We start from the raw sequence: 265081 nt of genomic DNA, 5'->3' as shown, positions 1-265081 counted from the left end.
ATTCTGTGTCCTGCCAGGTTGAGTGACAAACTTGCTGTCCAATCGCCACCATGATAGCCACAGGTGGACTGCTGCGCATGAACAGGCGCCAGGATTCCCTGCGCTCTAAAAACCGTGCGGAAAACAAAAGGAAGCGGAAATCCAAGAAAAAGAAGAAGAACGATGTGGTTGTGGTGAAGGGGAAGCTCAATCTGTGCTCCCCGGCTGGTGTTGTGGCTGCTGTGGGAGTTATCGTTCTCATTGTGGGGATTTCCATGGCAGTACTGGGTTACTGGCCAAGCCAGAACCAGCAACAGTACCAGGAGCGCCGCAGAACTGGAGGATACCACAGCAACAGGATGAGCTACTCCAAAAGTCCACCTGTTCCCTCTAACTTGACCCGTAATAAGCCTCCCTCCGGACAGACAAGTTTATTCAACCACAGCCATTCTAACAGCAGCACCCCTGAACCCTCCCCTTCCTGTGGCTTCCTGTGTGACTTCCTGAATAATTACCTGTACTCAGACAATCTGAAAGTCTTTGGGCCACTGGTGATGGGAATTGGCATTTTTCTCTTCATCTGTGCCAATGCAGTCCTCCATGAAAACAGAGACAAGAAAACTAAAATCATCAACCTGAGGGATATCTACTCCACCGTTATAGATCTACACAGCATACGCTCAAAGGAGTATTCGCCTCTAAATGGTTTGGTAAACTACACTCAGTCGAGGAGTGCTGAGGGCCTGTTGGGCTCATTCCCTGCAAGTGGGATGCTTACTCGCAGCTCCTGGCCCTCCACCGGACCAAGTTTCCAGGGCGAGATGGGCGGCGATGATGTGTTCCGACGGCCGTCGTTAGCCAGCAGGCCTCGTAGCTGGTCCAGAGACGTCAGGACCTTCACTGACACTGTCTACAGCATCTACAAAGATTACAGCAATAGCAGCGAGCAGGCCCCGCAGCCCCGACAGTGGGAGACCACCTCCATCGTCACCTCCTCTGTGAATGCTTTCACCCTCCCTGTGATCAAACTGAACAACTGTGAGGTGGAGGAGTCTGAGAAAGCAAAGGGACACTCAGAGGAAGGGGTTGTTATTGAGGCTGCTGCTGAAACTGAAAGCGAGAAAGGACAATCCAGCAGCAGCCAGATAGATGAGATGGACGCCAAAGAGAAGGATGCTTCTTCGACAGATCCCCCCCTGCGCCATCAGAGCCATGAAGACATAACCACAGACACGGTTGACCAACAGGGGGCGCCGCAGGCTCAGCCTCAAACACAGTGGCCCCAGCTGTTTCCTCCATCACCTGTTGCCAGGGCGATGGGGTCACGGCTGTCGCTCAACTCCCTCACGGATCAGCCCAGGTCTGCACGCCGCTGCAGCATGTCTGTGTCTGTGAGTCGTCAAGGCGACAGAGCCAGGCGCTTCAGCTGCCCTCGCCTGGAGCGCTCCAACAGTAAGGGCTACATCAAGCTGGCTGACCTGGGTGGCGAGTCCTTCGAAGCTCCTGACACAGACACATCTTTAGTGGCAGACGAACAGGAAGTAGCAACAGACGCTGCAGCTACAGATGCTGCAGCAACAGACGCTGCAGCAGCAGCAGCAGCCGAGGAAGATGCTCAGGGAGAGGGCGATCTGGTGACACCCAGCACCTTTGCAGAATGCTAGACTCAATTTTTTGCTGATGAGCCTCTGAAACTCTTTGATATCTTGTTCTTTGCGTCATAACGTCTTCTCTGATTGCTGACATGAAGCTGGCCATTACAGAGGAAAGATAATGTGGAACGTAAGAAGCTAAGGACTATTGAAACATAGCCATGAACACTCAAGAGCAAGGCTCTTTATAAATACCACGTCTACAGCTCAATATTCAGATGTAATTTTTCTATTTTTTCAATGTAGCAAGAGCAATACTAAAGACTTGTAAGAAGATTTAGTAAAGATTTGTAACAAAAAAAAAGAAAATCTGATCTGATAAGTTTGAACTTTTCTTTTCTATAACAGTAGGGCAAACATCGTAGCTTGTAGATTGCCAAAACGGTCACTGAGAACTTCTGTCTGACATGTCGTACTGTAGCATTAAAATGTGCCACAGAAAACTAAATGGTCTAGAATTACTTCTCTACCTTGTGATGTGAATACCACGTGAATAGGTTAACTGAATTGAATCTCAGGTAGATGTTTGGTTTAGGATCGGGACCTTGAGGACAAGGTCTTCCCTATGTGCACACTTGTTTATATGAAACATTCATGGTTGAATAAACTGTAACACCTCCTGTCGGGTCTCATAGGTGTCCTTGTGTGATATGAGATTAAACGCGGCAAATGCAAGAAATTGTTTGATCGCTCCAATTAATTTAAGACAAATTGAATGAAAAAGATGAAAAGCTGTGGGACTATAAGTGATTAAGTGTGTGGCGAACCTGCAGATGGTATAGATTTTGTTTCCAGCACTTCTCCAGCACTTCTCATTAGTGGGAAAGACTGCAGTGGTATTGATGTTACATTGTCTCTGCTAACTGAACTGAGACCAGTAACCTATAAGTGACATTTACAACAGTCTCTTAATAATTGGCTTCACTATTAATAAGAGGGAATTAACAGAGGCTTGTCTGCTGATTCAGGGTGACAAATGGAGGAAAGATATACCGTAGTCTTCGTAAGGTGTTTGGCCAACATGAACAATGTCAGTGTGCCTTGGCATAGTGTCTGGAAGTTACAAAACAATGGAAACATCTCCATTCACCATGTTTCTGCACTTATTTATTCAGGTTTTTCTCCAAATTTGTCACCTGTTTTTTTTTTTTTTTTCGTATGTGCTTCTTCTTCACATGACACCATATCTGTGCATATTTCTTTCCGCTTCTTTCAGTGGTAGAAAGTACAACTTTTAGTCTTTCAAAGGCTGTAGTGGGCTCAGTTTGGTATCATATTTACCTAGATGATCTAAAGAATCCATTGGTACCAGCTATTTTATGTTAGCTTGACCTCTCACCTCAAGATATTGGAATGAAAATGGGCTTTATGGGTACCCACGGTTCTTCCCTTCCCAGCCATGCAGACTTTATGTAAATTCCAGACAGTTTGGGGCAAAAACATGCAGTTTTTCTTGTGCAGTATTTAAACATGTTATTTTGGCCTATTCTAAAATTGAGTACTTGAATATTTCTGCAGTTTTCTCGGGTCCCTAAACACTCTTGAATTGCATAAATTGGGTCTAACTGGTAAGCTGAGACTCTTGTGGATTCAGTGAGCCTAATTATATTCATGTGTAATGATGTGAGTCCCCATAGTAGCCATTTCATTGTAGTGAGACCACTTTTTTAAACTTGACATTACTGTATAAAATGAGCTGTTGTGACCTCTAGGATAATCACAGCCTCATGAAACATTACAACAACAAACTAGAGACCCAGAACATTCAGAGGATGGGTGGCTTTCCCATGTGTGCTGACAATGAGTGGATTTCTGAACAGTTTCCAGACCAGAAGTGCCAAAAAAATGTAATTCTTGCATAAATCTTCATATGTAAAACATTTTCAATGTCAAATCACATAATGGATTTGTCTATGGTGTTCCTCAATGTCTAAGGTCCAAGGAATTTATAAATGAGTTTTAAAAAGAAAAAATCCTTAACTTTATCAGTGATTACTGTCAGTGTCATCCACAAATTCATCCCAAAATGAAATCACATGTGGAAATATAGAAATATGTCTTTGAAGCAGAGCTCTTATAGCTCTGTTGTTATTACCAGAACAACTGCATGAACACGTTTTGCCTCTGGAAGCGTATTTTGGAGAGTTCAATTGTTGGACATTAACACTTGCTGAGATTTAAGCAGTTTACAGACTCCAGAGGGGATTGCTCCAAATACGTATCCCCAGGTGTTACAGGGTTATTATAGTCTCGCTTCTTTTACTCATGTAAACCATCGGAATAATTCGTCCATTGCTGAATTTTACATTCATTTCACTTCACATCAGTAAATCAAAAAGATTTGAAGCATGAAGCATATTGTAGCTCAGCCTAACGAGGCCACCTAGTGGTGACACAAGAATGATTATCAAACATACCCCTCATCCTGCCAGCTCCCACCGGGTGTTTTTTTCACAAAATGTTTACAGGACAGAGGTATAACAAGCATGCACAAGTCAGAGTGCATCCATTTTAAAGGGGAACTTAACACCCGGTTTCAAACTTCATATATGTTATTCATATGGTCTAAGACAGTCCAAAAAATATAAGTAAACATGAATAACTCTTTTCCCAAAACCCAAGTGGTGGTGGAAGTGTGGAGCTGCTCTATAGACGAATGCATTAGGCTTAAAAAAGAAAACAAGCAAGCAAACAAAAAAAATCTTTGTGTATAAATAAGGCCTATATATATATATATATGTATATTTATGGTTACGTATGTGTGTATATATATATGTATGTATGTGTGTGTGTGTGTGGGGGGGAGGGGGTAGGAATAGGGATAGGGACCGTGTGTGTGTGTATGTAGATGTGGATGTTTATATGTAGGCCCATAAATTATATTTTATATAGTATGTGTTATTTATAAAATTGTATGAGATGGATTATTGTATAGTTAGATTTACAAATTGTACATGTAGTAGATAAATGATATAGATTACAGCAATTACTGAATTGTGAAAAACGGGGTAGGATTAAATAAGTGAAAACTTCTTCCTATTCCTTTTCAGGCAGTTAATTGGATATATGTTGTTCCAGGTTTTTAGGTTTTTCTCTTATTTGTGAACTAATTTAATGTTGTAAAGTTTTGTATCGTGTTTTCCTTTTTTTAACAAGTCTGATAAAAAAAACATTTAAAAAGAATAGGAAAGTTGACACTGAGAGCATCCAGAAGAATGTTTTAAGTAAATGGATATTGTTTCAGGACTGGTAACACTACAATAGACTAAAGCTCATTTGGGTATAACCTAGAAAAACAAAAATCAGTGTCCCTTTCATCGGCTGTGGAGCATCTGCAGACTTCATAATTGATGACATCACAAGTTTGAGACTCTCTGGTATGTGGCTTTGAGAGAGAGCAGCTCATGTTCACTAACATTGACTGAACTTTCCAGGGCCGTGGAAATAACATATTGGTATTCTTAATTTAGGTGGTGTCCCGCTAAGTTATTTCAGAGTTGAAAAATAATCATCCAGATTATCAAATTGACCAAAAGGAACACCGATTTGACAAGTACATATATATGTATGTATGTATATATCTCATCTCATCTCATCTTCATCCGCTTATCCGGGGTCGGGTCCCTTTCCCGGGCCACATTAACCAGCTCTAACTGGGGGATCCCGAGGCTTTCCCAGGCCAGTGTGGAGATATAATCTCTCCACCTGGTCCTGGGTCTTCCCCGAGGCCTCCTCCCAGCTGGACGTGCCTGGAACACCTCCCTAGGGAGGCGCCCAGGGTTCATCCTTACTAGATGGCATATATATATGTATATAATCATGCCAATTTTAGGTTTTTTACGAGTTGTCCCCATAAAATTAGGAAAAGTCATAAATATAAAGCAAAAAAACACAAAAAGATTTCGTTATTTAGAGATGTTAAACATTAAATGGGGTCAAATTGACCCAAAAGAACACCAATGCGACAAGTACATATATATGTGTGTATGTATGTATATATATATATATATATATATACATACATATATATATAATTATGCCAATTTTAGGTTTTTTATGAGTTGTCTCCATAAAATTAGGAAAAGTCATAAATATAAAGCAAAAAAATACAAAAAGAAGTCGTTATTTAGAGATGTTAAACATTAAATGGGGTCAAATTGACCCTTAGGATAACAGGAGGGTTAAAACTATAATATTTTTGAGCAGGGTGCAAACTTCCACCAGGGGGCGCTGGGTCTCTGCTGCTTGTGACGTCACCGTGGGCGTGCCCATTGAGGAGTACTATGGGGGCCGGGTTTGGTTTTAGTTTTTGTTTTTTTGAGGCAGGAGGGGCGGGGTTAGCTCGGTCCTGTCTCTGGGGAGGTTTGCCAAAGCAGGCGACTACAGGTGTCTGGTCCTTTCCACCCGGACAAGCCCCGCGTCGGGATTCCTGGTCTCCGGTAACACACACACACTGGTGTCAGCTGGTCTTAAGGGAGTTTGTCTCTGCTTCTAAAAGTCAGGTAAAGTATTTACTTCAGTTGTTTGTGCGCTGCTGAGCTCCACGACATGTTAACACGGTTACTAGACAGTGAATAAGTGAGTTGTGCGTGATTTGGGCAGCAGTGACACACAGTCCGTAGCCTTTACGTGTTAAGAGCACAGTTTTAAGGGTCATTTGCGGAAGCTGACTTGGGTTTCCACTAAGTTAATGTTTTGTTTTTCATTTGTTCTGTTTGTTTCAAACACCGGGGTTTCCAACAACGCTGTGAACTGTTGTCTTCCCGGGGACATGGCATGTGAAACGGTGAGTACAAGCGTTTATATTCACAAAAGTGTGACACAACACTGAGGCAGTGCACACATGACAGATAAAGACACGTCTGTCTGAGCATATTCAGAGAATGGTCCGTTTTAGCTGCTCTAATAATGACTATAGGGTCAAACACAAGGCCAGAGTATAATGTAAGTGTTAAGGGTTACCCATGGTAACCCCATGGGTAACCCTTAACACTTACATTATACTTACAAATGTTGCATTATGTCATTAAAAATTAAAAGAAAAGTAAAATCCAGCAAGAAGAATTACTTTATTCATCCCGCAACGGGGAAATTGATTTTTTTCACTCTTTATTATTAATCATGTTACACACACAGGCCTGAAATACACACACGCGCACAGACAGGACCTATATACATGCAATTAAGGAGAGATGTAAGAGTGAGGGGGCTGCCAGTGACCTTGCTCAACAGCACCTCGGCAGTGCCCAGTAGATGAACAGGCACCTCTCCAGCCACCAGTCCACACTCCATTCATGGTCCACACAGGGACTTGAGCCAGCGACCCTACGGTTCCCAGCCAAGTCACCTATGGACTGAGCTACTGCCGCCCCTAGCAATACTCGGGTGTACAAAAAGTTGGTGTAACAGCTGTTTAAAAGTGAACTTTTAAAAAAAACACTTAAAACCTTTCTGGTGTTGAAATGACAAAACAAAACTCTCAGCACAGATTTCTCTGGGACACTTGTGTTCAATCATGGTGACATGTCTGTGAGGTCTTTACCAGCGCCTTTTTCTTCAGTAGTTTCCTTCTTCTTTTCTTTGCTGAGCGAGCAGTCACACACTCACATCTGATTCAAAGTGTGCTGGGCACAGGCAGACAGTTCGGAAATGGGAAGTCATCACAGCATGTGTTTCCGCTTATATCCCCCACCGAAATAGAAATGTGCATGAATCAATGAAGGAAGAGCTCTGTTTTAATAATCTCTTTCATGACTCCAATGCCTGTACACGTAGGCTTCAGGCATGTAGGCATAAGATACTTAAACTTCACCGTGGGGTCCAATTTGTAATTCTGTAATGTCCTAAGGTCTATGTGGCTGTAATGAAGTTTTATTATACATTTTTAAAATGGCTTTTTACAGGGCCACATGGTTGTTCTTACAGTTCAGTGGTTTTATGAGGGTGAATGATGAAGGTGAATGTACAGGGCCAGGGAGATAAGGCTGGGCAAAGTCTGTGGGACTTGCCATGGTCATTGGCTGGTAGGACCTATAGTGCTGCACATTTCTCTGTCAAGTGTTCATGAGTAGATGACTGGAGGTATTTGCTGAGCCAGTACTTTTGTGTCCCCATGACTGACTTACTTGTCTTGAAGACACCTTAGTGTGCAAAATGTACTTGCTATATGTCACACCATACAGGCACAGGAGTTAGTGTTGTTTCCTTTTAAATTGATATTATATATTGTCAAATATCAAAAAGAAGTTTGATTGCTCCTGGAAATTCAACTTCAATATACTTCAAAGTCTCTCAAAGCCAGAAACCAAGCTCGTTTTAGAGATATATCAAAGTCAGAAATGTATGATCTCTCCAATGCAACTTTATTAATTCAGGTCATTAAAGCCCCTGAAAACTCCTATTCCTAAACCTGCAATAACAGATTTGTTAGGCCTCATGGCAGCAGCGAAGAACGAGATGAAGTGCTATCACCTTTTTAAACTAGTTAGCAAACAGTTGCTTGTTGATTAATCCAGAAGTGCGCAACATTATCATCAATATTGAGTCATGTTTGTGTCTTCCCGATGAATGGAAGTTCAATATTCACTCTCTCTCAGCTCTGTCTTTGGTTTCTACCAATTCCAGACATAAAAATCTGGCTCTTTACTAAACACTCCACTACTGTGTTCACTAGCTAGTCTCTGTGTCATGGCAGTGTGTGCAGATGTTTTGCTTCCCTCTGTGGCAGAAATCTGTGTGCTGCTCTGAGCTCCGTGCACTGCAGCACACAGTACCCACACTGCCATGGATCTGGATTTAAATCTGCAAAATATATCTTCACGCACGCAAATGCAGCCTGATGCGGCAGAAAATGATGCTATGAGAGTGTTGACTGGTGAGAATGAACCAAAACAGTCAAATTGGCAGTTGGAAAGTTAAACATTAAGATGAAACTCACTATGAAGCAGGAGCTGCATATTCAGATGATAATTCTCAGTAGTTTTATCACTGCAAGGGACCCATTGCCCATTAGACATAGTTGTTGGATTTATAGTTGCTTTAAAAACTACCTTAAGTGAGTGTAAAAACTTTTTTTGCACAGTTTTCATACAGAATTTATTTATTTTTTTAAATAATTCAAAATGCACATACAAATCAGTTAATGGAAACACTACTAATGACAGTGACCAAATAATTCATCAACTGTCATCAGATTTAGATCACATCACCTCTTTCAACTGAGCCTATGAAAAAAAGGTCAGAGAGGTCAAGAAATGGCTTTAAATTCAAAATGGAAAGTTGCACTCACACAGATTAAAGCAGGTAAACACTATCACATACACTGTGAATTACGTGATACCAGCTGTAACATGGGGAAAGTGTATTTAAATTTTGTGGGTGACCATGTTTCTTGCCTGGTTTTTCCATGCTGGGCCACTGGAACGCTGGAGGGTTGTAATTATGGGCAAACAGCAGGGAATTTCCAAACTCTGACTCTGACTGGAATGCAGCATTGGTCTGTTTCATCAGGTATAACTTCTAAAGATGTGGTTTAGGTGTTACGATTGAAAGGTCAGTTTTGGTGAACTGCAGTAGAGACCATCTTGTGACCTCAATGACATTTGCTCACAATGGGAAATGTATTCCCCTTATAAAATCCCCTTTGAATGTTATTTAATTCCTTATACTAGCTGGTGTCCGGATGACATGACATTAAACCTTCTGTCCGGTGTTCAAGGTCATTCATTCATTCATTCATGTTCATAATTTTTCCTCTAAGGCTGTTACCGGCTCCACAGGAGAGACTTCGATGTAATGTCGCCAGTGATAAAGACTCACTCTGCCTGCTGGAAGTCATCTTAGGAATTTAAATCAATACTACCATCAGATCAGTTCATGATTAATTGCACTGGCATTGTACTAGGGGAGAAGACATTCTTCTATCTGACGCTTTTAGTTGCTAACTCATTGTGCTGTGTTTGACATAATGAAGGATATGGAAGGACTTGTGTGTGTGAGTCAGAAATAGGGGGTTAAAGGTTAAAAGAAATAGTCTGCAATCTCTGGCATTATCACAATTTAATGATAAGATATGCAAAGGTTGGAGTAAAGTAATTTCCGAAGACATGCTTTTGAATAAAAGGGTTGAGCCAACAATCGAATTATTACATTACACACAGCCACAGCCTTCCCACGGTGCACATATTGTATGATCAGGACAGTGGGACAATTATTAAACTCACAGTTGTAAACAAAAATGACTTTTCAGATCTCTGTAGCTCTTTGTTTATTTATTATTACATGCCGTTTAAAAAAATATATGAAATTCTTCACATTTGTTTCATTTTTCCACAACGTAAGCCGATTTCCTAGAACGCAGTAGGTTTACGCCAGTTTGGATACAGTTCTCTGAGGCAAATACAATGTTTCCAATCATTTACGACTGCAACTAACAATAAGTTAACATGTATATATGTTGTTTTATCCAGCCCACAGTCAGTCAATTTGCTAGACCCAGCTTCTCATATGTAAGAACCATCTGCTTTTAATGGCCGTATATCATTGAAGATTGTTGGTTTGAACCAATTAAGACATTTAAAGACATCGGCTTAAGCCCTGATAAATTAGCATGTGTATTTCCTATTTCCTTGATTAAACGATTCATTGGAGGAAGAAAAAAAAAGCAGATTAATCAATGATGCGATAATTGATAGTAGCAGCAGAAAGACTTTTTGAACTTAAATGCATTTGAATAGTCACAAAGAATTTAAATTCAATTTGAATTATGATCCCATATTTGAAAGGTCACTGTTTGGATCACATGAACAGCCAGTGTTCATCAACAATTGTCCCTGAGCAAGACACTGAACTTCTACCTGCCCATTTGTTATTTTTACCATAACATATAGAGCATCAGTCTGAAGTGCAAAATGCAAATGAAACCATGAACCCATATGTCTTTCCCTCAGGTGTGCATTCATTCAGTCCGTTGAAGTGAGCTGAACTCTACACGTGAGAGCAGTGCTGCTTACGATCACCAAAGCCCTCAGGGGCTGGCAGAGATAGCGCGTATGACTCAATCTTGTTGAGTGGAGAGATAAGCTTGTTGGGAGTTTCGTTATCTTCCAGCGTTGCCTGATCACTTGAGAGCAGCATGGGGCTGTCTTTGCCTTATAAAGCTACAGCTCCTGGGATGGCACCTTGACAATCACAGGGTATTTATAGTGGGGAGTAGGGGTTAGCCTCAGACTGGGCTCTCTGTTAAGTCTTCACAAATGTGGTATTGTAAACAAACTTTTGTTTCCTGCCAAAACCGCTGTTGCACTGGCTCTAGTTAGTTGTTTGTTGAACATTCAGGCACTATCCAAACTACCTTCTTTTTTTATTATCTAACTAAACACAGAAAACACGCAGATGCATTATATCCTGACCGATACTACGTTAGTATTAATATTGGAGTTCTAAAAAGTCTGATACGGGTCTTTTAAATGTGTCATTGGTCTGGACTTAAATATCTCAATCATTATTTGATGGATTGCCATGACATTGTTACTGACATTCATTCATTCCCTTCAGGATAACTTATAATAACTCTGACTCTGCCTTTCGATCATAAGGCAAAAACTTTAATCTGTCCAATAATGTGATGAAATACCTGCAACACACAACACTCTCATCAGCCTCAGCTGTACATTGTGTTTAGTGCCAATTAGCAAATTATAGTATGTCAACACAGATGAAAGCTGCACTTAAAGATATAATCTAAAAGATTTTCATCTAGTTAATTGTCTGTTAAGTTACTATCAATCAAAGAGTGAGTTAAAACAATGGTGATTGATCATAAGACCCACTAATGAAAGCACTTGTACTTTTACTTTTTGATGAGTTTTCCAATCTGCATGTCTGTGGCGACATTTCCGCCATAGATGCGAATGCACCACTCATGTTAGTGACGCTGCTGACAGCGGTCGGTCTGTCGGTGGAGCTCGTCATTGCCAGTTATGCTGTGTTTCATTGTAATCGGAAATCAGGAACTTCCAACTTCTTAGTCAGGTTTGTAGTTAGGGCAGAAGCAGGCTCGCCCACAATTACACCTCATCGCCAAAGAGACTGCTAGAAGCAACGCAACTCAAATCTTATAGATTATGACTGATCAAAAACAAGAGAACCTGATTGAACATATTGTGTACTTTTGGTTTAGTGAGTAAAGAGACATGATACAACTTGGACTAGATTGTCAACATGTGTAGTGGTTAAGGAAGTAATAACACGTCAGACTATTTAGATTGTTAAACTCCTAAACTGAAATGCTGATCTTCATAGAAAACTCTAAAGGGGAAGAATGACTCTACATACTGCTGCAGATTTTTTTTTTTATCTAACCACACGTGCTTCCCCTCCCTTCGTCTAAAAATGCCTGGTCTGCAATCACTTGACGGTCAGGCACAATCATTAGCCTACTGCTTTCCAAAGGTTACAAATACAGACCGCATTTATGATTCCTTTAGATAAGATGTGCTTTCTACATGCAAAAAAACAAGAAGAGAGCGCTCCGGTCCTCTTCATCTTAGTATTAATCCCTTTTCACATTAATCTGCATTAGCACCCTTGGCTTTACGTGACAGGGAGCCAAAGTTGAAAAGACTGCCTTTTCTGAATAGAGGAGGTACTGTTATTAAAGTGTGTTCAAGATCAGGGGTTGATTTGCGAGCTTTGGCCCAATGTGAGGTGTCAAAATCACACTCTAATTTGGCATGTATGCTTGCTGACCTGCAGCCCTTTGGGAGTGAAGGCGTTAACAGCTGAGTAGAGCCGGACAGCAGGGAATAGTAGCTTTGGTTCGTTAGGGGTGTAGAAGAAAGTCGAGCCAGAGCCAATTCGCATTGAGTTTATTGAGTTCAAAGAGTAATAAAAACGGGTATTAACATGATAACCAGAAGTGCACCCTCTTTCAGTTCACTTGTTTTGCTGCTACAGCCTTAGTTGATCTAGTATGACCAGTAGTTTATGGGGCCAAACTTTGGATATACTGTATATCACTCTATAACTGACTAACTACTGAATGAGTTCAATCTTCTTTACTTATTAATATTGTTACACTACATTTGAGCATTTCCTATTGACATGTAACAGTTATTTTTCAGTAAAAGTAATATAGGATTGCTTTAAGATAAGCTTAAAGCAACCAAACTAAAAACGATGTGTTCCCACTATAATAACCTTAAAAACGACCCAACAGTGATGACAAAACATTTATAAAGAATCTCATTGAAGTCTTTTTAAAAAACAGAGAGAGGAGGATTTAAATACTAAATAAATACTAAATCTGCTGGGTCTGTCCGACGTTCCTGCCTGTTGTGGAGAGGGTTTTTGTTGCCACCGTACTCTATGGGGGAATTGTTGGGCTATACCTAGTCTGTAAAGTGTCCTGAGATAACTTTTGTTATGAGTTGGCATTATAAATAAAATTGAATTGAATTGAATTCGTATACTGGAAAATGGAACAGCCTTAGAGTGTTCTAAATCGAAAGTTCAGGACAACATAGGTTGGCATGAATGCATTATACATTGTCTAGTCTAGTGTAATGGATGGGATACAGAGTTTACTCTTTTTATGGCAGTTTACAGTATACCCACCCACCCATGAGCCCAAAAGCCATTGGAAAATATAGGAGCGTATACCCACTTCCTCCGCAGTTACCTCCCCATCCACCAGTACAACCACCTCATCAACACTGGTAGTGAGGGCCCGGTAAAGTCACTGGTTGTGGTGTCTCTGTGTCCAAAAGCCGCAAGATAAAATGGAAATGGGATTTTGTGTTTGGGCAGAGCCCTTTAAGAGCAGCAATTATTTTCCTCCAGACCCCAGGGATGGCAGGGAAGGCAGGCCTGGACTTCTTTTTTTCTTATTAGATCACATTAGATTTGCTATGTAATGCTTCAATATAACTATGTATTGATGAAATTCCTGCTTGCTTGTTCTGCCCGCAGCACTGCAAATTGGATTGATGTAATTAGGTTCCTAAGGTTACTGATTTTAGAGGCCGGGTATATACCCACATTCATACACACCAAGGATTTGCTGATGTTTTTTTGTCTGTTGTTCACCAATTATGCTAATACTGGAGAAAGACACTGGAATTCAAGGCTAACCAAGTTCAAGGTCAGGCTTCAGAGCAGATGAGCTGTACAGGAACTAAGTGTCCGTACACAGCAGAAAAAAGTGAAGCGTTAAGCAACCACATAAGCTAAGTAGAGTCCAGAGATCACATGTTGTCTGTCTTGTGTGGTATTAATCATTCTGCTGACAAGGGGCTGTCCTGGAGGCTCTGAGGAGTCATAGATTTGCGCTCACACTTATCTGAAAGTCACTTTACAGAGTTGGAACTCATAGACTCATAGAAATTAAGAACGTCAGATAGCTCTATAGAGGTATGGGCCACATTTACCAAATGTGACAACGATGCTGTTATTGTTTTCACCTCGGGAGTCTGTTTGTGTGTGTGTGTCATTGTAGCTAATGTGGTCCATTCTGTAGCAGGAACTATACCACAGAGCCTCTTCTGAGTAATTTTCCAGGTGTTTATATGTCTGCCTGTGGACAGATTTTGTCACTGCGATAGTGGCGCAACAATGCAAGATACAGTCACCAAACGTTACAGGTGTGTAGATGAGATAAATATCAAGGCCAAGTTTAAAGATGGGTGTGGGCCGAGCAAAAGTGCCAAAAGTTCGGCGATAGAAAGTAGGGTAAGAGCCTTTGGCCTCCCACTGGCCTGATTTGATATCGTAGCTTATTTGATCCCATCGCAAGATGATCTCTGGTTTGTGTACTTTATTTTTAATTCAAGCATGTTCACTTCTTATCATGTGCACTAGGGAACGACCAATATGGATTTTTTTAGGGCCGATGCCGATATAGATTTTTTAGCCTTAGCCGAGGATCGATACAGTCTGACGATTCTCTTGAGTCAATATTTGGAGCTGAAACTACTTTTGCTCTCTCAATTTACATCATAAAAAATACAACGATTATAACAAATCAAAGTCAAAGTCAGCTTTATTGTCAATTCTGCAATATGTGCCAGACATACAGAGGAATCCAAAATACGTTTGTCTGTGATTGAGGAATAGCATAGATATTCTCAAGTGTACTTGCATGAAATATGGTTATTTTAGCCAAGATTATGCTAAAAATATATTTTCCCCAACAAAATTTAAAATCCCTGTTAAGGGCCAACCTTCAATTTTGTAAATCCTAGATTTATTCCAGTTTATTCACATGTATTCCCGTAAATTCCCGTGGAAAGTTTCCAACTTTGAAAATTCACGGAATTCCGCAACACTAATTGTGACATACAATTACGTCGTCTAGATTTATAACTACAAACACTGACGCTGATGTGAAATATTTTGAAAGAATATCATTTGAAGATTGCAGTTTTGTTTTTTTAAATGACCTATACTACGATAGAAGATTTTGGTCACCTAGTCCAAGTTGAATTATTATTAGTCTATGTGATGCAAACTTTCCTTGATGCAAACTTTCCTTGATGCAAACTTTCCTTGATGCAAACTTTCCTTGATGCAAACTTTCCTTACCACTTCAGTCATTCGTAAGAGCTTTCCGTTCAAGCGACTAACAGCAGAAGTTGAAAAAATTATCAAACTACAAAAAAGATTCCCAAATTAAAGCCCCGTTGCTATTTGCCATCTTTAACAATGCCAGTATGTGTGCACTGATATTTACTTCATAGACAAGCTAATCCTTCTTTTCCATTTTGAGTTTGTTTACTGCATTAAAACCACTGGCCAGACGGGCTGTGATGAGCAATGTCTCAGTCTGGTCATGACAATACTGTGCTAGACTCCACCTGCTCTGAATGTGGATATTGTTTGACTGTGCAGAGAACAGATATCCTTGTGTGTTGTTACTGTTTAATGTACAGTGTGTATTTCTCAGATAAACATATCGTGGTGATGCTCTGATAAAGGTTTATCATTACAATCATGTCTGTGCTTTAAAAACAGAAAATGAACCTACCTAACTATAGATAAATGGTAAGATTACATGCATTTGAATTGCAAAATAAGTACTAAATGGACTCAGTATAAATTTGTACAACATGTACGGCTGCCTCTCCTCATATTGTCACCTAAGTAAAGACCTGTTATGGTTACTGGAGCTATCAGATTACAGAAGACTGAGCAAAGACACTGCCATGAGTTATTACAGTGTCACTGTGAAAAACACTATCCTCCTGACAGCCCTCCTTGACTATTATTTCTCCTCCCAGCATTGAGGGCTGCAGGAATATTTTGTTACATCTATTGTCACTGCAGCTCTAGACCTCACTCTCCTCACTGATGGAGGTTTGTAAAGTTGATGTTTTAGGAATTTAAACTTGCATGTAAAAGTAGCTCAACCGCTTTGGATAGTTGGTTGTGAATTATATGTATTCAATGTTAAACATCCACATTGTTGTCAATGAGCTTGTTTTATGAGCTGTGTTACAATTAGCTAGAGGCTGAATGAGGAGCCAGCTGTCTGGCTGCTGTACAAAGGTGCTGCTCTGTGTGTGTTATTACATTTACCCTCTACTGTCCGCAAAATATGCCTGCTATGTATGTGTCACTATTTAGGGAATTCATATACGACTGCAGCAGAAAATTCTCCGAAGCCGTAATGTGTATGACTGTGTGTTTATAATATAATGTATTGTAAGTGTTGGCATGTGGTATACTACTTCAGCATGAAAGCGGTTAGATGAAATAAAAGTCAAATGGGTGACCGAGTTGGGTCAAGTTCCCTCTGGGAGGCGGGAAGCAAAACCCTCAAATCCCCAGAGGGAACCACCCAGACACTAATTAAAAACTTGCTTTTATGTCTGTATTTGTGCACGCACAACCACATGTATGTACCCCGAGGAGGGCAGCAGATGTGTGTGTTGGTGTGTTCGTGTGCTCACTATATTGGTTTGTTGTAATATGTCTTGGATTATATTTTTCAATTTGGAGAATATTATAAAAGTGCTCTCACTGGAAGAATACCGTCAGTAAGTCTTAGACAAACATTTTGACATTGTGTCTAATTCTAACTACTTTATACTGTTGAGTAGCTTAATCTATAGCATCTTAATGTACCATAGTTTATTAGCTCATAAAGGCATTTATGAATCTAAAAAAAGGAACTATAGTGGTTAGATAAATGCAGGGAAGCTTAATCTATAGGATCTATATGTATCATATTTTGTTTCATACAGTGTTGTAACTTTTTTGTAGGATTTGAAAATATATAAGCAGCATTCTGGATGCCGTTTACGTGGATTTGTGGTGTCAAGGGCTGCTGCTAATAGTTATTTTAAACAAATTCATTACAGTTGCTTTCTCGATTCATTGTTTGGTGTATGAAATCTGAGAAAACACCGCCTTATTCAGGGGATATCATCAAAATGCATGTTTTGTCCAACCAACAGTCCAAAGATTGTGTTTTTTTAATTTCCTAAACGATTATTAAAATGGCGGCCAATTATTTTATGTCTAAGCATCAACTAAGCATCAATGGACTCGCTCTATAGGTGCGTTGTAAGCCCATGTGGGCTGCAAAGTTAGATGAATAAGAAGAATTAATTAATACACAGTTGCATAAAGTGGAATTAGAAGGTATTTGTACAGTAGTAGTAAAGTATCTCAAAATTGTAGTAATTAAGTGCAGCACTTGACTACATGTAGCCTGTCCTGTTAAATTCCACCACTGATTGAGTTTAATTTAACTACATTTCACTCGCGCTGCCTTTTTACAGTGAAACGACAAACCTCATGCCACTAATTGTGCGTGCGTGCGTGTGCGTGCGTGCGTGCGTGCGTGTGTGCGTGTGTGTGTGTGTGTGTGTGTGTCTAAAATAATAATGCCCCGGCTGTACTGATATCCCACAATTCTACTCAGCTGCATAGTGGAGTTTGATAGGCTGGTGGAGAGGGGGAACTGCAGCAGAGTAGCACCGCTGTCAGGAAACAGAAGCCCACTACGAATGCAACTCGCATAACCCGGCTGAACGAGGACGCTTTACCTGGTAATAAGCCTTTCTTTTGCCGATTTTTCTCTTCTAATCTTACGCCGAAACTGTTTTACAAGAGATGCACGCTTCCCGGTTTGTCCAATTCTCTGTTTGACTCCCTCTCTTTGCCATATTCGGCTCGTTGGACCACAGCACCAGCGGCCGATGACAGATAATTAACATTAAAATGCACTCGTACTGTATCCACTCAGGCGGAAAAGCCGAGTGGACGCGGCTCACCGTGTCGGGAACATTAGTCATAACCTTTTTATCCCGCTGCTTTGCATTGTAGCCCTTTCGGTGCGTAACATTGTAGCGACATGTTGGTTTTCCTCTTGCTGAATGAGCTGCTCGCAGCGGCCGTTATTTCGTAGGTAAAAGTCGAGATATTTCAAAGCAACAAGCCGCTTAAGGTACAGTAGGCTAGCGTGCTCCAGCTTCGAGGGTGAGAAAGTGGGAAATGAGTGAAAACCAAAGGGTAGAGATGCTTTTTTTTAACCTTAAATCCCCCGCATTGTACGCCAGTGACGGGCAGCGCTGAGTCACTGGCAGACACGGTAACATTTGAGGACAGTTAATGGATTCAAAGTGTTCAATTGTCGGGAGGCTAAGACGACATACTTCGGTGTTTTTGATCTGCAGTGCGGTAGGCGTGGTTACGGAGGCAGGGTGACACCGTCTGGATCCTCTTTTAGCATCCTCACATTCTTGTAAGCAGGGAATGCAATGGCCGGAGTCTGACTTGACAATTTCATTAAGATGCACAGTAAGCTGTTGTTGCAGTAGCATTGGGAGGCAGCAGCATCGTGGGTCTTGTGTGCATGCTTTCATGGTTAATTCCTTGAGTGTGTACCGTTTTTGTTCACAGCCTAAATTGACTTAAACAGTGGGCTAGAATATTGAGATAGTTGTGTTCATGTCCCACGTTTGCTTGAAGAGTGGTGACATTGTTATTCATGATGAACATCTATACATATCTGCACAACCCATTGCAATTAGGTGAGAATAGTGTCAGTTTAAATCAGCTTCGTTTTTACAGCCCAGACTCACAAATGTGTCTTTGGGGGCTTTAAGATTTCTAGAACATACGACACCCTCTGTCCCTGTGCCCTAGATTAGGGAACAACTCCAAATGATAGGATTAAGTCACAGTAAACTAACTTCTGAGCATCAAAGGCACACAAGGAGGTGCCTCTTTTCATTGTTTTGTCTGAAAAAAAAGGTCAACAGAGATGATTAGATTTTTTTTTGTATTGCTAAAAATGCCATAAACTCCGATATCCTCTGGTTCTAGCCTCTCAAAGGTTAGGATTTGCTGCTTTTCTGTCTTTCATATCATTGTAAATTTAATATCCTGGGGTTATGGATTGCTCAACGGAAAAAACAAGCAACTATGACGACATCCCCTCAGGCCTTGTGACTTTTTTCTGACATTGTGGATCAAATGATGAATTGAGAAAATGGGCTCATATAAAGGCAATGAGCAACTACCTCTTTTTTAAGTTTCTTTCTCGTTTCTTATTTTCTCTTTTCTATTTCTTTCTCTCTTCACAGTTTAGCCTGTCAAATATAAATGAGGGGGATTTGATTTTGTACTAATATTTTATCTATAAATAGTGTTAAACAATATACCATCCACTCAAGCTGTGACTGGTTTTTATTTTTCGCAGAATAGGCTCCAAAGATTACAGTATAGAGAGAAATGATGAGACCATGAATCTGTTAGTTGATCAACAGAAAATTAAGTGACTATTTTAAGAATCATTTAATCGTTGTGAGTCATGTTTGATAGCAAAATTGACTAGTTAATGCTTCTAAAAATGTGTGCATTTGCTAGCAAAACAAACAATTTGAATATGTCAACTTAGGCTCTAGGAAATTGTGAAAATCATCAGCTGCAGCCCTATTTCAGTAGTATATATCCCTCGGGCTAGGCTGGAGTATTCCCAATGAGCATACACTGTCCAAAATAACTATAAATGTGGGTGTAGTGTAGAAATGCCCCAGCTGACGTCAACAAGCAGCATTATGCACTCCTGTGGACATTATCAGTAATCAAGTCACAGCTGATTTACTAATTACCTATAGCTAATCTCATAAAATGCTTAATCCTTATTGGCCTGTCTCAGCCACTGTATAATAAGTTATTAGCTCCAAGATTTAGCTCTAATCTTTTACATTGACAGGGTTTTTACAATTGCCAGAGAACTTGTAAAGCTGCATTGAGTGCTGCTTATTCCTGCATACATGTATTTCAGGTATTCTTCCTGTCAGACTCATGGGTGATGTTTGAGCCAGGCTTTCAAGGAAACCAGTCCTGTCCTTAAGCAACTGTACGACAACAAAGGCGCACTGATCATGTCGCATAATGAAGCGTGCAGTCAAGTTAGGATAATAATAAGATAGCTGGTCTGTATGTTGTATCCCTGAGTGCCTCGCTGCTAGTGACAGTAATGCTAAGAATGTAAACGCAGCAAGCTGAGGATTTATGGCCTCCTCAGCAAAAATGCACTCAGCTGGGGTCACCTTCATCATGTGACCAGTCTGCCTTCCCCAATTTCTGCTACTGTGGAGTGTCTAGTCTGGTTCAGTCTATAAGGGTTCAACTGAAAACAAAAATATATATGAGGACTGGATGAAACGCCTCTGAAATGGCTACTGAAATTATTATGTTTTGTTGAAACTGTTTTAGGAATGGTTTCTACTTAAGGTATGATAGTTTGCAGGACTGTTGTATTAGACTAGACTAGTTTTAGATGGGCATACCAAGATAGTGGCAAGCTAAGTCTTTACTGCATGCAAAATATATCTTTATCCCAACAATACTACAATAATAAGAAAAACAAAACAAAAAGCAATGTCGCAAAGCAATAGTCTTTGTATGAGTCACTGATGTTAGATTGTTTTTTTTAATCATGTTCTTTGGCAGGACCTTTTATAGAGGGTCGGTTGACCATATTTGTTTGCTCTACAAATGAAACATTAGTTGCCAGAATCCCCTCCACACTTGGATAATGTTCTGGCTGAACTCACTGAGGTAGAAAACAGATCTGGGTTGTTTATATTTCTTGAATTGTTAAGAGCAGGACTCAACTGTGCTAAGATGTGAGATGTTATTGAGAAACATTTTGTTCATGTCTTATGTCCACATCATCTTTGTCAAATTCCTAGCATCATTTTGTAGCTTTTTTTTTTTAGCAAGGTCAGTCACTTGTTGTTGGTTTTCACTGATAAACAGCACAAGTCTCTCAAGAGGGTCAGACTATCAATAAGTTCCTTGTGTTGCTTGTTACACCAGTTGAGTTTGACTGACAATCCAGTAAAGACATGTTGATCCCCTACTGCTGTCGAATCCAGTTGAATTTTAGCCTGATTTTGATTTTTGATCAATCTGGTGATTATTTTAATGAAACAAATGCTGAAACAAATAGCCATTTGCCTTTAAATGTCATAAAATGGTGAAAAAAATCACAGTTTCCTATATTTAAAGGTGATGTCTTATGTTGATTGACCAACACTCCAAAACCCATAGCGATTACATGTACTAGAATACAAATCCTCACATACGAGAAGCTGGGAACATGAAAATAATTTAGCTTTCGGTTGAAATGACTGAAAAGATTATTTGATTGTCAAAACGTTGCTGATTCATTGATTTATCAGCTAATTGTTGCAGCTCTTTAAAATTTAGCACTTTATTTAAAAATAAGTTTGGTCTCAAAAGGGAAATGGTATCCCTCCAATAGAACATCGCATTCGTGATAACATATCAACATCTATGTTTTGTTGTTTTGAAGTCAGGTCAGTTCAAAGCACTTTGAGGATTTGTAACCCCTCACTTGAGCGGCCAGACCAGCTACATGGTATCCTGTTACAGTAGCTGGACTTGTATGTGTATGACAGCTGTCAGCCCTGTAGCCATATAGAGTGGTCACATCATATACTGCAGGCCCACTCGGGATGGGCCTGGACGTGTCAAAAACGCCAACCATTCCCATCCATAAGCCCCCAGGGGGGTTATGGGTGTGGGGGCAGGGGTGAGCCGCATGGGCCCAGCTGTGGCGTACTCCAGATAATGGCACTTAGTGCAGATGGCAATCCCTCATCCGTGTGAGTGTGTGTGTGTAAACCTCTGCTGAGATTAAGCATGGACATGGATATCCTTTGCAATGGGGTGTCCTTCTAGTCCATCTGAATGTGATTTAATTGCTGATTTTAAATTGGTTTCTTTTAGTGACAGACAGTGGGTTTGATTAAGTGTTTGTTATTTTGATTTATGTTGGAAAGAAGAAATGGGCGTGTAGCATTAATGACGAGATTGTTCTTCTGAGGAAAGTTTGTTCCTGGAGGAACACGGGTAGAAGGTTTCAGTAGTGTGTATTGGTAGTGATTTCTGCTTATCCCTCCATAGAAGTCACATCACTAAGAAAATAAGGTTTTATCTGCAAGTATCTGAGAACAACATGCACTTTCCACCAGGTGACAATAGAGTGAAAAGCTGTGTTTAATGTGGTAATCTTGGAGATAATTTGATGGCATCTTTGACACTAAGTGCTTGTTGTTGTAATGTTTGAGTTTCTCAGCAGTCTTTTCTTTTGTCCTGCCACTCAGAGCAGCTGTCACTGTTCATGCCATGTGTGGAGTTCCTCATTTGATTAATTCCTGAAATTTACTGAGGAAAGAAACATATGCATTAGTTCCTGTAAAGGATTGGGTCCGATTGAAGGTTTCATTTTGGATCCTCTTCCTGGTTGCCAAAATACCAAGTGCCCTAACAAATCTTACTAACGTTTTTTTCTCTCCTAACTCTTTTTTAAATTTATATATATATTTTAGCAAAGTAAAGGCTAAAACAATTTCCTTCTCAGCCAACAAAACATCATTTGAGTTGTGGTTATTTTTGCAGTCACTTGTGAATGTTGAAACCCTATAAGGGATTGATGAGTGGATCCAATACTGGATTTGAATCCATCCCTTCTTCCTGTGTGCCTGAGGATTTTTGATGGTAAAACACCAGCTGTTTCTGACAGCACATGTAAAGGCTTTCATGACATGGGAATCTCTGTTATGCAAGAGTATTCGGCAACAGAGCAGCAAAGCATGTTTTTTTTTTATTTACAAGTGTCACTGGTGATGAGATGAATCTTATGGTCAATATGATAAGGCTATATTGGTGCAATAATCAGTCGATCCTGTATACTAGCGAATAATTGTGAATACAGCTTTTCTGAATGCATAATGTATGTGCCAGTTCATGGTGAGGGTCCACACACAAGGCTACTGTGTGGGCTGTTGTGTGGCCCTGTGAAGAGTGCCTGTCACCACTGACTGAATGTATTCTTCCTCCATTTCTATGGTGCTAAGATGTTCCTTTCCTCCCCTCCTACCATAGTTCCTGTTTCATGGGGGTTAGGAAAGCAAAGTTTAGCTGTGCAGCCATCTTCTGTCAGCGGATTATTTGAGCCTCTCCCCAGCTCTGCCACATATGACACAACAAAGTAGCAAAGAGGTTTTGAAAGGACTCTCGTTGAATCTTCCTTAGTGTTTGGAAAGCATGCTCTTTTAAAATCCAGGGTTGGAATTTGGATCTTCATCACTTCATTCACATATACGCTACTCAAGCCTCTAATCTAGATTTGATAATATTTATGGCCTTTTTATAGCACCGGAAGTCCTTTTAAGTTGAGTTTCAGAAAGAGCTGGATCAGCATGTTTTGTTCAGTGACCTTTGATGCTCCTGACTACTATGAAAGCAAGGGTTGAAATGCAGAAGGAACATGTCCAGATTAAATGCTGTTTTGAGTCAACATCGTTCTGGTCCATTTAAACACTACAACTCTCTGTTCAGAAGTGGTGTATGTTACTTGGAAAAACTCAATTTGGCTTTATATTGTTATCCCGATTTCTGTAATTCCATAGGGATTCAAATCCACTGCTCATTAGGAAATGATGATTACCCTTTGGCATTCAAAAACAAAATTCCCATAAGAAAAACCTCATTGTGCATTTTATCATGCAGAAATACCAAATGTTATTAAATCAAGATGTCATTCTTGTTTGTGGAGTTTACACGCTAATATTCACACCTATGGTTCTTTATCAGAGATGACAAAACATTCATTTCAGTTCAGCTCAAAGTATCTTTAAGCAAAGCATCTGTAACAGAGTGTAACAAAACCACACAGAGCCATGAAGAGGCCATGGACTAAATCTAGTTATGTGCCTGCCAGTGCTGTTCACAGCAGGACACGTGGAATTGGACATGTGGGCTGAATTTATTCTCAAAACTCCGTTTAAAATTTTAGAAGTTTTCTGACGGGGACAGGTTTCTTATTACAGATATCTTGACCCACAAAAGCAAAGAACTTGCTTGTGGCATTTCAAAAATAATCAGTACCGAGTGATTTTCTTTTTTGTTTTGCTGTGCCTTATTTTTACAGTCATAGTTCTCCAGTGTAGTTGTTGCTGTTTTTTATACAACATGTCAAAACCTTTGGGGATAACCTCAGCCACCAGTGTTGTTTTTGTTGATCTAGAGGCTGCTGTCCCCGGCTGCAAGTCAGAGATCCTCCCCTGAATCCTCCCGGCCCGAAGTAAACACAGCCCTATAAATAGAGCTCAGGGAAAAGCAAGCCAACAGCAGAATGACAGGCATCTATACTACAAACCCCAGACTCCCTGTAGCAGAGGCCCAGTGGGCTGTCCCACACACGCCCTCCAAACCCCACATCCCAATGTCAAAGCCTGTGGGTACGGTTGGCACAGGGGCCCCCAGTGCGAACTGTCCTATCTGTCATCTTTGTTTGGCAAAAACTGGCCATTACATTTGTCCTCTCATCACCCAGTTTTAGGCCCTTGGGACGGCATCTGTCACTGGTATGCTACTACTCACAGAGGGAGAAGGTCATGCTGTGAAAGATGTTAACTGGTGTAGTTCAGATACTTTGAATTGTTGTTGTTGTTGTTGTTGTTGTGTGTGTCTGTGTGTGAATACTCTGCAGAGAAGCGGGGCCAGGGGGGAATTGGACAAAACAAGACATAATTATGCATTGGGGACAATTGTGACGTGTATGTTTTAGTGTTCAACAGTTAATACAGAAAATCGATACTAAAAATAATTCTTGGGGTGGCGCCTTGGTGAGAGTGTTTTGAGCTAGTTTATGTGAAAAGTCTTACAGTTTATTGTATGAATTGTGGATGTGAGGGCACCAGCAGTAGAAGCACTTTCCATTATCAGCTGCTGACACTCCCAAGATTATTGAGAACGGGACTTGAGTGCACCAAAGCCATTTACATTAATTTCACTTTTTATTCTGCTGTCAAACAATAACAAAGAGGATCATATCATTGCACAGGGCTGAAAAGTGACAGTAGATCAATTCATAAAAAGTCAGCTGACTCGTCTAATTTTCCTCTTTCCCCCACTACAGTGTGATTTACCATGACAACCGAATCAGGCGCCGACTCTGAGGCCAAGCAGCCGCAGGAGAGCAAGGAGACGGAGAAGGGGAAAGCTAAAGCAGCAGCCGAACCCACCTCGCCTCAGAACCAGCCAGAGCAGCTTCCCGCCGCCGCTGGACACAGCACCCCGGCCAGGAAAGAACAGGTCAGCCTCTTCATAACCACAGCCATCCCTTCATTTAAGTGTGAACTGGACTACAAAAGGAGGATCCAGCAGTTTGTTATTGACAGAAATCTCTGAAAAACCTTCACATTTTAACATGCTTATCTACAATTACAGAATTGGCTATTCTTTTAAAAAAACACTTTCTGATTTAATTGATGGTGTTTTCTTAAAGATATAAACAAAGTACATATCCTTTTTAGATTGGTTGGAATTGTAGAAAAAAAAATCCACGCCATTCGTCCCACTCCTGAATGAATTGTGTCTTTGTGTTAAAAATGGAAATGAACAAAATAAATACTGACGTTATGCCCTCAGTATTCTCAGTGGTGTTTACGGCCTCGCATCAGATGCATCTGTTAACAAGTGACCTTCTCTTCCACTCAGTGTTCTGTGGTTTTATTTTGGAAAGGGGGTGAAATGGAGTGTGGAAAATCCACAACAAAGTGAGGATGTTTTTATTCCCAGACTGACATCAGATGATTGTACTGATTCACTTCACACAGCTGTGGGAAGAACGAGTAAACTCAAGTAAAACCTCATGGCTTTTAGTGGTTCATGGTTTGAGTTCTCCGGTTTAGGGAAATGAAATGCACACGTATACCTCAGGCTGCAGCAATGACAGAACATGTATTTTGAGGGGTGAAAAAAATAATAATTGCTGTTATTCTTTGTTTTATATAATTGCAAAGTGAATATCTTTTTCACTGTTCAGTAGGACAAATGAAGTTATCCTCAAAGCAATTTCAGTCAAAAACAACAAATGAAGTTATTTGAAGATGTCTGGGTTTTTTTTTGTTTTTTATTTACTATTTTCCAACCATTTTTAGTATTGTAAAAAATAATTGCCAGATTTATTCATCATTAGTTGCAGACTTGACTTGTGATGAAGACTCGTATTTTAAAACACTTTATGCCTTGTTTATAAATCAGTGTAGTAAGTGTCTTCTTTTTCCCATCTCTCCACAAACAACTGCGATGCGTTAAATTAAATAGAACATAAAACATGATCCAACTGCAAGCTTGTGGACTATGTAGTTCTTTTTTTAATATTCTTGTATCGCAGAATAAAAAGGCCTCCAGTTCGGTGTCTTTTAAAACCAGTGATCTCTGTTATGATGAAGAGTAGCCTGCAGCATGTCCATTTTATGTCTGAGACATCCCAAGTAGATAACTGATGTTATCTGAACATTAAGTGCTTGGCCTGAACAACCTTCTGGGCTCACTATCAAATCACTGCAGATTGAATTTCCAGTGCTTCCAAACTGCAGGAGGACTGTCTCAGACTTGAGGCAGATTCCTGCTTAGTCCTTAATTTACTAGTTGAAAGAGAAAGAGTCACAAGCTGTACATGCAAACAACATGTGCCAGAAGACAAAATGTATGGCAGCTGAAAATTGTTGCTGGTATAGTTCATGGCACAGTTTGATCCCAAACAAATTGCTTACATTTGAACATTAAATTTCCTGCACTAGCTCGAAGCCGCACCACCATTGGTCTGTTGATGGTTATACCCTCCAGATGAAAAAGGTCGTATGAGGTTTGACAAATGTTCGGTGTGTGTGGGTTCTCAGACTGCATTGAGTGGGGGTTAGCTCTGAGCTGCGCCGTCTTATTATTTTCACGTTTTAATAAACTTTTTAGCCATGTAGCTGCTGGTCTTATCTGATGATTTAGAAATAAGCAGCATTAGATTTAGTTTAACTTTGTTGAATTTTTCATTAACAAGTGGACAATGTTAAGGAGTCAAAAGTCAGTACGGCCTGATGTGGACATGAAGGAAAAAAAAGCAGGGTTGATTTGAGATGTTTTGTTTTCTGATGATCAGCCACATTTTTGAGCATATAAATGCAATATGAGCATGCTCAGGCTCACAGCGCCAGTGACCTAGCTGTGGGGCTTTTATCATGATGTGGAAAATTGAAATATGGAAATGTTTGATGGGTATTTGATGAGGAGAAGAAATAGAGCATGAGTTCACATGTGACTAATAATGGGCTGTAATCGGAGAGAAGCAGAAACAGGACAAGGTGATCGATTCATTATACTCTAGGCTGGCCAGTGTAGCAAAAAAGGTAACAACACACTAATGAAAAATATGTTAATGTTTAAAAAGACTGTGTCAGTTAACAAGGCTGTACATGCATGGAACGGGCTAGCTGACATGATGATACATACCCTTGAGATGATAGAAGTTTGTGAACACCAGAGATTCTGCCATACTGCGTATACTGAGGTAACTATCTGATTCATTGGTTCTGGTTGTATCAGGCCACCATTGCCTTAGGACAATAATGGATTAACAGAAATACACACATGAACACATGAAATACCTTGATTTGCCAATATATTTTTTTGCCCTAGATAAGTCAAAAACAGACATTCCTGTTTACCTACTTGCAGACACCTTTTTTGGTTTAGTTACCAGAATATGTAAGATCAATCAAGATTCCTGTATTATGCATGACTATGAGCGATAGTCAAAGAGCTCACGTTTCTCCAGGATTCGTGTTTGTTATGTAGTGTTCAAAACAAAAGACAAAACCTGCTTCTCATTTCTGGGTTTCTACATCCTCTATTCCTTTCTTCTTGTCTGTGTCACACCTTCTTTATACATCATGGGGAATGAAAAGACTTGCTAGACTGCCAAGAATACACCAGTGCATCCTCGCTCATAGCTCCTTGGGCAAGCCTCCCCTGTCCCAGAGAGGCATTTTAGGAATTAAGATCTCTGAGATCGACTTATGCACCATATGCAGGCAGGATGACAGAGAAGAAAGGAGACAACGAGACACAAAATGGAGAAACTAGAAGAACCTTAACAGTCACAGTCGTGCTTTGAGCTAAATGCTAACACGCTCACAATGACAGTTCTAACGTGGATGTTGGGCAGGTATACTGTTTTTGTTCATGCTAGCTTTGCCACGCAGCACTACACACAAAGTAGAGTTGATGGAAATTTTGGCATTTGGTCATATAGACAAATAGACATTTTTACCTGATGATGGCACTATATGGCAGGTCCGAGGATGGAAATTATTTCAATTCATCCACTAGGTGGATGGTGAATATCTGTACAACATTCATGGCAATCCCTGCAGTAGTAATTAAGATATTTCAGTCCGTTTCATATATTTGAAAAATGGATAATTGACTCCCTTGCATCGCTTAAGGTGTTGCATATTAAGTGATCCGTACCATTATCCCTTGAGATGCATCCACATTAGGATGAAGGATGATGCCGGAGCTGTGGGAATTGACAGGAACAAGGTTGAGAGAAATCACAGCACTGTGACACTGTCAGTGTTTCCTGTGAGACACATGCTTAGGCTGAGATGACTCTGGTCCAGCTGGGTGCTGATGAATGAACTGGCCTCAGTTCACAGTTCTACTATTGCAGTTTTTTTTTATGTTTGCTGTGTCTTGATACGTTTAACTAAATCGAAAAAATGATAGTGTCACTTTCATTCTCATGCTCTCTAAAGGTGACAGTCATTGTCTTGTATTGATACGCACAACATCTAAATAAGTCCACACAGGGAGAACTGCTCTGTATGAGCTATATATTAGGTAGGTACGATGTGATGGATGTAGCCTGAAGAACAAGAGAAATGTTCAATATGAAAACACAAAGGGATATTAAATCCACTTTATGCCAGTAAGCAGGAAGACATGTTTTGAAGCAAAAGGCCTCTTTTCCAGCATAAAGTCAGCCACTCGGCTTTATTTTCAGCCAAGTGGAAAATTGGATTTTCTCTGTTTAGGACAAAATGGCAGTACACCTCTAGGTCTTCTCAGTGGGACCTGATTACATTCACTCGCCCCAGTCTCTATATTTAGGTTTGGACATCTGACTAATCTGGTGGTTTTGTCAAAGACAACTACGTTTAAGTAACTGTCGATTTAGGTCAGTCAGTGGCATTTGGGTGAGGAAATGGTTTAGCAGGAGCTCGTTTCTTTTTCGTTTCTGGTCTGCAAAACTTTTCAACCTAAAATCAGAATGGCATTCATCCAATTAAATAAATGCAGGGATTTCTCACTGCAGAAACATTGATTACTGTGATTATACAATTATTATTCAACTCATGCTTTCTTTCTCTCAGGAGCAGCAGGAGGACCAGGTGTCCCACAGGTCATCCACCAGTCGACTGTCCAGGTCTCCTTTGAGAGGGGTGAAGAAGGTGAAGATCATGCAGTGCAAAGTCACCCTGCTGGACGGCTCTGACTTCACACTCAATGTGGAGGTGAGAGGAAGCGTTTAACTTTTTATTAGAGGGTAATAAGGGCTTGCAAATTAGTCTGGACTAGAAACCTGTATGCATGGCATGTATTTTATATTTTATATCAAACAATGTTCAATGTATTTGTCCCTGCTCAATAAATGTCTAATCTAAAGAGGAAAAAGCAGTAGTAGTTTTAGCTAAAATTGATAAATACACAAGTGTGCTTTTGGCTTTAGATAGTTGTTTAAAATTAAACTGCCCCTGTTTTATTCCCCGTCCTTTTGGATTGCTTTGCAGCAATGCAGCAGCACTAATGATACATGCATCAGTCTATAACTACACTATAGTTATTCTTGCATTAATCACAGGGGTTGGTGGTTCAATCCCCAGCTCCTTATGTCTACATCTTGAAATGACATTTAGCAAATGCAGGCCGTTTAACAGGGACCATAGTAATAAACTTTGCATAATGGGAAGGACGAATACAGTAAATAAAATGTATAAAAGGAATCTAGCTGATCTAAATGTACTCTTTTTAAGTTTGCAACCTCATTCAGTTTTCACTTCTTTAGTTTCAGTGGCAGTATATCGAAGAAATCAAATATTTACTATACTATGTGTATGCAAAGTAAAACCAAAAGCACTTTTCTTTGCAAAAAAAAAACTGGAACAGAAAATGGAAAAGTTAGATTAATTCAGATTACAGACTTGAGGCACCATTTACGCCTGGATTTCAAAACATTAAATTATCACCGATAAACGGCCTCAACTTTGATTACTGCATTAATATGTAGAATCAAAAGTATGTCCTACAAAGACATAACTAACTAAATAGCTAATGCTAATTTTGATACTTAAAATAGAATCAAACCGTGTCGTTTGACAGCCCTTCTTAGAAATAAGGATTTAATGGATTTCACTGCACATTTACATTTGCATTGTGTCAAATTGCTTTGTGGGATTTATTTTCTTTCCAAAGCTTCTCTAAGTAGCCTTGAGAGAAAAATTTTTTTTTATATAATAGTTCTTAAATGTTTAGTTTTTACTTTAAAGCTCCTCACTCGAAATAAACCCTATGAGGAAAGGAGAGCCAACTAATCAGTCTTTGTGTTGTAAATGTGAAGCTCTCAACAGCACCATCCCAGCAGTGTTGCTCTTATCACAGAGGGGAGAAATTAAATATGGAAATGGGATGTTTGGTGGAGAGAAGAAATGGAGCATGAGTTGGTTGTTGGTTGGGTTAGAATGAGAGAGGAGGGAGAGGTGTTGGATGGATCCATTATTATTTTCTGTGCTGGCCATCTCATCTCATCTCATCTTCATCCGCTTATCCGGGGTCCGGTCGCGGGGGCAGCAGCTCTAGCAGGGGACCCCAAACTTCCCTTTCCCGGGCCACATTAACCAGCTCTAATGGGGGATCCCGAGGCGTTCCCAGGCCAGTGTGGAGATCTAATCTCTCCACCTAGTCCTGGGTCTTCCCCGAGGCCTCCTCCGAGCTGGACGTGCCTGGAACACCTCCCTAGGGAGGCGTCCAGGGGGCATCCTTACTAGATGCCCGAACCACCTCAACTGGCTCCTTTCAACGCAAAGGAGCAGCGGCTCTACTCCGAGTTCCTCGCGGACTTCTCACCCTATCTCTAAGGGAGACTCCAGCCACCCTCCTGGCCAATGTATCATCATAATGATATCCAAAAGGGAATGTTTAAATTTAATTGACACAGATAGTGATATCACTAGAGAGTGGCAGCTAGGATAAAGCTGAGGCTTTGGTGGATTTCACATTTTGTATTGTGTACATTTTTTTTTTCTTTGTCGTTTTTTTCCCCAAAGCAGTACTATGTACTAAGTACTATGTAGCCATAGCTGGAACAATTACTCCGATTATCTCTTGTTTTTAGTATTCAGAAATAACCCCACTTATAGAAGTAGAGCCTGTCAAGGAAAGTATCAGTGTCAGAGCTCCACAACGGCTTCTTTCTGCCTTCAAACAGTCATTCTTTCTCTACGAACATTATGAATTCAGGAATAAATCTGAATATTGAACCTATTTGACATTTCACATTCACAAATTCCGTTATTTACAATAGAAAGTTGAGCCTTTTCTCACAGTTATGACTTCCGACTTCCAAAAAATGTATGCAGACTGAACAGAGGGTACAAGACCCTCCTCCTCAAATCTCCTTTGAGCAGATTCCTTTCCACCAGGGGTTTGATTAGAGGGATTAGCTGACTGTTTTTGTGGCAGTGGCGAGGTGAGGGGTTAAGACTGTGAAATGGGAGCATTTGTTGAAGGGAATCAGTGTCATTGAGTCAGTGTGTAGGCATGATTACTTGATGTCCCACTGTGGCAAAGGAAGGACTCTTAAGGGCAGGGGTCTGGAGGGTTTGGGGGTCTGTCTGGACTTCCTGCCCTTCAGGCTGATGCAGAAAGGGTTTCAACAGTGCTGTTAGTTTAGATGCATTTGCTCAGGGAGGTGCTCCTATAGCTGAACAGTGAGATTCAAAGATAATACTCACAATTTTCATGTAACTTCCTTAAAGGCAGGATCCTTTAACAGAATGTAAAATAAAAGAAGAAAAAATCGGATAAATGCGTTCACATGTATTTTAAAGGGGCAGTCCATAGATAGTAGTAGTTAGTATTTTGCTTCCATGAAATTGGGCGGACTTACGGGAGACAGAATTATTTATTTTAACGTGGGGAAAGCTCCGAAAACTCTGGATCCTAATATTTACCATGTTGTAACAAATAAAATAACATTGGGGGATTGGCCCTTTTTATGGGGTAACGACAGACAGGGACTAGTGTTCTCTCATGTCTATAACATTAAATATAATCAGTTGAAAAACTCAAATGCTTAATTTTCATATAGGAGTTAGATTCTTCAAGTATACAGTATATACAGTAAGTGGATATACCTACTTTAACCTATTCTGAACAGAAAATCCATGGTGGGCCTTTTGGGGGCCTTTCTAATTATTTCAGTTTCAAGAAGCACATGATAAAAATAAGTTTATTCAAATATGTAGGTTCTACATTATACCAAACTGTTTAAAAACAATATAGACATGTAAAATATGTATACTGCATATATAACAGTGTAAATAAAAATAATACTGAAGAATGGCATTTATGATTCTGTTAAAATGCAAGAATAGTATAATAAATAAGAATACTAGTTGAAATGTACAGAATTAAGATCCTCTCAAGGGGTTTATCCTCATATATTCAAAATGGTATTGAATCATCATGTCCCCTCTGTTTACTACCCTGTAATTTCCCAACCACTGTCTGAATAGCAGTGTTGTCTGCTTTTATTCATGTGGCCATGACATGAGCAATAATACAAAATCAAGCTGTGCTAGATGATGCAGTGGTGATGCGGCAGCCATGAGTCACACCTGGATGATGCTGGACAACACTCGCAATCACAGTAACAATGTCTTCACAGACATATAAATATATAATAATACAAAGGACACAATGTCACCTTGACCGAAAGGTTTCTTTTTATAAAAGACAACATTTAGTACAAAAAAGCAGACGGACAACAACAAGATGGCTAATGAGTGGCTTGTTTACTGGAGGAGTTGTCATAGCAACCAATAAGACACAATCATGAGCAGTCAGCCTGAAACAAAAAAATGAACCTGAGTGATACACTCCAGAGGTAACAGGGGTCAGATAAGGGTGTTTGACACAGTGATGCAATTGAGGTCAGAGGATCCTCAGATAATTACCAGGAAGTCCTCGTCCTCCTCCCAATCTCATCTGAAACTGGTCCAGAATGTCAAGACTTGACATTTTTATCCCTCTGACCTTAGTAGTTCTCCAGCTCAACTCATTTTCAATTTCCTGTGGGAGAAATGTCTGCACTAATAGTTTCCTATCATTTTCTGTGACACAGAAGTGCTGTAAAAAAATAAATCACCTAAGCTGCCCATTCTTCCCTCATACAATACAAGACGGTGACAGTGCCTTGAAGACGTCAGTCAAGGTTCATCCCATATATTCAAGGTTCATGAGTTTTACCTGTAGGCCTCATGATTGATTTTGTCACCCAGTGGTGAGCCTTGATTATCATCAGATGTGTAACTAGGATGGGGCCGAGGCCTGAATAACATCAGTGCATGTTTAAAAGCCAAAGTCAAATCGAGTCGTGGATTTGGAGAATAGTGGCGTCACTCGTTGAAGCCCTATATTTATTACATAGTTTGGTGATTCAAGTTCCAGTTCCTTTTTTTATAATCATTGTGAATCTCCAAGCTCATTGCAGTGACTGCTGTTGTTTGCTCTCTAAATTTGATCTTTAAATTGATCAAGATTGATGTTTCTTTGCTAATTTGAGATCAGATTCCCTTCCAATTTCCTCCTGATCTCATTCTCCTGAACAACTCCAGGGAAGACGAAATACAAGCCAGATCAGTCGGCTTAATCTGCTGCACTCCTAACATGTCTGCTGTTTGCCATAGACCATCTGTTAGACAACTATGTGACTTAATGCAGAGATTTGCAGATCTCAACCTTTTGTCTGTAGGTTCTCAGTAAAGCCAAGTGTTGCATTGAAAAGCCACTGGCACAGCAGGGCTGCAATAGTCTTGACACAACTCTGCTAATTCCCTCAGAGATATCCTGGTGAGATTCACTCTCTGTCACCCGCGGCTTTATAGCTCTGTTAAAAAATCAATCAGAATTCTCATCATAAAAAAGAAGTGTATGCTTTAGGTGATGACAGGGTGTGGGTGGATGCTGATATAAATGTACCATATGTGTCGAAGACTACCTCTGTTACATACCTGCCTACTTCCATCTGGACCCTCATCACAGACTACAATGTGAATGTGACATGCACAGGTGTGTTCGGACTCATGCTGCTAGAATAAGCTGCGGCAGTGGTTTAAAAAAAAAAAAAAAACGTGAGGAGCTGGCTTTCACTTTGTGCAGGAAGGAGGCGTCTGTGTTGTGGAATCTCAGGCCTTAAAATATCTCCTGTGTGCCGGCCAAAATGACTCTGAAGCCCATCTACCTCCAGTGGATGAAACGACAGAGCTCCAGCCGATGACATTCGGCACTCAGCTAAAGACGTGCGATCGATTGGTTTTAAGCTGCTGACGTTCACCTTGAGCTCAGAAATGTGAAGATGTATTTATACCACAATGCTTTTCATAGAAGAAATCAATCCAGAGTTGCCTAGTTGATCAATCATGGCTGCAGTACCTTTGAGGAAAGGCTCTGTGATGCAGCAGTGTAACGTGCTGCCTCATAATGCTGTTTTTATAATCGACAGTTTTAACTTTATATTGCTGTTTTAGGAGAGCGAGTTCTAAGTTATCGTTTTGTTCTATTATCTCAAGATAATTAATCAAATCTCATCATTAAAAAGTGCAGCCTGAGATTGTTGGATTTTATTTTTGCACAATTATATTTTATTATATTTTTTGTGTTGTTTATTGTCATATTATTTGTGTTCTTTTTCTAATGATAATTGTTGAATATGGTGTAGACTGACAAATGTGTGGTTCCATTTTGATGGTCTAATCTTTTTTGGATTAATACTGATCATAAATAGAGCGATTATGCAGACTACTTCAAGTGAACGCCGCGTTAAATGTTTGTTTCTTGTTGTTTTTCCCTCGCAGAAACGAGCCAGGGGCCAAATGCTCTTTGATAAAATATGTGACCACCTTAATCTACTGGAGAGGGACTACTTTGGCATCACATACAGAGATGTGGACAATCAGAAGGTAAAAGGAGACCATTAATATACTAATAATCAGTTTTCATGAAGTTGTAGTAGTGTTATGGAGGAGGTTCAATATGCGTAATAACACAGAAACTCTTCCATCTACAGTATAAAAGTGCACTTGAGGATATTGGTTCTTAGTAATGTGCTACCAAATTGCCGATGATCAATGCTTTTTGTCTGGTTGCCTTTTGCAGAATTGGCTAGACCCTTCCAAGGAGCTAAAGAAGCAGATCAGGAGTAAGTCTAGCAATTTGATGAAGCCACTTGAGAGTTTTATCCTGAACAGCCAAATGAGGTGTGCCGTATGTAATTGTAAAATGCCGCTTTGATAATTTGATGTTCTCTCTTCGTCTCAGCTGGTCCCTGGAACTTCGCTTTCAACGTCAAGTTTTACCCTCCAGACCCCGCCCAGCTGACTGAGGATATCACCAGGTGAACAATCAGTTACTGTAGTTTAGAATGGTTCTGTGATTGCTGCCGGACATTTGTCTAGAAACGCATCACTGTTCTTCAAACTTTCTTGTAAGTGGACTTTAAGTTCAATTTAATTGATTCGGAGGACTCAATATGTAGTTTAAGACTTAGACTTAGACTTAGACAAACTTTATTGTCATTCACACACATTTTCATGTATACAAACGAAATTCCGTTGCAAGGCTCCAGAAACCACCAAAAAATATACAATATAAAAGGTAAATATAAAATATAAAAGGAGGCAAGATATAGACATATCTACAACAAATAAGGAAGAATGACATATCATGCAGGTAAACTGTATTAAAAGTGCTTACAGAGAAAATCCGGAGAATGTAGAATTTGATAAGAAAATAATTTGACTTTTTTTTTTTGTTTTATGTCTCTTCTTCCTCTCTCAGGTACTACCTGTGTCTGCAGCTGAGGGATGATGTGGTTTCAGGCCGTCTGCCCTGCTCCTTTGCCACCCACACGGTGCTGGGCTCCTACACAGTGCAGTCTGAACTGGGAGACTACGACCCTGAGGAATTAGGCAGTGACTACATCAGCGAACTGCGCTTCGCACCCAACCAAACCAAAGAGCTGGAGGAGAAGGTCATGGAACTCCACAAGACCTACAAGTAAGTCTCAGCTTCATTTTCTTTTCAAGTCTTTAATACTGATTTGATCAGGTTGGCAGTAGCCTGATAACGAGGCAAACAAACCCAAAACATCATCAGATTTGGTTGAATGTTGCTAAACGCTGGTTTGTGTACAAACCTGTAAAAAAAATGTGAAACAACCCAAATAGTTTACAGCGATAGGACATTTTGAGATCAAATAAAACCTTATTGCTCATAATAGGAAGCTAAATGGTAAAAATAGGTTTAGGGCCTGAATCTGACCAATTCAAGCCAGACAGTCAACCTGAGTGAATGTTTACAGCCTGGAATAATTATCTGTTCTGAATAGCACAATGTCTCCAGACATCGGATTAGTTTTTTAGCTGGCTGTTCTCTGTCTGAGCCCTTTATTCTCTCTGTATTACAATGATTTATGTGTAATATTGTGCAGTCCTGTGAAGCCCAGAATGGAGAAGGGCACTGAAGGTGCAAGGATTAGGCTCTCTCTAAAGACCCATCGATGCTAAAAATGGATGCACTCATGGTACTTTGTTGTACATCAGTTAAAAGCATCCATAAAAACAACCATTTGCAAAAAGCTTTTATACAATAAAACTAAATTATCCCAATTTTAGATCTTGTATCTTTCCAGACCTTTAAGTGTTGCATATTCACATTGGTCAGAAGGCATCAAATCTCTTTCTGCCATACTTGTTCTTGTTTGACCTTGTCTGATCTGTTCTGTTGTATCAGGGGGATGACACCAGCCGAAGCAGAGATACACTTCCTGGAAAATGCCAAGAAGCTGTCCATGTACGGCGTGGACCTCCACCACGCTAAGGTAACAAGTCACTACAAACATTATTGTCTCTCACAAGTCCAACTAAACATCTTGTGAAAATGACGGCTCATCACAGCTGTAGATGTCAAGCTTCTGAAAAATCATACATTTTTACACTGATATTATTGCTTTCTCTTCACAAGTTAGCATTGGAAATGATTAAGTAGGACACTAAAAATCATCTACAATGTGCCAGATGTGTGCAAAGAAACGTTTAGTATAATGAAATTCAACATTTGAGGAATATGAGCTACTGTACAGTCAGAAGTTGCTCAAACACCGGACCTACCAGCATCTCTAAACTCACTAACTAACATGTTATATCTTGTTTGTTTCATCTGTACAAAACAGAAGAGTAAAACCAATATTTTGTGGTTCTACTGAGCTTTAGAGATGTTCCCGTGTTTCTTTTCTTAATGCTGAGCTAACCTAGATTTATATTTAGAATACAAACACAAGAGTGTTATTGTTCTTCCTCTCTCACCTTTAGCAAGGAGGCGAATAAGCTCTTATTAAAAAATGTTCAATTAATTTACAAAGTGCTCTGAAACAGTGTACTAGAATGCCACAACTCCAGAAATGATGTGTGTTGCATTAACGAGTATGCAAGTGATGTAAAAATACAAATGTTTCTATTCTTTTTATGCAAGATGAGACAAACACATTCCACTCACGCAGTCAACAATGACGCTTGCCACCACAACACCGCTGCTTCAATAACATCCCGGCTGCCACTGTAATGCCTCAGTTTAACATGCCACTGCTTTTTCACTGATTGACTGACATTATGTTCCTGCTGCCTCTGAATATGGGGGGGGGGGACTGAAGGGTAGAGGCGTGGTGGGGTCTGGAGCCAAGAGCTCCCCTTGACTAGAATGATTTTCTTGCCTTTTCTGATCCGTCAGCCAGATGGCATCCGCGTTATTAGAAAACAGGCAGTAAAGAGAGAGCTGGATTACAACGGCAGGACTGCTGTCATCATAAAAGACAATTACAGTCATCAGTCTTGATATGAATCAGTTATCAAAAGCGCTGTGAAAGTCCAAATGGCCGTAGATGTGAGCGATCAAGAGGATATTGCCTTCACAGATTTAGATCAGAATGGAGGAGATGACAGAGGGGAGGGATCGGCGTTGATCAAACTGAGACATCAATTCTCAGTGTTGGATATGTAAGTCAGTTTTGATACACGAGAAAAATATGTTCATATGAGACCAGCATCCCTCTTTTGTCTTCTCTCCTCTCTCATTAAATGCAAAGTTGGTAGGGAGTCTCTATGAATGCTTGGCTGAGGCTGAGGGAGAGGTAAGAGGCTGCATCTCATGTGCTTACCTGCGTGTGTGTTGTTTCTACTTGTGCATGGTTACATCCAAAGTTGTCATTTCAACATCCCACTAAGACTGCTCTGGACCAGCGCTTCCCTCTCAAAAAACCATTGATTTTATCTGCTCATCTCATGCTTTGTGCAGTGAAGAGCATCATTGTGTGCTTCATCCACCAGTTTCCTTCACTGTTGCTTTTGCCACTCAGTGCCCCCTGAGTCTTTATTCGCGGTCACCACAGCCTGCATAGAGAAGATAAGAGTACCATATGCCTGATTCCACTCTCCACCTGCCTGCTTGACCCTGTTATTATCACAAACTTGTCTCTGTTAAATTCTATTTTACCCTGCTGTGCGTTGGCTCCTGGACCTCCTGTTTATCCTGTAGAGTTTATGGAAGTTTACGTTGTGCACAACACTAAAAGAAGAGCAATGTAGTGGTCAGTGGCTTCTTCTTTGGTAACACACAAGCCCTGGCAATCTCAAAGTGACAAATTGTGAAGGAATTTCATTAAACTAATGTTTTGTTTTTGCTGTTTTTCTGTGCCATTTGTTGGTATGTGTGGTTCCCAGGACTCTGAGGGTGTGGAGATCATGTTGGGAGTTTGTTCAAGTGGCCTGCTCATCTACAGAGACAGGTTGCGGATCAACAGGTTCGCTTGGCCCAAAATCCTCAAGATATCCTACAAAAGGAACAACTTCTACATAAAAATCCGTCCCGGCGAGGTGAGAACAATAACTAATGAACATACTTAATAACCTACGTTTATTATAGGGATATCTAGAGCTGAAGCAATTTTGCTCCAGTCAAAATTTCCTCTATTCCATCAACATTTTACAGGTGTACCACACATTTAAAGTGCTGCTATTGGTTGACAATTGCTTCTGATGTTCTGATCTTTCTGAAGATGAACAGATGCTGTCCTGCTCTTGTCCTAACATTTCCCTGACCCAACAAATCCCCACTGACATCCCTCACTTTACTAATGTCGTACACAGGAAATACTTTGATGTTGCATATCTTATATAAGTGTTTTGGCTTTTCTAAGTAAAAACTGCACAGCTTTTTTTGTAGGAAAAAATATTTGGTTAGGGGTATAAATATACAATGCATAGATTATAGCGGTTACATACCTATTTGGATGTAAACTATTTAAGTGAGGAAAGACTTATTAAGAGTGAACATATCCCATGGTGCACAGTAAGTGTATTGTCAAGTGTCTGTGGTGATTAGACCCCATTGTGACATAGTATATTAAGGGGGAGAACCTTTTGGTAAGCTTCATTCGTTACATTTGACATGGAAAATTAACATTAATAGAAAAGGGAGTAAAAATAAATGAGGTCAAAGCTGCATATGTAGTGAACCTGATCACACTGTTTTGTTCCTGTTGCAGTTTGAGCAGTTTGAAAGCACAATTGGTTTCAAGCTTCCAAATCATCGCGCTGCCAAAAGGCTCTGGAAGGTCTGTGTCGAGCACCACACCTTCTTCAGGTAAGAAATGGAGGAGCTTCGACTGTAATAGGAAACAGCTTTTGAATCTGCTGTAGGTAGCATATTAATTAACAAACAACTTTCAAAATCTTATATTTCACCTATTTAAGATGCAGTTATGTTGTCCTGTTCTGGTACTCGTGGTCGCTGGCAGTAAAACATTCCCCCTGACCTTAAATTGACTGTATTTTGTCCAGAGTTGGACTCAACAGTAAAAGCTACTTTTCTTTTCAGAAGTCTTTGACATCCTTTGTTGTTAATTGGTCACAGTCATGCCAGTCCTGTAAACATGAATTTGCTGATGCTCACCATAGATGATTTCTTTGTAGTAAAATAGAATCCGTGCTCAGACTGTTAGTTGTGCCGTTTGGACGACATGTGAAGTTGCTTTGTGCTGCTTTAAGCAACATATTGCCTCTTGGGATCTTTTTAGAGCCAAGCCTGAGGGCCTTCTGGAGACTATTCAAATGAGTAGGCGTTCTCATGATTTACAATGCATGGCTTAAATCTGTGTTGTTATTTCTTTTTTTTGATTAATGTAAATGTTTGTAACTTGTGACAGGCTCGTATCTCCTGAGGCACCCCCAAAGAAGTTCCTGAGCCTCGGCTCTAAGTTTCGCTACAGCGGCAGAACGCAGGCTCAGACCCGCAGGGCCAGCTCTCAGATCATCAGACCAGCTCCCTTGTTCGAACGCTCCTCCAGCAAACGCTACAACATGTCTCGAAGCTTAGATGGAGGTGAGAAGCAGTTGAGGGTTTGGATTAGTGTTCGGCTTAAGTCACACCTAAGTTGAAATGTCATTAATGATTAATGATCATTAACCAAGGGTCTGTGTTTATTTATCCAGTTTATTTTTATTAGGGATATTTTTAGAAGCTCTGTTGTGCTACCTGCACACATTTGTTTTTTCAGTTTAGATGTTCTCTAATTTTAGATATGATATTTATTATGTCTTTTCTGATCTTCTGAACTTTCCTCTCTAAAAGATGTTGCTGCTGCTTTTTGTGACAGGAACCTTTTGTTAGAAGAATCTTTTTTCTTTTTTTCTTTCTTTGAAAAGGAAGAAAAATGTGCTTTGCTCCTGAAAGCCTGCAAAGATAAAATGTCTGGCACACTTTTGCAGTGCAGTGACAAAGCCACAGTGGGTATTATAACAGCAGTGTGCAGGAGCAAATTAACCCTTTTATTCCACCGCCCACATTTTTCCCTGGATTTAAAAAACAACCATTGGTGTCCACAAAACATCAGTGTTTCAAGTCCGTCACATCTATCTTTGTCTTCTTGTCCTCTAGCACCCATTATGGAGAACCATGAGACTCTCATGAAGGACAGTGCCACTGACGGGGCAGCCAAAGTCACCGCCAAGGGAGACATCATTACCACGGTAACGCCAGAGAAGAAGGCAGAGGAAGAGAAGGCGGAGCAGGAGGACGCTCAGGTGGATGGTGTAGAAACACCAGAACCCACTGCCACAACACCACTCAGACAAGACACAAAGGTAAACTTCTGTCCAACAGGTTCAGTGCAGTCAGAGCCGCATTTAATGTGGATAAAATAACTTTCTAAAGGCTTGATATGTCTTTGTGTTTGGTTCAAAGAGAGTCATTATGGGTGAATGTATACAGATAAGCCAACAGGTTGACAAAGAAACATATTGTTTCTTAAAAGCTGCTACAACTTTGTCTTTGTATGTCCTTTTTTTAAATTTAAGTTTTCTTTTCTTTTCAAAGGTTCTCTGTGTAACTTTAATAAAACGCTTGTTATTAACGACCGAGGTTAGTGAACTGCAGTCCGCCCGAATTCTTGCACGCGCCATAGCCACGAGCAAGTACCAGCCAAAACGGTGAAACACCACCAAAAGGTCACCACAAGTGACCAGCCAGTGATCATTTTAGTATAATGCTGTAAAATGAATTACAATCATATTTAGAATAACACTAGCTTTCTCTCTGCAAATCCCGCCCACCAACCAGGGCCGCGAGGCAACTGCAGGTAGATTCATGTCACGCCACAGCCAGCTAGGGTTTCTGTGAGCTAACATTAGGTTAGCCATGTAGCTGTAACTTAGCTACGCCGCATGGGTCTGGTGTTGCTTGCTTTGTAAGTATTAAAGTCATAATTTGAGATTACTTGTTTCAAGCGGCCTCTTTGGCAGTAAGATGTAATTGCAGGTGAGCCTGTTCTTTCAGAGCCCACCATCTTGTCATGTTCAGGGTCGCTATGTGTGTTGACTTTTTTTGTTGCTCTTTGCAAACACACATTATTTACATCTAGAGAGGTAATGTCGCCACAGACACGCAAATTGGAATAGTCGGCAAGTAGAATAGTATAAGTTTAGTTTGACCATCACTGTCGGCTGTAGGCGCGCTGAAGAGATGGACTTGCACAAAGCATCACATTCTTGGGAGTTACCCGGGAAATCTGGCCCATATCCTTAACATAGATGTCAGTCCACAGGCTGTTAGAGACAACTGAGAAAGTCGGTGCAGGTCTCAATTTTTAAGTTGCATAACAACTCGCTCACCCATTGACAATAAAAAAAACGATTAATACAAGTAAAATGTTACACACAGGACCTTTTTAATAGACTTTTAAATGGCTGATGAGAATTTCCCAGTTGATTTCAGCTTAACCTACTGCAGCAGACCAGGCCCAAGTGCTTCTTCTCATCTTGTGTGCGCTTTACTAATTAGCTTTTCTTTTCTTGTCTTCCTTTGACCCCATACTATACTCGTGTGTGTGTGCGTGTGATCATGCGTATTCGTCCCCTTACCCTTCACTCCTCTCCATTTACACACACGTCATCTCTTTGTTGACATTTCCCTCCGTCAGTGCTCACCTAGTACATATGCATCCGACCCCCTCCGCTCTGAGCTCTCACTCCCATCATCTCCTGTTTCATCAACTAAAGTACGGCGGAGGCGCAGGGAGAACGCGCGTAAACGGGCCTCATCAGTCAGTCCGGCCAAGAGCAGCGCTGGGTGCCGCCGGCGGCAAGCCCTTGCCGATCGCAAAGCAGCCTTGCTGGACGAGCAGGTGCTGCTGCTCTCAGCCCGCAAGCAGAGACTGGAGCAGGGCAAGAGCCGCGGCGGCACGCTCTTCTCCTTCTCCCTGCACCTGCCCGACCTGTCCTCCTACCTGGATGAGGACGGCTACATCTCCTTCCCCGATCTCTCAGAGATGCGCTTTCTCCCTATGTGCGCGCAGAACTTCCTTCCCATTAAGTCACCTTCACTCATCCCCTGCTTCCTCTTCATTTTCTTCTTCCTGCTGTCCACCTCCTTCTCCGTCCCCTACGCCCTCACCCTCTCCTTCCCCCTGGCGCTGTGCCTCTGCTACCTGGAGCCCAAGGCTGCCTCCCTGACCGCCTGCATAGCCCAGGGCTACCATGACCATGACAGTTCAGAGGAAGAGGAGGTGTGTGCGTACGTCCGTATGTTCCAGTACCTGCCTCTGGCTTAGATTGACAGTTCATTATAACAGTTAACCCCTTAACCTGTCCTGTATCTCGCTCTGCTGTTTCACCAGTTCAGAGCTGACCTGGAGACTGTGTCTGTCCCAGTGTCTGTCAGTTCTCCTACTTTCAGAACCTCATCTCTGCCCGGTCACACTCTCATCCTGTAGATTACATCCTCATCAGCATCACACAGAGATGAACATGCAAGTCTCACCATTTGTATTAGATTGGCTTGATATGCTCTACTTAATGAGAGGGTTAGACACAAACATTGGGGACTTTTTACTCACGTCAGCCTGAAATATGACCTTTTTTTGCATAAGCTTTTTGCAACACCGCTAACAAATAACCATGAAATAATATCACTGTCATGCTGCAGTGTCAAGCTGGTAACCATGAAATCATTTAAATAGTTGTGAGTGCGTTTTTTTGAGGATTTGAGGAAAACACCTATGTTCATTTAGCGACTAATGCTTCACCAAACCTTATATTTAAAAAGACAACTTTGTGCCTAACCCATCTCAGTGTTATCATCCACATTCATGGCTTCACGGTGTTAAAAGTGACTGCTACAAGATCAACACCAGCTGCATGGAAACACTTCCATATTTATTCAAGCACTCAGTCTCTCTGTATTGCTATGTGAGTCAAGCAAAGCAGCACAAATTAAAATGAATGATTTAAATTGAACTGCTGAAAAGGGCTAACCCCCCGCCCCCTCTCCAAGCAACAGCCTTTTGAATCACGTATATAATGCATGCTGCTTTGCAGAGAGACTGTGCGAGTTAAATGCATCCAGATCACCCCTAGTGTCAACATGCATGGAGAAGAGGGGGGAGGGCCTGAAAGTCAGGTTACTGTTCGTCAAATCAAACTTTGATTAGCCAGTAACTGTTGCTTTTTGACCAGCAACAACACAGCAAATGTTTAATACGTACGTATACACCAGGATTCAACCCTGTCCAAATCCAGAGTAAATTTAACGTCCTGTCATAGTGACCGACCAAAGGTTTCAACTTCCTCTGAGTCTGTTTTGCTTGCTTACTTTTCATTTGCTCGTTTTCTTTCTGTTGTTTTGTTTTTTCTAACCTTATCTGCAGTGTTGTATGATAATGTGTAGCTTACAGAAAAAAACAGTACATTCCCATTCGTTCCATTTGTGTTATGAAGAATCTCTGTTGACGATAAGTGCATTCTCAAAGGGTTCACAAGTTGGGTTCTTGTTGTTTTCTTGCTTGCCACTCGGAACGCTTGTGGTCTATGTGAAAGCAGACTGACAGCGAACAAACTGAGTTTGCCTTTGATGGAGAGATGACCGCCACTGAGGTTTGTACATCAAGGCCGCCATATTTAAGGCATGAAAAAAGTACTGACAGAGCGGTGATAAAGTGACGCTGAATCATAGATGTGATGCCTATTGAAACATTAAGGAGAATTTGTGTACTTAAGTTCTGCATGTGATGCATGCATATATTGTGTTATGTGCATTTAGTTCTCATTTTCTCTACACATACATATCCTTTTTTATGTCTTGAAAACCCACTTTATACGTATTTCAATGTGTCTTTTCCTACCTGGCTACCTTCCAATAGAGAGTTGAAGTCATGACTTCATGTCCAGGCTCTCTATAGACCGTTCGCTCAGTTACCGTTGCTAAGAGCTTCGATTTTCTTGTGAGATTCTTGTGAAAGGGGTCTTAAGGTCATACTAAAAAACCCTAAAGCTGCATGTCACAGGGATATAAGGTATATTTATAATACAAGAATGCTAACATAACCATTCAGACCTTAGCTCACATACTTGTTATTGTATTGTTGTATTTTCAGTATAGAAATAGAAATACTTCCAAAATAATAATTATTAAAAATAAAGAAACGGCCAAAATACACAGTTATCTATGGCTCAGACATTGGGGACAAAGCCAGTGAATGACTACGTTTTTCCGCTCACAGCCCAGTAGGCCGTCCTTCAATGTGGCTCAGATTGCATGTGTGGTCACCCTTCTAAAAAATGTGGCCTAAGAAAGAGTGCATGTTCTAAAAGTTTCAAATTACAGGGTTTTAGAATAGACAAACGTAACACTATCTCTGGTAAAGTTGGTGTTGGGTTGCTTAAGCATATACTTCCACAAATAACATTACAGTATATGCCAGTTGGCTAAAAGGGGCGTGGCAATGGATGGATGCTAATTAGCAGCACCTGCTAACGGCTGCAGCGTATTTTACAGCAAACAAACATTGTTTAATCCATTCTGCTATCACTTTTATTATAACTCCATGCGTACCACTTCAAAGCTTGACAGGCCGGCCATGCCTAGTTACGGCTGCTAAGACAATGATTGGGCAAATGCCGTTCCAGGGAGGGGTTTTAGCGAGGGCTCAATTTCTGTAACAATTTTCTTTCCCTTTTTAATTCAGCCCCCATTCTCACCCATTTTTATCTCTTTGCTTACTACTCCTTGTTGCTCACTTTCTCTTTCCCTTCACCTGATTCGCATCCTGTGTTTCTTCTTTTTTAATGATCCTTTTCCTCCTTGTGTCGCACTCTGTCCTACCTTCTACACTTGCTGTCAGTCGGACGCAGATGAGGACTCTGAGATGCGGACTCAGGTACACTGGGCTCGCTTCATGGCCCTGCTCAGTGCATCACACCCACACCAGTACCAGATGCACTGAGCTGCTCAGACATCAGTCACTTTGTGCCATCTCTCCACCTTGGCTTGCCTGCTGCAGCTTCTCTTGTCATCCTCACCATAATACCACACACCAGACCGACCATTCACTCTTCCCTGAATTCACTTCACAGACTGCCGCTGCAAAACTGTCGCTGCTTCTAAACACGCCATACCAGCTCATTTTCAAGTGCTATTGTTTGTAAACGATGGAGTCATATTTCTTTTCCTGCTGCTGCACTAAGAGCCAGATTTCACAGTTTTCAAGGTTTTCCAATCCATGGCTTTTACAGTGAGTTGACATAATTCCATCATGTCATAGCCATATAGTAGAAGACAAAGCTCCCAGTATCTCCTAACAAGGGTCTAAATCTAACATGACACAGCGCCTTTTATCTCCCCTCTTTTGTCTTTACAGTATAGTTTCATAAGACGAGTAAAAGGGGAAAACGTTTTTATCAAGCATAGTAATCTGATGCTAGAGGTTGGTAAGAAAACAATGCATGACTGAAATATGCATGCAGGTGTTTTTTATATGAGGAATTCTAACTGATAACAAATATGTCTAAGGTACCAGTGGCTCTGCCCGTGTGAATTAGATGTATTATATTTTCATCTAACAGATTTCTTGCTGTGAGCATCCAACTAAAGCCAAATGAAACTAAATTAGGTCAGTGTCTGTAGAGGTCCTAACTTCTAATGAGATTTGGGAGTGTTGTGCTTAACTAAACCTGTAAAACTAAATCTGTGAATCTATGCATGAAATCATTTATTTTCATTGAATCAAGCTGGTCCTAAATGCTCTCTTAGCATTTAAGTACAAGCTGCTACTCTTAGTTCCAGCTGCCGTGTGAGTAGACATTTTTCCATTATGTTGCCGTTTGTGCGAGCAGTTGCACAGGTAGCCTGCACAGCCTCCTAAACAGCCCTGTGAACACGTAAACGTAAATAAGGAAGGAAGGAATGCAGTTCATTTAAGTCTGCATTAGTTGATCCCAGACAATTTCAGAACTGCATTTTATGCTTCCCAAATTCTTTGTTTTGGTAATTGATTGGATATGCAAGCTACCGCTGCGTACATAAAGCATGGCCGTCGTTCCCTCCGCGCTGCTCCTGGCCTCATCTCCTTGTATCATGGTTGACCGGCTACTGTAGGACACCTCGCCTCCGGAAGAGATGGTCAAGCACCAGACCAACATCAGTGAACTGAAGCGCTCCTTCCTGGAGACGGGCGACAGCGCGCCTGGCCTGACAGAATGGGAGAAGAGACTCTCCTCGTCCCCTGCGCGCTCACCCAGAGCAGATGAAGCACCAATGATAGAACCACTGGAGCCGCAGGATGTAAGCTGACGTCCTCGGCAGACCAAATGACGGCATGTGTGTGTGAAGCATGACATCACCGAGGAGATATTTGCATAAACGAAGACATCAATCCCAAGAGTGTTTGCGTTATTAGTCATAGTGCAGTTAATTCAATAGCAGTGCAAATTAAGGAGCTGTGATAAAGCAAATTTATCTGGAGTCATTGGAAGTTAGTGTGTGAACAAATGTCTCTCTTTTTTATTATCACCTTATGTCTTCACTATATCAACAGCTGATTAACATATTAATTTGTCTCGGTTACGGATGGTGCAGTCATTAATTAGTAATGGGATTGTTGTGCTCAGTGACATTACAAGTAGGAGTTAGGTCATATCTGAGTTTCTCCTTGTGTTGTTTCATATAAACTGATGAACTTGATGAACAGGACAAATAAGCAGCACTAATTAAACTCTGAAGACTAAACACTGACATCAAACGTGTCTGAAATAACAAGAAGTTGATCCACTGGAAAAGCGTTGGGATCCGGATCATGTCCATTTGAACATGTAGTCAGACTAATATGCCTTTTTATTTACTTATCTTTTTGTCCCCCATTAGACTAAAGACGAGCTTCCTGCCGGAGAAGAGACAGAAGAGGAGGGGAAACTCACAGCCACTGAGGTAAACTGCTTCCACTTTGTTTTTCACATGTAAAAACTCTGTGATCTTGTGTTTTGCCCTTTGTTTCTACCTAGCTCCAGATGTATCTGGACACTGGCACAGTTTTTTGCTTTTTTGGCTCCTACTACTTCACGTGTATGGTTTCTCAACTTTATTTCCTGTATCTGCCCTTTTTTTTATTATAGAAAATCCTGAATGTTAATTAATAAGGACAGTCCACAAAAGGAACTGTACCAGAGAAATCAAGAGCTGATAGAAATCCAAGCATTTACTCATAATACTACCAAATCTGAGCAGAGAAATTAGTGTGCATCTTTGTCCAAGTATTTATGGAGCTCAGTCTGTGTATGTGTCATTTCTAGATAAATAGTCTCTTGAGCTTATTCTCGCTGTCTTGGCTTTGTGATGCCCTCTGTCTATTAACTTGAACGATCCATTTCCAATAAGCCAAGTGTCTCCCCAGGCTGCGGGATATCTGGTGAAATGCGTGGCGGATAGTATCGTAACAGATTTGGCCACCTCGTCTGGGCCACACGGGATTAGTCTGTCAACCACTATGGATGACGATGTCTTTATGGATGGGACCCTAAGGGAGGCGGAGGAGAAAACCCCTGACTCCCACGAGGAGGCATCGGAGAGGACAGAGATGAAGGTCAGCCCGGGAGCTGTCAGACAGGAAGTGTCCCAGGCCATCAGTGACAAGAAAGGGACGCTCATTATCTTGAAGGAGGCTGAGGATAAAGTAGACACCGAGGGCAAAGAGACCAGCGCAGCAGATGAAGAAGAGGAGCCTGTTGACCCTGAAGAGGCCGAAGCTGAGGAGAATGAAATGCTGCCAGCCTCAAAAAAGAGAGAATCTATCGAAGAAGACACTTCCATTGTTATAGAAGCCAAAACCACAGTAGTCCAGACACAGAGTCCGAAGATGGAGATAAAAACTGATGACATGACTCAGATTAAAGGTATTGACTCGCCTAAGAAGGCCATGGCATCGTGGATATCTGACGAGGTGAAGGCTGAGCCTGCAGAGGTCATCAGTGTGTCGACAGAGGAAGTAAGTGAGATGAAGACTTCTGACACCATGCAGCAGAAAGCAGAAATCTTGACCTTCCAAGAGGTCCAAACGGAGCAGTCAAAGTCCAGCCTGACTCAGATGACAGTTTCTGAATCCTCAACTACATCCTTAGCAGTGGTACTGTATGAAAACTAAAAGCAACAACTCGGTTTTGGCTGCTTCCCTCCATATCTCCACCACCACCCTCAGCCTACCCCATTGCCTTCCCTCCAGCAGCAGCCAAACCACAACAGTGTAACCAAACGCTCTGCATGGCTAAAGGTCCCTTAACACCCAGCGTTTACTCTCACTCACACAAGCCTGCTGCTTCTTTTTTGATACAACCGTTTTGGGTTTTCTTGTTTTTTTGTTTGTTGACCGCTAAAACAGCTTAACTTGCCTTAGCAGCTGGCTCTCACAGCTATTAAGGAAAGAAAAGGGGGCCCTGACTGGCTCCTGTTTGTTTTCTACTGTTTATTCTCAGCTGCACCATTCCTTTCTTTCAGCTCTGTTATCAGTTCCCTCAAAGCGGTGACTTCATAGCCCTGGCTCAGTGCCACCGCTGCAGCTTTCCCCACCTCATCCTCCAAAATCCCTTTCTGCCTCTGTAACAAGTCAGGAAGAATAATTGTATGGGTTTACCTAAACAGAGATTTCACTGTTTATGAGAAACAGTCTTTCAAAAGCAGATTAGTGGAAATTTGCATCTGGTGGATTCAGCAATCCCAAAACAGGATTATCGTTTGAGGTTTTAAGATTTGTTCAACTTGGCATTAGTTGCAGTAGATTTAATGAGCTACACAAAATTATATTCCATACAATCCATACAATATTTACTTTTGTGATCTTTCATTTTTCTACCCTCTCCCTTTGCTCTTTGTCTGGTGTTCACTGTGACTTTTGACTTTCCTCTCTTTCTTTTCTCTGTTCCTGTGTCTGTCCATCCCTCTGTCCCATCAGTCCACGCTGAGATGGGTTTCCTCCTCTGAAAAGGTGACCACTCCTCTCTGGTCCTCACAGATTTAAAAATACAACACTGCAATGGTGTTGGCGTAACTGAAACCTTAAAGATCCCATATAATGCCAATTTTCAGGTCCATGCATGTATTTTGGTATTCTCCTAGAACATGTTTACATGTTTTGATGTTAAAAAAAACTGTCTATCTGAATATACCTGTATTCACCCTCTGTCTGAAACACAGTTTGAGCGCCTGTCTCTTTAAGGCCCACTCTAGAAAAAGCCTAGTCTGCTGTGATTGGTCAGTCTCTCCTCATTCTTCCTCATCTGTGCTCTCTGCATCTCTGCACCATCGTTGCAGCTGGGAAATGACTGTTAGAGCACATACAGGCACAGTTTCTAAATACGGACTGTGCATTTCTCTGTGGATTTTAATACTTTCACAGTATTTAAATAGCACCTCAAACCTGCTTTATAATGGATTCTTTTCCCAGTATAAGGACGTGGAAATCTTCCTATCTACAATATGGGACCTTTAATTGTCTTTAAATCTTTTTGGTCTGTTGTACTGTATATAATTCTAGAGTGAAAGTCTGAAAATGTATAACCCATATCACCATTTTTCTCTATCAGGTGTGATGTGAAAGCACCCTGTACTGAGTGGATTTTATTTCTGTCATGGTGAAGCAAAAACATCATCTAATGCCACAATTATCATTCACAGACATCAGCTGAACCGGAGGCAGTGGTCACCACGGATGCAGAAGCAGAACCAGCCGAGTCGACAGGGCCAACGGTGAATATCCAGACCAAAGAGGCTGCACAGGCCGAGCCAGTGCACACTCCAGTGGAGCTCACAGTCAGAACAATGTCAGCAGAGCCTGCAGACGGGGGGCCAGAACATGTAGTTGTGTATCAAGAGGATATTAGTGGTGTTAGTTTAGGAGATCCACCAGCTAGATCTGGTATTCCAGACACAACTTTATTTTCAGAGCAACTTCAGACGTGTGCATCTGTGGAGTTTGTGGCAGAAAAACAATCAGCAGCAACAAATGTAGGGTTAGATGAGAGCCTGTCTGACAGTAGCACATCGCCAGAGTCTGCTGCACTGACCTTAGCAGCAGAAAAGAGAAACAAGGAAGTAATATATGAGGAGCAAGAGGATGCAGGCGTGAAAGGTGAGGGGTGGATGTCAAAACACGAAAAGGATGGCCTCAGGTTCACTGTTGCGCCTGCTTACATCGTTGAATGTGAAAAGGAAAAGAAGCCGCCTTCAACACAGAATGAACACAATGAAGGGGAAGCAGCAGAGAGTTGTTTGGAGGCTTTAGATTTAAAAAATGCAGAGGAGAGAAAGCACACAGAAGTAGATGGCAAAAAAGTCCAGTTCTCCAATGAAGTGCAGTATTTTGAGGAACAAGAGTTTCCAGCAGAGTTAGAAAATAGCATTGAGGAGGTGGATGAAGAGCGAGAGAAATGTTCACATGCAGAGGATGAGAGGCATAAGAGCTTTTCAGACATCCTGAAACCTTTGCCCTCTGAAAAAGAGAAATACTACTATGTGCAGATGGACAGCTCAGAAGATGAAATGGAGGAAGAGACGGGTGGAAAGAAGGAAGAACAGGAGGGCGAGTGTGATGAGAAAGAGCTGAAAGTGGCAGACAACTGTGTTGACAAAAAGGCTTCAGAGGTGAGAGAAGACGTGGCGTCCGAAGAAGTGAAGGAAGAAGAAATGGAAGAAGCCCAAGTATTGAAAACTGAAGAGATTGAAGAACAAGACCAGAAGTCCATCCAGCACAAAGTGACTCTGACTGAACACCTTACCTCAGACGCCCCGCTCTCCCACCCGCCTCCAGCCGCTTCTCAGTCGGAGGTAACCCTGCATCAGCTCCGGCGGCCTCAGCCTTGGCCCTGTAACCTCACCTCCACCCTCCCCATCTGCCGACACAATCTGCCACTAATAATCACAGGGAAACAGGAAAGCATGGATATGCGTTTAACTTCACAGTTTGTTGCTGAGCAGATCAGGGGCCCTTTTTAATATGATGTGGTGCACACATTTGATCGAAACCTTGTGATTTGCATTCTCCAGTATCCACTCCTTCACTCCATCAGGGACTGTAATGCATGACTGCATGCTCATTTAGAGATTTAAGCCTTTCATTGACAGCCTTTGGCTCAGTTTATTAGCATGCTGCATTTATTTGGGTCAATTTGATTTTATGTACAACAGGGTGGAGTATTTTAAGAACAAAGACATGCTTACAGTAAACACCGACAGCAATTTATTTCAAACATGACAGCTAATTGAATTAGTCACAGATGGTTTTGGTACTGCCCTACTCCCTCTGCATGCATTTATTTGTGCCCGTTTTTCCTTTTTGTCCATCAGAGTCTCGATGTATCCGAGGTGGGAACCAAAGAGATGCCTGTAGTCCACACAGAGACAAAAACGATCACCTATGAGTCTGCAGAGGTACAACAACTTGGTGATTGTGTTTAAAGAACAGTGTCTATAATTTTCTAGGGTGAAAAACTGCCCTAAAGTAAAACATTGATGAGCAATAATTACTTGTATACACACAGCTGATACAGAGCATTATTAGCATTCATCTAGAGTTGTTTTTGTCCACCTGGTGAATGTAAGTTCAATATTCACTGTCTCCGCTACCTACTGAGGGAATTACCTCACTAAATGCTTCACTGTGTTCACCAGTTAGTTGCTAAATTCTACTGCGTTCCATTTAATGCTCAGCAGATGGTACATCATTTACAAATATTAGTCTTCCAGTGGCTTATTCTTATGGGATAGGTGCTGCTCTACATGTCAGGCTCTCTGTACATCCACTCAGCTCGACTATATAAATATTGACCCGGCAGACAAAGTTAGCAACTGGCCAGTGAACATTGTGAGGCTTTTTAGCAGCCAATTTAAATAAATGTATTGTACTCGATGGTTTTGCTTTATTATCTAGAGTACAAATAGAAAATGGCCTTTCAAAACTGAGTTGTTTTGCTTATCAACAGATTGACACTAATGGTGACGTCGACCCCGGGGTTTTGCTGAGTGCTCAGACCATCACCTCGGAAACCACCAGCACCACGACAACCACCCACATCACAAAGGTCAGAGTTCATCTATTGTCCCTTCTCGGAGCCTCAAACCCAACTGCAGCCTGCATGTCTGCTTTAGCCTTTCTTTACTGCAGAATAAAACAGAAAAATGTCGTATTTCTAAGAAAATATTCACATTTTAGAAGCTGGAAACAGGGATTATTTTTTTTGCAATTTGGGCTTTAAATCAATTTGCATAAAAGATGAATCAATTAGGTTAAATTCAAAAAGACATTGCAGCTTAATTCTCTATTAATCAACCAGAATTACATTTTTACATTTACACAAAACCTCTGTTATTTGTGACCACATTATTACGACTAACAAGAAAAGGGTACATCCAAATATAAATATAACATGGTCAAGCTGATGTTGTTGCCACATGTTTTTTGCGTGTGCATTGCAATTTTAAAAATTGTCTTTCTGTTCTCTGTTGGTCAGACGGTTAAAGGGGGAGTATCAGAGACGAGAATTGAGAAAAGAATTGTCATCACAGGAGACACGGACATCGATCACGATCAGGTCTCTTTGGAAATTGTTTCATGTTTTGATTCTATTTTAATTTAATTTTCCTCATTATTTTTCTGTTGCCTGTAAAGTCAAAAAATGGATAGAGCGGTGACCAAATATGCTTGTGACCCCTCAAGACCGTATCTTGTACCTTGTGAGGATTTTTAGCATGTGACATTTTAAATGTGAAAAACATTAACTCGTGATGTGACATTAACAAATACTGGAAGTATGACAGATGTAACTAAAAGTGGCTTCCCTGTTGGCATATTGACTCACAATCAAACACCCCTGCTCCCTCCCCGCCTTCCCCATTTTCTGTCTCCCCCTGGTGATCCCTCCTGGCACTGCACTCCTGTATATAGGCACTGGCTCAGGCCATAAAGGAGGCTAAAGAACAGCATCCTGACATGTCAGTGACCAAAGTAGTGGTACATAAAGAGACAGAGATCACGCCAGAGGAGGGGGAGGACTGACCCAGGTAAGACAACAAGGTCCAAGTCCTGGTCCCGGTCCTGTCCGTTTTTTTTAGTCTGGTCTGGTTTTGATTTGTTCGGACTGGGCTTTTTCAAGCTGGTCTCCATTCTCGGGCATGCTGCTTTTCCCATCAACACTTCTTCTCACTGGTACAGACAGCCCTGCTTCTGTAGCACTTCCAGCTTATGCATCATGCAGTTGTCATCCCAGCTCCACTCCCCCTGCAGGGAAAAGGTCAGCTGATGCGTGCGTGCACACAGACCGGATATTATAGTCTCTAGACTCTTAATGACAAGGCTTAAAAACCTTTACAGTAATGCTCTTGGCAGTCTCATGCAATCGTAATCTCGTAATTTCAATGCAACACTTCCCCCTGCTGGAAAGAAACCCAATCCCTTTGAGGACGATGAAAGTTTGAAGACAATTGGGTTGTAATTTTAAAGAAGAACCAAAACATGTGAAAACTGTTTTCTAAATAAGAAAATGTGGCAAACGGGAGATGAGACAAAGTACAGTGAAACAAGTTGGGCTGAAACAGTTACCTGCATGTCATGCACTGCTCTGTCTAAAAAGGGAAAGGGAAAAAAAGCACTGAGCATACACTGTTTTGTCTACATTGTGCAGCTTCACAAAGGGCACCAGCAATGAGCGATTAAATACCGGCTGAACCAGCTTCTGCTTCTCAGAGCGCTGAGTCTGTTTCTGCAAATGCACCCGTATCGACTGAAATCTGATCTTGAGTGAACACAGACGTGCTTTAGTCTATTTTCAACTCCGTTCTCACAAGGAAAAGTCACATAGTTTCACTGGGCAGCTCCTTTAACGACCAACTATCCAAATATTATGAGCAAAAGTGAATTGTATTTGCACAAAATCACAACGCTCAATTACATAAAACACCAAATATATACGAAACAAGATTTATCATTGCTATCAACTGTCCTGCAAATAGAAAGTCAATACTGGCTACACTGGCGGTTGTATTTGTGGCATACTGCTCCTTTCAGTTGCACTTTTTGTGTGTGTGGGGGGGGCAGTAGTCCTTGTGGTAGTGCTTCTGCAAACTTCACAAATGCATCCATTTGTGTTTCAACTTGTCTGCCGGCAGTATTGTGCGGATTATTTCAGGTGTGGAGCTGCGTGAGGGAGCCTCTCATTCCATTGCACCCACAGCATGTCGTTCTAACCTCGCCACCTCTTCTCTCAAGCATTTTGAATCTGGAAACTAGAGTCGTCCAGTTTATTCAAATTCACCTTTTTGGCTCTGAGGCTTGTTATTTCACTAGCTTTTAACTGAAGAGATCCCAAGGCGCAGGGTTTGGGATGATGAGCGTGCATGCGTGTACTCGCGTGACTCACAAGACGGGAATGCTTGGCTTTGTTTCTGCAGCCTTGCCCTCAGCCGTGTGTGTGTGTGTGTGTGTGTGCGCGTGCCTGCGTGCGTGCTGTGTAATATCTGTGTGTCAGAACTGCTGTTTGAGTAGAACTATTAATGCTAAATGGTTATTTTCTCGTCTTTTGGATGATGTCTCTTTCCACTGTAGATACACACAGTGTTGGGGCTGAACAGTGTCAACAGTTTAAGTTAAACAATGTCTAACTCTTGAGAGTACGAACACACGCACACACACAGTGAGGTGCAGACCTGTGTGAGCTCCAGTTCAAGTCCTTCAAAATTAAAACACATCTCCACTTTCAGCCATCTTGCCTTCTTCAAACTGGTGGTTTCCTTATACTGAATGAATGTCTTACTCATAAATCAGCATAAATACCCAGTTTACAGATCAACATTCACAACATCTTGTCTAAAAAGGCATTACTCTTATTTTGAAATATAAATAACCTTAAATACAAAACACATTATATCGAATAATATTTCAGATTATTTATTCTTTAGCAGATGCTATCTTCACCCATGAATATACAGTGACATTATTTAGCATTTTCTAATCCCATGCATCACTTTATGAATAACCATTTCTAATCCCAAAGCCCATGTGCGTGTGAACATAATGCATTCACCCCATGAACTAAATTTCTAATTGTTTAAAAAAAACGTTAATACCTGGTGGATTTCTTTTACATTTTAGTGTCATACGCTTATTAGAAGCAGTTTAAGATTACATTTTAATTGCTTTAAAGTGCTGATTCGAGGAGCCTTTTCTAAAAAACACATGTTTATCATGTTTTAATATAAACAGACTAAAATGAATTAGAATGTAATTTATTTATTTCTGCACACAAATTGAAAGAACTGACAGGATCACATTTCACTGGAACTCTACTTTTTATATCATTTCACGTGACAAATGGAGTCATTGATCGATGGCCGTCCGTGTTTGTTTCTCAGTTGTGACACCAGCTTTTGTGACTCACTGCTTTAAGCCACTGGGAGCATTGTTTGTAAGTTAGTTATAGCCAGAAAGTACCCAAGAGGCCTGTGTGTATCTATGGTGTGTGTTCACTTTCCTGTAACTCTGTAGTCCCGTGGTGCATCTATTTATGGCGGTGAAAGTGCCATAACCTTTCCCTCAGGCTCATTTTCAGTCTTTGGGCTGAAGGTTCATATGTGATTAAATATGCAGCAAGTCCTAACTGCTGTTTCCTCTGTTCTTCCAGGAGTAACACTGAGGGCTGTTTTCAGTTCAACCTCCCAGTCTCCAACACCCAGAACTCCACATATTACTCCGGGACTCTCAGAAGACTCGAAAGGCTCCTACTCTCCAAATGCTGCAGCTCGCCGCAAGTCGCAACCATCACCTGCAAAATAAACGAATGCATATTGCATGAGAAGGACGCAATGTTGCATTATCAAACAAATGGCAAGATTATACTGAAAACTGTACGATTTTAAAAAATGGTTATCCATCCACCTGCACGCCGAATCCCTGTGTGCAGCAAGCAAACCATTTGCTTCCACTGCCTTATGACTTTGATGCATTTTTATGATTATTGAGAATAATTATTGTAGCAACGGTTTATTTATGAAATAAAGCCATCACTCCAGAAACTTAAATCGCTGTAGGATGTACATGTTAGAGAGCATACACTATTTAACCCTGCTGTAGAAGTGCCAACCTCATCCATCACTCCGACACCCCGAGGAGTTTCCGTCAGCTATGCCACTACAGAAATCACTACAGCCCGGTTCTGTACATATCAACGCTTTCCTAGGAGAATAGCAAATTGTCTTTCACCGTTGATTTTTTGTCACGTCTACTTGAATTGCATTTTTTTTCCTTTTTATGATCATTTCAGTATTTTATCGTTTTTTCCTTGCCAAGGACTCAAGGTTTCCGTGCAAGAGATAGATTTGAATGTGCCTGCGCAGGCTTTGAATGTTCTCCAGGGTAGATGATCGGCTGCAGCACAGGTCCCAGGTTTGTGTGACTGTGAGGCAAAGGGCTCAGACTGCCGAGCTCTGCCCAAATTAGATGCAAAGCCAAGAGAGATCTGTCAAGCCCCTCGCTCCCCGCTCCCTCCCCTCCCCAGCCGCCCTTGACATGTCAACTGTATGCCTCCCTCATCTGTTCAACTGTATCTGAATAACCGAGTATTGTTCGTGTACGGCCATACGTTTACCTTAAAGTGGCATTTGTTTTAATTTGCTGTTTTCATCTCAAATAATAAAAATGTCGACCACAGTACTGAGACTTGCGTCACCGTTGGACCTGTTGATTGAGTATTGATGTCTTTAAACACTCTTTATCAAGTCATGTGTTTCCGCATTAACTGTTCTTTTGCAGCATTTTGTCAACAAAGTCAACTACTGACTTATCTCGCTGTGGTGTGTGTGACACTGTGCCCATTAAGAGATTGAAATGTAATCTTTAAATTCCCTGTAGGGAAAATTCTAAATTGGGAGGTTACCATGTGTTTTTAATAAGTTCTTTATATATACATTCATTTATTTGAAAGAAAATCCTCCAACAACTGTGTTAAAATATATATAGGCTTAAGCAACAACCTCAGCTCAAACAGAGTCAAACAGATTTGATATCCTCAGGCAGCCAAATAACCCGGTGGACAACCTGTGATTAATAAAATCCCTTTTAAACATTGGTTTAAGAAGGAATGAGCTTATTAATGTGAGGGGGTTGAATTTGTCAATTACAGGCGATCAATTATTCATCAAACCAAATGCTCAGAACACTTAATTGTTGTGTTAAAAAAAGGCCCGAGGGGTAATTAAGGCAGGGCTCTTACAGCTCGAGCGGCTTTCGTGGCTCCGCCCCGCTGTGTGTGTGTGTACGTGCGTGTGTGACACAGATCAACCAAAAAGGGAGAGCTCTCACTCTGCTTCTGTTGCTGGGTGCGAAAAGGAGTTGTACACATGTGTAGCTGTAAAACCCCTTTATTCACTGAACAGTGACTAATTAAAGGGACTTAACTGAGCTCTACTGTGTTCTGGTGATTTAAGGAGAAACAGTGACTGGCTTTAAAACTGTAGCAAGAATAAGAGTATGTGACTTTACAGCTTAAACAAATTAAATTATCCTGGTACTTTTTTACAAAAAAAATGTCTGCATTAGAATATCATAGTGCAGAGTTCAAGCGAATACAGTCTTGGGGGAATACATTTTGAATTATAAATATAATTCAATTCAATTTTATTTATAGTGTCGAATCATAACAAAAGTTTTCTCAGGACACTTTACAGAGTAGGTAAAGACCACACTCAATGACCTATGTATGATTTACATAGACCCAACAATTCCCCCGTAGAGTAGGGTGGCAACGAAAACCTTTACTATAACAGACAGGAACGTCAGACAGACCCAGCTCTGTGGAGGACGCACATCTGTCAATTCAATTCAATTCCAAAAACTTTATTTGTCCCCGGGGGGCAATTCAGGGCACACAGAGCAGCAGATAACGTCAGTGCAACTATACAAAAACATTTTACCTATCAACAAAATGAAGTGTAAAAGAAGAATAAGTGTCAGGACTTTAGTGTGTTAGTACAGGTAGAATAAGTGTCAGGATGTTAGTGTGTTAGTACAGGTAGAATAAGTGTCAGGATGTTAGTGTGTTAGTACAGGTAGAATAAGTGTCAGGATGTTAGTGTGTTAGTACAGGTAGAATAAGTGTCAGGATGTTAGTGTGTTAGTACAGGTAGAGTAAGTGTCAGGATGTTAGTGTGTTAGTACAGGTAGAATAAGTGTCAGGATGTTAGTGTGTTAGTACAGGTAGAATAAGTGTCAGGATGTTAGTGTGTTAGTACAGGTAGAATAAGTGTCAGGATGTTAGTGTGTTAGTACAGGTTAGAATAAGTGTCAGGATGTTAGTGTGTTAGTACAGGTAGAACAAGTGTCAGGATGTTAGTGTGTTAGTACAGGTAGAATAAGTGTCAGGATGTTAGTGTGTTAGTACAGGTAGAATAAGTGTCAGGATGTTAGTGTGTTAGTACAGGTTAGAATAAGTGTCAGGATGTTAGTGTGTTAGTACAGGTTAGAATAAGTGTCAGGATGTTAGTGTGTTAGTACAGGTAGAACAAGTGTCAGGATGTTAGTGTGTTAGTACAGGTAGAATAAGTGTCAGGATGTTAGTGTGTTAGTACAGGTAGAATAAGTGTGTTAGTGTGTTAGTACAGGTAGAGTAAGTGTCAGGATGTTAGTGTGTTAGTACAGGTAGAATAAGTGTGTTAGTGTGTTAGTACAGGTAGAATAAGTGTCAGGATGTTAGTGTGTTAGTACAGGTTAGAATAAGTGTGTTAGTGTGTTAGTACAGGTAGAGTAAGTGTCAGGATGTTAGTGTGTTAGTACAGGTAGAGTAAGTGTCAGGATGTTAGTGTGTTAGTACAGGTTAGAATAAGTGTCAGGATGTTAGTGTGTTAGTACAGGTAGAATAAGTGTGTTAGTGTGTTAGTACAGGTAGAGTAAGTGTCAGGATGTTAGTGTGTTAGTACAGGTAGAGTAAGTGTCAGGATGTTAGTGTGTTAGTACAGGTTAGAATAAGTGTAAGGATGTTAGTGTGTTAGTACAGGTAGAACAAGTGTCAGGATATTAGTGTGTTAGTACAGGTAGAATAAGTGTGTTAGTGTGTTAGTACAGGTAGAATAAGTGTCAGGATGTTAGTGTGTTAGTACAGGTAGAATAAGTGTGTTAGTGTGTTAGTACAGGTAGAATAAGTGTCAGGATGTTAGTGTGTTAGTACAGGTAGAATAAGTGTCAGGATGTTAGTGTGTTAGTACAGGTTAGAATAAGTGTCAGGATGTTAGTGTGTTAGTACAGGTAGAATAAGTGTCAGGATGTTAGTGTGTTAGTACAGGTTAGAGTAAGTGTCAGGATGTTAGTGTGTTAGTACAGGTAGAATAAGTGTCAGGATGTTAGTGTGTTAGTACAGGTAGAATAAGTGTCAGGATGTTAGTGTGTTAGTACAGGTAGAATAAGTGTCAGGATGTTAGTGTGTTAGTACAGGTAGAATAAGTGTCAGGATGTTAGTGTGTTAGTACAGGTAGAATAAGTGTCAGGATGTTAGTGTGTTAGTACAGGTAGAATAAGTGTCAGGATGTTAGTGTGTTAGTACAGGTTAGAATAAGTGTCAGGATGTTAGTGTGTTAGTACAGGTAGAGTAAGTGTGTTAGTGTGTTAGTACAGGTAGAATAAGTGTCAGGATGTTAGTGTGTTAGTACAGGTAGAATAAGTGTCAGGATGTTAGTGTGTTAGTACAGGTAGAGTAAGTGTCAGGATGTTAGTGTGTTAGTACAGGTTAGAATAAGTGTCAGGATGTTAGTGTGTTAGTACAGGTAGAATAAGTGTCAGGATGTTAGTGTGTTAGTACAGGTAGAATAAGTGTCAGGATGTTAGTGTGTTAGTACAGGTAGAATAAGTGTCAGGATGTTAGTGTGTTAGTACAGGTTAGAATAAGTGTCAGGATGTTAGTGTGTTAGTACAGGTAGAGTAAGTGTCGGGATATTAGTGTGTTAGTACAGGTTAGAATAAGTGTCAGGATGTTAGTGTGTTAGTACAGGTAGAATAAGTGTCAGGATGTTAGTGTGTTAGTACAGGTAGAGTAAGTGTCAGGATGTTAGTGTGTTAGTACAGGTTAGAATAAGTGTCAGGATGTTAGTGTGTTAGTACAGGTTAGAATAAGTGTCAGGATGTTAGTGTGTTAGTACAGGTAGAATAAGTGTCAGGATGTTAGTGTGTTAGTACAGGTAGAATAAGTGTCAGGATGTTAGTGTGTTAGTACAGGTAGAATAAGTGTCAGGATGTTAGTGTGTTAGTACAGGTTAGAATAAGTGTCAGGATGATAGTGTGTTAGTACAGGTAGAATAAGTGTCAGGATGTTAGTGTGTTAGTACAGGTTAGAATATGTGTCAGGATGTTAGTGTGTTAGTACAGGTTAGAATAAGTGTCAGGATGTTAGTGTGTTAGTACAGGTAGAATAAGTGTCAGGATGTTAGTGTGTTAGTACAGGTAGAATAAGTGTGTTAGTGTGTTAGTACAGGTAGAATAAGTGTCAGGATGTTAGTGTGTTAGTACAGGTAGAATAAGTGTCAGGATGTTAGTGTGTTAGTACAGGTAGAATAAGTGTCAGGATGTTAGTGTGTTAGTACAGGTAGAATAAGTGTCAGGATGTTAGTGTGTTAGTACAGGTAGAATAAGTGTCAGGATGTTAGTGTGTTAGTACAGGTAGAATAAGTGTCAGGATGTTAGTGTGTTAGTACAGGTAGAATAAGTGTCAGGATGTTAGTGTGTTAGTACAGGTTAGAATAAGTGTCAGGATGTTAGTGTGTTAGTACAGGTAGAATAAGTGTCAGGATGTTAGTGTGTTAGTACAGGTAGAATAAGTGTCAGGATGTTAGTGTGTTAGTACAGGTTAGAATAAGTGTCAGGATGTTAGTGTGTTAGTACAGGTTAGAATAAGTGTCAGGATGTTAGTGTGTTTCACATGTTAGTGTGTTAGTACAGGTTAGAATCCAGTCACAGAGTTGGATATGAAGAACAGCAGGGAGGAAAGTGTCTAGATGTGAGTACAAGTTAAACACACACAGTCACAGTTAGATACGGAGAACATCGTCGGCGTGAGATGTAGAAAGACACGCGTGTATCAGATGTAAGCAGACATGTGAACGGGTGTATATGATGTAAACATGCAGTAGACTGTTGAAACAGGTATAAACAGAACTGTAGTGCAGAAAGAACTGTAGTGCAGAAGACGGGTTACTTTATATACATGAAGTAGGTGGTGAAGTAGTATGTTACGTAAGTGATCCACGTAAATAGGATAAGACCGATCTGTATTCATCCAAAGGGACATGGTTATGAGTAGTTGCCGTAGAAGAACGCAAACATAAACTACAACTTAAAAGTAAAAATAAGGAAAAAATTATGAGGTGCAATCCTAGGTTAAAAGGTATTAATCATGAATAGTATGATAAGTGGCTGTGTTCAGTGGTTATGTCCATAATACTGCACTTAATATCCCATTATTGCACATTATCAATAAGGTTATATATTGAGACTATACACTGGAGATCCACATTGGAGAACAAAGTATTAATTCTTGATTTATTCTGAAATACTGTTGTTTTTTTATTGTTCAGAATTTTATAGAATATCCACTGTGGCTGTACCACTGCATGTTTGTTTGTTTTAAAAACCAAGGCCCCTCAACAAAAACCTTTATTTTGAACCTCATAGAGAATCTCTGGAAAATCTTTAGTGACAAAGTAATGTCTAAGAAATTCACTACAGTTACTGAACTATGGAAGAGACTGCAAGAAGAATGGACCAAGATCAAAGCAGAGCAGTGTGAGAAACTAGTGATGTCCTGTGGGCACAGACGGGCTAAAGTCATTCAAAGCAAATACCTCTATACGTCCTGTTCATTATTGAATCATATAGCTTTAAGAAACATTGTTTAAATCTTTTCTTCTGACATAATGGTTACTGTTCTCTAATTTAGATCACTGTTTCTGTGTGTGTGTGTGTGTGTGTGTGTGTGTGTGTGTGTGTGTGTGTGTGTGTGTGTGTGTGTGTGTGTGTGTGTGTGTGTGTGTGTGTGTGTGTGTGTGTGTGTGTGTGTGTGTGTGTGTGTGTGCGTTCATGCGTGCGTGTGTGTGCGTGCGCGTGCGTGCGTGTTTCTTAATAAAGGTTTTTGTTGAAGTGCCTCGGTTACTTAAAAAAACATGCTAGTACAACAGTGGTATAGCCACAGTGGATATTCTATCAAATTCTGAACAATAAAAGTATTTCAAAATAAATCAAGTATTTATAATATTTAAATTCTCTAATTTTGATCTCCAGTAAATCTCCATATACACACACACACACACATATATATATATATATGTGTGTGTGTGTGTGTGTGTGTGTGTGTGTGTGTGTGTGTGTGTGTGTGTGTGTGACTCATCCATACATATATGCTGCTAAGTGGAAATAAAAAGACAGAAATAAAACCTAAAAGCACGCACTGCAGACAGTCAATAATACTGGATAAATACAAACAAAAACAAATGACTATTAAAAAAAACGTGACATTATTATTGTCAGTATTATGTGCAGAGATGTGACCCAGAGTGTCCAGTCAGTCACAGTGAAATTCAGCTTCTCGATCAAACGTGTATGTTCACAGGGAGCCGCTGACACTCGCTCACATGTGTTTCATGCGGAGTGACTCCTCCTCTCGGACATACACGATCTCGGTGGAGTACCCTCTCCGGTGCTGTAGGTGGCGCCAGAGCAGCGCGGCGTTTCCTGTGGAGCTCAACAGTCACAACAAGAGGAGGAAGAGGAAAAACGACAGCTCTGGATCGTCGTCGACTGCCTTGCGTGACAACACAGGGACCGCGTTCAGGGCTTCAGGTATTAACATTTCTTATTCTCCCTCCGTCGTGTCGGGCCGCGCAGGAAACCGCGCGGCGTTTTTTTACCCGTGTGTTCGCGTGTTCGCCGCCGCCGCCGCCGCGTCCCCCAGCTCTCCGCGAACTGCTTTAAAGACACCAGAAACATGCCAATGGAGGCTTGCTGACCAAAATGGCTGGGCGCAGTGAAATGTGAAATATTCCTGCTGAGGTTATCCGTGCTGCACGCCACGCCACTGTCACGCGAACTCGGCGGCTAAAGCGCATCGGTGAAGTTAAGAAAAGTGCGTCTGTTTGTTTCAGTTTGCGTTTCTGGATTTTAGCAGCATTACTGCGGCTTTTACTGCTCTAGGGCCTATCGTGTGTGTGTGTGTTTTCCCCCCCAAAGCATTTCTGCATGAATGATTTGGCTACTTTTGTTTACTCAATGCCTTTTTGGCGCTCATCTGTAAACAAATACATTATAGTTTGCGAGTTAGTTAAAAATTTGCGCATGAATGTTTGTTCCTAAAATCACCCTGTTGGTGTGATCGTAAGAAGCATGCAAATAGAGCTCCACCCCTCAGCTGTGCCGGTCATCCACAAGCCCGATTTATTGTGCGACGCTAAATTAGATTTTTTTTGTTTTTCCTTCTTAGGTTGCACCACTTTGACCTGCAACATGTCTGATTTACTGAGATATATCGACTATGACCACAAAGCCACCTTCCTGAAGATGCTCAACCAGCAGAGGATGGAAGGTGAGCACTGTGATGTGGTGGTGGTGGTGGAGAACATAGAGTTCAGGGCTCACCGCTGCGTCCTGGCAGCCTGCAGCAACTATTTCAAGAAGCTCTTCAAGAAACAGAGCGACGAGGACAACTCCATCGTGGAGTTGGACTTCATCCGCTCCGACATCTTTGAAGAGGTGCTCAATTACATGTACACAGCCAGGCTCGCTGTGAGGAAGAAGGACATCAATATGATGATGTCGTCCGGACAGATCCTGGGGATCAACTTTCTGGACAACCTGTGCACCCAGAAACGGGAGCTGACCAACATGAAGACCCGGGAGAACCAGGCTCCCGGTGACCACGGGATGCGAGCTCAGGACGCCATCCTGAAGGAGCTGGCCATGGAGGAAGTGAGGAAGAACAGCTTCTATGATCAGGGGATGGAGGGGATGGGTCCTGGGGGCTCTCACGTATCTCAGCCGCACAACTACAACACCAACATGAGTAAAGATCCTCACAGCCACGGGTGGGGCTCCTCCTCCTCCAGCGACATGAAGCTGGAGTACCTGCTGTACGGCCACCGCGACCACGGCTCCTGCCAGACCACAGGTGCTAAGCCCATGGACCACAACGCCAAAAAGGAGCGGCTGCTCACCGCCAACCGCCCGTACGCCTGCGAGCACTGCCCCAAAGCCTTCACCACGGCCGCTCACCTCAAGGAGCACCTGAAGATCCACTCTGGCTTCAAGCCTCACCGCTGCGTGGTGTGCGGCAAGGCCTTCATCAGGGGCCCCGACCTGAAGAGGCACGAGAGGGTCCACAGCAACGAGAGGCCCTTCGCGTGCCAAATGTGCGAAAAGGCTTTCAAGCACAAGTCTCACCTGAAAGACCACGAACGGCAGCACCGGGGCGAGAGGCCATTCAACTGCGGCTCATGCGAAAAAGCCTTCATCAAAGCGTCGGATCTGAAGCGCCACTGGAACACCATGCACAGTGGCAACCCCCGCAGACAGATGTCCCTGTCTCCCGCTGCCTCCCAGCACGGCCAGGCAGAGGCCACCGACCAGAGAGACTGGAAAATGGAGACCGGGCCACACTCGCATAACTCAGGGGACTGTTGAACCTGTAAACACACCAAAACACACCCACGCTGACATACAGACGCACATACATACACCCACCACAGTCACTTAAAAAAAAAACCATGTAAACACACTGACACAACCACAACCATGTGACGGGCTGACAGCCTGACATCACACGGACAATGATCGGAGTGAGTAACAAGACATCACAGCATGTTCATAAGACTGTGGGCTGTATTATTATTATTATTATTATTATTATTCTAAAGAGTTATGTCAAAAACGATGTTTTCTTTCCACCTGTAAAATCATGTAAATGTTTAGTTCACTCTACTATACATATATTTTTCACAAAGCATCGTTGCTATCTAGACTGGGGGGTTCTCATAACATTATTCTCTTTTACTTTTGTGGGATATGTAACATTTAAATGTTTGTTTAACCTTGACTGGATTTTATGGAGATAAAAGAGAGAAACAGAGTGAGGGGCGGGGTGGGGAGGGGGGAGGAAAGATTTTTCTGCATAACATTTGTTGCATTGAGTATATTCATGTGGATGTTTTTAATGGATGTTTAGTTGTATTGATTGATATTACACTGTAAGAGTAAGAGTCACCATTTTGCATCTGATGCAGATGATACCAAAGTCTTGGGCATTCGACGGATCGCCTTTAAAGGCCGTCCCGCCCAAGCAACCGGCCAACTAGATTTACTGTTATACAGTATAACTGTCATCCAGCTATCACAGTTAATGATAGATGTCTGTATATACTGTAGCTTAGTTTGTTGCACAATTAGAGTACACAATAATGGATTATGCACATATAACATTGTCCTACTCATACACTTTGACAATAAACACCATTTGCTGTGTTTTATTGTTTTTGCAAAGTTTGGTTTTTGTTGAAGGCTCAGTGTATCCTGCACACTCACTTTTTATCAGCGGAGGAGGCGTCACAACCAAAAACAACCTGAAAGCCCCGGAAAAAACGCGCTCTATTCTGTTAAAAATGCAGGCAACAGCCAAAGTTTAATAAAAAACAAGTGTGTGTGTGTGTCGAGGCGATTACAGGTGTTTAAAGTCTTCTCCAACGTTGGTTAATTTGGTCAAATGTGGAAGTGTTCAGTTTGTTGCGGTTGGAGGGAAAAGGTTTGTGGACCTCTACGCGCAAAATGTGCCCAGTTGGGTAAGACCATAAAAATACTATCAATGCACAACGTAAAGTTTCTGCATTTTAAATATATACATATAAAAAAAAAATCAATTTATCTATCTATTCTATCTCCTCCAGTGTCCACTTTGGTCTGTTAAGAGAAGAAAAAAGAAATAGGCCAAAGGGGTTTACGTGTGTGTGTGCAGTGATTAAAAAGTGTTAATATTTTAGAGACCTGCTGCCTGTAAAGCTGCATTATAATTACATAATAACCATAACCAATGAGTATTTACGTTAGTTCATCATTCGACTGCTTCCTTAATTAATTGTTTGGTTTATGAATCGTCAGAAAATGGTAAAAAAAAAAAAATTATTGAATATGATTTTCCAGTGTGACCTCATATGTTTTGTACAACCAAATGTCAAAAAGGTGTTTAAAAAGAAAAAAAAAAAGATGTAAAACCCCAGCATTTTAGAGACGGACACTATCTTTTTGCTGAAAACATTACTTTAAAAAAAAAAAAAATACCAACATGGTTCCATATTCATTTTTGTCCAATCGACCAACGGTTGCAGCTCTAATAAAAACAGATGCTTAGAATGAAAGCTGAAGGAACAGTGGACTGGACGTAAGGACACAACAAAGACTTTATCAGACTTTTCCATTAGAGTCAAATGATTAATCGATCAAATGAATCAACAGATCGGGGCTGTGGTTTGTTTAGTCGCTCGGCCTATACAAACAGTCACATCTGCTGCCCAGCCCCCCTTCTCCAAACCCGGAAGTCCAGCTCATCTTTGGGTTTGTTCTGCTCCGTTTCAGCTCTTTAGTTTGACGCCGACTTGGAACTAACCTCTCAGTGACCCGAATGTGTTTCATTGGGGTAAATACTTTGCACATGACATAAAGCCACCTAACACACGCCCGACATGGCTGGTGTGTCTCTGACAAGAAAAGCCTTCTCAGCTGCTCTCCCATACTCTGCCTGCAACACTAGATGGTGCCCTGTTCATAGAGATTGACCTGCTGCTGCCCAATGTGACCTGCTCATGTTGACCGACCAGGACTCAAAGAATACTGAACACAGGTACGGCACAGTACAGTAGAAGTTACTGGGCTTTTTTAAAGGCAGTCAACCTCACCGGAAAGCCCATATGGTGGCTTTGTGAAATGTATGCGCTCCCATACCTCAGTGTTTTCCATATATTTACATACATCTTGACTCCAGTGCTTGGAGAGGGGCCAGAGCAGTATCAGGGGTTTACAGTGTGTGCTCTTGTTTGCATTGACAGTCACATGGAGATACTCTACCTATTTCTGACTGTTTGACCACACAGTCTGGAGGGAGAGAGCTTCCTCAGACGGGGCCCTGTTTGATGCATGTGTCTATTCATAACTGTCAACATAGGATGGGTTTGATCGCCTGTAATTTGGGGTGAAACAGTTTGGTGGAAAACTGACGTCAGCGTCTAATGGAAAAGGCGGGCCTTACCTCACTGATGTCAGTAGATGCCCAAGATCTGTTTTCTGCATTTATTGGCTCTGCTTTGTATCGTGTGTGTGTGTGTGTGTGTGTGTGTGTGTGTGTGTGTGTGTGTGTGTGTGTGTGTGTGTGTGTGTGTGTGTGTGTGTGTGTGTGTGTGTGTGTGTGTGTGTGTGTGTGTGTGTGTGTGTGTGTGTGTGTGTGTGTGTGTGTGTGTGTGTGTGTGTGTGTGTGTGTGTGTGTGTGTGTGTGTGTGTGTTTGTGTGCGCATTAAAGCCAGTGAATTGTGCAGGATATGCTTTTGTATCTCATTGTTGGACTCTGTGTGTGTGTGTGTGTGTGCCTTTATAGCGTGATTGCCTGTGTGTTATTTGTAATGTGTGCATGAATTATAGTGGCGTGTGTGCGTGCTAAGGGAATTGAGTGACGAAGGCTTATTGCGTTTCTATGCGTGTGCTGAAGCATGTGCCTAAGCCCATTTATATGTGTGTGCACGCATGTGTGCGTGTGTATGCATGTGTAATGGCTGTGGGGGGTGGGGTCACGGTGGAGAGTGCATCTATGCATGTGTATGTGCATGCATCGAAGAGTGTTTATATATGTGTGTGTGCTATATGCATCTATAATGAGTTCTGTGTGTGCGCACGCACATCTCTGAATGAGTGACAGGCAACGAGCGAGAGTGCATTCATGCATGTGCCTCTCTGCGTGTACTCATCCGTGCCTGTGCGTGAGGATTGTGCATCAGTATGGAGAAGTGTGTGTGTGTGTGTGTCAGTCCGTATTTGTTTTTATGTATGCATGAGCTTGCATGCATGTTTGTGCATGCAAATGTACACATCATCACTATTTAGCAAATTTACGTGTCAGCAGGCTGAATTGTATAATGCAGGTAGTCACGAATGCATTTCTATATTTGTGTGTCTATGTGTGTGTGTGTGTGTGTGTGTGTCTGTGTGTGTGTGTGAGAGAGCAGTGTACATTAGTATTGGGGCTGTGCATTCAGATTCATGTCTGCATAACTTTATGTGGCTTTCTGTGTGTTTATTCTCTCTTCAGCTCTGGTTTACGTGTGTGTGTGGGCGCGAGTGCATGTGTACGTGAGTGTGTGTTTGCATATATATGTGTGTGTATGTGTACAGTGAACACCCGGTTTCCATTACCCAGGCCGGCGTGGTTCCCTCAGCCAGACCACAAACCTCCTGTCTCCACTCTGGCTCCACCCAGAGCTGCCACAGGCTTCCCAGAAAAGAACAGCGTCTAATTAAAAAACTTTAATTACATTCATCTCATCTCTCTCACACACAAACACACACACACACATACACACACATACTGTATACAAACAATTCCATGTGATAAATGGGCATGAAAGGCAAAGCCAGCAGTTTTTTCTCCCCTCAAGTGGAATGGCTTTTAATCAGAGTTGCTGACATTCATGAGCCGTTAAGTCTCCTCTGATGTCGTTCTTCACTTGAGCACCATCTGGAATTTCACGATCAGTGTCTTTCTGTCCTACAATCGCTTTTCATGGGACATTTTAGAACCTTGATCTGATCTCAAAGGCATCATAAACTTAAAAAAGCTAAAAAGGCATGAATCATCTCACAACTGTGTATCTCCAGTTACTGTACAAACTATTACAGCTATTAAGGTGATTTATGGGCCAGCACTTGGAGTTTGACACAACTGTAAAATGACACTCGATTAGCGTCTCATCTTCGAATCGCATCCGTGCAGCATCTGTGAGGAATGTTTCCTGCTGGGGTTTCACTCAACACCTTGGACACAGGAGCTCCTATCTGACCAGCTTCCTCCTTTCCCATCAGACCCCAGGTTTATTAACTGTGACCCCGGTGTGTCCCGCAGACAAGGTACATCTTTGTCGATCGGCGTGGCGATGACCTGCAGAGTCAGACCGGTGGAGGCGGGTTATCAGGCCATCTCCGCGGGACTGAGAGAGGCCGGCCAGACCGTTGCGATCTGCCTGCAGGAGTCATTGTTTTGGGGGGCTGGACCAGATGTTCCAGCTGAGAGATTACCATCGCATCACTCCTCAGTGGGGGGAGTCCGGGCCTCCACACCCTCTCCTATGTCGCTGTCTCCCTCCCCCTCTCCGTCCTCTTATGGGTCTTTTATCTCTCTACTCCGCCCCTCTCCTCATCTCCTTACCTTTACCACCTGCTCTGTTTCCTCTACATCCTTTCCTTCTTCCTCATCTCTCCTTCCCTCTCCCCTTCTCCTCCCGTCTTCCTCAGCCCTCCCATATATTTTCCTCTCTCCATCCTCCCCATTCTCCTCTAGTCTCTCCTTGACTCTTCCCCATCCCCTTTTTCTTTCCTCTTCTCTCCGTTTCTTCATCCCCTCCACTCCTCTCTCCTCTCCTCTTTCCTCTCCATTATTTTCATGTTTATCATGTTTCCTCTCCCCCATGCCTCCTCTCCCTCTCCCTCTATTATCTCCTTCGCCCTTTCCTCTCCTCTTTTCCCCTTTCTTTTCCTCCTTCCTTTTCTCCTCCCGTCCCTTCCCCCTTCCTACTACTCTCCTGCCTTTCCCTTCCCTTGTTTTCCTCTCCTCTTCTTTATCTCCCCTCCTCATCCCTCTTCTCTTCCCACTCTGTTCTGCTACCCCTTTCCTCTCCCCTCTTCCTTTCCCTCCCTTTTCCCTTCCATCTCTCCTCAACTCCCCTCTTCATCGTTCATCTCCTGTCCTGTCTCTTCTCTTCTCTCCTCCTCATCACCCCAGCACAGACAACTGAGGGCTGCAGCCCGTGCTCTCCATCCTCCCCCTGCTTCCTCCTGCCCTCCTCCTCTGCTGTTATCAGTCTCAGTCAGGGAGGTCTCGTTCTAATGAAATTCCCTCAGTGATCGCACCGACGGATCTAAAGGCCACGTTTGTTTGGAGACCACATCTGGGGAGTAGCTGAGGGCATGAAAAGGAATAGCAGCTGTAATCTGATTATAAAAAATGTTATCTGTAATCTGCCCCAACCTGGAACCTCTTACTCAGACAAACACATTCTTATGTCACAGGGCCTTTTTAGCCTCGCAGATACTTGAAATCACACATAGTACACACGAGTGATTCCAGGGTAAAGTCTTTAACGTTTCAGCTGGCAGAATGAAAACAATTATTGGATGATTCACGTTTTCCTCAGCAGATTTGCAGTGATTTACAGCAGGTGGCATGTTTGTGATGAGTTTGTGAAATATGATAGGGCCAGTATGGTATTTCTATAATCCTGCCTAAAGCTGTTTTTCAATCACATGTTAAATTCTGCTATATGACATGCTCAAAAAAGAACCTATAACAATGAATGTGCTTGTGTAGTTATTGTGCATCACTGTTGCACAAATATACAGCATTAGAGCTCAGCAGCCTTCTTCCTGGGACACGGTCAGAGATAAGGAGAAGTCGAGGTCCAAAGACTTTTTTGTTTGTTTTTTTGTTTTGCTGCTTGTGTCATAACCGTACGCTATGGGCTCATATTCTTTCTTCCCTGTTACCTTTATCAGATTAAGAATTAGAAATACTTTAATAATCCCAGGGGAAAATTGTTTTTGTTTCAAACTCCAGCTATACAAACAACATATTTAACAACAACAATATTATACAGATAACATATTTGTAAAAACAGAAATATAAAACAGTATATATATATATATATATATATATATATATATATATATATAAGTATATAACTATATATAAAATATAAAAATTCAATGGTAATATATACAGATCAAAAGCACTGTAATAATGTGCAAAGTACTGTAAAAATGTGCAAAGAACAGATTGTTTATGATTGACCTGGCCCTCGTACCAGCTTACACTTTAAGATGCTGGGGTTAACTACGTCAGATAATTAAGCCACTAAGACAGTTTGTTGGAAAATCACACGTGCAGTTATTTATATATTAATATTTTTCTGATATTCACAGACAAAAATGGACAAAACATTATAAACATTACATACAATTTTTCATTTCATTGTTCTTTATTTAACCAGATAATGCTAGTGTGGCCTAGCGTTACACCTGTCTCGTTATGTCACAACTGCACCCCTGAATAGAGCAGACCTTGAGTGTCTCATCAGACTGTAGAGTCATTTGTAAAATAGTGTTGCGACCATCATATTATTAAGATTAGTTCACTTCAGTTCAGGAGCCGGTCTTACAAAGATATTTTAGACTGGTCTTTTAGCGTTAGACCAGTCTAGTAATTTAAGCTTGAAGCTGTTTTAAACTTAAAAAAAAAAGTCATCCACCCTAGCTGTCCCCAGGCTGACTGTTTTCTTCAGATGAATTCAGACGTCTATCTAAAGTCTGACTAATTAGGGTCCTAGTGGCCCCAGTGTAGAAGCTCTTCTTAAACCTCTCACTGCTGGTCGGGTCTTTCTGGTACCTTCTTCCTTAACAGGGTAAAAAGACTGTTATCTGGGGGGTTTGGGGCCAAACAAACCACTCTTTGCAGGGCATTGTGGTCCAGTGATTAAGCCAAAGTCAAAGTCTAACTTTGTGAAACCAGCCCTAAGAATTTGGATTTCATCTCATTTCATCTCATCTTCAGCCTCTTATCCGGGGTCGGGTCGCGGGGACAGCAGCTTTAGCAGGGGACCCCAAACTTCCCTTTCCTGGGCCACATTAACCAGCTCTAACTGGGGGATCCTGAGGCGGTCCCAGGCCAGTGTGGAGATATAATCTCTCCACCTAGTCCTGGGTCTTCCCCGAGGCCTCCTCCCTGCTGGATGTGCCTGGAACACCTCCCTAGGGAGGCGCCCGGGGGGCATCCTTATTAGATGCCTGAACCACCTCAACTGGCTCCTTTCAATGCAAATTGATATGTATATCCATACTTATATTAATATAATACAGTTTTTGGACTCTGGGTTTAAATTTAAATCAAAGTGAATAGAATAGAAAGCCTTTATTGTCATCGTACACAATACAGTGAAATTAGGAGCGCTCCTCGTGATCAGTGCAAAAGTGCAATAAAAAGAAACAGGAAAAACACCATAAAAACACACAGGCATCTACAGCCGACTGAAAAAACAAGTCAAATACATAAACAACTTAAGAGCAAAATGCAGTAGAGACCGATTGCATTCTGTTCAACCTCATAATTAGATTTGTTTGAATATACTTTTTAGAAAAGGTGGAGAACATCTTAGAAATAAAGGTATCATAATTAATTTCTCTTAGATTTGAGAGCTAAAGTCAAAAGTATTTCATCTGAAACTTAGAGACAGTCAATGATGAATCCACAGTGGAGCATTTCAACCCGGCACGTGAGTACAGTGAGTCAAACCCGTGATAAGACTTGAGTGATCGCTCCTTCGACCTTGCACTGTTGTCAGTCATGAAAGATTGTTATGCTTTGCGTAGACAGCCTTGATTTACTTGCATGCCATAAGAAATTATACAAATTGCATTTCACTGAAACCTTTCTTGGAAGAGTCAGATCCATGTCTGATGCTCAAATGTAATTGTCTCCAGACGTAACTCGGGGTAAAGACAGCCCACTTTCTTGTCTTCTCCCACCTCACCAGACCATGACTCCACCATCACAAGTTACTCTGTGGTTTCTCCCCGAGGGGAAGAGGGCAGCAGTCTTTAAAGAGAAGTCAACCTCTACTTGTGATTCAGATGAGTGTCTCGCCGCGCTGGCAGGGTACGTCAACCAGCGCAACCTCAACAATATTATCATAACGGCCTGTCAAAGCAGAGATGGAGGTGAAGCAAACATCTCATTCAGCTGAATGTTAAGTGAATCTGTGGTTGAGGGACGGAGAACAATAGGTGTGTTGAAACTTGTATGCGAGTTGGTCCTTTTTTCCTCAGCAGGTGTTCAAATATCAATTACCAGTGGTTGTTTCTACAGTCTGGGACTCCAGGAGTGCTTTTTATTTCCATGTGTAATCTCAGGACGTCCCCGCTGAGGGAAAAATAAACGATGAAAGGTATCGCTTCGATTTCTGTCCGCTTGGCCTCTTTCTGTCTTGTCCGTGTCTGAGCACGGACGGGAACTTTGATGTCAGCCAGCCGTGTTGAGGTCTGCTGTTCATGAGAGGGGCCTCTGTTTTTGTCTGCCAGACTCTCCGACTGCAGGACCCTCACTGGGCAACACACGAGGTTAGAGGAGGTCCCTGAAAATATTGATCTATCACTAGAGGCACGTTTCTGTGGAACCTATGAAACACATGCAGTCATATATGTCTGTGGTTTGGAGAGAACTGAATTACATATACCCACCAACAACATAACTGTTCTAGCTACAACTAACATACTGCATGTCTTAAAGGGAACTGTGTAACTTCCCCTGTGATCATGTGTGACTATTACAGGATAATGGCAAATGCTTGAATCTAGTAGCAAACGTAAGAAAGAGTCATTATGAGTCATACACTGACTTGTGTCAGTTACACAGCAATATCTATCTAAAGTTTGCCAGCATTGCCTAACTTAGCTGCTGGTCAAGACTGTATTTTTTCTTTTAATGAATTCAACTTTTATGTCTCAGAGAAGGGATATGTTATTTCTCTTTGAAGACGTCACATAATCTCCCTCTAAAGTGACACTTCCATGCTCCATTTCTGCCCAAACTTGAACCCTAAATGTAACCCTAACCCTGCTTAAGTAGAGGTGACCCTTTCTCATTTTCACCCCCGCAGATTTTAGATAGTTTGTAGACAGATTGCTTTGAGTAAACACCACGTTGATTTGAACACATCCCCATTCTGATGCTGGTCGTTCTAAAACAATAGTGAATTTGATTTGAGCGTGTTTGGGCTGAATTGAAAAAAAAGACGAGTAGTTAGAGTGAACAGACAAAGAAGACAGAGACAAAAATCTGACCTTTTGATGATTGAATCAGAGGAAGACAAAATTACAACATAAGACAATAAGTACATGAAAAAGAGAAGAAAGAAAATGACATACAGACTGACATGACCTTCAAACGACAAATACAACTCTTGAGACTATTTAATAACTCTAATTCAAACTCTATTTTAGAAATGTAGGAACAGCGTGAGGCACAAAGGACTTTTTGTATGTGCTTTTTACAGAGAAGCCTCTGTCTCAAAGGTTAAAAAGACAAAACAACACCTGACTCAAACTCAAATTTGAAACTTAATAGATTTTTGGATTTTTGCCACTAAGGGGCAGCAGAACAAGACAAAAAGACGGCCACTGACCTGTTGGGATCTTAAAAAGTTAAAGACATAAAGACACGTGGCAACAATTAGCAAGACTTCGGAGTTGTTTTTCTGTCCACCCAATACATATTCACTCTTCCTTTTAGCTCTATTTTGCACGCCACCAGCTCCTGAGGAGAATATCATGGATTTTATGTTCACTAGCTAGTGTCTGTCTGCTGTTTGGTGCTGGGCCAGCAGGGGGTCATCCCTCTGTTCCCCGGTTGCATAAGCTTATGCCTCCGCTGATTTTATTCCTCATTTTTTTTGGGTTAGGGTTTACGGTTAGGGTCAGGATTACAGTCAGGGTTAAGGGGTAGTGTTAGGGTCTACATAAGCCTGTTTGCCTGGTAATTCGGCACTGATTGTGGAAAAAATAACAGACCTGGGAACATTGGACCCTTCCTGTGAAAAGCGCGGAACATCAGACCTTTTTATTGAAAAAGGGTCCGATGTTGCCCCTTCTCAGACATAGGACCGGGGGAACATAGGTACGCTCCCGCTGGTAGCATATAGCAAAAAGGGCTTGTTCTGTAGATACAAACCAAGGGATTAAAGAAAATTTAGAGTTTATAAATGTATGCTGATGTCTGCACCGGCTCAGAACCCAGAACCTTTGGTGTGAACCAGAGCTTCTGTTCTAGCTTCTGTAGCGGAGAGCCTCCTATGTTATCTCTGCTTGGTTTGATAACCCATGTCCATTTAAAACCCTCAACACCCTTAACACCACCATATGTCTGTGCCAAAGCTGTCCTCCTCGTCATATTGTGAAAAGATGTAGATGGGTACGTGCAACTGATGGCTTAATGTCTTTTTTGTCCTTTTTTTTACCGTTGCTTTGCTGTGATTTCATACTGCAGACACAGTGATTATGTCCAAGGCATTGTTTCTTCTCTTAAAACATTGCCATACTTTTCTTTTCAACATCAAATGCATTTGATCTTCACAGGAAATAAAGCCTCTGTTTGATATTCAGCAAAATGATTGCTGAGAAGAATGGTGAAAAAAAAAAACACCACAGCAAGTACAGCTTAGCGCCACAGATGTCACCGAAATCAAGCCAACACGAATGCGGAGATTACCTCTTTAAACTTCGCCCTCTGCACGTCTGCTTTCATCCTGTAACACATGACTCCGATCAGTCCAGAGCCGGCGTTATCAGCAGCTGTAGCCTCCTCCAGTCTGCTCTCATCCACACAGAGCTGCTCCGTGAACAGTGGGTGCCTTGTCTCAAAACCATCACAAGTGGTCAACAGCACGACATAAAAGATTTTGAACTCACTATCTGGCAACAACCGCCCGACATCATGTAATGCGGTGGTTCATGCAGTTATTCAATCAGACTGGTTGTTGTGGCTGACATTTTCCAATTTTCCAGGTACCGCCTGCCAGCACACTGAATGATTGAAATAGAAGAAAGGGAGCGGTGGAAAGATAGGAGCAGTTGTTACACACACACACACGCACACACGCACACACACACTGGGAAATCATCTGTAGCCACATTTATCACCATCAGACCAGAAGTGCCTTTGAGTTCTTTACACTTGAAGACTCAAACGGGGATGAAAGGTGGATATTTCTCTGCTTAATTCCCACAATCTAAGATTTCAAACCATGGCTTAGCGATGGTAAAGGGGCTCCGGCCAGAGGAATGAAGGGACTGTTTTTACATACAAGTGTGGGATCAGGAGGGGTCACATAGCTCAAGTGCCTAAAATCCAACCTGCTGCCATAAACACCTCATAGAGAGAAGGCCATCGGGCGGCTTTCAGAGGGATTTCAAACCCCCTCCGGCCCAACAGTTGCTGTTTCGGCACCAAACGGGCGAACTGTGCAGGGAACAGGTGGAGCGACGATGACGATATCGTTAAGGCTAACACTGGGTGCCATGTGCTCAAGAGTGGTGACCTATTTCTCTACACATCTCAGAGATGCCAAAAGCTAAAGATAATGCTGCTTAAAAGCAACAAAAGAATAAAAGGGACATTAGCGTGACTCATACCCTGACGACAAACCGTATGGGAGTGGAGCGTGTGAATGTAAACAGGATACGCCGCAGACTCTAATTCTATACACACACTCGTTCGGTGCATGCCTTTCCCCGTAGTGTACACACACCTATGACACAGCCCTGTTGGCTGTTGGGCGGGCTCTCTGAAAGGTTAAATAAACTCGGATGATTAAATGGCTCCCGGGGTGAATAATTCACCAGCTCGATATAGTTGATTGGAGCTGATGCGAGTTCACAGTGGAAGAAAGGGGATGCACTTTGTGGATCTCCCAGTCACTTGTCACCGCCGCCTTCCACACACACAAAATACTCACAGAAGTTAAACATGTGCATAGGCGTTGGGCAACGGAGCTAATATCTGATGCACTTTAAACATAAACACAGGACCTCAAGTGTTTCCTAGCCCTCATGTCATGGACAAAGAGGGATGAGGAGGACAGGGGAGCAGTTTGTGATTTATTGACGACCCCTTTATGACTCACCACACCTTCACTTCAGATGTGAGATCCCAAGGTAAGGTTAAGGAAAGATGAATGAGCGTTATCTTTTTCACTTTGAAGCTGACAAATTTGTTCCTGTCACAAGGAAAGGCTGGTCACTATAGTGAACTAGTTAATGATTGATTATGTCATCAGTTATTATTTTATGAGCTCTTTCATCAACCTGCTCCCATCCATCACTGTCCATTACCTGTATTCTGTCACCGGCAGTTGGCTTCGGTTGAACGTTCAGTTGCTAATGGCAAACACTGTTGGCAAAGTTAGGCCGTGTGGTGTGTCCACCGAGGGCCTGTGTCTTTTAGCAATGTTTCTGAATAAGGAGAAAGCGAATGATGCTGCATAGAGAAAAAGGCGCTGGACCCAGTGTCTGGAAATTTAGAAAAGTGCTGTTGTCGTCACGGGCAATAAAGAAACTCTTATTTAAAAAAAACAACTCTTGGATCAGCTGGAAAATGCATCTTTACAAAGCTGAAAACAGCTGTTTTTCTCTTGAAAAGTTGACTTTTCAGACATTTGTGGTTCTCACAAGTGTATGATGATCTTATAGAACATGATGCATCGCTGTAGATTAAAACAACAGTAGCCTTTAAAAAAAATAAAGGAGTTCAAATCAGCCAATGTATTCTCATCGACAGGTTTGTATGATATCTTACAAAATATGGCACGTCAAAGGTGGCTTACGTTTAGGCAACAAAAGGTGACAAAACGACTTGGGTAAATGTCGTGGTCTTGTACTTCGGGGACACATACACCAGTCCCCCGGGTGAAAGTCCTGTGTTTTGGGACTGATTCACAGCCCCTACCTGCCTCCCTATGCAGAGTTTAGCGGCCTTATACTCTTGATTTCCTTCTTTGCTCTGGATGTAATTTCTGCTGGATTAAATATGTGAATTACACATGAATTAGAGTGCATCACTTTTCATAAATATATGTTAGAACAGTGAAAGTGAGCAGCCTGAATCAGCCCAACCTTACTGCACTACACTCATACAGCAGTAATATTAATACTGAATACATGAAAACTGAACGAATACTTTTACCTTAAGTGCATTTTGCTGATAATACTTTTACTTAAGTATTTAGTTTTGAATGCAGGACTTTTATTAGTATTTGCACAGTGTGGTATTAGTGTTTTTACTTAAGTAAAGGATCAGAACATTTCTTAACTAATTATACTAATATTACTAAACACTACACCATCATTTTAGGACTTACCAGAATCTCTAGTATTCTAGTCTATCTAGTATTTTGTGAAAATTTAGTTTTTCTTCAATCACTTCAAGCCAGCCATTATTCTAGCACCTTTTAGGCTATGATTAAAAACGCGGCACTTATAAAACTCTTGACGTAGTGAGAAATTGGTGATAGGTGAACCGACCCTTTCATTGATTGATTTCATCTATCTGCAAGTTGCCATCACGGTGCAACAATGAACAATTTGATTTCAATCCTGCACAACAAACTCAGACAGACACACTGAAAACATTAAGGGTTTGAGCTTTTTTTTTTTTTTCTGAAGAGGCTTGGAAATGCGAACGCCCACTCCAATCTGCATCTGCGGGTTGCTGGTTCACATAGAGGCAGCCGTCTAATGAGAAGCATTCCTGCGTGAGAGAGGAAAAGATGGCTGGTCTGCAAGTCCTTTAATTTCAAGAGTTGTACCTTTGATTTTGGCTTCCCCCTAATCACCCCACTCCAACGACATCAGGTTGCCTGTGTGTGTGTGTGTGTGTGTGTGTGTGTGTGTGTGTGTGTGTGTGTGTGTGTGTGTGTGTGTGTGTGTGTGTGTGAGGGGATGAGGGATTCACACATGTGGTTTCGGGTAGTCTTCAAGGGCAGGCCACATGTTGCCGGAGCTGCTATCTGCTTGGCAGAGGTGGTGGGGATGAAACGTGATAGGCTATGTTTTTTTCTGCCTCTGTCCCACAGAGAGGAATGCAGACAGTTGGGTTGGGGGTCTGTCATTACTCCCAAATAGAGAAAAATGTAATTACTGATTTCAGTGACGTCTGGCTCCTGTGTGTCATATTAATGATTACAGTTGGGTCTTTCCAGTGCAGAGCTGGAGAACATCTGGTGAAATTAAAATGACTTACACAGCGTATCTGAGCCTTTATACTTCAAAAGGTCACCCTAAAACAAGACCAACAGGTAAAATAAATAAGAAAGTATAAATATGAAATCATTTGTGTGTGCAAATGTTCCTGTAACACAAATAGGACTCGTGTTTTATGTGATTTAATCTCTAGATCCTTACTTTCCTCCCTTAAATGTTCCCTCCAGTTTGAAGTAAAAACTCCTCACTGTGACGTCGGCTTGTTCCAACACTAAATCAGAGTGTTTTTAAGACTGCTCCAGATGTCTGGTGCATCATTTTACGCACATATCCTGTAATTTAGTCTGACATATTTGGTATCTTTGGAAATTTAGAGATGAAGATGCATTTCTGGGGTTTTGAACAATGATTGGCCACACAGCATGAATTTGTAGCAATTCTAGGGTTCAAGTGGTTAAGTCTCACTGGTTTCAACAAAATACATACTCATGAAATGTTCCCTGATTAATATGAAATACATAAGTCGCCTTCAGTGCCAGTAATGCAATCATAAGAGTAAGAAACTCATTAAATATATTTATGAGGCCAAATATATTGTTAACACGGAAAGTAGCATGCAATTTAAAATGATCCACAAAGTAACAAACGCCAATAGAATAAAACTGTTCAGTTTATATTTTACACACATTTTATTTTATTAATGTAAAATAAAATGAGCGGGGTAAGGGTAAATCCACCTTTTATACCTTCTTGGCACTTCTGTGATCTGATCACTGACACACTTTCTACAAACCTGCTGTGTTTCCTTCTTGTTGACTTAGAGCCTACATTTCCCAGAATGCATGTTGCCCAAAGTCACTCCCTGCAGCTGTGGGCTACAGGTGTTTTAGAGAGGTTTTCCAATCAAGTCATGTCGGATGAACTCTAACCACAACACATCTTGTGGCTGGATGACGTCACGGTAAATTACTTTCTTCTACGTTCGATTTCTCGCAGGTGCTGAATGTTTGTCACAAATAGTTGAGTAAAGATGCACTCTGCGTTTGAGTCTGAGGGACTAAAACCAAAATCTGCTCACAGAAATATTAAACACTTTGTGCTGAATACTTCACGCTGCACTTGGCTGTTTTGCACAGACATAAGATATAAGAGTCACAAAATTGAGAGGGAATGATGCATCAGAATCATCAGCAGTCGTTTAAAACACTGTTTGACAAAACAATCACGCATCAACATTCATTTAAAAAGGCTTTTCTGGAGTTTTCAGTCATGTTACATGATTTTCAACATCAGGTGGAGTTCACATCATTAATATGGACTTTTTTTATCATATCATACAAAATCCGAAACTCCAAAATAGTCGCAAAATGGACATTTTATGTGAGACTGTTTGATCCGCTGTTGTTTTAAAGTTAAAGAATGAACTTGGTGATCTGTTCATCTAGAATTTATAGTGTTTTATATAGGATTTTTCCATAGTTATAGTATTTTTTTTTTGTTAACACATTTTGTTTTGTGGTCAAAGCACAACGAATGTATAGTACAAATGTTGTTTTCCCCACTACCCTTTACTGTAGCTTTCACCTCAGAGTGTTTATCTGCAGATGGAGTTTGCTCAATCATGGACATGGATCTTCTGACAGTAACAGACTTTACAACTTTATAAAACGTGTTGTATATGTTGGCTTAACATTTCAAAAGTCACTTTCATCCCTATCATACACCCCTCATCAGCAAATGAGTTCTGAGTGTCTTTCTCCGGAGCAGTATATTGTATAAGCAATTTAGCCCAATGCAGAAACATCTGGGCCCGTTTGTTTAGCATCTGCCTGAGGAGAAAGCAGCACAGGGACAAATCTCCCCGTTCCTAGACATTAACTCAGATCTGGAATTGGCAGCCAAAATCATTGTCTGTGACTCCTGGCACTATGCAAACCTTTGTCTCTGCTTTGTCTTCCAAGATTAAGGTATTAGGAATTGAAGCATTTCAGGCCTGGACTTGTCTTTGAAGTATGAGTGTGTGGTTGTGTTTGAATAAACACATTGATCTTATTACCTACAATTTCAACACTGTAGTATGAACCCTGCAGATGCTTTACAACTTAAAGGAGCATTAACTACATTTGTAGGGCCAGAACATTAGCATTTATTTAGAGTTGTGTTCCTGGCCAAAGTCTAAAACTACCTGCTGCATCTGGAAATGATGCTCATGAGAACGGTGTAAACCAAAACGGTAAAGTTTTGACTGAAACAGCTAGCTGAAAGAGGCTAAAATGCTCTGTAGCGCTGAGGGAACTGCAGTCGGCGAGTCACACCTTTCACATTATCATTTGATTTGATCAATTGTTAGTTAAGCAGTATTACACAAGAGCCATTACAGAAGTGTCTCGGCCATGGCCCATAATGCAATTATGCATAGCCTACAAAAATAAGATATAATCATATGTATTCATGTTGTGGGTCAATTTGCTCTAAAAATAAAAAACATTTTGTTTATTGTTATCGTTGTTTCCATGGAAATACATTAGGAATTTTAGTCCCCGTTGAGCCAGCCAGCCAACACGAGCTAGTGTTTCCAAGTGGTATTCCAGTGGTGCTGCTCACGCAAAGACAACTTGATACAGATCTTTCTTTTCCTCAGAACTAACGATACCAGCAACACAGGGTGTTGTTTCCAAACAACGCAGATGCTGACAACATATTTTCTGTCTGTGTCTGTTGATTTTCATATGAACAAGTGCATCGATCCGGTCAGCAAGCAAGAAACAACTATAAGAATCCAAATCCTTCATTGCCATTTTAATGCTTGGTAGAGATTGTGGGGTTTCCCAAACTGCATAAATACCACACAAAATACACAAAACTGCCGAGCTCCATCTGGTTATAATTAGGATATCTGCTGAAAAAATAATTTGACCATGGACAGATTTAGCCACTGCATCCACAAACTTCAAATGTAGGCTATTTCTAAGATAGTCCCGTGTCACCAGCTCATCGGCTCATTTAATCCGATGAAACACTTTATATAAACATACTGGAGAGCTTCTGCAAATGCAGTGGTTACATTCAAGTTCCTGTGTGTTCTGCTGTGGCTTGTGATTTTTTTTTCATGAATAAAATGGAAATGGCAAGGTAACAGTGTTGAGTATGGTGGGCTGTCATGCTGATTTGATCACGTCCTAAAGGTCTTTGGCCAGAGTGCCTGGTCAGATCTACCTGTTGAAAAATAATGAGTGCAGCTTTAAGTTGGAACAGGAAATTAATTGATGGCATATTTTAAGGATGTTGCCCAACTTCACATTTGAGTGTATCCCTTGACGACTGACTCTAGTATTTAGAAAATTCATCTTTCATCTGGGTCCAAATGAAATCCTCTACTGAGGTCATGAAATTAATTTCCCGACAGTCTCGTTACACAGACATTTTGGAAGAAACATCAGCCTCCACAACCTCCAAATGACAGTCTATCAATGTGGCTTTGTCAACAACTTTCACCAGAGAGGTTCTTCATCCAAATACTGAGTAGTGATAATTTTAACAGTCTTTGGGTTAGTCTTTGGTGCGTAATGCATGGTGAAGCAGCCGGCAGAGCGAGACTCCTGCGGGTCAGAAGCCTCAGAGCTGTGGAACAGATGCACACGATTAACTCAGGCTACTTCAGATTAGTCGCCTTTTGAAGTTCAAGTTCCTTTTTTTGTGACATTTTCTTTTGGAACCAGCGATGCCTTGTAACCCGAGACAGAGGGGAGGGTTGGGTGAGTCAGAATTCAAGGGGGGAGGTGGCGAGGGGGTCTTTTTGGGTGGTCTGCCCTAGAATGTGGAATGCTGAAAGTTTGCCTTTGAGCTCATACAGAGCGCTCTGTCGCTCAGTATCTGATTTGGCCTTGAAAACCCAAACTTCACCACCTCCGAACATGCAAGCTGTACCTTAAATGCATCTGTGCATTAACCAGTAAACACGACATGGTTTAATATTAAGAATAGATACCAGAGCTTGTCCTAACTTTGCTGTATAATCCTCTAAATAGGTTCAGTGTTGGTTGCAAAAAGGAGGTCAAAGGAAGATTCTGGGCAATCGTTTATTTAATGCACACTTTTAAACAGATAGAGGATTAAATTGGTTTGTGTTTGTTTGTTTATTTATTTATCTTTTTTTTAAAACAGATTATGATACCACAAAGTTACACAAAAGCCCAATACTTTTATTATTTTTTATTAAATCATCATGATTTGAAAAACGAGTTTCGTGTCCTGGAAAATTGTTATTTACAACACTGAATAGTAATTTGGGAATTACACATAAAAAATAAGTTTTATAATATAAACCTTTGTATTGTGTACTTTTGCCTTGTTGGAGCCTGAGCTTTACCGACCAGATTGATCATTTCACCTGCCTCTCGTTTTCTGGGAGAACGCGACACATGTTGATGTCAAGCACCCCTGAAATAAAGCGCGTTGACAGCTTGAATGCTGGTCCGACTTGCAGCAGTCAGGGTGTGTTGCCACAGGCCTGGGTGGCTGCAGGCTGTGCAGGACAGAAAGTAGACTCTATGTAATATTCTGCACCGTTTATGGTCAAAGAGCACTGCATAATATTTCTTGGATAAAATCCACCTTAAATATCAATCTAAATACATACCTCTGTTTGAGCTTCTGTAGCTTAATGAAGAGGAACGGAGACTAATGTAAATTAGAGGTGTTCTCATTTTTGCTTCCTGATATACAGATTCTGATATCTGAGCCTGCATATAAAAAATATATATATATGAGGAGCTCTTTTCCAAAACGCTATAAATCCATTTTAATAGTTTTCAGGAAAATTACATTTTTTACCTAGACCCACACATTTGGTTAATATTCAGTTTATCTTGCCAAAATGGTTTTGATGGCTCAGTCTGAACATGTTGAACGGACGGACAAAACAAAAAACTCTCCCGCTTCAGAGCGCCGCCATGTTGGATCTCATAGAACGCTCACTGAATTCTGATTGGTCGAGAGGAGGTATCGCATTTAGGCTAAAAATAGGTTTGGCGTTGGTCGCGGTTTGGAAAGGAACTGCATCTTGAGACCATTTTAAACAAGGAAATATAGAGATTTGGCAGAAACATTGATGAAGCAGTGAAAAGGTTCTGTTTACAGCAAAGTGGCTCAAACTCATTTTTTTTAAATTTGGCTTTTATCTCGTTTTGGAAAAGAGCTCTTCATATATTACTATGGTTTATTTTTTTAATATGGATGTGATGTGACCGATCATTGTTTTACAGCCTGGCTCACATTAAACCCTTAAATACATACAGATAATGCCAAATACATTTATTTTATTATCAAGTCATTGGAGTTTTTGCACTTGTACTTGTTCTTGTACTTTGATGCCAGCATTGTAGGCAGTATCGGAGCCATTTCTGGTATCAGAACAACTCTAATGTCAATTCAGTTATCATGATCCATTAATTTGTAATACAATATATAATATAATATAGTTGTGTAATAAAAACAGCATTTACAGAAGTTAATGCCGTTTCACACTATGTTATTAATTCCATAATTCTCAAGATATACTGTATGTTAATGTAAACGAGCTTTGCACGGCGTGAAGACATGAAACATGCTGCATGCATACGTCACCTCCTTCCAGCGCCTCCTTACTTGGCCACAAAAACGTATTTATTTGAACCTTTGTCTAGTGAGTGACTCCCAAGTCAGGTGGTTCAGAGAGACACCCCCACTGACACCCTGAGTAGAAGCAGGCTGTCGTTACAGGATCACTGTGTAAACTGTATGGACATTTAACTCTGATAGGTGTTGATCCTGTTGCTTATGGGGAAGTTGACATCTCCATCCGTTTTAAGCAGATTTTCCTCTAACCTTAATCACACAGGTTCAGCTACTTATAAGCTGAATTTATTTGCATTCATTCATGAAATTTTGAAGGAAAATATTTGCGAAACGTTTAGAATTACCGGGTATCTGAGAGTGAGGTACATACAAAGATAGTGAAATGTAAATAATGTGAATATAGGACACTATCAGTGGTGGAAGAATTACTCTGATCTTTCATTAAAGTAAAATGAGCGATACCACAGTGTAGAAATACTCCGCATTTAACTACAACTACAGTACAAAATGATCAGCACTAAAATATACTTACCAAAAGTACTCATTATGCAGAATGGAACATTTCAGAATAAAGTAGATTGTTATTGGATTATAATTATTGATGCATTAATGTGTTCATATCTTTTATGTTGCAGATGATAAAGGTGGTACTGATATTAATTATTTTATATACTGTTGGGTAGTTCAATCTACAAAGATACATCATCATTTATTAGCTGATTTATGTATTGATTTATGTATTAATCAATTGAAATAATAGTAATTTAAGAACTGAAAAGTAAGTAATTAGATGCACATTACCAGATAAATGTAACAGAGTCAAATTAACAATATTACAATCCAAAGATATGCACGTGGTAGGTTAATGATGACTCTAAAAAAATCACCCGTAGGTGTGAATGGTTGTCTGTCTCTGTTCGTCTCTATGTGTCCTGTGATAGACTGGCGTCCTGTCCAGGGTGTACCCCACCTCACGCCCGATGTCAGCTGGGATCGACTCCAGCCCCCCGCGACCCCTACCCCGGGATAAGCGGTTGAAGATGAATGAATAAATGAATGAACACTCTGGGTTGTAGTGGACTGGAAGTAGAAAGTTGCATACGTTGAATATTCAGTGCTTGAGTAAAGTTCAATTACCTCCACTTAAGTACAGCACTTGAGTCATCGTACTTAGACACTTTCTATCACTGGATGATAATGAACACAGTTGCAAGAACACAGCTCTGTAAATAAATAAGAAGGAAAACATCTATAATGATATACAGACTCAGGAACTCTGTAATTGTTCTTAATTTACAAAGGCATGCATGCAAAAAGGAGCTTGGCTTGGAGAAACATTTTACAGTTCACAAATGTTCATTTGTCCCTTACATAAATCTGATATGCATTTATGAAATAGAAACCAAATGTTTAGTGGTGATTTATTACTTGGCTCAGTCACCTAGCATATGTGCACCAGGAATTGATGAAACCTTTTCTCACACTGAGCAACAATCTGCACGCAACAAACAAAGAAAAAAGCACAATAGAAAGCAGTGGTATCTTTGTTTGCATGGTACTGTATAAGTCCTATTAACTAAATGGCAAAAAAGAGTGATAATAATGGAAGGATGTATGGAAATGCACACATCTTCAGCCCAGCAGCACAGAAGATATCTACACTGGAGATCAAAACTAGAGAACAAAGTATCAATTCTTGATTTATTCTGAAGTATTGTCATTTTCTATTGTTCAGAATTTGATAGAATATTCACTGTGGCTATACCAGAGAGAACAGTAACAACTGTGTCAGCAGAGAAGATTTCAACAATGTTTTCTTAGAGCTATAGGATTCAGAAATGAACAGGACGTGTAGAGGTCTTTGCTTTGAATGACTTCAGCCCATCTGCGCCCACAGGACATCACTAGTTTCTCACACTGCTCTGGTTTGATCTTGGTCCATTCCTCTTCAGTCTCTTCCACAGTTCAGTAACATAGACATTAATAATAATAATACATTTAATTTGAGGGCGCCTCTCTGGGCACTCGAGGACACCGTACAATTGCAAAATAGATAAAAATAAATAAAATAGATAAAAACACTAAGAAGGAAATACAAAACAGATAAGAAAAGACAATATGGATGGTTAAGTGGGGTAGGCAATCCGGAATAGGTGAGTTTTTAGTTTTGATTTGAAGTGTGTGAAAGAGTCCAAGTTCCTGAGATCCGGTGGAAGTGCGTTCCAGAGTTGGGGGGCAGAACGGCTGAAAGCCCTGCTCCCCATGGTGACAAGGCGGGCGGGGGGGACAGAGAGGTGGACAGAGGAGGCAGATCTGAGGGAACGGACATTACTTTGTCGCCCAGGATTTTCTAGAGATTCTCTCAGGGTTTAGATCTGGACCCTGGGCTGGCCATTTCATTGTTTCAATATTCTTAGCTTCAAAGAACTGCCTCGCCTGTTTTGCAGAGCGTGTCCTGGTCGGACTGGGGAAAGACTGAACCCAAAGTGTCCCAAAGTTAAATGTCAGGGCATCAGACCAGATCATCATTTTATCCTATTGGACATTTATGTTATTGGACATGAAATGTTGTCTTAATGAGCATAATCATTCTTGACTTATGGCCAAAAAAGTACTTTTGTGAGGTCAATGTGACCTTGGCCTTTGACCACCAAAATCTGTTCATCCTTGAGTCCAAAATTTGAAGAATTTCCCTCCATGTGTTCCTGAAATATTCATGAGAATGGGATTGACGGACAACCCACATTTGTAATTTGTATTTTAGGAAAATTTTGAGGGGGTTGTTTTGGCTTTACAGTATTAATGATGTGGTCAGAGCTGGATACAGGTACTGTAAGTATAACCAGATTACACACAGTTTAACTCTAAACATCAGATGGAATAATTGATTTAAGTGAGATCTAACAGCACAAAAGAATTAAGCTGGGAAAGAAATACATAGTTACATAATTAATTGTGAGTATGGCTGTTTACTTAAATCTGCAGCTGCACTGTTGGGCCCTTTACAAACTCAAGATCGCAGGCACTCTGACAGATTATGAGGCAAGTGTTCGAGATAGTTTAAATGTTGTCGGACATTTTCCTCGGCCATTCCTCCCATCTGTTTCCAACATGCCGGAGGGACCAGACAAAAAGTCCCTGCCAAGCGATGGAGTCAGTGAAATGTTTGAAAATCCATTGCCTCGCAACTCATCAGTAATGAAGTGTTTTGAAACAGTGTGGGTTGGAGAGGAGGAAGGGAAGGAATGAGACAGCTATAGGCTCTGTGACAAATCCTCTGCAGGTTTCTAACGGCTGCAAGAGTCATATAACACTTTGGCTTGGTCATTAATAAGCTTTAGTCCGACGCTCTGAGACACTTCGCTTACTCAGTGTCTTCTAAAGTGACATTCAGACTTTACGCACTAGTTCACTTTAGATGGTGAGGGTGAGGGAATCACATCTGGACTCTCTGATGGGCGGACAGTGATGGTTGCTGAAATGAACCCCAAGATGTTTTGCAGTAGAAATTAAAAAAAAAAAAAAAATCCAAAGAAAGAAAATGGTAGTGCTTCCCAAAAGCTGGACAATCAGTTTATCTGACAGTCTGCATTCTTGTGATTGGTTTAAACTGTTACCATTATCAAAAAGGGCATACATGATATTACTTTATATTTATAATAACAATTGCAACTAGAGCTCATACCTAAACAACAAAAATAGGTTAGAGAAATAGTCTAAGCACAAAGCTTCCCTAACCAGCGTTCGGACCCAAGCGTGGCACTTCAGTCACGTGATGAAAGGTGAACCTCGTACGGACCGTCCTCACCAAAAAAACGTAGATGTAGAAATGTATTCTTCAACAAAGATCAACAAACAGGATCGGCTTTTTCTCCGTGGTTTATTTTGCCAAAGCATTTTCCTCTGCAGACAAAAATACGTTCATCCCTACATCCTCACAAGTTAGAGTCTAGCAGGAATGACGATGTGTCAAATCTTGCACAGTCTTTTAGGGAGAGGGACAGGACGCGAACAGCCTTGGTTGGGTGACGTCTTTAGACCAAACAAAAACATGCCACTCTGAACCTCTCTCATCACAAGGTCTCTAACACAGGGTACAGATGCACAATTATGCCAATATATCATCATGAGTTACTTATTTGCATTATCCATTAAGAAAGTGAGACAGAGGAGACACTGAACTGTGTCTGACCTGACAAAACTATGATTATGAAATTACAAATATCCAAAATTCCCACAACAAGCTCTTATAGGTTGATTTTGCAAGCAGCTTATTATGACCCATATTTACAATTGTTGTTAGATGGCAACCTCTAGTTGCTGTAGCAACTATGGCGGCAACAAAGGAGGAAGTCTGTTGACGTAGCACAAATACTGCCGCATAAGGTCAGGGTGATGGATGGGTCAAACAAACACAGGACTTCTACCCAGGACACGGGTGTTTGTGTCCCGCGTGAAACCAAAACCAACATTCACACCGTTTAATAGAACAGTCATACCGTATATGTTATTCTGGGAATCACTGTCAAACGATCTGTCTTCAGGTATGAGGATGCACCGTTATATCTGGAGGCTCACATAACTACTGTCTCTGTTTCTTGTCCTTGACAGTTCCTCGATGGTCCACTGATTTCTGGTCGATGACCTTTTAGTCTTTCCCAGTCGATGCTTTGACGGGACTTGGTCCGATGTTTGCAGACAGTTGATGTTGTCTGTTTCTAGCATTCATTCAGTCTCTTGTCCACTGTTCTTGGCGTTTCCCTGATTGTTAGTCTACAGGTGTTGAAGGGGAATTTAAGTGTCATGGCACAGGTAGTATTGGTACATTTTTTTGTTGTTATGTATATTGGACTGTGAAACTATAACCAACTGGCCTTCACTTAATTATGATAAGTCTTCTAGCTGTACCAACGACTAACAGGCCATACATTTCCAGCAGAGGTTTGTACGATAAAGATTGTACTTCTAAATGTCAGTAAATCAATAATCTTAATTTCTACTACTACCAAGATAAAAAGATTATTATGCTGAAGGGGGATATACCAGTCAAGGGGTCTTAATTACAACCTAGCAACCCAAATGGTGTTTTTATTCATTACTTTTGGTGATCTGTAAAGCATAATTAACCATTATTAAAGCCATTACTACCAACATATAAACATTTTATAAAGTATGACTTTGTTTATGTACTTATAGACAAAAACCACCCTGTACTTAAAAAGCCATAAAAACTATTTGTGAATGCAGTTTGGTGTAGCTCCCAAATAGGGCTTACATTTAATGTCCACACACACACACACACACACACACACACACACATACACACACACACACACACACACACACACACACACACACACACACACACACACACACACACACACACAGCCCCTGCTTCACATTCAGTGTTTAATACACAAAGCACCACATACCCCACAGTAACGCATAAAAGAATGGGGATTATCTTTTTCAATTTACCCAGCCCTTGGTGTTATGCAAGCAAGATGGAGCGAAGAGGGAAAAATCTGGTTAGTTAGACAGCATGGAATTTTTTTCTTGAAGTCAAAAGAGCGAGATCTGTCAGGATTTAAGTCCTAATGTGCTGCAGCTGATCCCCGCAGCTTTCACAGACTCATTTCATCTTTCACTCATAAGATTATAACAGATTCTTAATGGGACACAGACTAAAAGGCCTACAGGCATCCAAATCATATTCTTCACATTCAGCTTGAAACAGTCTGAAGATGACAAAATGTCTGTCACACACACACACACACACACACACACACACACACACACACACACACACACACACACTGTTCTCATCAGGCAATGGCCGGGAGGAGAGTGAGGTGATGATCTGCACATTGTGCTCACAGCTCTCACTGGTAACGGTGGAGCACAAAAGAGTTGGGAAAGGAAATGTGTTCGTGATCTTTGGTTGGATGATGAAGTAGGGTCAGATCTTTGGAAACATCTGCATAGATAAGTATTGAAGCTTTCCATTCAGTTTAACTAAAAAATGACGGTTTGCCAGACAAGTCAAAGTTCCAGAAATATCGATCGTCTGGGTTAAACAAACTTCTTCCAAAGTTAACATCTTTTTAGCATGAAATTCACTGTTTGTGTTTCCCCAGATGGCGTTGCCTTGCGGACTCCCTTCCTCGTAGTCACACAGCTGAGGCAAAACACCAGAACTAAATCAATACACAACTACCAGAACAAAGAGATCCACTTGATTTGACTAACTCAGACTGCAGAGTTTATTAGCTTTGGCTTAATTTAAGTTTTTGTCCCTCATTTCTTGTAGTGTGTGCATTGGCCCGGTTTGATAACATTGCAGCCCGGTTCACACAGCTAGGCTGCAGTGCTCTCACTCAATACTGGACCATTTTCAAAGAAAAGTTGTTGTTAATTAGTCACTTACTCTGAAATACACGAGGAAAGCTACCGAAACTGCCATTTGTTAACCTGAGTTAGTGACACTTTTTACGTCAGTCACCAGAAGTTGGTCTGCCCAGGTGGAGCTCATCACTGTCAAATACTCTGCGTAAAGTAAAAGTGCAATGTAACGGAACGTTCAAGTCTGAATTTCTAGTCAGACTTGCTCATATGTGTCTGACCGGTGCAGTACCATTTCATTAGATCGGTGGGAGCTGCCAGTCTACTGTCGTCATACAGTCGACATTGTTCAGTTTCCAAAGGAGCTCTGGGAGATGAGATCTCAGAGGCGCGCCTGCAGTTACATCTAACCGCCAAAGCGGTAGGGGCAGTGACGTTTGTTAAAGACCACTAACTAATAGACATTAAAGAAAAGATATGAAACCTAATTTAAAGAACATTGTCCTTATCTGGAGTGAACCACGCCACATACTGTAAAATTATGATCTAAGATTTGAATTTTACGCATTGGCATTGTTACAAATATCAATGTGAGTTTGAATGAGTTTCTCTTCACCTGGAAAGTTTGGCAGAAAACTCTGAGTGTTACCGTTCAGAACGGTTTTTCACACCTTAAAATGCCTTTGAATGTGTTTGGAACACACTTCACACAAAACAAGTTCATCTGAAACATACTGAACCCTTTAGATTTTAGTTTACACCACTAAAAGCTTTAAAAGCACACAGAGTATGAACTGAATATAGTTGATAGAAAGTTAAATGCAAGTACCTGATCATAGAAACAACTTACAAAAGAAAGACTTTGTGAATATAATGAGGTCATCCATTGTCCCTTTGTCCCTTCTGTGAGTCAAAGAAAAAGCTTAGTCTTAGTTTCTAATCATGTGTTGGGTGAACACAGGGGGCTCCATCGTGACCTAAGACTGCAGCATTTAAAGATGTTTTCTGGGTCATTGAAGCAGAACTCAACACTCTTGTCACTTACCACGCACGCACGCACGCACGCACGCACGCACGCACGCACGCACGCACGCACGCACGCACGCACGCACGCACACACACACACACACACACACACACACACACACACACACACACACACACACACACACACACACACACACACACACACACACACACACACCTGTGGAATAAAAAAAGGGCATTAGAGAACGTGTATCGCTCCAATACAAGTGTGCCCTCATGCACAAACACATACTCTGAAGGAAAAACGAGAAAGCTTTCCATGCTGAGTTGAACAGACATGTGCACACACACACACACACACACACACACACACACACACACACACCCACACACACACACACACACACACACACACACACAGCACACAGTGACTTATGAGAGAGTCAGACACTGCTGAGTGGTTGCATTGTTGATGATAAGGTCCCGTGAAGGAAGGACAGGCTTCCTGTCTGTGATCTTGTTGTCGTGGAGACAGCAGGGCCCAGTCAAACAGATTAGCTCAGATCCTTTGATCTTTAAGAGGAAAACCAAAGAGGATCCTTAAATGTGCACCACTTTTCCACATGAAACAAACCACTGGCATAGTTTGGGATTTTATTCTGTCAAAGGCTTTTATCTGACTTGATGCTGACTGGAAGAATCTGCATGTTAAATCTCGTTAACCAGCATCTTGTTGGTTTGGTAATAAAACGATTTGTCTGAGGCAGGAAACTATTATTGGCGAGCTAAATATCAGTGAGTGGAGCCAAAGAGCCACTCTTTGTAGGGGCATGTCAGGTACCTGGCAAAGATGAAGAGCCAACAGGAACTGTGCTTAAACTCTAATATGAATGTATTTTTCATTCATTCATGAGGATGGCATTTGTGGTTATAGATTTTTAAAAGTTAAACCATGACAGCAAATCTCTCTTGAACCTTGAGATGAAAGGTCAGCTAGGCTAACCTGAAACCCGCTTCTCTGGACAACACAGATGCGATTGTGCAAGGCGCTCATTCCCATTATATTTGTGTGTATTTTGATTATTCATATCCATGTTTTTTGGTTTTCATTTTAAGAGTTGCACCAACCAATCAGCTTGTAGCCTACAGGGCGTGTTGTTTACATTTGGGATGTGTACGCATCAGCTTTGTATTTTCATAGATGCATAAGTCCAGCCTTCGTAGGGCTAAGCTGCACTTTTTCAATACTCTTTACATTATTTAAAAGAAGTCTTCTCACCATTGAACACTACGATTAGAGACACATAGTGTTGGTTCCATCCACCTGTTTTAATTTGTACGTAAAACATATTTACTGAAAATGGCAGACACTCTAAAAAATAAAAAGCTGACGTAATGCAAAAAGGTGATACGCTTGGCTCAAAAAGAAACATCTGCATATGGAAAATGCAACAAATACAGTAAAGTTTGACAGAAAGATGTATCTGTTCTTGTGCTGTAGACAAAGCCGTCTACATTTCACCAGAAAGAGCCCCACATTTTTATTTAAAAGTGTCGGGGTGTCAGGAGTGAATTGCCCTGCAACATCCCGGGTTCAGTTCCAAACAAAGGGGCTTTATTTTATGTCCTTCCCTTTCTCTGTCACCATAACTGCTGATAAAAACACAACATGGTGCAATAATCATATAATCTTGTAATCTTTTAATTTTTGGCCCAAATGTAGTTAATGGAAACATGTGCATGGAACAAAGTTTCATTTTTATAATGTTGTAATTTCCTCTTTAATTTACTGGCACAAATGTAGCTGATGGAAAAACTGGAACTAGAACTGAAGTATTATTCTCAGGTCAACATCCTCTGTTTGGTTCTGGTCAGCGACATTTGTTCCATCACTCCCCTCCCTCTCCGCATGTTTCTGTCTCTCTCTGCAGTGAAGTGAAGGCTGCATTGTCTTATTCTCTCTAGTTGGACTCCATGGGATGTGGCCGTTGGTGCCAGTTAGTCAGGTTGTAATGTACATTTCTAAGTTGTCAATACGCCTCTGCACCAAAGTCAACAATACAAATAATTATACACTTAGATTGATTCTGATCCTGCATCTCATTTTACTTTAATAAACAAAATCAGCTTTTCTTTGTTTCTGTTTATTCCCCGCCAAGTTCAGAATGTCCTCCAATCAAAACAGTCGGGCTGCTCCATTGTTCTTAGCATCTAGCATGCATTACCCTGCCATTGTATTGCCCTGCTTATTTGCTGCATAAACGGTTATTTGACATTTAGATAAACACTTCAGGTCATGTCTGCCTCAAAGAGAAAAAAACAGAGAAAGCAAATGGTGGAAAGACTGACTTTCTTTCTCCCATAATCCTTCCTTCCTCTCAAAGCAGACAGCGAAGGGACAGCATCATTATAAAGACGTCAGATTAATCTCTCCGTCTGTACTTTTCATTACTTTTCACGTCTTCTCAGCTGCATTAACATCCCAGGGGACGGGCGACGAGATGGAAATTCTTAATGTAAGCCTTTATGTTCTTCGCGGCGAAAGCCAAAGACGGAGCTGCGTAGGCTTCCCGCCAAACTCTACAGTGTCACATGAGGGTCATAAATCAAAACTATTATGAGGTTTGTGTAATGGTACAGTACGAGTGGTTATGGAGAGTCGTGGAAGAGATGGGATTCGATTCAGCTTGTGTTCTGTCATGCTGCTGATGCTGGTGTGGTTGTTGGTGGCCTGGTGGTCAGACAGACTGTCCTTCATACACAGGACCGGGATACAAATACTCGCCGTGTCAGCAAATATTCAGCCTATTGAAGTGTCCTCAGAGGAAAAGTCAATTGGGGTAAAACATTTCTTAACTACCGTTGGAGATGCACAGTCGATTTTCTTATAAATGTATTCTGGTAACTGCCCAAATGTGTAAGATCACAGCAAACAATGGAGTTTAAAATGAGTCATATTATTCATGATCTTAAATATAAACTTCAGGTTTCTTTCTACAGTCCTCTCTAGAAATGAATTGCATGAGAGGCGGACTCAATCGAACAGTCCATTGTTGCAGTAAAGCATCAACCAACAGCAAAACATGCTGCATTTTGTTTAAGAGCCGCAACACTTTCCCCCCACTTTCTGAACCAGAATAACTCTTAGTGTCTTGCTTTTACAGCCACCATCACTCCCTCCACCTACACAGAAAACCCACAGCTGAAAGGAGCAAGTTCAGGCATTTCTTTGGGTGTAGCCACAAGTCATTCTGGGAAATGTAGGAAACTGCTAACTCAGGTAGAGGAACATGAGGCAGGTCAATAGAATAAATAGAAAGAAAGTAGATTAAATATAACCCTTAATTACAAATGAACTTTAACTAATTTCTGAAAATGTTGCAATGACAGTGTGATGCCATTTTCTCATATGAACTCAGGACAATGTCCGACGGATCAGGTGCAGCCATTGTATGAAGTAGCCCTGCCTCACCATATAGCACACAACAGATATTATCAGTGTCGACGGAGCCAGTTAATAAACTGCTCATACACAACTGAATCTCTTGCTGTTCCATTGATTTGTCGGCCCTTGTTGTCAGAAGTTCACAAACCTCGGTTGCAGTGCATGTGTTAAAGGAGCTTTAGTCAGCTGATTCAACCGTTGTCAGACAACTGAACGAGCGATATCAGTTACTTATCATTATGAGTCGTATGGCCCTTCTCTACCTCCTGGTTGCCTAAGTAGGCCGTTATCATGTATTGTAATGGTAAGCTGGATCATCCATTAACATTGCTCTAAATTGCTTAACCACTGCACTGTATGAGGAAGTATTAAAAGACCATATAAGAGCAAGGTTGGAGTGGTGGATGGGTCAGATACACACAGGACTTCCCATGTGAAACGAAAAGTTAACTTTCTTACAAAACCTTCTTTAGTAACCACAATCTTTTCCTAAACCTAACCATGTACTTTTACTTAAAGTTTTGATAATACTTTTCTTTAGTAAGTATAGGTTACTTCATTTATAGAGAACCTTTCAATGTACCTGGCACTGCAGCTTGATTCTCACGAAATCATGAAACAAGATCACCCAAAAATCCATTTTGTCAGGCTTGTGGCTGCCCAATATGTAGGCCTACCGGAAATCCAATCAGATGGTTGAGGTTAGGCACTGACCTTGAATGTTTAGGGTTAGGATAGCCCATTGGTCAGGGGATAGGTTAAATACAGATTGGGTTTCCGGTATGGATCGGGTAGTTACACAATCCTTCAAGTAATCCATGACTTGTGAGGAGCTACTGGCAGCGTAGTTTAGGTGTTTCCAATGATGTGTTGTGATGGTTCAGTGTGGGGGAAAGTCTATCTGGGCCCGCAAGCATCATTTGCAATTACAACTGTGGTCACATTCTCTCAGGCTCATGCTGTTATTGGGGGCTTGAACCCAAATACAACATCCCTGTATGCAGACGACTTGATGTTCTTCTGCTATGAAACCATTAAAGGAAAATTGCTGATTTTTTTTTGCCTAAACAAGAAGTAAGTGAGTATGTTCATCCCTGCTGTTTTCTGTAGACAAAGGCTCCCTGCTCTGTCTGGTTTGGTCCAGGAAATTTTACAGTAAACTCAAATGGCATAATGGCAGCACCCCCACCCCATAGCCCTGCACCCACCTTTTCTCTCTCCTCTTTTCTTATTTATACATATGCCTTTTCACCACAAGCCAGTCCAAAGAGCATCTGGTTCCTCTTGGGCCTGCGGTCGCAACACTGAGAGAGTGCCACATCAAAGCTCCCTCCATCCAGCCCGCAGAGAAGAGAGGAGATCGAAGAGGGAGGAAGAAGAAGAGAGAAAATCTGGGACACATTCTGGTTCACACACATACCGCAAATCTGCCTTTGCTCATGGAAAAAACTTGCAGCGCAAAATCCATCAATCTCCGCGCTTTGACCACTTCACTCGCACAGATAGTCTGACTTTGGCTCCCACGCTCATCTTTTTACTGTTTTAAAGGCTCGTCAGTTTCTATTGCATTAGTGTGTTACATCATTTTTATACAATTATGTCAAAGAAACTTAACCTCAATCTCTTGTGCTTAGAAGTGCCTGAGCAAACAAATCTGTGCTGTTAAGAAGATCAGCGGTGATCAAAAATCCTCTTAATGCCTTTCCTGTCTTCAGGCCTGGACACGTACACACACACACACACACACACACACACACAAGAAGATCAAATGTTGAGGGGTGTGATGGTAAGTTTTTGAAATGTGACCCCTGTAGCAATTTCCCCGTCACTCAAAGACACCAAAGCTCAAACAAGAGCCTACCTGCGGCTTCCTGTTGCTCTTTGTATTCGACAGCTCAAAGACCAATTTTCCCTCTGCACGGACACGTGTGTGACAACTGATGTTAATGGTAATGAATTACCATTCAATTACATTTTGTCTCTGCTTTAAAGCATCTAAATTAGTAACGCATAAAAGTGTGGGCCTAGGAGTAAAAGTGTGGGCCTAGGAGGGTGTAGCATCAGTCGGGCAGCCTGGCTGGCGGTAGAAAGGTTATTGGTTTAAATCCATGAGTGTTGTTGTGCTGCAAGGGAAGGACACCTTGCTCTTAGCAACATAAATAATGCATTTCAACCCCAGAACAAGCACTCCCTTTTTATGCATAAGCCCAAAAATGGCATTAAAATGGTCCCTGAATTAACTACTAAAAAGTTAGAATTGGTCATAGTAATATTTAATCAAATTCAAACAAAATCTGGTAAAAATGTGACTCTGTTTATTTCATTTTTAAGAAACTGTAGCTCCAATGACAGGGGTTTTGATGCTGTGAGGCTTTGGGCTTTCAAACAATGTAGTTTGTGTGTGCGCTCATTTTTGGAACAACAGGCGAGAAAATAAGTAATTAAGACACACTTTACGATCACGACAGCTACTCTTTAGATGGCCTACAGTATGTGACATACGTGAGCTACCAATGCAAATACGATTTTTCAGTAAAGCACCAATAATTGATGACTTCTTTGTTCCCTTAAAAGGCCAGATTCATAGTTTAATCACACATTAAATGTTAAACTACATCATATTCTAACAAAGATAAAACACTTTATTAAAGGCTTTTTTATTTTTAAATCCCTGAATCTGAATTTTATAAAATAATAATAATTGGAATGTTTCATGTTTGTCTTCATTTCAGTAACAACTTTGGTGAATATAAGATGAAAGTTCACACTTTGACTTTGGACAACATGTTCAATCTCTTGCTTTAATGCCAACGTGGACAAAAATTTCCTTCAATGACAAGCAGACCAAGTTTATTTGATACAATCAAAAGCTCCAGAGCTGCTTCTAAACTTTGGTGAGATGTTGATGTTAACAGCATGCAAACATAAAACCTTTATTAACTGGCGCTAGCTGTCAAAACAGGCATTTATTGATAGAAAAAAACCTTCTATTTAAAAGTCCATCCTAAAGCCCTGCCATAAATAAGAATGTCATCAGTTTGTCTGGTTAAAAACAAGGTCTTAAAAAAGTTCTAATTTAAGAATAATGGCATAACTCTAAAAGGCGAGGGAATTTAAGGCTCTCTGGTGGAGTACTTCGTCTCCCCCGTGTCATCAGAATCTGCACTAAGAAGTCTGATTTGGGAGGCTGCTCTCCGCTCATCTTCCTGCCACCTGTGAGCAGAACGTAGTAGACGGTCAGGAAGCGTCTCACAGCTCTCTGTTCCTCTGCCTCAGACTCTTGTCAGAGCCTTTGAAGCGTGCAGCTGCCTGTCACACCCAAGGGGAAACCACTTAAGATAGAAATACAAAGGAAATCTCCATATCTGATATCTGAACTGTAATGTATGGTTGATTCCCGTTTCATGTTGTGTGGTGTGATGCTGCCCTGCAAACATTATTACGTTGAACAAATGCTTTTAACACTGTTTAAGTGCAGTATTATGAAGCATCAAAATGAAAGCTAGGACAACATCTGCCATCTTTCTATGAAATTGGTGTTGGACCGGTTTTGACATTGTGAGCATGTTGTGCCCTTTGACTACAAAACTGTAGGGATCAGCATTTAGCAATGCAACATATAGTCTGGCACAAAGAGAAAAAAGCTATGGTTTTGTCTAAAATCTCTAAGCAATTAATGCAACAGACAGTACTTCCTCACTCCCAGAACATCACATAAGGCCCTCTTTGCCGTAATTTTAACAATTTTTCAACGTGTAGGACAGAGTTAGCTTAAGGCAATAAAAGTTCTTGGTTCGGTTAAGGAAAAGACCATGCTTCGGGTTAAACTAACTTTTGGTTTCACACAGGAACAGCGCTCTCCTGGGTGAAAGGACTTGTGTCTGTTGCAGACTTTGTCGCTCTTAATTCTACATCATCTCACAGCGCCGCATTCAAGCTTTTGCGGATGTGTTTACATTGGAATTCATTGAAAAAGCCTGATGCGTCTTGTACTAAAGGGTGCTTCGTGCCTCAGTTTCCATCAGCATGCAGTTTCATGCAGGTTCCAACATAATTTTGTCCTCAAAAGGCTTAAAATTTGAGTATTTGACTGATACCTCATTAGTCCGACGCAACCTAGAACATTAGAACCTTGAGCCTGAAGAGCTTCTTCGGCAAACCTAAAGACGCATGGTGGCGGCTTTACTTTTTTAACTTGGTTTTTAAACGTTTTTTTTCCTTTCATACCTTCTATTCAAACACTTACTTTCAAAGCTGGTTTTTCTGGTCACTCGAAGAATCCATCATGTATATTTATGGTTATGGTTGTTCCTTTAGCATAAATCACTTTAGCCTCAGTCGGCTGAAGGCCCCTGCTTCCTCTTCATGCAGGGCAGGATGATGTCGAGTCAGCCTGTGTGTTCGCCGAGCAGCTGGCACCACGGAGGACAAGCAGAGGCCTGTCAGAGGAGGCCAGAGGCCGCTGGATGGGCTAGAGGCCACAGAAACCACAAGAATCCTGACTCTGGCATGGCTGAGCAAAAACTTAGGCTTCTTTTAGGCTGGTTAAGAAGGAGAGAGAGTCGTGCGGCATCATGGATTTCTGTGAATTTCATGGATTTTATCTTCTTACGGCTTGTGCCAGTAATTAAGCTTCTCTCTTCCTTTCCATTGTTGTCATTTTTGTTGTTTTTCTTCAGTCACAAGGAGCTGTGTGCTGCAGCTCATTCTTGTCCACTATGAAAAAACAACCTTGGCAGTCCTGAACATCGCCTTAGGTAAACTATCCATCACAGAAAACATGACAGCTTATGGGATCTGTCAGTGTTTCAGCATTATCATTATTCCTCTGAGCCGAGTCCAGTGTTTTCACATCAGCGCTGCATTGAGTTACGCTCTGTTTACTGTCAATCACCTCACACCCACATGAAGACCTGAGGTCTCCTGGAGGAAGTAATTGCTCAAACACTTGATGACTTACAACTGCTCGCGAAACTTCTCGGTCTTCCTGTGGGACGGCAGTTTTGTGTTGTTCAAAGCTATGAGTTGGGCATGAAAGCCTGAGTTTGTAGATTATTTAAAACAATTGCTGAATGACTAAAGGGAAAGAAAATAGGATGAAGACAGCAGCGGGTGTGTTGCTTCAGCCTCAGTGATATCCCTTTGGTGTCTCACTTGTTTCTGTGAATCATTTTTTCTATTTTCATGGACAATTTCTCCTCGACCCTGCAGTTTTTTACAATGGGAACTCTCATGGCACATGGGAGTATTTACCAACACAACACAGATGAAAAGACCTCCCTCCCCTCCTTCCTGCTTCCCCGATCTCTCTGTCTCTCTGTGTCCCGCTCCCAGTCTGGATTGATTTAACTCTACTGTTTCAATTGTCTCTGCGACAACAGATGTCAGCCATATTGAAACTGAACTTGGAGCAAGGCCTGGGCTCAGAGCCGGCCTCGTGTGTTTGAGGCATTGTTTGACTGCTTAGTTTTTCCAAGCACCCCAGTTGTCCTTCTGCAGTTGGCGCAAACATGGGTCAAGTACAGTAGTGATGGAAGATATATTTCACATGCTTTATCTTACTTAAAGGGGCACTTTACTGATTTGACACATGAAGATCAATTTACTCGTGAAAGGTCAGCCTGTGAAAACAGTTGCATAATGTCTTCTGTGACTCTGGAGGAGAAAAGAACTCTTTGTGGGGTCGACTTCAAGACTTCAAATTTGTCACATAACGATCTTGTTACAAATTTGAGTCCAAAAATGCGTCTACCAGGCTTGAAGGCTTCAACAAAACGGGCTTGATCTGAATTATGGGAATTGTTGGAATCATTTTTTTTCAACCTCGACTTCTGCCCCACAGATTTTGACCATTGCTTTTTAAAATCCAACTTTATGGAAGTGAAAAAAGTGAATCACCGGATTACGCCTTTAACTGCACGATGGATGGCAATTGCTTTGAAAGATTAGAGGAGAATATACAGAGTAAAAATACATTATACTGTATGTACAGTATATAAAACATTTGGGAAGGTTTTTGTTTTTGCCATGTTTTTTTCTTGGAATTATGGAGGCAGCGTTGGCCGTCATTAATGAAAGTTTGTCAGCACTTCGGGTACAAACGAGACAACAAGACTGTGTGCACCTGTAAGTCAGTTAAACTCAACATGATAGCTAAGATATTGCTGAAAACACATTGCTACTGCCGTCAGTAACTCCGCTGACCCGATCTAGCAAACAATCAACAGTTAACATCTCATGACTCAGTGCGAGTTTTATGTTTATTGTGTGCCACTCCCTTCTCATTCCGCCTTTTACGGCATCTTCCAGAAATTACACAAACGTCTATGGGGACACATGAAGAAAGGGGCAAACAGAAAACAGCGCAGTCATCCAGTTCTTCAGAACACAGCTTTAATTAGAAACAGAGAGACAGCCACTTTGAAATGTCCCCATTCACATTCATCTGCTCTGACATGTTTAGGGACACTGATTATAAAGACTTAACGCAAAAAACATGTTCCCTGAAGATGACGGCTTCAAAAGAGAACTGCAAGTTTCAGCCTTTATGGGAAAGATCACAAGATAATATTAACACTCTTTATAGGATATGTGAGGGTACAAGTTGTTCACTGTTTTTACTGTCGCACTGAGCCTTTTGACAATTGAAGCAGTCGTATTTCCATCTCTCACTGATCACATTCCTGCAGCGACACAAAGAGGGTGCAGTGATGCTTTGATTAGCCACACAGGACAACGCAGGGGTCAACACACCAGAACAAGACTCCCAGTTTCACCTCCCTGCCTCCAGCCTCTCCTTCTATACAGCTCTTCTTATTAATGCCCCTTCCGGGCTCGTTGCAAATCCCATCAGTCTGTTTGTCCAGCTCTCTCTTGACGGCTTTTCCGGATCTCGAGAAAAGAAGGAATTAAGAGAAAGAGGGAAAAAGAGAGGGAGACGGTTAGAGAAAGGACGGTTGAAGTCACTCTCCCAGAGCATGGATCCAGGATTAGAGGGAAAAGAGCAAATACCTTGGAGCGTATAGAGGGAGGCAGCCGTGAGGGTTAAGACGCCAAACAATAGAAATTAATTAGAACTCCCTCAGTGGAGCATTGCTCTACTGATTAAGGACTGGAGGATTATTGGATAAGCACGTGAAATACTGTTTTGTCTTGTAAGGCGGGCCTCATTCACTATCAGTTTGCGTGTGAAAGCATCGATGTAAACTTCACTTGCAAAAGATATTGTGGCACGCAAGTTTGCTTGGTGTGCCATAACTTTTATTTTAAGTTTACTGAAAGAGAACACAATATAAAACTTTGTTAAACGCTTTGAAATCAAATTTTCTCCTTTTGTGACCAAGTGGAGCCAAAACAAAGCCATCCAGACAAACGTCCTCATTTTACAGCTAAACTGTAGACTAACATATGTCTCTGAAAACACGTTATTCGAGAAATAGGCGACACAGTACAAGAATTGAATCATATCTGATCAGTGCTGCCTATAGTTTCACAGTTTGATCGTAGTTCACGAGACTCCTCTGCTCTGACTGGTTGTCGGTCAGGTGCAGTGGATCTAGAAGATGCCATTGGTAGCAGACAGGAAGCAGAAGGTGGAGGTAGAACACCGTGACCTTTTCACAGATCGTATGTCTCATTGTGGTGTCAGGATATAGTGATAATTTCAGCAAATATCAAAAGCAAATAATAATTTCAGAAAGTTACAGATTTCCGCTTCAATCAAGAAAATGTATCAACTTTCTTTCATTAATTAACTTAATTATCAGGCAAATATTGACCAGTTCAAGGTTCTCAAATGTAAGGAATTGATGCTTTCTCTGTTCTATTTAACTGTAAATGGCACAAAATAAACACTCTGTCACCTGATGATGCCTGAGCCAGCCGGCCTGAGCCAGCATGCCTGCGTGAGCAGCGTGTGCATCTCTGAACCGGTTGCTTTTCTTTAAAAATCTGATTGACAGATTGAGCAATATTGAAAATGTTCATTAGTTGCAGCTCTAATACTGTGTCAGCTCATCCCAGGTCTTCTTTAAAGCTGTATGATGTTTACATTGACTGAAATACTCAAATCCAAGACCTCATGTTGTTCATGTCTCCACATTTACATTGAATGGAAATATTTTAGATGCCTTGTGCATCTGCAGATTTTGCACATCAGAGTCTTTTTTACTTGGGTCTTGGTAAGAGCTACTGCATATGTAGGAAAAGTTGTATTTGTGGCTCCAGGAAGATCTGCGTGAAGACAAATTACCTCAAGTGATGTCACACTCGTGTCAATGTCGGTTGGAGCTGAAGACAATAAGTTGAAAAACTGGAGTTGTGGAGTTAGAAAGAAGCAATGTTACCAGACTTTTGTAGCTCCTAATCTGCGTTGGAGGATAGCAGCTCTATGCTTCATTAGCGATTACTGGCATAACATCCCCAAATGTCCGACTAAACTGTTGGCAGTCATGTTCCATTGTGGGTTATGTAACCGGATAAATCAAGGAAGACAAATGTGTTGAATTAAAAAGACGATACATCTGGTTCTGCTGCATCATTTTCTTTTATCTGTCCATTCAGTCTCATCAGAGTGCAGGGCTGAATCTGTCCAGTACTCCTTTGAGGGGTACTATGTTCTACTGTAGTAGTGGATTTCTGCTGGGATACGTTGCAATGCATGCATGCTGTGTTGGGTTCCAAGACTTTTAGCTCACTATTTTACATTGAACTGAATAAAACTGATTCACTTATAAAAGTAATAAGTTGTTTGGTTTGGTGCCGATATAAAGATTGTTTAAAAGCAGGTATAACACAGTTGGCTCAGTGTCGGAGTGGCTGACTGGATGAATGAAGAGGAGCTGGAGACTTTGCCTCAGGCTCAAAACATCAGAGGCAAAAGTTGAAAGGAGACAGAGTTGGAAACTCAAGGCCAAGGATTCTCTCTCTCTCTTTCACACACACACACACACACACACACACACACACACACACACACACACACACACACACAGGTGTAAGGGAGGAAAAGGCTCTGTGAAGCTTTGTTGTTGTTCCTCGCTCCAGGCAGACAGGCTAATGATGAGAAAGCGAGAAGAGCCACAGTCAAGAAAAATGTGCAGCATTCATCATGATAACAAGCAGGAAGCTGGACACAAACAAAGACTCACAGGTAAAGGCTCAGTGTGGCCCAAGGACAACTTCACCCCTAATACAAACCCCAAATCACACAATATGTTTTTACTATTCACTATTCTAGCTTCGTGAATCATTACAGCTCAGTATCACTGCGACACCAATCCTTACATTTGGTCCTGTTTCAGCCCATTGGGTTCAGTAACAGTCTCCAAACACTTACCTTTCAGCCTTCCATTGTATTACACCTCAGATATTAAGGTTATAGTCTATTACACTTGTTTTTAGGTGCTGTTATAGTCCTATTATTAGCAGGAGTAATCTTGCTTCCCTCTTTTGGAATGAAATTTGATCATGCTTTTGCAAGTTCCCCTCAAGAATGAGGAGGAAAGAAAAAAACATTTAAAAAAAAAAAAAAAGCAAATACATGTTTATGAAAGGCATGAATGGCTTAAACGTCTCTGCCAATTTCAGCCTCACATGGAATTAAAATCTTGTTCTCTTCAAAACCTAGTGTCAAATAAATAACGTTTAAAACGAGACATATGTAGCACCATGATGCATAATGATGATGTGATGTTGGTATTTTGCAGGATTGTATGACGTAATAGTAATCTTCAAGTTATTTGAATTCATTTTAAGACATTTTAATACTCAAAACATCCCCGGGTTGAACAGCCAACACACCTTGTACACATGGGCGATTCTTTTGCAGTGTGTACCTAACGGGAGAGAACTTCAACACACACTCCACGCCCCTAAAATGTCTTTGGAGGCGGAGGGGAGTCCAGTCTCTGAACACACGTACAAACACTCCTCCAGGACGCACGGAGGGCGCGCGTAAAAGCAACAGAGCTGCTGTATTTCAGTAGTGAACGACGGCGTTGAACTTCTCCGGACTGTCTCGTAGGAGAGTTTGGATTTTCCTTCGTTTTCTAGGTTGCGAGTTTTTGTTTTGAGCCTCAGTTACAGCGAGGGGGTTATTCTCTGTAGAGGAGCCGGAGGCGTGTTTTTTCTATGATGCTCGGATATCTAAGGAGTGTTTGCTCCATGCTTTGGATACATAATGTGAGGATTTGTGTCGGAATAAATAAGGACGCTGCGTAAAGGCAAACCCCCAACTCCCCAGTGTGACCAGTGAAGCTCCTTTCAGTCCTCCAAAGAGCGGGATGGGGCCGTCATCTACGCTGCTTCTCGTTGCTTTTTTGGGTAAGAAACTTTGATCCATGAGGTGCAGCAAGTGTGGATGTTTCACAAGATGTTAGACACCACGTGTGCATGGAAAACAAAATGAACACCCTTTAAAAGAAGCTCTGTTGCACAAAACATTAAAAAAGGGACGAGACCATCCAATTTATCTATGCGTTTTTAGACATTCCCCTGAACTTTTATATATTTTCTACTGCTTCTGTGGGGCACAGGAACCTGCCATGCCCTCTTCACCTCATCACACCTGTTTACCATCATGTCTGCGTGTTTGTGTCCAACAGGACTAATGGTAATAATATTTTCGGGCTAAGTTATCCCTTATGCCGCAGTGATGAACATGTTTAAAGGCTAAAAGGTAATAAAAAACGCTTCCCTGGGGCTGCTGGGCAGATGAAAGCTCTGGGCGAGTTAAGAGCCACTTAAAACATCCATTCCTGATGAAAAGTCTGTCCGAGCAGCAGTGGATTATGGGACTGCAGTTGACCCAGTCCATCTGCTGCCAGTGACAGTGCAGGCACCATTTGGCTGCAACTTCAAATGACTGGGTTGAGATAAAACGATATTTTGGAGTCCACTTATCCTTAAGTGTGTTTGAGTGAATCCAACGTTCAATTAGGTGGTGTGTTATTGCAGCCTTTCGTTGGGGCAATGAAAATGCACTGTCAGCCTGGATTAGTGTGTGCTGTAAACTTACTGGAGGAGAAAGAAACATGGAGCAGCAGCTGCTAGTGCTTCACCTTTTTACTAATGTGAATCTAATGAGACGTCCTCGGGCCTCAAAAGTACCTTAAAGTTTTATTACATCTGTAAATATTCAGTCATTTTCAAAATACAGGGGGATGAGTAAACTCTGTGTTCAAATAATCAGTTATCCTACAACTTTGTCCATCTTGATGTTGGATTGAGAAGAGGTGAACGTGTGCAATGACAAATTGTAACAATAGAAGAAAACAACACGTCATGGATTTCAATAATTTCAAATTTAATTTTTAGTACAAACAACTCGATCGATATGTCATCTCTGAAGCTGAAACCAATATTGATATTATTTGCATTTAAAAAAAGGAAATAATTATAAATCAGCTCCTTTTTTAAACTCAAATACTTACAGTTACAACACCAACAGACGTTATCGACACTGCACACTCAAATTTGGTTATGAAGGAGCTTTAACATGTACTGAAGAAGTATATCAGTTAATTAATTAAACTTTACTAAGAACACATTGAGTTTTGGATATCGAATTAATGAATGAATCAGTACTCTGTTACAAACACTGCCGCAGTTTTGAGTCGTCTTCTCGTCTGGCTGAATACCATTCACCCCCATGTTTCAGTTGTCCAGCGATCAACACTTTGATGTGGGTTTTCAAAGGAACATAGTGGTTTAGAATTAAAATAAACTCTTCCTAGCAGAAAGCCCCGAGGGTTTACTTCTCTCAAACATCAGGGAAAGATCGAGATGCTAACTGTGGTGCAGCCCAGTATGTCCCTCTTCTCTTTCAGCAGTGTTTCAGTGGTGTAGGAAGAAGTCCAATTTGTTTCGAAAATGGCAACACAACAATGGGAGAAAATTCTTCATCCCTACAGGAAGAAATGCTGATAGTGAAGAATGGACCCTTGACAAAAAGAAAAACTCAACTTGTGGTCCATTTAGCTGCTAATTCAACAACTTTTAATGATCACGTAACCATCAACAGGTTGCATTAATCCTGAAATTGTAGATTTTTTCTGACCACATTAAGGACTTTATTTGTCCATGTTGCCTTAAAAGTTCAACATTGACTCTTGGTCTTAAGCTCAGTAGCTCCAGAAAACATGAGACAGAATGGACTCTGTAAGTGTACACCATGCATTTTAGATCTAACATTATGCATATGATGCAGAGCTTTTGAAAAGTTAACATGTTAGAAATTCAAGTTAGCCATGCTAGCAGTGTGGGGACAGTAGCTCCTCCACAACTATTGGATGGATTGCCATGAAATTTTGTCCAGACAATTTTCCCCAGAGGATGAATCCTTCTGACTTTGGCCCAGGTCCACTTTTCACTCGCATTACTTGAAATGACCCGAGCCTGCCTATTTTTATCTGATCAAATCTGCAGTAAACACTCTGCACATCAAACCACCACCAACCCTTTGGCAGGTCGTGGGGAAAAGACGTATACAAACAGACATCAGTATACCATATATTAATGGTCGGGCTCGTACATGTGCAATCGTGCTTTACTAAAGCCCACCTCTCTCAACTGGGCTGTGTCTGGGCATGGAAAAGTTGTACTCGCACTGATCAAACGAACTAGACTCTAGCCGTGAACCCTGCTTTGACACGGTACAAATGGTAAGTGTGAGTAGACCCTTAACTTTTCATGTTGTTGCATTATGAGATCAAAATATTAATATGTCCACTACTTTATAATGAAATACCTTCAAAACCAACATTTTCATCAGCACACATCATCCCCTCAGATGATGAACAGGGTAAACAGTAGCTAGGCTATAGCTACTAAACATCCACATGGTAGCGTTGTCACGGGAGCATACCTATGTTCCCCGGGTCCTATGTTTTCTCCGCTTTGTATGTGTTCTGTGTATCTGTTATTTTTTCCACAAATAGTCTCGAAAACCTTATCAAATAGGTCTATGTAGACCCTAACACTACCCCCTGACCCTGACCCTAACTGTAACCCCTGACCCTTACAAAATGCTGAATTAAATCAGTGGAGGCAGAGGCTTATGCGAACTGGGAACATCAGACCCTTTTAAGGGAAAGGGTCAAATGTTCCCTGACCGGGGAACATAGGGAGGATCCCGCTGTCACAGTGAGCACGTCAGGACATTAGCATTTAGCACCTGGTTTCTCTGGGGAGTTTAACCCTCACCCTCCTTTACAACTGTATTTATCAAAAATGAAATTAAAAAACAGGAATAAGAGTCAGACTTGAACACTGGCCTGCCTGATGTGTGTCCAGTCTGAGTCTATACATGCTCTTTTCTTTGACTGTAGTTTACATGTTAGCATGCCGGTGTTAGCATTTAGCTCAAAGCTCTGCTGTGCCTATAACGTTTAACAGAGCTGCTAGCATGGCTTATAGACTCTTGTTACACAACAAAAACATTATTTCATTACTTTAATTCAGGCTGAGTGTGAAATTCTAATCTGCACAAATCACCTAACTCATGTTTACAGCTCTGAAATCCAGACGTAGAAGGTCTTCCAAAATAAACCTTCTTTAAAATGTTATTATTGTAGTTATTGACTTTAAAATTAGAATCTTTAAATGTCGTTATTTTCTTCACCCCCTTCTAGTCTATGGTGACCGCCAAATACAAAGATAGCACAGAGAACAGTCCTTTGTCTGCTCTCTGCTCTGGCACTTCTGGATTTTTCTCTTCCCATAAACGATGTGGAGTCTCTCCGCTTGTCAGGGGTCCCAGTGCTGTTACCTCACTGGTGGGATCAAGCCAACTGGAAATGTTCTCTGTGGTTTGGGGCTCTAGGAGTTTAGTGGGCGCTTTGATTTAGATAGAGAGCAGCAGTTTGGGAAAAGCAGCAGCAGCAGCGAGGGACCAGAGAGGGTTCGACCCGAGCCAGTCTGATTATTGCCTTAATGTGTGGAGAGATGTTTCTTTAAAGAACGCTATTGGAAGGAACTCCCACCAGTCACACATTCAACACTCATTAAATCTGTAGAGAAGGAGTTGTATGACGCTTCCTCTTAAAAAGTAATTTTACAAACAGGCCTCTTTTTTAATAATTTCCTCATTTATAGCCCCATAAGTCTGTTTTTCATTTTGAGATTTGATGAAACTCTTTAAAAATGTTTTAAGCGTTTCTAAAATGTCTAAATAAACAAAACTTGTGTTTCATTATAGTTAGGATATTGTCACAAAGCCACAGAGTCTGACGCAGCTGACCGGTCTATTGCTGCAGACCAGAATGCTTCATTTCTCTGTTATCAAAACTAAGAAATAAAATGGATCCTAGACTGTTTTATTATGTGACGCACATTATTCTCAGGTTAGAGTATGAATCAGCTTTTAACTGAGGAGAAAGTCCCTGATTTGGATATCAATTTCGTAGGCCTTTCCCTGTTGACAAAGGCATACATTACCCAGAACCTTACCCATTGAAAGCCGCAGCAGAACGTCAGGAGATAATTCATCAACTCCTCCTGTGTTTTAATAACATTTCCATATCTGTTGCAGAGCTGATATGAAGTGATATCTGAATCATAGACTGTATAAAATACGAATGTACAGTAGTCTCTATGACGTCTAAAAAGCCAAAAAGATCTCAAAGATTGCTGCTCTTGTTGTTTCCATCTTGGCACTGCCTGACTCCATCTAACTCCCTGCAACTCCAAAATCGGAGAAAAAAAACTGAGCTGAGGTGGGCAAAATTAAGTCTACAGTCTCCTGTGATGGCACCCGCCTGTCACGCAGCTGAGCCCTTAATTATGAGAACTTTAAGCCTTAATCGGGTACATAGTTACAGTATATAATATGATTTAAATACAGTTGTCAACAGGGAAATTATCTGAAGAGACCAAGAGTTTATTTCTGCTGGGGCAAGATAACAAGGTGGTCTATGAGGATTGACTGACTTTTGGAGCCTCAAGTGACCATTCAAGGAACCACATGTGCTTCACTTGTCAGCCTGGAGGTTGACGACTGATTTTAACCCAACACGGCTGATTCTTGGGAGCTTTTCAGTGTTTTGGCTGTAGCGCTGAGTGCTAACTGTATTTTTTTTCTTTTCAATTGCTGGGAATCAACACCACAAGATGTTGTGTCAAACATCAAAACTGACATCATATACAAAGAATCATATTTTAACTTTTTTATTTACTTTATTCAATATTGTGTGTGTGTGTGTGTGTGTGTGTGTGTGTGTGTGTGTGTGTGTGTGTGTGTGTGTGTGTGTGTGTGTGTGTGTGTGTGTGTGTGTGTGTGTGTGTGTGTGTGTGTGTGTGTGTGTGTGTGTGTGTGTGTGTGTGTGTGTGTGTGTGTGTGTGTGTGTGTGTGTGTGTGTGTGTGTGTGTCCTACAACCGATCATTTTATTATATGTTTACTTTGCACTACAATTAGACCACTTATTGTAAAAAAATTTACGTATTTTTTTTTTATATTGTTTTTTATTATCACTGTTTTGATGTGTCTGTGTGTGTAAAGCTGCTGCTACACTGCAATTTCTCAGCTTGGGATTAATAGAGTCTATCTATCTATCTATCTATCTATCTATCTATCTATCTATCTATCTATCTATCTATCTATCTATCTATCTATCTATCTATCTATCTATCTATCTATCTATCTATCTATCTATCTATCTATCTATCTATCTATCTATCTATCTATCTATCTATCTATCTATCTATCTATCTATCTATCTATCTATCTATCTAGGCAATTAAACTACATAGGGCTGTTCAGTGTAGGGAGGAACAGAACAACGGTTCATCACTCATTTCCCTTAACCTCCCAGAGTAGAGATCAGGGAGTACAGTTTATGTACACTGTGGATCAGAATGCAGCTTAAAATGTGACAGTTTGAGTTTTGTGAGCTGCGCTGGATGGAGAAGGCTACATTCAAGCATGACACTGTCAGTCATCATCTTTATCCCGCCTAAGGTTGTCAAAAGTATTTAGTCTTCTGGTATTGTGACCATATTAAAAATTTAAAAGTAAACCCTTCTCACATGAGATAAATATGTGTACGGTTAATAGGACTTAAAATAGGCTATATATCAAATTGACCTTAATGATAAATGTGACAGACAACCCCTTTTTTAATGATAAGATTAGGAAGATCAGGACCCCCAGAACTGCTATAGATATGATGGTGAGATTGTTTTCTTATAGTGTTTACAAAGTCAATAGTGAACTCATTTATTCTAGGATTATTCTCTCAAGTTTGCTCACATTCGATGTTTCTGCTTCATTACAGTATGACCACTTACAGGAAAGATACTGGACTGTTAGCTAGTTGGCTGTTTTAAATCTTCAGATGCTGTAAATAACAATTATTTTCATCGGAAATCAAGACCCATTTATTTTCTGAATTAACTGAGCAATTGTTCAGGCTATAAAATGTCAGAAAATTGAAGGAAAAAAAAGTAATTGAGGGCCCAAGGTGATGTTTTTAATCACTTGTTTGTCAGACCAAGAGTCCAAAGGGAGCCAAGCACATTCAATTCACTATTGTGGATCAAAACTATCCATATATCCATATTGTGTGTATGTTTGTACTTGTGTGTGTCCTACCCTGAATTTCACCTGCTATTAAATCTGAGGCGCGTAAACCTCAGTGAGGTTAAAAGGCTGTTTGCATTACACATCTCACCAGGTTTCCTTTTAAATCCTCACACACATTTTGATAGTTTCTGCTCTCCACATTGTAAAAACAAGCTGTTTGCAGCCACTCAGGGTCATTCCTGGTCCAGACCTGACTGCAGATGTCAAAAAAGGCCTCACGCTCACATAAACACACACACACACACACACACACACACACACACACACACACACACACACACACACACACACACACATAAACACACAAAAAGCAAACTGTGAAGCCTTTTCTTTGATTTTTTTTTAACACAGCTCAAGCCAGCAGCGTTACAAATGGGTTGCACCAGCTGAGTCTGGGGATCAAGTCTCCTCACTGTGTTTCCACTGAGCAGCGCTGTGACGTGGTAATTTACACACAAGCCTCGGTTAACACACACGTAGGAGCAGCCTCGCTGGATGAAACAACTGGTTGGAGCTTTGTTCTTCACGGAGCTTTTGGCTTCTTTTAATCAGATGCTTTTTTTGTTCCTCCCTCTGTGTTATTAGTTTCAAATCAAAAGCACAGAGGCGACCGCAGCGGCATTCCAAGGCGTTAAATGATATTGCCAGGCAAGCCGGGTCCAAATAGGAAGAATTTAAGGCAAAGTCTTCATATTTCAAGGTGGCTATGTGTGATATTAGAGTATTACATGAAATAAATCCTTGCAGGACCTTGAGCTTCAAGGCTTTTCTTTGGCTGCAGGCCTTGAAAATGCTTTCATTTCCGATACTGCATCCCTTTGAGCTCAGCACATTGTTGAGGGTATTGTTATTTCATGCGGTGCATCGAGGGTACGCGGACAGAACTGAGCGTTCAAATCTCAATGCTGCGCTCGTCTTTTTAACTTTAGTTGTAGCTTGATTTCAGAGTTTGTTTCAAGTCTGATGTGGTAGCAGGAGGCCACATATCATTTCTTCAACTTGGACATCTAAGCTGTGCCTTTTCATCACTCGCTCAGCTAATATTAACCCATAAAGACTCCACTCATACCAGGTGTTGCAGGTCACCGATAAAGCCCTGTAATCCTGAGGTGATGACATGAGTTAAAATCACCACATTCAAACATGCAAAGTGAAAACATGAGAGACATTTCAAATGGGCAAAAAGTCATCTTGATAGTTTGATCCAAGAGTATAACTGCCTTAAAAGCAGGTGTGCGATTTATTAGGTTTTAAAGACCTAAAAGAAGAAAGCTGTGCCAAACTAAACTCATTCATTCAGAATGTCTGAGGTTCAGACACTGAACTGAATGGCACTAACTTATTTCTTTCCCCCTCATACAATCATGTCTAAAAGAAGAGAAAATCAATGCAGATGTCTTCTGAGCTAAACCCTTTGGTGTCCTTATTGTGTTCCGCAGGCTGGACCGAAGGTGGTTCCTCTCTTCACTACTCAGACGGCCGGTCCAGCCGTCTCCCTCTGGAGAAAACCTTCGGCCGGTCGCTCAAAGACTCCCAGTGCCAACACATGTTGAAGCACCTTCACAATGGAGCCCGAATCACTGTGCAGATGCCTCCCAATGTAGAGGGTCACTGGGTGTCCACCAGGTAAACAACTATATACTTGTGGTTTTCTGTGCAACTTTCTCATAGGAAGGCAGGAAGTTTTGACTCAAATCCAATGCAACTGTCCCCTTTATATGTTTGAACAAGGGCATCAGACATGACACTTAACATAATATATGTTGGGTGATATGTAGATGATATGTTATCGGGGTATTTTAAAGATGTCTAAAAGACCATACTGGTGTTTCTTGCATGTTCCAGCAAACATACTATGAGTTTATAGAATGTTTTCTTACTTTTTAACTTACTATTGCCGTTTGTCTGTGCAGTAAGAAAATAAACTTGCAGCACATTCTGTTAGTCTGTTTTGTCAGAGCGTTCTTATCATCTGTTTGTGATCCTTTTTGGTGCACTTGTGAAACTTAATTGTCAACTGGTTTTTAATGACAAAAATTGGATTATCCTTCTCTTCAATATTCATGTGTTTGTATTCATAAGTTTGCATAACACGGGCAAACATAAGGAGATCCATAAGTCAACTAAATCAAAATTAGGTTAGGCACATGGCTTTTAGGGACTAGCAGCAAGCTTCCAGCAGGTCTGCACCTGTACTGAATCAACCTCAACTCCAATGTTGAACTCTCCTTCAGGAACTTCTACCACTTGCTTAAACAGGAAACAGACAGTCCATAATCGCAGAGACAATAAAATAACATTTATATGTATCATTATTGTATAAATATTAACAGTATAGTTTGTTTAGAGCACTAAAAAGACCATTCCCTGAAACAATGAAACCCCCCTCTGTACTCTAAATGGTACAGTCTCCTCCACTATAAAAATCATAGGAAGCTCTCACTTCCTGTTTGGCAGTTTGGACCCATGACCAGGAGGTAACATGCGTGGGACATCATGCAACATTTTGTCAATTGAAGTTACATAAAGCCAATAAAGAAACTTGAATTAGATGTATTTACAAATGCATTGAGTGGTTATTTCACTAAGAATATGAATGATGGATGACAGTATGCTAGCAGGTTAGTATGCTATACCCACATGTGCTCATGCTAACATAGCCACAGCAGGTTTGGGCTACACAACTCAGCAACACAACTAGGACTACGTTTTCAGTTTCCATGAATGCAACACAGAGTTTTCAGTTAATTCCCTGCTGGTATCTGCATTACCACAGAAACTGTGAGCTTTCAACTTTAAATTTTAAGGAAGAACTTGTGTTCAATTTAAACAGCATCTTACACAAGAGCGTAGTACACATACATGCATATGTGATGAAGTCAGAAGGCCCTTTAAACAAAGCTTGACTGAAATATTTAAGTATTTGAGTATTTATTTAAACTTTTTCTGCATGCGGACTGGCATGGTGTTCATCTGAAACCTCTTCTGTTTTCTGTTACAGCTGTGAGGTGAGACCAGGCCCTGAGTTCCTGACGCGCTCCTACAGTTTCTATTCCAACAACAGCTTCCAGGCTCACCAGTTCTACTACGAGGACAACCACTGCACCAAACCCACCTACACTCTGGTGATCCGGGGCCGCCTGCGCTTACGCCAGGCCTCCTGGATCATCCGCGGTGGCACAGAGGCGGAGTACCACCTCCACCGCGTCCAGATGGTTTGTCACACAGCCACTGTGGCCAAAGAGCTCAGTCAGAGGCTCAACCGCAGCTGTAGGGGGGCTGTGAAGGGCCCCTGGGAGCCCGGTGCGACCTATGAGCTGTTGAGTGAAGAGGGCGGCTACGACTGTTCCAGGGAGCTTAACTTTGCCATGCATGAGCTGCAGCTGCTAAGGGTGGAGAAGCAGTACTTGCATCACAACCTGGATCACTTGGTGGAGGAGTTGTTTCTAGGAGACATCCACACCGAGCCGTCCCAGAGGCTGTACTATAAGCCATCAAGCTACCAGACCGCCCTGCAAAACGCCAAGGTAAGCCCCTAACGATTGTCTCTTAATTAAGAGGGATGAAGGGGAAATGTGGCTTTGTCTTCTAGAGCAAAAACATCAGGGATAGCTGGCTAGCTCTCCTGCCAAGGCATCACAAGATAAGTCTATGGGTTCGTGAGGTGATAACCAGAGAATAAAACAAGAAAAACGTAACTGTCTGTCAGTGTGTCTCTACTTGGGCCTTATAAGAGTTTTTCTAGTATTCCTAAATTAAAAATTGACGTCCTTGTACTAGCACGAAATATTCTATCCTGATATTTCATATCCTAATAACGATATATAGCCTGTTTTCTGATGATTCAGTAGAGCAATAGTTTATATGAAATACTCATGTTATTATCATATGCCCATGTGTTAATTGAATACTGGGTAATTTCTCATTTCATTAAAAACTACAGTGCAAAATGAACACAAGGTGCAAGGATGAGAACCTGAAGCGTCGTCCAAATGACATAAATACTGACATAAATACTGACGTAACGTAGTACAATTGCTGGTTTTGCAACATTGCGATAAAAACAAAACACACAAATATATAAACTAGGCATTTTCATATTGTTTTTCCCAGCCCAGTACTCTGAAGTCACTGTCAACCGGAGGAGGGTTGCACACAGACTTGCCAGTAGTAGCCGCTAGTGCGACAACCACCGTCCACTTCCTTTTGTAGTTGTTGGAATGCACGACCAAGCTAGAGATGGAGTTGTTTTCTGTCCTGAGCACACAGCTCGGCGGAGAACCTCGGCTGAACTCAGCTCCCATTGTGTCGACCCTCCACAACGCAAAGACCACACACACACCAGAAAAAGAACAAAGTGACCTTAAGACCAGTGGGTTTTTTTTTTTATTTTTATGAAAGATTATCTCTTTAAGCGTACCATACACAAGGTCGTGAGGAGACCTGGGTACATTTTTATTTGAAATGAAATCTTTACCTTATATGAGGTATGAGAGTGATGGACTGATCAGAAAAAAACACTCAATACTGAACAGGTGTGGAAGTCTAGTTATTGTAGTTTTATAGATAGATATAGATTCACAACTTGACATCCAATCTGAATTGTTCTACAGCAGTAAATGCCACCTGTGTGCTTGAACAAACGGCTGTTTCAGACTTAATCAAATACTGTTGATCCAAATCTGATTTAGGATCAGAATGTTGGTCTTGCACACTAAACATCTGCACTGATAGAAACCAGAAACGCATACTGACATCTCCCAAATCTAGCGCCCTTTCTTTCCTCTGCCGTGCTTACTGGATGTAATTTCTCTATTTACACTGCTGAACAGCAGTTTCCCCGCTGGGTGAAACCCTAGAGTGGTGTTTTCACTGTCACCCTCTACAGAGATTACAATGAAATCCTGTTCGGGGCCGCTGTCTAAACAAACATCCATTTGTACGGGGATGATGGGGCTTGGTGTTGCTGATCATAATGTAAACAGAGTGTGGAGTGAGGATCTGTGATCAGACAAGCTCCCCTGTGGTGCTGTAATGACCAGAGCTGCTCTTCTTAAGCCCCTCTGGCCCGCAGAGGCGCAATGTGAAACCCGGCCTATCTCTGGGAGCGATCGACATGTGGTATTCCTAGAATTTTGAATCATGCGGCCATATGAATTATTCCAGTGAGCACATACCAGGTCTGATTTCACGCATTCCTGAGGCTCACATCAAAGTGTTGCATGTGCTCTACGTCTACTCTCAATTTGTCGTGAATAAAGAGGAAGGCGGGGTATTGGATAAGCTGTGATCCACTTTTAAATGCACTTCCAACGAGTCAAACATAATTACAGCAATGCCTTAGAGGGTCAGATCCCCAAAACCACTCAAAATAATTTCCTCACTTACCTGCAGCAGTATCTAGCCATGCAGTCAGCTTGTACTTGCCAAGGCTGTGAGAGATCAGTTTTCCGTGATTTCTACAGTATTGAAACATTACATTTACATTATTTAACAACAATATCCCTTTCCAGAAACAGTGTCCCCAGTTAATCCTTCACATCTTACCACTGGTAAAATTTCATAGGGACAAGTTTTTCTGCAGACGTCATTCTGTTGAAAGTTGCAATACTGTTGTGGTTGAATCATTTTTAATGTGTTTTCGTAGTGACAGTCTCATAAAAAGATTACTGAACTCTGCTGTGTCACTCGCCTCCAATGAGCGTTTTATTGTCTTTTCAGCTCATTGTTATGGTTTTTACGGCCGCTAGCTTTATCGTTTAAATAGTGAGAAACTAACCGATGAACATAGTGGAGCATGGAGCCTTTCCTGCCGGAGTTGGTGGAGACCTCAACAGAGCTAAAAGCAGGGAGTGAAAAGGCTTTGTGAAGTGTTTTTCACACATGCAGTATTACTCCCGACCTGTTAACAGACTTTAGATTTATCAAGTGGTCAGAAACACGATTCAAAATGTATGCTAGTGTTTTTAATAGACAACAGTTTGCTAACATCAATTTTATAAGGTGTTAATATTTAAATGAAAAAGAAAAAGCAGTAAAGGAGCCATACTTGACATTCAAAACATTAATACAGCAGCAAACATAACATTTTCTATATAGAGATGCAGTGGAGTAATGGCGTGCTAAGTAGAGGCTGAAGTCGGTCTCCCTCTGTGTGTGTTTCTCGGTTTGTTTTGATAGTCTGGCCGGCCACGCGTGCAAAAACTTGGTATTTCACGTACTGGGGAAGGTGAGAACCCTGTGGAGGCAATCCCAGCCCACTTTATTTTCAGTATTTGGAGAACAGCTGCTTTAAAGCTGCTTTATTTTATTTTGTAGGTTCGGTCGACCTGGCTATTTCACAAGCCTGGATTATGTAAGCATTTTTGAACATCATAACTAGTTTAATAGCTTTGGTCAGTTTTGAGCCCCGTTGGTCACCAGCTATGCACATACACTACATTAAGTTTTAAATTCTATACTTTTGGAAGCAACAGTATTAGAAAGTACCCCAATCCTTCCTACACAAAAAGCACTAAATCCGACCCTCTCTTGAGGTCGTAATGGTTTCATTTCAGGGTTTTTTTATTGCCATAGTTACTATCCAATCCAATCATCTCAAGCGTTGAACCCAGAGCTGGTCTCCGTCCAGAGCATTTCCTGATGCCAGCATGTTCATTCGTGGTTATTGGGTGGATCTCAGTAGTGATGCAATAGCAAGGCAGCAGACTTTGTTTTTAAATTTGTGTCTAATCTGTTTTCTCCATTTCCTGTCGCCTGGTTCACTGCTGCGTCACCGAGGCAGAGACCTGTTCATATACAGTAGATGCTTGTTAGGAAGGGATCTGTGTCTTTATGTTGTTGATGTTGCTGTTTCGCTGCTTATCCATGTATCCCTCATGCAGAGAGTCATTTGTTATGCTTTGCTGAGTCTGGTTTATGTTTTGTTGTCTTTTGCTGCTACTTTGTGAGCCCATAAGCCTTTGAGTTACATTTAAAACCTGAGACATGAAGTCAGATAAGACTCTTATTATGAATTCCAAGGAAGTCCTCTCACAGGAGAGATGCTGGTCCAGCTCTAAGGATCCCAACATAAAAAAACACAGAGGTAGTCAGTGGTGGAGGAAGCATATAGATCCTTAGGTAAAAATGCTTATACCACACTGTGAAAGTACTCCACTACAAGTAAAATTCAAGCATTCAAAATCTTACTTGCACAAAAGAATGTATTATTATTAAAAATGTGCTTGTATGAAGAATGAACACACAATTATTCCGTGTATATGTAGTGTGGCTATCCCGTGAGAATTGTGTATCTCCTGTGTATAAGAGAAAAGTATACGCAAGACAACGCATTGTCCAGCTGATCCAAGAGGACATCCTTCATCCTTCAGTGTATGAGCTTTAAAATCAAAATCAACCTGTCTGGAGATCCATGGTTTTCACTGGACAGGGTGAGGTTTTAAAAATAACGTAATCTGTAACTTAAACTGTCAAACAAATGTAGTGGAGTAACAAGTTCAATATTTCCCTCTGAGCCTGACGTGGTTTCTGTTCCTCGTAAAATGTATAGACATCATCTTCCCCTGAGCTATGGCGGTAATCCCCAAAGTGCCCAAATGAAAGATGGCTGCCAAACCAAGTGAAAGTCACTTCTAATTCCCCTTGATCTTCTGTGGCTTGGATTGTACCTCGTTTGTACGTCGGTTCAGACAAAAGCGCCTGCCAAATGTTGCAATAAAAAATGAAAATGTAATTTATATGAAGCAAGAGCGGTAACATCCTTCCTCATTTCCTCATTTTCTCATTTTCTTCAAGTATGGATTTAAAATGCCTTGTTTCCTCGTGAAGAGCCAAAATGCATTGCAATACAAGTTTGAACAGGTTGGACATTTTGTTCTCTACCGCAAAGACCTTCCTACGAATGTTTGAATTTAAAGTTGCTAAAGTTTCCTGAGAGCAGCTTGTCCATTCTTTTACCCACTCAGATTGAGAGTGTTTGTACGCTTCCATTTTTGTAAGGGTTAAGAAAAAGAAAGCGTAAATTGGTGAGCTTTAGACCGTTTTTTACAGAGCCAGGGTAGCTGTTCCCCCTGTTTCCAGTCTCTATGCTAAGCTACGCTAACCAGCTTTTAACTGTAGCCTAGTTTGTATTGTACAGACATGAGTGGTAGCGACCTTCTCATCTAATCTCTGCAAGAAAGGAAATGAGTGTATTTTCCCAAATGTTGAAGTAGGCTATATGTTGTAAGACCAATTCCAACACTGTAGAGACAATCTGTTACTTTTACATTTCTCAAGTGAAGTAAGTACTTTCATTTGAGTCTTTTTTTTAATGGTTTTCTGTTTAAAAACTATTCAGTAAAAACATGGATTAGGTTTGAAGCATTAATTTGAAGGTTTGAGATAAATATCGTATCCAAACAGCAGTAAAACTTTTATTTGCAACCTGCAACAATTGCACAAACACTTGCGTGTGTAAAAAGCACGCCTGAGGGCCCTAACACTCAGTGTGTAAGCAAGCAGCGATCCCCACAGCTCATATATTAACCTTTTTTATGTAGAGTGTCATTTCCACTGGGGATTATTGGGGATGTTGTGTGTTCAGGTTCATTTTCTACTCAAATCTCTCATCCAGCCTCCACAGTCCATATGAGGGAAGAAGTGTTCAGTTTGCTTCACAGACCTATTTTAACCTCTCATGCTCCAATATTGATACTATTTTCTTCAGAAAATCTGATGTCAGATAGTTTGAGTTTATAGTTTGCACTAAAGTTTTAGGAAAACAAGAAAATATTCAATATTTTTCTTTTTTTTGCCTTCAATTCACGCAGGAGTTTATCAACTTGGGCTTTACCATACGGTTATTTCAAATAGACAATTATAACGTGATACATATATAATTAATGGTGGTGCCTGCTGCCGTGGTCCTGCATTACGCTTCCTGCTGCTATTACAATCTATCACCTTAGCTGTGCTTGTTTCTACTATTCTGCTGTATTAACTGCCCTAACATATGAGTCATATTCACGTTACTATAGATATTATTATAGTTACTGGAAGTGTGTCTGTCTCAGTCTTTGTCTTTCTCTGTCCATCTGTGTGTCTTTTCTCTCTTTCTCTCTCCTTTTCTTCCTCCCCAACCGGTGCAGACAGATGTCCGTCCTCCACAGAGCTGGGTCTGTCTGACGTTCCTGTCTGTTATAGGGAAGGTTTTCGTTGCCACCGCACTCTACGGGGGAATTGTTGGGTCTTTGTTTATCATAGAGTGTGGTCTTTACCTAGTTTGTAAAGTGTCCTGAGATATCTTCTGTTATGATTTGGCACTATAAATAAAATTGAATTGAATTGAATTAATACTTTGCTCTCTAATTTTGATCTCCACTGTATAACTATAAATGCAGGGAGTGGGATAAATACATATATCCCCCATTGCTTGCAGTATCCTTTGCCTAAGATAAGCAGTGGTACCACGTGGTTCACACTGGTCATCAATATCCATAGAAGGAGGACAAGTCTGGCCTTTTTTCCCCCAGCTCACACAGCCTTCTGTGTTTTATGGGTTCAAAGTTCCTGCAGATCTGGAACATAATTTCCACACCTGCAGCAGAAACTCGCCCACCCTCTGCTCTTTTTCATGTTTCCACATATGCAGTATATACTGTATTACGTACACATTTCACTCTCTACATACTACATTTATTTCTTTTTCCCACCCCTGCTATGTATATATGTCTTACTCATGTCATACACACAAACACAGATGCAAAAGTGAAGTAAAAATACACTTTTCCCCTGTACGCACAGGAGGCCTCCCATTAACTTCTCACTGTGAAGTAAGAAGGGATTAGAGCTAAAACAGGGTTTATCTCATCTATAGAATGTATTTTTTTACTTCCTATAAATCACACAGGGATATAATGTTGTCTGGAAAAAGAGTGATTGGGTTGGGGAGATTAGGTCTTCAATTTTTGACCACCCTCGAATAACAAAAACTCCACAACCTCCCTGGAGTTTAGTCGTTGGACGAGATTTTGTGGAATACAGTATTTTAAAGGCTTCCAGCTTCTAGACGGTCAGGCCCCCAAGTCTCTTCTGCAACCAGAGACCCACAGCTGTTCTGTCTGCGATCACATGCTGCTCCCCTAAACCAGACATGATATTAAATTATTACGATTAATGGTCATGCATAGGCTTTTTTGTCAATAGGAGGGTTAGGAGAAGACATCACGTTGTTTGTAAGTAGCATGAAAGTTCAGCTCTGTTGCCATGGTTTGATTTGGGCCAGACATCTGTCTTTCACAGTAAAATGATGTGATCATCCTGAGAAAATGCCGCAACCTTGTCTGGCGTCCAACATTCAAGAGCCTGAGACTGAAGGGAATAGTTTTTCCTCCTTCACCTCTGAACAGACGCCAGGTTTTTTTTATTTATTGTGGATTTCATAATACAATACTCTGATGATGGATTAAAAAAGTTTTCAGCTCATTTCATATGTCTGGACTTTAATCCAGTGATGTTCAGTGGGAACTTCAGGGTTTGTAAACACTTTACAGCGTCAGCAGCTGATGGGTGTTATACGGAAGGTTCCTTGCTAATATTTAATTTTTTTGTTACCCTAGCTGTAAAAATGACACACTGCGTCTATTAGAACTCAATCCGATATTATTAACTGAGCTCATTGCGAATATATCAATACATGTTTTTGTTGGCTGTCAATTCCAGTACAGAAACGGCAGATTTTGTTTTAAATGTGATTTAGAAAACCGCGTCGCCATAGTTTGTCTGCCAGACCAGAGAGTACTGACAAGTTTAGTTTTAGTTTTGTTGGAATCTCATATGACAGTATCAGTGCCTGTCCCAAAAATTCAGTATCGGCCTGACTCAGTAGTTTGCAGAGACCATTTGGTAAATTGGTCCAGTCCCAGCCTGGTCAGATGTGTACATGAACTGATGAAGCCTCTTGGATGAGAGGTGAAACGTCTTCCTAGACAAATAACCAAGTCCAGTTGCTTTTGACTGAAATTGCTTTGAGGATAACGACGACCTGGACAAATGAGAACATTCACAGGCCCATTTGGTAAATCATGCTGATAGGGGCGACTGTGGCTCAGAGACACAGCGGGTCGAGAGATCGGCGATTCGTTCCGTCCGCATGTCGAAGTGTCCTTGGGCAAGACACTGAACCCCAAATTGCTCCACGTGCTGCGCATGGATGTGTGAAAGTGGTGTGAATGGTTAGATTAGATCAGATGGTATGTAGATGTCGTCTGTGTGAACGGGTGAATGTGACAGGAGTGTGAAAGCGCCTTGAGTAGTCAGAAGACTAGAAAGGTGCTTTACAAGTACAAGTCCATTTACCATTACCAACAATAGACCCCAGTGTGCTATTAAAAGTCTGCAGATTACATCAAAAAGATTAGCTTTTATGCGTACATTTTTGGGATGATAGTGTCTTTGATGCCACCACTGGAAGGTGCCAGTTTTACATTTTCAAATCTTCCATTCTCAAACCTTTCAGTTTGATGGTTTTTTGCAAAAAATGGAGCAAAAACAAAGTAATACATTTGTTAAAGATCTTTCTTTAAACATCAACTCCTTTTTGTGTTGTTTTTAATAAGGGTGTGTTTTCATTCTTCTAGGTTTTCATTTTTTTTTTTGTTCATGTACATATTTTAAAGCCCCTTAACACCCACACAGGTGTTCAGTTAACCTGGTTGATTAGACCTCTTCTCAGCCTGTGTGGGTGTGAACACTGTGAATGATTGACATCTTCCTGAGTCTCCTGTTAGCTTTGTTTCACCTGTAAAGGCGGGACAAAGTACATTTTTATCATTCTTAGTGGTAGATGGACATTTATGAGCTCATAAATTCCCATCAAATTCTCATCAAAGCCCCGCCCACCTTTAACCCAAGCAGAGGTCTAATCAGCCAGAGTAACTGAAAACACCTGTGTGGGTGTTCAGGGGCTTTAAATCTGTATGCTAGGCTCATCTTCTCCTACCCTTTTTTCAGAACCATGATCATGGCTGCATCGCCTGCCGTATCATCTACCGCTCAGATGAATTCCACCCTCCCATCCTGCCGCCGCGGGCCGACCTGACCGTCGGGCTCTACGGTCAGTGGGTGAGCCAGCGCTGCGAAGTTCGCCCCGAGGTCCTCTTCCTCACCCGTCACTTCCTCTTCCATGACAACAACCACACTTGGGAGGGCCACTACTACCACTACTCTGACCCTGTCTGTAAACACCCCACCTTCACCATCTACGCCCGCGGACGCTACAGCCGAGGGCTTCACTCCACCCGCGTCAGGGGCGGGACAGACTTTGTCTTCAAAGGTAACTGGTTGACATTTTCCAGCTAATGGTTTTCTTAAAGTTAAATGCCACCAATTCTCAGAAGAGACCACATTTCAAGTGACTAGAAAACTAAATCTTCTTCCTCGTGTTGCCGCTTTTACCTCCGTTCACTTGTCCAGTGAACTGTCAAAAACAGTAAGAAGCCGTGTTTCCATCAACTGGTTTGGGGTGTATTAACTAGGCTAAAGCATTGTTTTGTCAGTTAGTGCTATAGGCTACGCATGTCTGCAATCCACCAGTGAACGGACTAGAACCAGTAGAGGTTGCTAACTGGAAACAAAATAAGTTGCACTGGCCATCATCTACAAGAGGAAAAATGGAGAGAGGTCTTTAGGAACCTGGGAAAGTTTCAATTGTTTCATGTCAGCTAGTACTGGCCATGTTTCCTGCTGTCCAGAGACAAAGACACATTAGAGAAACATCCGAGAAGACACCAAAGCATTTTTGTGAATTTCACTACTTTTCTTGGCAAGACACGCTATGCTAGCAACTGAGGAGTTAGTAAGATGGTTGAGGTTAGGCAATGACCTCCAGTGGTTAGGGTCAGAACAGCCCCATTGGTCAGGGGATAGGCCCTGAACACACAAGCATGAACAGCGAGAAAGTCCTAACCCTTGAATGGAAGTAGTGCGGGTCTTGCCAAGAAAAGTAGTGGGATACATAGTAACCATAGTAACGGTAATAGCTGATCACGCATGTGATATCCACTGTCAGAACTTATACACCACATCCCATTTAGTACAGCGACATTTTCAACAAAGGTGAAAGGTTCACACTTTGAAATTTGCATTTCAACAGTTTTATTTGCAGCATTTCCAACAGAAAGTCAGCGTTCAGCATAAAATAGAGCAATCATAGGATTATATTAGAAGATTTTGTTTATTTCCAGACAGGAACTTTGGTTACTGCGGTATCAAATGGAAAGAAATAAGCATCAAAAACAACAAAAGATACATATTTCAAGACTAATTGACAAGGTAAAGTTACTGTGGTATGATTAATAGCAGGAGTCTGAGTCTAGTGGATGTTATCTTTATCCCTTTATAGACGTTTGTAAGACTTTTTGATACCTGTTAACTATACTATAATTTCTTGTGACATCTTTTATGGCTTTCTATACTGGGGCTTATCAAAAACAGGAAGTTCAGAATTGCTGCTGTTACTCTCTGTAACTCTGAGAAGCAGTTGGAGCTAAAAGTTCTTCTTATGTCTTTGCTCCTCCAGTGAACCACATGAGAGTAACTCCCATGGACTTTGCCACCACCTCCCTCCTCAACGTCTTCAACGGTAACGAGTGTGGAGTGCAGGGGTCCTGGCAGGTCGGAGTGGAGCAGGATGTCACCTTAACGAACGGTTGTGTGGCGCTGGGCATCCGTCTCCCCCACACAGAGTACGAGCTATTCCGCATGGAGCAGGATGCCCACGGCCGCTACCTGCTCTACAACGGCCAACGGCCCAGCGACGGCTCCAGTCCGGACCGGCCGGAAAAGCGGGCCACCTCCTACCAGATGCCCCTGGTGCAGTGCTCGGCAAGCAGCCAGCCGTCAGAGTACAGCAGAACGGACGACGTCGACAGGCCTCTGCTGCACCACAACGACTGCACAGGATGGCACAGAGGGAGCCAGCAACACACCACGGTGGCTCTCGTCGCATTCGTCACGTCTCTGCTTCTCAGCTGGCAAAGCTAGAGGGTTTTTTTGTTTTTTTCTACATAGTCACAACAAGACAAGAGTGTGGATTACAAAAGCAGACAGCAAATCTAAACTTTTTACTTCTGAGATGTGAAAGAGGATGACAACCGGTGCCACTGATCCTCTGAACTCCTTCCCAGCTACCAAAGACTCGACTCTGCTGCACCACAGAAACGTTAGCACTTTAGAGTGGAACCAAAGACCAACCTGTCTGTTTCCACAGATATACAAAGATGTCTATATATCCACACAGACCTGAGAGTATGTTTTATACAGTGCATTTACCTACAGCTATCAAGTCATTACTTGGTACTGCAAAAAGACACGGCTCGATGAGTAACTTTTTCTACTATGAACTCTTGATAATGCGCTTACCGTCTGGAGGTGTGCTCATCAATCACAGTAAAAGGGAACTACACTGCTTTTGTTGTAGCTGTTTCTTTAAATATTGCCTCACAGTATGACTAACTCATCAGCAGTTATCCGTCACCTATTCCATATTAAGATCACACTTATTTTGGACACAATAAAGTCAATTACCTTCCAGGCAAGGGACATTTTTGTTTGCTCACTGATCAGATAGCTCCACTGGCCGACATTTGACCGTGTTTCCATGGCGATTTTGAAATTATTATACTGTACTCAGATTGGGAAACCGCACCTGGAAAAACTGTCATGAAATCTAGCATTATCCCAACAAGTGAAGATTTAAGAAATACTAAAATTTCAATTTGGCTAAATTCAATAAATTATATTTCTGAGAATATATTTTGATAAATCTCAATATTGCAAAAGTATGCAAAATCACAAACTCTCATTAATGCATTGAACGGTGTTGCATTGTTGTGATTTGTGTGAAATTGTGTTCATTTTTCATCACATTTTTCTTGGAAATAAGCAGCTGAGATTTGCAAAACTATACTTCAGTATGATTCCAGAACATTACGTTTTGTCCAGTCAGTTCATAGCTGTAACCGTTTTATAGGAAAGGGTTTTGAGGGCTAGTTGTAGCTTAACTCCACGTCATAAATGTAGATACTGTCATCTACTTTCATAGTGAGGTATGTTTGCAGGCATTGAAAGCATTTACAGTTACAAATACTTTAGGACAGGAAGGGAGGATTGAACCTAGGGACGTGATGTAACTTCGGATTCACTGCCAGTTCCAGAAAGGAAGTCATCCCAAAATATTTGTTTTTGTTCCTCACCAAGTGTTGATTTCACAAGAATTACTGCATTAACATCTGCCGTTTTTATTTGATTTCCTAGACATAAATAGGCCAAATATAGAAGACTGATCAGGTAACTATTCCCTCAATGTTTACACGTTACAATAAATGGACTCTGATCACAAAGCGTTGTATAGTAGGAAACGTCTTACTCGGTAAAGTACCACCAGTGAGGAATTTGTGAAATGAAAGAAAAATAGATTAGTGTTCTTTGCTCCTGAAAGTTTTTTCCAAACCTGGTAGTGGAATAAATTCATAATACCTTCTGTGGGATTAAGGTCATCCGGTGTGGCACAGTACCAGCACCCTTCACTTCTCAAGTGGGATCTCCATTATGATCTTAGTGGAGGTCAATGTGATGTCACCCGCTGGATGTGGGAGCAGTGCCTGTTTGGAAACTTACCAGCGTGCTTCTACCATACCAAAACATTCAGACTGTGTTCAACAGAGCAGTAAAAACTAGTCTGCAATGGGAAAACGTTCTCACAGCCAGTTTATTATCATTGATGGTGCAGAATCGTGTTCGGACTTAACAACCTGTATTAGACTGTGTGTCTTTTTGTAACTGGATACATGTATAAAATTAAAGGTTTGATACTATTCATTGTGGATCTATGCATTTTTAAAGTTTGATTTTTTATTTTTTTTGGTAAACGTCCCTCCAAAAGAGTTTCATATACTTATGTATGGATTTTGAACCCCAAAAGTGTGGTCTGTTATTCACAGTAAACAAAAATGTAATACTTTAAATAAAAGAGACTTCACCAATAACAGCACAGAATGAGATTGGCCATGCTTCACCCTTACAATTTAGCATAGTTCGTACATAACCGTCTTAGTAAATAATATCTACTAAAACTCCAACAACGCAGATGAGTGATACCTTTTTTATTGACATTTGAGCCATTCTGTCCCTGTTAATGATCTTTTCATTTTATCCTAAATTTTGAAGCAGCTTGAAAAGTCTGTTTCAATATGGGCACCATTAATTAATTATTATTCTATCTGACATTTAGTATTTAGTATCACTGAAAGTGGTTGTAAGCATAATTTAATCAAAGAGCATATTATACTATGTATACTGTATATATATATCTGTATATATGTCAAAAAGTCATGATAGTATGTGATAAGTCGTGATAAATGTCATAGCATAACAAAAATGTCTTAGTATTAGAGTATGCCATGACAAATGTCACAATGAAGTCAGTGTGTCACAAAAAAAAGTCACTGAAAGTTACAAAAAATGCCATAAGAAAATCATTTTCCAGTATAGTATGACAAAAATGTGTCATCGATGGCATTTGTTTAAAAAGTAGTACAGTAAGTCACAAAAAAGGCCATGAAAATATGGTATAGTCACGAAAAATAGCTTAAAATATGTGATATGTATAATAGTATGTTTTTAGTATATATATATATATATATATATATATATAAAAATGTCATAGTATAAGTCATGAAAAATGGCATTAAAAGGTCATAGTGTGTTTTTAGTATATATATATATGTTATAAAAAAAGTCCAAAAAGTGACAGTATAATGACATAGTATAGTAAGTCATGAAAAATGGCATTAAAAGGTCAGTGTGTTTTTAGTATATACAGTATGACAGTAAGTGACAGTATAATGACATAGTATAGTAAGTCATGAAAAAAAATGTTATAGTATGTCATGAAAAATGGCATTAAAAGGTCATAGTATGTCATAAAAGTCGTAAAAAACACAGCACAGTAGGTCATAGAAATTGTACAATAAGTCAAGAAAATGGCATAAAAATGTCATAGTATATGAAGTCATGAAAAAAAATGTTATAGTATAATATGACATAAAATGTCAAAGCAAAAAAAAAAAAGTCATCGTACACTTTACAGGTGCATGTGATGAGTTAATGGTGCCATGTGTGGCAGTCACGTGATGACAGCTGCTGGTGCTTTTGGAGAACCTCACCGATGCGACGTTTTTTCCCACTGACAGATCACGAGTGCTGGAGCGGACACAACTATCCATACGCAAACGGCTGTTTACAAGACGTTTCTCCATCCGTCTTAACCTGTGGGAGTGGAGACGAGGATCTTTCTTGTGGACCCAAGGATCGAGATTTGTCACAAGCCATCCGATGAAAATATGCAGATTTCTGTTTCAGTGCCTACAATTTCAGACAGAAATCTACAGAGCTGTATGTATCTGGCCCCTGATGCCTGCATCCCAATGCAGTATTGGGGCTAGCACTTAGCCGTGTGACTGGAAGGCACGATATACACACACCTACCCTGTGTGTATATCTGTGATAAGCTTATTTCAACCAATGTTTCAACCTATGTTCTGTTGTTCAGATGCAGAGCTGGTCATCTAAACACAGCTCCTCTGTCTCATTTACAGTCAAGTCACATTCAGCTCCCTTTAACCATACAGTCACAGTAAAGCATGGAGCATGTTGTTATTCTCCCTTGTTCTGCTGGCAAGAAGAAAAAAAAAAAATCCAGTGGTGTTTTCCCACGCTAGCCCGTCCTGGAGTCAGCATGAATCATACTATTTTACGCTTTAATGATATGATTGCAGGTTTCATTTTTGGGGGAAAATAAGCATCTTATAAAGAAGGTTCTGTATTTTAGCCGTCACGCTGAAATTAAGCAAGTATGCCGATGTTGCCATCCAGAACGCTATAATGTACCAAAAATATACCTAATTAGTTTGACAGAACCTCAAATACTCCCACCTTCGATAATCTGGTCACTATACAAAACGTAACTTTCTTCAGTTAAAGCTCCCAACAGAGTAGATGTCTGAGGTCGAGACGCATTTTCTAGTTTTGTGACTCTTGCCAAATAATATTAGCTGAAATGTCACATGTAATTAAAGTGTGCACACACCACACAACACAACACACACACACTTTCTCCTTCTCCTGAGAAAACAAAATGGATCCAATAGAAAATGTTGGCAGCAATACTGACGAAAACCCTGGCACACAGACGCAGTACGAGTTCATATGGCATCAAATAATGAATATTTGAGGGTGCATCATTGAAGGGAGACACAGGAACAGACTGCTGTCGAAACCACATTTTTTTGATTTTTATTTCTTCAATGCTTAATACCATGGAACAGGATTTTAAGAATGGAGACCTTATCTCAGTCAGTATTCGCCTCAGAAGGAATATATGATTTGTATAATAATAATACTAATAATAATAATAATAATATATAAAGTCTGCATTGGTGTTGTGAGGAAAAGGAAAGGACAGTAATGTACAAGGAGGCACCTATATTATCCCCAGTTGGACCTGAACAATCCAAGACAAGAAGTAGAAGTTACAAACTGAACAAAGTTACTTCAGAGGCCATCCAGCAACAGGTAGCAAGGTCTTTTTTGATGGAAGTTCTTTCCTTTTTTTTTGTTTAAAAGGATTTAAAACAACATTTACAAGACACCTAACATTCCATTCAATTCCTATAAAAACAACAGAGAGAGAGAGCGAGAGAGCGATAGAGAGAAAAAGAGATAAAGAGAAAGAGAGAATCTAATCTTTTGACTGCCTCTTGCCCATGGTTCACTCTAGGTGCATCTTCCATGTTGACTGATCGTGTATAACTTTCATTGTCCTGCCACATTACCTGTATAATCCAGCCATCAAAAAAAAAAAAAGAAAAAAAAAAGGGAGCAATCACTTTGTCGCCTTTCTTTTCTCAACTCTGTGTGTACTAACCGCGTGAGATTGTAAAAGGGCGACGCCTTCGAATGATGCTGTACAGATGTGTTCGCTGTAGGCCGCGCTACCAATGATATGGCAAAGTCAACACAAAGACTTCTCGGTTTTTTCCAGGCCTGTTTTTTTATTCCGGAGCCGGGGCTGGGGGGGATACGGCTGGCATGCATCTCCCAGTCTACAAGATGAACTTCCCTAGGAAGAATCCGATGAAGATGGCTGCTATGACGACGAGAAGGGAGGGCAGGGAGGCGGTGCTGGCTTCGCGGCCGAGAAGGCTAGTCGAGTTGGATGTCATGTGGTCCGAGCGCGGTACCTTTCTCATTCTAATGCCATCATCCTGTAACAGAGGGAGAGGAGCAGAGGAGAGGTCAACACAATACAGGGCATGTATGGACGCATGTTTGACCACGATAATATCTACGGTACATCTGACTCGGTCAATAAAAGCAGTTTAAGGCTTAAATGTGAAGACTTTTAGTAAATCCTATATTCATGAACCTTAACTTGGTTTCAGTTTTACAGTTTTATTTTAAATTAAAACAATGATCTTTTCAACACACTTAGTTTGACCCTTTTCTTGGTTAAGTTTAACCAGCCTCTCATTTCCTTTTTTTATTTTTGTACTTGTGTTATGGTACTATGTGTAACGTTTAAAAAAAAAAACTGTTTTATCTGCCACCCTTGATTCAGGATAATGATATCGGCCTCCTAAGAAATAGCTTTTCTGGGCACATAACCTTTTAGGGGAGCTGTATTTTGTGCTGCAGCTGTAGTATTAGTTGTTTTTCTTGAGCTATGGAGCTCGACTTGAGAATATCAGTGTGAGCCAGATCTATGTAAAAATTCTCCACTCTGCAAAAATGCATGTTAACGGCAGGTAGAAAAACACACAGAAAGCAGAAATAGAATCGCAGAGAGTTTAGGATCGGCCAACACACACGATCCACGGATTCACATTTGGTTTCAGCTTCGTCCTGTGTAAAATACATTAGAATGGAAAACAAAAGGCCTTTTTTCACAGAGGACATTTTTTAATTGTCACAGTAGGAAAAGCACTGGTGTAAACAATGAAATGAATGATGGCTGACTTCCATTTAGCTGATAGGATTTCAGGTTGCTGGTATCATGCGTGCTGGCTCGCTGTCACCATTAACATAAACGATGGCTCGGATTTATTCAGTTGTCCCAGTGAGAGTAACACCGGAGCTTTTCCTACTATGAAGTAGGGCTGTGACTTTTGCCCAAAAATCCTATTCAAAGTTCGTTTGTTTATTTAATAATAATTTGACCCTTAAATATCTTCAGTAAGACCTTACGCCACGGCTGTTTTTAATTAAAAGTCCAGGCCTCTTTTCGGCCTTTGGTCACCCACTCCCGCCACACATTGTATTTCTCACACAGAAAAACAATGACTATGGAACTGGCGGAAATCAAGAGTATGGGGGCTATCTGGTTGATCCCGCCAGTAGCATATGCTTGTCTCAAAGATAAAGCCATGCAAGTCTAAGTACACAAGGCCGGTACAGTGAAACTGCGAATGGCTCATTAAATCAGTTATGGTTACCACTTACCAGCGGCCAGTCAGTCAAAAAAAATAAGAACGGGGTAACACAACAGCCAATGGGAAAATAGCACTATTGTATCTGGGTACGACTTAACGCCACAGCCAATGGGAAAAAGCATAGTTAGCCTGGTATTATTTATGTGATCTTGGAGCTCCGAGCATCACTGGAGCAGAGTAAGTCATCTCCTGTTTATTAATGTGACATTACAACAAATTCACAACTCGACTTAGAGAATGTTGCCCAGATAATTAGCATCAGTTTTTCAATGCTGAGTGTAAACATCCCCCGTTCCTGACTGACACCAACGTCACCTACAGGAGCCCAGATGGACAATAATAGTAATAGCCTTGCTAATGAGCTCGGGATTCACAACTTCACCAGGCGTGAAAAAGCATCGGCATCTGAACTGAAAATATTTACAAGCAAACCCATTTACAAAAAATAATGTCCATAACAGGTTTGAATATTAAGGGATGCCTAATATACGTTTGAATATCTTTTTTTATATATGTATAGATATGTCGAAGTGACTGCTGGGAGAAAGCCCTATGAGACCTTTCATCATGCCATGAATAGGGTTTATTAACATATCTTACCTTTAATTGCCGGTTCTCATCAGCCAACTTGTTCAGCTCAGCTTGCAGCCTCTTGCACTTTTCCGCCATTTTCTTCATCTCTGCATCGTCCAGTGAGGCAGTGACAGGCACCGTGGCTGCTGAGGAGTCGGCCTTTGCAGAGTTCATCACCGGGGCTGCTTTGGTCACCTCCATGTCATTCTGCCCAATGAGTCGAGAGAGAGAGAGAGAGAGAGAGAGAGAACCAGTGAAGTGAAATCCAGCATACCCTTAACTAAGTAGGGAGGTTAGCCTCCAGACAGTGGCCTGTGCCAAAGAAAGGCAGCCTTGTCCGAGGCCCAGAAGCCAACAGTGCCAGATCAAAAGGAACCAGGGAGGAAATGCGTCCCTCCAGAACTCATGTTTGATGTGGCTTTGTGTTGTGGGACAGACAACATGACGGCATAGGGGAAATGAAGGGCTTTGTAATGGAAATACAACAACTGTACTGTAGATGAGAGTTGACAATCAATACACAGGCAGGATATGATGTCATTATCCCTTGTGCCACAGTCCTTCGCAAACATTGACATGGAAGTCCATCAAGACGCAGGCTACTTTTGGACCAAATATTACTAAATAAGTGCGAGAGAATGTCATCAGAATGTCCCATTATAAATCATCATAAATGACTGACCTTTTGTTATACAGTGGGTCTATAACTGGGGTTACAGGTAGAAACCTCTTTTCATGGATGTTTTCTTTAATATCTTGGCCTAACCAAACTGCATCTCTATCACCTGCACTTACCAACACTATTGACACAAACTGTAGGGCTTGGGATCTCTCAAAATTATTCTACACTAGTGCTGATTAGATAGCCGAGTTTTGGTATGAACACCATCATAAAAGCTTTTGTTAATCTTCTACTGGAACATAAACATGAGCCGAAGTTTTAGTCTACAACACGAGTGATTGCACAAAGACTTAAAATACCTACATGCCGAACAAAACTGACAAAATGCAGATTTAAACCAGGAACTAACCAATCCAAAACTAGATTAGATAGATAGATAGACAAAATTTGAAATCTGACCAGATATTAAAGATTGTTTCAGTACTTCTAAATCACTCGTGCTCGCTTTATTGACACCATACTGGTCCTCAGAGCTTCACCAGGTCAAAGAAGCCAATTCAAAATGGAAGGACCATGTGACCATTTTTTTTTTTTTTTTTTTAAACTTTGTAGTAATTGTTAACCAGCTCTGGGTACTTGTCAATTTTGTTGGTACTGCAAAAGTATGGAGATTTGATGCCCAGCCCTTCTTACACACTACAAAGATGTTGCTGCTCAACATGAATTTCCTTTATAAACATTACCTTATACTACATCTCCATCCTCCTCTTGTTGTTGCACGTGCCAAAGAAGAGAGTAGATTCCTCTTCAGTCCACATATCCACACTGTAGAGCTTCTTAACGTAAGCTAAATCTGGCTGGCCCTGGTGGCATTTTCACCCCAACTGTGAGGTCCTGCTGAGTTGTCCAACACCACTGCTTATCTAAATCCTGATTACACTGAGAGCTCATTAATACAGGCTCCCAGTGTTCACAGTCACCCGTTTATTTAAGCACAAACTAATGCAACCCCTTACAATAGACCTGGAATAAATCCCATCTTTGTACGGCTTATGACGTTCTGTTTTTTTGCCTACACTCTCAGGTGTTGATAGTTTTTTGGTGTCTCATGTATGAGCATAGAAATGAACAAAACATTAGAAACACGTTTAGTGGGTGCACCATAAATCCTTAGCCTTAGCCGAGTGTCATCCCCCCTCTCTACAAAAGATTATCTTGAAAAATTAAAAAGAAACAGGTTTTGTGTAATGCAGTTCAATACAACACCACCACTAGAATCAAATTGAGAGCCATGTTGAGGTCTAGTGGTTGAGCCATGTTGAACTAGTGTTTACACCCCACATCATTCATACTGTTCATCTTCCAAAGCTCTTCCATCACCTCGAAATGCTCTCACAGCAGCTGCACTTGGTATTCACACTGGGTTAGAGAGAGTCAATGTGTGCACACGTTTTTAAATATCAAGTGTTGAACTTCAGCCTTTGATATTTTGGTGGTTGTTCCATTTTTTTCTGCATTTGCAAACTGTACCACAATCCCAGTTGCTGCCCACTCCCTTTGTTGACCTGGGACCGTCTAGACTGCCCCGTGGCATCTCTGACACACCTGGACTTGCCAGATGATTCGTGTAACTTACAGCAATGGGTTTGACGGTGGTAGTCCTCCCGATCTGCTCGCCAAAATAGCATTTTTCGCTATTTGAAAAACTGACATGAGACACTTAACTGACACAAAGTATTTTAGGAAAGGTTGGGAGAGTGAACAGCTGATAATGTATGAATGTTTCAAGAGTAAGCTAAATAAATGCACATTACAGGGGAATGAAAAAAAATAGAAGCCAGGGTTTTTGCACCTGGTGCCTTGGTTTTTCCATTAGAATAGCAAATGGAAAGGATATGGAACGCTATGGTATTGAGAGTTGAGCACTGGACAGAAGTCCTTCAACAACAAAAATCATACTTCAGGTGATGGTTTAAATTATGTGGAAAAAAAGCTGGTTTTAAATGTGCTGCAGCACCTCTTACCACTTTATCGTTTTCAGAAGGCAGCTCGAAGACGCATCTCAGCTTGGAATCCATGAGATCATCGGGTTTTGCATCTTTCCACTGGTGGAGATGAAAAATGGGCATGTTATTCATCAACTCAAACTGCTAGCAGCTGGATTCTATCCACGCATACACTTCAACCTACTTCATACTATTCACATGCAATGCAGCCTTGAATCTATCGACATTACATAAAACATGCACGGTTTCATTTATATTTAAAAAAAACAAAAAAACATTTATAACCCCCCTCGTCTCATTTTCCTACAAAAACTCACAAGTGAAGTGTACATTGTTTCACTAGCTATTGCTCTGCATTTTTAAAATGACACATTTTCACAAAGTCAGATCCTGAACTCCGGCACAGAATTGCTTTGTGGTTAAGTAAAAGCAATAATCGGTGTCACAAGTGAAAGGTATGAGACAGCTGAGTGATGCCACATAATATATTTATCTGATAAAACAACAGAAACCTTATGAGATTCCAGTTTAACTTATCAGAACCAGTCAGACCTTTGTTCCTCTACACTTCCTGGATTTTGCTTCTCATTCAAGACAAGCCAGTTCATGAACATGACACCAAGGTGTTTGAAATGCTTCACTGACTGACTAAGCCTTTGCTGTCCTCTGGTGGACAACTGAGAAAGCATCATTGCTCAATGTGATTGACATTTTGCCGTAATGGCCTCTTCCAAGAGCAGAGAGCTTTGCATAACAGGTAACTCTGCAGAATCAATTACCCTGGCACGATTGATAATCAAATTCTGATTATTTCTTAATGTAAACAGACAAATTCAACCATAAATGAGAGATTTTCAGTTTTCCTGTAGATTATTAAGTATGTTAAATATTGTGAATGGAGATCAACACACAAGTCCTATTAAAATTTGGGTTTAAAAAATATGAGTTAACTATTTGGTTTATCCATTTGTCTTATTATTTTGAGAAACCAGATATAGTCTTATATCTTATTTGTGTTCTACTTCATTTTTATGTTCACTCTCTGCAACGTGAAGAACATTCTGAGCTACAAGAGGAGCGGGCTTTTGGTGAACTGGGACTTCTTCCTGCAGGACACAAAAGATCTTTTGGAAACAAAGGGAGTCTCAAGTCATTATTAGTGTGATAAAATCCATCACCATATACAGCAGGGCTGCCCAACCCTGCTCCTGGAGAGCCACTGTCCTGCATGTTTTAGGTTTCTCCCTGCTCCAACACACCTGAGTCTAATGATGTGCTAGTTATCAAGCAGCTGAAGCTCGTCACAGGTTTGAAAATCGTTACTCAGGTGTGTTAGAGCAGAGAGAAACCTAAAACATGCAGGACAGTGGCTCTCCAGGAGCAGGGTTGGGCAGCCCTGATATACAGAGTTACAATGGTATGGATGCAAAGCTGTGTGCCAGGCTCCAACTTCAATTCATCCTTATTTCTGATATTTCTGGTATGCAGGTAAAATTGGTACTGACAAAACTGAAATGAAGAGTAGGTGTTTTTGCTAAACACATTTTTAAAATATAAAAGCTAGAAACTCACCAATGAATCCATGTCAGAAACATTTGACGGGGCAAAAATCGTCTGCACCATGAATTTATGTTTACTTTTCTCATTGGGGTCATAGTCAAAGGGCTGTAGCATGACTGTAAATGAAAGAGGAACAATGTTAAAACATTGGAGCAAAGACATCACTACACAGAAACGGCACAATAAATCACAGAAGTCTATTCTCAGTGACAACAAATCTAATTTGCCTAACTTCAATGGATTACATTTCAGCAAGGCAAAGAAAATAACAAATGTTCTAAATGTAATTAATTAATGTGGTAATAAATAAGCACATTTATCTTAAAATAACAGCTTCACAATCATTTGAACCTACTCTGACTTGTAATATGGAGAATAGTGCCTCCGTCTCTCCCATTCTGTGCCCTGATCACCTGATGTGCACTATGTAATTTCAGTGAGCAGGTATGATCTTCCGGGGGGGAGAGGTGCGAACCTCTTAATGGAGAAAATGTTTTCTGGTTTTCCCTCTGGCTGCTCTGCCTCGACTCTAAATGATTTACAGAGTCTCCTGATGGACAGAAAGCTTTTCGTCTTGCTAAAGTACTGGCTAACTGCAAAGTTGGCTGACTTCAGTTAGACAGCTCAGTTAGCTCTCCTGCCCGGACTGGGCTCTCAGAGCACCAGGGGAGTGTTGATGTTTACAGTACATCGCAAGCACAGGAGCTTTGGATCGCTGGGAGGAGTAGGTTTTCAGGCCCGGGGCGGGGGGGAGCGGGCAAGTGGGCAACTGAACTGGGTTCAGCAGCCTTGACGGACATCATGGCAGAGGTGATTAGGCCAAAGAGGACGTTGACAATGGAAGCAAAGAGGAGAAAAAGGAGAAAGTGATGGAGCAAGAGGCCGATTGGAGGAGAGTAAATCTTGGACTTGCTTCTAGTCGTTGGCGAGAGCTTTGCAAAATTAAAGGCTGTGGGACAGACACGGAGCTGGCCATCTAACTGTTGGACTATTAAGTAATATTAACTGGCTTGCACTTGTTCGATGTGGCTGTGTCTCATTTTTGATCATAAGTAATTTAATCATAACAACGGCATGTGTGCTGCTGTCAATATTTACAAAAGCCGTGCATAAGTGAATTACACTCTGTACCAAATCGCAAAAAATACCAATTCTAAATAATGTTGCTCTAATTTGATTTTTTTATTAAATAATCATGTCCTAACCAATTCTAGAAGAAGGTTATTAGCCTAATTGAATTCAGTGAATAAATCTCTCCATTGTACACTTAAGTGACTCTGGGGCCACAGTAACATATCAAGTCGAAGTTTGTGTGGCGTGCAGACAATAATAAATGGGTTGGATAATAATTGAATTGGATAGAAAACCCTTCACAAGTGACAAATTGAAGCACTTGTATTTAGCCGTAATTCTAGATATGAGTATTTGGAACATACCGAGCATTCAGACAGGAGAAGTGGCTCATGCTTGGGTTTCATAATGCCGTCTACAAAACAATGCTACAGATAATTTGGGCAAGGCAAGACTCCATGATGACCCGATCAAATGAGCAGCGGCCGTATTGAGGTTAATTTGACGCAAGAAAAGGCAGAATGAAAATATAATATTGCCAGCAACTCCAACTAAGATGTTTACGCAGGTTACTTTCAGGGCTGTTGCATTAATATTTCTGTTATAGATCATTTCACAGTTGTAAACATAAACATCCTAAATGTGTCCCAGTTTATTTCCTATTGCAGTGAACGGAAACTTTTAAGCAGTTGCGGTCATTACTTATTCAAATGTTGCCTTTGTGTCAGTTCTTCAGTTCTTTCACTTTTGCATGTATTACATGTATTTTTTCTCATCACTGGACATCAGCCACCTTATTTTATTCTCAACATTATTATTTTTATCAGTAACTAATTCATTTACAGGCCTTTTGCATTAAATAAAAGTACAGCAGGAACGTTTTTTTGGCTTGTGGTTGACAGTTTTGAGTGATCACCACACCTGCGGATCTATAACCACCTTCACCCGCGTTCTGCATACATGAGACTAAATAGAAGGTGTGCACGGAGACCCCCCCACAGTCCACGCACGTACCATCTTGCGCTCAGTATTTATTATTCAAATTTCAACTGATGAAGGGTGCATTTGATTTATTATTTTTTCAAACCAAACCACACACTTCATTGATGTCATTTGGGACAAAAGGACAAATGATTTGACCAAAATTCCAAACATAAATAACAAAAATTTGGTATACATGGCGTCAAGTGTTTCTTATTTATTCCTACATCATATAGGCGTTAAAAAGGGTAGAATAAATATGTTCAGGGATGCATAAAGCTGGGGTGGGAGGAGAACGTTAGAAAGCGAGTAAAGTTGTGGTAGTAAACCAGCAAGAATGAAGCAGAACTAATCATTAAGCTCCTGAAATAATCAATGAAGCTGAACCTTAACTGTTCCTGGTGCATAAATGCACATACAGCATCTCCCTTAATGGTAACAACGACACACTGTCTTCTACAGCAGTGGACAACAAGTAAGCGGACTGCTGACTCCTGCAGCTCCACCGTGAGGAGAGAAACGCGACTGTAAACGACAGCAAAACGCAGTAAAGACTCTCACACTGTGCTTAAACACGTGCCTTTCAGTTGAATTAAAAAGGCTTTCTTTATTAAGGATTCAGTTTCGCAGTTTTGAAAATAAAAAATTGTTTCTGAATCCCAGAATTAAAAACCAACTACCTACACAAATAGTTGAATATTTGGGTCCAGCCCTAAATAATGGTTATTCAGAATATACAATCACAATAACGTTGTCAGATAACAGTATTTACCTGGGCTCCACCTTACTGCCATTATTGCACTATGGCATAATTACTCCTGTGCATTTAGCCAGTGACCCTCCAATCATAATTGTCCCATTTGTTTTATTTAAGCAGAAAGATATTTACAGAAATCTCCTGTCAAATATGTTTTAAGACTTCCTCTGTAGTATCTCCTTTTTTGGAAATTGGCCTGGTCCCCTTGCAAGATGCATTGTGCAGCGTATGTTTCCTTACACTTAAGTTACATAAATTAATATTTGTTAACGCTAAAATACTGGATGAGAGTATCCACTTGCAGTATTTAACTAAAAAAGTGAATATGTTGTGAGATTTTAAATGAGGAAAGAAAAGCTGTTTGTAAGTTACTGAAACCGGTCATTGAAGTGCCCACTGATGGTGTAGTGGTTACAGCCTTAAAGGTCAGTCTCCAATATGTAAACTACACTACATAGGTCACGAGTGAAACATGAACAGTGTGAACTTGATTGGGTAGAAAAAACTGCTTCCACAAATCACAGCTTGGGGCTTTCAGACCTCAGCTTCAACTTGGCATGTGGCCTTTTTGACTCGTGACCAAATTGTGCTACATCTTCCTGACCTAGTTTCACTTTTAGGGTTCCCCACAGTCTCTCTCAATTAGCAACTACATGTTGTGGGCTAACAGGAAGTCTGGTCACTTAACTTATAGGGAAAAAAAGCCAGTTAACAAATAAGAAGAAAAACCTACCAGAGATAATGACGGTTGCTCCAGCCTCGATGGCGCCGCTGTTTGGCCGTACACAGTATCTGCGCGGCGCAGTTGTCTTCACTTTGAAACATACTTTTCTGTCAGAGGGGTTCTTCAGTTTGAGGTTGGTGGTGACTACATCTGTGAAGGGACCTGATGGACAAAGAATGACAAACACAAGTTCATTGCTATTGATGTATTTTTTTAAAAAGGGAGACTGTGAATGTTTACAGTGAAATTTCGGAAATAAAGGAAATTCCCTATTTCAGGTTACACCTCATCCCTTTTTACGGCAGAAGTCCTGCAGGGGTCTAGTGCCAATGTTTAAAAAGGACTTTAAAAGGATTAGTAGAAAAATAGAATCTGGCAGTAACTCGTGGCACGGGCAGCACAGATGGCTCTGCTTCTTCTGCAATAAAAGCTCTAGACACACACTACGTAGTAAACTGTTTTCCAGAGGGCTCTCAAATTCATTCAGAGCAGAGAGTCCGCAGTGCTAACCTCCGTCACTCCACTTGGCAGCAGAAACAAGACACTGGACCGTAGCTACTGTACACTCACTTGATATCTTCACACATATCTTGGTCAACTTTAATTCTCCCCCAGATCTGAACACATCTCCTTTCACTTTCCCCTCTCTTCAGCAGCGGCCCCAGAAGAGGGAAAGGTAGATTTAACAAGTTATAGCCTAGCAGTCTATATATGTCATGGTTCTAAGTAAAAGCAAGTATAAATAGTTATAATATTATAATGTAATTATATATATATCCTAGAAGAGAAACTGCCTAAAAGAGCACAAATTGAATAACTTCTTTGGTGTGAAACAGCTTTGCAAATTCAATTTCTTTCCTTAACGTACTAATTTGTAAAGCTATTACCGTTGCAGTAACCGCCATAAAAAAATTGTCCGAAAATAGTTCCTAATGTGTTTATCTAATGCATGTATTTATGTAGTAGTCCATTCTTTATAGCATATCGTCTAAATGTCTCTCTTTATTCATGTCTTGTCATTAAGAGTCCGACTTTGCAGAAGAAATATTGGTCTTCATTACAGTCCAGAACGGCACCATCTCTGCAGCCAAAAGAGAAACTCAATACAATATGTCTTTTAATACACCAAAATTATATATAAAAAAAAAAAAAAGGTTCGTGGACACAAAATACGATCATTTCTTCCTTTATCCAACCATTCACACTCGCCTTCACACCTACGGGCAATTTAGAGTCATCAACACCTGCATGTCACGACACGGGGAGAACATGCAAACTCCACACAGAAGGGCCCAAGCCGGGATTCGAACCAGGAGCCCTCTTGCTGTGAGGGGACAATGCTAACCATTGCCACGTGCCGCCCTGTTCCTTAATTATTATTATTATTAGTAGTAGTATTATTATTACCAACCTGCACACAGTTTGTCACTCAACAGATACCAATACACAGATGTTTTTGTTTTTTTGTTGTCGTTTTAAATCCCAAATTACTTTTCAACTTTCTCCAACTCAAGATACATTTAAAGGGGATTTTTTTTTAACCTGGACCTTATTCCTCCATGTATTTCTGTGTATGCGACTAAGGTCAACAACTTATTTTTTCTTTGGTCCAGTATTGAGCATGAGCGCTGCAGCCTGGCTGCTGTGAACCGGGCTACAATGTAAACAAAATGGGGCGCCAGCACGCTGAAAATGTATGTCAAATTCTCCTTTAAGAGCACCTTGTTTAAAGAGATATGAAAAGTTTATCTTAAAATAATCAATCAACAATACAGTCTTGCGGGAAGGGTATTAGTACCTTGGAATACAAAGCTTATTTAATTCCACTAAATGTTTATTTGAAAAAGGACAAATAGTAAACAGAAAAGTGTACAACAAGTATCAAACGCAATGTATCCTAGCATGAGACATTGAAGACCAGGACCTCAATAACTCCCTGCACTCTCATCATATGCCTCCAGAAGCAACATGCCAAACCACCTGAATCAATTTGGTGTTTTTCCCAAATAGATAATCTCATAGAGATGTCCCTGGTTCATACTGGACATCAAAGTCCAGCCCTACTTACGTCATACATCAGAAGATCAATTCTCCATCTTGTGACAGAGTTTGCTTCAAATTAGGTCCTTAACCATGGTCAGCATCGTCCAACTTTCATAAGCCATATTATGTCCAATAACAAAACTCGATGTCAAGTAAAAGCAAGACAAACTATTTGCGAGAAGTGTAGAAAGTAGAGCCGGACAGATTTAGGTCGACCAGTCGGCATATATTGGCCGATCACAGACATATTGGTATCTATCTGTATCGGAGTATATGTTTTCAAATATGAAAACTATTTTTACATAATGTAATGTGCAAAAAAAAATATTTTTGGGGTAATTAATTTATTATTATATAGCTATTCACTTTATTAAAGTCTTCATTTTAATGGTCAGCAATTGACCGATACAGTGTTCATTTCCAAAATTGATTGACAATGTAATACATGTGTAATCCGCGATGTTAAATATTCTTTAAGAAAAAGGTATTTGTTTAAGAAAGTAGCCTTCTGCGTACCTTTTCAGAGTCATATCGGTCCAACTCAAAAGCTTATTATATTGGCCATATAAGGAATCTGTGATTTTTTCCCCTCCATCTAAAATCGGTATCGGTCCCAAAATAACATATCAGTCGGGCTCTACGTGAACGAAATACGTCCCGTGGTGCGTGGTTAGTTAGCATGGGTGTTATGGCTGATGATGTGTACGGATCTAAGCGGGAACATCAGTTGCCATTTGTCCCATCATGTGTTCATGGACAATCAAAAATGACCGTATGGGCTTAATCTGGTTTTTGAACTTAGAACTTGAACATCCCCAACACGAGGTGAAAATGCACCGTTCATTTTAATGCATAATGATGCTTTGTATAGATATATTCATTTGTAAGCAAGATGCCGAAATGAAAAAAAATGTTTGTCACATGCTGATTAAAACCACTGAGCAATAAAGTTGAAAAAAAAATCTTTGAGATCCCTTACATGTAATATAATCTGTTCTCAGGACTGCCAAATGTCATAAAGGATTTAACATTTTAGTGTAAAAACAAATGTTTTGCTCGATAATTGTGGGGTTCAAATTGCTTAAAATGCATTTTTTATAGTAATGTTAATAGTACAATATTTCAACATAAACTCTCTAAATTATCAGCAGTTGTCTCTGGTGTCCTGGCCTACAGGACTAGTTATAAAACATTTTTGAAAAAAAACATAAAACATAATGCCTACGCTACAGTTTTCTTCAGGATCAACTGATTAACAATACAATGGTGAGTATGGACTGGTTGTTTTCATACATAGAAGCATGGAAAAAGAAACAAAAGCACTCAGATATTTTCTCCCCGTACTTTTTTACAGCTTGGTTAAAGCTCAGGAGTTCACAAAGCCTACATTCAGCATTCCCTCACACCCAGTGTTCAGAGAGATAAGAAGCATTGCATGACCAGATTGGAGTGGCTCCACCCAGCTAAAGCGAACATTTGGAGTTATGGTGATGACTGGGGTGTTGTTTTCAACACAGGTGCGTTACAAAGGCATTCCTACAAACCTGAAAAACCTAATCTGCAACATCTGATATTTCTACGCACAACCCCCGATTCCAACATCTCAGTTTTTCCTGGATATCTTTTTTTAGAGGCAGAGAATATGAAAGGTGCATCCCACTGTGGCCATACCAGGCTCAGCTATGATTTAGGTATTTTCATATTAGGTACGATTGATTCATATTGCGTCCTCGACTCATGTCTGTGCAGCAGACACTTTGAAAGGTGTTGTGTTTAGCTCTCAGTACTTTTGTAACTTCTAATTGAATCACTGTGGTCTGAAGTTTAAAGTTTAGTTTCTCTCCCGTTTTTACTTCCAGATATCCGTTTTATTTTACTTTCAGGCTCGTTCCGCCTCATCAGAGTCATGTAAAGTTACTACTGATGAAAACCCAATATTTACTGATTTTGCTGCTTCACAATGTTAAATAAAAACATACCAGGGCGGTTTTCATTGTGAAGAATTGGTAGGAAATTAAATGCGTTTATCCACAGCGACTTTTTGACCATTCACTCACTCACTGGGTTCTAAAGAGAAACAACAGATGCTGCGATGTAAGAACGGTGAAGTCTGTAGTAGCCTAATATCCTACATGTTTGGGAATTCAGGTATATCTTATGAAACTCAAAATATAAAACAAAAAATACAAAAGACAGCCAAAATGTACCCTGAAAAGCCACACCGCTCAAGAAACGCTTCAAGCAGGTAACACTGTTGAAATTGAAACGCAAATCACTACCGTGCTGGGCTCATGGGTCAAGTCAAACCAGCCCATGTGTATGGGAAAAAAGCATTGGTTTCCACAGCTGATCTGAACCGTACTCTAGACCACCTTTTCAAGGGAACTCACACACGGGGCATTGCCCGGGTTATAGTACATAGTGTTAACACTAATCAAATGAACTGGATTTTTGGGTCAAGTCTACTTTTTTAGTTTATGTTGATGTTAGCTTGTAACTAACAGCTACGATGACGGTGTTTCTCTGTACCGACAGCCCGCTCTGCAGGTTTCTGGTCGCTTTGCCAGCTTTTGCGTATTGGACAGCGGTTGGCTGCGAGTTTGAATCTCAAACTTCAAGGAAGTGCACAGACATCTCTCCCTTCAGGAGAGGAATGTGAAAAACACCTCTCAAGACAAACTTTGCACAGATACAAGTCAGTACAGTCAAAGTCAGACATTTTAGTCGAGATTGGCAGAAGAAAAACACCTTTTTGGGTAGAGTGGATCTTAAAGTTGAAATACTGATATGTTTAGAATGAGGGAGGAATGAAGGTAAATGTACAAGTAATTTGGTGCAGATCAAAAGTAAAAAGCATTCAAATTAAAGCTCGTAAACCATTTCTCATGCCTCTGATGTCTTGTACCTGCTGGTGGGACAAAACCAGCACTTACTCTTTAAATACTAAAGACTAAAGAAGGTAACGACCCTGACTCAATTGAATTATCAAACCCTTTCCTGTCACACAGACAAATTAAAAACATGCAGACCTTAAACTACTGAGTAACTGCTTCTCTGAAAAGGAACTTAAGGTGGACCGAGTTAAATTTCTATGTGGTACTGTGAGCATTGCAGAAACCAGGACTGAAACGGATAAAACACTAGAAAGCATGTGCATCAGATACACCCACATAGCCTGTATCCATGGTCTAACTCTGAGATGCCACCTTTGCTCAAGCAGCGTTAGCACCATCTCTCTCATCTCATTGCATGTATGCTGAGTTAGGGTCCCGCAGGCCAATCCTATTCTAAAAATACCAGCCAAGGAAAGGAGGGCTGCCCCCTCTAGCTTGCTGGAGGAATCCCAGCAGAAGCTCTAAAACAGCTCTCAGATACACGCAGACCAATTTAGCTCGGCCTCCGTGACAGTAAAGGAGCTATGGTCATCTTCCTTCTCCTCATATTGCTTCTCAAAGACAGAATAGGAACCATTTCATGTTCCTCTGTGATCCTCCTAAAATACAGAAAACCTTCAAAACTGAATGATCAATTCGCTTTCAGTGTAGTGGTTTTGATTAGACTTGATCAATCTAACAAGTTATTTAATGCTGATCCATACTAGGGGTAAACAATAAGTCTGTGCCAAGGTGGAAAAACCAAACTCTTTGCATAACATATTGTATTTAGACTCAAGCCTGCATACACAAGGTTAACAATCAGGACTAGCACTATTCAAATTGTACTTGGGCAGATGCAGCACTGGTGTAGCAGCTTGCCAGTCACCTTCCTGAGCAGACAAAAACAATACATTTGCAACTGTTTTGCATTTGGATTTACATTACTTATCAAGTGCAAGCCATTATGATTTTCTACCTGTCTTTCGCAGTCAGTGCAAAGGATAGAATGGATGGGTGATTAATTATAATCAATAAATGACTGTTAGCTTTGTCCCAATTTAATTTGGCAATTAAGCCTCACCTCCATGCAAGTAAACAGAGGGTAAAAGTTTAACCTGATGACAGAAAATGTAAACCGGGTGACTAATCAGAATAAGTTTAGGCTAATTTAACTGAATTTTTCAATCAAATAAAGGAGGAGGTCCATGATCAGATTATGACCGGCCATGACCCTGCCATCAGACTAAATATCAATAACAATCTAAGGTTCAGTTAAGGGATTAACATTCATTCATGTATTTGGGTTTAAGTACTGTTTCTGCTTTTTCAAACCTTTATGTATACAAAACAAACTAAACTGGCCAGTGCAGCCAGACATTTACTCTCAGCCTATAAAACCATGTCCATGAATGCACCATTAACCTGTTGCACAAAATAACAAAAGTGTGACACTGTTACATTTTCGCCATCTAGTTTACACTTAACTCACCATGACATTTCTCATTTTTAGCTGCACCTACTTGCAATTATATAGACAAGCAGGCTCTATTCACCACCACAGGCCCTGCACCTGGTGATGCAGCACACAACATTGTTCCTGATAATGAAAGATTTGATCACTTTAATAAAGCACATATAACGTTTATGGTTGTGGTTTGTATTCTACTCCTCCTGTGGTATTATCAGGTGTATGATCTGAACTGTGTAATGGTGTTTAAAGACAAATCAGTTTCACATATGACACCTCATCACCAACACATCCCAGTAGTCTCCCCTCACCCAAAGCTATCTGGTGGGTCTGGTATTTGAACTGGTGACCTTTCCAACAATCCTGTCAAGTCCAGGCTACAATCGGTATTCACTCATACCTATTCCTAACTAACAATCAGGATCAATTAGACAACAGGCTGAGGCTTTCTTGGTTCTATGACACTGGTACATTCAGCAACAATAACAACAGTGCCTCTGTGACTGAGGCCTGCAGCAGCGACAGGGACTAGGTTAGTAAACTGGGACATATACAGGACTTCTGGGCCAAAATGAATAACGGTCATTACACAGAAACGCGTAGCTATACTTCCATCAGCACAAGATAGTTTACTGTTAACGTTGCCTAAAAATCACCTGAAATGATCCCTTAATAACAAGAGACACAGTTGACATCAATATGTCAAACTACATGTAAGAGTTTCTCTGCAATGGGATGAGGTTGAGAAGTCCAAGAGATGCAAAACAAGAGGGTTTGTTGTTGGAGAGCAGCTAAGAATGTAGCTATCCTTTACGTTAGCCGGCAGCTAGCCTAGCGCTCACTAACCAACGGTTGACTGACACATCACTGAACCTTATCATTGCCAGGCAACCAATCAGTGGTAACGTTAAATTAACGTGGATGTAATGGAAGACTTTGGTTAAATATGATTGAGCTGTGATAAAAAATAATAACCTAGTGTACTATCGCATAGCTAAAAGGGAGTTAGAAGAACTGCCATGAGACAAATATGGCTAAAAAACCGTGTCTGGTTAGCCAAGTTTGTCCTTCCAATGGCCGGTTACTTTACCGGTGTAACATTAACATAAGTGTCTGCCAGAGGCGTGTCAGTTGAAACACTACATTTGTAGCTCAAAAAGTGAATTTCCTCCCTTATTACCTCCGGGTTATAAGTGGTAAGAGTCTCGGGAAACAGCCCAATGAAACAACAGTTTGCTGTTGCTAACACAACTAGCAGCAGTATAACGTTAGAAGCTCATGTTGCTACTGAAGACACACACGGTGCGTTATGTGCTCACTTTAATTCCGTTTAAGGACCACTGACAGTCGCCCCACATTCCTCCACCTCTTTGCCAGGTGTTGTCAAGTGGCTGGTCGAGGATGACAGGCGGTAAAGATGCACGCCACGCCGGCTTTCCACGTCACTACAGAGCGAGGATATAGCGGCCCGCCTCGTCCCTGGTTCACTTAAAATGGCGGTGAATGCTAGCTAGCATGCTAGCATCGAAATTCGCTTGCAGTAGTGTGAATCGTTTCAGTCAGGTAATTCTCCACCACTCACCCGCTGTATATTTCACACGTTCAAGAAATGTCGATGTACCTACCTTTAAACTTGAGGTCGCAGGGAGGGTCGAGGACAAGGATCTGATCCAACTTTGACATTTTAGCTGAGGGGATGCACTTGATTTCGGTGTCGGGGAGTAACTGACAAGTGGAAACACTAGATCCCCTCTGCCACTACTGAGTCAAATGCTGACTGAGCTCCGCGAGCGAGCATGTGGGTACAAATACTGGAACGCGCGAGTGCACAACCCTGTTGCGCGCCCTCGTGGCTCAGCAACTGATGTGATGTGATTATGGTCCCAGTTAACTAGTTACACTGTGTGAATACACCCAAATATTTGGGAGGAAAAACACGCTATATAAAATTAGACGAGTCCTGATTTGACCCTAGTCTAGTTTAATGGGGTCTGTGTTTGTGGTTTAAACACAAATACACACTATGAGAGTGTTTTACATACAAGAAAATGCATTTGGTAGGAACACTTTCACTTTCAATTACTTCCTACATTTGAACTACTATACATTAAACACAAATATCATTTTCAAAAGTTATTTATTCTTGCTTCCTATCTTGAAGTGTCAGTCCTTGTAGAATTACAAACATGTATCTGATATTATAGGGTATAGTCTATTTCATTTTTTTTTATAATTACATTATTTTTGAAATGCTCAATTGTAGTGTGAAACCTAACTGATATCAGTATTATTTTTATTGCTGTATTAGTATATTACAAGATCTTTTTTAATTTCATTATTTGAAAAATGTGATCCAGACATGCACTGAGCAGGGCGCTCAATAATTACAAACTTGTCAGTGCAACTTCAGTCAGTGCTCTCTGGTGGATACAGTTTGTACATTAGCACTACTTCTAAATGATCTCAAACATATCTTTGACAATTTTGTACATCATACAACATCTTGTTACATATCGCCAACATTTATGACGCTAAGAACATGCTGTTTTTATTTTAAGCCAATATCAGCTTGCCTATTAATTGGTCAATCTCTACTTATTGGATTGACTTAAAGGGGACCTTTTATACTCGTTTTCAGGTTTATACATGTATTTTGTGTTTCTACTATAACATGTTTACATGCTTTAATGTTAAACAAAAAAAATGTTTTCCTCATACAGCTCATGGCAGCTGCATCTGTATTCAAACCTCTGCCTGAGATGCTCTGTTGCAGCACCTGTCTCTTTAAGACTCTGAGAAGCCCAGTCTGCTCTGATTGGTCAACATTTCTGGGTCTCCACTGACTGAGACTCCAAGACTGACTGCAACTGAGTACACAGTGAGATTTGCTACTGTCAAAATCACCAATAAAGTCTTTTATCCAAACACTACACAGCAGTACATGTTCAGCAGAAGTGTGATCCCGAATTTGGGAGAAATGAACAACACAAGCAACCAATATCACAGCATTGTCTGGCGTCAGCATGTAGCTACATGTAGTAAACAGTGGACTGTGAGGGAATAAAGCAGCACTTTCTACCATCAAAAATCACCAATAAATGCTTTAAAACCAAACACTACACAACCGGATAAGTTCCAACAGGAGTGTGTTGCAATGGTTGAAATAAAGCTGTATATCTGACCGCTGGGTGCACAGATGTATTGCAAGCTCATGTGCAAATCACTGTTAGCGCGCTATGGATTCACAAGCCAGGCCAGGCCATCAATACAAACCAAAAGTTTCAGTTATACTGTATGAGACTTACAGCTTCTGAGTCATCGATACAGCCCTTAATAGATTGAACGGCCCCGTCTTCTAGCATTAGCTTTACTGAAAATCCAACTGCATATTGAGCTTTGTTGATGAGCGAGTCTTTGAAGTGACATGAACAAATACAGACTCGGCTGTTATTGTCCTGCTTTCTTCTTTAGGAAAAGTCAAATTCATTTTCCATCGAAGCCAAACTTTCTCGGCAATATACTGAAGAACTTGATTGCTGACGAACCGCTGGGTGTTGAGAGGTTAAAAACACTTGAAGTTTCGTCCTGCTTTGAGTAATGGGAGGATGGATGGAGCTGTCTGTACTTGGTGGGCATGGTCTGCATGCTGTGCCTGCAGGAGATAACCAATAGTGTCAACCCAGCACAGGTTCCCATTAACCGGAGCGAGAGAGTAGAAAAAGCTGTTGGACGTGGAGCATTCACAGGCCCAACTTTAACATAGGCTTTCCTCATTATCTGAGGTTTTGGCCAAGTTTAATATGAACACTCAACATTGCAACATTATATATATGACAAGGAAAAGCACAATAGGTTTTCTGTAAATCAGTTACAAAACTTCAGTAGTAAAGGCCTAAAATATAGATGGGATTTTTATATTTATTTACCGAAAATGAGTGACACGAGTTCAGTTCACTCTCTCTTATAGCAAGAGACAGCAACACAGTATCAACACGTGTACCATTATTATTATAATTTTCATGTTCTGCAGACAGCAAAACAAAGTTGGTCATAGACCTGTGATAAACAAACATGTTGGATTGTTACTGACATGTCTAAATAGTCAAATCAGTGCAGAAAAGTCTCAGGATACTATTCCTCTAATGGGCACGAGACTGACTGCAAACAAAATAACTGGAGTAAGCTTTCCTCTAACACTTTTCCCCCAGAATTTGTGAATGCAAATGTTCACCTTTTAAGAGAAAAGAAATAGATTGTTTAAGATGATAATTGAGGAGACTCCTGATGTTTCGTACAGTGTGTTTGCTTCATTTGAACTATTTATATCCCACTCTACTCTCTCAGAAACCACTGACAAATGGGGCTACAGTTAAATCCATCTCCGTGACCTCCCCTCTGTAAGCTGCTGAGGGGGTAATCCACTCGTGTAATGAATAGGAGTCTGTGGGAATGCTCCACTCTGCATGTTATTTGTGCTGTTAACAGGTCACGCTAAACATATATCTGCAAAAACAACACAAGACTAGTTTGTTGCGTGTTTCCTATATTGGGTGGAAGCTAATAGGTTATGGGAGAGTAATTACTTTTATGTAAGAAACTTTGGAAAAGTACCGTGAAACCAAAGAGGTCAGGTTTCTGAGGTGTCAAGATGGCTCAGTTCAGATGCATGCCATGTTCCCATGACATATTGTTAATGACTCCCCTCTTCTTTCGCTCATCTTTCGGGATTTCATAAAACTTTGAACATAAAATAATTTAAGGTTACTGTATTTTGTAATCCTTTAACAAAGCTCTGGCGTCTTTGGTATTTCAAAAAGTATATTTTTTATCTATAGTCATGACCGAAAGAACGAGGTCGCGGGTACAAGCGGCCGAAATGTGTTTTCTCAGGAGGGTGGCTGGAGTCTCCCTAAGAGAGAGGGGGAGAAGTTCAGCATCCGTGAGGAACTCGGAGTAGAGCCGCTGCTCCTTTGCGTTGAAAGGAGCCAGTTGAGGTGGTTCAGGATCATCTAGTAAGGATGAACCCTGGGCGCCTCCCTAGGGAGGTGTTCCAGGCACGCACAGCTGGGAGGAGGCCTCGGGGAAGACCCAGGACCAGGTGGAGAGATTAGATCTCCACACTGGCCTGGGAACGCCTCGGGATCCCCCAGTTAGAGCTGGTTAATGTGGCCCGGGAAAGGGAAGTTTGGGGTCCCCTGCTAAAGCTGCTGCCCCCGCGACCCGACCCCGGATAAGAGGCTGAAGATGAGATGAGATGAGATATTTTATCCTTACAGTGGGTAACAGTAACAAAACAAAACAGAAAAATAGAATAATCACTACTTTATTACACTGATTAATATACAAATGTTAATCTGGTCTACAGCGGATACAGGGAAGCAGGAATTAGGCACAGTAAAAGGATGGCTGCAGACAATTGGCAATTTCAAAGTTGACCTTATGTGTACAATACGTCTATACTGATTTAGTCAAGTAATTCATGCATTATGCACTTTTAAGCCATGTCATACATTTGTTTAGAAAAACAAAAAAGGCACTTGTGTGGCAACAAATACAATAGCCTACATAAAAATCTCATCACAATGTCAACATGTAACTTCTAATAAAACGTATTTGCCCAATATGTCGTTATCTCTCGTACGGAGGTAAAATCATGCCAAACTGCATTGAAATATCTGCGTTGAAAGTCTTTTTAAAAAATCAGTCTGCTGTCAAATTTGATTCACGGTGCATCTGGCCCATCAAGCAGCCCCCTTATTCTGTTTACACTTTCAATCGTGCATTAACTTTTTAGTGGAAGCAAGAACACGTTAATTGGCAGATTTTTGAAAGGAGTTCGGTGTGACTTTCCATTGAAGAGAATGGTAAATATTAGCAAAATTGGACTACAATTACATTATCCCGTCATACACGTTGGTAAAAATGCTACACTTTTAAATTACTTTTTTATTTGTACTAACTAACTTAAGTACAAATGTTCTTATTTGCTGACCCACTACTGCTGTTACAAAATAATTTCCCAGTCTTGGATCATTAGTCATTCTATTCTAAACATGATTTTTTTTAAAGCTATGGAAATGTGGAACCAGAAATACTGTTACTAAGGAAACCGTGTTGCATCTGAGCCAACTTTCATTTTCAAAAAATGCTGTTCCATAGGTTTAAACACTTACAAAAAAAATGACTCCAAATTAATATGTATTAAACGTTTGCAAAAGTGCTGTTATACATCTCAAGTGGTCCAATCCAAAGGCACTACCGCCAAAGAAACAGCAAGTATACATAATCTTAGTTTGCACAACTGGGCTTAAGACTACTTTCATTGTTATCCTTTTTCTCTTTTATCATCTTTTATAATTATCTCTGTAAGTTTCCACACTCTATACTCTCTTTACTTATTTCTGTTATGGTTGCAACAACTAAATCCCCCGCTGTGACTCAATAAAGGTGTTTTTTATCTCCTCTTTTCCACTTTTTTGAATGCTAAATTGATAAGTTTAGGTCTAAATTCATGTATGTTTTTTAGAGTTTGGTTAGTATATAGAATACAACCCTTTTTGAGCTTCAGACATGATGCGAGTAAAATACATGCAGGTCTTTTCTCTTCTTAACAGAATAAATGTAAGCCCTTTTCAGGTAAAACAAAACAAAGCGAAACAAAAGCATGTCTACGCAGTCATTCCCTGTAGTGAAATCTCAGACAATACATTTCAGCATGTAGAAAAAGCATCTTCACCATGTAAACAATTCTAGTATTGGTCACAGTGTTTCAACAGGGGGTGTCATACTGTAATTACGTATTGAGGCCTCTAAGCTGTTCATTCTGCAGCCTTACAGTTAAACCATTATACAGTTCATGTGTGCGGAAACACATGACTAAGTGGAATGTAAAGCCACGGCGTTTGAGCTGCAGAATTGAATGTTTGTCTAAGGTTTGATCGAAGACAACCTCCTTTTCAAAATAGTGATGCATACATGTACACAAAAGCTCCACAAGAAGAAAAATATAGCCTTGATAAAAAAAAGAAAAGAATATAAAAACCTTCATTTAATGTGTGCCATGTAAGAGCCACAGTGCAATGAATATCTACAGAGTACAGTTGACTCTTCAAACGAAATTATAGTTGTATCAACAACCGAAACTTGGCTTTAAAAAGCCTGTCAGCTAGATCACTTGTTATTAATGTGTGCTAAAATGGGATACGACCCCCTCTTTTTAATGAGCTGTGTATCACAACACACAGGCAGAAATATTTATGTAATTCAGGCAAAACACCACCTGAGGGGGATAAACTGAAGGAGTTCTGCTTCCAGACCTCATCAGAGTTGAAACTGCTACAATAAAATGAAATAAGTGTGCAATGACCCATATAATACTGTTGTTTCATGTTGCAGTTGACGACATGCGCAAGCCGACCTCCGTCTGTCCACTGTCTTTGTCTTTCCCAGGGGTAAGACAATGTGTGCACTGTGGACTATGTGCTGTGCTGGTGAGGTCCCTGGAGCTGGAGCAAGTAATCTCATCAGTCACTCTCAGTACTAGCAGCATCTCCTGGCGGACGGAGCAGACGGGCGGGTGAGTTTAAAGGAGTCATTGCTCTCCACCTCAGCATTTTCCAAGGGTGGGATTTGTTTACCTACACACAGCACAGGGTCATTAGTGCTCAGAACAGATAAAGCAATTAAAGCATATAAACGGGGTTTGTACACCTTTTCCATGGTAAAATTCAAGCCCTTTCAAGGTCCATTGTCAGGGTTTCCCAGCACCTTACAGCTGTGGTAAATGACATGTTTCTACCAATACATACACACATATTGAAAGTGATTATTTCATTTTTTTAAATCACGTTTAAAGAGATGGTATTACGCTATAAACAACTAAAACTGTGTCCCATAATACCAAAAGGATAAGAAATGAAATTTAGATTCTATGCTATGCTATCCAAAATTCAAGCACTTTTCAAACCCTGAAAACACAACATTAAAATTCAAGCATTTTCAAAGATTTCAAGCACCCTGTATAAAGTATTGTTTTATTATTTATTATTATTAGACTCCTCTGTACCTCAGGTCTCGCTGCCCGGCCATGTCTCTGTAGTGACAGCTAGTGTTGGTGTAGGTGTGAGTCTGTGTATCTGTGTGTCTGCATGGCTGTGTGTGTTTATGTGAATGTGTGAATGAACGTATATACATTTGTATGTGTCTCTGTGCATGACTGTGGGAGGGTTGGGTTCTTTTAACTTTCTTCTCCTGATTTTATTTGATGTTTCTCTTCTTCTGTACATCTCTGTAAGGCACTTTGCGATACTTTTCTGTATGAAAAGCGCTGTATAAATAAAGGTTGATATGATTTGATTTGATATTATTACTACTGAACTAAACCACCACTATTACAGAAGCAGAAATCAACTAAAACATAATATATTTTCTGGCCAAAACACTTCACTTAATACAGTACAAGCAATAAAACCAAACATGCCAACTTCAAAAGGATGTTCAGGTTAAACAGATATATTTCTAACATGTTATTGAATAATGTCTTTGGATGTCACAGTCCTCGATAACATGAACTGAGCGGTACATGAGTCATATTTAGCCTAGTTTATATGTAAAAGAATTCATGATTTTTTTGTGTCATACCATTAAAATGGGCCATCCCATGTTTGATTACACAATGAAACGACATAAATAACAGCAGTTGGGACATTACTGATAGGTTGAATACTGAAAGGCTTCTCTCGCCTCTGAGTCAACAGCAGGAATCTTCCTCTTTACCACTTTCTTCCAAAATAATACAGTATTGCATACAGTGAAGACATGAAACCTACTGATTTTCTGAAAGAGCTCCTCAACATTGACAGCATTTCGGGCACTGGTCTCGATGAAAATAGCCGCGATTGATTCGGCAAACTCCTTAGCCTCCTTCATAGGAACTTCCCTGTAAAAGAGAGGGACACTGAAGGTGCTGTGTGGAGGAGGTTCACGCTTAAAACAAGGGTCCCATCAATGACTTTACATTCCACCTGTAACCAGTTTGCTCTGAATGAGACGACACATAAAGAACAGTTTTATGGTTTTTGGTTTTTATGGTGGATATGAAACTATACCAAAATGGTTCATCATGGAGATTCTTGAAACCAACTCTCCCTGTCTTATATTAATGTGGTGTCACCTTTAACAGAAAAGTAAAAACTATGACAAAATAATATGTAAAAACAAGAACCTGTGTACAAAGTCACGGCTGTGTTTTAAATGTAACTCACGGACAGATAATTTACGGTGGCCCGGAGGGACAATGTTTATGAGCCACATTTATCAATGTATTGGAGGTGTTTCTTTAGTGATGCTGCTGTCAATAGTTAACAAAAAAACAATATATGTTTATGCTCATTTTGTTTTTAAATAATTAAGCTCTTGAGGGTAAAAAGAACAAATGGCAGTTGAGTGAACAAATGATTTAGCTGCTAAAGCCTAAGCCGGTTCCTACAAGCAGCCCCATTACAGTCTTCTTACAAGACAATTGAAGATTGCAATGTAAATTATTGAGACATGAGACACTCTCGACTCAGTGGACATGACATGAGCTACGTAACAAATCTCACAAGAAGATGACTTTATTGTTTGTGCTTGTTTATTTAAGTTGTAAGAGTTTTCTGTGCACAGATGATGCACTAAACTAAAACAAGAGTTCTAAATGAGACTGTAGTGAATCTGTAGGGGCAAAAAATGAAGCAAGAGGATATCGTGTTTAATAATAAAGATGTGTGTGTGCTGCTCCAGGATATACTTCTGTGGCTAGTAGTTGCTATATTGTCACTTAAACTTGATTATTATCATCCTCATATCCACAAGAAGCAGTTTCTTTACAGCTATGACAGTCTAAGACAAGAACTCTTTCCTCACCTGATGTCTCCTAAATCATTCTTGTTCCCTGCTATGGCTACAACGATGTCCTCTGGACCGTGTTCTTTCAGCTCCTTCACCCACTTCTTCAGTGTCTGGAAAGAGTCCTGAACAACAAGAGCACACCATGGGCAACTCTGGGATAGGTTCTTTCTGTGAAAATGCCCAACATTTTCTACAACGTGTGTCACATATTCATCGCATTAGATGGTGTTTTTCAGAAAAGTTTCCATGAACAGACTAGGAAAGAATGGCATTTGTAGGTCATGGAAGCGAGGCATCCCAGAGTGATGGAAAAGTGATTGAATTTGAAACCAGCCTCTTCTTTTACACGTTTAACACAGCAGGGAGTTACTGAACAACAGCAGCTCTAGTGGTACATTCAGGGGTGAAAGGCATTGCTCAAACCCAACCCAGGGTTCATATATTGTCACTCGTTTGATTTAAAAATGAAAAATGCTCATGTTTTCTTACCAGTTTAGTAATGTCATAGACAATGACAGCTGCGGCTGATCCTCGGTAGTACATAGGAGCTAATGAGTGAAACTAAAAAAGACAACATATTTGTAATAATTAGCATGATCGACCAATATATAATTAAAATCATATTGGTATTGCACAGTTATGTGTCACCCAAATGCTTTATAAAGACAGACCATGGCCATTTAAACTGAACACAACCTTGAATCTAGATCATTACATGGAAAATGCTCTTTTAACCCATAAAAGACTAACACGGTATACTGTGACTGTGCCCATACATGCTGAAGTGATGATGGCCCATGGAAAGATTTACTTCCTTACAAGTTTCAACTCCTCCAGTTTTACAAGAATGTTCTTAAAGAGGAATGTTTCCAGCCTCCACATAAAGCATACAGACTGTATTTGTGCATGTTCCTTAAAGGTGAAAACTGTTAAAATGACACCAAAATCCAGTATGTGCATTCTCAAGGCCTTAACAAACATGTTGAATGTATTTCTTCTTTAAGAAACACCAAACATCTTTATTTCAAAGCATTGTTTACATCACTCTTTTACATTTACAGCACATCACCACCACCAACTGCAGTCAGCACAAATGTGTATCACATCACTACTGTGCTCTTGATAATACGTGCAATACAAACAACAAGGGGGCCCACTCATCAAAACATGGCTCTAAAGAAGCACTAGTGGTGAAAAACCACACAGAGTGTCTTTATACTGCTTGCAGCCAGTGGTAATAATAACTACATTGTAGTTATTCAAGTGCAGTGATGTGATTTCCTCAGATAAACCCTCCCAAATACTTTCTTGTTACCATTTTAACTGTATGTTATGTTGTTTCCCAAATATATCACATATATAGTCAAGTGTGTTAAGTTTATTATTAGATAAAGTGAAAATTAAACCCTTGTAACAGAGATTTCAAGATTTCATTTTCACATAAAAGCGGGATACTTGCACTAACTTTTCCATGCTGTAATCATGTCTGGGAAGCTTTAACTAAACATACCATCCCCTGCTTCCATAGAATGAATCAGCGTGATGATACCACAGTCTTGTGACCTTTGAACCTTATATGAATCATCCTATTTCACGGCTAATAATAACTCCATGTCATGACAACCCCCTGACAGTGAAATGATTGTGTCACTGCTAGCTTCCTGGTGCAAAATGTAATGGAAACTTAACTCATTAAATGTCACGTTATGTGTTTAAACTTAAAGCTAATAAAACACGAATTAGGGATTCTGTTGTGGGTGCACTCACCCTTTCCTGTCCGGCTGTATCCCAGATCAGAAATTTATGTAGTTCATTTCCAGATGGCACTGTTTTGGTTAGGAACGATGCTCTGTGGATGACAAAGAGCTTCGAAGCATGTTCTTCATAAGGCATAGGAAGCAAATTAGTACAAGTCAGCAGGAAACAAAGAAACACTGAGGATAAAGATGGCCGACAGTGAACCCATCTTGCCTGAAAATACTCATGCAGTGTTAGGCCAGAGGCGTACAGAACAACCACCAAACAACAAAGAGCCACACAATGATCAGTTAACATGATGGTGTGCTCAAACATTTGTTTAAATATGGCTTCATTTTTGTCCCTGTGTCAACGAAAACTTTTAAAAAATCTGTCTCAGCTTACCTCGGCCAATTGTTGCCTTCTGGATGACCTGATTCCAGATCTCATCATCATCATAATTTCCTTAGTACGTTTAAGTTTAGCTTTTGTCTACAGTACTGTAAATTCATTTGTATTCGTTATATGTACCAAGTCTGAGAATAGGGACTTGAACCACCTTTCGAAAAACTTTTTTACGCTTGTAAGATGGGGTAATCCATTTTTTCTGGTGTCAGACTTATTATTGTCCCCTCTATAAATCAAATGTTCATCTGGCTAGAGGGCTCTGCACCTTGGTGCGGAGGCTCCTGTCTGCTCGGGTTGGGGTGGTCTCTGTGGCGGTGCTCCCTGTGACCTTGGACTGGGATCTCTCCCGGTGTGGTTGGCCCCCTCCTCTAGACTCCTCTGTACCTCAGGTCTCGCTGCCCAGCCATGTCTCTGTAGTGACAGCTAGTGTTGGTGTAGGTGTGAGTCTGTGTATCTGTGTGTCTGCATGGCTGTGTGTGTTTATGTGAATGTGTGAATGAACGTAAATATATTTGTGTATGTCTCTGTGCATGACTGTGGGAGGGTTGGGTTCTTTTAACTTTCTTCTCCTGATTTTATTTGATGTTTCTCTTCTTCTGTACATCTCTGTAAGGCACTTTGCAAAACTTTTCTGTATGAAAAGCGCCATATAAATAAAGGTTGATTTGATTTGGTAAAAAAAACTATACTAGTTATACTAGTCTCAATATCAAGTGCCTTAACGATTAGAACACATGACTAGATATTTCTAACGCCGAATTGAACTTAACCTGTTGTCGTTTCAGACTTGTGGACTTGATTTGATATCAATATGGGACTTCAGTGTGGAGTAGAGACCAAGCCTAATCAATGTTTATCTTGTTTGACTGATTTGTTTCCTGCTGTGACACCGTCCTTTGTGGGTTGTAGTGTGATGCTCTTACCCTATTGTGGGACTTATGTTGTGGTCAAAATGATCCTGAACGAATCGGCAAACAATGCTGGATTTCCCAACTCCAGTGTCCTAAAAAAACAGAGGGTAACAACATCAAAAACAGCACATCAGTCCCCCCACTCCTGACACACACACACAGACACGGGCCCACACACACAGACACAGACACACACACAAAGAGAGTCACTATTGATTAGGCAACTGGTCACATGCCTACTCCATCTGATAGTTTCCTGTCAGTGCATGAATGACACAACTATTGCTTATTTGTTTGTTAAAACTCAGCTGATCTTTATGTCATTTATGCTCCATACCTTTAAGGATAACCTGGCATAGTGGCAGTTCTTAGTCTAACTTCACATAGCTAAAGTGTGAATCAAATCTGCTCTAACGGTAGAGAGGTAAGGTTAACAAAAATAGTTAAGGACAGACAGTCCGTGGTTAACTTGAGCATACAGTTCCTTTGTCGGACTACACAGGCCTGAAAAACGTTTACGTAGCACTTATAAGTTCCCAGTTCCCCTTTACGTCATTGATAAACTACCACTTTTGAGTGTAACCGTCTCTGAACACCCCTGTCACCGTCTACATACAGAGGGACCGCCGCTGTGTTTTGCTAACGCAGCAGGAAGTCTACCTAACTAACGGCTCGCTCGTAGCGGGTGGTAGGGCGATGACGTAATGGGTGATAAACTGTCAGAGCCGTTATAATATGACAAAGGCGTACACAAAACTAAAGTTACTATATGTAAAAATGTTTTTAAAAACACACAAAACCGACGTACACGGTGAAAAAGCTCATGTAAACAGACTGCTGCGCCCACCGGCCCGTCGGCTTCTGGTTTTCACTCAACTCGCCATCAACATGTTCAAGTTTTCTGACCAACAGCACGACGGAGCCAACGGCCGACCGTTACAGACACTAGCTAACGTCTGTTAATGTGCCGTTAACACTCAAACGGTTGTCGGCGACTCGCAGCAGACAAGGAGGAATTTTCCCCCAACAACAAAAAAACATCTTCCACTTACCCCTAAAAGACACACTTTGAGCTCCCTTATGGCCATGGTGGGTTGTTAACGTTTCTAAATCATTATTTGTCAGTGTTCACTCAGTGTGTCTTTGTCTCGTCATGCTTGAAACTCTTGCTTTTTTTCCCCTCTTCTCGGGTAAAGGAGAAACCCAGCCCCTGAGACAGACACACTGACCATCTGCACTCAGAGTGTCAAGCGGTACTTGTGACAAACAGAACTTCCGGTGATGGTTTTCAAAATAAGACCCGCATAGCCCGATATACGCATTGTTTGATTACATCTAACGGAGGATCTATAGGCTTTCTGAATTAGTGACTTCTCAAAAACACACTTTTATACATTTGCTTTAATGTGTTGTCTTTTATTTATTTACTTATTTATTTATTTACGCATATTATTTGATTGTCTCTTTACTGTCTTTTTGCCTTATAGACATTTAATTTTCATTATTCACGTGTTGTTTCTGCTATTTGTTAAAGCGCCCATTGCTTATCTCACCTTGTTGATGTGTATTTATGTATGTGTATGGAATTTAATGTTATTTCTCCTTTTCTCTGTCTGTGAAAGCACTTTGTAAACTTTTGTTTTTAAGCTGCTATATAAATAAAATTATTATACTATTATTATTATTATTACACCCTCTCCTACATTTGAGAAAAAAACAAATAAATGGATAAACAACGTTTTCATTTCAAAAGTGTAACTTGTGTAAGTGACATAGTCTATTGATCTACTATTAGCTGCCCAAAGCTTAACTTATAATGCAAAAAAACTTTTTTTTACAAATATGCCTTAAAGTCACAGGGGAAAATTTCTACTTCCACGCAGATGAATGTGGAAAACTATATGTTGTCTGTAGTGTCAGACTGCACATACATCCTTCTGCACAGGGAGGGTCAAACCTCCAAGTGAAGTAGAAAGTCAAAATCCCTTTTTAATGGACTGGGACTTTGAATTAGTATTAATAAAAAACCAAACATACAGTACATGGCAGGTTAAATTACATCACTGTTCAAGTACGGTTTTAAACTTAAATTTACTCAGCCATAAATGAGCTTATATTTCCATTTGGCTATATTTTATTAATGGAGAAACCAAACATATTAAGCAAACTCCAAACTAACTCTACCCTAAGACGGTCCAAAAAAAATATCTACTTCAATTTTGAAACCAGTTTTGCTTATATCCTTTTTTTTCTGGCTGCTTCTTTTGCTACTTTCCAAATCGGAAACCAGTTCATGCAATGACAAAGGGAGGCTCCACTATCTCATACTAAGCCTTGATTCGCAGTCAGAGCCTAGTAATGATCCACTTCACGTCCTCAAAGTGGATGCAAACGCTTTATTTAAAACCTCACTAAGCTGGAAGAAGCAACAGTTCTGAGAATGTTTAATGGAGACTAAGATGCACTAAATATGGACTTCCACACATATTTGAGCAAAGAGGTAAACACTAAGCTGTGTGTGGGGGGAAAGAAGAGACAGAGAAGCAGATACATTATTCGGATTGACACTTTATTCTTCACAGCATTATTCTGTCTGCAACAATAAGCTATAAAAAGCTTGGAACAATATGAAAATAACCTCATGAGAAGCATCTGAGCCCAATCTAGCATTTGTCTGTTTCAGTCACAGGATTAATAACATTGAACCATGAGTCCAAGTGAGATTGGTTTGACTTGCCCGGGCAGTCACACAACCGTACTCCATACAGGTCATTAATAATAATAAAAAAAGAGCATATGACAAAACACAAGAGCTGAAAATACAGTATGTTTGCAATTTGACATTGATATACACAAACGGTAAGTAAGCCTTTGCTTTAAAGATCACTGAAGGTATGACAGAACTTTGCAATAGTCATGGGTCAATTGTGAAATGAAATGATTGACTTGTAATCTCGAGGGTTGTTTTTTTTTTTTTTACTCACTTCTAACGGATGCCATGAACAATAACTCCAAACATCAAGTGTTGAAAAACTCAATCAAATACACAACAAAGCCTCCCGCGTGTCTCCGCACACATTTTGGCGACGATAATCATCACTACGGATTTGTTGACCCATCCTAAAACTGGAGATTTGTCGTTTTTCGCGTTTCTTTGTTTGTGCAAGAGAGGCGGAGAGAACAGAGAAGATGATTGCACTACAGAGCAAAGTGTGACTGTAACAACGCGCACTCCAGCCGTTTGTCTACATTTCCAGTGATGATGAGTATACTTTTGTCGCGTATTCGTTTGCCGTTCATGTTTTCATCCACCGGTCAGTTGCGAGGTACAACGCCACTGTGTTTACGTGCATCTGCTGTTCAAAGGAAATACAGCACCTACAATATATTTATACATATTCTTATATATTACTAAAAAGCTGTAATTTAAAATCAATTGTTTTTTCTTGATAACGTATTCTTCAGAATACTACTTAAATATACAATATGTAGATGGACCAATCATAAATTCTTCATTATTCAAAGAGCTTTTTGTATTAGTGGTTCTCTGGGAAACGTGTCCAGTCTGGCATCTTCGGTTATGGCACAGTGGTCTCTATCCTAACATGTTCAATTTGCATCTAGGTGAGGGACATAGAGGGACACAGGGACCGACATTACAGCTGGTCCATGTTCATTTCTTGAATCTTTGCCAGCAAAAAAATAAACTTTATGTCACTGGCAAGGTGCCTGACCTTTACTCTCTTCCATCCCTCTACTTGCCTTGTGAACCCCTTCATTTCTCCTTTCCACCATTCTTCGTCTATACAGGCTTGGCACTGTGGATTTGATAATATGTCCACCTGGTCTCTCACAGTAGTAGCCAGTTGTCTACTATAGCAGATACTTTATTTCTAAGTTTTTGTGTTTTGCAAGGAAAATGGGAAACAAGGTGTTTGATTTCTGCTAAAAGAGTCAGGACACCAAAGAAAGTATAATCGATTTTTCCATGGCTGCCACTTGGTGGACACAATAACTAAGGAACTCATGGATCCAGCAAAGTGAAATCTCCAGTGGATAACGAGTGACACGACCACTGACCAGCGGTAAAGACGCACAGCAGCACGGAGCCGCCAAACATATCATTGAGATGACCTCTCACATGTTGGTGTCCCTCCTGTCTTTGTTCGGTGAGGGCTTTGAAGGATCCTTAACTGCCTTGCCATTTGCAGAAGCAGCGGTGTCTGCACCAGCAGCCACTGCACCAACGGAGCGTTTGGTTTGCTCCTCTGTGCGGGGCTCTGGGCTTGGCTGTGGGGGCGGGGCCTGCTCAGCCGGCGGCTGGACAGTCAGCTCCTGCTGCAGTTTGTGGCTCTGCAAGAGGCGAAGCTGGACGCGGAGCTCCAAGATGGCTTCCTGCTCCTCATGGATGGCCTGGTTCAGGTGGGTGTTTTTGTTCTACAGGGCAATAAAACAGACAGTGCTTGAGAAACCAACTGATTTAGCTCTGAAAATATTGAAAAAATATTTACTGTATATTGTCATGCAGTTTTAAAGACCAATCATTTGATTCGGTCCAAATAAAATTATTTGCAGAGCTTCCAGCCTGTCATCCATTGCTCTGTTGCACTCGCTCTGGTGCTAATCATGCTGAGTTCAAGTACCATGGGAAGTCTGAAGTTTCGGACCTCCAACTAGGCAAAGTGCACTGGAATAACTGTCAAAGTGGAACCTCCTACTAGCGAATTTAGGGTAGGTAGATCTCCTCCGTATTCGCTAGTAGGAGGTTCCACTTTAAGAGGTATTCTAGGGCACTTTGCCTAGTTGAAAGTCATAAACTTCAGAATTCCCATGGCACTGGAACGCAGCATTTAAGAGTGTCAGAGGTCAGGCAGGGGGAAGAGGGTGGGACTTTGGAGGGAAGCACCGTGATACATGCAAGAAAGGTAAGAATTGCTTTAAATCCATCAGAACTCAACCTACTTTACTCAAACTTTCAGCTAAATAACGGACCGTGATAAACAGCTAGTATGTGTATGCGTTTTGTTCACCTCCAGTTCCTCGTTTTGCTTCTGCAGGTCTTCCAGAATCATCTGCAGCTCTTCCTCATCTTCACTTTCACTCTCACTGTCTGATGAATACTCCTCTGTCTCACTGCGACCCTGCTGCCGACTAAGGAACACAATACTGGGTTACACTTGAGACCTTTAATACACATGAGGACATCATATTACAACAGATTTACTACCAAAAATCACCTCTGTATGTCTGCAATCTCTGCTCGCAGTCTCTCGATTTCCTCCTTCTCAGTAGCAATCTGTCTACGAAGCACCTGCTCAAGAGAGATCAGCTCCTCCTGCTCTGTTAGGATCTCGTTTTCCTGATTATTGAGAGGAAGTGGGGAAAACAAAATGATTCCATTTCACTCTCATCTTAAAAACAACTTTGGGTGTGAATGTGAATGTCTCACCTGTGCTAAGAGGAGGTTGATGACTTCCTCTTCATTCTCAGTCATTTCCTCTTTTGAAACATCCTCCTTTGAGAGGCTTGCTATCTCCTGGGCTATCTTACTCTCACAGTCCTAAAACACAAAAGAAGGTAAGATACAGAAATACTTCATAGTTTTCCCAGTGAAACATGTAATGTTTAAGGGGTCATATTATGCTTTGCCTTCGTTTCTGTCATATATGTATTGTTGTAATGTTGGATGTTCATGCTAAACATAACCAAAGCTTCAAATGACGAGGTAAACGTGTTTATGGGTAACTAGTCTAACCCTCATGAGCAGCAGAACTGCTCAGGATACACGCCTCATGTCAGACAGCTTTTTCAGCAGTCTGACATCAAACTTGATTTTCAAATAAGGTCATCTGCTCGAAGCATAGTACGTACGCCAGACACGATGGGCATGCTTGGCACACCCATGAAGTACAACTACGCACAGCTCCGAAAAGAACGGGCAGCTGCTTACTAATGTTAGCTACATGCTAGCTGAAGAAAAAGCTGAAATATTTGTTGCTTGCAATGTTCGCTCCCTAATTTGAGAGAACACATCTGCTAGAATATGTCCGGTTGTGTTGTGTTTAATATTAAAAAAGCCTTATTTGTGAATTTTGATGGCAGAGATTGCCGCTTTATTGCCCCTTGACATGAAGCTACATGCTAGTGGCAGTAATATGCAACAGCGGGGAGGAGACTAGGAAGTGCTGACCAATCAGAGCAGACTGTGCTTATCAGGAGTGGGGCTTGCACTGCAACAGAGCGTCTCAGACTGAAGGTGCAGCTGCCATGAGCAATATGAGAAAAATAAAGTATTTTTTGTACATGAAGGCATGTAAACATGTTCTAGTAGAAACACAAAATACATGTATGAACCTGAAAAAGATTATAACAGGTCCCCTTTAATCTCTGTCCGGGCATGTATCAGAGCTGTTGATCCATGTCCATGGTGACTTTAGATGCTGTAGTCTGGGTGTTGTTGTACTGGATAGTTCTTGACCGTCTAAATACAATTAAAAATCACATATGCTCACATATTGTATCCAGACACAACTTACTTGACGTTTAGCCTCCCTCAGTTTGCGTTTAAGAGCCGTCAGGATTCTCTGAACCTCCCAGAGCCGCTCCTCTTTAGATAAGTCCTTCACGCCCGCCTGCAGGTCCCTGTGCAGGCAGTTCAGCAGGAACTCCTAAAATACAAACGCAGTTTTATTGCATGACAAAATGAACTGACATTCCAGAATAACATGAGAGCAATAGTCAAACACGTTTAAATTCATTTCATTTAAAAGGTATTAGAGATGTGATACAAAGTAACAATGGGTAGCCAAAAAGTATTATGAGATATTTATATATATTATTATTGCCATCATCATCATCATAATGGAAAGACAAAGATAAACTACTATAAAATAAACTTTTTTCAGTGCATTATGGGGTATCATATAAGTGCGTAGACTCGCCAATACTGATACCAGCATTTTAGGCATTTCTAATACTGGTATCTCTATGGGAACAACTCTAAAAAAGGTACAGAAATCAGCCAAAGAGCAAAGATTTTATTGATTTCTTTTGATGTTAATGTCAGCACATCTGATGTAACCTTTCGAGTCATCCTGGGTAATGTATTGCATTATAGCTCATGGGAATTTATCTGATATTTTGATGTGTGTCTCTTTGGTGGGGGGGGGGGGTCGTTTACCCTTAGAAGGGCTGTATGTGTTCGCATGTGTTGTGGGTCCTGTCCTTTTCCATCAGGGACCATGTTGGAAAAAAGTGTTCATCGCTTTCACATGTTATTCCTGGGATACTTTTTGTCTTTCTATGTCCATAAATAAAGCAATCCAAACAGAAAGTCCTTCATTAATGGAAAGAAGCATATGCACAGATGTATATTATACAGAAATCTAGTTTCTTATTCATTATTTCTTGTGACAGGCCAAGACAGAAACCTATTTACTAGGGTGACATTTAAGAGTCACATAAGGTTGTTTTTAAAAAGAATTGACTTTCACAAAGTCAGTCATGTAAAGTTGTGGATATCTGCAGCAGGCTATGAGTCTCCACTTTCTGTTTATTTTGCAGTGTTTTGCATGCACTGGCATATAAATTAAATGTCAGGAACGTCTGGTACACAGTGACAAAATATCAAGTCTGGGCACACTGAGACACACAGGCAAGAATAAAGATGTGCACTGCTGACACGGCAATGTGATATAAAGAGACGCAGCTTACTTTGCTAAATTCCTGCTGCATTAGTCAACTTTATTTATACAGCAAGTATAAAAAACAAAAGTTGACCAAAGTGCCATGTATCTACTATGCAAGAGTTAATCCCTACTCAAAATAAGAACATTTTATCTTCTGGTTACTTAAAAGAAAGCCGAGAGAGTGTCTTATAGGGGTGTAAAACACAGGATTTTATCATGATATATTATTATATTGATTCACAAAGTAGGCCAAAATATGACTTTGATTTTTTTTAATTTGATTCAGGAGCCTATGATCGATATAATACCATATACATGTGCCCATTTAACACAAGACAATCAGCTACCTTTAGATCAACTCACAAAAAAAATGACTAAATATGATCTGACACATTTATTACTGAGCCTTTTCAGGCATTGAAATAAAAAACAAACTATTATTTTCTATTAAAAAGAATAACTATAAAGTGGGAATTTCAAAATAAAGGTGCATCTTAAAGATGACTATGAATGGATATTTTGACGTTGCATCGATGATCTTGGATCGTTGCTCACGAGTCGACACACTGACCCAGATCTATGCAATATTACACCCCTAGTGTCTTGCTTAAGTACTCTTTAGCAAAAAATGGATTAGGGACTATATCTAAAGATTATTTTCATTATCCATTAAATACATTAAAAAATGACTTGATTAGGTGCGTTTGTCTTTAAAATGTCCAATTAAGAGCCTAACAGAGCAAAGTGAGCCCTCAAATAGCTTGTATGTCCAACAAACAGTTTAAAACACAACATACATTCATAACAATATTAAATAGAGATAATCTGGAATATTCATAGATGAAATGTTACAAAAAACAGTGCGTGTCCAGCACACACGAACATATAAACTCTCTGACACACTCGCACGCACGCGCTCCCTGAAGAGGAATGAGGATAAAAGGAGTCTTAGACAAAATCGGCAAATTGACTTAAAAATGATCTAAATATATAAGAATTTGAAAGCTGTCTCATACCTGTCTATTTAATATGAGCTGGAGCTCAGAGACAGTTAGCTTAGCTTTGGATTAAACACTGGAAACTAGGGAACACCTAGCCTGACTGTCCAAAGGATTAAAAAAAACTAGCAGCACCTCTAAACCTTAGTTAACAAGTTATACCTGGTTTGTTTAATTTACACAAACACCACAGTGTCAAAACATCTACGTTTAGTTATAGTTTATGTGAAGGAGTCTTTCCTGTCTTGTCTCTGGCTCCAGCTTCATTTCAAACGTGCAGAAATCTCATGTCTCTGAGAAAGATATTTATATAAACCAACATAAGACTATAACTTTAATCTTCCATTGAAAATGAACCCACCTGTCGTCGGATCTCCTCTTTGATGCTCTCCTGGGTCTCGGGCAGCGCCGGCATGGTTGCCATGTTGGACCAGCGGAGTGGTCGCACCACCGGCTTCAAGACTACGTCTCCGAACAGCTCCCTCACGTGTGTGAAGAACATGTAAAGAACGCGGTTCCCAATCTTAACAGTAAACAGGTAAACAAATCGGTGAAGACAGAACACACAGCGTCAGAGCTCTGTACAAACTGCATCTAGTCTCATGGTGCATGTGAGATAGTGTTAGTTCGTATGAAACACAAATGTCTCTGCGTCACCTACTACAACACAAGCATATTTACTTAGCCTGATTAAACTGACCCTGACTTGTTAATTGCGAGAGGTGTGTATTTAACGGTGTTGTGGCTCCTGCTGCTGTTGGTTCAGAGTAAGTGGAGCAGCCACAGAGATGTATCCTATGGGAATAAATTAGATTCACTAAACTAGGCCAGGGTTTTAGAGATGAACTGTTTGATCCAATACAAACTCAGTCGGCTTGTTGCTAAGGGGAGGTTTCTTATCTTTGAAGTAGACTTGAGCCTGGGACCTATTTTCTATTTGATGATTAGTTTACCAGTGGCTGTTTAAGTACTGCTCTCTGCAACATTTTAACACTGTAGCCCATTTCTTTCCTTTGTTACGTTTGCCATTAATCTCCAAATACTCTGCCTGACCCATTCTTCCCTCTGACCTGTATGGTTGGGTTAAGGACGATGGAGATATTCTGAATATTCATCTTGGTGTCCGCCTCCCTGACAATAACGTGGTCCATGTGCGTGACGAGCCAGGAGAGAAGAAGTCGGCACTCCGGCGACACCTCGGCCAGCAGCCTCTGGAACTCCGCCATCTTCTCGGCCTCCACCTGCCGACCGCAGGCGTCCTCGAAGCGCTGGGCCAGATCCCGGCCCAAGATGTTCTCTGGCAGCTCGCGCAGGTACTGCTTCAGTAGACTGGCGACCGTGTGGGGGTCGTACTCCTCCAGGCAGGGGCACTCCTCGCGGTCATATGCTGCTTTCAGTTCATCCACCTTGGACTTCATACCTGCGAGGGAGACAAGTTGATCAGTTTTTACAATTTACCGTTTTCATGAGATGATGGAAAAACCAACAGCCTCTCGAAGTTTCTCTACCTGAGACCCGGTAGATGCCTTCACACTTCATGCCGTAACTTTCGATGTAGTCCACACATTCTCTGAAGACGGCTGGCAGCTGGATACCGTCATACAGAGCCGTCCTCTTGACAGCTTCAGTCAGAGGAGCTCCAAAGATGGGCCTGAAGGTGGGGATCTCCACTGGGACTGGCTCTGCCTCTGTCGTCGGTTTCTTCTTCTTCTTCTTCTCCTTCCATTGTTTAACCACGTCTGCAGCCGTCAGGTCCTTAGATTTCTTATCCTTCTCCTTTTCCTTCTCCTTGGCCTTGTCCTCCTTGGGACCCTTCTCCTTAACCTTGAAGTCCTTTTCCTTCTTCTTGGAGAAGCTGGGTTTCTTGAACACATGGATTCCCTTTGAGCGCTTCATCTTGGACGGGCTCTCTGCTTCGTCTGCTGAACTGTCCTCCTGGAAGGCGGCGTAGCCTTCCGCTGTCAAAGTAAAGAAAGAGTAGGAAGAGGCAAAACATAGGGTTAGTACGGAGGGGAGAAACACCCGCTCTCTTATCCTTCTCCTACGACAGAACCATGATAGCAGTGGAATAGAAACAGGCAGAGAGATGTGTGTGAGAGAGAAGATAGCAAAGGAGGGGGAGAATGGGGACTTAGAAAAGAGGTCAGCCACAGATTTAGCATAGCTCCCACAGCACCTTACAACTCTCCTCTCTAGAACAGGCTCAGTTAAAATATTCTCCTCAGAGCAAACAGCGTCACCATAATTTCCAAAGACAGTAAGTGGCCTCTTTGTCTCTAACTGTCTCTTCCCAGAGACCAGAGCCTTTGTATCACACCGCTGCCTGAGACACACCTTCACTGGGCTCTCTGGGTGTGCTCTGAACTGTCCATCCCGCTTCCTCTCTCCCACCATACCCTGTGTGGGAGCTAAATACAGACATGGAAAAATCCTGATGCAAAGTGGACAATGAGTCTGACAACCACTCTGTGAAAAACATTCTTAGTAAAAGGAACATTTCTCCCCGCTACAGGCGGCAACAGCCAACGGGATGGAAAAGTGGAAAGCTCTCTCTCTCTCTCTCTCTCTCTCTCTCTGTCTATCTCTCTCTTTACTCAACAGCTACTACTTTGGAGACCTTCTGCAACATTACAATGGTATTGAGCCTTCAAGTGCTCTAAAGCTGAAGATAAGTGACCTGAAGTAGATTACATGTGTGTACGTGGCAGCTCTCAGATGTTAAAGGATAAGGATAGTGATATTCCATGTGTTTCTTATTTTCAACAAACCCCATGGTGATTGTTTTTCCTGCTATTTCACAATTATGAGATATCACATCATACTTAAGATATTATTAGAGTATATATTTCAGTATGGGAATGGCAGAGAAACAAGCATTTAGTGGTGAGCAATTTCTCAAAAAATAATATGTCTCAGAGTGGGATTCAATAAATTCTTGCCTTTTTTCAACATTTCCTATAACAAACGTTTTTACAAGATGTCACATATTCTCATTCTTATGAATTTGGGCTGGGAATCACAGAGTAACTCATGATACGATAATATCAAGATATGTCGCCCACAATAATGATGGGATCACAATAAAGCGATTCTGTGACGCACCTTACACCGCAAGACAATTATCTACGATACATCACAATATCTGAGCAACTGAGGAAGAAAAAACATGCCTAAAGCAGGAATTATGTATTTATTCACTGCATTGTGGTGTTATGTTACATATTTTGGCTTATGGAGATGAAACAAAGTACAACAAAGTGCACAGAGTCTTAGCTCAGTGCCTCTAACACACACTGACTGTAACTTTTCCATGCCCACGTATTCCTATTATACCAATATGAAATTACTTATTTATCACTATTTTATAATTTACAGAAAACTAAATATACATGTATCTCTAATAAAAACTATCGATATTTAAAACCAGTGTATCAATTATGTATCGCAAGAGGAAGCAATACGATATATTGCCGTAATGATATTTTGTCCCACCGCTACCAGGAATTTTGTTTTGTTATACTCATCAGTCCGCAGAGTTTGGAAAATGTCCAGTAAGTGACCTTGGGCTAAGAGTTTTTGCTATTTATGCTATTTCCCAGGTCAATATTAAACCTTCAAGCTCAAATTAAAGGGTCGTTTCTTACTCCTTTTCTCCTTCTTCTTGAACTTGTTCTTCTTTTTGCCGTGCTCTTTGTCATCATCTGAGACGTAGGTGTCAGGTGCCTCGTGGTGATGGCCATCGTGAGGCGGCGATGGTTCCCCGGTGCGGTACAAGCCGGGGAACTTGGTGGGACTGATCTCCTCAGAGCTTGGGGTGCGGGCCACGCCCCCAGGGTGCTCAGCCCTGCGCTGCTCTGCAGGGCTGCTGCTGGGGGGCAGGAAGCACTCCGTCATGGCTGCTCTGGCCTTATCACTCCTCTGACTGGCACATCACCTCTCCATCACACCTGCAGTTGGCAGAAATACACACAGCTACAAATGTTATCTCATGTGTGGTTCAGTTTGCACATGGTTCTTTAATCAAACCTTCTGCTTGGTATCAACACGTTATCCACCTTGTTTTATGTGAAACGCAGTGGTCAGGTCTGGATTTTACAAGGATTTGAATTGTAATTTTTCTTTATTTAGGCCTGTTTTTGTGTTGACTTGTCGTAATACAAATCACATTTAAACTAAAACTTGAAAACACTAAACAGTGCCACAACATAGACATAATGAATTTCTGAAGGATTCTAAAACTTGAGTGTCTAGTTTCATTTAATGATTATAAACTTTCAACTCGGACCTACTTGAATTGTTTATAATTGTTTTAAACTATGTCTGATGCACTGTATGTCTTTCTCCGTACATGTTTCCCCTGCTGTACTCAGAGGAACTCTCTTGCAAAAGCAATATCAATCACAATGAGTTTAACATCGGTTAAAAAGAAATACCGCAGAATTTCTATGGCTTTACAAACACCCTGCTTCCATAACAAGTAGCTTGTAAATGTATAAAAGGACGTCATAGCAACAAAAATGCACTTTAACAACAAGAAAATCTAATCAAATTCACCCCACCTCAGCAGTTATGTGCACAACCATGTAGAAATATAATATAATAATATTAATATATAAATAACATAAAGGAAAGGTCATTTTTATGCATAGTTTGGGAACAATGTTAGACTAAGTGGACAACACAGCTGTTTTCCACACTAACATATTTAACTTCTTCAGGCAAGCTGTGATAATGTACATGGAATAAGAGATTTGTTAACAGATCTACTAAATTCAATTTAATTCAATTTTCTATTTCATTTCACTTATAGTGTCAAATCACCTCTCAGTTATAAAATAGAATAGAATGGAAATACTTTATTGATCTTAAGCTGGGAAATTGCAGCAAAGCTTTCACCCCAGATGGGACATCTATCTCATGACACTAATAATGACCTCATAGAGTAGGACTAGATCACAGACCTAGACCACACAATGATTTACAGAGGTTTAATGATTTCCCCATGAGCAACAGTGGCGTTGAAAACCATCCTTTTACAGGCAGGAATGCCAGATCAGACCCTAGACTCTCTGGTGGGCGTCTATTGGTGGGTAAAACCAAATTCAAACATTTTGGGCTAAAAAAAAAGGTGGAAGCACAATAAAACAAGCAGTAGCCACGCCCTGCTTCTCCTGTGTCTCTCTCTTTCCTGAATACTTTAATGATGACTGTATTTCAATGATGAACACCTGCAACAATAACGTCTACCCACCAGATGGGGCTCTTCTATATGAACAATCCCATCTTGCATGTCCCGCCTCTAAGATGCCAAATGTGACATCCAGTCAAAATCAAAAGTACAGTCCATTCATAACTACACTGAAACACATTTTTATAAGAAATGCGACCCTGATGACTGTAGATAAGCAGATACGTGTTCACCACAACGTACTAAGTACTTACTGCTCTATCACTTCTGTCCATACAGCACCTATCCCACCCATGTGTCCACACTACAATGTCCCACTGTACATATACGTATTTTGGATTTACTGTTTTGGCACTTCTGGTTAGATGCTAACTGTATTGAATTGTCTCTGTACTCTGCACACTGACAACAGAGTTGAATGTAACCTAAACTACTCTGAAACAACAGTATGGCTGTGTGCCTTGTTTATGCTCATTTATGCAAAAAAAGGAAACCCCTCACAAGTTAGTGTGTGTATATTCTAGGAAGTAGATTCATTTAAGCAATCAATGCAGGCGTCTTGATTTTTTTAAAGACAATAATTAAGTCAATTTCCCCCACTAATAACTGTAAGAGGTGTCTGAAGATGACAGATCTCCTGTTACATATGAATACTACAAACAACTTCACATTAGGTCAAGTGGTCAGTGGTGGTGCGTTCAAGAAAACACGCAGCAGTACCAACACAAATGTGACCAATGATGTAACACTGCAGCTATACGTTCAGCAACGCAGTCTTAATTGGACTCTGGAGAGACACACACACACACACACACACACACACACACACACACACACACACACACACACACACACACACACACACACACACACACACACACACACACACACACACACACACACACACACACACACACACACACACACACACACACACACTATAAATAATGCCTGTCTGTCTGACATCTTAATCTTCCCTCGCTGTGATCAGATTAGCTGCACTGTTTTCCCGCCCTGTCCTGTTTCCAGAGTGAAACAAATCAGTCACACATCGTAAAGGTAATCCTCAAGTATTCAAGTTAGGCTCTGCGTTAATGATTTAAGCATATAAACATTAAAAAACAGTGATAAAGTAGCCGCTCTCCTCTGAATGGAGGGCCCCGTATATGCTAACGTTAGTCCAGCTAGCTTGCCAACCTGCTAGGCTAGCTGAACAGCCAGCCCACCCGTCACGGTTAAAGCCGCCGTTTGGTCCCGACAACCCCAACATGACATATAAAGTTAGCTACATGTGCTCGACTCTATTTCGTTGCGTGTGTGCTGTCATTGAACACAAAAAACACTAAATACAAGAAACTTTACCAAGAAGTATTCCGTTCGGTCAATTTCAGAGTGGAGCTTCCGGTTGTCTGTATACTAAATAAACCCATCTGCGCTTGCGCGACTGCCCAAGTGAATGATGGGAAATGTAGTTCAATAACGAAGGTATAAATTGCTCGGGTCTCTCACCGCAAATGTATAGTCTTCTTGGTTCCAGAGTGATCTGGAGTTAATTAGGACTGTTTAGGCTGTGGTCTCATTTTGATCTCAACCACGTGTGCTGTTATACAAGCCTGTGTACAAGTGAAACTGTCAAACAGTGTTTTGAAAAGCAACTATCATCTAAATTTGGTGAAACCACTTGCTATTCTGAATCACGTGTACTTTCCCAAACTCTCTGGTTGCACTAAGGAGACTGCTGGTCATGCTGACATATGAAAGACATTAGTCTTCTGATCTTTGTTGGCACCATCTGCTCCGAACCCACAGCTGCAATGGCGAAATGAGGTCGTGATTCAATATAATAAAAAAAAAAGGAAGACAAACAAGGTCTCATTGTGCGTCCGGTACATTAGTCTGTGCACACTGCTGTTGCATGCCAATTGGGAACAGAATCAATGATAGGGCACCCTGCTGCCCTTTGAAAATGCACTGGCATTACAAAGAGCATTTGTGTGCGCCAGTGAGAGATTGGCATCGGTAAACGTTCCCATCCGCTTGCATGAGACGGTCAGTGAGCACTGGAACACCTGTGGACCAGAATGGTATAATAACAACTTTGTTTCCCCAGGAAATGATGCGTTTCCTGACCCGGGCAACATTTAGCTAAGATTAGAGCAGGAGACAGGCAACTAGGAGGACAAACATTTACTATTCCGCTCATGCTATGCACTTTTTTTTTTTTTTTACACATCTTTTTAAAAAAATATATTGTGAAAGGAAGAAAAGATACTTTGAGATCAGACACCCTTTCTGCGAGACAAAACAGTCCACGTCACCAAACATTTCTTTATTTGGCATGAGACTGGGATTTAGCAGACCATAATTGTAAAAATACATTATTCATATACACCTCTAGTAAAAACACTATTGAGAACATATCTAAAAATATACAGTGAAACATAACAGCAGAATAAAAACAATTTGCAGGGGTAGGAGGAAGGGTGTAGGGGGTATTTTACAAGGTAACTGAGGAATGCTAACACATAACAGTCATAGTTTCCTCTGCCCTCAGTCCTCTGGTATGGCCCAGACATTTGGTACCAATATGTGCCCGCACTTTAGAAGAGACAGTTCATGCACTTCACAGCCTTGCTGCCGTAGTCCACGCACTCAGGTCCGATGCACTGGCAGCAGGCGTTGTGAAACCAGCGGTACTTGGATCCTCCCATTGACTCACAGTATAGTTTACACTGACGGATAGACACGCAGTCGTCAAAGTAGACCACTGTGCACATGTTTTCTGAAATTTGAAAAAAGGATAGGCAAAGAAAAAGAAGACATGAGTCACAAATCCAGTTATGGGGTTTATAAAAAAACAAGCAGCATTTTAAAGTAATTACCTTTAACCCTCAATGTTCCTATTTTTACCTCGGGGGGGAATTCATTTGCTGTAAATAAGTATGACCATATGTGTCGGTGAGTTTAATGAGTTAACTGCTCAGCTCTGCGGGAACACTGCTATTATGAGTGTGTCTTTATAGCAAGTAGTTTGCGCTTAGAGGTAAACAGGCCAAAACACCCACAAATGAAAGATTTAAAAAATGGCAGTGGAATAACAGTTTCAACACAGTTACATTCCCTGAACTGAGGGTCATTTGGCAGCCCCGTCCCCCTGAAATGATGAAAATCTGACCCAACCCGAACTGGTCTTAGTTCAACACTTTGCAGTCTGCTTCAGCTCTGGACCGGGCCTCATTTTATTACCATGGGTCTTAGTGAGTGTGCATAAATGCAAATGAAAAATTTGACTCAACCTGACAGGATTAGGCAGCTATGTAATAACAAAGTATGTGAGCAAAATAGGCTTTTTCCCCCTCATGTAGTGTATCTTATTTAGAAACTGTATGAGAGTAGGATTCATGCGATGTGTCCTTCAGGGGCTTCAAACCCCAGGGGAAATAAGAAAGAAAGAAAGCATTCCTTTATTAGTCACTCAAGTTGAAATTCAATTGCTTCACCGTTATTTTACACACACACACACACACGCACACGCACGCGCACGCGCACGCATGCGCACGCGCACGCACACGCACACACACACGTACAAAATAAGGGTGGGGTGCTTCGGTGCCAGGAGGCGAACTGACACCTCTTAGCCAACGCTGCATACTTGGTCCGTACGGGGACTTGTACCGGCGACCCTTTGGTTCTCGGGCCGAATCCCCACAGCCTGAGCTGCCGCCAAGGTCGCACATTATCAAACAGCAGCTGATTGAGGTCTATCAAAAGTACTAAAAGTGCTTTCATTGTCAAGCTTTGTAGTTTTATTGTTAACTAACCTGTTGGTTATTGATCATTGTTGACAATGATTTAAACACAAGGAAAAACAGCAAATTATCAATTTTGAGAAGTGGCAACCAGTTAATGTTTGGCCTTTTGCTTGAGAAATTCCTTAAATAATTAACAGACATTTAAACAAAATGAATCAACTTGTTGTCGAACAACGTTGTCGGCACTATTTTCCAGTGAAAAGTGGTCGACTTGATCACTTGTTCTTTCAGAATTGTGTCACGGGCAGTGGAGGAGGTAGTGAAAGTAAAAACACTCATTATGCACTTACTGTATTGCTCTTGTCGATGTTATATCATCAATATTACTGAGACATAAACATGTAAGGAGCTGTAGCTTGTAGCTGGTCAACAGATAACTATTTAACTCCTTTAAATACCGTTTGATACATAAATTCCATACAGCTTCATATTTTATAAGCACATATGTTTTGTTAATGTTAAATCATGATCTGCAAAGTAATTAAATATAGCTGTCAAATATATGTATTAAAGTACAATATTTCCTTCTTAAATGTAGCAAAATAGATGTATAAAGTAGAATAAAATGGAAAGTAGTACTATTTTCTCAGACTTTCAATATATGGATTAATATAAAATATGAATTTCTGTGTGCTAAAATAATCCATCACAGCTCAGGCTTTACCTTGAGTGTCATAGCTGGCGTGGATGCTGTTGCCAGGCACTGAGACGTTCTGTTGCTGGCTGTCGAGCGACTCCAGGAAGGACACCAGGTTCTCGTGATGGGAGAGCTCCTCGGCGACAGGGAAGGACACCACCATCATGTTGATCGGCGCGTCCCCTTCTGTGAGGGCGCGGAACAGCGAGGGGATCGGACGGTGCAACTCCTCCACGGTGCTCTTCGACGTGGCCGGGGTGTCGCTGTAGTTCTTGGGGTTACACATACCTGACAGGAAAAGATAGGAGGAGATATTTAAGGGTCAGTTCGCGAAGATTACACAATCAATTGTCTCCTCAGCCATGCACAAGGTTTATTTTCACCTTTTTTAGAGATGCAGCATTCATCTCTTCCTGATCAATACAATGGAGAAATGGAATCTAGTTTGTGGCGCTTGCAGCATTGTAAAAATATGTTTAATAATATTGTAACCATTACTCTAGAAAATGTATGCCTCACTGTTAAAATGATCATTTTTTTTATCTGTCTACCAAAGTAATAGTCCCTGTAAAACTAAGACTGGATGAAATACGGATGAAGTCTCCGTGACATCATCCATCTCTCCGCTAAGCAAAAGAAAAGGGCAAAGAGATGAAGCGTGGCTGGAGCTGAGGCAGGCCAGATGAAACCTGCAGTCGATGTTAGGCACCTGTGACTGCACCCACCTGTTACTCAAAGCTGCACGCACTTAGATATGCAGAACTTTAAGCCTTAATATAAAAGAAATGGCTGAGTTTGAAAATATTCACCCCTGTACAGTTTTGTACAGTCATTTTTTGGTGCCAGGCTGTAAACATGTTTATTTCTGCTGTAAAGTCAGGCATTTTAACATGGAGGTCTGTGGGGATTGACTCACTTTTGGAGCCAGCCTCAAGTGGCCACTCTGGGAACTGCAGTTTTTGGCACTTTCACGTTGGCTTCACTTTTCTGCCCCAGAGGTTGCCGATTGATAAAATCTCATTGTGCTTTCTGGACCGTCCAGAGTGACACAATTGAATTAAGATCAAGTGCCACGGCCAAGAAATACTGAGGTCATGAGTTGAATGAATTATTCTACAAACATCATGCACTTAATGTTGTTTCAAAAAACATTCTCTACACTGCCAAGCATATAATTCTGGTGGGGAACACTAGACTTTTAATGAAATTTGACAATTCGATTTAACATTTCGTCTGAAAAACATCAGAATCGTGTTTGCAAAGCTTGCACGTATAATATGTGTTATTATTATTGAACGTAAACGTCTCTTGGTGCCATTGAACTCCCCAAATTGACAGATATATTAGCAAGAACATGACCTTGGTGCCTTGACTATGTTGGAGGCAGAGATCTTAAAATCTGGGTGAATAAAAAAACGAAACTATCTGAAAGTCGAGATCCCACTAACAATTACGTTTTACCTCTCTTTAAGCACATTGGCGAGGTTTAACCATTAAATGGTGTCGTCCGTGATCTCAACACACGGGGGCAGTTTTGTAAAACCACACAGCTGTCAAGACTATCTCGTCTCAATTAAGATCCTTTTAACACTTCATTTCATTTCAAAATACAGTAGCAATCACTTGACAAAGTCCCCACATCCTCAGATAGGATCTTCCTAACCCTTCAAATGAGTCCAAGTGAATTATAGCTAATGGGTAAATCATTTAATGGGCAATGGAGTTTGACAGAGGAATTGGATTACAAACCCGTGCAAAAAAGCAGAGCCAGAACAGCTGTTTTAGATAAAGCGTCCACACGGGTCCTCCCTCCTCCTCCTCCCTTCCTCTATAATACAAACTGTCCTCTCTCCCCACCACTCCTCTACTGGGCTGCTCTAACCACTCGCAGATACACACTTCAAAGTAGCCCGCGTTTGGCACAGACAACATGTTTAGAGTGGAAACTTACTTAAAGTGGTCATAAGGCTAGCGCTGTAAGAAAAAAAAATAAAAGATATAAATGAGAAATAGATTCTAGCTCAAAGCTTCAGGCTGTCCTCGATGTATTGTAAAAGGCCCGTTGAGGGGGAAAACTCCAGCGCTAACATCTGTGCAGCAGCAGCAGCAGCAGCAGCGAGTTCAGTGTCAGATCCTCGTATTTGTGTTTCACATGAAAGAGTTTTAATAAAGCCTTCTTGTCAGCAGGTACAGTAATATCTGCCTGTCAAAGCTGATCTGAGAGCCTGCTGGTTTACAGGGCGGGTCCAGAGGGGTGGCCGAGACGTTGAAAGAGACGCACTAGTTTATGGATGCTAATTTAGAGTAGCGATCATTAACCGCTGACAGACAAGCAGCCAACTGAGTCCCATTTCAACCGTCCGGGAGAGTCAGTAGCCACAGAGTTGCATGCATTGCTATGGACACATAGACGGATTATGAGACAACAGGCCCCTGGGCACAGACATGCAAGAGCCCCCCCATCCACCCAGTCTACATAGGACTAAAAGTAGAGTCTCTGAATTTGGGTGTCTTGTTCCTTTGTATTAATTTTGTTTCTCTTTGTGGTCAGTGTGCACCTATTTTTAGACGGTGGTGGTGGTTCTATGTGGTCATGATATGTCCATTTTTAGTTGTTTTCAATGTCATTGTGATTGTTTTGCATCTCTGTCATTGTTTTGTATCTTTCTGTGGTGTTTTTGCATCTATTTTTAGACATTTTTACAATTTTATGTCAAAGTTTTGTTTCTCTCTGTGTTCATTTCGCATCTATTTTAAATCCTTTTGCTTGTCTGTCATCATTTTTTGTCTCTATGTGGTCATTTTGTGTCTATTTTTCGTCATTTAGCATGTCTTCCTGGTCGTTTTGCATCCCTATAGTCATTTCTTGTCTCTTTGTGGTCATTTCTGGTTGTTTTGTGTATACTTGTGATCATATAGCATCTCTTTGGGATCAATTTGTGTGTTTTTTCAGCGAGTTAGGGCCCCTGGGCCTGTGCCGGTGGGCCAGGTTAGTAACCCATCTGCATGCATGCAGACACTTTCCCATGCATGCAGACACTTTCCCATGCATGCAGACACTTTCCCATGCATGCAGACACTTTCCCATGCATGCAGACACTTTCCCATGAAGTCCCCAAGTCTCCACTGCATTGACTTGTTTAGTTGTGAGGTTGTCTGCTGTGTGTGTGTTTGTGTGCCTGGTATACTCTGTGTTAGTAAGACAGCAGATTTAACTAACCCACCAGCCCTCATCAATATAGTGGCATGCAATTGTCACGTAGCTCTCCATTATGGGCGCCTTCCAGCAGTCGGTCGTGAGGGCCACAGAATTGGCCAGAAAAAAAAAATAGCTTCAAACTAGCAAGTTGTGTTTTAATTATTTGAGTAGTTTATTGGCAATAAAATACCCAAATAAAGGCACATGTCTTTGCAGAGGTCGCCCCCATGAATTGTATAAAGGAAAGATTGTATCACCATTTTCCTTTAACCATGAAACAAACTTTTGTTTAAGAAAAATAGTCTGTTAGGTTACCGTCTATCAAAGAGTGAGTTAATTATGATTTATCATACGACCCGCTAATGAAAGCACGTGTTGCCTTTTTGCAGAGTATTCGTATATCTGTGTCTGTGGTGACATTCCCTCTCTAAATGCAAATACACCGCCATGTTAGTGACGCAGCTGACAGCGGCTGGTCTGCGGCCGGAGCCCGTCTCTTCCGGCTATGCTGCGTACTTGTAATTGGAAATCGGGAACATAGAACATACAGGGGACGGACAAGAAGTAGACGGGTGAATGTGTGTCAATAAAGTTTGCAAAAGAGAAAAAAAAATGCAGCACGCATAGCGACCGTGAACATGACAAGATGGCGGGCTCTGAAGTACCAATTAAAAGGGGGGGTAATTGAGTCCTAACACATTTTTACTTCTTGCAAATGTGCCCCCACTCTTTGAACCTGTGCCCCCCGAACTGAATGTTTTCTCGTTTCATAATCCGGTTGTTTCTTCCAACCCCCCGGAGGCTGGAAGTCAGAGTTCATTTGAGCAGGTCGACCTCCTCGTCCCCTCTCTCTTCCGGCCTCTTCATCCTTTGATCTTCTGGAGCACCTCGAGACTTCCTGTCCACATGTGTAGGCGCTCCATTAGTAGTGACAATATTCCTTTAAATTTTCCTACACAGTGGTCCTCCTCGGCTCTGCTTTGTGTAAACCTTCACGCTGCCACTTCTCACACACACCTTTCATATCTGGCTTCACTCATCTCACACTCATCTTGTATCAGAGCAGCAACACTCTGAACAAACTGGTACCTTTTTAAAACCCAGCATGCTTCTCAGCAGTCAAGTGCATCAGAGCCCCACTCTCAGTTCACTGAGAGAAAGTGTTCTGCTGCGGAGCGATCACACGTACGGAGATTAGTGCCAGAATCATTTTTAATGGCCTTATTGCCTACTGTATTATCACTTCCTGTTATCTGTATTTAATGTTATTCAACTGTACATACCTCCTCCTCCTCCTTCATAAAATGCTTATGTACTACAATACTTATAATGTAGATCTAAGCAGATATAAGAGCCTGTGGGCACCCATATGTAGAAGCTGCTGTATGAACGCAGCCTGATATCAGAGAGAACTGTCAACTAGTAACTTCTTCACTCTGACCGATTTCCAATCACAATAGACAAGCGCGATGCTTACTTGAACGGGGGTCAAATAATTCAATCGTGTGGATCTTCTAGAATTTCGAAAATGTTACCCAGATCGATAGATAGATAGATAGATAGACAGATAGACAGATAGACAGATAGACGGATAGATGGATAGACAGACACATAGACAGACAGATAGATAGATAGATAGATAGATAGATAGATAGACAGGCACATAGACAGACAGGTAGATAGATAGATAGATAGACAGATAGATAGAGAGACAGATAGACAGATAGACAGATAGATAAATAGACAGACAGACACATAGACAGACAGATAGAGAGACAGATAGATAGATAGATAGATAGATAGATAGATAGATAGATAGACAGACACATAGACAGACAGATAGATAGACAGACAGATAGATAGAGAGACAGACACATAGATAGATAGACAGATAGATAGAGAGACAGATAGACAGATAGATAGACAGATAGAGATTTTAGCTGTTTCATTACACTCAGATAGCAGGAAATTTACAATTTATAGAAAAAATAAAAAATATAGCAGAATTACAATATAGAGAAAGACAAATATGGTGAGAGTATACAGTTGTGCAAATGTGACAGTAAAACACGTCATTTTGCAGAAGTTGTGACGCTCAAAGCAGATTATTTACCGTTTTATAGCTGCAACAGTAGCGACCATAGACTGTATGGACTCTATCTGACATCTGACGACGATGTTAGTCCCACCCACGGGCTGATTGGCTAATTGTCAGTTCCCCCGTGGCGCTCATGGGCTCGTCTATGTTTTTAACCGAGAAAGCGCCGTTTAATAATAATAATAATTTCCAGTTGTAGGCTTTAACTTGCAGCATACGTCGTTTGCAAACATTCCTTTAAAGGCTTCCCAGTTACACTTGTTCACCGTCCCACAAGCATTCAAAATGACAAATCTGATCCGTGTTTTACCCGTCAGGAGTGGAAGGGGGGCTAGTTTTAATAGTTTAATAGTTCTTTGAGCCCTGTTAGCTGGTTTATCTGTTTGAAGGCTGGTGACATTTTTGTTAATGAGCCTTGTGAGTGCAGGCATCGGCCAATGACTATTAACTCATAATGGCATTGATTGGCGCAATTAATGGGCTGACCAATTAATCGTCTATCACTAGCATCTAAGTCTCATCTCATCTCATCTTCAGCCTCTTATCCGGGGTCGAGTCGCGGGGGCAGCAGCTTTAGCAGGGGACCCCAAACTTCCCTTTCCCGGGCCACATTAACCAGCTCTAACTGGGGGATCCTGAGGCGTTCCCAGGCCAGTGTGGAGATATAATCTCTCCACCTAATCTCTCCCCGAGGCCTCCTCCCAGCTGGACGTGCCTGGAACACCTCCCTAGGGAGGCGCCCAGGGGGCATCCTTACTAGATGATCCTGAAACACCTCAACTGGCTCCTTTCAATGCAAAGGAGCAGCGACTCTACTCACAGTCCCTCACGGAAGTCATCTAAGTCTACACGCGAAATACAATCTAATATAGGTTATGAAACCAGGATGACATGAACAAAATAACAAGATGTAAAAGGTAGAATGAGTAGGATTTGTCCGTTGCAGTTTTTAAAATGGCCCCTCCTCCCCGGCTGAACGCCATGAACATGCCAAAATGAACAGAAATACAGGCAAACGGTCTCTGCAGATACAGACACAGACCCGCATTTCAAGTGGGTCATAAATGATGACGGAGAGGAATCACTTTTGTATTGTTTATGCTTTGTTTTAAAGAAAATACTACGTATTGTCCCTTTAAAGAGAATCTGTCAGCCCCTATAACGGATGGTGTCGACTACATTCATTTTAAAAATAAGGCCGTGGAGCAACATGAATATAGCATCTTAAAAACGGAAATAAGTCGGATCAAATTGTATGATGAACTGAGGAAACTGAATCTGAAGTCAGAGTTGCGCATTAAATTAAAATCATATTCAGTTTCACTCCTGGGGTTCCACTTTAAGTTGTGTACAGTCCAAAACAAACCAGACCAATTCCTCACTCATCCACAACTCAAACGCAATCTCTGCTGGCAGTAATCTCCTTTACAGATGTTCAGCTCAACAGTCATCACGGAGCGTGGGCTGAACGCTAAAGTCCAGAATGACATGCTGACTTAACTTTGCTGTCAGCTTTAAATTATGTCGCTAATAAATGGAGACTCTGCACTCACCCACGCAGTCGCAGCACTCTTCCCAAAGGTTCCCCAGACACAGCATGCACTCTTTACAGCATGAACAGTTCCCATCAGACGGACGACACTGGCACAGCTCCTGCAGGACACACACGCAACAAAAACAGGCATCAGCAAAACGGCAACATCGTCCCCAATGATCGTCACCACTTCTGTTGCAAGATGATCAGAATAATCAGAGATTAACCCAAAACAGAAGTAATGTTTTTGTAGCGGCCGGAAACAGCATCAGTTCAAAATCATGTTAACAAGTTTTTCCTTGAGATGTTAAACGTGTGCTTTATTAGTCCCACAGTGGGGAAATGTACAGTGTTACAGCAGCAAAGGGGATGATACGTCAGTAAAAATGCAAGATAAAATGAATATGTAAATGGTAAAAAAAAGTTTTTTTAAAAGCAGAACCTGAAAAGAAAATGCAGTAAACCTTAAAAAAACAACAACATTAAAAAACAAAGCTAAGTATAATAAGATATTATATACATATATGGGACAAGTGAATCGTCAGTTGTTTATTGTGGCTTACTTTATCACATTTGTTCTTTATTTCACATCAAAAATAAAATAAAGAAGAAATTTACCATTACAGAAGAAAATGCACAGGTGGGAGGAAGACAAAACCCTGACGCCTTGCAAAGGAACCCACCGAACACTGACATTGAAGAAAGCTGTTTTCTTGCCAGCCATTTACGAATGCACATAAATATTGTAAATATTAAAAATATATAGAACACCATTTCCAAACAAGAAATACTACAACAAAACAGGGTAAACAAGGAAATACACTCAAGGACTACAGTAACATTCATGTGCACTGCTTTCACACACTGTATCGTATTTACACAATGGGAACAGGGTGAACGCAAGCAACCAAACTGTAACAAGATGCATCCTTCACATTGGTTACGGCTCAGAGCAGTGGGGTAGTAGTGGTGCATTGCTACAGTGTGGATGTGAACGGTGGGACATTTTTCTGCCTTCTGTTATTCATTCATTTCATCTTCAACCGCTTGTCCCTGTCAGGGCCGATCCCAGCTGAGATTGGGCGTGAAGCGGGGTACACCCTGGACAGGACGCCAGTCTATCGCAGGGCACATAGAGACGAACAGAGACAGACAACCATTCACACCTACGGGTGATTTCAGAGTCATCAATGAACCGAACACGTGCATGTCTTTGGATTGTGGGAGGAAACCGGAGAACCCGGAGAAAACCCACGCAGACACGGGGAGAACATGCAAACTCCACACAGAAAGGCCCCAGCTGGGATTTGAACCAGGGACCTTCTTGCTTTAAGGCGACAGTGCTAACCCCCACACCACACCTGAAAAATAAGTGTATTCTAATCTAATTTTAGATTTTGAGCTTTACTACTGACCCCTTAATTGTAATCAGACATCTGTTTTTGTCCTTTGCGTGATGCTGTGCCGTAAAAGGCTTCATCAGTCCAACCGTGGGCAAAGCTGAAGTGAAAACAAGTCCCAGCTGAGCTAGAACCACTCATCACACATGAAAATGAAATACAGAGTCATTTCAGATCCAGGTCTGAGCGGGAGACGGAACACAACATGCAGAGCTGCTGTACAACGTACCATTAAAACATCAACACAAAGAGCAACAGCGGGTCGGCCTGTGCAGCGCAGTGAAACCTCAGAGAGGAAAATAAACATCTGCTGTATTTCCATTCATGAACGGAGCGGGTTCGGACACGTCAACGATCACAGTATTCAAATCTTTCCCCTGGATGGTTTCACACTGCAGCTGAGGCTAGTGCTGTTACCATTTGCTCATGGGGGCATTGTTGGGTCTCTGTAAATCATACATAAGACTCAGTGTGTGGTCTAAATCTACTCTATATGTAAAGTGCATTGAGATAACTTTTGTTTGGCACTGTAAATAAAAGACATTTGAATTAGTACAAATTTAAAAAAAAGGTACTCATACTTTCTATTTGATGCTACTTTGCACACTTCTACAAAAGAATTGTATTTTTTGTTACTTTTGAGATCAATGTTTTACTGCATATGTCAATCAGTTCGTACAATATTCAAAACTAATTAAAACTTTTGGTAGCCTACTTTAAGTCCAGTTTACTATTATTAATATGTCATTTTATTTGTGCATCCCCAGAGATATTTTAGTCTGTAATTTGTTATGTTTTTGGTTGTGTTAATGCACATGGCAGACATTTTGGCAAGACTGTGTCCAAACTCAACCTCAGCTCCTATAATAAGTCTATAATGAACTGTGTAGGCAAAATACAGACACGCAGGCACTTAAGGATAAATATGTTCCCACTTAACAGGTGTTACAGCATCTATTATATCAGGCTTTCCATCTTAAAAAAAATAGTTTTTGTTTTTTTTTCCACCAGATTGAGACACTTTCTAATGTTTTGCTTATGGGATGTCCGACGAGGCCAGCCGAGGTAGTTCAGGCATCTGTCCAGGATGTCCCCGGGGGGCATCCATTAGAGGTTTTCCGAGTCCAACTGGTAAGAGGCCCCGCGGCAGACCCAGAACACGCTGGATAAATGATATATCTTAGCCCGGGAACACCTCAGGGTTCCCTAGGAAGAGCTTGAAAATGTTGCTGGGAAGAGGGTTGTCTGGAATACCTTTCTTAGCCTGCTCTTCCCAGGACCCGGCCCCGGATAAGAGGAAGAGGAAGAGGATGGATGGACATTAAAGTGGACATTGTTGTCCTCCAGGTAACACATTCATGCTCCTCAACATCAGGAGAATACGTCCTACTACTACTGAACTCTGCAGCTCATCCAGTAGTGCAGTCTAGTCAAGTTCTCCCACACCACACAGCTCCTCTGCACCCTGCACTGGCTACCGGTGGTGGCTCAAATCTGATTCAGGTCACTGGTACTTGCGTACCGGGCTGCAAATGGCTCAGGCCCTTCCTACTTCCAGGACACGGTCAAACCTAACACCGCAGCCCGTCCACTACACTCTACCAATGCCAAACAGTTGCTACTCGGCGGCCACGGCTCAACAAGATCCCATCTGATTGCTTTCCTGGTTCCACGATGGTCGCACCGTCGTATGTCTGGAGTTTTGTAACAAAAATAATTTCCCCCCGGGATTATTTAAGTATTTCTGATTCTGAACGAGCAGAAACGCTACACAACTTCTGAAAACTTCAGACTGCACCTTGGTGCATGAAAAGATGGGAAAAAATACCTCTCTCTGTATTTTGTTCCTTTATTGGAGCGCTCAATTGATGAACTTTAAAGTACTCACATGATTCTTGAAATTTTTAGATGGCATCTTCATGGTTGAATGCAGTTTTTGTACATCGCTTTGCAGAAACAGTGTCAGCTAAATCACTGTCAGGTTACACACATGGAAGTTTATTTTTCATCTGATATTGAAAGACAAGGAAAAATGTTTCTAATGTTCAAAGTTTCATGCGTGCATATGTTTAAGTTTGAGCAAAGAAGTGCTGGTATGAGATCAGTTCTTGGCATCGACAAATGCCATGTGTCGAGGCACCAGAGAGAAAAGGTTAGATCGCTGCATTCCTACTTTAATTCACACTCGAGTCAGCAAACTGTCAGCAGAACAATTCCAATGGGATAGAAACAAACAAGGCAACAAGGCAACGAAAACGTGTGTCTATGTGAAATGGTCTCAGCCGCTCTAAGTGATTTCTTGCCCTTTTTTTAAAATATAGATCTGGTTCACTGGGTTCATATTTGTTAATATGCTTCATCCGCGGGCACGTCAACACAGGAAAAACACACTCTTGCAGCCAAACGTCTCATGTTGCTTTTTGTAGAAGGAAGGTAATATTTTTGTAAGAGCTTCTCCAAAAAAACATGCAACCTCGGCTGATCCCATAACTCTCCCACAAACACTTAAATAGCTTCATTCCTCAACTTCAGTTAGTTTCAGAGGACGTTGAAACAGTGGAGGAAACAAAACGTGTAGGTGGGGCTGAAAAAGTGGTTGAGTTCCTCTTTTTCTCCCCCCCCCCCCCTCGTTCTCTCCTGAAACAGAACAGGGAGCACATTCCTCCGAGTCAAGGTCACCGCGATGAGGGAGGTGGAGGGGGGAGAAACAGAGGGAGGGAGAAGAAAACACCTGGAGAACAGAACATGACTGCCCCCCCCTCCAAAAGAAAACACACTTTCCCCCCGCTTCCCTCAGTTTCTCCCCTGTTTTTTTTCCTCCATTCATCCTCTCCTCCCTCCTCGTCATCTTCCCTCTCTCTCTCTCTCTCTCCTTTTGCTTTCTTTTCTGTTTTTTCCCTCCTTTACATCTTCGCAGAAGCCATCTCCTACACGAAAACAGTCCCAGCAATGATAAAAGACTCTCCAATGACTCACCGCGTGAAGGATTACAAAACCACACACGGTTCACTTAATCACCAGCCTCTCAATCCCCAAACCTCTGATCAAGATCTGATCCCATGAGTAATTATGAGTCTCAGAGGTGGAATTATACGGAAAAGACTAAACAGCTGCCCCGAAGGGAAACACGCAGCTCATATTTCACAAATTAAAAAAAGACTGCATTTGAAAAGCATTTTAAGAGAATAAAAAGACAACTGGAGCCAGGAGGTGTTTGGTTAGCTTAGCTTAGCATAGCATAGCATAGCATAGCATAGCATAGCATAGCAAGTGGAAGCAGAGAGAAACAACTGAAATAGTTCAACATTTTTGGGAAAGTCACGTCTTGCCTCGCTCATGTCTGTGCTTTAGGAGCTGGAGCTAGGAGGTGATTAGCTTAACGTAGCTTAGCTTCGCATAAAGACTGGAAGCTATTGGGAACAGCTAGCCTAGCTTTGTGCAAACCAGCACCTTTCAAGTTCAAGCTCATTATGACTGCGTGATTATTGCCCAATTATCCCAATTATTTATTGATTTTTGATACAAAACGTCTATATATATTTTTTTTAATATGTTTATTGAGATTGGCACATAATATTTTTATTGGACTTTCGCATTTTATTAAGACGGAAGAGCAGCGACCCGACACCGGATAAGCGATTGAAGATCAGTGACGAGTGAGTGATTATAATAGAAAACTATTAAAAAATAAAAAGACTCAATGCAAGAAATGAATGCGGGTGCTCACCACACACAGTGACAGTTCTGTTATGAACAGTGTGGATTTGTGTTCTTGACTGGTAGCACACAAGAAGATTTAACACAGAGCTAATGGGTAGAAATCCTTTATGCATTTTATCATGAATATAAAAAGCACACTTACAGATGATGACCACTGGAGCACAAGCATGAAAACAGCTCAAAACTCAGAGTCACACGATTTGGATCCAAATGTAGATCATTTGGTCGGATTTTGCAATAACTTTGTGACTCATTTAACAAATGACAAACAGTCTTTGGCTCCAGCTCCCCAAATGTGAGGGTTTTTGTTGCTTATCTTTGTCTTGTACGATAGTGAATTGAATCTATTTGGACAGCGGATCAGAAGAAGTCACCTTTGGTTGTTGAAACTTTGTGATGGGCATTTTTTCAACTACTTTCTGGTATATTACAGAATAAACTGTGTGGATGTGGATGAGGTCAGAGCTCCTATCAGGCTCTCCCTCGGGCAGAAACTGCTGTAATCAGTCAAAACTCAACTAAAGGACTCTGGAGAGAAAGTGCTGCCTGGTCCCGCTGAGCGACCGCTCCGCTGCTGTGTGCGTTCACTTTGAAATCTGCTGCCCCACCCTGCTGCACAGCCCGGCCTGGACAGAATCGGCTTTTGTATCTCTGCACCAAAACTGTATATTTCCCTCGGCCAACCTCCCCCAACAGACACACACACCTCCTCCTGACCTTAGCCTCCCCTCCCTCCCTCCTCTCATGTTCTCCCACCCTCAGGGGTTTTGGGGAATTCAGACAAATGACTTGAGATGGCAGCAGAGCGTAAAAGCGAGCGTCAGGCAGCAGATCCCACTAATCACAAGCAACATGGAGCTTCTACAGAGGGGCTAGAGGCAGGAAAAGTTTCTCCTTCACGGCACACACACCATCGCTCTCGCCTCTGACAGCTAACGAGTCCGTGTCGGCAGGGTCACAGAAGCCACAGCGCTATACGGTGATTCATCAGGAGAAATAAGCCACCTGGAAGGAAAGAACAAGCAGCAGCCACAAATGTTCGGCTCGTCACAGGAGGTACCGAAGCTGGTGGTTTTGGCAGTAATGAGTTTGTGCCAGAGAAATGCGGATTACACACAAACTAAAAGCCACCACACTCTTTATTGCCTGTGACGGCTGTGACACTTTAAAAGTGGACTTTTTCTTCAATCTTTTAGTTTAAATGTTAAAATAGTTAAATATTGCGCAAACAATGGCATCTGGGGTCGATGAAATGTCGAGAAAATGAATAATCAACTATTCAAACAACTGTTTAAATGTTTGAAATTCTCCATAATTTCTGGTTCAGGCTTTTCAAACAGGGGAATTTGCTTTGCTTTTTCTGATTAAACTAGATATCCCTTGGACGCTGCGAAATCGTAATGGGTATTACATTAGTGGGTGAAAACTATTTATCAATTAACTTTAAAAAATAATAATAATAATAATAATAATAATGGCCAGATCGATCAAAATGTAAAAGAATAGTTACAGTTATAGAAAGCGTAGATTAATCAAGTCCTCTGTAGGTGCACAAAACACGCCTCTCCATGTCTCACACTTCTCTGCTACTGAAAAACCTCCCCTCAGTGTGTAACCACTAATTACCCGCTGCTCATGGCTGATACCAAATAAACCAAATCATTTCACATTTTTGTAATATAAAGTTCATATATATTTCATTTATACCACCACTGCATCACTTTATTTTGTGGTACTGTAACTTACTGCTGCTATACTTTACTGTGGTTTACTGTAACCTAGTTCTGTAGGAAGTGCTGCTACACTTCACTGTGCTTTACTGTAACCTAGTTCTGTAGGAAGTGCTGCTACATTTCACTGTGCTTTACTGTAACGTATCTCAGTAAAATGCTGCTTCACTGTACTTTACTGTAACTGACTGTAACTAACTTCAGTCAGAAAGGCTGCTACACTTCACTGTGCCATACTGTCACTTAGTTCTGTAGGAAATGCTGCTACACTTTTAACACTGTTATCACTTATCGCTCCTTATCACTTATTTAGTTTGTACTTATTTTATTTCAATCTGCTGCTAAACTGCACGCTGCGTATTGTTGTATATTGTATAAACCTTTGTTTAACCACAATGTCTGTTGCACTCTGTCACACTTAGTTCATTGTTTGATTTATTTTATGTTAGCTTTACTTTATTTGATTATGTTAGCTTATTGTTACTCTGATCCTTTCACATCTTTGTATTGAAACTGTTGCACAATACTGATAATAATAATAATAATAATGCACAATAATAAGTTGCAAAATAAATAAAGCTTCTTGATTCTTGAATAACCTGTAGGGTCTGCACATCTCTCTCGTGCAACACGCCAGTGCCATTGCGCTTTTGAAGTTGCTGAAGTATATTTTTTTTAAATGTTATTATCAATGTTTTCTGTCTCTTGCCTCTAGATCTTTGGTTCCTAACGTTAAGAGTTATGATAACTGTATATATCTGAAGTATTTATGTACAGCAAAGCTTCTGCTGTGTTCTGCTGTACACCGACTGAGGTCACACAGGTGAAATGGCTGCCGAGGTTAAATACAGTACTATAAAAGATGCTAATAGGAGAGGCGGGGCCACTGAACACACAGCAGGTCAAACACAAACACCCGGAGGACAAGCAGCAGCTCACATCTGACTTGACAGGCAGTGGAAAGACAGGCCGACACTCCGCTTTCGAGTTTTTCCCCTCAAAACAACAAGAACGCACGACAGCCTCTCACCCGCTGGGCTTCAGACGTGAGGGAAAAAGTGACACAAGGGAAGTGATGCTAGAAAGTCAACATAAGAGGAGTTGATGTGAAAATTAAAAAAAGGAAGCCTGACATAAATCACAGAGGAATTATGCCGTGAATGCCTTGCAGGAGTCGTGCAGGTAGAGAGAGCAGGTGTGCGTGGAGCCGGGCAGTGAGATCACATCTCTTCTTCTCTCTGTGGGAATAAAAACCTTCCCTCCAGACTTCACTCGGCTTATCGAAGGAATGTATCTGCATTCTTCACAACAGATTCCATCTTTGTGCCCCGGTCCAGATCTCCATCTCCGTCAGGACAGATTTTAACTTGACTTTTGGCTACGGCTGGGTATTTCGCTTTCATGTGAAATATGTTAACGCAAAACTGGCTGAGTGTTTAAAGATGCAACGACAGCAGGGCGTGTGTTCTCGTGTAGCTTTTACGTCCGTCCTGCCAGTTTAATGATCATTTAAAAATAGTATTAAAACAAGATTTTGACTGCTTTTAACTCGAACTCCACTCCAGCTGCACACAACATTTAATTTGCGTTTGTGTTAAAGAGAAACAACGGTTCGTTTACACAAAAACAGCTGTAACGCTGCTTGAACTGGGCTGCACTCACGCAGACCTCCACTTTAATCCCCAGAAAAGATCGGCGCCCATCAGATTAGATGATCTGTCCACGACCACGAAGCATTTCATATGGGATCTTTGAAGATCCTTTTCCTGCAGTTTAACAGCTGTTTGACACCAACAAACAGAACTCTGCTCATCATATTACAAATTTGAAGCATGAATGATATCTGCTATTAAAGTGGGGTTGTATGAGGTACTTATCCATAGTTAGCGTTACCTACAGTCGATGACGGTTGAGAGGCAGGCGGAAGAACAGAATGAGAAGCTAAACAATGTAACGCTTTGACGGGGGAAGCAGTTAAACTTTTTTAGTTTTAGCCACCTAAAAAGACGTTATCGGTTTAATTGTACGCTACGTTTATTTCCATCACTTTCCATTAGACAGCCCTGTTTAAGTTTACGCGAGGGGAACTGACGCCGTTCTATGCTCTCCTCAAGCCACCTGACTCCACTGACAAAAACACTAATTTTACCCCACAGAACACAGGAATTTGATGGTTAGTTAGTTTCTTTTGTTAGTTCGTACATGAAACGTGTTAAGTTGCTGCCTCCGTCCACAGCAGTACATTACTTCGCTTTTATATTGGTACTCCTGCCTGCGTCTTCAAACTGGGGGCGTGCCCTGCCCATCACCGTCTACCGTAGTTAATACACTTGTCTCTTTGTCACTGAGGCGTAAAAAAAAAACAGCGCTATGATAAAGGTCCGTTGTTGCGTCGACTTTGTTTACTCACACAGAACCAAGCAGAGACGGCGGGATGCCGCCCCGGTGTTGGGTTTCACATAACAGACGCTATCCTGGAAGCAGGAGCTGTCTGGACCACACTCTATGACTTATTTATGATTTACAGAGACTCAACAATTCCTGCATGAGCAAACAGCAACAGCAAAAAGAGAGCGAGCACCTACTTCACTAAGTTATTAACAACTCAGGCTACTCTGAACACTGCTTTGTCACTTTTTGACCTGCTGGATTTCCCTTTCACACAGATGACCAGGCGTAATAAAGGTGCGAGAGCCCCGCAACGAACATGCTGTGTGAGAGGATCTACTGACTACGTTTAAGGACCTCAGACAACCCCTGTTCAAACAGTCAGAACTATCAACCTGAGGTTGGGTTCATTGCTTTGATTGTGAGGGAGAAAATCAGCGCAGCCACGCTTCAGACAGAGTTGTTCTTGATGAAGGTCATGCAAATACGACATTCAGCATCCACCGTGTGTTTATAGAGTGGGAAAACCTTGACGTCCTTTACCTGGATGAGACACTTGCTGACGTCGCTCGCACAGAGGGCTTTGTTGCAGCCAGAGGTCAGAGACAGTCCTGATAGGAGGAAGAGGAGAGCGGCGGCGGCGGGGAGGATCAGCTGACCAGGCCTCATCCTGACGGCTCACCAGCACGGCACTGGAAACACCTACATCAACACGAGACACAGGACAGGACCTCAGAGACCAGCACAAATAAACAAAACTTCACCACTGACATTCCACAGGAGGAAAAAAGTGAAGCGCTACGGCCGGTGCATAATAGATAACAGGACACAAAGGTGGTGCATGATGGGAATACTACACTCTGAGTTCCTCATACTGAGATGGAGCTGTTTTCTTTTTTTTGACCAGTACACGGTTCTCAATTGTTTTTGTTTTTGTTTTGTATCCATCAACTTCTGAGGAGTAGATTTTTATCTCAAGAACAATAATTCAAGGATGATTCAAGGAATCTTTATTAAAAGCTATATTTCTTTTAAAATAATACACCCACGGGACATGAGGGGTACAGAATGAAAGTATTACTTTTCCATAACTATATTTAATCTGAATTAATATTTTAAAACATTTTTAGATGGGTTTGACAACGGTCGGCATTGCGGGTTGCCAGGGTTGTCTGTTGTTTGGTGCAGCTACTTTAGGCTGGCACTGGGTGAAATGGAGTTTGCCGATCCAGAGCTGAGTGACCGGAGACGGGCAAAAACAAGAGTCAATACAGGCCAAGCATTCACTCTGAGACTGAGATAAAGGAGGTTATTAAAACGCACGCCCAGATGGCTACGTACGTTTCTCCTTGATCGGTAGGCTAACTTTCATGTTTACTTAGCTGCAACGGCTAACGCTAACTGCTAACGGTAACTGTCAGTCAAACTCCTCTGCAATAGTTTTTACGGTGCGATTTTCCAGAGGGGATGGGTTCAAACAGACTCAAACAGACTCCGGTCTCCTCTAGGATACTGGGCCGGGTCTGACCAACCTGGCAACCCACTGCTGGAATTATGTTTTGTTGTTGTGCCTAGGATCTTGAGACACTAGATGACGGTGTTCTGCTCAGTCTCCATATTTATCAACCTTTAATGTTTTTATAGACATCTAGTACATCATCTGAAGTCGGTATTTATGGTGCTAAAAAGAGGCTACACGGCGCAGCACAAACAGATGCAGTGCAGTGGGAATCACGGTTGTGACGCAGAATTAGCGCCTACTTTGACATGTAAACATCACATTTCTAAAAGGCCCTGCGTCACACTTCATTCAAAGCCAGAGCTCCCCTCACGCTACTGCGGGATAACAACACACACACACACATCTGGCAACATCAGCTTCCTTTTCACCTACTTTAACCTAAGTGTGTCGCGCGAGCACGCCGCCTCTACCCTCCGCTTTAGCGCTTTTGCCGCACGTTGTTCCGCTTCACATGACGGAAGGGGAACCATGTGAGGGACATTAGCTCCCTCAGTCATGAACGCGTTTCTTCACCTCTTTTTTTTCCCCTTTCTTCTTCTTTTTTTTTTTTTTTTTTTGCTCATCGCTAACACCAAAAACTTTGTTTCCCCTCGCGCGCGGCCACGAGAGAACCGAGCGCATAAAAGAGCGACGTAATAAAGAGAGAGTGTGTTTCAAACTCACCACGGCGCTGTTAACGACTCCGAGACTGTTGTTCTGGAGAGGGAGAGTGGCTGTTTTCTCTTTGAACTTCTCCAGGATGGTGCTCTGCCGCCGCTCAAGTGTCCACTGTGTCCAGAGGGCGTCAGTCTCTCCGCAGCAAAAAGCGACAGGCAGTCGGGCGCCTTAAAGGCACACACTCCATTTTTCTATCCAGCGTCTGTGGAGGAAAACACCGGGCCTCAGGTCACACACACACACACACACACACACACACACACACACACACACACACACACGCCGGAGTGTCTTCAGGACAACGGGCGTGAACGATCCCCCTCACAGCACCACGGACACCACCAAGAGACGACGTTTACATCCGCGCCCCGCTGGAGTTTTTGTGCGTAAAAGTATTGCGCGTAAAAACTCCGCTCATCGCCCGCGTGTCCAGGTGGGCTCTGTTTCAGCGTGTTTTTAAACAAGCAATGCCCATTCTTTCACAAGCCACCCCCACTCCATTAAACAGCCCTTTGTCTCCGGTCTTATCAGCGGCTCATTAGGTGAGAAGAGGGCGATTCGGAAGCTGTGAAGTCGTGCGGACTTCCCGCTGAGAAGCGTCCCCCGCCCGAGCTCATTTGTCGCCGCAGAAACGCTCCGATGGGCCATTTCTCTCCACAGGTGTTTACACGTGTTGTCCCTAACAGACTTGATCCAACAGGCACACAATAGGCCCCACTTCCAGGCCGCAGGGGCGGGAAGGTCAGCGAGGAAACAGGCAGGGTCATTTCAGTTTGAAGCATGTTTAAGAGGAGGGGGTGGTTTTCAAAAAGCCAGTGCTGAAACGTCACATTGTTTAAATATGATAGAGATTATTCTTGTAGGCTAAAATAAATGTTATTGTTGAGTCTTAATTCATTGAGAAGTTGAGTTAAGAGGAAGTATCAAGTCTGTGAATGTTCTCATTTGTCCAGGTAATAGTTCTCCCCACAGCAATGTCAGCCACTTGGCAAATAACCAAGTCCAGGTGCTTTGGGGATAAAGAGGAAGTGTTGTTCAACAGGAGGGTTGTGTTGTTGTTCCGGTGTGCGTCGTTCTTTAACCCTCCTGTTGCCCTCAAATTTTACTAACACCGTTTATTCTAGGGGTCAATTTGACCGTCGCAATTTAAACATCTCGAAAATGATCCTAATCAATGTGTGACTCAAGTTAAGTCGGGTACTTTATGTATTTAATCAACAAAATGAAAAATATCATTGAGCTTAAACTGCATAGAGGGATTTCTGTCTGTGTGTTTTAAAGTAAGTCTGTTATTTTAAGTGCTATTTTGTGTTATGTGTAATATCTGGAATGAAAGTAACGTCCGTTATCAAGGACAGTAGCGTGAATTTGACCTCATATAATATTTGAATTGTAAAATAGACGATAATAATAATGATTAAATCATCCAGATTATCAAATTGACCCAAAGGAACACCAATGCGACAAGTGTATGTACAATGTAAACAATAAAAAGATATATATAATCATGCCTATTTTAGGTTTTTTATGAGTTCTCCCCATAAAATTAGGAAAAGTCATAAATATAAAGCAAAAAAACACAAAAAGATTTTGTTATTTAGAGATGTTAAACATTAAATGGGGTCAAATTGACCCTTAGGATAACAGGAGGGTTAATACCATGAAGCCAACCTTCACGAATGTTTGTAGGTGTTGATTCAACTTTAAAGTCATTATGGAGGCTACTGGATGTGTTTATACCATTAAATGTGGCTTGGTAATGTAAATGGGAGTAAACTAACATGCTGTTGAAGTACAGATGTGTCATTTTGTTGGAGAGACACACGAACTGCCTCTCCTGCCTTTTGCTGAGGTCAAGAACTACAAAATAAAGGTCTTCTACTTGAAACTTCTGGGCTGGACAACATGGCAAAAGTCTTCTAGGATCATTTAATCTCTCGATAACAATATTAATATATAATATCACGATATAGCATGTTTTCTGCTTATTGAATATGGTTATTGCTTATTGAGGTTGTGTAATAATCACATGGTAAAAGCTATTTTGTAGACTGTGAATTAAATACTTGGCAAGTGAAGTGTTTTCTCATTTTATAAGAACTTTAGTGCAAAGTGAACACAACAGTTTAAAGTGAGATTATAGAGGGAAACTGTTTCCAGCTATACACAACAATTTACATGACATCACTGGATATCTCTATATATGATTTCATCTCAATATGATTCCATTGAAAGACGATACATTATTATATTGACTATTGCCCATCACTGCATTGTATAAGCCTTTGCAAATGGTTAATATGAATAATATGAATATCCAACAATATGAAGCACACGGCATACATTTGTAACTAGCCATTTGTCTCACTGTACAAGTGGTGGAAGAAGTATTGTGATTTTTTTACTTAAAAGTAGCAATACAGTCAAAAAATACTCCATAACAAGTCAGTGCAGTCATGCATTCAGAATATTTTACTGGAGTAAAAAGCACATGTGCACATTATGCGAAATGGAACCAGTCAGATTATAGTCAAATAGTCAATTCTTCTTTTTCATATTGGAAAAATATTACTGATGCAATAATGTGTAAGCAGCATTTTAATATTGGTTTGATATTTAAGAAGCTCAGTTTTATCACTGCAAGCAGAGACTGGCTGTGCAGTGTGTTGTGGACAGCGACATCTCCTGGCTGAGGAGAGTACTGCTGAAAGACTGACTAAAGGTTCACCTGAAATCATGTCATTTCTTGTAGAAAGGCAATATTAATTTTATCAATAATGAATCTACTGATTAAAAAAATCCTTAGATATTTCACAGAGCTTAAGGTGAGGTCTCCAAACTTATTTTATCAGACCTACACTCAAAAAAATTCAACATGTATTTATTGAATAATGATTTGGGCGGCAGTAGCTCAGTCCATAGGTGACTTGGCTGGGAACCATAGGGTCGCTGGTTCAAGTCCCTGTGTGGACCATGTACGGGGCGTGGAGTGGTGGCTGCCGAGGTGCTGTTGAGCAAGGCACCGACCCCCCAACTACTCGGGGTGCCGGTCACTGGCAGCCCTCCCACTCCAACATCTCTCCTTAATTGCATGTATATAGGTCCTGTCTGTGCATGTGTGTATTTCAGGCCTGTGTGTGTAACATGATTAATAATAAGAGTGAAAAAATTAAATTTCCCTGTTGCGGGATAAATAAAGTAATTCTTCTTCTTCTACAAATGACAGTGAATGTTTGGCATTGCTGCTGGATTTAAACAATAAATTATAATAACATATATCCCTAATCACTTGTTCCAGCTCTAATTTCTCGTGCAGCGTTGAGATAAATGACACCAAATCAAACACGTTTAATTTCACAACAAATAAAATTTATTCAATTATATATTACAAATATTTACAATGTAACAAGTAAATATTAAAATAGACATTTTTAGAACTATCGTTCAAAAAGGCATTATGTTGAAAAAATAGGTTTTGTTGTGAACTCACATTGAAACTGTAAAAGTATGTGATTTCTTCTCCCTCGGAAGCCACAACAGACTTTAATGTGCGCGAGACACAATGGACGACACACGAGGAGTGAGGCCGCGAGAAGAGACGACACAATGGCGCAAAAGAAAAAAAGGAAAAAAAAAAAGCCGGAACACTTCAGTAAACCTCACAATTAAGTCCACAGTACAGCTTTTTAGGAAAAAAGTACAAACAACGCAACGCATGCACAGCATTTAATTGCCAAAGTCAAAAAACACCAGCTGTGGCATGGAACTCCAGATGAGGAAGGAAGAAACAGTGAAAACAAACAAACAAAAGAAAAACACAACAAAAGCCAACACATGCTTAAGAGTTTAAGCCAACGACAACAAGAACATCACGGACGAAGAGGACACTCGATATAAAAACCAACTTTGGTCCATTAAAACATGAGACAGAACGAGTTTACAATCAAAATATCTATTATTTTTTGTTTTTACAAGTTTAAAACAATAATTACATGGCTATTTACAAATGCACAATTTTTTTTTTATGTATAAAATAAGTTAAAAAAATTAAGAGCACAGTCTGTACACAACGTATGAACACTCACTTAAAAACAATTGAACTCTTTCAGTCGTGTGACCCCGCTCGACGAGGAGCAGTAGCAGGTGGTTGTGGTCCACACTTCTGCTTCTTGCTGCCGCCCCGGCCCGCCCCAGCTTTTGGTCTCCGCTCCCTGGACAACCCTTTGTCTGTGGGAGCGGTCCTTCCCCCGTCCTCGTGGTGGGCGTGCCGGTTTGGACCGTAAGAGCGCTGGAGTAAAATCATCCCTTTTCAAAATGCTCTTATGTATCACCGCCACGTTCTAAGTGCTTCACATTTTTCTTTCCTTATCCCCCGACTGTGTCGGTGCTGCCTCTTGTGTCCGTGATATCGCCGCCGCTGTGGCAAAGCACGTCTGTCCAACAGCTCATATCGGGGTGAGGTCAAAGTCGTCGTTGACCTCCACGAGCGGGATGTAGAACTCGGGGATCTCGAAGATGCTCGTGGACTTGTAGGTGGCCGGGTCCAGCTCCTGCAGCTTGAGCTGCCACTCCAGACGCTGCACGGCGTTCAGGGCTGCCGCCTCGTGCTGCTGCCTCATCAGGAGACACGTCTGTGGAGGGAGAGGGTATTATGTTATCCAAGTGTTTTCACTGCTGAACAATTCTCCACCCAAGATGCCTCAGAATAAAATTCCCTCTTTTTTCACCTGCTTAGTGTTTCCTTGATGAGCTGCGTTGGAGGGATACTAACAAAAAGGACGACTCGTCACTAAAAAGGCTGTCATTTTGGATTATATCTACATGACTCATCCACTGCTGAAGCCTCATATTAACCTACATTTTTTGGAAAATATTTTTGCACAAAAAGAAAACTGTAGATTCTGTTCTCCATCACTTCCCTTGATGTTGATGTCTTAATGGCCAACATGAACAGGAGGAGTGATCACAGCAAACAAAACCTCTGTATCCTTGTACAGTTCTACGTTGTCTGCAAAAATGCAGTAACTAAAGAATCCCAGCCATAAACAAAGGATAAAGGAGGGGGGGGGGGGGGGGGGGGAGGACTTCTGAGCTAAAGTGTCACACCAGAATCTTATCAATTGTGTTTTTGTTTATTTCCCAGCCTGTGGAAATGTTGACATTTCTGATAAATCCTGCTCAAAGAACCTACCCACTTCATCCTGAAACACAACAGGACAACCCAATAATCTGTGGTATTGGTTTACATTTTAGAAAAGGTGGCTTCAGAGGGAATCAAACCGCAAACTCTTTCCGAAGCTCAGGTTACGAGAACAGAGGACATCCACTGCACGACTGTTGTTCTTTCACGTAATCTTGTTTCCAGTTAATATAGTTGTCAAAATAAGCCAGTAAAGCCTTTTCTGTTCAGAGCGGAGACGTCCCTCGGTCCTCTTTATGTAATTAGTTGCTGTGGCGTATGTCTGCAGTCCACAGCTTTACTCTGACACCGGTCCTTCGTCACGTCACTCTTTTTATCCTAAACTGTCAGGCGTTTCCCGATGCCGAGTTCATTAGCTGAGGCAACTAGAGACCGGCCTTCCTGTCTGATCGGAAGATGACACCTTTTTGCACGGGTTAAATAGTAAAGTAGAACGACTACATGTAAAAATCAGACACACCAAGCTGATTACTGCGAGAATTATTAAAAGCAATTTCTGCCCAATGACAGCAAGGCAGGACCTCTCCACACTTTCTATATGGCTATGAGACGCCACAGAAATAAGAACTTAGCTGTATGTAACGGCTTCAACAGTATGAGGAGTAGCAATGTTACATCAAGTCTTAGATTCAACACGTTTTTGAGGGTGAAAGAGCAAAAGTCAACAGAACTGTGGCGTGGGGCCAAAAACAGAAAAAAAGAAAACATCTGCAAACATTTCTTTTGGTAAAGATCAAAGAGCTACGCTGACTTTTAAGAAGATCCTTTACTACATGTGCACTTTACTGTTAAATGGAGACAGGCAGTGAAAAGAGAGCAACGATCGCAGCGATCTCACCTTCAGTTTGTCAAACTTGTCATCGACATCTTGTAACCAGGACATGAACTGCCTGGCGTTGAATCGGTCTCTCACTGACGTTTTGCCGTCATCACTCTGTGAACAAGACACAACAGGTTATCAAACATATGTTAATTCCGACACATTATCCAACATAACACCAAACACAGGAGCCTACAGGCGAACAGATGCCACTTGCCTGGACGTCTTGAGGCATGTTGTACACTTCGGCGTCCAACAAAACTGTACAGGCACTGAAAGGCAGACTCTGATTGGCTAGTGTTCTTGCTGCCCGGTAATGGACTCTTAAAACTTCTTGTTCATTTGAAACAATCAGTTTTTCCTGAAGAGAAGGAGGGAAAATAAGGGAAATACTATAAATCTAATAAAAAAGGATTTCAGAGCACAAGATACTTACAATACAACAGATGTTTTAATACCACTTCATGTCTTCAAGAGGGTTTGATAACAAACCGCACAGGTCCAGAATGTCAAGGAGCTACATTTTTTTCCATTTCAGCTGCTACAAGTGGTGCTAAGATGCCTAGAGGCACTCAACCCAACTGAATCAAAACACTCCACGAGTAAAAGCACGTACCCTTTCAATGCTGTGTTGTAGTCGGAGTTTCATGCGGACCACCTCCTGTTGTTTGAACATCTCTTTCAGCTGCTCAGGTAATGATGGAGGTGGGGTTATCTGTTCAAACACAAGAAGAGGGAGACGGTTAGAAGTGGTTTTTTTTTAATCTACGCTGCAACGTGCTGTCGGATGAGTCACCATGCAGATACCAGTCAGAACGATATCTATTATGTCAGTCTCCTTTCCTTTAGACCAGAGGTTTGCAAAGGGGGAGGCTCCAAACGTGAAATAATATTACATCAGAAACGCGCAGAACAGCCTAAATATGAGGGATTTGGTAGAAGAGATGGTTCAGAGAGGCAGTAGTTTGGAGGAATTTTACATTTTTTTCCACTTTCAGAGTCAGAAACTAATAAATGCCTCAGGACAGACACTTTTAATGTATTTGTTATAGTCTGAAGTTATGTCAAACTGCAATATTAGGCTATCTTGTCTCAGTTTTGAAGTGTCTATGGGATCAAATAGCACCTGAGTGGAGACCCAGAGACTCAGACTTTGAAAACCCCCTGCTTCAGACCCAGTATTTACTTGACACTATCTAAACAACAGATATTTGAACAGCTTTTGACACTCCCACCTCGATTAGGGTGCTTTTGCACTTGTAGTCCGGTTCATGGGATTTGGACAGAGGGAGCGAATTATAGGCTACATTGTTGCCTTTAAACTCTGGTCTGTCTGAGAGGAGTGAACCTAAGGAAATAACTGTCATCCTGCATCATCAGCGCTACATGGACCCATGGAGGGAAATCAGATTCTGGTGACTGACAGCAGGTGGACTTTGCTGAGCCGTTTGGGTTTATTTATCTTCTGTGGTGTCACAAAGAGCATGCAAAGATCTATATACAAACAGGGAGGATCAGACGAAATAAGACACAAATACACAGAGAACAGGGGAAAAAAACAAATGAAACAAAACCACCCTGCCTTTAATTCTCTGATTAAGGGAAATAAAAGTCCCTGTATTTGTTAAGTGTGTAGTATGTGTCAACACAGTTAGCTAATTATTTTGTTAAAATATATTTACATGTACTCCTTTGATTGGCCTGCTTTGCTTTCACGCCACGGGTGAAGTGAATAAGATCACCTGTAAATGTGGGTCTCTGTCCGGTTGTTTGGTCCGAAACCACAGTTCAACTGACAGCGTTCAAATCAGCCTAAACAAACTGCAGACTGAGATGTTATGATCTCAAATTAATACCGCAACAATATCGGAGTTAATCTTGCGTAAGCCTAAACACACCAAAATAATAATAGTAAAAAAAGTAGTACAGTACAGACCGAAACAACAAAGGGTTTCCTAACATTAGAAGAGGCCACTTTACATTGTTATACAGTGCAACTAAAGGCGCACTCACACTGTCCTTCCGCACCGCGCCCCGGGCTTTAGGGTACTTGTCCCCTCTCCCTCTCCCCCCGCGCCCCAGCCCCGTTTGTACTCACACTGCCTGGGCCTCGCGCAAATGCTTCTTGCTGTCCATACATGGCCGTGGACGGCACGCTGTCCGCAGTTATGCGCGGAGCGGGTGCACTCACACTGCTCAAATGCACTAGGCTTTAGCTGAAAAAACGGTTTTGGCCCGGTGCGAAAGGACAGTGTGAGTGCACCCTAAGAATCTGACCAGGTTTTGTCAAGATCTGAGAGGAAATGAAGAACTCACCGTTGGTATGCAGAGCTTGCTGAGTGGATTCCCATCTAAGAGGTAGGATCCGTTGAAGGTCACATATTCATCATAATACTGTGGTGGCTGGGGGGTGACGCTGCACAACACCTTGCGCTTCTCCTCGATCTTCTTCCGGATGTGCAAGAACTCGTAGTACGGGTTGGCCCTCTCCGTCTGGTAGGGCTCAATCTCCTCCAGCTTCACAGAGTCCACAATAGCAGCCAGAGACTGCAGGCCTCTCTCCTTCTCCTGCCTAGTCGCGGAGCATGACTGGGAGCTTGACACTTTTGGCATCTTTCTCTTGCGTGGATGGGGAACGTGCATGTCTACTTCCTCGTCTGCGGAGCGAACCTTGACCTTAGCCCCTGAAGAATCAGAATCTCGGTCTCCAGATTGGGGAGACGAGCATCCTGAGGCGCTGCAGGTGCTGCTGCTACTGCTGCTGCTGCTGCCGCTGTCAGTCTGAGATGCCGACTGGCCGGTGCTTTGACTCTGCTCTTCTCCAGATGAAGAGGACTCTGGTTTCTCATCGGCGGGCGTCACCTCCATCGGCTCTGAGCCGGCCTCTGCGGTAGTTTCGGAGGAGCCCTCTGCTATAGTTTCAGAGGAGCCCTCTGTAGCCACGCTGCACTCAGCTGATGAACTCTCTGTTGCAACGCAAACTGCGGCGTTACTGTTCTCTAAACTCAGTGGGACGTCAGTCATCTCTTCAGCATTATGTTCAGGGCTCGCACTATAGGATGATGCCGGGGGCGTACTATCCTTTTTCTCCATCGGAGCATCGAGACATGAAACTGCAGTGTCACTGGGAGATCTCGAGTTCTTGCACTCTTGGTCATTTACATCCATTTCCTCTTGAGGACATTTGGACTCAGTGCTTGTTTGGCTGAAGCCTGGCAAGGAGTCCCCTGCAGTGGAGCTGGGAATGTGCGTACTGGTGGAGGGTACAGGACTCCCTCTGCCCTCTTGTCTGAAGCTCTCCATTTCCATACTCTCTTCTTCGGCTCCATCAGCGCTCTCAAGAGGCTCTTCTGTAAAGTCAGAAACAAGCGGGGCACCTGATTCTGTCTTCTGCACGCTCTCCACAACAGAAACAGCGAGGGGTTCCCTCTGCTGGAGCGTGTTGAGCTCTGACGGCTCAGCAGGTAGACAAGCTGTAGGTGTCGACGGTTGATCTGGATCTTTGTTACTACACTCTGTCTGTGAATTCTCTGTCAGACACTGGACGTCTTTCGCAACAGTAGTATCAGAGGAGGGAAAAGACTTCTGCTCTGTCGACCCTGTTTGAGAGCTACTACACTCTGGAAGTGTCAGACTTTTACTCTGAGGATCTTTATTTGACATTTGTGCTATTAAACTACCCGGTGTGCTCACTTCTCTCTCTGTGGCTAAGTCAGCTACTGAGTTCACACATGGTTGTTGACTGCTGAGGCGCTCTTCTGTCTCTGCTGCGGCCTCTCTTGCTGCCAGCTCCTCCGTAGGCTGACTGGGTTTTGGCAGATTTTCAACAGCTTTACCTTCAGTCGATGAGTTGGCGTCCTCGTCCAGAATAGCCCTGAGGTAAGGAGATTCATGTCTGCTGGGCAACAGAGTCCGATTACTTTGGGGCAGTTCTGGAAGACTGTTGCAATCTTTGTCGTGAACGGACGGCGATCTGGTGGCCTGAATGACGAGGGAAGACTGGAGGAATGCGGGTTGAGAGTCTGAGGCTTCCAGGTTCATGTCGGAGTCGTATTCAACTGGTCTGGGTGTTAATGTCGTTGCCTGACAAGAATCCTCGGAGCTGGCGACAGAAACCAAGGACACGGACCTGGACATGAGGCCACAGCGCTCGCTCTCTGGTCGGGGTGATCTGGTCAGACAGTTTTCCACCGCTGACATGACCTTTGCACTGATAGAGGGCAGACTCTTTCCATCAAGCGACATTGTTCTGGGGCTGGCACCATCCTTCAGGGATTTATCTCTGCTGTGGACATCGGAGGCTTCGGAGCTTTTTGAGCGCATGAGCTCCTTACTCAGGCACGGTTCAGTCTTGGTTCTGTCTTTAGGTTTGGACTTCCCTGGATCTGCCAGAGGGCGCTGTTTAAGCCTTTCCCGCTCTTTTTGTTTGATTTTCTCCAGGTGTTTGCGATGCCACTGCTCAATCTCCTGGTCCTTTAGGCTGAGCATGCGCTCGAAGCTGGTCTGCATTAAGTCATCATTCACAAGCCTCTTCTCCTTGGGCTTGCCGTCTCGTGTTGCTGGCGAGGCTTTTGCTTTGGCCTTGTCTGCATCTGCCTCGACGGGTTTGGCCTTGGTTATTTTGGCCTGTTGGGAGCGGTCTTTGTGCCGCTCCTTGTCCTTGTGTTTATCGGAGTCTCTGTCCCGGTCTCTCCGGTCGCGATCCTTCTCCGGTGTTCTCACAACTTCTTCCTTTGATTTTGTAGATAAAGACTTGCTGCTCTCGGACAGACAGCTCTTCTTCTCTTCTAGAAGTAATTTCAGATTGGAGCTTGAGGAAAGAGTCCCGTCTTTCATTTTCTCTCTCTTTTTCCTGTCGCAGTCCTTTTCTTTTGAACGATCAGATTTACTATGATCTGTGGTCTTCTCCAGGGGTTTTCCTTTCTTATCAGAGCCGGTGCGTTCCTTTTCTCTGTGATCCCCGGCATTATATTCTTTCTCTTGCCTCTCTCTGTCGGACCGCTTGTCAAACTTCTCTTTATTTTTCCTGCCGTCCTCATGCTTTTTGGTTGTGGATAAAGATTTCACTTTCTCATTCTCTTTGTAGTTTTTATCTCCAGGCGAGTGGGAAGAAAGGGCTCCTGTTCTCTCCCTTTCCTTCCAACGATCCACTGAATTCTGCGGTTCAGCTTTGTCAGAGTGCTCCGTTTTAACCTTTTTTTCCTTGTCAGGATGCCTTTTCTCCATTTTCTCTGAATCCTTCTCCTTTCCTGGGAGCCTCTTGTCAGTTTTATCGCGGGAGCCTTTTTCGGAGTTCTCCAGCTGTTCTTGATCAGCTGCGATCCCACTTATGGGTTTATCTTCTGTCTCTTCTTTCATGCTGTTGCTCTGCAGTGACTCCTCAGGAATCCGCCCTGAGCCGTGGCAGTCCACTCTCTCGTCACGCTCGCTCAGCTTAGAATCCTTTACCTTTTCCTCTTTACCAGCAGCTTCCTTTCGCTCTTTTTTCACGGGCTTGTCTTTTTCTCGCTCCTCTCTCAGCCTCTTTTCCTTGCTGCTCGAGTGCTTCTCCTTTGTGTTTCTCTCATCTTTGACAGGAGAGGAATCAGAGGTCTTCTGAAGTGGGCTATTGTCTTCACTTTCCTTTTTTACTGGCAGATGTTCGTCCGTCTCATCACTTTTGAAAAAATTCTCTTTCCAAAACTCTCTGTCAAACTCCAAATTCCTGTGGCCGTCTTTCCTGGCCTCCTTCTGCCTGTGGCGGCTCCGCTCTGCCTCGTATTCCCGCCTGTGTTTGTCTTTCTCCTTGTGTTTAAGTTTATGCTTCTTTAACACTTTGCCATCTAAGTCGGTCTTTCGTAAGGCACCTTCTGAGCTGTCCACACTGTTTCCTATGCTGCTGTCTTTGTAAGGACTCGAATGGCCGTCTTCGCCGTCTCCACTGGAGTCTTTCTGTTGATGTTTGCTCTTTTCCTTGTGCTTACACCCCTTGGTGCTGGAGCCTTCAGTGCAGTAGTCTGCCTCTGTGTAGTGGTTGTATTTGACACCGTCCACCGGACATGAGCTGTCACTGATGGAAATGCACATCTTAGTATTTTCCTGTTTGAGTGGTGTTTGCTTATCTGTCAGACTGTGGTTCAGTTTGGGAGACTTTATCGATGACAAATGGAAGAGGTGGACGGATGAGTCATCTTTAGGACTGAAAGACATCTTGAAGGAGTCTTCCTCTCGACCCTTTTCTGTGCTCTCAGACACGGTTGCGAGAGAGAGGACCAACGTTTTGCTGTTCTCTTTCCCATCCTCTTGGTTTTCCTTGTTTTTATTCTGGCTCTTGCTCTTCTTCTTCACTTTGCCCTTGTCCTTTTGCTCAGCATTCTCCTTTTTAGACCTAGTTTCCACCCTCAGGCTCTCTGAGCTCTGAGAGCAGGTTGGGGAATTCCTTTTCTCCGGAAGGCTCTCCATTTCATCGCTAGAGGTATCCGAGCTGCAGTGGACCCGAGGCGTCTTCTGCTTTTTTGACTTTGAGGAGGAATCCCCTTTTCCACTTGGCTTTCCTCCCACATGGTTCCTATCTTTCTCCTCCTTCTCCTGCTGCCGTAGTTCCCTCCGGAGGATGTGTCTGTCGTTCAAGGCTTTACTGAGATCCTCCTCCTCTTCCTCATCCTTGAACTCATACTCATCCAGCCCCGCCACGGACGACGATGATGCTTTTGTGACCGGTTTTCCGTCCGAGTCCTTTTCAGTATCAGAGTCTTCCAAGTTCTCATCCACACTGGATGGATTGACAGATGGAGGGTCTTCAGACTCTGCACAGAAGAGAAGGGTGGAAGAAGAATTTTTAAAATGATACAAATGAAAATCAATTAAGTACTTTATGCATTCATACGAACGCTAGCAGTGATTGGAGATTACATGGTATATCCAACACAGTAACCTATTTTCTATGACCAGTTCAATTATATTATTACTTTTCCCTTGGTGGAAAAAGAAAATACTAAACCAATAATAAATATTTTAGTACTTCGTAAAAATGTACTATATCTATGAAACTATATATAGTCAGAGTAAAGCTCTGAATGCACTCTTGTTTAAACCCCATCTGGTCCATCTAGAGTGAAAACACATGTACACATCGTGCTGTAAGGGGGGTGGTGGAGAATGTTCAGTAATACTGAAGTCAGCGTGTTAATATGTGACTTTGAACGGGAGTCTTCAGCATTCTCTCCATACCTGAAGAGCTGTCATCCTGTTCTGACAGTGGCACCTCTCCCTTTAATAGCTGCTCCAGCTCCTGCGAGTCTGCCACGTCCACTGGGCGCTCCCCGCACTTGTTGGCCTGGAAGGCGTTTCCACCGTGGCGTAGCAGCAGTTTCACAATCTGTATATTTAAAACAAAACAAAAAAAAACAACCAAGAACTGAGTTTTTAAGTCTCAAGACAAACAAAAAAAAAAGCAGCAGAGAATGTTGGAAGTAACGTTTTAAATTTGGTAAATTAGGAAACTGTCTCGACATTTTATTTTGAATCGGACAACAGCTCAAGATACTTTCCATTTCAAAAAATGTACTTTATAAAAAATTCTGTATGATGCATCACGATATTAGATACTTAACTGTACCACACTATATTTGTATCTAATATCCTATGTTATACTGTACTATACCATGTTTTACCATAATGTGTATTATACAACTATCGCTACCACTACATTGCACCCAATACTATATTTATTATACCTCATACTATACCAAGTTAACTATACTTACTGTAGACTCTATTTCTATTTTGCTATATTAAGACTGACAACACTAAGTATCGTTACTTATTCCAAGTATATATTATTCCGGTGTACACCGTTTCATAAATACTAGACTTGCTACTTCAGCCATTTTAGTTTGAGGTCTACAGTACTGATGCAGGACAAACAAGTGAAGCTCTTACATCCTTATGCCCGCTGCTGGAAGCATCGTGGAGCGGCGTGTCATCATCCAGACCCTGCGTGTTCACCTCTGCACCTGCAGCTATTAAGACCTTCGCAACATCGTAGTAACCGAGATTACAGGCTTCATGAAGAGGAGTCCAACCTGGTGAGGGCAGAAAACCACAAGTTTAAAAAAAGAATGATCTAATTCCCTTAAAATAGTATCTGACATTTTTTAAATTTCAAATAGAATAGATTTCTTGGGATCAGATAAAAGAAAAACACAGAGTAAAAATGAGACTACACAAAAAGTAGTGGAAGGTAGGTGGAAGGTATATCAGCTACGGATAAGCAGCTGTTATGCAGCGTCATTAATCACTCCCATACGGACAGATTGAAAGCTGTAAAATGACGACCTCCCTGGGCATCGTACCTGCAAAGTCTTTGACGTTAACGTCAGCTCCCAGGCTAATGAGCTCTTTAACTTGCTTGGCGTCTCCCCGGATGGCTGCCATGTGAAGGGGAGTCTCTCCTCGCTCGTTCCTCTTGTTGACCTTGTCCTTCTGTCGAGACGAGGCGCTGCTGGGGACTTTCTTCTGCACGGGGGTCGTTTGTGAGGGGTGACTGGGAGTAGAGTCTAGACACAGGCAAAGAGAGAGAGGTGCTTAATTGATTTTTTGAAGCTAATATCTGTCAAAGGTTGAAATAACTTCCTGAATTAATGTGCGAGGAACTGGACTGATCCACGTCAGATTAATGTTTTTTACTTGAACAACTGTGCTTATAGGTGTCTGTATATTTTAGTAAGTATTTATTTATTAATGGAATAGTTTACTTTTGGGGAAAACACATTTACTTTCTTGCCAGGTTAGATGAGAAGATTGATACCAGTCGCATATTTTCACAGTACATTTGACACTACAGCTAGCATCCAGTTAGCTTAGCTTAAAGAGAGGAAACGAGGAAAAGCGGCTAACATTGCTCTATCCAAAAGGTAACAAAAACAAAAAGACCTGCGCCATTTTTCACATTTTGCGCGCAGATTAAAAAGTCCTGTGTATAACGTTTTACATATACTGCTACTTTTTATTTATTGCCATGGGCAAACGTTTTGTAATGTAGCTTGAAAATCGCTAAAGAAATTTCTACCTAGCTGACATAGCAAAATACTGCGTTAGTGGATATCTTCAGCAAATTCATCTAGACTCCAGGGGCTGGGCTGGCTGGTTAACCGCTTGCAAATTATCTTATCAGCCAACGAGCAACTGGAAGCTGACTGCAGTCCACCAACGGCCACTGGTGTCATTGTGCTAAGCTAATTTTACCGGCTGCTGGCTCCAGCATGAGTGAATGCTTCCCAAAATGACAAACTGTTCCTTTAATGAGCTAAGCATTTGGTTGAACAAACACAGTAATTCTGGTTTTACATGTGTTTACTTGTGTCTGTGTGAAGGTTTTCAGCAGGTATGTACCCATTTGTCCTCGTCATACAACTTCTCAGAACCTATTATTTACAACAATGTTCTCAGTCAACTCCTCCAGTTACATATTTAATGTCAACAGCGCAATATCACTGGGAAATATGGAACAGCCTTCTTTCCAGTTGAGCGGCTACATTTAATACGAGACAGTGCCCTTTTGTCAAAGAACCTTGAAATATTATAAAGCCTGTTTGGGAAAACGCTCAGAGGCGTGACTCATCCAACAGTAAATATACTCCGAGCCATCTTGAGGAAGTTGCTGACATGAGAGGGCAGGCACACAAACCTGGACTGTTGGCAGTCATCTGCATTAGGAGAGCCATCTGTTTGCGCTCTGACAAAGGATACCCAAACAAAAGGTTGGGCGCCTGTGCCTTCTTGCCCCCGGCCTCCTTTTTCACCTTCTTCTTGTCTGGTACATCTTTATCTGCAACACAAGCAAGACAGATTTTAGAGAACGGTCTAAACAAAGTCGAGCAGCACTTTCATCATCACAGTGACACCACTTTCCTCTTTTCCTTGTATCTGTTGAGAACTCGGAGAAACAGATGACAAGCATGAGGTTTGAAAAGGGGACCGAAAAAAAACAAAACAGCATTCTCTTAAGCCAGCCAAGTGTCCCCCCGTCTCCATCAGTCATTTGTTACCAAACACAAACATGCTTGAGCTGTAACAGGGGCAGATGCAGGGCGAAAACACACACACGTGCATGTGTGTGTGTGTTTACAGCAGCATAGTGGCGTAAAGTGAGTGACGTGACTTGTAGAGGAAACGGGGGCCGAGGATCGGGCTGCAGCGATTACCTGCGTATATCCTGCAGGGAGGCACTAATCTCTCTCCCCAGGTCTCACTCGACTGGCCTGGGTCTGAGTCATCTACAGTGCAAAGCAGAGAGGATGGGGAGGGGAGAGAGGAGGGAGGGGAGAGCAAGGGGGGATGTGAAGGGTGGGAAAGCACTGCATTAACGCTCGCTCTCTCTCACCCTCCTCCTCTTACATGGACTCAAATACAGACACAGGCACAAAGGCCCACTCGCACTTCGCAAACCGATTATGACTCATGGCAACACAGGAGAGGAGATCCGAGGTGGTCAGTGGAGTCATTACTACCCTTTTTTCCTGAGAGGGAAAGGCTGCTGGAAGGCAAAATCTCCCTCCATGCTAGTTTAGCTTTATAACCTGTGCATTCAAAATTGAGGGTTCTCGTCTGTTAGAATGACGCAGGACCACACAATGAAATGCTCTACAGAGGAGATGAAGGCAAATCTATGGCACCGCAAACTGTCTGCAAAACACATTAGTGTTCTTCATTTACTATAATTATGTAGTGTATGACTCACCAACCTATTTTTAGTTCTCAAATGCGATGTAAACATACATTTTAACGTCTAACTAAATGACAAAAGTAGAATAGTTTATTTACAAAAGTGAGACAGAAGTTCACCACGTCACCAATGTGAAGCTGAGCAGTTGAGTGAAGCACTTGATCTTCAGCATAACGACAGTTACCGAGAACTCAAACAGAGCAGTTATCATTACACATCTTCTTACAACTGCATGGACAATATCAGGTCTAAAGACGAATACTGCTGTTATATCATTTTACATTTATGTTTCATTATTAATGTCAACAAATTCTGTGTCAACCTGTGTCTCTAAACCCAAAGCTAATTGGTTTTTCTAAATGTGAATGTAAACATATCAATAAAAATAGGTCACAAATACATAGTTTTAGTTTACAAAAAGTCTCAGTACATAGTGCATTTTTGGGGGACTATTTTCAGCAGTGGATTAATACATTTATAGCACCAGGATGGTATACATCAACACAAACTACCCAGTGCAACAGCGTGGCATATTTGCGCATTTTATTAGTTTTTGGACAACAATGGAGGGTTTTGGCTACACAGACAACACTTGTTAGTAGGATTAATTGATTGTTGGTTTTGGCCTATTCATGAGAACTGTTGATGCCAATAAAAAGGAGTAAATACAGAATGTCACCGGCCTTACTATAACTCAACAACACTGCATTTCAGGAACTAGAGAGCAATTATTTATTTCTAAATGTTTACAGCCAAAATGCAAACATACACTGGGACCTCCTCACAGCCTGCACCTGCCCAAGGTCAAAGAGCCTGGAAAGATGCTGGACTTTCAAATCAGTCCACCATATGACACATCGTCTGACATGCTCCTGGATAGAGCTCAGCCCAAATGAATTCCTAACGATTTTTCTCCATATTCACGTGTTCCCATTGGCTCCATTTCTCTCGATTCGTACAGAAAAACTTGGTTTATATCTCTGTATTGAACACAACACGCTACAACGTCCTCAATACAGATTTTTATCCTGATGCGAAATGAAACCCTTTGACCTACAGACGTTGCCTAAAGAAAACATTCAACATCTGGCCACCGGGGGGCAGTGTGAGGGCATTGCAGCCAGCTGCATGGATGTTGAAAAAGGAGCAGCAACAGCTCTTACCAGTGTCTGAGTCTCGCTCCTCAGTCCGCAGCGGACTGGTAGTGAAGGAGAGCTTGCGCTTCATGGAAGACTTGGCTTTCCCTTCTTTCCCCAGCAACTCACTCCGGTCCAGCTTCGGAGTTTTGGTGAAAGGGGACAACTTGTCTTTGCTCTGTCAGAGGTGAGGATTAAATAAAACACAAGTCAGGCATTTCAAACAGTAAAGGTGTGGCTACATTTCTAACTAGAGTCTGTGTGTGTGTGTGTGTGTGTGTGTGTGTGTGTGTGTGTGTACACATTAAAGTTATCATGACAGTAAACAAACTGAAATGCACCCATTGAAAAAACCCTGTTAAATAGCACAAAACGTTGATCCTACTGTGCAGCTAATATTTCAGATGAGACTAAAGCTTCCTAAATCATGACACATGCTGCTGATGATTATATTACAGGCATTGTTGTGTCTCTCTACAACATATTGTTTTGGTCGTGCAGGCAGTAGGTTTGCCTGCATGACTCAGTAAAATCTTATTTCAACGGCAGCCAGGGTCTCTGCCAAGGGAAGAGTAAAAGATCAAGAGTTTTTTTGTTTACACATAGAAAAAAAATAGGAAAGATGGGACTAAGCTTGTTGAAGTTTGAGAGTCGAACTCCAGAGCAGTTTTAACTGCTAATAGACTTTTTTGGATTAATGGTTTCCCTTAAGTCTGAAAAATTAAGTGAAGTCAAGACTCTATAGGTCTAAATAGAGGACTCAAAATAAACTATATACACTGAAAATGATCTTGTGTATACACAGAAGCACACTCAGTGCTCGTTCTGACACACTGAGGTTAGTTTCTTTCGGGGACAAAGTCTGGGCCATAATTAAGCTAGAAACACAACAACTCCCACTTCACAAGACAGAAAATGTTAAATGGGATCCATCCCACATGCATTAGCTATTTTCTTTCATGGATATAACTTTGGTTTTCACTGCATCAATTCAAAATTGGATGCATATCTGGATACTTCAGAAAATATTAAAAGTACGGCAGGGGTGGAGGGAAAAGTGCATCATATGCCACCATTGATGGCACACACTACCAGGGGTCACGTTAACTGAATATTTGCCATTATTGTGAATCTTTTTAACAAATCTGAAGGCCATCATTTTGATGGAATAAAACGCAAGGGCGATCTACCATACCTTTAAATCATTCAAATCCAGTCCAGTTCGACTGAAAGTATCAGCACTTGTACAGCATCAGTAGAGACGCAGCGTAGAGCAGCGGGAGTCAGGAGAGTTTACCAGCAGGACGACGGCAGAGGGTTTGGTTAATGTGAAAATAAAAAAGCGCCTATTTGGGAAATATTCATCTGCTTTGTGTGGAGTTGATGAAAAGTGTTGGTGTCTCTGTTCACCTTTTCTCTCCATGCCCTTATAATCTATAAGCTTCTGTTGTGTTTATTCATTATTTAAAAAGTAAAACGTATGAATGCCTATTAAAGTTTATTGAATATGTCCAAAATCTAAACGACAGGTAATAGATTAAGATAGTAAATAGATTTTACGACTTTGTCCACACAGACTCTGACCAGTGCATCAGGCCTAAACATGACACCAGTTATATTTGTATTATCACAATGTCTAACTGGGTTCTTGCACTCTGATATGCAGGCGAAGCCTTTTCGGCACCAGGACTTTAGTGGGTTGCATTTTGGTGCAGTAAAACACATTTCTGGCAGCAGCAAAAAAGCCTGCAGTGTGCTGCTTCTTTGATCTCAGTAAAGCAATGTTCCATCTTTGCAAAGATGAGGTGTCTGGCAGGGTTAAAAGAAAAGAAGAAGCACTTCTTTAATATAAAAAGCAGATCGAAATTGTCTCTCGTTTATGAAGAAAGGAAAAATAAACAGTGTTGGTACGGGAGATAGGTGATTACAGAATCACATCTGATCAAACCACAATATTACCGTCAACATGTGCACTATGGCTGTCGGAGTGCAGTGAACTTTATAGTGCAAATAGGTAGAATAGTGTAGCTAGGAGGATATACGTGCTCCCTGGCTGCCGGCGCACAGATGCGATTATCTAAAACTCATATCTACTGTTCTGTTAGTGGTTAACCAGTGTGTTTACAAGCCGCACTTCACATTGCAGAGACATTTACAAATGTCTGTGAATGAAAACGTTATTGCCATCACCAATCAAGAGGTGCCCAGGTTCAAAAAAGTTCCAAGACTTAAAACACGGGCTTTCTGTTTAGTCAGAACTTCCCCCAGAGGCATCTTGATAAAGAGTTAATCTGCTTCACCATGCTTGAATCTCACAGCCCTCAGTAACTAACAGCAACTAAGCCAAAACGGCTAACATTACAGCCAACACCTGAGGTAAAAAATGACAAATCACAATTAAAGTATTCAAATACAAGCCCCAGGGAAGATGATATGGGATCCAGAGCAGCTTCTAAATGAATGTTGAGGTGAGACGGTTTTGTCAACTGCTGGTTCCAAGGTCACAAATGAACTTCGAACCTCCATTTTTATAACAACATGGACAAGTGTCCAAAAAGTGCTCTGACAAATTGCATGTTTAAACATCCTCAATTCCAAGACAACTGATGACGATTATGTCTTATGATCCATGAGGTAAGATTATTTGGTCGACTGCTGGTTTCAGGATCCAAAATGAATTTTAAGCCTTGATTTGGGATGTAAGTTTTTTGTTAAATTACCTGTATGGTTTAGATCAGAATGAAAAGAAAGTTTCATGGAGCTCTCAACATTTATTACTTGTTGAACGCGGCATAGGGCAAAGTGAAAACACAAAAATGAATTTGGTATAATTCTTGTTTAAGTGTTTTCTTCTGTCTATTCTTCGTCGGTGTTCACATACCTTCTTCCCCGCCTGCTTATCCACCATGGCTCCATCTTTGTCGCTCCCAGGTTTGGCCATGGTGTGGCACCTGACTAGCTGCGACAGCTACAGCACAGTAGGTTCATCATGCACCTGGAGATAGAAAACAACAAGAGGGATTATAACATCGCCACTTCAGTCTGGTTGAATGACTGAATGTAGTGTTTCTTTAAACTTAAATACAGGTAAAATGTAATTCTTCTCAGAGACTTAAGGAGGCTTGGCTTTCGGGAAATATTCGCTTCACAGAGGAAACACGAGCCAAGCAAAGAAAAATCACTTCACCCCAGAGAGGAGCGGCGTGACGGTGCATAAAATGGCACTGCTACAAAGTGTAACTCAGCTGCGTTTCAGGATGTATGTCGAGTGGATCAGTAATTAGGGATTTTTTTATTGAAATTTCCATTACACTTCTTGAGAAAAGACCCTAAAAACAAGCAGGAAACAAGTACAGAATGCAGCATGAATCACAGCTTTAGGGACTCTTTAGCTTCGGAGAGGAAAACGTCCCTCTGCATGTTGTGATTATGGTCGACTCATCAGTATAACCGAGGTTCTCTCTGATGTGGTTTGTGTCTGTGTAGTAATACACGCAGCAGAGTCAATGGGTGCACTGTGGGCGCAGCAGTGACTGGAGCGAGTAAAACACTCAGCTGAACATGTGCACAAAGCCGACATGGCATGTGTCAGTTATCTTGTCACATGAAGGCGGCCGTTTTCAGTCACAAGCTCCTCTTTCTCGTGCACTGTCGATGAACTTTACCTGCTTCTTTTTTTTTGTTTACACGCTCTCTCACAAACAGCATGCCATCTGGTTTTACAGAAACAGCATTTCGTGAGCCGAATGAAAGTACCGCACGCATAAAGCTCTACATTAGGAAACCTGAGAGCCACTGTAAGTTGCAAAGCCTCAAAAATAAACGGGACAGCCCCATTACTCAATATGCATTCAGTTAACTTTACTATGAATCAATAAGATGAGATTCTTTTTTTAGAGAGTTGTTCACACAGCAGATAGGCCTTCTACGGGGGGTGACCTAAAGAGTAAAAATGTTCCTAATTGAAGCAAGAAGAATCAGAAGCTTGTTTCCCTTTATCAGGGACGAATGTTGCTTCAATTAAATCATTAATGTAATTGATTTATCCTTAGCTTGTCTTTTTTTAAATCCCTGGTTCCAGTTTCTCAAATCTAAATATTTGTTGTTTTCTAAGTCTTTCATGACAGTAAATTACACATCTCTTGGTTTTACCTGGGGCTTGGACTCTTGGGCATTGGAACAGCCATTTTCCAGTCATTTCTAACATTTTCTAAACCGCAAAATGAATATAATAATCGGGTGAATAATTGCATGTCGCCATCCTAGGTGTATTTAATGTAAAGAAACTAAGTTTTTTATGTTTTTAACCCAACTTATTTTAGCTCAAACGAGGCCATTTATAAGATTGTACATCAAGAGCTTTTGTGAGGAAGAAATCACAATTTGAAAACAACTTTTGACATAACTCAGCCTGGTTACCTACAGCTTTATTTCTTCTGAGGGCCCGTATACATCTAAGGGGTCAAAACTGACAGGACACAAACAGGCATAATGTCAAAATGAAAAGCCGTGCTGCTAAACCACTAATGAGGTCCATCATCAGTAAGTCCGCAACTAATGATAAATTTCATTCAACTGATTGTTTGGCCGATAAAATGTCAGAAAATAGTGAATAATGCGGTCATTGGACTAAATTACAGATCTTTTGACTTGAGAATCAAACATGCAAGTCTGATAAAACAGACAACACACTGTCATGACAGTACACTACCAGTGAAGCTAAATAGATAGTAACAGACCACAGGAGATATCGTCAAGACATTAACAAGCATGTTCTGGCATTTCATACACATCACCTTCACCTGGAAGAATTATGCAGCATATCGAGGATTAAAGCGTAAGCCACAAGGCTTAAACGTAAAGTAACTAAGACAAAGGTGTTAACAGAGCAGGAAACTGCTCCTGTTGCAACTCGTTATGGTGGACATTTTTTTTAAATGTATGCAAGTTTAACTGGGTCTCAGTTTAACTTGGATTTTCAGAATAGGGGATTCCTTGAGAATGTGATAGGAAGAGTAGACTTCTTAAAGGAATCCAACATTTGTTTCTTCAGATACCTTCACAACCTTTGCTGATCCTAAGTAATAGTTGTAATTGTTGACCGGTTTCGTTTTCCCAACACACAGCCCTGCTGCTGAACTGAGGTCAGTGAGAGGTCCATCATTAGTCAGCAGATAGCCGGTATGCAGCAGCACCGTCATTCAGGCAGCTGAAAGGGAGAATTCAGCAGCCAACAGAGAACACGTTAGTGTAAAGAGGCTACTGTGAGGGGGGTATTAAAGCGGTATGGACAGCCCGGGACCAGACCAGAAAACAAACGCTGACAGGACTCCAATTTGGCCCAGAGATGAGGCGAGGAGGGTGTGACTATAATTACAGAGGTATTTGGGTACACGCCAGTTTGGCATTCTCATTCACTGCCGTTTCATGAGCAGCTCAGGACTGCATAAGCCCCTGCAAGCTAGGCCATTAACCTTGGCCCGTTTCAAGTCTAGATCCAGCCCTGCCTTGATGAGTACTACAGCTCAAAGAGACAAAGGCTGGAATTAGTTTGACACTGGATCTTGGATAATGAAAACAAGGATAGCAACATTTACCTAAACCCACTTATTTCCAATGAAGCAGACTATCAAACCGCAAAATCACAACAGTAAAAGGGTGAGAGATGTACGACAGACAAGAGATGTGACACCAGAGACACACGAGATGGCTGGTTGCCTCAGTCTCAAAGTCAGTGATGTGGTAAATAATTCAGCATCCAAGGAGATGACAGAACAGACAAAACAATATATAATGGGGCTGCAAGTCATGATTATTCTCTATTTATTCATCTTCCAATTATTTTCTGCCAGTTGGACAAAAAAAAGAGACTAAAAAGAAGTCACCTAGGCAAATGTCATTAGGTCATTTTGACCATTTTCTGATGTTTTTTAGACAATCATTAACAGCATGTTTGAGAAAATGATCAGATTTAAGTGACTGAGAAAAGTGCTACACAAAAACATTATTAGTATTAAAATCAATAATGTAAATTATTATTTGCAGCCCTAATTAACAGACTAATTGTAGTCTAAAAATATATTACACCATGTCCAGGCCACTGAAATGTGACTAGATTCTGTTTGCCATGTAGCCACATTACTGTAACCACTTGGGTTGATGACCAAAGCATGGTGGCCATCAGGGCTGGAGGTCAATTTACTTTTCAGATTATGTGGCCTAAAAATATAACACCAAGGACTGCCACTTGTGTATTATTGCTAGCCTAGTAGCTCACTGGTGGAGGGGGTGGGGGGGGGGGGGGGGGGGGGGGGGGTGTCAACCACTAGGCCTAAGTTGAACCTTGCCACTAGGTAACTTTTTCCTGGGGGAAAACCCGACAGTGTTTCTTTAAACCTGGAAATAAATTGTGATGAAAAATAAGGGTTGGAATTTTTCAAATTCTAAATATCAACCTGCAATGACTGAACCAAGTCAGTGCAATCCCAAGTAAAGTGCACTAACTGCACTGCTGGTCCCTCTGAGAAGCAGATGTTTCTGTATTTACTTATAGCCTGGTGTTCCTGCACTTTAACTCCACTGGTTCCTGACTAATAACAATAACAACCATTTCCCTGTAGTGCTGGAGCATGTTGGCCCTGACAGCAGAGCGGCTGCTTCACTGCATGTCCTTTTGTGAGTGCAGCGGTTTGGGGGTTTGAGGAGTTGGGGGTGGTAAAGAGTGTGGTGGTGGTGGTGGTGGTGGTGGTGGTGTAGCTGGGACAGATGAAGAGCACACACAGTACAGTAACCTGATCCACAGACTGCAGGATGGGACAGGGAGGGAAGAGGGCTAAGAATAGCACGGAGCCTGACACAGTGCGCAGAGTACGCCACCACCACCAGCAGCAGCAGCAACAATATTACTCCACTACAGATCCAGAGTACTGCCTGCTGTGAGCACTCACACACACACACACACACCATGTTGAAAACCCATGTGATGTTCCCCTGGCCTCCCACAAAGACTAGAAAACAAGCTCTAATAAAATGTTTAATTTTTTTTGCCCAGTAGAAACAAAACCAAGTGGATTATTCGGAGGAATATCTGATGTCGACATTAAAGCCAGAGTCAGGTTTTCCTTCAATTGGAGGCAGGCAAACCCCGTAACACACTCAAGGAGACACACTACGCTTGCTGCGACAGTAAACAGCTGGTCACGTGGACGTGGTCCTGTATGCCGTCAGGCTAAATGATGGGGGAGGTCTCTCTCAGCTGCGCATCTACTCCCAGCCCTCGTCTCCTCCGCCTTCTTCTCTTCCTTCGACTCCCTAATGAGTAGCAGGACAAAGCCAGGCGCAAAGGCCCTATTACTGAGACTACGGGAGAGGGGAAGGGAAGGCAACAATACCCAGCAAACAGCCAGCCATCTTCAACCTGATCACACATACAAACACAGACTAACAGCATTCAGCTTTATTGACCAATTTATGTGCCTACAACGTATAAATACAAATGCAAGCACCGTCTACGCCAAATCTGTTATGTGCTCTAGAAATGTCCAGGCCAATTATTTTCCTTTTAACACATAATAAATAGATAATCCTATTCTTCAACATGCCAGTAATCCAAATTATTACATTTAAATTATGGAAGATGTATCTATTCCATTTTTATGATGAATTATTCAGTTAATTTATTTATCATGTAAAAACATCAAATAAATGCTGGATGAATTCATTCTTAATGTCTTTATAAATTGAACATTAGGTTTGTGGCTGTTAAATTAAGCAATTTACAAAAGAAACATTGAATTAAAAGATCTGGTAAATTGTGAGAGTATTATTTATGCATTTGATATTTGATGGAGCAAAGGATTTATTTAACAATATAATTATGCATGGAAATAAGAGTTTGTTTCAGCAATAACCCTGTAGTAATATGTAAACCAGGTCAGTTTTTGCTGTGCTTGTTACATTGTACATACCATACACAAGAGTAAAAGGGCCAAAAATCACAAACCCGCAAATTACTTTTGAAAATACACAATAAAAATAAACACTCATCTATTTATATATTACTTAGCCACAGTCATGCCATCCTTTTGTCTTAACTGTCTTTCAAATTCAAAAGCACAACATTTCAGATAGAGAAAAGGTGTAGCTCTCTTGTTCTCGTCACTGGGTCATCTGTATTTATTTCAACGTGGACAACCAAACAACAAGTGACACTGGATGCCTCAAGGCGTCTGTTCACCTCTCACTACCCTAACCCCAGACAGACGAAACACGCCTCCTCCAACCGGAGTGTCTGGCCTTCCAGTGGTGGTTTGGTTACAGCCAGCTATGTTCACGGGAAGAGGAGGAGAGGCTCTGGTTCAACCTCCCCCACATGGGAAAAGCACGGGCTACCACTGCCATTAATGGTGAGTAGATGTCTCAACAGGCACAAGACAAATGCTGCCCAAATTTCACAGAAGCTGATAACTTTTATCGAGGCACCAGCGAGTGGTGAGTGCTCAAAATTAAATCACCTGGTTAAATTGTCAAAATGGTCATTTTGATGGGAACACGTGTACCAAATGGTAGATTTTCTGCCCAAATCTAGTGTAACACAGCAAACTCTTCCATTTTAATGAGGACAAATCATGTTAGTGTGGCAAAAATACTTTAAAGGACCATTTTTTGGCTTAATTCATAATAATCCAAGCATTAAGCTGTCATAAGACCTAGACATAATGTACTGTATGTGTCCTAAAATTGTAGTCTTATGTAAGATTGAGTGCTGAACTGTTTCACAGCCTTAGTCATCACTTAATAGCTTCCATAAAAACAGGAATAGCCCTAAACTTTCAAAGGAGAGACTTTGGGCAATGGCTTGCACACAAATCAAAAACCTCATAAAATAGCCTAACATTTGTAGGCCACAGGCGTAAATAGGGTTAAGTTTACTAGCAACAGAATAAGGTCCCAGTCCACTGAAACACGCCCATTTAATTGGTCCAAAAGAGTACGAGAGCTTTAAGAAGCCTACCACCACCCCTCTGAATGTAGGTTAACGATCAGATACCCAGCAGTGGACAAGAACAATGAAGCCTTTACTGCTGATTGTGGGTTAAAAAGGGAGGGGAGAGGGAACGCGGGAGGGATTAGAGCAAAGGTTAGGACCTAGGCGTGGGTCTTGTTCCACCACAGCGCCAAGCTCACATGGTTGGACCAAACACTGAGGAAGCGTTGCTGTTAAGCTTTCAAGGACTTCAGTATCAAGAGTAGAATGGAGAAACCAATTCAGAAATACGCTTATTTCATTGTATTTGTTTCTTGAAAAGCGTCAGTGTTAGGCAAACAAATAGGATTTCTCAAAGATTGGTCACTTTTCAACTCATGGGATGATGAGAACACGAGCAGACATCAAAACTGTGATTTCCCATCTTTTGCACCTAGCAAGAGTCAACACAATAAAATAGTTTGGTCCCTGAAGGCACCTATATGACTAGAAAACAAAACACATCTTTAACGAGGTGTTACAACCCCAAGGCATCCCCAATATACTGGGTACACATGAGCAACCACCAGGTCTCAGTTTGAAAAATAAACCATGGAGAGAGATGTGTCAGTTTTCATCACGACATTCAAGACATGACTCAATCTACACCTGCCACATCCTATTAGGCTTGATGAGATGATGATCCGATCACAAGCGCGACACATGGCTGCCCAAGCTGTGCCAAAACCACAGCTTTGCAGTGCCACAGTAAGCCTCGGCGAGGGCGGCGTATACAAGTTGACACAGCGTCGCCGTCTTTAGACTGGATAGAATAAACAGAATACTGAGCAAACAAAGTCTTGGATCAACAGTCATGCAGCATGAAGATTAGAAACCGTTTCATTTCAGTGTATCAACCATCAGGCTGTCAAGATTATACAGATAAACAAGTCATAACCTGCTCTCTACAGGACTCCCTCAGCAGGTTAACTTCTACTACTTTATTTTGAACCTTAGTACCAAACAAAATGAACATACTCTGAACTTCTCCCCATGTTCTTGTTGCACAATGCTATACTGACCAGAATGATCATTTGCTAAAAAACAAAACAAAAGGAAAAGGACTCAATTTTAAAATGGTAAATAGCAGTTCAGCTTTTCTTTTACCAAGAAATAATATGGGCTTTACTTGTTACTGCATCGTTTAGACCAGAAATCTTCAACGGGATTACTGCAGGAGGGCCTCCAAATTATAGTATGTATTTTTATATACATCTGAATATTCACATGAATCAAGCATATTATTAGTAAATATAAAAACAGCCTACTAATGAAGAAAATAAAACTTTTAACGTAACAACATTGATGGCCTGCTTATTGGCCTATAGAGATAAGGCAGCCATGCACAGACACAGTTCAGTTTAAGGATTCCCTGTACCTTCCACATGTATGTAAATATGAATATGTTAATGAATATTATTTTAATAACTTTATATTGTATTCATGAAAAGGGTATGCACATAGACGTTCGATCGCCCTACATGTTACAGTCCTCCCAGCTTAATATGTAACAACTTTAAACAACATGAGAAGAAGGGGGTCCATGCTCTGTCAGATAAGGGGTCCTTGTTCTAAAAAAATAAAAAAATCAACACAAAAATGCTTAGCTAGAGTGCCTTAGTGGTATGACAGCAGGGAAAAACCATGCACTACAGTCGTAAGAGATGAGAGAGAGATGAGCTTCTACGTCAAGTGGAATTATTTGCTGTGAATATTCGCTTTAAAATCAGGAGTTTGAGCTTTTGCCTTCATTTTACCATTTTACAAGCTCACATTTAACACTTAGGTGAACTAAGCGTGAGGAGACAATAACACCATATTAGATTAAAAAAGTAACCTTCTTTATTGTGATTTCAGATTATGTGTTGAGGAAACGGCTGATACTGGGGGAAAAAACTATTCACATGTACAAACCCTGGTCCTGAAACTATTTCAAAATGTTAATAGTCAGCTCTTTAATGAGGTAGTAACTATTGGACTGGAGGGCTTTTACGGTGACACAGTTGTAGCCACATGTTGTCTCACTCTGGACTTCAAACCTCCCCCTGCTCAACCTGCACAGTTTACACCGCTTCAGGTACGGAGACAACTGAGCAAACTCCACGCCGGTAAGGCTGCAGGCCCTGATGGTGTCAGTCCACGGGTTCTCAGAGCCTGCGCCGAACAGCTATGTGGAGTTCTACACCGCGTCTTCGAGATGAGCCTGAGCCTCCAGAGGGTCCCTGTGATATGGAAGACGTCCTGCCTCGTTCCAGTGCCAAAGACGCCGCAGCCCAGCGGTCTCTCAGACTACCGACCGGTGGCACTGACGTCTCATATCATGAAGACCCTGGAGAGACTCGTCCTGGAGCAGCTCAGGCCTATGGTCAGGCCACACCTGGACCCCCTGCAGTTCGCCTATCAGCCCCGGATTGGAGTTGAGGATGCCATCATCTACCTGCTAAACCGTGCCTACACCCACCTGGACAAGCCGAGGAGCACTGTGAGGGTCACTTTCTTTGACTTCTCCAGCGCATTCAACACCATCAGGCCTGCTCTACTGGGTGACAAGATGACGGCGATGCTGGTGGATCCCCCCCTTGTTTCCTGGATTGTGGACTACCTCACTGGTCGACCACAGTACGTGCGCCTGCGTCACTGTGTGTCAGATACAGTGGTTAGCAGCACTGGCGCACCACAAGGGACTGTTCTCTCTCCTTTCCTCTTCACCCTTTACACCACGGACTTCAGCTACCAGACAGAGTCTTGCCATCTTCAGAAGTTTTCTGATGACTCTGCTGTAGTGGGATGTATCAGTAAGGGTGAGGAGGCTGAATACAGGGCTGTGGTTGACAACTTTGTCACATGGTGTGAGCTGAACCACCTGCAGCTCAACACAGCAAAAACCAAAGAGCTGGTGGTGGATCTGAGGAGGACAAAGACACCAGTGACCCCAGTTTCCATCCGGGGGCATAACGTGGACATTGTAGAACACTACAAATATCTGGGGGTGTTCATTGACAATAAACTGGACTGGACTAAGAACACTGAAGTCCTTTACAAGAAGGGACAGAGCCGCCTCTATTTTCTGAGGAGGCTCCGCTCCTTCAACATCTGTCGGACCATGCTGAGGATGTTTTATGAGTCTGTGGTGGCTAGTGCTTTTATGTTTGCTGTAGTGTGCTGGGGCAGCAGACTGAAGGTTGCAGATGCCAACAGACTCAATAAACTGATCAGAAAGGCCAGTGACATTGTGGGGGTGGAGCTGGACACCTTGGCTGCAGTGTCAGACAGGAGGATGCTGTTGAAGGTGCGGGCGATACTGCAGCATGGCTCTCACCCTCTCCACAACACTCTGGCTGAACTGAGGAGCACCTTCAGCCAGAGACTGATTGCTCCTAAATGCACCACTGAGCGCCACAGGAGGTCATTCTTACCTGTGGCCATTAAACTGTACAACTCATCTCTTTAATTACCGGACTCTTGACTACTTCAAAACAAAACAAAACAAAATATAAATATCTGTTCTCATTTCATTTCATTTGCCATAACAACCTAATTGTACAGTGTGTATATCTCAGATTTTATTTTCACACTCACCTCAGATTGTTTACTTGATTGTTTATTATTTATTTGTACTGTATTTTATTGGCTATTTATTAGCTACTTTAGATTTATCTTAATTGTATTTTATTTGAATCCTTACTTTATTTTATTTCTACTTATTCATCTTTATGGCTTGTTTCTACTGTGCACGGAGCATTCGAACAAAAGAATTTCCCCCCGGGGATCAATAAAGTATTCTGATTCTGATTGATTCTGATTCTAAACATAGCTACTAAGGGCTAATGATGCTAAATGATCTTTGAACACATTTTTTCAGGTTTTCCTTACATATAAAAAGTCAAGGTCACAAGTCTGTCTCATTCTCAGGAATACGTTAAGGGATCTTCAAAATGTGGCATAAACATCCACTTGGACTTGGATGAATGTTATATTTTGGAGGTCAAAGATCCTCACAATACTGTTGTTTTTTTCCATAACTCAAGAAATTATTGGCTAATTATGGAAACATTTCAGACAAATGTCTACTAGCATAAAATGAGGAAATCCAATGAAAGACATGCACAGAAATTGCCCTGTGAATGAAATACTCATTTATCCATTTTGCAGCAGGAGGGTCATCAGTATAGGAGCCAGAGTAAACAAGCTATCCTTTGGCATCAGTATGTCGTGAAGAATGCTAAGCAAATGCCCATTGTCATGCACCCCCACAAAAACAAAATACTGAAGCTCTCACTGATCATTCATAAAAAAAGACAACCTTCCAGCTGAAGTTGGTAACTGTTTTCTGTTTCATATTACCTGAAACTGTCACTATATCCCGACAGCAAAAGTAATGTTGTTCTACCTCTCTCTGTCTGCTCCTGATGTCATCTGTTAGATCTACTGCACCTGACCATCGACCAATCAGAGCCTAAGAGGCTGACCAGCGTCAATGACTGCTCTGAACTCTGATCAAACTGTAACTAGGCAGCGCTGATCAAATATGACTCGATTTTCTGTTACTGCATTGCCTAGTTCTTGCATACTGTGTTTTTAAAAACATATTTTAGAGTACCATTTAGTTGTAAAATAAAAGCATTTGTCCGGCTACATTAACAAAATATTTAGTCGTATGGTTTTATTTCTTTGGGCGTGGTGGAAACTAGCAGGTGCCATTAGATGCAAACAGAGTCTGTCTCATTGTGCTGACAATTTCAGCAAATCTGAAGAAAACAAAAGAAACAAAAACTAGCTTTAGGGGCTCATGAATAATTTGAAACCCAGAGCGCTGTATTATAGCAACCCAGCTTTTCCTTCCTCCTTCCTTTTGCATTGTCATGCTGTATTCACCTGCAGGAAGGTCACAGGCTCTCACACTGTCAGTCTTTAAAAGCACATGGCGGTTTATCGAGGCAACTTCAGCCGTTACACACTCAACATACCAAACAAAAACAACACATTCAGCTGCTGGCAAAGGCTAGCACATGCTGTGTAATCAGGAGACTCCACCCTCTTCCCACAAAAGATACATACACACACAAACTGCTTGGCCTCTGGAAGACGCAGATATTTGGCTGAGGGAGCCAACTGCAGATGCCTGGCGAGAGGCACTTTTTTTTCATAAAGGCGCTGGTGCTTTCACAGTCTTGTTTGAACTGCAAAAACAATAAATGTGGTCTACAATTTAAGTGAAAGTGACACAGATTTAAGATGTCTGGAATATAGGAAACAGTTGATTCCTGCCACTGGCTCTCTGCGTAGTGGGATCTTTTATCCCTGACATTCGGTCGTTGGCATGTGCGTGTGTGTGAAGGTTGTCACGATACTAGAATTTCAAAGTCGATATCAATACCCAGGAAAATACTCAATACCATTTTTGATACCACGGGGAGAAAATTACAAAAAATGAAGGCAGAATATAAATAGTCGCATATAAATAGTCTCACGACTGCCGCCAGTGCTCGTGCATGTGCAATCCTGCTTTACTGAAGTCCACCTCTCTCAACTGGGCCACGTCCTAGGCCTAGGCACAGCACACTTGTACTTACACTGGTAAAACGAACTAGACTTTGGCCGTGATTTGTGCTAGGGCATGGTACCAATGTAGGCCCCAAGTCTGTAACAGTTGCAGGACACATTTTGACCTTTGTATATCTCAATAACTGACATTCACAGAAAAGTCTGGTCTCATTTTGAACTAGAGCATCAGCAGCTTAATTCTATACCCAAGTGTTATAATTCACAAGTTAGCCACGATACGACATGAATAAATCCCTGTTTTTGCTATCTTCGCTGGCTGTGACGGAGCCTGAAGAACAATAAAGTGATATTTGACTCTTTGTTTGGGAGTGGAGATAGAGGGGTTGTATTTTTTTGGGTTAGTGTTAGGTAAATACCAAAATGTTCTAAAAATAAATGTTGAAATTAAGAAGTTTGGACACGTCCTGTTTATCATTTCCTTATTAAGTTTATACAGATGGGTGAACCCAGGATGCTCGTTTACAATACCATAACACTATTCTCAGCATCTTAGACTTTTGCTGCTATACAGCACTCCCTGTTCCCACCTGCACAACGCCAGACACACCTGGCAGAGATCTGCACTGTACTTAGTGTATATTTATATATTTTTTATATGTTAAAACCTTTGAGATAAAGTTAGAATGAATCTTAAACAAGAAGAAGAAACCGAGTAAAATAACAAAAACTGTGACCGTTGTGGGGGATTTCCCTGAAGGTACTGCCAAAGTGTGATCACTCAAAACAAGAAAAGAGGAACCGCATTTGTAGTATGTTACAGGCTGCTACTTTCACAGCTTTGTTATAGCTAGAATCTATATTAGGCCTGTGTTGCTGATGTTCTGCAAGATGGCAGACAGATTAGACCTAGAAGACCAACTATAAGACTAAGCCTCTCCCGGTTAGGCTTGCTACCTTCATATTACACGCAATTCAACATCTACAACTGTGTACAAAAATATGTATGTGTCTAGTGCCCTTCTCGTGTCAGTGGACGTGTTTAATATGTGAATAAAACGCACACGTTAGTAATGCTGCTGGTAAAAAATACAAAAGAGGAGAGACTGTTCTCATGTTTCTTTGTGACGCTGGGAAATATGTTGACACATCTAACCTTCCAGTTGACACTCTTCGATCTTTTACTGTATAAATAAAAAGATAATATAAAGTAAATGTATGTTTATTTATCAGGATGTTAAAGTGGACCAGCTATCATCATTTTAGTGACAAGCTACCTTGCTTTAGTATAAGTGATCTCTCACTGGCTGAAACCACTAAGCTTAATGCAAATAATTGTGGGATGACAACACAGATATGAAAATTGTGCCTAAACATCATAAAAACCCAGGAAAAACCCTGAATATGACTTATTACATATACGCCATGTTTTAAAAGTAGCAAGTAGTCAGTAAGAAAAAAAATAATTATGTACAGAAATAAATGTAAATGCACCAAGATGCATTGCTAATTGTTTTGCATCGTAACCGTCTGAATCGAATTGTGAGGTGCCTAGATATTCCCATCCTTGTATCCATGCATCCTGAAAACTGAAAAGCCAATCTATCCTGCTGAAAATGAAATAACTCCTCAAACAGAACACAATGGGATACTGTATGTCCTTACATAACTGTTGCTGCATTACAGCGCCATGGTCAATAACCCTATTCTCTAATTAAGAGGCTTAAAGCCTGTCTGGAAAGGCTGTAGTAGCCATGGTATGGTTCCCCAGTTGTAGTATACAGTAGGCTCTTTCTGTGCCAGTGTTTACCAAGCCAGGAAATCTTGAAAGGGTTCAAACTTAATTCAGCAGATTTGCCATTTCAGTGTGACTTGACATCAGGTTGTAAAGACTGTGTTAATGGTAGATACTTTAGATCAAACTGGCCATTATGCGTCTCTTGGGGCTGTATTTCTTTACATGCATCTGCATTGTTCATCAAACTCAGTCCCCCTCTCCGTTTGTATTTTGCCTGGGCTGCACGTGCAAAACTAATGTGACTGCAGACCCTCCCTCATCTGATTTTTATGATCTGGCAGAAATGAGAGGAAAATCCGATTTTTGTGCATCCAGACTTATCACACAATGAATCCGGGTGAGTTCAGAGGATGAATGTTAGCAGTAAATGTCATCAAGATATACGAAGAAAATATTAATTTAAAACTGACCGCATGATTCCCTGGCTGAATGTAAACGTTTTTTGAACTAGCACCACAGCAGAGTTGCGACAAACGACGTCCCATCAGTATTTACATTATTAATCTTTTCCAGTTTTTTGATAAATTCATCACACTAATAATTTTACTACTGTATAAAATACTACTATGTTGAGAACACAACTAAAAGGCTTTCAAAATTGCTTTCTGACTAGAAGACAAAAATGAGCCATTTGCAGAGAAAAAACAAGTCTTGATCTTTGTAACCTGCTCATTTTACAAATGAAAAGACTGTGTGACATCACGAGACAAACAGAGTCAAACACGGATACTTTGAAAGCAATGAATCAGGAATGAACCAGACTGGCAGCTCCACGCACATTTGGAATTACGTGTGGCCGTAAACTGTGTTGTATCGTCATTAAAATTACACACATCCCTGCAGTATTTCAGTGGAATTAATAAATTAGGGGTCTTCCTCTGCTGCATGCACATTTTTTAAGGCCAACATTATTGAGAGAGAGCGGAAAAGTGACAATAAATGAAAGCAAGACGCTTTAATAACAGGCATTATTTTCTAAAGTTTCTAATATTCTAGAGTTTTGAAAATAAAAAAATAAATAAAACCCAAATCGCTACCCAACAAACGAATATCGGAAAAGTAGAATATCCATGTCCAACCCTACAATAATCTAACCTGCTCATAACAAATGCATCCATGCATACGATGCTCCGAGTCCATTTTGGAAAGAAAGTCTCTGATTCTGGAAATATTAGCAATGCTGCCGATATAGTCTTTGAAGCCAAGATTACTCCTAGGTTTCAAATCTGGTCCATAGATTGTATATAAAGAAGAACTTCCTCCTGCAGTACAAAAATGAAGCAGGAATATCCCTGAGGTGCTGGCATGTTGTCATTTTGAAACCCGAGTCTGTGCAGTTGTGATTGGGCTGTAGAGGCACGTCAACAAAATTACATCCATACTCACAGCTGTCAATCAATGACGTTTCATCCAATTTTATAGAATCAAATAACCAATTAAAACCAACACTTGGCCAAACATCAGCATGTTAAAAACGAATAACATTGACAGAGACCATCTTTGGGACGTCTACTTTGACTTTTTTTTTTTTACTAGAGCCGGCCACCGGGGGCGATCGAGATGCTTTGGTTTTACTTTTGGGGAGCTATCAAGTGGTCCATCATTATATACAGCCTATGGCCCGGTCACTTTTAGTGAGCACTGTATAAGGGCGCACTCACACTGTCCATCCGTACCGTGCCCTATGCGTCGCTTTGTTTACAAATCTTTCCATAGACCTCAGAGTTTTTGTGCGTCTTGTCCGACTGTTTTTGAATATTTCATCTGACCAAATCTGCAGTTAACACTTTTTCTATGTCCGAACAGGCGCACATAAAATTATGTCAGAAGCGCCGTAGGCCTCGTGCTCGTACATGTGCGCACACTCGTGCTCTTACATGTGCAAACGTGCTTTACAAAAGCCCACCTCTCCCAAACGGTCCTTGGCCGGCAAGCGTTCCGCAACTATGCGCGGCACGGTTGCACTCACACTGGTCAAGCGAACTAGACTTTAGCCGTGAAACCTGTTTGGGTACAGATGTACAATGTGAGTGCGCCCTAAATTAGCCTAGTGGCCATTCTGACTTCCTCTACTCAGAAAACCGTGATGAGCCTACATGCATGTTTTTTGAGCCCAATTTTGTTGAAACAGAGCAGTATGGTAACTTGAGCAACGAGTTAGTGGACTGCAGCTCCCTGCTGTGCACCCCGCCCCAGCATTAGGAGAGAAGCGTGAATGTAAATGACAGGGACATGTAGTAAAAACACTCACAGCTGAAATGGAAACACGTGTTTTAGTTTAATTATTAAAACTGCTGCAGATAGGTGTAAGATGAATCCCAATATTAATGTGGACAAGTGGGAATGAATGCAATCCTATTTTTTCACTTCTGAGTTTCACAGAGGTTTAAAGACAGCTTTTTCTACACACAAGGCAGCTAAAACATTTACCGTTATTTCAATGTCAAACATCTACAAACTGGCAAAAGACTAAGTGTCAGAAAGCACAACATTTCAGAAAGACGACAGAAAGGAAAAGGATATACATCGGCCTCAACAACGCAAAAATTGTGATGTCTTTATCCATTCTCATGCCCCTTTTGTTTTGGAACTGCTGTGAGTATTGAGACATTTGCACAAAACGTTTGACACTAAAGAATACCTACTGGAAACGACCCAAAAGCCATGTCTGGTAAATCCGATTACGTTGGAACAGTGAGGAAAAGCTTGCTAATCCCATGTAGGAAATTTAAAAAATATTGTCAGTGACGGAAAGAAAACCCTGATATTTACAAATTTTTGAGGCACTTTTTTTTTTCAAGGCACTTCAACAAAAAACTTCATTTTGTGAAAAAAAAAAACAGTGAGCAAAATCAGAACAGTAACTACTGTGTCAGAAGACAAACAATGTTTTCTTAGGGCTATAGGATGGGCTTTAGATCTGGATTCTGACACTTCCTCCTCCAAATGTAACTGACTTCTTTACACACTTTGGGTCCAGTCTTTCCCCAGTCCTACGCCGAACATAATGTTTTCCCATCAGACCCAAATAAATTAAACGTATTCTCATCACTGAAGGTTCTCTGGACCAGGTCTCCTCTGTCCACACAACATGCTCCTCAGCAAAGGCAAGTCTAGCCTTTTTATTCTTTCTGCTGATGAGAGGTTTGGTCACTGCAGAGTGGGCTTTCAGTCCAGAAAGTCTTAAACGACGAGACTGTGTGCAGAGACAGATCCTTACCCTGTTCACCACTGAACTGGCGAGCAACTCCAGCTGCAGCGTTAAACCGATTCCCCTTGAGCCTTTTTTTTAACAAAATAAAAGGTTTTTGTTGAAGTGCGCTGATTATTTTAAAAAAAAAAACATGCTTGGACAGAATTTCAGTATTTCAGAATAAATTAAGTATTAATAACTTGTTCCCCAAGTATGAGCTCCAGTGTGTGTTTAAAAAAAAAAATCTTATTTCTTAACACTTTGTAATTATAGGACCTGTGTATTTCCTGGTCATCAAGGACTTAATTTGGAAGATAGTAAGTCTTGTGCTTTGTAATGTCAAAACATGATGCGTCATGGAAGACTGGAAGTAATGAAGATGGTTTTTTCAACACTAAGTAAACTACCACAGTTCACTTTCCTCGTCTCTGGTTCAAAGTGTGATAATGAGTTAAAAATGGAGAGAGAGAGAGAGTGAGAGTGAGAGAGAAGTATGAAGTAATGTAGCTGTGAACGCAGAAGTGCAGTGTGTGTACTCAGGACAATAATCATATGTTTAAGGTTAATCAAAAGTAACAGAATTCACGAATATGTAGGATATTGCAACAGATATTCCTAAACTTTCTTTGTAACGCCTGCTATTGCTATTGACAAGCCAGAGCAGCTGTAGAAGAGATAGACAATTTCCTATAAATTCTTCACAATAAAAGTCCCCCCAACATACTACACACAACCTGTTTGAGAGAGAAAAGTATGTTCAGATACATGTTTCTGTAATATTTAAATTCACACACAACAATAAGAAAAAATATCTATGTAAACAGAGATACATGTTTATTTACAGAGTGGGTAAGTGACATCGGATCACACGTGGTTAGTGTAGACGTACGAAGAGCTGCCCACTTGTGATTTGATCACACAGGACGGTGTTAACACCAGGCAAGTACAGGAGTTTTAGCCCAAATGAAAACCTACTAAACTCTCTTTCTGCAAAGGTACTTTGTTTGACAACTCTTTCCATACAAAATGAGTTCATGCAAACACCCTATGAGAATGTGGTGACTAATCAGGCAAAGAAAACCGACTGATGCAACCACCCAATCATTACAGGGGGTGAATTTAATAATAGCAAATGGTCAAATATTTGTTGGCTTTGATGACTTTCAAAGCAATTTTCTTCTGAAGGAATGTAGAAGATCATTTCTCAAATTCCCTGTGGATGATAACACCTTTTAGGACTGATAAAACGCTAATTTCAAATAAACTATAACAGAGGGTCCAAGAAGTATTTGTGGTTATAAGAGAAATATTGTTGATGTCAACATAACTAGCTAATTCTCTTACAGTCATTGAGTTAATGAAATAATAGAATAGAATTACTTTAATGATCCCAGACTGGGAAATTATTTAAACATGAATAATAGAATAATCATTCTATATCCACAACAGTATAGTTGACATAGGGCTTTTCTCCTTGAATGTAATAGTGCTCAGCAACAGAAATGCAAACTCTTGTGATCACAGCAGAAATAAACTGTGTCATGTTGAGATGAAATATTAATTTAAAACAGTTACCTCTGCCTTCCTATTCCCAGCATGGTTGTAAACATGGTCTGAAATTGACACTCGCCAAGTGCCAAATGCAAGCAGTTTCGGTTTGGCCAGTAAATCTGAGAGGACTATGCGCCACATGGCGGGTAAAGGTACCAAAACAGTCATGTAATTAAAAGCAGTTTCGCTAACACGAGCAGGCATCTGACTGGTTGCAGCGGCAGAGTGGCTGATGTCCCCTATCTTTACTAATATTGCGCTGCAGTGTGGCTGGCGTTCTCGCTTGTGTGTGCGTCAGTGTATGTTTGGCTATGTCCATTCTGCAGGTCTGCAGAAATACGATTTATTGCTAAAATCCAATATTTTGTTTGGCTGTTCACATTATGTCTTAAATGTGGCCTCCCTACGGATTTCTGTGTGAACAGCTGACGCTCCTGAAGTGACCCACATGCGCAGTTGATCATTGATGACGTCACACCACAACAGTGTTTACAGAAATTAACATGGAAACGGCAACCGCTACTATAGGACTTTTTGCACCAAAGTGTCACCCTAAATACTAATGAGGTCTAAAACTTCACTATCCCTCCACTGGCCGCATGTTTCACTGCTATGCTCCATGTTTGTTTTCATTCTGTTCCTGGCTCCCGCCTGTGGCACACACTTTTTTTGCAATCAACTTTATTTTTCATTCATTTACAAAACAGTGCAGTGCTGTAGGTTTTTAATCGATTCTGCGATATAAATCGATATTTTGTTTCCACAAGAAGTATCAATTTTTTGGCCGCAAGTCCCATTGAAATCCCCCTGATAATCTTCTCGCTGCCCATTCCCTCCCCCGTTCGCTTTGCAGGAAGAGCGTTTAGGTCCCCCAGACGCCAGTGTCGCTGTAGAGCATTTCTAGCCGTCTGTCCAACAGAGACGGGGACTCTAGATTTGACACTCGTGCACAATCTTTTTAATGGCGGCACGGTGTGTGGTGGTAAGCACTGTCGCCTCACAGCAGGGTTCGTGGTTGGGCCCTTCTGTGTGGAGTTTGCATGTTCTCCCTGTGTCTGTGTGGGTTTTCTCCCGGTTCTCCAGCTTCCTCCCACAGTCAAAAGACATGCAGGTGTTAGGTTGATTGATGACTCTAAATTGCCCGTAGGTGTGAATGTGTGTGTGAATGGTTGTCTGTCTCTGTTTGTCTCTATGTGCCCTGTGATAGACTGGCGTCCTGTCCAGGGTGTACCCTGCCTCACGCCCAATGTCAGCTGGGATCGGCTCCAGCCCCCCGCAACCCCGACAGGGACAAGCGATTGAAGATGAGTGAGAGCACAATCTTTTTAACTATGTACTTTTTGGAGCATTAATATCAGGAGCAGAAAGTCATTCTCTCCCACCGAGATGCCCGAGCGGCCACACTCCTCAAATGACACAGAGAGCACGTCACCTGCTGCTGCTGCTGTCGCAGTTACATTATCGTCATATTGTTTGAATTTTAAAACTTCAGGCAAAACAAAAGAATCACAGAATGCAACGTCTGTGTTAAGTTGTATAAACTATCAACGTTAGCTTGCTACTAATGTTAGCTTTTATGAGAAATACTGGGAGAAATACCTGTTAATTATTAATGTCGCTAAAGGCAGAAAATGATGTAAGTGTATTGTATGGTATCGAATTGTATTGTTGGCTGAATAATGGATATATATCGTACCAGGAGCTGAATATCGTGTATCGTATCGTGAGATTAGTGTATCGATACAGCACTATTCAGAATGACATCAAAGTCGCATTCAAAATAATCCGATAAGTATCCGATTCGGTACCACATTTTAAAGTGGCTTAATTCTGATTCGAAAATGTCAGATTCAATGCGACTTGTGCTGTTCACACTCAAAAGCAAATCAGATATGCGTCACATGAGTGGAAAAAAAGCCCGACAGAGGACAAAGACATGGTTAAAGAAAATTTTGTGAGAAATAGTGCTACAACAGACTGGCTACAGTTTGATGATGTTGTGATGAGCTGTTCTGTGCCACCAGTATGCTAAAGACATCATCTACCTGCCACCTTGGGTGGGGGATGAAAAGGTTAATATCCGACCTTAGTCGTACATATCTAAGCTCTCTGTTTTTGCCTTATAAAAAGACATGAAATATGTTTCCGACCTGACTTAAGCCCCTTTCACACATGCACCGCGGACCTGAAATTATGTAGACATTACTCGGCGGGTTGAATGTGAGCACGTCAAACAAAGTTTGCCCTGCCTAGTATTCACAGCGCGCCAGTGGGGCGTGCTGACAACGCTCCTATCATGCACGCACCCAAACCTGAAGAAAACAAACCTCTGAGGGTAAAAAAGAAGGGCGATTTACACAAAGATGGTGACTTCTATCGGTAAGGACCAATGCTGAATCGTCAAGACAGATTCAAGGAGCGGCAAGAGACTTGGTCGTTTATGACCAAATTATGAATGATTCCATCACTGCAGTGTAATCGTCATTAGTCCGCACCTCTACCCAGGCGCCACAACTCGCCTAATCTAGACAGAGTATTTCCAGTAAGTGAGAACACACCTGACACGGAGGATCTCTGGCTGTGTGCTACATGTGTTAAAAGGGAAACTACAGACTGTGTCGGCACCTGATTCTCCTGACATTGTCTGGGGTTCATATGTGACAACGGCTGAATGCTGTTGTATTGAGCACACTATGTGAATACGGTGGTTATACTGTTCAAATAATCTACCGTTTGTTTTGTATTACGTTATATTGTTCATGTATGCAGATTTATGTCGAATGTATAACTCCGTGGCAAAATATTTATCCCCCCTCACAATATTAATAGCACTCAAATGATGATGAATGTAATTTAAAATACTAGCAATTTAATTTGGTGCTGCGCGTGGTGTATAGGATGCCTTTATACGCCTAAATACAAGTGTATAGAAATGTCGTATTTACAGAACAGCTCTTTAACTCAATTTAAGGTCGACGTTTTGTTGGTTCAGAGCGGTCGTTGCACGGACAGCCATCTAAAAACAGGCAGCTTTTGTATCAGGCAACACACCCCCAAGATGTCACAGTCATTGGTTGGGAGGCGCAAGGTCCTAGTTACCAAAGCTATGCTAGTTCCTTGTATGAATTAGCAAAATATGACTATATATGTACACTAGATTTACAATGGGCATTATTCCACTAACTGCGCTGGGTGTACATAAACGGTGGCGTTGGTTGGATCATTGCAGACAACAACACCCACCTCACGGTAATGTCGCTCGTGTTCGTGCCTTCAACGCACAGCAATGTGTTGTTGAGCGCTTAAATGTTCAACTTAGGTTAGTAAACATAACATATCATTGACGGTATGCCCTGAATTGTGTTACACAAGTAAACAGGTTGTGTTTCGTCACTCTGTGCCCAAGAGTATGAGTGTTGGAGTTTCATGTTCAGTGGTAATGTTTAAGACGAGAGCACAGCCTGAGACAAAAGCCCACTGCAGCCCCTTCACTGCCCTCACAACGTCCCCCCTCCCCAGCGCTTAATCTAGCTAGCTAGCGAGCTCGTTTCCAGCCCGACACAGCCTCGCTGGCTGGGGCTAGCCCAGCTCAATCTGCTTCGCCCCGACATTTTCCTACCGTTCTTTGGTTTTTCTCGCTACTAAAAAGGCGGTGAGCTATACGGGTGAAACCCCAGTTAGGGAAGAAGAAAGTACTTAATGTGTGTAACGCACGTGGCACACAACTATAGCGAGCCCACGCAGACACATAACATTCAAATTACCAACGCAGTTTACTTCACGTTAGCTTGCCGTTAGCCTGCTCGCTGTAGACGTTAGCCAGATGGCTAACGTTAACTAGGGCTTTTACCTCCTTATGATCCGAGGCAATCAAACAACAAACCTTGTGTTGCGCTTACCTTCAAACTGGGCCACGCGTATCCCTCCGACTCATTCAGGTTCAGCTATGTGTGAATATTGCGGAATATAAACAGTTCTTTCCTATATATTGTACGTTAACCGTAGCCTACGGCTGTGTGACGTTCATCGCTGGTTTTGAAAACATCGCAGCCGTTCGTCGCTCTGTCCTCTCCGAGAAAAGCACAGCAAAACATGCAAGCGTCGTTCTCATTGGCCGACGGGAGTCACGTGACCGCCTGAGCCCCACCGAGCTTATAAGGTCTCCGTCTGCCGGAGAGAGACTGTAGGGTATGTGGAAACGATTTAACACTTTACTTTACCGATGCTGTGAGTAAGTTCGCACCTTTACCGTTAACAATACTCTCCTAGCGTTCACATTGTCTCCGGTAATGGCGTGTATGAGGTCTGTTGATGGTTATTAGCGTGTGAGTTTGGGCTGGAAGGACTGGAGAGGGAGAATAGGTCTTGACGTCATCTTTTCCGCTGCTGTGTTGCGGTTACTGGGAACTTTCTCGAAGATCACGGCTGAGGTTAACAGCGGAATGGCGGTTGTTTTCTTGTGAGCATGGGTTTAATCATTTGGCGACGATTTCATTAATAAACCGATGGTGTAAATACGCCTCCTTTTTGCCCGCCAACTCATCGTATCAGGCACCTTTGAATTGGTTGCGCAGTGATATTTGCATCAGGGTGCGTGTTGCGCGCATGCGTCATGGTGCATAATATTGTATGTTGCAGAAGCTGAAAGTTGCAAGAGGAAGCTGGAGTGGGGGAGGGGCACCGGCTAGACACGAAAACGCCACCGGGGCGGGATGGAAATGACAGCAGCAGTTGTAGAAGGGGGCTGTGTTGAAAGCAAGGGGGATTATCATATAATAGCCTGACCGGATTAACGTTCAAGACATCTGAAATGCACGAGAGAGTCTAAATGATGATTTAACAAGGCTATAACTACGTTTTTACTCATTTTCTATTAGGTTTTAGCCTCCAATTAATAGCCACATTTTGAGTATTTTAATTGTAGGTATCTTCATTTAAATCACAAGTTGAAACACAAATTCAATCTCCAATTTAGTTCTGACAAGTGTTACTGACACAGTATATTACATTGCTAAATTTCTCTTGTGATATTTGAAAGTAGGATGATGGTTAAAATGCACTCTGATGTGTAGATTATTGAGATATTTGTACTTTATTTCTTTTTTATTTAGGTTTTCCCTGCGCCATGACTTCATGTTGCAAGCTTCCAATGTCAGACGCACAGGTTTGACATTATTGTTTTGCAATGCACAACCTTCAGAAAAAACATACCGGTGTTGATGAAGTGAATTGAAAAGAGGCATATGATACGGTTCCAATGCTAATTTGTTACCGGTTCTCAATTCCAATCCCTAAAGCTTTCACTTCAGTAGTGTTTACAATGGAAACTGTAAAAAACATGGGCTTATTTGCTGTGACAGCACACAGCATGTGGTTAAACCAAGATAAGACATGGCAGAATAATAATACTGGAAAATACCAGATTATCAATTATCAATGATGCCAGGAAATACGTATAGGATACCTAGTGTCAGGCCCATTTATTGATACATCAAGTGTACTTACTAAAGCTGTAGTTTTTGTCACAGGGCAAACTTTATAGTCTGAACTATTAATTTACTTATAGCACTTTGTCCTTGTTGTGATCCTGAAAGTGACACCATGACACCTAAAGCACAGGTATATGAACAGTTTATTTACACAACATGTTTGAGTGACAAGTTGCTTTCGATAAAAAGCAGTTGTTGGTTGAAGAAGTCTACAGGTCCGGTCTTACACCAAAACCTGGTCCTTTAGGAGGCTCTGTCAGAGAAGTCAATCCACCTGCAGGCTCACAGGAAAAACGTCCGTTCCTGTAGAAAAAATGGAAATAAAATACGTCTTAAAAAGCAATGTTTTAGAAAATTCTACAAACTAATTTCATCAATCAACCAGAAAAATGTAACAATCAATAAAATCTGATTTTGTATGTACCTGGGCCCAGGTAGTGGGACTCTGCCTGCTTTAAGTTCATCAATAATGTCCTCAATGTCCTTAGGTGAGAGGTCCTCCTGGAGACGAGAAGAAAGCAGAACCAATGAGAAGAAAGCAGAATAGTGCTCGGTTTTTGGTTATGGTCTCATGCTGGATTATTAGGTTTAACAGTGGTCACACATTCAACCTGTACTCTCATCCCTGTTTAAGTCAATGGTAGGGAGACAGTTGTGAGGTAATACTTTTGTGATATTGGAGGGAGTTTATGATGATTATAGCGAAATAGTGACTATTTATGCATTATTACTGGATATTCTTCTCACGTGTTTGTAGTGTAGTCGTATTTGTCCGTTTATGTTTTATTGTTGTAACAATGATCACGCTGCCCTTTTGGCAAGGCACTCTTGAAAACGAGATTTTAATCACAGTGAGACTTTCACCTGGTTACACGTGTGTGTGTGTGTGCGTGTGCGTGTGTGTGTGTATTAAAACAGGCTTATCACCGCCAGTCCCAATGATAAAACTTCCTACATTACATTTTGGAAATGTCAAAATAACTGTGTTGACTTGCAAAACAATTCTGCCCTGTGATGTTGTGTTTTACAAATACTGATGAATATACAGTTTTGTCAAACATAGACTAAATCGGACATATACATTGCAAAACAAATGGACAGGCCGTTTAACAAATACACTAGAGTTGCCTCTGTGCTGCTCCTTCCCAGATTTAGCAGCCCTGAACAACCTGACTCGTTTGTTCATGAACTGTACCATCTGAATGCTTGTAATTGATGACAGAATTAATCTAATAGCCGAATACTGTGAGCACTCTGAGTGCTAATTATTCGCATAAAATGCTGAACATACCACCTTACTCTCGGTGTTAACCAACAGTACCTGTTCTGCCTCTAATAATCAGACTGTAGCAATTTGAATTGTTGCAAAAAATTCCTCCCTTCTCAGTCACAATTATTTTAATTAGGTCATTCATTTGTGCATTGCTTGCAATAACTAAACTTCCCATGGCATCTGAGTGCAGAATTTTGGAAAGTGTTGAACAAATGCAAAGAGCAAGCCATTCATCTGGCTCATAATTGGTTGGTTTTTGTTTTTTTTTCTTCAAAACTGAGGTCATGCACAAGACACCATTGTTATTCCAGCCATAAGGAAATAGGGCTACGAGATGTACTCATTGTAGACATTCGATGTAAAACTAATTTCAGGTTTTAACCTAATTTTGTTAATTAAGTTATAATATTCAGTGAGGAGGCCATTTTCACACGGTAGTCAAACACTCACATAGTAGTTGTCATTGATTTGGACCATCGGAGCATTTACACAGGCACCCAGGCATTCCACTTCTATTAGTGTGAACATCTTGTCTGGAGTAGTCTCTCCAACCTTGATACCTGTGGAAAAAACAAATTAAGACATGCTTTGTACAGTATTTGGCTAATATGAAAAGCTGCAAATGATGTTCCCGAAACAACAAATATTTTAAGTCAAACAGCGCTACCTGACATGACACAGCTTTTACATAGTTTTCTCCTATGGAATCCACAGGTGCGGACATTGTCCAAAGTTTCCCTTTAACATGCAGCACACAACAGGAGATCGTCCGTGTGAGATCCCTTCTCACCTACTGTAAATACTCTGTTTTGTTAAGGTGAGGGGCGGCACATGGGTAGAGCCTGCAGGAGGCAGGACATGACATGATTAAGGGCCTTTGCACATAAAGTCTGTATTTTTTGTCCAAAATTGTTGCATGTTCAAAAATAAATACCATCTTACATTGCGTCGATCATGTTAACACACTAACTATTAAACTTCCACGTCGCCCGTTTTTCTGAACAGGTTTGTTTCTCTGCGTATTTGGATCCATCAAAGATCTACTTTCAACAAGCCAGATAGTAATATTCATGTGGATGATGATGAGGAGGGGGATGAAATAAAGGATAGGGACAGCACACAAACGGAGGGGGAGGACAGCTCAGCCCCTTCAGGTAGCTGCGGTGTCAAATGCAAGACGTGGCCAGAGAATGGTGACAGCTGGGTGACTCCAGTGGAGAGAGTAAATGACAGAAGGAGAGAAGGAGAAGCGAGAAACCAAGCAACAGCATTTTGTGAATTTCCGCAATGAATATAACAAACCAAATAGGACTCAGGGTGCAAGGTTTCTGTGTGTAACAATTTTACCGGGTGATGGATTTTGAAAAAGGTGTGCAAAAAAATACGGACTCAATTTGCAAAACAGAAACGGTTCCTAATTTTGGCATAAACAACTTGGTCTCTTGCAGTTTCAGTGTGGGCTCTTACAAACAGAAGTTCCTGAATCTTATCTCTCCAGGTAGACATTTGCGTTGCCGTCTTGGTGCAAATCACAGATGTTTGTTTTGTACGGGTTTTGCTGGAGCCACATGATAGAAAGGTCATCATACAGCTCTGCCGGGTAATGTCTAGATCATTTCAGGTTTGCAGTGCATGTGCAAAAGGGGATTAAGTGAGTTATAACAAAAAGTATTGCCTCGCAATTTGCTTGCTTGAAAAAGCAAACAAATCTGAGGGTGTCCATTAAATGTCACGCAGACTGAAGTAGATTAGCAGTCGTCTGGCTTGATTTCAGTTTTGTGTGTCTTCTTGATTGCTGCTACCGCTCACTGTTGTTTTTTTGTTTTTAATATTATTTTTAATGGCTTTTTTTGCCTTTTTTTAATTGTAGTACAGGGCAGAAAGGAAATGGGGGAGAGAGAGGGGGCGACATGCAGCAAAGGGCCGCAGGTCGGCGCCGAACCCGAGGCTGCTGGGTCGAGGACCTTCAGCCTCTGTATATGGGGCGCCTGCTCTAACCACTGAGCCCCCGGCCGCCCCAGCTCACTGTTGTTTGAATTGCAGGGACAACTGTATATTTCTGTTTGTTCCCAATCTCTGTTTTTCTTAAAATATGCGCAATAAAAAAAGAATGGTTTTCATCTGACTTTTAATCTCTTCATTTGTGTCGCAAAATGGAAAAGGTCTTACCCAGTTTGTTTTGGATAGCCTCCAGGATGCTGTCTGAGTTGCAGAGCATGCAGGGGGTTGTTGTGCAGATCTGAATGAAGTATTTTCCCACGGGCTGACGCAGGAACATCGTATAAAATGTTGCTACTTCATACACTCTCATCGGAGCGACTTCCAGCACCTCTGCGACCTGAATGAACACATTTACAAACATTCAATGTGGCTCTCTTACATGATACATAAGACATGGTGTTGTATGGCCCTTCATCCAACAGATTCAAATTGGAATTACACAGCTGTAAAACAAAAGAAGAATCACTGTGCCTTGTTCATGGCGGAGATAGGGAGCCATCCATATTGCCTCTGGGCTACATCCAACACAGGGATGGTGGCTGCTTGTTTGTGTCCATCAGGATACATTGAAATGATCGCCTCAATCCTCTACAGGGGAACAAAAGACATTTAACCATGAATGTACAGTTGCTCAAAATAAGAGCTGTTGCATTCATCTCCTGTACTTTGACAATTAGACCAATTTAATCTATCAAACGATTTACCTGCACACATATTTACAAGAGATGCTCTAATACCAGTACGTGGATTGAGATCAGTTTTTAAAAGTATTATGGAGTTGAATGTGACAAAATAACCCTTGAGTGTTTTTAAGGGATGATAATGATCAGGTGCCTATATGCTGTCCATTACGGTGGTAAATAAGATAGAAAATCCCTGTATTGTAAGCGTTAACGGTTTTTTTCCAAACAAAATAGATTAAAAAATAAATTATATGACAAATGAGAGAAACAGAGGCTGGTTTATTTATTATTATTGTTATTATTATTAATAACAAATTAACACCATCCTGAATAAACTAAAGAGAGTGTCTGATGTCTGAAATGCTTAACTTGTTTGTCTGCATTTGTATTAAATACATACAAAAATACAGAACTGGCCAATACAGCTGAGAAAATATCAGATAGTCATCAGTGCATCCACCAACTTACCTTTTTGTTCTCCTCAGTGAATTCAAAAGGAGTGTCTGCGTTGTTGTCAGGGGTATCTCTATGCTAAAAACAGAAAGGCCACAGTGTTAAAAGGTCAGTTAACATTGTTTACACCAGAGGTAAAATTATGCTTAGTCAGTATATATTAAATCCTGTGTCAAAAATGTGAAGTTCCAATTCATTTTTGCCCTACAACCACTGCTTTCCTGTGAGCAACAGGCCTATAAGCAGTATCTAACAGTACCTGATGAAATATGAATAAGCTATCATGTAAGCCCACGGGGGAGAACAGGTGCTGCTATCAAACAGTTAGAAAGACTCAACACTGATAATTATTTTGGCTTCTGCACACACTGCCCCCTTGTGAGCAGCAAATATCCTTTGTGCAATTAGGAAAAAGAACAACTTGAAATGTAACGGTGTTTGAATAGTCTGAATGTCAGAACAGTCAAAAACAACATTCCCAACTGAAGGAGTGGTGCAAAGATACTTCAGCCAAATTGACTTTCTCAGATCACAGATCAAAAACATCCTAACTATCGAGGGACATTGAAACCATGGCATGCTTCCATTACATGGGAACGTCATGTGTGATGTTTTTATTGCACAGCATGGCTCAAAGGCTCTGAGGGCAGCTATCGGTATAAATTAAAGAGGTTTTTTTTTTTAAAACTGATACCTTTGGGCTTATTTCTGCAAAAATGGAAGCGCAAACATTACTGAGTTAAGCATTAATCACATTTATACATTGGCTTTATTGAATAAAACAAATAGAAATAATGTGAACACCTGTAAATAACAGGTAAATACAGTTTATAACTGAGGTTTGTGGTTGTGATAGATTTGTTTATGTCTGAATATTTTGTAAACACTGGAGCTATTTCATAAAGAGTAATTATGTTGGGTGGAAAATAAGACGACGGCGATCAACCAAATGTGACCGAAAGAAAGAAACCTGGCTTTGATTTACTCTTGTTGTCAAAAAATAAAGGAAAAAATGGAATAATGATTTGAAATAATACAAGTATTGGTCTACATTATTACGGGCATGGTAACGTTGCCACGATACTAGAATTTTAAACATCACCACAATACTAGTATAAAAAAAACCATACACAATACCTATCTGTGCAGCCTGGTGTGGAAAGTCTAATTGTAGATCTGCCCTTTTTTTATATAGCTCTGATACTTTTGATACTATCGAATAAAAAACATGTGGTATTAAAATGATCGATACTTTGATACTTTTAATAGCCTCTGTTTATGGTCTCAATTATTGCTTGGCTGACCACACTGGTACAAGGCCTCAGTGATACTGATCCAGGAAGGCATTTTAGGCCCCATTTACACATACACACTCATTTTTAAAAAGAGAGACGATTCCCTGCGTTTGTGCCCTTCGTTTACATGCAAACGGAGAATTACCCTCTGCAAACAATTCCTTCTAAAAACTTACGCCAGAGTGGAGATTTTGGAAAACTTCGGTTGCACGTTTGCATGTAAACAGAAAAACAAAATTTCCGGCAGCCAACATCACAGTCTGCACCAGAACTTGCACCTGCTCCACAGGTGCGACCTATGTTTACATTTTCATTTGGCTGTGGTGATCACTGGCTAACGTGGGCTTGAGCTTCTCCATACACTGCCACCTACAGGTTTGGCGTGCTCTTGACAGCATATATACACGGGTTAGTGTAAAGTGTGTAAAGTTTATGAAAATAGCCGGCTGTGTGTAAACGTAGCCTTATTCTGCCTGTTTTGAGCTCACCAAGAAAATGTGATGGTCTAGAGCTAGAATTATATCTGCCAGACAGAATTTAAAACCACTAATATTCTGGCGCCATTAGCTAAACTGGTTGGAGCACACTGACAACCTTTCAGTGACAGTCAACTATTTTCCAAAAATTCTCTATTAAGCTGCCTATAAACTGCTGATTCTTAACCGCTATGTCCAATTCAACACTTAAAGCTAATTGTGAGGGGCCTAACTCACATTAAACAACCATGCCTGACTCCACAGCACTGGTTGACTGTTACTCACCACAAAGACGCCACCAGCTCCAGCTCGTGCAGCAGACCGGTGCAGACTCCTGACCTGCCTGGCCTGCAAATACACAGAGGCAGAAGACAGATAACATACCTGGGGGTGTGTGTGAATTGATACTTTAACTTCCCAAGAGAAAGACTTTTGGCAGGTACGTATGTCTCACTTCAGACAACCTAAAAAGACTATGAGAATAGGAAGTTAAAAACAAAAACAAACTGGTGATGTTGACATAGTGTTTGTCAAATTCTTAATTTAACATTAGATATTAGGTAAATTATTTTAAGCGAGAGAATATTGACATTCTGTAAATCAACAACCACAGCACAATTATCAGGTCAATTAAAAGAGATTTTTAAAAAATGTACTGTTTTTCCTCTGAGTATGTAACTTTAATTGTAAGAAGCTATCAAAACATTGGCTAGGTCACCATATCATAAACTTAGCTTGAGCACTATTTTGTAAAGAATCGTGATTAGATACACCCTCTATGTACTAATATGCATCTCTATCACTATCACTTTGACACTCATTAATATAAATACAATACTATCATACAAGACTGTAGTGCTATGGATTGTTAGCCACCTTTCTTAGTAACATCTTGTCATTTTTAATTCAAAGCAATCATCCAAGTCCCCAGAAACCACAGTGGAAAGCAGTCTCTTTACTAGCAGTGGTTGAAATACTAATGCTTTGCCATATTGTACAACTAACGTTACAGTCAGAGTATCAGCACACACCATGGCACTCACAGCCTAACTACAACATCAAGCGAGTTAACGTTACGTGTTTTGAACTCAAACCTTTTAGTTCTAACGTTATATAAAGTGTAATGATAATTAAGCTATTTCTAATATGCGATTGCTTATGTCCAGAGTGAACGTTTCTTTGCATTGCTAATTTTGTCCAAAGATAACCTTGTAGACGTTTGACAGCAGGAAGCTAAACCAGCTAGCATGCTAACGTTACCCAATGCTACTTGACGCTAGGTTAGCGGCCTCCGCTGCTTGCCCTTGTGAGGAGTCATAGCATTAGTTCTCTAAATTATGGAAAAGGGCATTTTAATTTGTACCGAAAGCCATAAAGATTATCACAAGCATACCGTCTGCGATACGGCAGAGCGAACTGCAGCAGACAAAAACATCTTGGGGCTCGAAGTTCGTTCCCGGTGTGTTACCAAACGGACGGAACAGCGGCGGCCGACGATCAACACAAGCGTTCTCACGCTCGATTAGGAGGGTCTGACGTGGGACGCTACGTCAGACGTCAGTCGCGGCGCAACTGAATCGATCCCAGATTGAAATTTGAGCTGAACAAAATCAGCCTTTTGTTATATAACCTGAATGGTGGTTCACGTTGCGTGTTTACTATGTTTACTTGTGACAAATATTCCAAAGAACATTAAATAAAAAGTATTAAAAAAGAGCAAATATATGTTATTACATGTTGTTACACATATTCATAAAATGTAGGCTATAATCATTTAAACAATAATGAATTGAATAAATAAAACCGAGATTCTAATTAGCACCAATACAACATGGATAATGTTGATATAAAGTATGATTAAATGAAATTGTCCAATTTCTTTCGATAAAACCAAAATCGGACACAGACACACGCACACACGGACACTAACACACACAGACCAACGCACACACACATGCAGACACAAACACTCACACACACGCACACACACAAAGGGTATTTTTAAAGGAGGCAGTGACAATGACACATGTAAGCCGTCGTCAGAGAATAACCCTTATATAATTTATAATTATAATTGGATATGGCCTAAAGATCTATTACAGCAATAGCTAATATGGATCTATAAAATACTTTAGCTTTTAGTGACAATGCCTTAAGGATCAGATATTTTGTTTACTGCCTGCAGGGATTATTATGCGATTCTCTCTCTCTCTCCCTCTCTCTCTATCCCTCTCTCTCTCTCCCTCTCTCTCTCTCCCTCTCTCTCTCTCTCTCTCTCTCTCTCTGTCTCTCTGTCTCTCTCTCTCTCTCTGTGTCTCTCTCCCTCTCTCTCTCTCCCTCTCTCTCTCTCTCTCTCTCTCTCTCTCTCTCTCTCTCTCCCTCCCTCTCTCTCTCTCTCTCCCTCTCTCTCTCTCTCTCTCTCTCCCTCTCTTCCCAGGGGCCCCATCACCCTCCCTGTCAAATCGAACCGCCCCGTGCCCGCATGAATCCCCAGCAGTCATCCTGCCGCTGCATGGTTCCTCCTCTTCCACCTCCTTGCTTGGGAAAAATAATGCGATCAACATGCCAGGGAGGGCTCATCCAATGAAAAAGTGGGAGTGCCGCACCCTGCGAGCCGATTGGCCGCCCTGGCCCTATGCAGACAGTGGTAAAGCCTGCAACTCAGGGATTAGAGGTGGGTCTTTATGCATGCTGAATTGTGTTGCTTCAGTACAAGAGGCCTTGTAGTGCTCTTGCGCTCAGGAGGATCCAGACAGATCAGCAGTGACTCCAGATTAACCCATTTTCTCACTCACCCTATGATTATAGGCCCGTCTGCATCTATCCTTCCACAATGGTTGTTCCTGAATCTCAGGACAAAATGTACTACCCTCCTCATGACCTGAAGAGGGATGCTCATGTGCCTGATTTTAACTCGTATCTGGCACTGTACAGGAAGTCTCTTGAGAACCCAGAAGGTAGGTCAAACACGTCTGTATTTTTAGTGCAGTGCTTGCAGTGTTGTCTCAGTCTCTGAGCCTGACTGTATGCAGTGTCTGGCTGTGATTATCTGCTGTATGTGCAGTCTGACATAACAACACTGACATGAAATATCACTTTGTTTGCAGCTTTCTGGAAGGAGGTTGCTGATGAGTTCTTTTGGAAGAAGCCAGCAACAGGCCCAATGCTGCAGTACAACTTTGATGTGACAAAAGGGGACATTTATGTAAAATGCATGGAAGGGGCCAAAACCAACATGTGCTATAATGTGCTGGACAGGCTTGTGAAGGAGAGGAACCTTGGCGAAAAGGTTGCCTACTACTGGTAAGCGACAATGTCTGCAGCCTGGAGTTATGTCAGGTATTCCAGTCTGCCGTGTCCCCTGTGCCGACCCCGATGCACCAGAGCAGTGCTTCAGTGTTTTCTATCCTCTGACTCAACAGAAGACATTTAACAGGATTTGTTGCAATAGCTTCCCAAATTGCATATGACTGGGGTACAACACATTTTACGATCTAGCATTACAGCAGCTTGTAAGAGTCCTCTAACACTCATAAAATTGAATCTTGCCAAAATCTCCCAATAAGAAAAGCCCAATAAGAACCGTTTGGGTTGTTTTCAGAATATGACTGTTCTCAGTTGCAAAATCTTGCTTTCAAACTCAGAAATTTTCATTCCAAGTTCTGATTTCCACTAAACTCTTTAAATGGCATTTTAACTTATGGCAGCTTGCTGTTTACAAAACAGCCTCACACCGTTGACAAGTCACCATAAAGGCTCTGCTTTATGTTCTATTAACTTATGTTATGGCGCATATTTGCTCTGTCAACAGAAGAGGCTTAGCAAACAACAAATAGTGATTCTGCCAGCTCAGCAGTAACGGGTTCAATGGAACTGGGCACAGCAGAGACCAGCCATCACCCACACAAGTGTCTTAACACTGTTTGCACTACATCAGAGCACTTATATAATATCTGCTCAAGTGTGCGGTTCAGCACGTCATATAGGGAAGATTTATGAGGAGGATGTGTGCGGGCACTGTTATTACTGTGTTTATATTCAAGTTATTAGTGGCCGGATGGTTTTGTTCTTACCTTTGTTGACTTGAGCTCACACCTTTTCCAAACAGCATTTGCAAAATGATCTCTAAAGGTAGGACACTGTAAAAATAAGACAAATAAGTCTTAAAAGTCAAATGTGTAGCATTTTATTTACTGCTACGTCTGGGGTACATGGCCAAAATCTTATATCCCAACATAGGTCTAGATGACGATATATAGCACAATATAGCATGTTTTTTTTAGGCAATTCAATAAATAAATTGTCCAAATTAAATAACCACATTTGTATTACCCTTTATTTAACCAGGAATATTCCCAGTGAGATTTAAAATCTCTTTTCCAAGGGAGTCCTGGCCAAGACAGCAGCATAAACATACACGCTTCAGATTTAAAACCAAAACAACACACAACTAAACATGATAAATCAACAAAATAAAACATTAAAAATAAAAAAGCAGATCAGTGCTCAGAGACAGTACATGTGCAAGTTGTATTCAAAAAGTCCTTAATCCTGCTTTTGAAATGCTCCGTGCTGATGAGGGACTCCAGTTTGAAATGTTCCTGTAGTTTATTCCAAGATAAAGGTGCTAAATATTTAAACGCACTTTCACCAAACACAGTGTTGGTTCGAGGAACATTGAACATAATAAGGCTGCTGGAGCGGGTGGTGCAGGTTCTGGTGTTTCTAGGAGCCAGTAGAGAACACAGATAGGATGGAAGTTGATGTAAAATAGCCTTATACAGAAACACACACCAATGCTCCATTCTACGGGTGTGTAATGAAGACAGTCCAACTTTCTCATACAGAGTACAATGGTGTGTTCGGAAACCAGAATCAGAGAATCGTAAAGCAGCACGGTACAATCGTAAAGCAGCATGGTACACAGCATCCAGCATGGCACAACCTATTCTGTATGAAGTCAATACTTGACAAATGAAAAGCACTGAGTATGTTTAAGTGCAAAATCAACATAACGTGCAAAGACCAGAGCTTAAAGTGTCACCCGAAAACTATGTTAAGCGTTATTTCGGCGGCTGTTTTTCTGACGTGATAGAAATTATACAGAAAAATATATATGATCGACATTTTAATATTGTTTGGGCAATATATATATATATACCTTATTTACTGTATCTATTGAGTGAAGCTACTTTCTACTGGATAACACTGCTGATAGCATTGGATCAATAGATCTTTGCAGTGATGTTTGTTTGCTTGCAGCATTTACCAAATCAAACCAGCGACATGAAAGTAATCCCTCCCACAGTATTTATCTGGAAAACTTACAGTACATGGGAGATTGAGAAGGGTCTCCGCACTCAGTCATAACAGGTGTCCCATGACTGAAGTGTCCCCCTTTCAACAAAGAGGGATTCATACCCATTCTCTAAACATTTATTAACTCTATCAAGTACTTGTAAAGTGCTCGTTGCTATGTATCTTAGAGCGTAAGTGATACTAGTAAAAGCTGAAACTTCCTGTATGAGTGTACTAAATATTAACGAGAAAATTGATCCTTCTTCAAAATGACCTTTTGAATCTGAAAGGTTAAAAGCAGCAGTTCCTCTGAGTTATGCATTAGTTGCTACAACTGTAAGCTGCAGACAAAGATATCTCAGTATAAGTAATACGCTCAGCTTTCTAGATCTTTGTAAGTTTTGAAGCAGCAGCCCTCTGAATGAGCGCCAGCTGTCAAAGAGATTTATTTTTTATTTTTTAGAAAGACCTGAGGAAATCCTTTTACAGCTGTCCGACTGTTAAAGAGATAAAGGTGCGGATTAGGTCTCATAAATCTTGTTTGTACATGAATTCTCTAATTCATTCAATATTTTAAGGTGGTAATAGGATATTTTTCATTTTTGTCCCGACGTTAGGCTGTGATTCCCTGACTACATCAAATTTCCCCACGGATTTTCAGCAACGTACAATAATGATGAACATGACTTTTAGTCATCTTTAGCAAATAGAAAAATTATGTTTTATCCTTATTTAAATGTAAGAATTTGTGACACATCCAATACTTGCTTTTCTCAATGCACATTCAGAGAGCGGGAGCATATAGCAGTTGAAATAAAGAGGTCCAAGAATCAACCCCTGTGGAACTCCACACTATTTTGGTTAGCATATTTGCCAAGAGGCGTGACATAGTATAGTATATAAAGACAATCCAATATGTTAACTTTATCAATAGCTTCTGTATTTATGAGTTTCATCACTATAATCATTTATTTCACCATCATCATGGCGATAAGGTTGGTGCCAGGTTTGTACACGGTTTTGGCTTCTGTCTGCTACCTCATAGTTTTCAAACAACTGTACTGACAAACATCCAAACCCAATATAGACTCAGCAGGAACAGGCGGTCTCCCCTGTGAACTCAGAGAACTCACTGGCCAACATCAAGTTGTCTCAGAAGGCACTTGTGGAGGAAATGTGAATCTGAAGGGTTTCTGTGTGTGTCATGAAAGTATTTTTAAAAAGCCAACCCCCTGGTTAGCATCCAGACAACACATATCAACACATACACACAGAGCTTCATACAACGAGAGGCAGGTTTTGTGTACCAGTAACAGATTTGGGTTGTATTTCTCCTGTTGTATGTTGACTTCTCAGGGAGGGGAACTCACCTGACCACCATATGGCCATCACTTACCACCAGCTGCTGAGCCAGGTGTGCCGCTGTGCTAATGTCCTCAAGCAAATGGGTGAGAATAACATGAGACGACTTGATCCTTAGAAATAACCTGTAGTGGCAACCCAGATGTGGGCAAGAAGATGTATCCAAAACATCAGATCTGCTTGTTTCCTTGTTAAAGGTGTAAAAAAGGGAGATAGGGTGTCTATCTACCTTCCCATGATCCCAGAGCTGGTCTACACTATGTTGGCCTGTGCGAGGATAGGCGCTGTTCACTCCATTGTGGTAAGTGGTTTGCATCACGACCCCTTTCTTGATGCAAATGATGATCAGTTTTTGTTTCGCCCAATTTAGAGAAGCACACAAGTGGGTTTTGCTACATAAATGGTATAGCATAGTTTAATGTGATGCATGTCAGCTAAGTATACAAGATTTTATTTCTTATCTTCCAAGCAGGGATCAGTCAGCATTGTCTTATGGTACTATATAACCCATATCTGGCATGCATAAGTTCCAATCTGTGTGAGGGAAATTTTGTCCTTGTTTCATCTCAGTTTTCAAATCAAGTCATTTTGTAGGTTATCAGTGTTTGCCCTTCTCCTTTGGTTATCAGCTGTTCTCTGTGTAAAAACAGCCCTGACAGCACCTGCACTCAATATATAGGTCAGACATTTACTGGCTGTATCTAGCTTGGAGACACATTAGAGTCTGCAATTTTGCAAGGAAGCCAACACTATTTTAACGTTTCAACCTTCCTCATCCATGCAAAGGTCGGTAGACCTGTTATAAATATCTCCAGGCTGCTCCAAGGCACGTTATGACTGGCAAAGGCCTGTTTTTTGGCAGACCAAAGTGTAAGTGACCTTGTCTGTGCTTGGTCACTGTTGTACATTTTCCTACTCTGAATTTTTATCGGATTTAATATGAACATCACTTAGCAACATGAGGATCTTTGGGATAGTGCCAGCCTCTTGGATTCTCATGTGACTATTAATATTAATCGTAAATTATCTTGGCACAAAATTAAATCATAGATGGAGCCAGATAGGATAGCCAATGTCAGTCATGCGGCGACATCTTGCCAGTCCAGTGTCCTCAGTGTCCTGATTCATAATGTTGTCATCAACACTGAAACCTTATACTCTATTAATTATGAATGTCTGGTTCATTATGTACGGTTTGATTGAACAAGGGAACTCCTCCATACATGGTAATGAGAGGAAACGGCATTGTTTGCACTTTAAAGCGAGACTATGTAGGTTTTGCCAAACCGCAGTGATTGTGGCCAGAAATAAAAATTTAGGGATAAAAGTAAACTCTATAATATAGTGAAGCACTAGCACAAGTAGAGAAGAGACAAGTCAAGGTGTGGATTACTAAGTAGTAGTAGGTTGTAATGTGTTTCCTTCTTTCAAAAGTTAGGTAGTCTTGCTTTAAATGTAAGTCACAGGATTTTGGGGGAATGGTGCATTAAGTTTAGACAACATTTATTGGGTTGACAAATATTTGCTGTTGTTAAAGAAACTTGCACCTGCTGAACTAAAGTTCCAGTCCAGTTTATTTCAATTTAGGGCTCTTTTTCATAGCTTTGGCCGTCACCAGTATTAATATTAATATAACATTGTACTGACAAAGCACATTTTTAGAAATCCAGGAACCCAAACAACAGTCAGAGGATCAAACTGTGTTGTTTTGGCAGCTTGATTGCTAACTTTAAGGAGGAATGAAGGCAAATAGTAAAATTACCAAACTATCCATTGTAAGAGTTTACAAACCGGTTTGTCCTGTCTCCCACATTGCCATGTTTCGAGATTTCAGCAAGTACTTTGATGAATACAATGTCATCAATTGAAATGATGGACAAACTTATGACAGTAAGACCAAAGTTGAAATAAATCAGAATGTTCCCTTTAAAGGTCACGGGTCTTGTCTTGTCTTTCTCTTTGCATGTTCAGTTTGCAGGTTTCTCCTCTGAATCTCTGAGTGAGAGGATCATGGACGCCCAGAGCAGCGTCCTGGTGACGGCAGGTAGGTCCAGCGGCACCAGGATGTGATGTGTTGTAGCACTCAGGTGCTGTAAAGATAGTTTTCAGGTTGTAAAAAGAGACTCAGTGTTTAAATACCTTCTCCCCGGTAGCTCATCATCTATCTCTGCATCACTATCTCGACCTCCATCCCTTTGTAATATACAGATGGTGTTTACAGAGGAGAGAAGCTGATCAACCTGAAACAGATTGCAGACGAGGCTCTGGAGAAGTGTAAAGAAAGGTAGGTCCTGCGCACGAGCAGTTTCACACTTCTCAGCAGTCGCCCTTATTTACACCTGCAGCTGGTAATCGGACTCAACCACTGACGTATGAGTCACCAGACACAAACACACACATACACATGCACACATACACACACGCACGCACACACGCACGCACGCACACACACACACACACACAAACACACGCACACACACACACACACACACACACACGCACGCGGCTACGTCCTATCAGCTATTATCAAGGATGTTGAGGAAATACACTGGTCGCTTCTCACAATATGGGGTTGCTGGGCAACATGGGGTGCTCAGATTCATCAGGGATGCCCGAGCTGCTTGCCTCCCATGGCAACATGAGCCTGGGAGGGATGTGGGGCTGCAGGGGTATCATTTCAAAATAAAAGCCATAGTGATATTGAATGGAGGGTGTTGTATTTTGCCCAGATTGTAAAGCCCTCTGAGTCAATGATTTCATATATATAATGAAAGTGACAAATGCAGTTCAAAAAACAGAAAAAAAGACGACACTAAGAAGAAAAAAACAATGCTCGTAAATTAGAATTTTCACAAAACTGTTGCATGAGATGTCACGTCGAACTCTGGTGACAGTTTGAACCTTTGCGAGAACAAAGACATGTCCCAAAGACTCACATGACACTGACATGTTTAAGTCACTCACACAAAGCAGAACTCAGCAGCCAGTAGAAGAGGTTTCAACACCTTTTACTGTCTCTCACAGCTCCTTTAAAATGTCCCCACAGAGCGTCATCCAGTGTCACTAAATGCCTCGTCATCCAGCACCACGCTCTCAGGACAAAAAGTGGAGCTGCATGCAACAAACTACAGGTAGATATGCATACAAAAAAAAATGTTCTTTTGCAATTTAGGAGTCAGAATGTGCCTCCAAGCGAAACAATTGATTTTATGTCTTGCATTTGTTCCCTGTTCCGATGCGTTCAGACCCCCTGGGACTCAGAGTGTGATGTGTGGTGGGACGAGGCGATGAAAGACTCTCCTGAAGAGTGTGAGCCCGAGTGGCTGGACGCTGAGGACCCGCTGTTTATCCTCTATACCAGCGGCTCCACCGGCAAACCCAAGGTAAGATGTTCAGACGTGTGTAGAAACCAGGTTTATAGTGGAAACACACAGCGAAGCTTTGCAGGAAATTTGCAAGAAAAAGAAAAACAGGCTGCTGATTTTCCCCTTTAAAATTCTTAGCAAAACCACGTCTTTGAAAACACAGCTTCTGATGATTCTGTAATGCTGTTAACCATGCTGGCTTTGACATAATCTGCTGTGAAACAGTGAGAATGAATGGTTTTCTAAGAGGCATAGATGCATCCCTAGAAAGTTAAAAACATCACAATTGCATTTGTGTTTTGTATTTTGTGCGTATAATATGTTATTATTACACGAAACACGGGGCTCACAGCATCACAGTATGAAATCATCTGTCTTTGTCTCACACACACACACACACACATACAAGCATTCACAGACACACGCACTCACACACACCTGCATGCGTGTCTCTTCAGCCCCCTTATTTTCGCTGTCTGCTGTCTTTGTGTTGACCTATTATCTCCTCCTTCATGTTTCCGTCTTTGTGTTCGGTACAGGGTGTTCTCCACACTGTTGCCGGGTATCTGCTCTACACGTCGCTGACCTTCAAGTACGTTTTCGACCATCACCTTGACGACGTTTACTGGTGCACCGCTGATGTCGGCTGGATCACCGGCCACTCCTACATCACCTACGGCCCCCTTGCGAACGGTGCCACAAGTGTCCTAGTGAGTCTGAAAGATTTTATTCAAGATCACCACTGGGCCATTAAAAGACACATATAGGTCTATTTTTACACATTCTTAGAGATGCGTATGTGTGTGTGTGTGTGTGTGTGTGTGTGTGTGTGTGTGTGTGTGTGTGCTCTCTAGTTTGAGGGTATCCCAGTTCACCCTCACGTCGGACGGTTCTGGGAGATCATTGAGAAGTACAAAGTGACCAAGTTCTACACAGCTCCTACAGCCATCCGCCTGCTGATGAAGTACGGGCAGGAGCCGCTGCAGAAGTAAGAGCCTTCGTGTACACATGAATGCCACAGCAGCTCAGTAAATCCAGATTTCAAGAAGCTTCAGCAGGTGTTTGACTTTCATACATAGCAGCTTGACATGACAGGTGGTCGAATGTTTTTCTTTTAGATTATTTCTTTGGCAGTTTTCAAGCCTTTTTTATAAGATAGGACAGAGAGGAAATGGGGTGTGAGAGAGGGGGGGAGACATGCAGCAAAAGGCCGCAGGTCGGAGTTGAACCAGCGGCTGCTGCCTCGAGCACCTTAAGCCTCCTTACATGGGGCGACCGCTGCAAACAATTAAGCCACCAGCCGCCCCGGGGTGGTGGAATTTTTGAAGAAATGCCTCACGTGCCTCTACGAATTTCGGAGGATCCACAAATGAATGATGAACACTGAGGCATGCATGCGAAAAAAAAAAAAGTTCTTAAAGAATTCAGTGTAACACATGGTGAGTAGCGTATTTTTTTCCGCACTATAAGGTGCACCTAAAAACCTTAAAATTTCTCAAAAGCCGACAGTGCGCCTTATAATCCGGTGCACCTTATACATGGACCAATATTGAGCCACAACAGGCCGCCGACTCTATTTTCCCCCGTAGAAGAAGTAACTATATCTGACAGTACCCATCCCCGTGCACTCAGGATTTAAGTTCCTGCGCCCTCTGGTTCCACCTCGGCAAAATCAGGAGCCAGCCTCAAGTGGCCATTCGTTGGACTGCAGATTTTGGCACCTCTGTGTGGGCTTCATTTTTCAGCCCCAGCAGTTGGGTTGCCCCTTGATCAGCACATCTCCAACCATGCCTGCTTCTCCCTCCCTTCTTATTGCTAGTATTGTAATTTGTGTGTTCATCTTTTACTTTTTTATTTATATGTGTTTTTATTATGAGTGGTTATGCATTTGTGGTTTTTATATCTGCGGCAGAACCAATTGCCCCTCGGGGACAAATAAAAGGTCTTGAACTTGAGGGAAATTTCCTCACCTGCCTCCATCAGGTATGACCTCTCCAGCTTGAGGATTCTGGGTACCGTCGGTGAGCCGATCAACCCAGAGGCGTGGCAGTGGTACCACCAGGCCGTCGGTCAGGGCAGATGTCCCGTGGTCGACACTTTCTGGCAGACGGAGACGGTAAGTGCTCAGCTGGTCTTCAGTTATATTTCAGAATCATGTTTGGATGGTTAGAATACATTTAAGTCAGTTCAGAGGACTCTAAAGTTACAGGAAACTGGATTTAAAATCACATTTCTTATGTATCTTATATGTATATGTAAGAATACATGTGATCAAACAACGACTAAGATCACCATTGCTCACAGAAGTCTACATGTCAGTTATATAACTGTGGAAATGATACAAAGCCTCATTTATAGGTTGCACTGACAAAAGGTAACACCACCAACAATAAACAGTATATTAGACCAGGATGAACTGGCAGCATCCATAACTCTGTTAAGTTCAGATATATAGAAACTCTAGAGGAAGATTTCTGATAAAAAATCCCAAACGTGCACCTGTAATACTGCGTCTGAACCAAGTACAATAACAAGAAATTGAGGGCATACATAATTAACATCTATTAAGCTACAAATGCACAATTTGGATTTCCCTGTTCCTTTAAATATCACTTTATTTCTGTACAGGGAGGTCATGTTTTGACTCCTCTGCCTGCTGCCACGCCACTGAAGCCAGGCTCTGCTGTAAGTGACAACATCTCATACTCATCTCATTCATTTTTAGGTCAATTTTAAACACCCAGGTATCTCCTCCAATGAGTTTCATCGACTTGTGCTGGTAAAGTAGGGTTTGGTTAAAACGATGCAGGAGATGCCACTGCTTTTCATCTAAAGTACTATTTGCAGATTACGATCTGAACAAAACGTACAGGAGCTGTTTAATGAGAGAACACAGTTATCTCACGTTAAATCCACTTCTCATATTTTAGACTTTTCCTTTCTTCGGGGTGGAGCCCACAATCCTCAACGAACACGGAGAGGAGCTGGAAGGCGAGGCCGAGGGTTATCTCGTAAGTTTCAGTTTCTGTTCTACACAACTTTTTTATCCCTGTAAGGTGCTGATTTTATGCAGCAGCTCACAGCCGAGATCTACAGATACACACACAGTAGATAGGAGAGAAGGTGATACAACAAAAAACAACATCTGTGAAACTGATAATAAATGCATTAATACGTGACAAGTTCACCCTAACACCTCAGTTTCAATTATCACTGGCTATTCAACTATTAGTTTTTTGACTGCACACTTTCTTTTTATATTCATTCATTCATCTTCAACCGCTTATCCCGGGGTCGGGGTCGCGGGGGGGCTGGAGCCTATCCCAGCTGACATCGGGCGTGAGGCGGGGTACACCCTGTACAGGACGCCAGTCTATCACAGGGCACATAGAGACGAACAGAGACAGACAACCATTCACACCTACGGGCGATTTTTGTAGAGTCTTCAATTATAGCTGTGATTGCATTACTAATAGTAATCTGTTTAAGTGCTTATTTTAGACTTTTTAACTTTATAGCTCTGTTTCCAAAAGAAATGGAAATGTAAACAGAATGTGATGATTTGCAAAGCACTGAAACCTGATATTTAATAGAACATAGCACAGAGACTGCATATCAAATGTTGAAACTGAGAAATGTAATTGGGTTTTTTTTTTTTAAATGATATGCTCACATCTTGACTTTGATGCAAGCAACTCGCTCAAAGTTCAATGGCAACAAAAGACCGTTTCATTAGTGAAATGTTGGAACATCTCAGAATACGTCAACAGCTGAAACCCTACATCCAGCAAGAATGGGGGAAACATTTACTTTCAAAATGACAGCAACTGGTCTCCTCAGTTCCCAAATGCTTAGAGCGTTGTTCAAAGAAGAGGTGATGCAACAGAGTGGTAAACATGACCCTGTCCCAGCCGTTTTGAAATGTGTTGCTGGCATCAAATTCTAAATGCTGATATCATTTTCAAAAACAATGATATTTTTCTGCTTCAGCATGTGTTGCCTTTGTGCTGTTCTCAGTTACATATGGGGTTTCAATGATTTGCAAAATATTGGATTCTGTCCCGACTCTTTTGGAAAAGGGGTTGTATTTTATTGTGGTATATTTGATTTTATTGCGCTGTCTATATTTGTATTTACCTGATTTGATTAATTGTAGCTGTGAATCATTATTTCCTATGTCAGTTGCTTCATTTTGAAAGTTGCCGTATAAATAAAGTGTGTTATCATTAATAGGAGCAGTAATACCTTTTCTCTGTGTTTTGTTACAGGTGTTCAGGAGGCCCTGGCCTGGAATAATGCGCACTGTGTACAGAAACCACGAACGCTTCGAGAACACCTACTTCAAGAAATTCCCGGGCTTCTATGTAACTGGTGACGGTAAGCCGCAAAGAATTTTATTACATCTACTGTTTGGAGACTCAAGTTCACCCGCCGGCCTTGCCATTGTCAGAAGAGTCTAAATACCTTAAATGTACTTGATTTCTCACCAAAATACCAAAGAGCCTCTTGAGAAAGAGGAAAAGAAGATACTATAAAAACTCTTTTGGCGGTTATGGAACTTGTTTTCTCCTCTCTCTCAGGCTGCAGGCGGGATAAAGACGGCTATTACTGGATCACAGGAAGAATAGATGACATGCTGAACGTGTCAGGTACTGTGCTGCGTTACTGTCTGACAGATAACACAGCTGCTTCTAAAAACATTCAACAAAGGTCATTACAGTTATTAAAGGGCTGCAGGTTATTTTTGCTCTGTGAACAACAATAACTTCAACACAAATTTGAACTTGCAGCGTTTTCTATTATTTTCCTCAACCGGAAGATTTGTGTCCATACATCTCTCACTTGTTTTGTCTCTTATGACCTTTCACGCAGTAAACTACAGCATACTAGTATTGCATTTAATTAAAGGAAATGAAAATGTGTGAAGAAAGAAAATAAATAAGTAAAATATAACAGTTGTAAGACCAGGAGATAGACATGCCGTGTACACGTGCTTTAGTATTGACCTGAAAGAGGCTGCGGTGCACCGGGCCAAGTGAGGTCTCAGAAGCACCCTGCAATGTCACATCAAGTATGGGTATCAACGTTAAAAGAAGGTATATCTTGTGAAAAGGTTATGAAGTGTCCCTAGCATCTGTCGACTCTGTGTTTCCTGCTGTCCCCTCCCGTCTTTCAGGACACCTGATGAGCACAGCAGAGGTGGAGGCGGCTCTGACGGAGCACCCGGCTGTGGCGGAGGCTGCGGTGGTGAGTCGGCCTCACAAGGTTAAGGGCCAGTGTCTGTACTGCTTCGTCACCCTCAAAGACAGCAGGGAGTTTAACCACGCACTGGTGGAGGAGCTCAAGAGACAGGGTGAGGCTCCAACACGGGTGGGGGGGGACGACTTTCCACTCAAAACGATGTGAATTGTGGTTTTAAATACAACATTATATGTAACATTATATATAGTCTTGGTTAATCTTGTGATTTTTAGACCCAAAAGTACATCAAATCAAAGTCAAATGGTTAAAAAACACATCCATTGATGATTTTGCTGATATATTTATATGTATATAATATATTCAAGTGTCTAACTGTGCCCAACGATGCACAATTTCAGGAATTATTAAAAAATCAAGTTGCCATGCCAATGCAAACACCATTGAAGCAGAGTATTAAAATAAGTTACGTTATGATTTCAGTCCAGATGAGCTTTACTCTGATTTCTTCCTGTTTCTCGTTCTTTGGTCAGTGAGAGAGAAAATCGGAACCAATCGCCACGCCAGACTTCATTCAAAATGCTCCGGCGCTCCCGAAGACTCGCTCAGGTAACAGCTCAGCACATCTTTAAAACCAACATCCTCCTCCTCCTCCCCTGCTCTCCTCTTCAGTAACATCTGTCCCCTCTGACTCTGGGTCGTTATTAGGGAAGATCATGAGGCGAATCCTCCGGCAGATCGCCCGTAATGAGAAGGACCTGGGCGACCTTTCGACTCTGGCCGACCCGAAGGTGGTCGAGGAGCTGTTTCAGCCAGAGATGGGAAGCTGCAGCCTGAAGAAGCATCTCTCTCTCTCTCTTCTCTCTCTCTCTTCTCGCTCTCTCTCTCTCTCTCTCTCTCTCTCTCTCTCTCTCTCTCTCTCTCTCTCTCTCTCTCTCTCTCTCTCTCTCTCTCTCATCTCTCCTCTCTCTCTCTCTCTCTCTCTCTCTCTCTCTCTCTCTCTCTCCTCTCTCTCTCTCTCTCTCTCTATCTCTCTCTCTCTCTCTCTCTCTCTCTCTCTCTCTCTCTCTCTCTCTCTCTCTCTCTCTCTCTCTCTCTCTCATCTCTCTCTCTCTCTCTCTCTCTCTCTCTCTCTCTCTCTCCTGGATCAGCACTGGTCCACTCTTTGGACTGAAGAAGGGCTGGGATCAGAAACGTATATTGCTGACATTGAGATGTTTAAATTTGTTGTTTTATGCGGAGAAAAGAAGTAGAAAACGATTGAAAAAAAAGTCAAATCAAATGTCAGCGGGTGCTGATAAATGAGACCCCGGAATTACTATCTTTAT

At 41.3% G+C, this 265081-nt stretch overlaps 11 protein-coding genes across 11 annotated transcripts; 5 read left to right on the top strand and 6 right to left on the bottom strand.

Annotated features, from left to right (window-relative positions):
* Positions 1-50: 50 nt before the first annotated feature.
* LOC310957850 (transmembrane protein 200C-like) lies at positions 51-1643 on the top strand (the record flags this gene model as incomplete). The annotated part of the gene is made up of 1 exon (XM_083928584.1): positions 51-1643. The coding sequence occupies one exon, from the start codon at positions 51-53 to the stop codon at positions 1641-1643; it is 1593 nt and encodes a 530-aa protein (XP_083784710.1).
* A 15911-nt stretch (positions 1644-17554) lies between these two features.
* LOC310957784 (band 4.1-like protein 3) lies at positions 17555-57864 on the top strand. Its single transcript, XM_083928514.1, has 26 exons — positions 17555-17683; positions 25099-25274; positions 29396-29536; positions 35156-35260; positions 35457-35499; positions 35619-35694; positions 36138-36356; positions 37092-37179; positions 39074-39226; positions 39898-39995; positions 40558-40733; positions 41289-41494; positions 42829-43413; positions 44726-44779; positions 46027-46062; positions 46543-46608; positions 47280-47465; positions 48045-48107; positions 48571-49299; positions 50122-50154; positions 50844-50915; positions 52512-52595; positions 53147-53245; positions 53675-53755; positions 54109-54224; positions 56840-57864. The coding sequence occupies exons 2-25, from the start codon at positions 25110-25112 to the stop codon at positions 54217-54219; spliced, it is 3669 nt and encodes a 1222-aa protein (XP_083784640.1). The 5' UTR covers positions 17555-17683; positions 25099-25109; the 3' UTR covers positions 54220-54224; positions 56840-57864.
* A 6044-nt stretch (positions 57865-63908) lies between these two features.
* Positions 63909-66305, top strand: LOC310958156 (zinc finger and BTB domain-containing protein 14-like). The gene is made up of 2 exons (XM_083928988.1): positions 63909-64032; positions 64670-66305. The coding sequence occupies exon 2, from the start codon at positions 64693-64695 to the stop codon at positions 65863-65865; it is 1173 nt and encodes a 390-aa protein (XP_083785114.1). The 5' UTR covers positions 63909-64032; positions 64670-64692; the 3' UTR covers positions 65866-66305.
* Positions 66306-106566: 40261 nt separating this feature from the next.
* LOC310958085 (protein APCDD1) lies at positions 106567-129240 on the top strand. The gene is made up of 5 exons (XM_083928893.1): positions 106567-106945; positions 114642-114828; positions 116204-116729; positions 125197-125518; positions 126764-129240. The coding sequence occupies exons 1-5, from the start codon at positions 106906-106908 to the stop codon at positions 127225-127227; spliced, it is 1539 nt and encodes a 512-aa protein (XP_083785019.1). The 5' UTR covers positions 106567-106905; the 3' UTR covers positions 127228-129240.
* Positions 129241-131527: 2287 nt separating this feature from the next.
* Positions 131528-150197, bottom strand: vapal (VAMP (vesicle-associated membrane protein)-associated protein A, like). The gene is made up of 6 exons (XM_083928257.1): positions 150040-150197; positions 142037-142189; positions 138507-138610; positions 136953-137033; positions 134334-134513; positions 131528-132509 (listed from the first exon to the last, which is right to left on the bottom strand). Exons 1-6 carry the CDS (start codon positions 150095-150097, stop codon positions 132348-132350), a joined length of 738 nt encoding a protein of 245 aa, XP_083784383.1. The 5' UTR covers positions 150098-150197; the 3' UTR covers positions 131528-132347.
* Positions 150198-153721: 3524 nt separating this feature from the next.
* On the bottom strand, positions 153722-162547 carry rab31 (RAB31, member RAS oncogene family). Its single transcript, XM_083928713.1, has 7 exons — positions 162411-162547; positions 161371-161450; positions 160070-160151; positions 158792-158863; positions 158318-158424; positions 157243-157352; positions 153722-156051 (listed from the first exon to the last, which is right to left on the bottom strand). Exons 1-7 carry the CDS (start codon positions 162444-162446, stop codon positions 155954-155956), a joined length of 585 nt encoding a protein of 194 aa, XP_083784839.1. The 5' UTR covers positions 162447-162547; the 3' UTR covers positions 153722-155953.
* A 1372-nt stretch (positions 162548-163919) lies between these two features.
* ralbp1 (ralA binding protein 1) lies at positions 163920-176643 on the bottom strand. The gene is made up of 10 exons (XM_083927759.1): positions 176595-176643; positions 173689-173991; positions 171553-172002; positions 171115-171464; positions 170406-170567; positions 167895-168026; positions 166808-166918; positions 166596-166717; positions 166389-166509; positions 163920-165795 (listed from the first exon to the last, which is right to left on the bottom strand). The coding sequence occupies exons 2-10, from the start codon at positions 173936-173938 to the stop codon at positions 165496-165498; spliced, it is 1998 nt and encodes a 665-aa protein (XP_083783885.1). The 5' UTR covers positions 173939-173991; positions 176595-176643; the 3' UTR covers positions 163920-165495.
* A 938-nt stretch (positions 176644-177581) lies between these two features.
* Positions 177582-198267, bottom strand: twsg1a (twisted gastrulation BMP signaling modulator 1a). The gene is made up of 5 exons (XM_083927794.1): positions 197936-198267; positions 196294-196452; positions 186532-186631; positions 179709-179969; positions 177582-178014 (listed from the first exon to the last, which is right to left on the bottom strand). Exons 2-5 carry the CDS (start codon positions 196417-196419, stop codon positions 177833-177835), a joined length of 669 nt encoding a protein of 222 aa, XP_083783920.1. The 5' UTR covers positions 196420-196452; positions 197936-198267; the 3' UTR covers positions 177582-177832.
* Positions 198268-201292: 3025 nt separating this feature from the next.
* Positions 201293-240881, bottom strand: ankrd12 (ankyrin repeat domain 12). The gene is made up of 12 exons (XM_083928231.1): positions 240759-240881; positions 218672-218785; positions 215818-215968; positions 213617-213757; positions 212283-212486; positions 211870-212012; positions 211159-211306; positions 206266-210734; positions 204566-204664; positions 204167-204310; positions 203968-204063; positions 201293-202560 (listed from the first exon to the last, which is right to left on the bottom strand). The coding sequence occupies exons 2-12, from the start codon at positions 218729-218731 to the stop codon at positions 202375-202377; spliced, it is 5841 nt and encodes a 1946-aa protein (XP_083784357.1). The 5' UTR covers positions 218732-218785; positions 240759-240881; the 3' UTR covers positions 201293-202374.
* A 1428-nt stretch (positions 240882-242309) lies between these two features.
* Positions 242310-250045, bottom strand: ndufv2 (NADH:ubiquinone oxidoreductase core subunit V2). Its single transcript, XM_083927834.1, has 8 exons — positions 249923-250045; positions 248815-248877; positions 246774-246836; positions 246094-246210; positions 245791-245959; positions 244072-244181; positions 242773-242849; positions 242310-242651 (listed from the first exon to the last, which is right to left on the bottom strand). The coding sequence occupies exons 1-8, from the start codon at positions 249962-249964 to the stop codon at positions 242558-242560; spliced, it is 735 nt and encodes a 244-aa protein (XP_083783960.1). The 5' UTR covers positions 249965-250045; the 3' UTR covers positions 242310-242557.
* A 1317-nt stretch (positions 250046-251362) lies between these two features.
* Positions 251363-264590, top strand: acss2l (acyl-CoA synthetase short chain family member 2 like; the record flags this gene model as incomplete). Its single annotated transcript, XM_083928243.1, is given in 20 exon segments — positions 251363-251486; positions 251637-251832; positions 255184-255275; positions 255387-255490; positions 257161-257233; positions 257398-257473; positions 258236-258320; positions 258435-258572; positions 259094-259264; positions 259409-259542; positions 260538-260670; positions 261183-261239; positions 261485-261565; positions 262823-262931; positions 263135-263203; positions 263731-263907; positions 264287-264303; positions 264305-264362; positions 264462-264559; positions 264561-264590. Coding segments are annotated over 20 exon segments (2022 nt in total).
* Between the last annotated feature and the right edge of the window lie 491 nt (positions 264591-265081).

This window comes from Echiichthys vipera, assembly GCF_963691815.1.
Source record: "Echiichthys vipera genome assembly, chromosome: 15".
In the NCBI taxonomy this organism is placed as follows: Eukaryota; Metazoa; Chordata; class Actinopteri; order Perciformes; family Trachinidae; genus Echiichthys; species Echiichthys vipera.
The sequence above is the reverse complement of the archived record's forward strand: the minus strand, read 5'-3'. Positions and strand labels throughout refer to the sequence as shown.

Excerpts from the sequence above, each read along its gene's own strand:
- LOC310957784 (XM_083928514.1), top strand. The coding sequence starts at position 25,110 with ATGACAACCGAATCAGGCGCCGACTCTGAGGCCAAGCAGCCGCAGGAG. Across the intron at positions 25,275-29,395 it reads CCCCGGCCAGGAAAGAACAG|GAGCAGCAGGAGGACCAGGT; the intron begins GTCAGCCTCTTC and ends TCTTTCTCTCAG. Across the intron at positions 47,466-48,044 it reads AACCACTGGAGCCGCAGGAT|ACTAAAGACGAGCTTCCTGC; the intron begins GTAAGCTGACGT and ends GTCCCCCATTAG.
- LOC310958156 (XM_083928988.1), top strand. The coding sequence starts at position 64,693 with ATGTCTGATTTACTGAGATATATCGACTATGACCACAAAGCCACCTTC.
- LOC310958085 (XM_083928893.1), top strand. The coding sequence starts at position 106,906 with ATGGGGCCGTCATCTACGCTGCTTCTCGTTGCTTTTTTGG. Across the intron at positions 114,829-116,203 it reads GGTCACTGGGTGTCCACCAG|CTGTGAGGTGAGACCAGGCC; the intron begins GTAAACAACTAT and ends TTTCTGTTACAG. Across the intron at positions 116,730-125,196 it reads CCGCCCTGCAAAACGCCAAG|AACCATGATCATGGCTGCAT; the intron begins GTAAGCCCCTAA and ends CCCTTTTTTCAG.
- vapal (XM_083928257.1), bottom strand. The coding sequence starts at position 150,097 with ATGTCAAAGTTGGATCAGATCCTTGTCCTCGACCCTCCCTGCGACCTC. Across the intron at positions 134,514-136,952 it reads CTTCTGAAAACGATAAAGTG|AATGACATGGAGGTGACCAA; the intron begins GTAAGAGGTGCT and ends CTCATTGGGCAG. Across the intron at positions 132,510-134,333 it reads ATGAGAACCGGCAATTAAAG|GATGATGGCATTAGAATGAG; the intron begins GTAAGATATGTT and ends CCTCTGTTACAG.
- rab31 (XM_083928713.1), bottom strand. The coding sequence starts at position 162,446 with ATGGCCATAAGGGAGCTCAAAGTGTGTCTTTTAGGG. Across the intron at positions 161,451-162,410 it reads TCAAAGTGTGTCTTTTAGGG|GACACTGGAGTTGGGAAATC; the intron begins GTAAGTGGAAGA and ends CTGTTTTTTTAG. Across the intron at positions 158,864-160,069 it reads ATACAGCCGGACAGGAAAGG|TTTCACTCATTAGCTCCTAT; the intron begins GTGAGTGCACCC and ends TGTCTTTTTTAG.
- ralbp1 (XM_083927759.1), bottom strand. The coding sequence starts at position 173,938 with ATGACGGAGTGCTTCCTGCCCCCCAGCAGCAGCCCTGCAGAGCAGCGC. Across the intron at positions 166,919-167,894 it reads TGAGGGAGGCTAAACGTCAA|GACTGTGAGAGTAAGATAGC; the intron begins GTAAGTTGTGTC and ends TTTGTGTTTTAG. Across the intron at positions 165,796-166,388 it reads AGCAAAACGAGGAACTGGAG|AACAAAAACACCCACCTGAA; the intron begins GTGAACAAAACG and ends ATTGCCCTGTAG.
- twsg1a (XM_083927794.1), bottom strand. The coding sequence starts at position 196,419 with ATGAGGCCTGGTCAGCTGATCCTCCCCGCCGCCGCCGCTCTCCTCTTC. Across the intron at positions 179,970-186,531 it reads AGAGTGCTGCGACTGCGTGG|GTATGTGTAACCCCAAGAAC; the intron begins GTGAGTGCAGAG and ends TTTTCCTGTCAG. Across the intron at positions 178,015-179,708 it reads CGCCAGCTATGACACTCAAG|AAAACATGTGCACAGTGGTC; the intron begins GTAAAGCCTGAG and ends TTCAAATTTCAG.
- ankrd12 (XM_083928231.1), bottom strand. The coding sequence starts at position 218,731 with ATGGCCAAACCTGGGAGCGACAAAGATGGAGCCATGGTGGATAAGCAG. Across the intron at positions 204,665-206,265 it reads GCAAGCTCTGCATACCAACG|ATAACCCCACCTCCATCATT; the intron begins GTGAGTTCTTCA and ends GTGTTTGAACAG. Across the intron at positions 204,311-204,565 it reads TACAACACAGCATTGAAAGG|GAAAAACTGATTGTTTCAAA; the intron begins GTACGTGCTTTT and ends CCTTCTCTTCAG.
- ndufv2 (XM_083927834.1), bottom strand. The coding sequence starts at position 249,964 with ATGTTTTTGTCTGCTGCAGTTCGCTCTGCCGTATCGCAGACG. Across the intron at positions 246,211-246,773 it reads TCACTGAGGAGAACAAAAAG|AGGATTGAGGCGATCATTTC; the intron begins GTAAGTTGGTGG and ends GTTCCCCTGTAG. Across the intron at positions 244,182-245,790 it reads GGCTATCCAAAACAAACTGG|GTATCAAGGTTGGAGAGACT; the intron begins GTAAGACCTTTT and ends TTTTTTCCACAG.